Source organism: Hyla sarda, chromosome 5 (assembly GCF_029499605.1).
Source record: "Hyla sarda isolate aHylSar1 chromosome 5, aHylSar1.hap1, whole genome shotgun sequence".
NCBI lineage: Eukaryota > Metazoa > Chordata > Amphibia > Anura > Hylidae > Hyla > Hyla sarda.
Window position 1 is genome coordinate 264,676,791 of NC_079193.1, and position 288,358 is coordinate 264,965,148.

The window sequence follows — 288,358 nt, forward strand, 5'->3', positions numbered from 1 at the left end:
GCGGCAGAAAATTTGCCGCAGCTCACACTTGCAGCCGGATACTTAATGTAAACCTCCGCCTATGTGAGTGTACCCTGTACGTTCACATTGGGGGGGGGGGGGGGAAATACCTCCAGCTGTTGCAAAACTACAACTCCCAGCATGTACGGTCTATCAGTGCATGCTGGGAGTTGTAGTTTTGCAACAGCTGGAGGCACACTGGTTGTGAAACACAGAGTTTGGTAACAAACTCAGTGTTTTGCAACCAGTGTGCCTTCAGCTGTTGCAAAAGCTACAACCCCCAGCATGTACGGACAGCGGAAGGGCATGCTGGGACTTGTAGTTTTGCAACAGCTGGAGGCATACTACTTTGGCTGGGGATTGTATTTATGCAACAGCTGGAAACACACTGGTTTGCTACTTAACTCAGTGTTTCACAACCAGTGTGCCTCCAGCTGTTGCAAAACTACAACTCTCAGCAGTCACCGACAGCCAACGGGCATGCTGGGAGTTGTAGTTATGCAACCAGCAGATGCACCACTACAACTCCCAGCATGCACTTTAGCTGATTGTGCAAGCTGGGAGTTGTAGTTATACAACAGCTGAAGGTACACTTTTCCATAGAAAAAATGTGCCTCCAGCTGTTGCAAAACTATAAGTCCCAGCATGCCCATAAAGGAATGCTGGGAGTTGTGGTGGTCTGCCTCCTGCTGTTGCATAATTACAACTCCCAGCATGCACTTTTTGCATGCTGGGAGCTGTTGCTAAGCAACAGCAGGAGGCTGTCACTCACCTCCACGCCGCCGCCGTGCAGGTCAGTCTCTCGCCGCCGCCGTCGCTCCTGGGGCTTCGATCCCAACAGGGACGCCGTGGATCGGGGTCCCCAGCTCCCAGGGTCTTCTTCCCGCACCCGCTCACGTCCTCCGGAAGAGGGGCGGAGCAGATTGCGGGAGTGACACCCGCAGCAGGCGCCCTGATTGGTCGGCCGACGAATCAGGGCGATCGTGAGGTGGCACCAGTGCCACCTCACCCCTGCTGGCTATGGCTGTCTCTGACGGCCCCGATCAGCCATTAATTCCGGGTCACTGGAGACCCGATTGACCCGGAATCCGCCGCAGATTGCTGGACTGAATTGTCCAGCGATCTGCGGCCATCGCCAACATGGGGGGACATAATGACCCCCCTGGGCGATATGCCGGGATGCCTGCTGAACGATTTCAGCAGGCATCCGGCACTGGCTCCCCTCCAGCTAGCGGCTGGGGCCGGAAATGCGCAGGGCGCATCCATACGCCCTGTGTCCTTAAGGACTTGGAAACGGGGGCGTATGGATACGCCCTGTGTCCTTAAGAGGTTAAAAATGTCCTCTTCTGACCCCTATAACTTTTTATTTTTCCGCATACGGGGCGGTTTGAGGACTCTTTTTTTGCTGCGTGATCTTAAGATTTTATCGGTACCATTTTTGTTTTGATCGGAATTTTTGTTCGCTTTTTATTCATTTTTTTAATGGTATAAAAAGTGACAAAAAAATATGTTACTTTGGATTTTTTTTACATGTACACCATTGACCGTGTGGTTTAATTAATTATATATTTTTATAGTTCGGACATTTATGCACGCGGCGATATAACATATATGTTTATTTTTATTTAGTTTTTTTTATGGGAAAAGGGGGGTGATTCAAACTTTTATTAGGGAAGGGGTTAAATCACATTTTTTTCACTTTTTTTTTGCAGTGTTATAGCTCCTATAGGGAGCTATAACACTGCACACACTGATCTTTTACACTAATCACTGGCATGTATTAACATGCCATTGATCAGAGTTATCGGCGCTTGACTGCTCCTGCCTGGATCTCAGGCACGAAGCAGTCATTCGCCGATTGGACACCGAGGAGGCAAGTAAGGATCCTCCCGGTGTCCTGTATTAGCCGTGGGTCCCAGCCGTTGATGGCCGCCAGGACCAACCCGATATGACGCGGGGTCACCGCGTGACCCCGCTTAATATCATGGGAGCCGGCGCAGGACGTAAATATATGTCCTGCGTCGTTCAGGAGTTAAACACTGTCTTCCAGTGTCTCATCTTGCCAAGCCCTTCTACATCTCTTCTGTTAATGGACAAAATCTGAACTGTAAGGTGTTATGCAAGTAGGAAATTTGCATAAGGAAAAAATGTAGTCCTATGTGCTACCCCATTGTACTTCGGAGCTTCTTCTTGGTCTTCCTTGGCTTCAACATCATTCTCCACAACTTGACTGGAAATCTGGTGAAATCACCTGTTGGGGACAATATTGCGAAGATCACTGTCTTGTTCCCTGTGATATCTTCTGTGCCTGTTAAACTCAGATGTAAAGTCTTGAATTGGGGACATTCTTCTTTGCTAGTTGGTCACCTTAGAAGATAGAAGACTCCATGACAGAAGCCTGCAAGTTCCTTACAGCCTTTGCCCATTCCAGAAACCCCCTGGTCTTGTAGTGAGGAACTCTCTGAATTCCAAAGGAGGGGGGGAGTACTGTAACACCTGCGCTCCGGCCGGATACGCCGGCCGTGAGCACTCTCTGCTTATGTCCCTGCTGCCAGTGGGGCTGGGATTCACATCGTGGGACGTGCCCATATGCGAATCCCAGCCCATCACTCACCTCCCTCATGTTCCGCATCTCCGTGTCCTTGCAGCCCCAGAGCACGTGCCCCCGCCTCCTAGGGCTCACGCGCGCCAGAGTTCCTTCACTTAAAGAGCCAGTGCTCTATTAATCAAGTGTCTACACCTGTCCCCGTCTTTAAATATCAGCTCCTCCCTTGTTTCTCTGCCGGATCTTTGGTTACCTTGTGCCATAGTTAAAGTCCTGTGTTCCTGTTACCGTGTACCTGTTCCTGGCTACCTTATCTCCCCTACACCTGTGTTACCTGCCCTGACCTACTGCCTTCTTGCCACGTCCTGCCAGTCTCCTGCCATCACGCCACCTCCCAGCTACCTGTGTGGATGAGTCGTGCCAAGGTTGTGACCTGGGTGCCGCTTGCCGCAGCAAGACCATCCCGCTTTGTGGTGCGCTCTGGTGAAAACCAGCGGCACCTTAGACTCTGCTCCCTGGCACGGCTCATGTCATCTTCCACACAGTCCCAGAGGATCCACCACCTGCCGTGTCCTGTTACACAGTCAAAAGTTTGGTACAAATCTTCTTTCTCAGCAAAGCTTGGAGCTCACACTGGTGAAGGAGAAGTGCCTTTATTTAAGGAAGACAATTGTTTTATATAAGGTAATCAAAAAAGGGAAGTAGGTTATCACATAAAAATCATTTTGTTATTATTTTATTGGTTGTTTAAGTATATACGCTCATGTAAGCATTTATTAATCATAGTCATATGCCGTTATATGATGCAGGCTTCCTGTTTTTATGTCGAAGATTCCAGATGTGTCCGTTATTTTGCACCGGCTGCATATTGTTATGCCGAGCGCTCCGGGTCCCTGCTCCTCCCCGGAGCGCTCGCGGCGTTCCTCTCTCTGCAGCGCCCCGGTCAGACCTGCTGTTCGGGAGCGCTGCACTGTCGCTGCCGGCGGGGATGCGATTCGCATAGCGGGACGCGCCCGCTCGCGAATCGCATCCCAAGTCACTCACCTGTCCTGGTCCCCGGCTGTCACGTCCTGGCACGCGCGGCTCCGCTCCTTAGGGCGCGCGCGTGCCAGCTCTCTAAGATTTAAAGGGCCAGTGCACCAATGATTGGTGCCTGGCCCAATCAGTCTGATTAGCTTCCACTTGTGCACCTGTCTATATAACCTCACTTCCCCTTCCCTTCCTTGCCGGATCTTGTTGCCCTTGTGCCTAGTGAAAGCGTTTACAGTGTTTGCCTTACCAGTGTTCCTGACCTCTTGCTATCTCCTTTGACTACGAACCTTGCCGCCTGCCCCGACCTTCTGCTACGTCTGACCTTGCCTCTGTCTAGTCCTTCTGTCCCACGCCTTCTCACAGTCAGCGAGGTTGAGCCGTTGCCGGTGGATACGACCTGGTTGCTACAGCCGCAGCAAGACCATCCCGCTTTGCGGCGGGCTGTGGTGAATACCAGTAGCAACCTAGAACCGGTCCACCGACACGGTCCACGCCAATCCCTCGCTGACACAGAGGATCCACATCAGCCTGCCGAATCCTAACACATATTTTATGTTATTTTTGTTATTCCTCCTTTTTTGGCACTATAAATCTTCTTTCTTGCTTCTTGGGCGTTGTCCCAGAGAGCAGGTTCCATGTTGGTTACAAGCAAATAGCAAGCTGATATATCTGATAAGGATAATAATGTTTTTCTGCAGCATTCGATTATTAGCAAAAGCAATGTATATATATATATATATATATATATATATATATATAAATCAGCAATCATCCTTAACACGTAAATATGGTCTGATGATAGGGAACCTAATGTATAGCATTTGATTTTGAGCACAAATTGTGCTACGTAATGAAAAAATCACAATTCTGTTGAATAGGGGACATCCTGGGAAGGGAGGAGTGACAAAGCCATTCTGTTATACAAATGTAATTGCTGTCATCATGAGCAAAGCACTACATCAAGGTACTGCAGTGTGCCAGCTCTTGCAAACCAGCGGAGCTAATCTTGATATAATACACCACATAAGAAAAATGTACAGCCTACCAGAGGCTATTATATGTGTAAAAAAAAACCTGACATGTCCTCAAGCAAAATAGCTACCACAGCAGTAGCTAAAGCTTGCTTAGATGAAATGTTTTTTTAATCAATAATGCTATACTGATGGAACAGATATAAACGTACATATGAATAAATCTGAAGCCCACAAGTAGTCTCAAAACACATTAAGTTGGCCAATTCTCAAACAGGCTTGAAAGCATAGAGGAGTCAGAACAGCAATAACTCATTGTGGTTAGGCTGTTTAACAGGAAACAAACACCACAAACTCTTTGGCAGAATTATATTTGGTGTATCTAGAAACACCTACCAAAATGTTTACTATGCAAATAAATAAGATGCCCATAATATCATTAATTATCATGTATGTGGTGATACCAGTTATGTACAAATGATAAAAAATTACTACGTAAGGGACCAGCTATTTTTTCTTTTAACTTGAATTTGTTTTTTTTTCTAAAACTTCCTTTGACTTTTCTTAACTTTTTTTTTTTTTCCTGAAAGGAGACACACAGGCTTTACTCAACTGAGGCACTGCCACCAAAAAAAGGATTCACTACCACTAAGCTGGCAGTGTGCATCTTCATCCAGTCAGCAAAGGCACACGGGCACTAACCACACAGGACTGTACTAGGTGGTGCTCAGCTGAGCAGCCTAGACCTTCTGTACAAAGCATTCCAACAGAAGAAAACATGCAACATACACCCTTCAATTCATTTCCAAACAGTACTTAGGTAAAATGAGTCACACAATGGTTCTTGTCTGTGAAGCGTACTGTCAGGATCCGGGCAAGCGGCTGGTGAGGACACTGGAAGTGGATCCTCTGAACCAGAGAGGTGATGGCGTGGGCCGTACCAGGGGAACGGAGTCTAAGGGGTTACTGGTATTCACCAGAGCCCGCCGCAAAGCGGGATGGACTTGCTGCGGCAGGTAACCCCCAGGTCGTTCCTTCCAGTAGCGACTCAACCTCTCTGGCGGCTGAGATGGCGCGGTACAAAAGGACAAGGCAAGGTAAGGTCAGACGTAGCAGGAAGGTCAGGGCAGGCGGCAAGGTTCGTGGTCAGGGGCAACAGCAGAGATTCTGGAAACACAGGCAAGGACACACTGGAACGCTTTCACTAGGCACTAGACAACAAGATCCGGCAGGGACAGGAAGGGGAAGTGCTGTTTTATAGGGGAAACAGTGATTAGACTAGATTGGGCCAGGCACCAATTAGTGGTGCACTGGCCCTTTAAATTTCAGAGAGCCGGCGCGCGCGCGCCCTAGAGAGCGGGGCCGCGCGCGCCGGGCAGGGACAGAGGAAGGATGGAGCGGGTGAGAAGGGACATGGGATGCGATCCGTGAACGGGCCCGTCCCGTCCCACGGATCGCATCCCCTCCGGTGATAGGGTAGCAGCGCTCTCGGTCAGCAGCGCCGACCGGAGCGCTGCAAGCAGAGTAACGCCGCGAGCATTCCGGGGAAGAAGCGGGACCCGGAGCGCTCGGCGTTACATGTACCTGCTTATTTTACCAAAACTTTGTTTAGAAATGTACTGAAATGAAGGTAAAAGCATAAAATATTGAAGGGTGAATTCCACATAATTTGTTCTATTGAAACATTTTTCAACTGAGGCACCACAAGCTTGGTTGCACTAACAAACATACAGATTCACACTGCTTGGCATTTCTCAAGCATAGGTACAGTTCCTACAATATTGTATGCAAGCTACCATTTCTGATGCGGTAAGACTGCTGACTTCCGAGTTTGGGTAGTATTACATACACTTTCCTGGTAGGTACAGTGGGGAGAGAAAATCTAAAGTTTTTGGGTGCATTTTGAGCCATATTTTGTCAAAAAGTGTTGCATGCTGTATACACCACATTTTAAAATAGATTACACAAAAACTTTCGGGACCACCGTGGTGAAATAGCGGTGTCCCAAACATCTGCGAAGACGGCAGGAGGGCTCTTACCTGCCTCCTTGCCGTCCAATAATGTATGCTTCAGTCAACCATGGCAGGCTGGAGCAGTTGAGCACCAATAACACTGATCTATGCTATGCTATGGCATAGCATTGTTCAGTGTATGCAATCTAAGGATTGCATATAAAAGTTTCCTATGGGGACTAAAAATAGTGTAAAAAAAAGTAAATAAACGTGAATTAACCCCTACCCTAATAAAAGTTTGAATCAACCCCCTTTTTCCATAAAAAGCTAAATATGCCACGTGCGTAAACATCCAAACTATAAAAATATAACTTTAATTAAAGGGGTACTTTTTTATTTTTTATTTTTTTAAATCAACTGGTGCCCGAAAGTAAAACAGATTTGTAAATTACTTCTATAAAAAAATCTTTATCCTTCCTGTACTTTTTAGCAGCTGTATGGTACAGAGGAAATTCTTTCCTTTTTGAATATCTTTTTTTGTCTTGTCCACATGCTCTCTACTGAAATCTGATGCCCGTATCAGGAACTGTGCAGAGCAGGAGAAAATCCCCATTGCAAACCTATGCTGCTCTGGTGTCAGCAGAGAGCGCTGTGGACCAGACAAAAAAGAAATTAAAAAAGAAAAGAATTTCCTCTGTAGCATATAGCTGCTAAAAAGTACTGGAAGGGTAAATATTTTTTTTATAGAAGCAATTTACAAATCTGTTTAACTTTCTGCCATCCGTTCATTTAAAGGACATCTGCAGTGCTGGGCAAAAAAACTTTTTTTTACCTCATTTAATTTTACCCCCCCCCCCGAGCAAATTATTATATTGTAACGCCCACATCTCCCTTCCCTATGCATACACCCTCCCCTTCTGCTCATCTCCCCCTCCCCATGCTGCTCCTGTCCAGTGATGAAGCAGCTGCCTCCATGCTCACTGTAGTGTGGACACTGGAGAGTGGAGAGTGAAAGGAAAAATGGTAAAAAAAAAACATAATTGTTTGTCTATAAAACTGTCCTGATAGGGGTCCCTCCATCTTTTTCACAACTACAACTCCAAGCATGCCCAGTTATTTTATATGCTGTTCGGGCATGCTGGGAATTCCAGTGGTGCCTCCAGCTGTTGCAAGACTACAAATCCCAGCATGCCCTGTCAGCTTTCTGCTGTATGTGCATGCTTGGAGTTGCAGAGGTGACTCCAGCTGTTGTAAGACTATACATCCAAGCATGCCGTGTCAGCTTTCTGCTGTTTGAGTGAATAAAGGAGTTGTAGTTCACCAACACCTCTACTGTATCAGGAGACTCCTGGGAGTTGTAGTTCACCAACACCTCTATTGTATCTCTGTAGTCTCCTGGGTGTTGTAGTTCACCAACACCTCTATTGTATCTCTGTAGTCTCCTGGGAGTTGTAGTTCACCAACACCTCTATTGTATCTCTGTAGTCTCCTGGCTGGGAGTTGTAGTTCACCAACACCTATATTGTATCTCTGTAGTCTCCTGGGAGTTGTAGTTCACCAACACCTCTATTGTATCTCTGTAGTCTCCTGGGTGTTGTAGTTCACCAACACCTCTATTGTATCTCTGTAGTCTCCTGGGAGTTGTAGTTCACCAACACCTCTATTGTATCTCTGTAGTCTCCTGGCTGGGAGTTGTAGTTCACCAACACCTATATTGTATCTCTGTAGTCTCCTGGGGGTTGTAGTTCACCAACACCTGTATTGTATCTCAGTAGTCTTCTGGGAGTTGTATGTCACCAACACCTCTATTGTATCTCTGTAGTTTCCTGGGGGTTGTAGTTCACCAACACCTCTATTGTATCTCTGTAATCTCCTGGCTGGGAGTTGTAGTTCACCAACACCTCTATTGTATCTCTGTAATCTCCTGGGAGTTGTAGTTCATACACCAGTGTTTCCCAACCAGGGTGCCTCCAGATGTTGCAAAACTACTACTCCCAGCATTCCCTGGTTGGGAAACACTGGCATACACACACACATAACAGGGACTACAACTCCCAGCATGTGTCATTCAGTAGTCCTCCCCCTCACACACAGAATCAGTATGATATTTATTCCCTGTAGTCTATACACCACCAGCCCGTGCAGTGTAATATGTCTCCTTCACACACACGTCCTCCCCCTCCCTGCTCTGTGGTTTGCTCTGTGTTTTCCCCCATGAAAACTTGAATCCTCCCGGTGATAAGTGAGGTCCTATGTAGACAGAGCAGGGGAGGGAGGAGGAGCTGTGGACGTCCTCATTCTCCCCCTGCTTGAATCTTACAGATAGGGGCGTTTCTGAGGATGAGCCTATGGCTGCCTCAGAAATCACCCGCTCATGCATATGCATAAGCAGGGAGGAGCTGACAGAGGCTAGGGGGAGCACAAACACTGCTGGGAGGAAGAGATCTCCGTCCCCAAGATGGCGGCTGCAATGTAATGAATAGGGGACGGTCGCAGGACTACTGGGCTATGCTGGCAACTCTAATATCTCAGAAACGGCTGCATATAGGTAAATAGGACTAATTGACTGAATTGTATAACTTTTGTTTGGGGAACATTTGGGCAGGGATTTTTGACCACTACAGTTGTCCTTTAATAAAAAAAAGTTTTCCACTGGAGTACCCCTTTAAACCACACAGTCAATGGCATACAAGTAAAAAATACCAAAGTCCAGAACTGCGTATAAAAAAAATCCCATCAAAACAAAAATGATACCGATAAAAACTACAGATCATGGCACAAAAAATGATCCCTCATACATCCCTGTATATTGAAAAATTAAAAAGTTATAGGGGTCAGAAAAGGACACCCCAGGTGATTTTAGTACTTACCTGCCAGAACTGGGTATTTCCTGTTGGATTTTGTTCTCTAAACTACACATCCCACAGTTCCATGCTTGAAAGTTTGAGATCACTTTCCTTCCTCTCACACATCAGCCACCCCACCCATTGAAACACAGTGTTTTCTAACCAGAGGGCCTATAGCTGTTGCAAAATTGAAGCAGGATAGACTCCCTCCGATCACCTGACTAGTGATGTCAGGTCTCAACGCACTGCACCCTGGGAAATCCCGAGATAACAGTAATTTTGTATGTTAGAAATAAATATTGGGCGATTATCACAGAAAAATTGTAAGAAAACCGTCACACACAAGTACAGACACTATATTATGAACTACACTAACTTTACAGCCCCTGTAGCATAGTCAAATACAAAAAAATATCCTGGAATACCCCTTTAACCCCTTAAGGACCAAGGGCGTACAGGTACGCCTTTGCTCCCTGGTACTTAAGGACCAAGGGCGTACCTGTACGCCCGTGGGAATTTCGGTCCCCGCCGCGCGCCGGGCGGGGATCGCGCCGGGGTGACTGCTGATATCTATCAGCAGGCACCCCGCGCAAATGCCCAGGGGGGTCATTAGACCCCCCCCATGTCGGCGATCGGCGCAAATCGCAAGTGAATTCACACTTGCGGTTTGCGCCGATTCCGGGTCATACGGGTCTATGGTGACCCGGTGACCCGGAATAGAAGGGGGATCGCGGGTGTCCTAGACACCCACGATCCCCCTGTAGCGATAGGAGTGAGGTGGCAGAGTTGCCACCCCTCCTATCTCTGCTATTGGTGGTCTAGACGCGACCACCAATAGCAGATCGGGGGCGGAGGGGTTTACTTTCGGTTTCCCCGTCCTGCCCACCCACAATAGGCGGGGCAGAACGGGGAAACCGACAGGGACCGGCGCCGAAGATCCACTTACCCATCGGCGACGGCAGCGGCGACGATCAGCGGCGGCAGCGGGCGACGATCGGCGGAAGAAGAGGACCGCGACGCAGCTCCCTGGATCCAACGGAAGACGGTGAGTTACTTAGCAACATCTGGAGGGCTACAGTCTGAGACCACTATAGTGGTCTCTAAACTGTAACCCTCCAGATGTTGCAAAACTACAACTCCCAGCATGCCCAGAGAGCTGTTTAGGCTTGCTGGGAGTTGCAGTTTTGCAACAGCTGGAGGTCTACAGTTTGAGACCACTGCAAAGTGATCTCTATACTGTGCACCTCCAGATCTTGCAAAACTACAACTCCCAGCATGCCCAGACAGCAGTTTGCTGTCTGGGCATGCTGGGAGTTGTAGTTTTGCAACATCTGGAGGTCCACAGTTTGGAGACCACTATGCAGTGGTCTCTAAACTATAGCTCTACAGATGTTGCAAAACTGCAACTCCCAGCAAGCCTAAACAGCAAACAGCTGTCTCTGCATGCTGGGAGTTGTAGTTGCGATCCCTCCAGCTGTTGCATAACTACATCTCCCAGCATGCCTTTCGGCGATCAGTACATGCTGGGAGTTGAAGTTTTGCAACAGCTGGAGGCACACTGGTTGGAAAATACTGAGTTAGGTTACAGAACCTAACTGAAGGTTTTCCAACCAGTGTGCCTCCAGCTGTTGCAAAAGTACAACTCCCAGCATGCACGGTCTGTCAGTACATGCTGGGAGTTGTAGTTTTGAAACAGCTGGAGGTTTGCCCCCCCCCCATGTGAACGTACAGGGTACATTCACACTGGCGGGTTTACAGTAAGTTTTCTGCTTCAAGTTTGGGCTGTGGCAAATTTTTCACCGCAGCGCAAACTCCTAGCCGTAAATTCACTGTAAACGCCCGCCAGTGTGAATGTACCCTAAAAACACTACACTACACTTACACATAATAAAGAGTAAAACACTACATATACACCCCCTTACACTGTCCCCCTAATAAAAAATAAAAAACGTATTGTACGGCAGTGTTTCCAAAACAGAGCCTCCAGCTGTTGCAAAACAACAACTCCCAGCATTTCCGGACAGCCACTGACTGTCCAGGCATGCTGGGAGTTTAGCAACAGCTGGAGGCACCCTGTTTGGGAATCACTGGCGTAGAATACCCCTATGTCCACCCCTGTGCAATCCCTAATTTAGTCCTCAAATGCGCATGGCGCTCTCTCACTTCAGAGCCCTGTCGTATTTCAAGGAAACAGTTTAGTGCCACATATGGGGTATTTCTGTACTCGGGAGAAATTGCGTTACTAATTTTGGGGGCTTTTTTTCCTTTTACCCCTTATGAAAAAGAAAAGTTGGGGTCTACACCAGCCTGTTAGTGTAAAAAAAATTTTTTTTTTACACTAACATGCTGGTGTTGTCCTTTACTTTTTATTTTCACGGGAGGTAAAAGGAAAAAAAGACCCCCAAAATTTGTAACGCAATTTCTCCTGAGTACAGAAATACCCCATATGTGGGCGTAAAATGCTCTGCGGACGCACAACAAGGCTCAGGAGTGAGAGCGCACCATGTACATTTGAGGCCTAAATTGGTGATTTGCACAGGGGTGGCTGATTTTACAGTGGTTCTGACATAAACACAAAACAATAAATACAGACGTGACCCCATTTTGGAAACGACACCCCTCACGGAACGTAACAAGGGGTATAGTGAGCCTGAACACCCCACAAATTTTCATTAAAGTTGGATGGGAAAGTGAAAAAAAAATTTTTTTTTTCACTAAAATGCTGGTGTCACCCTAAATTTTTCATTTTCACAAGGGAAAATAAAAAAAAGCCCCCAAAATTTGTAACCCAATTTCTTCTGAGTAAGAACATACCCCATATGTGGATGTAAAGTGCTCTATGGGTGCACTACAATGCTCAGAAGAGAAGGAGCGCCATTTGGATTTTGAAGAGAAAATTTGTCCGGAATTGAAGGCCACTTGTGTTTACAAAGCCCCCATGGTACCAGAACAATGGACCCCCCCCATATGTGACCCCATTTTGGAAACTACACCCCTCATGTAATGTAATAAGGGGTGCAGTGAGCATTTACGCCCCACAGATTTTTGGAACAGTGATCCGTGAAAATGAAAAATTTAATTTTCCATTTGCACAGCCCACTGTCCCAAAGATCTGTCAAACGCCAGTGGGGTGTAAATGCTCACTGCACCACTTATTAAATTCTGTGAGGGGTGTAGTTTCCAAAATGGGGTCACATGTGGGGGGGGTCCACTGTTCTGGCACCATGGGGGGCTTTGTAAATGCACATGGCCCCTGACTACCATTCCAAACGAATTCTCTTTCCAAAAGCTCAATGGTGCTCCTCCTCTTCTGAGCATTGTAGTTCGCACGTAGTGCACTTCAGGTCCACTTATGGGGTACCTCCATACTCAGAAGAGATGGGGTTACAAATTTTGGGGGGTATTTTCTGCTATTAACCCTTGCAAAAATGTGAAATTTGGGGGGAAACACATATTTTAGTGAAAAAAAAATATATATTTTTTTACATATGCAAAAGTCGTGAAACCCGTGTGGGGTATTATTACTTTATTCCTTGTTACGTTCCTCAAGGGGTCTAGTTTCCAAAATGGTATGCCATGTGTTTTTTTTTTTTTGCTGTTCTGGCACCATAGGGGCTTCCTAAATGCGACATGCCCCCTGAGCAAAATTTGCTCTCAAAAAGTCAAATATCACTCCTTCTCTTCGGAGCATTGTAGTTCGCCCGTAATGCACTTCATGCCAACTTATGGGGTACCTCCATACTCAGAAGAGATGGGGTTACAAATTTTGGGGGGTATTTTCTGCTATTAACTCTTGCAAAAATGTGAAATTTGGGGGGAAACACACATTTTAGTGGAAAAAAAAATATTTTTTTACATATGCAAAAGTCGTGAAACACCTGTGGGGTATTAAGGCTCACTTTATTCCTTGTTACGTTCCCCAAGGGATCTAGTTTCCAAAATGGTATGCCATGTGGGTTATTTTTGCTGTTCTGGCACCATAGGGGCTTCCTAAATGCAACATGCCCCCCAAAAACCATTTCTGAAAAACGTACTCTCCAAAATCCCCTTGTCGCTCCTTCGCTTCTGAGCCCTCTACTGCGCCCGCCGAACACTTTACATAGACATATGAGGTATGTGCTTACTCGAGAGAAATTGGGCTACAAATATAAGTATACATTTTCTCCTTTTACCCCTTGTAAAAATTCAAAAATTGGGTTTACAAGAACATGTGAGTGTAAAAAATAAAGATTGTGAATTTTCTCCTTCACTTTGCTGCTATTCCTGTGAAACACCTAAAGGGTTAAAACACTTACTGATTGTCATTTTAAATACTTTGGGGGGTGAAGTTTTTATAATGGGGTCATTTGTGGGGTATTTCTAATGGGAAGACCCTTCAAATCCACTTCAAACCTGAACTGGTCTCTGAAAAAAAGCGAGGTTCAAAGTTTTGTGAAAAATTGGAAAATTGCTGCTGAACTTTGAAGCCCTCTGGTGTCTTCCAAAAGTAAAAACAAGTAAATTTTATGATGCAAACATAAAGTAGACATATTGGAAATGTGAATAAAATAAAAAAATATTTTGAATATCCATTTGCCTTACAAGCAGAGAGCTTCAAAGTTAGAAAAATGCTAAATTTTCAAATTTTTCATCAAATTTTGGGATTTTTCACCAAGAAAGGATGCAAGTTACCACAAAATTTTACCACTATGTTAAAGTAGAATATGTCACGAAAAAACAGTCTCGGAATCAGATTGATAACTAAAAGCATTCCAGAGTTATTAATGTTTAAAGTGACAGTGGTCAGATGTGCAAAAAACGCTCTGGTCCTAAGGTGTAAAATGGCCTGGTCCTTAAGGGGTTAAACATGCTAATTTCGTGCAAAAAGTTATAATGTAAAAAAAATAAGTAAACCAAAATGAAACCAATATAATTTGGATATCATTTTAATCATAAGGACTTACAGAATAAAGATAACATGTTATTTTTTACTGAAAGTGCACTGTGTAAAATCGGAAGCCCCAAAAATTACAAAATTGCTTGTTTTTTTTTACAATTGTGCCTCACAAAGATTCTTTTTTTGGTTTTGTGGTAGATTTTGTGGTAACATTATTGATGTCATTATAAAGTACAATTGCCCTCATATAGGTCTGTAGGTGCAAAATTGAAAGTTTTTTAGAAGGTGAGGTGGAAAAAACGAAAGTACAAAAATCAAAAAATCTGTGGTCCTTAAGGGGTTGAGGGGTTAAACATTTTTTTACTTTTTTGTTTTTGACATTTTTTGTCCTCATAAGGGACTTGTATAGGCAATCTTCTACTTTACTTAATTGTGAAATCAGCAATCAGGCTAGTACAGCCTGCCTTCAGAATGCCTCTGGCTACCATGACATCCAATTGACACTCCCTGAACCTCCAATGATGCAATATACAATTGTATAGATGCCGCTAGTGATCATGTCATCTATACACTAGAATGGTCCTCATCGGATGGATCTCTGATGAGGTCCTTGTAGATAGTAATAGTAATATGCTCTCAGCTCTTTACTTCCACATCTGACTCATGACATAACTGTAAGTCATGGGTCACGAAGGCACAGCTAATTTCTAAAGTGGCTTATAATACAGTGCTCAATTAAAAACACTAAAAATGGGCGGAGCTGCCTATTAGAATAGCACATCTGGTTTATATTTGATTACAACCTGTGCTTCCAAGTGGATTCTGTTCGGCAATGCCTAAAATTGCTGCTGTAGTTATAGTGCAGTTTCCTGAATACTACACATTTAGGAGAAAACTTTCCACATAAATACATACAACATAACTATCGCTAAAATGGGACTCATGTTGTTACTGCTAGTTATATATTGACAATAATTGTAAAAAAATTTCCCCACCGGAGTACCCCTTTAACTAGCAATCCACAGCGCAGTAAAAACTCTCCATTACACACTGCTACCACGCAGTGGCTGTGAGTGACAGAAACACCTCCTACAATCCAGCTCTAGGATCACCTCCTGGTTTACACACCTGGACGGCCTGAGCACATCAGGAGCATCGTAACTACAGAAAGGGGGCAGCAAGGGAAATAACTACCTAGAACTATATATGATCGTGAGAAATGAGAAGCAGAATCTCTAATAAAGGAAGCCGCTAAGCTTTTGAAATGCGTTGGATGTTTCTTGTTCCACTGGACAATCAGTAGTGACGTCACCGGTACCAATGAACTCTCTTGACAAATTCCAGTGGGAAGTAACACGGTAAAGGTTTTCGGGGCTGTTCTCCCATAAACGTATGCTCCAATTTGGACTTTCATCTCTGTATATCCTCGGACATCAATCACAGAAGCATACTGAAGCAGAATAACCTGAACTACAGAGCAACACGCTAGATAGCGTAACTTATTTTTTTTTAAATACACACAATTATTATCAAAATATAATTAACAGTAACAACATAAGTCGCTTTTTAGCACTAGTTATTATGTTGAATAGAATGGGGCACATGAATAATAAAAAAATTAAAAATAAAAACAGTCAGCTCCAATATAAAATTTGTTGTCAAGTTCATATTGTAAAAATGTAACATCTTGAATGAAGAATGTATATCCTGAGATCTAACCAGTATATTAAAACATTTACCACAAGGTGGTGCTCAGCCACCATTTAAGTGACTGCGGCTACCTATGTACATGACTATGTATTTGACACTTTACTGATATTATAATATGCAAATGTATTTATTTTCTTATAAAAATGTAATAACTAAATATATTACTAGTTCTCAAGGAGATACTGTCCAATCACTAAGCTAATTTGATTTGCTTGAAGTGAAATGTTGAACCTTTATGTATGGAGGAATAACAACTTTTTCACTTTATGATGCATTAAAGGAAATCTGCAGTGAAATAAACATATCCCCTATCGACAGGAAGAGGGGATGTGTCTGATCGCGGGGAGTCCGACCACTGGGAACCCAGCGATCTCCCATACGTGGCCCCGGCATTGCTGCGCTGTGCGCCGGCTAATGCGCGTGTTGTCGACCTCACTGAGATCGATGAACATGCCCCCCCCATAAAGCTCTATGGGAGCTGCATCCCCCCTTTCCCATAGAGATACATGGAGGGGCTTGTTGGCTGGGGCATCATGCTGCTGCTGGCATGCCTACTGCAAGGGAGAGCCGTGGCAGAGCAATATATATATATGGCGGGGGGTTCCAGTGTTCAGACCCCCCCAGCTACCTATCCTCTATCCAAAGGATAGTTTATTTCACTGCAGATTTCCTTTAACATCTGGCTGGGTGCTATCACTTTGTCTTGTTGTTTGCATATGCAATGCCAGGTGAAAACCGGGCTAGGACAATGGATAGGCACCAACTTTTACTGGGTGAGGGGGATGCAACTGTTTGCAGTCACTAACACTGGGAAACTCCTGTCCCAGATCAATAGGTAAGCAAGTGCAGCTAGCGGAAATTCAGAAGTGTGAATGGAAGTGTGGGATCCCATAGAAGTCTGTGGGCTTTAAATTGGGGCTGAAATTCAGCTGTGTGAATAGACCAAAAGAACGTGTATGCAGTTGAGAACTGTGACAGAGCAGAGACCCATTGACTCACTGTCCCATCATCTATTCTTGTAGGCCGCAGGCTGCTACTGTCACATACCTGGATGCGGATGTCACAGAGCAGGTAGTGGATCCTCCACCTGTGTGGCTGATGACACGGACCGTATCGAGGAGCGGAGTCTAAGGTGCCGCTGGTCTTCACCAGAGCCCGCCGCAAGGCAGGATAGATTTGCAGCGGCAGGCGGCACCCAGGTTGCTACCCCCGATACGCTCGACCACACAGGTACTGGGCAAGGCGAGGTACAGGAGGGTGAGGCAGAGGCGTAGTCAACGTAGCAGAAGGTCAAGGCAGGCGACAAAGGTTCATGGTCAAAAAACGTAGCAAGGAAGTCGGGTAAAACGGGTAGGCAGAACAGGCAATGGGATCCGGCAGGGATGTGTGGGAGGTGCAGGAATTTATAATATAGTGTTCAGGTGCACTTACTATTTATGGGCGCACTGGCCCTTTAAATTTCAAAGCACCGGCGCGCACGCACCCTAAGGGACGGGGACGCACGCGCCGAAGCTGAGACGGAGCAGCAGCAGCAGTGGACGTGGGTAAGTGATGGGCCGGGATTCGCATGCGGGCACGTCCTGCAATGCGAATCCTGGCCCCGCCAGTGAGCGGGGACACGGGACTACTGCGCTCCTGGCCGGTGAGTGAGGACACGGAACTACTGTGCTCCCTGCCGGGGAGCGGGGACACAGGGCTACTGCATTCCCTGCTGGTGCTAACCGCCGGAGCCCAGTATGTAACAGTACCCCCCCCCCCCTTTGGTCTCCCCCTCCTTTTATGACTCAAGAATATTTTGAGAAGATCCTGATCCTCTCCTCAGGACCGAATCCCTCCCAGTCTACCAAGAAGAAACGTTTATCTCTGACAAGTTTGGAGTCCAGAATCTCCTTGACGGAATAAACATAATCGTTTTTCTAAAAAGGACATTTCTCACACTCCCATCTCTGGAGGTACCAGAGATGGGAGTGTGAGAAATGTCCTTTTTAGAAAAACGATTATAGATAACTGGTTTCAGGAGGGAGACGTGGAAAGAATTTGGGATCCGTAGGGAGGAAGGCAGATGTAGGGAATAAGCCACCGGGTTTAAACGTCTCTTGACTTTGAAAGGCCCTAAAAAGCGAGGTCCCAGTTTGTAGGAGGGTACTCTGAAGCGGATGAATTTTGAAGACAACCACACTTTGTCTCCAGGAGAAAATTCAGGAGGAGGACGCCTCTTCTTGTCCGCTTGACTTTTCATTCTTGTTGTGGCACGAAGAAGGGAGAGCCGAGTCTTCTTCCAGATGGTGGTAAAGTCCCGTACTAATTCATCTGCCATAGGGACACTGGAGAGAGTAGACAAGGGCAAAGGCGGACAAGGATGAAGTCCATAGACAACATAAAAGGGTGAAGTTCCAGTGGATTCGGTATCCCTATGGTTGTATGAAAATTCGGCCCAGGGTAGAAGGTCAGACCAGTCGTCTTGTCGAGCGGAGACAAAGTGACGAAGATAATCTCCCAAAATCTGATTCACCCTTTCAACTTGTCCATTAGACTGGGGGTGATAGGCAGAGGAGAAATCCAACTTAACTTTGAGCCATGAGCACAGTGCCCTCCAGAATTTTAAGACAAACTGGACTCCGCAGTCAGAGACTATATTAGTCGGCAAACCATGGAGGCGGAAAATATGTATAAAGAATTGTTTGGCAAGTTGGGGTGCGGATGTTAACCCAGGCAAGGGTACAAAATGTGCCATCTTAGAAAATCGGTCCACCATGACCCAGATGACCGTATTGCCGCAGGAAGAAGGGAGATCCATAATAAAATCCATTGCAATGTTGGACCAGGGCTGTTCAGGAACAGGCAATGGATTTAGTAGACCGGCAGGCTTAGTGGGGGAAGTTTTGTCCCGGGCACAAACAGAGCAGGAGCGGACAAAGTCTATGACATCCCGTTTCAGAGTGGGCCACAAATACTGTCGGGAAATTAATTGCTTGGATTTTCGGATCCCGGCATGACCAATAAAGATGAATGACCCCATTTCAGGATTCGGAGTCTCAAATGAGGTGAAACAAAAGTCTTCCCTGGGGGCAAATTCTGAAGACCTGCTGGTGCTGCGGAAATAAGACCATCCGGAGAGACAATGTGTTGCAGATGAGGTTCCTGATCTTGTACCTCAGTAGATCTAGATAAGGCATCAGCCCGAAGATTCTTTTCTGCAGGACAAAAATGAATGAGGAAGTTAAACCTGGAGAAGAACAAAGACCAGCAGGCCTGACGTGGGTTGAGGCGATGGGCTGACTGGAGATAGAGCAAGTTCTTGTGATCCGTATAAATGGTTATGGGATGCACAGAGCCTTCTAAGAGATGACGCCATTCCTCCAAGGCCAACTTAATAGCCAGAAGCTCACGATTTCCTATAGTATAATTATTTTCCGCTGGGAAAAAGGTCTTAGAGAAGAATCCGCAGGTCACAATCTTACCCTTGTAAGATCTTTGTGTCAGAACTGCTGCTTCACCGACCGAAGACGCATCTACCTCCAAAATGAATGGCTTATCCGGATCAGGTCTTGACAACACCTGAGCGGAGGCGAAGGCAGACTTTAGCTCTTTGAAGGCCTTTTCGGCCTCTGGAGTTTTTTGTTAGGGATACGATGGGAGCGACCAAGGTGGAATAGTGGGGAATAAACTGGCGATTATAATTGGCAAAGCCAAGAAAGCTTTGTATTGCTTTCAGTCCCATAGGCTGAGGCCACTCCAGTACTGCGGATAACTTGTTAGGATCCATTTGAAGCCCTTGACTGGTAACAATATATCCTAGAAATGGTAGGCTGGTCTTGACAAAAGAACACTTTTCAAGTTTTGCGTAGAGTTGGTTGTCACGAAGACGTTGTAGTACTTGACGGAGATGATGAGTGTGGAAGTTTGGAGAATTGATGAGGATGTCATCTAAATATACAACAACACAGGAGTAGAGCAGATCCCGAAATATGTAATTGACAAACTCCTGGAAGACTGCAGGTGCATTGCATAGTCCGAAAGGCATAACAAGATACTCAAAATGTCTGTCTCAAGTATTAAATGCAGTCTTCCACTCATCCCCTTCCCTAATACAAATCAAGTTGTAGGCACCTCTGAGATCCAATTTGGAGAAGACCTTGGCACTTCGCAAGCGATCGAACTAAGAGATTAAGGAAAGAGGATAATGGTTTTTAATGGTAATTTTATTCAGTCCCCGGTAATCGATGCAAGGACGCAAGGACCCATCTTTCTTTTCCACGAAGAAGAAACCAGCTCCGGCAGGAGAAGAGTATTTCCTGATAAACCCTTTCTGTAGATTCTGCTGAATATAGGTAGACATGGCCTGGGTTTCTGGAACAGACAAAGGGTAGATACGGCCTCTGGGAGGCGTGGTACCAGGCAGCAAGTCAATAGGACAATCGTATGGACGCTGTGGAGGCAAAACTTCAGCTTGCTTTTCGCAAAAGACATCAGCAAAGTCTTGGAGTAATGGAGGTAATCCAGGTTGAGGAATAGACGAGGATTCTAACTTGGTTACACGTATGTAAATACAGTGATTGTTGCACTACGGAACCCAGTGAAGGACTTCTCCGATTTTCCAATTCAACTGGGGAGCATGGAGCTGCAACCAAGGTAGACAAAGCAGAAGAGGTGAAGTACAGTGTGAGAGTACGTAGAAGGACAAGTTCTCCCTATGGGAGACTCCGACCTGCATCAACAGGGGTTCAGTGCGGTAAAGCACAGTACAGTCCAATTTTTCTCCATTGACTGTAGAGATATACAGGGGCTTCTGGAGGCGGAAGACTGGCAGACGATACTTATGCACTAAGGAAGCATCAGTTAAGTTTCCCGCAGAGCCAGAGTTCAAGAAGGCCAGTACTGAGAGCTGTTTGGAGGGGAGAAGAAGCTGGACCGTCAAATTTAAGCGTGGAGAGGAAGGATTTACAGCTAGGGAGGCCTTTCCTACGTAGCCTAGGTGCGAGCGTTTCCTTGCGGCTGAGGGCATAGAGGACAATCTTTGAGGAAGTGGTCAGCACTAGCGCAGTATAGACAAAGGTTTTCGGTTCATCTGCGTGTCCTTTCCTGCAGGGTCAGACGTGACCGATCCACTTGCATAGCCTCCGCAGCGGGAAGCAGCGAAGCAGGTTGCGGAGGTTGGTGGAAGACAGGCGCCAGACGAGGTCGTGTAGTATCCCTTTCTTGTCTCAGTTCCTCATGTCGCTCGGAGAACCGGATATCAATCCGGGATGCCAACTGTATCAGTTCATGCAGGGAGGCTGGCGATTCCCAGGCAGCGAGGACATCTTTAATTTGGCTCGATAAACCCCTCTTAAAAGTAGCTCAGAGGGCTTCATTATTCCAGGACAATTCCGACGCCAAGGTTCGGAACCGCATAGCATACTCGCCTACAGTGGAGTTGCCCTGGGAGAGACTTAGCAGGGCCATCTCGGCAGATGATGCACGGGCAGGTTCCTCGAAGACAGTGTGAAATTCCATAAGGAATGCCTGGAGATTTGAAGTGATGATATCATTGCGATCCCATAGCGTAGTTGCCCAGGCCAAAGCCTTACCAGACAGGAGACTGATGACGAAGGCCACCTTTGCACGTTCCGTGGAGAACTAGTCCACCATGAGCTCAAGGTGCATGGAGCACTGTGTCACGAAGCCTCGACAGGATTTGGGATCCCCCTAATATTTTTTAGGAAGGGACAAGCGGAGTCTGGTCCCAGAGGAGACTGCAGCAGCGGAAGGCTGTACTGGAGCTGGAGGAGGCTGTGGCAATGGCGGTTGCTGCTGAGTGGATAACAACTGCTGCATCATGGCGGATAGCTGGTTAAGTTGCTGTGCTGGGCCAACTGCTGCGACTAGAGCGCCACGATAGATGCAAGATCCGAGTTGTCAGGCAGAGGAACCCCAGTTGGATCCATGGCCGGATCTTGCTGTCACGTACCTGGATGCGGATGTCACAGAGCAGGTAGTGGATCCTCCACCTGTGTGGCTGATGACATGGACCATATGGAGAAGCGGAGTCTAAGGTGCCGCTGGTCTTCACCAGAGCCAGCCGCAAGGCAGGATGGATTTGCTGCGGCAGGCGGCACCCAGGTCGCTACCCCTGATACGGCTCGACCACACAGGTAATGGGCAAGGCGAGGTACAGGAGGGTGAGGCAGAGGCGTAGTCAACGTAGCAGAAGGTCAAGGCAGGCGGCAAAGGTTCGTGGTCAAAAAACGTAGCAAGGAAGTCGGGTAACACGGGTAAGCAGAACAGGCAATGGGAACCCTTTCTCTTAGGCAAAAAGCACTGACGGGGACGTGCGCACCGAGGCTGAAACGGAGCAGCAGCAGCAGTGGACGTGGGTAAGTGATGCACTATTTCTCCTGTTACTATCTTCCGTCACAAAATAATGGCAGTTATTAATAACGGGCTATAACGGGTTAAAACGGCTATTAGAAATATCCCATAGACTATAACGGGATTTTCTAACGGCCGTTAGTGATTTTGTAACTGCCGTTTTTAGCTGATTTTTTTCAGACGGAACTTCGTACGAATCTTTAAAACTGAGTCATTTTGTAATGTGAAAGAAGCCTTACTCAACTTCCTCTGGAGCATACAGCAGCTGATAAGTACTGGAAGGATTAAGATTTTTAAATAGAAGTAATTTACAAATCTGCTTAACTTTCTGGCACCAGTTGATTAAAAAAAAAATAAAACAAAATAAATAACATGTTTTCCACCTGAGTACCCCTATATGCATACTGAATGAGCTTCCCTCTGAAACCCCATGCGTTAGGTCATCCCCTGACAACTATAATCCTCCATTCCTCCCTCTGGCCCCTGTCTATCCTGTGAATCCTTTGCCCTCACTGAAAAATTGTTCATATTTATATTGGAGGTGGTTGGTTCTTGGTAAAACAGTGGATCTCGACCCGTTCCAACATAGCTCCATGTGTGGACAGCTCCAGTATTTATTTACAGTGTCTGTGAGCTATAGGACTTGCAGTTCTACTTTCCTTTTTTTTTTTTTATAACTGTTTTTTTTATGAAAGAATTTTATTTTTAAAACAGATATTTGAGAATAAGGTTCTATATTGTTCTATATTCTATATATATTCTATGGGGGACATGTATCAAAGATTTTACCCCTGTCTTGTGTGTATTTTTTTGCGCAAAATTTTGCGCAAGCCCTTTTTTTGCGCAATTTTTTTGCGCACGTTTTGGTTGAGCATATCCTCCAGATGTGGCCTAATCAGGGTACCTTGGAGTGACATCTATAGTACACATGGATTTATTAACTGCGTACTTTTTTTTTACACCCAAAATTTTGCCGCAAGAGCTGTTTTTTTTGAAAAAACCATCTTGGACTTAACGTAGCAAGATGCTCTAAATCATTGATTCTATTTTCCAAAGAGTGGATTGAGGAGATTACTATATTTACCCCCAATTTATGAAGCTCATTGCGCCTGATTGATAAATTTAGCGCTTCTGCACATAATTTAGAATTCGGGAAAAGGGGTAAAATGCTTCTATCATACACAAATAATGATACATGTCCCCCTATATATGTATATATATATATATATATATATATAACTTGCAGTTCTACTTTCCACCAACAGATGGCGCTGTAGACAGTTTTGCTTTAGAAGCAAAAGAGAACTGCGCCTGCGCGGAGGGATGTAAAACGCTGCGGACAGGAAGAAATTTGTTCAAAATGTTGCGGGGCGGTATTGGTGAGAATCCGGCGGTGCCCTGTAGTGTCGGGTCTCCCTCCTCGGGGTTATAAGGAGGCGGACAGCAGCTCCTGTATCGGGCGCTGTGCACACATGGCAGTGGTGTGTGAGAGCGCCGCTGGCTGGCTACTGGATGAATTAGCTCTGGTGAACAAGTGGTATGAGGCGGGAGGGGGGCTCGGCGGCGGGGCTCCCCCACTGCTGCACAACGAGCAAGACACGAAGGATACGAAGGCGTCTTACAAGTTAAGAGAAGATTTCTTCAGACTCTACAAACCTTACTTCACTCTGCAACCTGCCCCGGCACCTGCTGAGACCTGTGCCCCACAGAGTGACAGCGCCCTCAGCCGGTGCCCCCGTGTCAGGAAGGTACTGACTACTTCTCACCACTGAGTAGTACGAATAGTAACAATGTTTTCCAAACAATCTGCTTCCAGCTGTTGCAAAACTACAACTCCCAGCATGCCCGGACAGCCAAAGGCTGTCCGGGCATGCTGGGAGCTGTAGTTTAGCAACAGCTGGAGACTCACTATTTGGAATACACTGAAATAGTACCTGCTGTGAATATTAGTAACAAATAAAGAGTGAGAGTCATGTACACTCAATGGGGGAGATTTATCACACCTGTCTAGAGGAAAAGTTGCCCATAGCAACCAATCAGATTGCTTCTTTCATTTTGCAGAGGCCTTGTTAAAAATGAAAGAAGCAATCTGGTTGCTATGGGCAACTCAGCAACTTTTTGTCTGGAGAGGTTTTGATAAATCTCCCCCCCTGTATCTATATAGTCAGTCAGTGTGACCCAGATCAGATTTGTCTAAGGCGGGTTTACACTACGGAATTTCCGACCAGAATACCGCTCCTGAATTTCGGTCGGAAATTCCACTGCATGTAGGTAACGTGGGTTTTCCGTTAACCCGTTCACACTGCGGAATTTTTCGACAGAAAATAATGATCAAATAATTCCATCAGGACATTGAACCTGCCGGATGTTCTGGCAGGATCCGCGCTGCAGACATTGCCATTTATCGGGACGGAGATGTCCGTGTTGTCCTGGCGCTGATATAGTCGTCGCTGGCTGCACTCAAAATCTCTTGCCGGCAATATTCTGCCTGTGGATTCTGCGGTGTGAACCCAGCCTAGGGGTACGTTCACACGAGTGGATCCACAGCGTATTATATGCTGCGGATCCGCTGCATGGTGGCTTTACATGTGCCTGCTCAGAGCGGTAATAAGCCGCTATGAGCTGACACAATGAAGCGACACATCGCAGCTGCTCCCCCTGCTCCATGAGCTAGGCTGAGAGCTCTCGATGTGTGAGTATACTGCGCATGGGCTCTGTGACTCGCACATCGCAGTGTGTCTGCTCGTTGCAGTGTATTGCCGCTCCGAGCAGGCACCTGTAAAGCCACCATGCAGCGGTCCTACAGCGGCAGCGTAAAATAGGCTGTGTCCGCTCGTGTGAACGTACCCTAAGGGTACGTTCAGACGAGTGGACTTACAGCGCGTATTTTGCTGCGGATCCGCTGCATGGTGGCTTTACATGTGCCTGCTCAGAGCGGTAATACGCCGCTATGAGCTGACACAATGAAGCGACACATTGCAGCTGCTCCCCCTGCTCCATGAGCTAGGCTGAGAGCTCTCGATGTGTGAGTATACTGCGCATGGGCTCTGTGACTCGCACATCGCAGTGTGTCTGCTCGTTGCAGTGTATTGCCGCTCCGAGCAGGCACCTGTAAAGCCACCATGCAGCGGTCCTACAGCGGCAGCGTAAAATAGGCTGTGTCCGCTCGTGTGAACGTACCCTAAGGGTACGTTCAGACGAGTGGACTTACAGCGCGTATTTTGCTGCGGATCCGCTGCTGAAGGACCGCTGTAATGCTGCCTTTACATGTGCCTGCTCGGAGCGGCAATACACCGCAACGAGCAGACACACTGCGATGTGCGAGTCGCTGCGCGCACGCACAGTATACTCACACATCGATACAGCTCTCGGCCTAGCTCATAGAGCAGGGGGAGTGGCTGTGATGTGTGCGAGTACACCGCGCATGTGCGGCGACTTGCACATCAATTCAGTGTGCCGAGCAGGCACATGTAAAGACAGCATAGAGGTCCTTCAGCGGTATATCTGCAGCGTAAAATACACTGTAAATATGCTCGTCTGAACGTACCCTAAGGGTACAATCACACGTGCGGATTTTCGCAGTGTATTTCGCTGTGGATCTGCCACTGAAGGACCTCTACATGCTGCCTTTATATATGCCTTCTCGGAGTGGCCGCTCCGAGCAAACACACTGCGATGTGAGAGTCGCCAAACATGCGCGGTGTACTCGCACACATCGTGGCCGCTCCCCCTGTTCAATGAGCTAGGCCGAGAGCTGCCTGTGCAAGTTTACTGCGCATGCGCGTGGCGAATCGCACATCACAGTGTGTCTGCTCGGAGCGGCGTATTGCCGCTCCGAGCAGGCACATGTAAAGGCAGCATATAGAGGTCCTTCAGCAGCGGATCAGCAGCGAAATACGCTGCGAAAATCCGCACGTTTGAACGTACCCTAAGGGTGTGTTCACACAGGCGGATTACCTGCGGAATTTTTGCAGCGCATTTGCTGCTGAAAATCCGCTGCGGATTTTACTACCATTGACTTAGAGGCAGATTTGCATATTTTCCTTCGGACCCATTGAAGTTAATGGTAGTAAATCCGCAGGTAACCCGCCAGTGTGAACGTACCATAAGGGTATGTTCACTTTGCAGTATTTCCAAATCTGCTGGAAAAATTCAGCTGGGGAAGTCTGTTGCAGCAGAATTCCATTGTTTACAATGGGATTTTACTACACCACGTACGCTGCGGAATTCCCACGGCAGATGTTTCCACTGCGGAAATTAGGTATCTGCCCTCTGCCTAAAGAATTAACACGTTCATTCTTTGGTGAGAATCTGCTCAGAAAGGCATTGCCAAAGGCTGTCCAGGCATGCTGGAAGTTGTAGTTTTGCAACAGCTGGAGGCACCCTGGTTGGGAAACACTGACCTAAGGCAAGTTATTATACATTTGTCATAATTTCTAAGAACTTTTAAAGAAGAAGTCTCATGATGGTATGTACAGGAAAAATGTATCCTCTATCCACAGGAGAGGGGATAAGTTTTAGATCGTGAGGGTCCAAGCGCTTGGGCCCCCTGCAATCGTCTGTACGGAGCCCTGGCTCTCCCACAGAGTGGCATGTCACGACCCCCACCTGAAGCTGGGGCCGACACGCCCCCTCCATTCATCTATATGGGAGAGCTTGTGGGGGTTGTGAGCGGGGGTTGTGATGTACCACTCTGTGGAAGAGAGACTTATTTTGAAGGTAGCTACCGTTATAGATGTCCATGAGTATGTTAACACCGGGTGGATATGCTCTGGATTTTCCATTGGGATTACAGTGCCTGCAATGTGATTGATATTTTAACAGATCTCGTCCACATATTGCTGAAAAAAATCTGCAAAGAACATGCAAAAAAAATCCACAGCATGTTAGTTTATGGCTTATATTATGATGTGGATTTGTTACCGATTCATTATTGAAGTCTAAAGTCACAATGAGATGGAGTGTTGCAGGTTTTGCTGCGGTTCTGTAACAAATCCACAACAAAGTGGCCCCAAAATCTGCATTAATCGGTGTGAACTTGTTGCTGTGGAGTTAACTGTGGAAAAGTTACTGAATATCTGAGATGAAATATTCACAGCATATCTTCTCTGCATGAAAAAACCCTACGTATAACTAAAAAGAAAGTTTATTATTGCCAGAAGTACTACCGGTAACAGTGCATAGTGGTTTGACTTAATCTTTGTCTGCTAAATATATTTGTAACTTCTACATTCTTACAGAAACGCAAGCGACCCATTGCTTATAATCAAGGAGAACTTGATGCATTGGAGTATCACAAAGCGGTAAGTGACCTAATGGCAACATTTTGTATGAAATATTTAAAGGGGTCCTGTAGATGTACCACAAATAGGAAAAGTTTAGCACTTACTAGCTGCAGCCCTCATCCTGTGGCCTGTGGATGCAATAAACAGAGCATGGCAGTGAATAAAAAGGAAATACTTAAAACTTTCCTTCATATATTCCCAGCATTACAAAATCTACGACAAAACCGAAAAAAAAAGTGCGGCAAAAAAAGAAACAAAATAAAAAAATAAAAACAAACCATTATGCAACTTTTGGGACCTTCCCTTTTTTGTGCAGTGCATTTTTTGGTAAAAATTCAACATTAAACATTGGGGGTTATTTACTAAAGTGATCGTGACAGGTTTTTATCGGATTTTGCACCCTAATTACTTTGCTTCGTGCGCCAGAATTTGCTACTAAAAAACACAACCAACTCCCAACATATTTACTAATGTTCCCACATAAAATGTGGTGGATTTGTGATCTGGAAAACCTGACAGTCTAGAGCAGTTGCCCAAAAAAAAAAAAAGCCCTGGAGAAGTACTTGTCGGGGCAAAAAAAAAACTCACAAAGAAAACTCTGCTCTTAGTAAATCAAGGCCATTATCTTCATTCTGTAGATCCATACAATAAAAGAGCAGAATTTATATAGGTTCTGCTTTATTTTACTGGTAAAAAATTATAAATTTTTGTGCGAAAAAGAGTGTGCTTAAAATTGTACTCTTCTGACCCCTATAACTCTTATATTTTTCCATACACAGGGCTGTATGAGGGTCATTTTTTGTGATGTGATCTGTAGTTTTTATCTGTACCAGTTTTGTTTTGATGGGACTTTTTGATCACTTTTTATTCATTTCTTTTTTACATTTACCGGTATTTATTTTATTTTGATATGTGAAATGACCAAAAATACACAATTCTGGACATTGGTAATTTTTTTTTACATGTAAACCATTGTCTGTGGTAATTTTTTAAATGTACGCCATTGATGTTTAATTAACGTTATATTTTAATACACTGGAGCGATTTTTGACACAAATAAGTATTGAGGACCACGGGGTGCTATACCTTAATATTACAGAAGTTGTATATGGAGCACTGATTGGAGGAAGGTAAGGGCCCTCCCGCTGTCCTCTAAGCTGATTGGGACCACACGGTTTTCCAGCTTAGGGCTGCTGCTAATAGCCATAGCTGAGCGATCTCCACTGCATGCTAATAAAGCATACCGGTCATATTACAGAATACAAAAGTTATTGTATTTGTTACTCACAATGTCATGCAGTATCTTTATTTCTCTTTTTGATGTGTCTAGCTTCTGTATTTGTTTAACAAATCCCTCCATTCTGTTGCTCACTTATTCTCACATCCCACTGCTTAGGAAGGAGTGTGTCCAAGGCAATTGCTGAGCTCGCCCTTGCCATGCATTCACTTCCTCGCTAAGTCTGCTGTGCTTGGTCCCGTCATCCAATCACTGCAGGCTGCTCTGTTACCCCCTCCTCTCTGTCTTTAGATAGGAGTCTGATGGACAGGACATGAGTAAGCACAGAGGAGTGCTAGTCCTGCCCTCACTTACCGGACTTTGTCCATGCCTGTGGTTCAGCTGGGACGAAGATAATGCTGCAGCCAGACAGGATGATGTTCTGCATGGTATGGAACCCCTAGTGATCGTGATTTCTATAAAAAGGAAATAAAACTTTTATTGTTTTAATTAACCCCTTAAGGACCAAGGACGTATGAGTACGTCCTTGGTCCCGCTCCCGTGATATAAGGCGGGGTCCCACGGTGACCCCGCATCATATCACGTCGGGCCCGGCGTCATAGAGAAGCCGGGACCCGGCCGCTAATAGCGCGCGGCACTGATCGAGGTGCCGCGCGCTATTAACCCTTTAGCTGCGCGCTCAAAGCTGAGCCACGCGGCTAAAAGTGAAAGTAAAAACTGCCGGTTAGCTCAGTGGGCTGTTCAGGATAGCCGCGGCGAAATCGCGGCATCCCGAACAGCTTGCAGGACAGCCGGAGGGTCCCTACCTGCCTCCTCACTGTCCGATCGCCGAATGACTGCTCAGTGCCTGAGATCCAGGCATGAGCAGTCAAGCGGCAGAATCATCGATCACTGGTTTCCATGAGAAACCAGTGATCAATGTGAAAGATCAGTGGGGGAGATTTATCAAAACCTGTCCAGAGGAAAAGTTGCCCAGTTGCCCATAGCAACCAATCGGCTTGCTTCTTTCATTTTTAACAAGGCCTCTGCAAAATGAAAGAAGCAATCTGATTGGTTGCTATGGGCAACTGGGCAACTTTTCCTTTGCACAGGTTTTGATAAATCTCCCCCAGTGTGTGCAGTGTTATAGGTTCCTATGGGGGCTATAACACTGCAAAAAAAGTGAAAAAGAAAAGTGAAAAAGATCATTTAACCCCTCCCCTAATAAAAGTTTGAATCACTCCCCTTATCCCATAAAATAAAGTGTAAATAAAAATAAACATATATGGTATCACCACGTGCGGAAATGTCCGAATTATAAAAATATATCGTTAATTAAACCGCACGGTCAATGGCGTACGCGCAAAAAAAAATTCCAAATCAATAAGTCCTATCAATGCAAAAATGGTACCGTTAAAAACTTCAGATCACGGCGCAAAAAAATTTGCCCTCATACAGCCCCATACGCGGAAAAATAAAAAAGTTATGGGGGTCAGAAGATGACGATTTTAAGCGTATTAATTTTCCTGCATGTAGTTATGATTTTTTCCAGAAGTATGACAAAATCAAACCTATATAAGTAGGGTATCATTTTAATCGAATGGACCTACAGAATAAAGATAAGGTGTCATTTTTAACGAAAAATGTATTACGTACAAATGGAAGGCCCCAAAAGTTACAAAACTGCGTTTTTTTTTCAATTTTGTCGCACAATGATTTTTTTTTTCCGTTTCACCATAGATTTTTGGGCAAAATGACTGACGTTATTACAAAGTAGAATTGGTGGCGCAAAAAATAAGCAATCATATGGATTTTTAGGGGCAAAATTGAAAGAGTTATGATTTTTTAAAGGCAAGGAGCAAAAAACGAAAGTGCAAAAACGGAAAAACCCCTGGTCCTTAAGGGGTTAAAGTATATTAGAAAAGTTAATTTTTTGCCAAGATGTACAACATATAAAAAGTTTTTAAATCTGACAGTGCCCATCATTTAACCATTTAGATGCCTGCTGTCAAAACTGACAGCAGCATCTAAGTGGTCTTTAACCCCTTAGGGACTCATTTTCACCTTAAAGCACAACTGTCATGAACTTGGGGCTATATAACCTACACGCCGGGCGGTATGACCAAAAATGCATATCACGTATTTTTGTAAGTTATGGCTGTTCCACAGTATTTAACAGTATAAAACGAGCCCTACCTTACCCGGATCCGCCCGGCCGTTCGCCCGCAATTGTAGATTTATTCTATGTGGAAATCTTGGTTTAACTGGCACGGGCGGGAATTCTGCAGCTAACTGTCACTGACGTTAGCGCCTCTTATGAATATTCATCCCCCCCTCCCTCCAGCTCTCCCTCTCTTTGCCGCTCCTAACTGGAGGGAGGGGGGATGAATATTCATAAGCGGCGCTGACGTCAGTGCCAGTTAAGCTGCAGAAGCCCCGCTCGTGCCAATTACAGCAAGATATAGACATAGAATAAAGCTACAATTGCTGGCGAACTGCCGGGGGGATCCGGGTAAGGTACGGCTCGTTTTAATAAGTCTCCCGCACTATCCACCAGGATAGTGCAGGAGAAAATATCTGACAGTTTTCCTTTTAAGTTGCGAGCCGGAAGATGTCTTCTCCCCCTGCAAGCGCTATAAGCCAGACTTTTAGAGCTTGAACGGGGAGGTGACAGCTTGTCGGCATCCCGCAAATCATTAATTTAAAGTGCCGGCGGCCCGCAAGTCATTCATTTAAAGAACCGCTGCCTGCAAGTCATTCATTTAAAGCACCGCCGCAACTCATCTGCAGGTGATAATTTATTAATTTGAGGGAGGGGGGAATAATGGCACAAGGGGATTAAGATGGAGGGGGGAATAATCACCCTCCCCCCCCCCCCCCCTCTCCATATTAATCCCCTTGTGCTATAATCCCCCCTTCCCTCTGATCCCCTTTTGCCATTTTTCCCCACTCCATATTATTCCCCTTGTGCCATTATTATCTGATATGGCAAAAGGGTTATCAGAGGAAGGGGGAATGGCACGAGGGGATTAAGATGGAGGGGGGGGAAATGGCGCAAGAGGATCAGAGGCAGGGAGGAATAATGGCACAAGAGATAAATATGGAGGGAGGTTGATTATCCCCCCCCCTCCTCAATCTTAATCCCCTTGTGCCATTATTCCCCCCTCCATCTTAATCCCCTTTTGCCATATTGGATAATAATGACACAAGGGGATTAAGATGGAGGGGGAATGCATTAGTATAAAGGTAAGAACATGCCTTTTGTCCGCGGACATACTTTCAGCCTTTGGGGGTACAGTCGCCAAAAAGGTTGAGAACCACTGCTCCATAGTGTAGTAAAGTAGTTCTAAACTCTCCTGCTAATGTCCCATAAGTAGTCATCAGAGCATGCCCCATCCTGTGGTAGTCACGGCACTCAGGGCTTTTGCATGCCTATGACAGGCCGGGCACAGCTTTATGGTAGTGCTCTACCTCCACTGCTCACTAAAGTCTCTTGAGCCCAGAAGTTGCTTCTTGTCCAGATATAGTGCTGCTTCTGGGCAAGCATGAGACTAGAATGTGCATGAGGAGCACCTGTGTAGAGGAAAAGTGGATTAGTTGCCCATAGCAGCCAATCACATTGCTTCTTTCATTTTTTTTTTTTTTTTTTCCAGAGGCCTTTTTAACCCCTTAAGGACACAGCCCATTTATACCTTTAAGGACCCGGCCATTTTTTGAACATCTGACCACTGTCACTTTAAGCATTAATAACTCTGGGATACTTTAACTTTTCATTCTGATTCCGAGATTTTTTTTTTCGTGACATAGTCTACTTTGTTAGTGGTAAAATTTTGTCGATACTTGCATAATTTCTTGGTGAAAAATTCAAAAATTTAAAATTTTGCATCTTTTTTAACTTTGAAGCTCTCTGCTTATAAGGAAAATGGACATCCCAAATAAATAACAAATTGATTCACATATACAACATGTCTACTTTATGTTTGCATCATAAAATTGACATGTTTTTACTTTTGGAAGACATCAGAGGGCTTCAAAGTTCAGCAGCAATTTTCACAAAATTTTCAAAATCTTAATTTTTCAGGGACCAGTTCAGTTTTGAAGTGGATTTGAAGGGCCTTCATATTAGAAATACCCCACAAATGACCCAATTATAAAAACTGCACCCCACAAATTATCCAAAATGACATTCAGTAAGTGTGTTAACCCTTTAGGTGTTTCACAGGAATAGCAGCAAAGTGAAGGAGAAAATTCAAAATCTTCATTTTTTACAAGTGGTAATAGGAGAAAAAGGCCCCCAAAATATGTAACCCAATTTCTCTCGAGTAAGGAAATTCCTCATATGTGTATGTGAAGTGTTCTGTGGGTGCACAAGAGGGCTCAGAAGGGAAGGAGCAACAATGGGATTTTGGAGAGTGAATTTTGCTGAAATGGTTTTTGGGGGGGGGGGCATGTCACATTTAGAAAGCCCATATGGTGCAAGAACAGCAGAAAACCCCACATGGCATACCATTTTGGAAACTACACCCCTCAAGGCACGTGACAAGGGGTCCAGTGAGCCTTAACACCCAAACAGGTGTTTGACGACTTTTTGTTAAAGTTGGATGTGTAAATGAAAAATTTTTTTTTTTTACTAAAATGCCGTTTTTTCCCAAAATTGTACATTTTTACAAGGGGTAATAGGGGAAAATGACCCCCAAAATTTGTAACCCTATTTCTTCTGAGTATGGAAATTAGGGATCGACCGATTATCGGCCGATAATCACGATTTTGGGCATTATCGGTATCTGCAATTACCTTGCCGATAAGCCGATAATGCACCGCCCCACGCACCCCCCCCCCCCCGACCCACCGTAGTGCTGGGCGGTATACCGGTGTGGATTTTTCCCCACCCTCCGAGTCAATAAAAAAATTAAACTAACCTGTAATGGGGGTGGTCCGGGCCATCCATCCTTCCTGTAGTGTCCGGGGGCGTTCCGGGTGAAGAGTGAACCGGTCCGGGCTGTCCTTCTTCTCCGGCGGTCATCTTCTCCACTCCGGGCAGGCTCCGGCCTAGTACGCTGCATAGACGCCGCTACGCTGTGACGTCAGGTGCATCGCTGCGCACGGGCGTCACTGCGCAGTGGCGTCTATGCAGCGTACTAGGCCGGAGCCTGCCCGGAGTGGAGAAGATGACCGCCGGAGAAGGACAGCCCGGACCGGTTCACTCTTCACCCGGAACGCCCCCGGACACTACAGGAATGAAGGATTGATGGCCCGGACCACCCTGACAGGTAGGGGGAGAGAAGCGGGTGGTGGCGGCGGCGGCCTATGGCCCCGCAAAAGCCACTGCAGATCATTGATTTAAAGCGCCCACTTTAAATCAATGATCTGCAGCGGTGTCGCAGGGGGTTAAATAGCCGATAACTTATACCGATATTCCGGTATAAGTTATCGGCTATCGGCCCTAACCTGCACCGATTATCGGTATCGGCCCTAAAAAAAAAAAATATCGGTCGATCCCAAATGGAAATACTCCATGTGTGGACATCAAGTGCTCTGCTGGCGAACTACAATGCTCAGAGAAGAAGAAGCGCCATTGAGCTTTTGGAAAGAGAATTCGTTTGGAATGGTAGTCAGGGGCCATGTGCGTTTACAAAGCCCCCCCGTGGTGCCAGAACAGTGGACCCCCCCACATGTGACCCCATTTTGGACACTACATCCCTCACAGAATTTAATAAGGGGTGCAGTGAGTATTTACACCCCACTGGCGTTTGACAGATCTTTGGAACAGTGGGCTGTGCAAATGAAAAATTAAAATTTTCATTGTTCTGGCACGATGGGGGCTTTGTAAACACACGTGGCCTTCAATTCCGTACAAATTTTCTCTTCAAAATCCCAATGGCGCTCCTTCTCTTCTGAGCGTTGTAGTGCGCCAGCAGAGCACTTTACATCCACACATTGGGTATGGTCTTACTCAGAAGAAATGGGGTTACAAATTTTGGGGGTCTTTTTTTTTTTTTTTTTTTTTCTTCCTTTTACCGCTTGTGAAAATATAAAGTATGGGACAACACCAGCATTAGTGTAAAAAATAATTTTTTTTTTTACACTAACAGGCTAGTGTAGCCCCCAACTTTTCCTTTTCATAAGGGGTAAAAGGAGAAAAAGCCCCCCCCAAAATTTGTAGTGCAATTTCTCCCGAGTACGGAAATACCCCATATGTGGCCCTAAACTGTTTCCTTGGAAAACGACATGGCTCTGAAGTGAGAGAGCGCCATGCGCATTTGAGGACTGAATTAGGGATTGCATAGGGGTGGACATAGGGGTATTCTATGCCAGTGATTCACAAACAGGGTGCCTCCAGCTGTTGCTAAACTCCCAGCATGCCTGGACAGTCAGTGGCTGTCCAGAAATGCCGGGAGTTGAGTTGTTGTTTTGCAACAGCTGGAGGCTCCGTTTTGGAAACACTGCCGTACAATACGTTTTTCATTTTTAATGGGGGGGGGGGGGGGGGGCAGTGTAAGGGGGTGTATATGTAGTGTTTTACCCTTTATTTTATGTTAGTGTAATGTTTAGGGTACATTCGCACTGGCGTGTTAAGGTGAGTTTCCCGCTGGGAGTTTGCGCTGCAGCGAAAAATTTGCTGCAGCCCAAACTTGAAGCAGGAAACTTACTGTAAACTCGCCCGTGTGAATGTGCTCTGTACGTTCACATATGGGGGGGGGGGGGGGGGCAAAACTCCAGCTGTTTCAAAACTACAATGCCCAGCATGCTGGGAGTTGTACTTTTGCAACAGCTGGAGGCACACAGTTTGGAAAACCTTCAGTTAGGTTCTGTTACCTAACTCAGTATTTTCCAACCAGTGTGCCTCCAGCTGTTGCAAAACTACAACTCCCAGCATGTACTGATCACTGAAGGGCATGCTGGGAGATGTAGTTGCGTACCTCCAGCTGTTGTATAACTACAACTCCCAGCATGCCGAGACAGCTGTTTGCTGTTTGGGCATGCTGGGATTTGCAGTTTTGCAACATCTGGAGAGCTACAGTTCATAGACCACTGCACAGTGATCGACAAACTGTGGACCTCCCAGATGTTGCAAAACTACAAATCCCAGTATGCCCAGACAGCAAACAGCTGCTTGGGCATGCTAGGAGTTGTAGTTTTGCAAGATCTGGAAGGATACAGTTTAGAGACCACTATATAGTGGTCTCAAACTGTAGCCCTCCAGCTGTTGCAAAACTACATATTCCAGCATGCCCAAACAGCTGTCTGGGCATGCTGGGAGTTGTAGTTTTGCAACATCTGGAGGGCTACAGGTTAGAGACCACTGTATAGTGGTCTCAGACCGTAGCCCTCCAGATGTTGCTAGGCAACTTACCAGCTTCCGTAGGATCCAGGGAGCCGTCCTCTTCTTCCGCACGACATCGCCGCCCGACCAATCTCCGTCGCCCGCTGCCTCCGGATCGGTAAGTGGACCTTCAGCGCCCGGTCGCTGTTGGTTTCCCCGTTCTACCCGGGGACCGAAATTCCCACGGGCGTATGGATACGTCCTGGGTCCTAAAGGGGACCTGATTGTAATGAAGTAATCTGATAGGTTGCTATGGACAACTACACCACTCTTCCTCTACACAGGTTTTGATAAATTTTCCCCACTGAGTGTATGCAATAATTTGCAGCACGCTCCAAAGTCATGGATACTAAAATAATCTAACTAATCAGAAACCTCCTTAACCAGACAAGTGAAATCGAGCCAAGCAGTCATGAGCAGTTGATCCATAGTAATCAGTTGTGAGGCAGTTTGTGCTTATGAATGGCGCTCCTCTGTGTCTCATAGAACAGGGGCCTTAGCAGGGAATATTGATGGTGCTAAATTCTAAAACAACCTCTTGCATTGATTTCATAAACCCGTTCAGAATAAGCATCCAAATAAACTCAGATTAACAGAATTTGGCTGTCACTACTAAGTAGTTGGTTCTTAATGGGAAAACTGCTAAATGATAATTAAAAAAAAGTTTTGCCCCCCAGAATGTCTTTATGACCTCATTGTGGGCATATGGTGTCATAAGTTTTAAGTAAAAAAAAATAAAAAATATTTTCAAACTATTTTAGTGTACATTTTACAAATTAGAAGCATAAAGAACTATAACTTGATAAAGGAAAACGATAATCTGTTCACCCACACTAAACCCAATACACTGGGTTATAGTGTGGGTGAACAGGAAACTGATGAGGGGGTTAAATACATACCTGCACGCCGGAGATCTGCCCCTCTAAAGATCTCCTTACATCTTCAGTGAATTGCACACTGGAAGCTGGCCCGCCAGCTCAATATGAATATTCATTGCAGCGGGTCATGTGAGTCATGTGCTGACTTAGCGCTCACGTGACCCGCGGCAATTTTATACTACAGATTATTTAATTATACCCAGTGTATTGGGTTTAGTGTGGGTGAACAGATGACCGTTTATCCTTTTTAAAAGTCCCAAAAGCAGCCTACCAAATGAAAATGCTACAGCTGTCAAACAGTCACAAAATTGCTTAAAAATAAATAAATAAATAAAATTTGTAGGACTTAAACACTTGTTAAGTGGTTAAAATATTATACAAATATTTGTAGTATTCTGAGATTGTTTGTGGCAATAACAATAATTAGCACTTCACAGTTGGAGTATGGAGGAGTCACAAAGGAGACTGGAGCCTCCAAATATTTTAGGTCATGAAAAGTACAGTAAATGGCTCTTCTGTTATCATGAAGGTGACATCTTGGACATTTTTCTTTTGTGCTTTTTTTGCAGTTAAAATGTTTGTGTTTTGTATTCTAAGAAATTAAAATTGAAGCACATCTTTTCCAGCATTTAAATTAGATTTTAGAGGATAGATGTTAGAAACTGCAAAGCCTATAAACAGCATAACCTCATAAGTTCTATGTGCTGAGCCACCATTCATTTCTCTTCACAGCAAACATCACAGCAGGATATTTATGTTTTATATTCTACTAGATTTGTTTTCCAATAATGGCCCACTTTGCACTGATCTTAAGTAAACCATCAAAGCTTTACTTCTTTAAAAAAAACAGTCAGCGTGAAGCATAGCGTTAAGCTTTGTATTGTATCAGAATCCAACATAATTCCATCATCCAAGTTTTTTTATTTTTTATGTCTTTTACAAAATTCACTTTTCTTCTCCTGTCAATACGGTTTCCCTGTTGTATTGCTCTGCGGGAAGATGTGCGAAATAGTGTTAATCATGTTAATTCTTTAATATGCAACATAGAAGAAAGGGATATGACTTGGTTTTATGGGCAGTATAGATTATGCCTCCGTGAAGTGCTCTACTTGCGAGGCTGCAGCCTTTAGTTTGATTATGAAACCCTTCTGATGTAGTTAGTAAAAGTCTGCAAACAAGGTCCACATGAATTATAAATGTTGCTGAATTTTTCATTGACTGAATTACGGAAGGTTTTTTTAGAAAGGATTTCTACACAACATACATAATTTACAAGTAATAATGGCTGTTGTTTTTATAGGAGAGTGCAGTATCTGGTGGAATGGGTGGGAACACAAAATACGGTACTTAGGAATGAACTGAAATCATGGGTATGGTTCCTTTTTTTAAGTTGTAGCTGCTTTATCATATGCGACAAATTTTTAATTGTCTACATTTTTTGTGCAATCTCAATTCAGCTCAGTCCACACTTTGAAATGTACTTTATAAAGACAGTGTGCTCCTTTTTTATTGAAATTACCCTTCCAGAAAAGGAAGTCTTGTTTCAGGTTGTACCAAGTGCTGATTATAGCATTAGGGGCAGGACAATTTTGAAGAATAGACCCAGCTAAATGAGGCTGAAAAATTCTAGACTTCGACACTTTTTTTTTTTTTTTGGGGGTGGGGTTGGGGACTGCCACTGCAGTTTTTGAGCCAAAGCCAGAAGTGTATTCAAAAGGTATAGGAAATGTGAAATAAAGACTTCTACTTCTCCTTCCTACTGGATACACTTCTGGCTTTGGCTCAAAACTGCAATGGCAGTTTTCCAAAAAACACCAGAAAGACCTGTGTCGAAACCTAGCCTCAGTCACGTATTTACTGGATAGGTCATTCAGACTAGTCTTCTATGTAAAACACCTCAACAAATTGCTGAAAGAGAAGTTCAGATTGGAAATCATGTTTGGCTGTAGATTTTTGATAGTGTTTGGCCTCTCCATATCACATTATGCATGTATGATGGTATTAAATGGGGTGAGCACTCATTTAAAGGAGTACTCCGGTGCACACTTTTTTCATGTTATCCCGTCCGGGCTGCAAAATAAAAGAAAACACACTTTATCTTACCTGCCAACGAGCCCCCGGAGCTCCGGTACAGGTTTTCGGTCCCCGGCTGTATTCTTCTTACTTCCGGTTAGCCCGGCACGTCACACGGAGCTTCAGCCTATCACTGGCCGCAGCGATGTCCCGCCTCGGCCAGTGATAGGCTGAAGCTCCGTGTGACGTGCCGGGCTAACCGGAAGTAAGAAGAATGCAGCCCGGGTACCGAACACCTGTACCGGAGCTCCGGGGGCTCGTTGGCAGGTAAGATAAAGTGTGTTTTCTTTTATTTTGCAGCCCGGACGGGATAACATGAAAAAAGTGTGCACCGGAGTACTCCTTTAAGACCAAAGTCTCTCCCTATAGCTGCCAGAACACATCTTGGACATATTTGGGGACCCGAATTACTCCTTATTTCTCACCTCATATCTCAACACAATTTCCCTCAGCTGTTTCAGGAGATACATGTGCTTCTTGTGAAGTGGATGAATCATACACACTCTTACTGATAGGATCATGGTGGTGAACATGGTTATTCTGCTAAAATTCCTCTATTTAGTGAAAACTCTTCCAATTTCAATCGCTTGCGGTGCCCTTTATAGGATTCATGCTTCTCTTTTGAAGTTTGTGTGGACAGGCAAATGTCATAAAGTCTCCAGCTCATGTCTTGTGGCCAGACCAAACACTTGTGGGTTTGGTGGTCTGGAAATTCCTAACTATTTTAAGTATTACCTGGCTTAGGCTATCTAGTACCTGTTTTAGACCTTCTTAAAGTAGGCTGAGCTGGAGACACTGTGGATTGGCCCCACACATCCATGTGCCTTACTTTGGTCTACTTCTAGGCCCTTCCTGCTGTTGCCCTTATTTGTTCAATGTAATTAACTTTAAGGTAGTTGTACCGGGCTTCCAAAATGTTTTTTCTCTACCAATTACTTTTTTTTTTTTTCACACAACTCTTTCACCCTGCAGACATAGTTAATCCCATCCGTTGTTCTCTACTGCCCTTTCGAGGCATTTGGCATATAGTTAATCTCCCCTTGCTGCAATAGCATTCTATTTGCATGTTTCTGAGTTTGTCGGATCTCCACAGGGTACCCAGAACAGCTAAAGAACCACAGGCATATTGTTGTATTTTGCCACAATTTGCTCAAAATCATGGTTAAATTGCGTTAAAAAAAAACACAATTTTGCTAATTATAATAATGAAAATGCTAACACAGCAGATTTTTACCGTGAGGACGCAGCCAATTTTCATTTTTATGTTTTAATTTTTTCCCCCCCCTCACCTTCTAAGAGACATTACTTTTATTTTTCCATCCACAGGGCCATATGAGGGCTTTTTTTTTTTTTTTTAAAGGTCCAATTGTAAGAACGCCTTTCATTTTACCATAAAATGTTTGGTGCTACCAAAAATATTATTTGTGGGGTAAAATTGAAAACCAGCTGCAATTTTTTTAAACTTTTGGGCAGTTTTTTCTTTTCATAAATTGCACTTTACAGTAAAACAGACATGTTATCTTTATTCTGTAAGTCAATATGATGAAAACGATACCCATGTTTACATGCTTAACTAATTATTGTACTGCTTTTTATAAAAAAAAGTCAAACTTTTTAGACATTAGAATGCTTAAATTGCCCTATTCTTACCCCTATAACGATTTCTTATTTTTAAATTTTTTTTTTTATATGCGGCTGTATGTGGACTCATTATTTGTGCCGTGATCTGTAATTTTTAGCAGCTTTAACTCACCTGCTGTAAAGCGAGCGTATTTCCTGAAAATGTACAACATTGTGCGCAAAATACTAGCCTGCAGCGCCATACACTTACGGCATGCTCCCCTACCTGTTCTCAGGTCAACAAGATGATTGGGACAAAGTCTTAGAATCTGTGCTTAGAAACCCTAGAATATTAGGCATTGCCATTAGAGAACAAGATAGATTTCAAATTTATGCTAGAGCATTCCAGTGAAATAGCGGACTCCTTTAATGCTTCATCTCATGGACAGAGCGGTTACCTGTTTTATAAAAAATAAAAAAAATAAAATTAATGATAAACCTTACTTATTAATTCACAGTCTAAAGATAGCATAGTTATCGGTTCATTCAAGCTCTTTAGCGTGTCTTTATACTGGGTTCATCTCCTTATTTGTAGTTAAGGTGTATATTAGGTGAGCGGATAATTTTAACAAGTTTTGCATTCTAGGGAACAGGTCAAGTCAACCCCAAAGTCTTCTGTCCTCCATTCTAACACTGCACATTGCTGGAGCCTAACAATTTGCATCTGGCGCAATCATTATAATTTTTTTTTTTTAATGTCTTCTGGTGATCTCATGGGTGCAAGACTGGTTAATCAGCCAGAGTACCTGTGTGTCCATTACATACGTGTGTTTTTGGTCTCTGCCGTGGGTATAGATTGGAATACAGTCAAAAAGGTTTTTCAAATAGAAATATAAATAAATATATTATATATATTTCAGTGCACCCACAGCATAACCTAAGGCTTGAAAAGATCAGACCTAGTTTACTTAAATGGGTACTCCCGTGGAAAACTTTTTTTTAAATTTATTTTTTTTTTTAAATCAACTGGTGCCAGAAAGTTAAACAGATTTGTAAATTACTTCTATTAAAAATTTGTAATCCTTCCAGTACTTTTTAGGGGCTGTATACTAGGGATCGACCGATATTGATTTTTTTTTTAGGGCCGATACCGATAATCTGGTATCTTTCAGGCCGCTAGCCGATAACTTATACTGATATCCCGGTATAAGTTATTGGCTATTTCTCGCCCCGCGCCCCCCCCCGGCAGGGCAGAAGCCGCTGCAGATCGATGATTTAAAGCGGGTGCCTGGGGTCCTCCCTAGTCAAACTACCACCGCTGCCCCATTGCCTCCCCCATTCCTGGTGTTATAATTACCTGTTCCCGGGGTCCGCGATACTTCTGGCTCCGGCGGCATCCTGCACTGTCACTGTGCGCACTGATGGTGACGTCTCGTTGAGGACGTCGTTTGTCGCTGCGCACAGCAACAGCGCAGGACGCCGCAGGAGCCAGAAGTATCTCGGACCCCGGGAGCAGGTAATTACAACAGGTGATGGGGCAGCGGCAGCGGTATGTGGCCAGAAGATGGGGGAGGCAGCGGTGGCGGTGGTCGTCTCTGGCCGGGGGCAGGGCGGGGCATTATCGGCATATCAGCAAAGTAATTGCCGATACCGATAATGTCCAAAATTGTGAATATCTGACAATAATATCGGCCAAAATGATAATCGGTCGATCCCTTCTGTATACTACAGAGGAAATGCTTTTATTTTTGGATTTCTGTTCTGTCATGACTCCAGTGCTCTCTGCTGTCCATTTTAGGAACTGTCTAAAGCAGCATATGTTTGCACTGGGGATTTTCTCCTGCTCTGGACAGTTCCTAAAATGGACAGCAGAGGTCAGCAGAGAGCACTGTGGTCGTGACAGAACAGAAATCCAAATAGAAAATAAACTGGAAGGATTAAGATTTTTGAATAGAAGCAATTTACAAATCTGTTTAACTTTCTGGCACCAGTTAATTAAAAAATTTTTTTTTTTTTCCCACGGGAGTAATGTAGATGTCACTTGGTAACTAATCAGTGGTATATATTGTCATAGCATAGTCATCATTTTCAGTAAAAACTGAAGCTGAAAGTGCAAAATAAGTGTTCCTATGTTATGTTTTCTCATTAGTTATGGGAAAATAGTCTGTTTACATATTGTTTTTTCTTTTCTTCCTTTCCAGATAAATGATCTAATTTCAGAAGGATCACGGCTGCTGATTCAAGAAGGGTTTAACAAAGGGCTGCTTCACTCCCCATCAGGGTCAGAAGAACAAGAAAGTAAAATTGTATCTAAATTGTACGGCAACAAAAAGAACTTGGCTGATCTCTGTGATATGTCCAAGGACATGCCTTTGGTTTCTTTACCTGAATATGCTGTAAAGGTTCTTGACACAGAAAGTCCATTTTCCCATGATGGAGACTATTTATTACACATTACAGAAAACGCTTCAGATTTTCCTCAGATTATCCACATAATGGGTGAGCAATATCTCATACCACCCAAAAGTAACTTTCTACTTTCAGATATTTCATACATGGATCCCCTTCTGCATTGTAAGTACCTTCATTTCTCTAGCTCTGTTAATTATGTTTTTTGAAACTTTTATAGATAAATACCTATTGGTTTTTAATTCTGACTAAAGGTATTTAACTGTTAATGTGGTTAACAGACAAAAGTAGAGACAACCTGAGGAAGAAATACACACATTTTTATTGCCTTTTCCCTTTCTTGACAATAAAGTAAGGGGTAATAAAGTTTAAACTGTGCTGTGCTATTCTTCCAATTAGTGGTGGTCTGATATCAGCAATGCTAGGGTTAGCGTCTCCAGTCCCAGGGAACTCCTTTATTTCTACCTCAAAGAAATTTGGTGAGTAATGTGTTGAACAACGACTAGTGTGTTATCCCTTGTGTTGTGGGGAACCATGGGTGCAAAACACACATGCCTGTGAACATGTAGCTGACACAACACCCAATGTGTTCTCCGATGGCCACACAATATTGTTAATCCCAGGAACATTGTGCAGCCATTGGTGAACACATGGTGACTTAGTTTTGCCTGCTTGTGGGAACGCGGCCTTAAAGTGGTATTCCGGTGGAAAACAATTTATTTTAAATCAACTGGTTCCAGAAAGTTATACAGATATGTATATTACTTCTATTTAAAAAAATCTTAATCCTTCTTTTCTTTTTGAATTTCTTTTCTTTCTGATGACAGTGCTCTCTACTGACACCTCTGTTCATGTCAAGAACTGTCCAGAGCAGGAGCAAATCCCCATTGCAAACCTTTCCTTCTTGGACAGTTCCTGACATGGACAGAGATGTCAGCAGGCAGTACTGTGGTCAGACAGAAAATAAATTCAAAAAGAAAAGAACTTTCTCTGTAGTAAACAGTAGCTGATAAGTACTGAAAGGATTGATTTTTTAGTAGAAGTAATTTAGACATCTGTTTAACTTTCTGGCGCCAGTTAATTTAAAATAACTTGTTTTCCACCGGAGAGCCCGTTTAAGCATTTGCAATCATTATTAAACCCAAAGCAACCCTTATTTAGTAATCAAGACTAACAGCTATTTAGCCTTTAATGTTCTCTACTTTAAAGAAAGTTCTGCCGCCCTCATAGTTTTCATTGGTGTGTCCTTTATGTTTCAATGTAGTGTAGGTTCAGAGGGCCTACACCTAAAAGTAGGTATCATATGGTCAGAAAGTCATTATTGCTGCTGTCCTGGCCACCTGCTGATGTTTGGCAGATTCCAGGGGGTGACTTGGTCAATTACCAGTAGATATGTTGGGAAAGCGTTGACCCTCGTCTGGCAGCGTGTTTCCAGCTTTTGAGTCTGGGGCCTTAGAACCTACACTACCCCCGGGATGTAAGGGACAGACAGCTCTATCTTTTTGATGGTGGACACATCTGGCTGATTAGAGAATCACATGGAAAACATGTAGCAAAATGCTGACATGGTTATATAGCTATTATCGCAATGATACTAACGGTACCTGTAGTTTGGCCACATTCCACTAAAAAAACCTCTCTTCATTCCCGCTGTGAAGTAGGCATGGCACATGCTCTGAGATGCCTCTGCGCTATAACACCTCTCCCACCTACACTGCCCTCTCTGTCCTCCTTCTCTTAGGCTGCTTTCACACTATAAAATTCATCCATTTTAACCCCTTATGGACGCAGGACTTAAATGTACGTCCTGGTGAGGTGGTACTTAACGCACCAGGACGTACATTTACGTCCTATGCATAACCGCGGGCATCGGAGCGATGCCCGTGTCATGCGCGGCTGATCCCGGCTGCTGATCGCAGCCAGGGACCCGCCGGCAATGGCCGACGCCCGCGATCTCGCGGGCGTCCGCCATTAACCCTTCAGGTGCCGGGATCAATACAGATCCTGGCATCTGCGGCAGTGCGCGATTTGAATGAATGATCGGATCGCCCGCAGCGCTGCTGCGGGGATCCGATCATTCATAACGCCGCACGGAGGTCCACTCTCCTTCCTCCGTCCGGCTCCCGGCGTCTCCTGCTCTGGTCTGTGATCGAGCAGACCAGAGCAGAAGATCACCGAAAACACTGATCTGTTCTATGTCCTATACATAGAACAGATCAGTATTAGCAATCATGGTATTGCTATGAATAGTCCCCTATGGGGACTATTCAAGTGTAAAAAAAAAAAAATGTAAAAGTAAGAAAAATCCCCTCCCCCCAATAAAAAAGTAAAACGTCCGTTTTTTCCTATTTTACCCCCAAAAAGCGTTAAAATTTTTTTTTTATAGACATATTTGGTATCGCCGCGTGCGTAAATGTCCGAACTATTAAAATAAAATGTTAATGATCCCGTACGGTGAACGGCGTGAACGGGAAAAAAAAAAAAAAAAGGCCAAAATTCCTACTTTTTTAATACATTTTATTTTTAAAAAAATTATAAAAAATGTATTAAAAGTTTTTTATATGCAAATGTGGTATCAAAAAAAAGTACAGATCATGGCGCAAAAAATGAGCCCCCATACCGCCGCTTATACGGAAAAATAAAAAAGTTAGAGGTCATTAGACATTTTTTTTAAGCGCAACAATAATAGAAAAGTATGTAATAATGGGTATCATTTTAATCGTATTGACCCTCAGAATAAAGAACACACATAATTTTTACCATAAATTGTACGGCGTGAAAACGAAACCTTCCAAAATTAGCAAAATTGCGTTTTTCGTTTTAATTTCCCCACAAAAATAGTGTTTTTTGATTGCGCCATACATTTCATGATATAATGAGTGATGTCATTACAAAGGACAACTGGTCGTGCAAAAAACAAGCCCTCATACTAGTCTGTGGATGAAAACATAAGAGTTATGATTTTTAGAAGGCGAGGAGGAAAAAATGAAAACGTAAAAATTTAATTGTCTGAGTCCTTAAGGCCAAAATGGGCTGAGTCCTTAAGGGGTTAAAGATCCGTTTTATGTTCCGTTATGAAAACCCTGAAAGTCGGCCATTAAACGGCAGTTAGAAAATCCAATACGTCCGGTAGAAAATCCCATTATAGTCTATGGGATTTTTACATTATCCGTTTTAACCCGTTATAGCCCGTTATTACTAACGGGTGTTATTTTGTGATAGGAGAATGAACGGAAGAAATAGTGCATGCACTATTTCTCCCGTTACTATCTTCCGTCACAAAATAACCTCTGTTATTCATAACAGACTATAATGGATTAAAACAGATAATGTAAAAATCCCATAGTTGGCATTTTTACAGTGTTATCGGCTCTCTGCTGCTCCAGCCTGCTGAGCAGGCATGAAACAGTAAATCGCCAATCAGACGACCAGGAGGCAGGTGAGGACCCTCCTGTCGTCTAGTAAGCTTTTCGGGGCATCGCATTTCTGTCACGATAGTCTCGATTAGCTCCACTGAGCTGCCGGGATAGTTTGACTTTCACTTTAGATGCCGCGATCAACTTTGATTGCCTTTGGCATTAGCCGTGGGTCCTGGCTGCCCGTAGCATCTGGGACCCACGGGGTTTAACCCGTTCTCCGCTCGTGAGAACGGTTTAAACCTCGTTAGCGGGACTCGGGACTTACAGGTACGCCCTGAGTCCTTAAGTACCAGGACGTCAGGGCGTACCTGTAAGCCCTGCATCCTTAAGGAGTTAAAAAAGTTAATGAGTAACAGAACAAACTTAACCCCTTAAGGACCAAGGACGTACCGGTACGTCCTTGGTCCTGCTCTTCTGATATAACGCGGGGTTACACAGTAACCCCGCGTCATATCATGGCGGGCCCGGCGTCATAGTGAAGCCGGGACCCGCCTCTAATAGCGCGCAGCGCCGATCGCGGCGCCGCGCGCTATTAACCCTTTAGCTGCGCGCTCAAAGCTGAGCCGCGCGGCTAAAAGTGAAAGTGAAAGTTCCCGGCTAGCTCAGTCGAGCTGTTCGGGATAGCCGCGGCTAATCGCGGCATCCCGAACAGCTGACAGGACAGCGGGAGGGCCCCTTCCTGCCTCCTCGCTGTCCGATCGCCGAATGACTGCTCAGTGCCTGAGATCCAGGCATGAGCAGTCATCCGGCAGAATCGTTGATCACTGGTTTCCTATGAGAAACCAGTGATCAACATAGAAGATCAGTGTGTGCAGTGTTATAGGTCCCTATGGGACCTATAACACTGCAAAAAAAAAGTGAAAAAAAAAAGTGAATAAAGATCATTTAACTCCTCCCCTATTAAAAGTTTGAATCACCCCCCTTTTCCAATAAAAACAAAACACAGTGTAAATAAAAATAAACATATGTGGTATCACCGCGTGCGGAAATGTCCGAATTATAAAAATATATCATTAATTAAACCGCTCGGTCAATGGCGTGCGCGCAAAAAAAATTCCAAAGTCCAAAATAGTGCATTTTTGGTCACTTTTTATATCATTTAAAAATGAATAAAAAGTGATCAATAAGTCCTATCAATGCAAAAATGGTACCGTTAAAAACTTCAGATCACGGCGCAAAAAATGAGCGCTCATACCGCCCCATACACGGAAAAATAAAAAAGTTATAGGGGTCAGAAGATGACAATTTTAAACGTATTAATTTTCCTGCATGTAGTTATGATTTTTTCCAGAAGTCCGACAAAATCAAACCTATATAAGTAGGGTATCATTTTAATCGTATGGACCTACAGAATACATATCAGGTGTCATTTTTACCGAAAAATGTACTACGTAGAAACGGAAGCCCCCAAAAGTTACAAAACAGCGTTTTTTTTTCAATTTTGTCGCACAATGATTTTTTTTCCCGCTTCACCATAGATTTTTGGGCAAAATGACTGACGTCATTACAAAGTAGAATTGGTGGCGCAAAAAATAAGCCATCATATGGATTTTTAGGTGTAAATTTGAAAGAGTTATGATTTTTTAAAGGCAAGGAGCAAAAAACGAAAATGCAAAAACGAAAAAACCTCCGGTCCTTAAGGGGTTAAACAAACTTCAAACAAGGTAGACATCTACAAAGTGTGCAAAGCAGAGCTTACATGGCCTGGAAGCACTACGGCATTATGCAGGTAAAAAGCTCTGTCAAACCTACTCATATGTTTTATATATGAATGTTAGACAGAAATATATATATATATATATATATATATATATATATATATATATATATATATATATATATATATATCTATATATCTATATATCTCTCTCTCTCAATGGCCCTTATTTATGAAGAGTTTAGTGTAGGTTTCTTTGTGGGTTTTAATTCCCTACAATTTATTTTCCACGGTATTTACTGAGGTTTCCCTACATTTTCCGCTTTCCCTACACTTTGCTTTTTTTTACTCATGCTCTGATCTGTCTGGTTTTCCTCAGCTCAAATCCACCACATTTTATGTGGAGACCTTAGTAAATATGTTGGGTTTTTGTGAAAATGTCGGGAACACGCCCCTTTTAGGAGACCACGCCTCCTTTCCACTGGGGCCACGCCCCTTTTAAGGTTTTCTTAGCAAAATGGAGAGTTAGTCGGGTTTTTTTTAAATTCTGGCGAAAATTCTGGCGCAGACAGAATATCTGGCGCAATGCAACAGAATCTGGCGCACAACCCGACAAACCCGTCGGGTTTGCAATAGTGTGTGTGTGTGTGTGTGTGTATGTTCCAGCATCATGTCCAAACGGCTAAATATATTAACATGACACTTTGCACACATGTTACTTATATGTCAACAACAAACATAGGATAGGTGATTTAACCCTTCCTCACCCCCATTTGCCAGGGTCGGGTTTTTTTTTTTTCAAGTCCTATACAAGTCTATGGGAAATATATGTTACTGCATAACTTCCAAACGGCTGGAGATGCTTCCATAATACTTGGTCACTTGCTACTTATATGTCCACTTAAAATATAGGATAGTTAATTTAACCCTTAACTACCCCCATTTGTCAGGGTTGGGGTTTTGTTTAAAGTCCCATGCAAATCAATAGTATGTTCTCACATAACTTCTATATGGCTGGAGATATTTCAATACCTGGTACACATATTACGGGTCGGGATATGACAACAATATATGAGGACAGGATATGAAGTCAAAAGCCTTCCTCCTTTATTTTCCTCCCCAACAAGGATTAGGAAGGAAAAACCGGGCAACGCCGGGTACTCAGTTAGTAGCATTATATGTCATCCTTGTGCCTGTTGGTTAGCCATGCAAAAGCCAGTGCCACATTAGTCAATTGTCCATATACGGTAGTCAATGCAGTGGCAGCAGGACTGCAGGAACTACAAGGAGGCTTTTCAGAATGTGAAGGATACCATTAGCGCTAATAAAAGCAGCAGATTTATCTTCACTGCAGACATATGGAGCAGCGTAGCAATTTACTACTAGCAAACATCTTGGAGAAGTGTGGATGGTCCAGTATCCACTGCACTGGCCACACTTTGCAGCTGGTTATAATGGTGCATTGAAGAATCCAGGAATTTAAAGAAACAACGGTCATTGGCAGGGACTAGATGTCAGTGGCAGGGACTAGTTAAACACTTGAGAAAAAAGGAAAGGAGAAGCAGATGAGATGGGTACATTGTAACATAAACCACTGCAAGATGTCAGCACCAGATGGAACTGCACTTTGAAAGACTCCTTGAACAAATGTGTCCAGTAACTGCAATCCTGTCAGACCCATCAGAACCTAAAGCCAGAAGAATGGAGTGTTCTTGAGGCACCTTCTACTGCGAGGTTCAGTGAATCTGTATCTTTTGAATATTTGGCCATGAGGTGCTTCCAATCCACTGCAACCAACCAGCTCCACAGCAGGAGTGATATCCTTCCAGAACAAGTCCATGATTCTGTCATTACTTCCGCTGCGCTGGACCCAAGATTTTTAAATTTTAAAGTTTTTGACACCTGAGAAAAATTATAAATGTGCAGGCAAAAGTACAGACAGAGCAGCTTGCTCTAAGAAATGAGATTGTGGAGGTGCAGCAGCAAACCGCTTCACTTGCATTTTCTAGTTCGTCTTTCTGTATTTTAGCACCAAAAAAGGAAAGAAATGAAATCAATCCTTTTCGCACTGTAGACATATACTTGCTGTCTACTACTACTATCCATAGTATAAGCACTATTTGGCACAAGATCCCTTTAAATCAACTTCCCATTAATCATAGCTTCATGTGTGATACTATCTGCGGATATAAGGCATCTCAGCCTGATATTATGTATATTACTTACTGCTGAGCTGGTGTATTTCAGCCCAATGTGTGATACTGTCTGCAGATCTGTGGTATCTTAGCCTGATATGTAATAAGCGAGAGCTGGCAGAACAGTATCACACTGAAATACCCCGTTGTATACCGTTCAGTTCCCTGATGTGATCTGTAGTCCAAATTTGCAAAATGACATATTTGATATTGCTGCATGGGTAACTGAAATATTTAAATTAAAATGTTAGTAAATCATTGATTTATTTTTATTTTTTTTAAATAATTCTTCAAACATTATCATTTTTATGCTTCAGACAGTTACCCATGTGGCAATATCAAATATGTAAATTTTTATTCTCACTTTTATAGTATACAATAAGAAAAAGGGGGACTGATTTTTATTGGGGAGGGGTCTATTTACATGTTTACATTTTAATCCTTTTTTTTTTTTTTTTTTTTTTTAAATATAGCAGAGCATTTCACCCTAGTGTAGCGGTCTTCAAACTGTGGCCCTCCAGATGTGGCAAAACTACAACTCCCAGCATGCCCGGACAGCCAACAGCTGTCCGGGCATGCTGGGAATTGTAGTTTTGCCACATCTGGAGGGCCACAGTTTGAAGACCACTGCCCTAGTGTCTGTACTACGAACACTAGGGTGCAAAGCTATGCACATTACCCCCATATGTATAGCAGTGTATAAGTACTACATACACATAGGGGTATGTGCACAGCATTGCATCCTAGTGTCTGTACTACAGACATTAGGGTGCAATGCTCTGCACAAACCCCCCCAATGTGTATGATAATATAAAAGTAACTATAAATATAACAGTGGCAGCATGAGCCCTGAGCAGGGCGCATTATACAGCAGGAAACTAGCTTACTGTCGGCAGCAGTACGGTGAGGTCCTACAGTGCAGGCTGCAACTCCATAAAATCGAGGCACGGCGTAGTGTGTCCACAGGCGGTGGGAGAGAAAAGCAGAGCAGCAGCTTGTGATTGGTGGGTCAGCGGAGGGTGGGACAGGGACATGTAGACAAAGGTTGTTGCGGTGCGGCCTAGCGCCTGACTGCCTGCTCCAGCCCACAGCAGACTCATGATTGTGCGATTACGAGATAACTGGATAACTGTTATTAAATTTTATCGATGAAATCGTTGCAGCCCTACTGTAATGTATGCAAATATACACAGGAGTCAGTTAGTCCCCACAGTTACAACGTTGGATGGGAGGGTAAAGTTAATTGGAGGACGGAAAGGCATCGCAATGCTACCCCCTTTAGGCAACTCCCATTAAAGTCAAAGGGAGTTACACAAAATGCATATAACAGCCTGCATGGCTGTTTTCAGCTTTGCGATCACCTTCGGCTGACACAAGCAAGTTGGCGAGGGCCCTCAATCTCAGGATAGGTGCTGCCTGACAAATATTATATGTACTGTAGATATGCCATAAGTGTCAAAATGGCAATAGGGTGGCTAGTGTGCCATTACCATTTTTTTTTTCCTTTAGGCTTCTTTCACACTGCCGTTAGTATACGTCGTGCGTCCCCGGCGTCGTTGCTATGCGCTGAACGGCGCGGCGCATGACGTCAGAGCGCCGCGCCGTGCATAGCAACGACGCTCGGGACGCACGACGGAGGCCTGGAGCAGCGCGGACCCGACTCAGGTAATTATGCCACCGGGGATGGGGGGAGGCAACGGGGCAGCGGCGCCGGCAATGGGTGCCGCTGCCCCTTCTCTCCCCCTGGCTGTCGGCGCCGCTTCTCTCCCCCTGGCTATCGGCGCCGGCACCGATAGTCAGGGGGACAGAACGGGCAGCGGCGCCGATAACCAGGGGGTGAAAAGGGCCGACAGCAGCGCTCTAGACCCCAGGAAAGGCAGGGGGAGAGAAGCGGGCAGCGACGACCTCTCTCCCCCTGCCTTTCCTGGGGGTATATCGGGGTATACACGTGCACACACGCACCCTCATTTTATCATGGATATTTGGGTAAAAAACTTTTTTTACCCAAATATCCTTGGTAAAATGAGGGTGCGTGTTATAGGCCGGTGCGTGGTATACCCCGATAAATACGGTAATATAAATAATAACATTAAATGTACCTTTAATTTTTGAGGACAAGCAGGGCTCTGTGCATTAAAGTTAAAACTGTCAGCAAGGTCACCCACACTAAACCCAGTACTTTAGGTTATAGTGTGGGTGAACAGGAGTCTGTAACATGCTCACTTACTTAGTAAAGTTTTTGTTTAGGGCGAGTTTGCATCCTCTAAAGTGTCCTCCATCCATCCCGGTTTTATCCATCCTGGTTTTGTGCACAGCAGGCGGGTCCCCCGCCGGCAATCTCGCTTTGGGTTCCGGAGGCAGGCGCCTGAATCCCGCCCCACCTTGTTGCATATTCATTTATTGTTTCTATCCACCCCTCTGAGTGCTGCACGCTGTTAATGGAGCGCATGTACAGTTACAGAGCGATTCTGGGGATGCACAGCTCTTGCATAATCAGGACAGAAAGCTGTGTAAAACAAAACAGCGCATGCGCTCTGAAGACAGGTGCAGCCGCTCGGAGGGGTGGATAGAAGCAAGAAATTGAGGGGCGTGGCCAGAGGCTACAGAATCCTTCTCCTGACTGCTGCCTGCCTCCGCTGCTCCGCTGGTGCCCTGTGACTTGGCTTGGCCATCCCTGCACTGCTTGTCTCCTGCAGACGCCTTGGCCGCAGATTCCTCCTCATCCCCTTCAAGCCGGAACCCGGCGGTGATTGGTATAACCCCCCCAGTGGGGTCTGCTGCTCCCCACAGTGCCACTATGCTGCCCCCACAGGTAGACTACCCCCCCCCCCCCTCACCTAGCCAGTGTGTTGCCCTACCATCTTGGGCTTCTCTGGTGCTGGGCTCACCTCCTCCTCACGCCAGCTCCCTGCTGCCAACGGGTGTTCCAGGCTGCTCAGCCCCCCCTTCACCTATCCCTTCTGGCAGGGGACTCGGGTGCAGCTCAACTGTGCAGGTCATCCTGAAGGGATCTGCTGCTGACCCACCTGCACTGACTGCTTGTGGTCCACCTCACAGCTCTCTGCAACAGCAGAGGACTCACTTGGCCAGCGTGATGTCTTCCGGAGCCCCCCGCCCGTCTCCTCAGGGGACTTCTCATCCCCTTCCTGGGCCTGTGGCACATGCAGTGTCAGTTCCTACCTCAATCTCCTAGGATGCTGTCTCAGATTACGATCTACCCTGCTTGGGCCTCTCTGTACCCTCGTCAGATTTTCCTGACCTAGGCCAGCTTCTTTCCCAAATTGCAACTAAGGAGGACTTCTGCTCTCTCATTGCTGAAGTTAAAGATACCTGTCAGGCGGAAATTTCCTCCTTGCGTCAGGATTTACAGCATGTTTCTGACCAGGTAGAGGTCCTGGAGGACAATCATGATACCACAAGGGCCTACATTACTCAGCTTCACTCTACGATTGCCTCTCAAACTGACTTTCTTTGTGATCTCCATCCTCATGTAGAAGACCTGGATAATAGGGGGAGGCGTAACAATATAAGCCGGAGGCTACCCATGAGGAGGATCTTTTCGTCACTCTGGAAGCCATCTTTAATCTCATCCTTGGGAAAGCCCCCTTCTCATAGGATGAAACTGGATAGAACTCATAGGGCCCTCTGCCCTAAATCTAATACAGGCACTCCCCGAGATATTGTCTGCTGTGTGCACGATTTTCAAGTTAAGGAGGCCATCATGGCTAAGGCTCAATCCCTGAGGAACTTTGATTTTGATGGGGCTCCTATTCATTTATTCCAGGATTTGTCCTGGCTAATGCTCAGGAAACGTCGGATTCTTCAACCCCTCCTGGTGGTCCTCCACTCTCACCAAATGCCTTATAGGTGGAACTTTCCATTTGCCCTGCATGCCCTTAGAGATGGACGCTCCACTGTTTTATGTTCCTTCTCTGATCTTCCGACCTTCTGCTCCACCTTGGAACCGATACCTCAGCTGGTGGATTGGGAATCTGGTGTCTCCTCCTCCTCCTCCTTGGCGTCCTGTGTGGCAGCCTGTTGAGCCCTGCTGGCCTGGATCCCAGAGGAAATCTCCCCCTCGGGACTCTGGAGCCTCCCCTCGAGTCCCCCTGCATTTTTTGGTCACCAATGGTTTATTTTCTGTAGCTTACCTGTGATCTGTTGCTGTGGCTTTCGGGTATGGTGCCTGCCTTTATGGTGGTTGCTCTCTGTTGGTGTACTTCCATATCTCCCCCTCGAGGCTCTAGCAATGGCTGCTCATGCTCTGGCTTCTGGTCCATTCTGGTGGTCCTGGCCTCCGCATTGGCTACTTGGTCAATGGTTCACCTTATTGAAATGTGTTGTATTCTGTTTGTCCTCTGTTGTCCTGTCGGTTTGTTGTATGTCTGTTCTGTTCGCCCTTGTGTCTCCCCTTGTCTCCCTTTTCTGTTCTCTTATTTCTTTAGGTCGCTCCTCCTTTCTCTTCTCAGAGGTCCGAGTTCTCCAGCCACCCTCTCCTCAATTCGCACTGGTTCTTCCGGGATCTTTTGTGAGTATGGCTCTTAATTGACAGTATTCTTTCTCATCATCCACCATGGTCAAGTTTGTCTCCCTGAATGTTAAATGTTTGTCTCCCCCTCTAAGAGGCGTTTGTTACAACGGGAGTTGGTGGAGCTGCAGGCTGATATCATTTTCCTTCAGGAGACACGCTTTGACCGTTCTGGATCCTTTCAATTTCTCCCTTTCCACAGACCTACTCTGATAGGAAAAAGGCAGGGGTTGCTATCCTAGTCTCCCGGTAATTCCTCCTTTCTTGATCCCCAGGGGCGTTATGTGGTGATAGAGGGTGTCCTGGGTGGGGTTCTGCTGCTGCTTTGTAATATTTATGCACCCAACACCTCTCAAATGCCATTTTTGCGTAGAGTCCTAGCTAGGCTTAATAAATACCCTTCCTTTGCCTGGTTACTTGGAGGTAATCTTATCTATTCCCCATCTCTAGACCGCCTTCTCTCTCTCTCTTTGCTGCCCCTCCTACCCCCGCCCAATTGCGCTAAGCTAACAATTTTCCAATGGATGATATGGGCCTCTTCGTTATACGATCTATGGCGGATAAAACGCCTGACAGAGCGCTCTTTTTTTTTTTTTTAGCTTTTATTCGCATCACCCATAAACTGCATACACGCATTGATTATTTCTTTGGCAATCTCCTCAAGGTGCGCATGCTCTCCACTGCTTCTCTCGAACCTATTTCTTGGTCTGACCACTGCCCCATTCTCCGCTCTCCCTCTCCTCCTTCCCTTCCGACGATGCCAGTGGCGACTAAATGATTCTCTCCTTAAATCGTTACCTTCCCGGGAGTCGATACAGAAGTGTCTGATTACTTTGCAACTAATGAGGGCTCAGTCTCGTTGCAGGCTGTCCTCTGGGAGGCCCCAAGTCGGTAGGGTGCGGGCATTGCATTGCTCTGGGTACGCGTGATGCTCTGGCTCGCTCCCGGGAACTCCGAGCGGAGGTCACTCGCCTGGAGGCTCTCTTACGGCCTACCCTCCCCTCTCTATCAGACCTGAGGCGCTTAGTGGCTGTTCGGGCTCAGTTGGGCGACTTGGCTCTCCATAGAGTTGAGCGACGCTTTTATGAGAGGCAACAAAGCCCATACCATGTTGGCCAGACACCTACGTGATCGAGCGGTGGCACAATCTCTCTCTGCCTTAAAGGACTCTTCTGGTGTTCTTCATTACCACCCAGCTGATATTTCTCGTCTTTGTTGATTGCTATACTAATCTTTACTCCCTTTCCTACCAACTCCCGTCCGATCTCTCACAATGCGGCCTACCTACACTGTCGGAGGCTGATCGTGAGATACTCAATGCACCTATCACTGGGGAGGATGGCTTTATGTATCTGTATTATAAGACTTACTCCCCTATTCTTATACCTAGACTAATTCCCCATTTTTAACTCTTTCATGGGGTGTGGGGGGAGGAGATCCTTCAGTCCTTTTTGCACTCCGTAATCACTCTGATTCCCAAGCCTGGAAAGGATCCTCACGATTGCTCTAGTTCTAGACCTATTGCCCTCCTAAATTCTGATTTGAAGCTGTTCTCCAAGGTATTGTCAGTCAGGCTTTTCTACTTTCTCCCTTCTCTTATCCATAAGGATCAGGTTGGGTTCATCCCCCGTCATCAGAGCGGTGACAATACCAGGAGGGTGGTTGATCTCTTTCACTTAATCAACCGGTGGTCCGAACAGGCATTAATTCTTAGCTTGGATGCCGAAAAGGCTTTTGATAGACTGGGGTGGCCATTTCTCTTTGCTACCCTCCAGAAATTTAGTTTCAAAGGTAATTTTCTAACGGCTTTGCAGGGTCTTTACTCCTCTCCTACTGCCTCCCTCAAGCTTCCTCACGCTCCTTCTCCAATCTTTCCTTTCATCTAATGGGACCCATCAGGGTTGAACGCTGTCCCCCCTAGTTTTTGCCTTGTGCATTGAGCCTCTGGCTGCCATGATTAGGAGGGACCCGGATATCACTGGCATCCCCTTACATGATAGGGAATTTAAGATCTGTTAATTTACTGACAATGTACTTCTCACACTCTCCCGTCCTTTAATTTCTCTGCCTAATCTTTATAAAGCTCTTCGTGTCTATGGTTTGGTTTCTGGCTACAAAGTTAATCTCTCAAAATCGGAAGCACTTCCTCTGTATCTCCCCACGTCTCTCTCCACTCTCCTGCACTCCAACTACTCTTTTAAATGGTCTCTCTCTGCTATTAAATATTTGGGCGTTCATATACTCCTCCCTTTACTCTACTAATTATCTCCCCCTCTTTCGGGAACTTCGTGCTCTCCTGGAGAAATGGCGCTCACAATACATCGCCTTTTTCGGACGTATTGCGGCGGTAAAAATGACGATTCTTCCTAAACTGCTCTATTTTTTTCGAGATGTTGCCAACTCGCGTACCACTCTCTGCCCTTGGCTCTTTCAAGTTGGTAATTTTTTCATTTAATTTGGGATGGGAAGAGGCACCGCCTCCCAATGTCTGTCATGAGGGCTAGTAGGACGATGGGGTGTCTGGCAGTCCCGGATGTGATCAAATACTATTGGGAAGCACACTTGAGCCATCTAGCGGCTTCATGCTCCTACCATGCGTACATCCACTAGATGGAGCTGGTGAAGCTTTGGTTGGCTCCTGTCCACCCTAATGTGCTTCTCTGGTCCCCACTGGCATCAACTATCTCTCCTCTTTATCTATATCTCCTCTTCTAGGCCCCATGTCATTCTCTAGATATGTTTGGGGGTACTGCTCCGTAAAATGTAAACTATTTTCTCCTTCCTCTCCTCTACGGTCTTTTCTTTATCACCCGGACTTTCCTTCTGACTTGTCTTCTGCTATGGTGCGTAAATGGGGATCTCAAGGCCTTTTCTGCTGGGCTGATGTAGTGGACCCTCTCTCACATTCTTTTCTACCCTTTGAACAATTGAGGGCTCGTTGGGATCTCCCCTCGTCTGAACGCTTACACAATTTACAGTTGCTTCATTTTTTGTCCTCGATAACTGGCTCTACTGTGGTCTCTGTGCCCACTGGATTTGAAAGGTTGTGCCATGGTGGGCCTCCGGCGAGGGGCCTTCTCTTTGACATTTACTCTCTGCTTCTCCAGCCCTCCGAGGGCGACCCACCGTCCCATCGCTATATGGGTTGTTGGGAGGCTGTTCTCAACATTACCATTGCCCTACCTCAGTGGCGGGTTATCTGGGAGAGAGCTTCTAAGGCATCGATTTGCACCGCCTATAAGGAAAAACAGTATAAACTAATTATGGGCTGGTATCCTACTCCGGAACTGTTGAATAGACTGAATCCTAACATTTCACCTCAATGCTGGCATCGTGGGGTGGGTCTGGGTTCGGTGTACCATATTTTCTGGTTGTCCTCTCCTAGCTGATTACTGGAAAACAGTGCAGAGACTGATTTTTTGAGGCTCTGGGTGTTTCTGTCCCTTTAGACCACCTTATTCACCTTCTCCATCTCTCTCATCCCACTCTGTCTAAAAAAACCTTTTAGGCTTTTCGTGCATATTGCCTTAGCTGCTAAAACATTTATTGCCAAATGTTGGAAGAGGTGCCACCCCCCCCCCCCCCCCCCCGAGATCCGCTCTCTGGAATCGCCCACGGCCTCTTTAAATAATTATATCCCCTTATTCCTCTCTGTCTAGGATCCTTGGGATCTTTTCTCTGATAGACAACCGCCTTGATTTATCAATCCCATCTACTCTTTCTTGACCCTTCTCCTTCTTTCTCACTCCTCCTTCCTTTGCCTCTTGTGGTATTTGTATGACTGTCTTTGTGTCCGTACTGTGTGTGTTTTCCCCCTACATGTCCTCTCCCTGTGTTTGTGGCCCTTAGCCTTATTGCCTATACTTGAAGTCGCATACACTTTTGCATGTTTAAGCTTTTTCATGGTTAATGTTACTGATTTGTTTTGCTACCATCAGGGTACTGGGGGCCTTTGTTGGGATTTCTGTGGCTTAGTTTGCCTGCCTTGGCCCACCCATTTGCTGTTTTTTTTTTTTTTCTCCCCCTTAATACCATGTCAACTGTTCTTGGGCCTCGGCCCTATGTGATGTTGTTTGCGTGTTTTTTTTTCTCTCTTCTTTGGATTTGTATACACATTAAAATTCCTTAATAAAAACCATAGTTTAAAAAAAAAAAAAATGCAACAAGGGGGCCGGGATTCGGGCACCTGCCTCTGGAACCCAAAGTGAGATTGCCGGTGGGGGACCCGCCTGCTGCGCTCAAAACCGGGATGGATGGCGAACACTTTAGGGCGAGTTTGCATCCTCTAAACAAAATTTTACTAAGTAAGTGAGCACGTTACAGACTCCTGTTCACCCACACTATAACCCAAATTACTGTGCTGTGACATGCCCCCGGCTCACAGAGCAGCTTGATTGACAAGCCAGGAGCCTGCACAGAGCTCTACTTGTCTGTCCATACTTATTGTCTTTTGCCGCTGCACAGAGACAAACAGGCAGTAGCTGCAGGGACAAATTTTTTTGCCCAAAAATGTACACATTTTTTAACCAATGAATATTACAAATCTACATATGCCATTATCTACATTATGGAAAAAGTTTTTGTAAACGACTGGTACACTTTAAAAAGGAAGTAATTTCATATTGTGTGAAATCTGAAAATATTCCATCTTTGTATGCATTTAACACAATTGCTACAGCAAAGTGTTGATGTAGTTAACACTGCAGCATAATGGTCTGTGGATTTCATTAGTTATTTAGCGGTTGTATTTTGCTTCTTAAAAACTCAATTTATCAAACTGTGTTTTTGTTTTCTTGCATTAGTCAAACACTTTCATGACCTTATTTTAAAATGGTTGAAGAAAGTTTATGCTGTTGTCTGCAGAAAGGCATTTGTATTGTCATATATGGCAAGAGTGGTTGAACACATTGAGATGTTACTGATCTCCCAGGATTATGCTTCTAGTAAGCGTTGTAAATCACATGTATCACTTTCAGAAAACAAGAGCAATGAGTTGAGAAAAAGGACAATATAATACTAATATTTATTTATATAGCACCAACAGATTCTGCAGCCCTTCACAATTTTGGGGATACTAATAAAGACAATAATTAGACATTTATTTACAAAATACACTCTAAATATTCAAACAGGAGGAGTGAGGGCCCTGCTTGCCAGAGCTTATAGAAGGAAAGTGGTTGAGACAAAAGGCAGCAAGTACTTTGTTGATACAATTGTCCAGCCATGTCTTATTAATAGGGTAGGTTAGATAAAGACGTATGAACCAGTCACCTACAGTCCTTTAACCCCTTCAGGACCAAGCCCATTTTGGCCTTAAGGACCGGAGCGTTTTTTGCACATCTGACCACTGTCACTTTAAACATTAATAACTCTGGAATGCTTTTAGTTATCATTCTGATTCCGAGACTGTGTTTTTTCATGACATATTCTACTTTAACATAGTGATACATTTTTGTCGATACTTGCATCCTTTCTTGGTGAAAAATCCGTAAATTTGATGAAAAATTAGAAAATTTTGCATTTTTCTAACTTTGAAGCTTTCTGCTTGTAAGGAAAATTGATATTACGAATACATTTTTTTTTTTTGGTTCACATATACAATATGTCTACTTTGTTTGCATCATAAAATTGACGTGTTTTTACTTTTGGAAGACACCAGAGGGCTTCAAAGTTCAGCAGCAATTTTCCGATTTTTCACAAAATTTTCAAACTCTGTATTTTTCAGGGACCAGTTCAGGTTTGAAGTGGATTTGAAGGACCTTCATATTAGAAATACCCCATTATAAAAACTACACCCCCCAAAGTATTCAAAATGACATTCAGTCAGCGTTTTAACCCGTTAGGTGTTTCACAGGAATAGCAGCAAAGAAAAGGAGAAAATTCACAATCATAATTTTTTACACTCACATGTTCTTGTAGACCCAATTTTTGAATTTTTACAAGGGGTAAAAGGAGAAAATTTTTACTTGTTTTTGTAGCCCAATTTCTCTCGAGTAAGCACATACCTCATATGTCTATGTAAAGTGTTCGGCGGGCGCAGTAGAGGGCTCAGAATGGAAGGAGCGACAAGGGGATTTTGGAGAGTACGTTTTTCTGAAACAGTTTTTGGGGGGCATGTCGCATTTAGGAAGCCCTTATGGTGCCAGAACAGCAAAAAAAAAAAAAAAAAAACCACAAGGCATACCATTTTAGAAACTAGACCCCTCGGGGAACGTAACAAGGGGTAAAGTGAGCCTTTATACCCCACAGGTGTTTCACGGCTTTTGCAAATGTAAAAAAATAATAATTTTTATCTAAAATGCTTGTTTTCCCAAAAACTTCACATTTTTAAAAAAGGTAATAGCAGAAAATACCCCTAAAAATTTGAAGCCCAATTTCTCCCGATTCAGAAAACACCCCATATGGGGGTGAAAAGTGCTCTGCTGGCGCACTACAGGTCTCGGAAGAGGAGTCACATTTGGCTTTTTGAAAGCAAATTTTGCTCTGGGGGCATGCAGCATTTAGGAAGCCCCTATGGTGCCAAGACAGCAAAAAAAAAACCCACATGGCATACCATTTTGGAAACTAGACCCCTCGGGGAACGTAACAAGGGGTTAAGTGAACCTTTTATACCCCACAGGTGTTTCACGACTTTTGCATATGTAAAAAAAAAAATTTTTTTTTTTTTTACCTAAAATGCTTGTTTTCCCAAAAATTTTACATTTTTAAAAAGGGTAAATGCAGAAAATACCCCCCAAAATTTGTAACACAATTTCTCCAGAGTACGGCGATACCCCATATGTGACCCTTAACTGTTGCCTTGAAATACGACAGGGCTCCAAAGTGAGAGCGCCATGCCCATTTGAGGCCTAAATTAGGGACTTGCATAGGGGTGGACATAGGGGAATTCTACGCCAGTGATTCCCAAACAGGGTGCCTCCAGCTGTTGCAAAACTCCCAGCATGCCTGGATAGTCAACGGCTGTCCGACAGTACTGGGAGTTGTTGTTTTGCAACAGCTGGAGGCTCCGTTTTGGAAACAGTGGCATACCAGACGTTTTTCATTTTTATTGGGGAGGGGAGGGGGGCTGTGTAGGGGTATATGTATATGTAGTGTTTTTTACTTTTTATTTTATTTTTTGTTAGTGTAGTGTTTTTAGGGTACAGTCGCCTGGGCAGTAGTTCACAGTAGTTTCTCGCTGGCAGTTTGAGCTGCGACAGAAAATTTGCCGCAGCTCAAACTTGCAGCCAGATACTTGCTGTAAACCTCCGCCCATGTGAGTGTACCCTGTACATTCACATTGGGGGGGGGGGGGGGGGACATCCAGCTGTGGCAAAACTACAGCTCCCAGCATGCGCTGACAGACTGTACATGCTGAGAGCTTTAGTTTTGCAACAGCTGTAGGCACACTGGTTTTTTATCACTGAGTTTGTGACCTAACTCAGTGTTTCACAACCAGTGTGCCTTCAGCTGTTGCAAAACTACAACTCTCAGCAGTCACCGCCAGCCAACGGGCATGCTGGGAGTTGTAGTTATGCAACCAGCAGATGCACCACTACAACTCCCAGCATGCACTTTAGCTGTTTGTGTAAGCTGGGAGTTGTAGTTATACAACAGCTGAAGGTACACTTTTCCATAGAAAAAATGTGCCTCCAGCTGTTGCAAAACCATAAGTCCCAGCATGCCCATAAGAGAATGCTGGGAGTTGTGGTGGTCTGCCTCCTGCTGTTTCATAACTACAGCTCCCAGCATGCCCTTTTTGCATGCTGGGAGCTGTTGCTAAGCAACAGCAGGAGGCTGTCACTCACCTCCAACGATCCACGCCACATGAGGTCAGTTCCTCGTCGTCGTCGCCGCCGCTGCTCCTGGGGCCCCGATCCCAACATTGACACCGGGGTCCCCAGCACCCAGGGTGCAAGTCCCGCACCCGCTCACGTCCTCCGGAAGAGGGGCAGAGCGGGTTGCGGGAGTGACACCCGCAGCAGGCGCTCTGATTGGTCGGCCGGTAATCCGGCCGACCAATCAGGGCGATCGTGAGGTGGCACCAGTGCCACCTCACCCCTGCAGGCTCTGGCTGTTCGGGGCCGTCAGACGGCCCCGAACAGCCAGTAATTCCGGGTCACCGGGTCACTGGAGACCCGATTGACCCGGAATCGCCGCAGATCGCTGGACTGAATTGTCCAGCGATCTGCGGCGATCACCGACATGGGGGGGCATAATGACTCCCCCTGGGCGATATGCCGGGATGCCTGCTGAATGATTTCAGCAGGCATCCGGCTCCGGTCCCCAACCGGCTAGCGGTGGGGACCAGAATTCCCACGGGCGTATGGATACGCCCTCGGTCCTTAAGGACTCGGAATGCAGGGCGTATCCATACGCCCTATGTCCTGAAGAGGTTAAATGTCTCAGGTCCATAAAACGTAAGGAAAGACTGTCGAATATTTCCCTTTTAATGTCATCAAGACTCAGAGGTCTAAAAAATGGGGTAAAGTGATAATAGGGGAGACCATTTAGGGAATGTTATAGGTCTGCTTGAAGAGATGAGTCTTTGACACCTTTTTAAAAACTGTGGTTGTTTTTTTTGTTTTAACCACTTGAGGTCCAAGGGCGTACAGGTACGCCTTTGCTCCCTGGTACTTAATGACGAAGGGCATACCTGTACGCCCGTGGGAATTTCGGTCCCGCCGCGACTGCTGATATCGATCAGCAGGAACCCCGCGCAAATGCCCATCAGATCCCCCCCCATGTCGGCGATCGCCGCAAATCGCAAGTGAATTCACACTTGCGATTTGCGGCTATTCTGGGTCTATGGTGACCCGGTGACCTGGAAAATTAGGGGGATTGCGGTTGTCCAAGACACCTACAATCCCCCTAAAGTGATAGGAGTGAGGTGGCAGGGGTGCCACCCCTCCTATCCCTGCTATTGGTCATATAGACACGACGACCAATAGCAGATCGGGGGCAGGGGGGGTTAACTTTCGGTTTACCCGTTCTGTCCACCCACAATAGGCGGGGCAGAACGGCAAAATCAAAGGGGACCGGCGATGAAGTCCACTTACCCTGCAGGCGACGATCTGTGTCAGAGATCGCCGGGCGGCGATGTCGTGCGGCTGGCTCCCTGGATCCTACGGAAGCCGGTGAGTTGCCCACTATACAGTGGTCTCAACTGTAGCCCTCCAGATGTTGCAAAACTACAACTCTCAGCGTGCCCAAACAGCAAACAGCTGTCTCGGCATGCTGGGAGTTGTAGTTATGAAACAGTTGGAGGTACGCAACTACATCTCCCAGCATGCACTAGTTTTGCAACAGCTGGTGGCAAACTTGTTGGAAAATACTGAGTTAGGTAACAGAACCTAACTGAAGGTTTTCCAACCAGTGTGCCTCCAGCTGTTTCAAAAGTACAACTCCCAGCTTGCATGGTCTCTCAGTACATGCTGGGAGTTGTAGTTTTGATACAGCTGGAGGTTTGCCCCTCCCCATGTGAATGTACAGGGTAGTTTTACAGGCAAGTTTTACAGTAAGTTTCCTGCTTAAAGTATGAGCTGCGGCAAATTTTTCACCGCAGTGCAAACTCCTAGCGGTAAACTCGCCGCTGCCAGTGTGAATGTACCCTACAAACACTACACTATCTCGAGATTGTCCTATTCTTGATTACTGACATGTTGGTTTATATTGTTGCCCGAAAGGGCGTTTCTTGTGTTGATTTCTTGAAGATATCTAACTCTGTACTCAGCTATCAGCATTTTCTAAATAAAGCGTCTTTGTTTGACTGAAAAACACTACACTAACACATAATAAACGGTAAAACACTACATATACACCCCCTTACACTGTCCCTCCCAATAAAAATGAAAAACATTTATTCTACGGCAGTGTTTGCAAAGCGGAGCCTCCAGCTGTTGCAAAACAACAACTCCCAGCCACTGACTGTCCAGGCATGCTGGGAGTTTAGCAACAGCTGGAGGCACCCTGTTTGGGAATCATTGGCATAGAATACCCCTATGTCCTCCCCTATGCAATCCCTAATCTAGTCCTCAAATGCGCATGACTCTCTCTCACTTCAGAGCCCTGTCGTATTTCAAGGAAACAGTTTAGGGCCATATATGGGGTATTTCCGTACTCGGGAGAAATTACACTACATATTTTGGGGGGCTTTTTCTTTTTACCCCATATGAAAAGGAAAAGTTGGGGTCTACACCAGCCTGTTAGTGTAAAAAAAAATAATAATAATTTTACACTAACAGGCTGGTGTTGCCCTTTACTTTTTATTTTCACAAGAGGTAAAAGGAAAAAAAGACCCCCAAAATTTGTAACTTGTTCGCTCCGGGACTGATTACAGGCGACCACCGGGCCGTCGGTGTGTGACGTCACGCCTCCGCCCCCTGTGTGATGTCACGCTCCGCCCCCTCAATGCAAGCCTACTGGTGGGGGCGTGACAATACCATTTAACCCCTTTTTAACCCCCCTTTTCCCATAAAAAAAAACAATGTAAATAAAAATAAACATATATGGTATTGCCGCGTGCGGTAATGTCCGAATTATTAAAATATATAGTTAGTTAAACCGCACGGTCAATGGCGTGCGCGCAAAAAAATTCCAAAGTCCAAAATAGTGCATTTTTGGTCACTTTTTATATCATGAAAAAATGAATAAAAAGCGATCAATAAGTCCTAGCAATGCAAAAATGGTACCGTTAAAAACTTCAGATCACGGCGCAAACATTGAGCCCTCATACCGCCCCATACACGGAAAATTAAAAAGTTATAGGGGTCAGAAATGACAATTTTAAACATTCATTTTCCTGTAATGTACTACCTAGAAACAAAAGCCCCCAAAAGTTACAAAACGGCTGGTTTTTTCAATTTTGTCTCACAATGATTTTTTTTTTTCGTTTCACCGTAGATTTTTGGGCACAATGACTGATGTCATGACAAAGTAGAATTGGTGTCAATTGGTGCAAAATTGAGTTATGATTTTTTAAAGGCAAGGAGCAAAAAATTAAAATGCAGAAACGGAAAACCCCCCCGGTCCTTAAGGGGTTAAGCATGGCAGGGCACTTGACGTCCACACATGGGGTATTTCCATACTCAGAAGAAATGGGGTTACAAATTTCGGGGGTAATTTTCTCCTATTACCCCTTTAAAAATGAAAAATTTTGGGGGGGAAAAACTGCATTTTAGTGAAATTTTTTTTATTTTTATTTACACATCCAACTTTAACAAAAAGTCGTGAAATACTTGTGAGGTGTTCAGGCTCACTATTCCCCTTGTTACGTTCCTTGAGGGGTGTAGTTTCCAAAATAGTATGCCATGTGTTTTTTTTTTTTTTTTTTTTTTGCTGTTGTGGCACCATAGGGCCTTCCTAAATGTGACATGCCCCCCAAAAACCATTGCAGCAAAAAAGCCAAATGTGACTCCTTCTCTTCTGAACATTGTAGTTCGCCCGCAGAGCATTTAACCCTTAAAGGACCCTTGACGTACGCGTACTTCATGACATGCGCTCCGGGCGGGGATTGGACTGGGATGCCTTCTGAAATCGTTCAGCAGTCATCCCGTGCAAACGCCCAGGGGGGTCATCAGACCCCCCCCCCCACCCATGTCCGTGATCGCGGCAAATCGCAAGTGAATTCACACTTGCGATTCCGGGTCATTACGGGTCTATGGTGACCCGGAATATAAGGGGGATTGCGGTTGTCTAAGACACCCACTATCCCCCCTGAAGGCATAGGAGTGAGGTGGCAGGGATGCCACCGCTCCTATCCCTGCTATTGGTGGTCTAGACGCGACCACCAATAGCAGATCGTTTTCCCCATCCTGCCCACCCACAATAGGCGGGGAAGAACGGGGAATGAAAGGAGACCAGCGCCGAAGATCTACTTACCAATCTGGGCGGGCGACGGAGGCTGCGGGCGACGGAGATCGGCGATGACGTGCAGCTGGATCCGACAGAAGCCGGTGAGTTGCCTAGTAACATCTGGAGGGTACAGTTTGAGACCATTATACAGTGGTTGCAAAACTACAACTCCCAGCATGCCCAGACAGCTGTTTGGGCATGCTGGAATATGTAGTTTTGCAACAGCTGGAGGGCTACAGTTTGAGACCACTATATAGTGGTCCCTAAACTGTAGCCCACCAGATCTTGCAAAACTACAACTCCTAGCATGCCCAAACAACTGTTTGCTGTCTGTGCATCCTGGAATTTGTAGTTTTGCAACAGCTGGAGGACCACAGTTTGGAAATCACTTTGCAGTGTTCTCTAAAACTGAAGCCCTCCAGATGTTGCAAAACTGCAAATCCCAGCATGCACAGACAGCAAACAGCTATCTAGGCATGCTGGGAGTTGTAGTTGCGTACTTCCAGCTATTGCATAACTACATCTCCCAGCATGCCCTTCGGCGATCGGTGGATGCTGGGAGTTGTACTTTTGCAACAGCTGGAGACACACTTGTTGGAAAACCTTCAGTTAGGTTCTGTTACCTAACTCAAACTGAAGGTTTTCCAACCAGTGTGTCTCCAGCTGTTGCAAAAGTACAACTCCCAGCATGCTTGGTCTGTCAGTACATGCTGGGAGTTGTAGTTTTGAAACAGCTGGAGGTTTGCCTCCCCCATGTGAACGTACAGGGTACATTCACACGGGCAGGTTTACAGTAAGTTTCCTGCTTCAAGTTTGGGCTGCGGCAAATTTTTCACCACAGCGAAAACTCCTAGCGGGAAACTCACCGTAACATGCCGGTGCGATTGTACCCTAAAAACACTACACTAACACAATAAAGGGTAAAACACTACATATACACCCCTTATACTGCCCCCCCCCCAATAAAAATGAAAAACGTATTGTACAGTGGTGTTTCCAAAACTGAGCCTCCAGGTGGTGCAAAACAACAACTCCCAGCCTTTTCGGACAGCCACTGACTGTCCAGGCATGCTGGGAATTTAGCAACAGCTGGAAGCGCCCTGTTTGGGAATCACTGGCGTAGAATACCCCTATGTCCACCCCTATGCGATCCCTAATTTAGTCCTCAAATGCGCATGGAGCTCTCTCACTTCGGAGCCCTGTCGGATTTCAAGGAAACAGTTTAGGGCCACATATGGGGTATCTCCGTACTCGGGAGAAATTGCACTATAAATTTTGGGGGGCATTTTCTCCTTTTACCCCTTATGAAAAGGAAAAGTGGGGGCTACACCAGCTTGTTAGTGTAAAAAAATAAAAAATTTTACACTAACATGCTGGTGTTGCCCCATACTTCTTATTTTCACAAGCGTTAAAAGGAAAAGACCCCCAAAATTTGTAACGCAATTTCTCCGGAGTACGGAAATACCCCATATGTGGGCGGAAAAAAAACTGCGGGTGCACAACAAAGCTCAGGAGTGAGAGCACACCATGTACATTTGAGGCCTAAATTGGTGATTTGCACAGGGGGGGTCGATTTTACAGCGGTTCTGACATAAACTCAAAAAAATTAATACCGATATGTGACCCCATTTTGGAAACTACACCCCTCATGTAATAAGGGGTACAGTGAGCATTTACACATCACAGGTGTCTGGCAGATTTTTGGAACAGTGGTCCGTGAAAATGAAAAATGTAATTTTTCATTTGCACAGCCCACTGTTCCAAAGATCTGTCAAACGCCAGTGGGGTGTAAATAATAACTGCACCCCTTATTAAATTCTGTGAGGGGTGTAGTTTCCAAAATAGGGTCACATGTGGGGGGTCCACTGGCACCACGGGGGGCTTTCTAAACGCACATGGCCCCTGACTTCCATTCCAAACTATTTTTTTTCCCAAAAGCTCAAAGGCGCTCCTTCTCTTCTGAGCATTGTAGTGCACCAGCAGAGCACTTGACGTCCACACATGGGGTATTTCCATACTCAGAAGAGATGGGGTTTCAAATTTTGGGGGGCATTTTGTCCTATTACCCCTTGTAAAAATGTTTAATTTGAGGGAAGACTAGCATTTAAGTGAAAAAAAAAAAAAATCATTTGCACATCCAACTTTCACGAAAAGTCGTCAAACACCTGGGGGGTGTTAAGGCTCACTGGACCCCTTGTTACGTATCTTGAGGGGTGTAGTTCCAAAATAGTATGCCATGTGAGTTTTTTTTTTTTTTTGCTGTCCTGGAACCATAGTGGCTTCCTAAATGGGACATGCCCCCCAAAAACCATTTCAGCAAATTTTGCTTTTCAAAAGCTAAATGTGACTCCTTCTCTTCTGAGCATTGTAGTTTGCCTGCAAAGCATTTTATGTCCTAACATGGGGTATTTCCATACTCAGAAGAGATGGCGTTACAAATTTTGGGGGTCATTTTGTCCTATTATCCCTTGTAAAAAAAAATTTATCTTAGGGAAAACTAGCATTTTAGTGAAAAAAATATATATTTTCACGTCCCACTTTAACGAAAAGTCGTCAGACACCTGTGGGGTGTTAAGGCTCACTGGACCCCTTATTACGTGCCTTGAGGGGTGTAGTTTCCAAACTAGTATGCCATAGGGGCTTCCGAAATGTGACATGCCCCCCAAAAACCATTTCAGAAAAACTCACTCTCCAAATTCCCACTGTCGCTCCTTCCCTTTTGAGCCCTCTACTGAGTTTTGAATTGAATTTTGAATACTTTGAGGGGTGCAGTTTTTATAATGGGGTCATTTATGGGGTATTTCTAATAAGGCCCTTCAAATCCACTTCAAAACAGAACTGGTCCCTGAAAAATTTTGATTTAGAAAATTCTGTGAAAAATTGGAAAATTGCTGCTTTACTTTGAAGCTCTCTGATGTCTTCCAAAAGTAAAAACATGTCCACTTTATGATGGAAACATAAAGTAGACATATTGTTTATGTGAATCAATATTTAATTTATTTGGGATATTCATTTTCCTTATAAGCAGAGAGCTTCAAAGTAAAAAAAAATGCAAAATTTTCAGTTTTTTCATAAAATTTTGGATTTTTTCACCAAGAAATGATTCAAGTATCGACAAAATTTTACCACTAACATAAAGTAGAATATGTAATGAAAAAACATTCTCTGAATCAGAATGAAAGGTGAAAGCATCCCAGAGTTATTAATGTTTAAAGTGACAGTGGTCAGATGTGCAAAAAATGGCTTACAGTGGAAAAAAAGTGTCTTACAGTGGAAAATTGGCTGGGTCCTTAAGGGGGTTAATATCTTAGCATGGGGTATTTCTGTTAGGATTTTGGGGGGCATTTTCTCCCATTACCCTTTATAAAAATGGTAAATTTGTGAAAAAAAACTGCACTTTAGTGAAAACATTTTTGTTTTTAATTTACACATGCAAATTTAATGAAAAGTCATCATACACCTGTGGGGTGTTAAGGCTCACTGGACCCTTTGTTACATGCCTTGAGGGGTGTAGTTTCCAAAATGGTATGCCATGTGGGAAGTTTTCTGCTGTTCTGGCACCATAGGGGCTTCCTAAATGTGACATGCCCCCCAAAAATTATTTCAGAAAAGCTAAGTCTCCAAAATCCCATTGTCGCTCCTTCCCTTCCGAGCCCTCTACTGCACCCGCTGAACACTTGACATACACACATGAGGTATTTCCTTACTCGAGAGAAATTGGGTTACAGATTTTGAGAGGCTTTTTCTCCTTTTACCTCTTGTAAAAATTCAAAAACTGGGTCTACAAGAACATGCTAGTGTAAAAAATGAACATTTTGAATTTTCTCCTTTATTTTGCTGTTATTCCTGTGAAACGCCTAAAGGGTTAACACACTTACTGAATGTCATTTTGAATACTTTCAGGGGTTCAGTTTTTATAATGGGGTCATTTGTGGGGTATTTCTAATAGGAAGGCCCTTCATATCCACTTCAAACCTGAACTGGTCCATGAAAAACTCAGATTTTGAAGATTTTGTGAAAAATTGGAAAATTGCTGCTGAACTTTGAAGCCCTCTGATGTCTTCCAAAAGTAAAAACATGTCAACTTTATGATGCAAACATAAAGTAGACATATTGTATTTGTGAGTCAAAATATAATTTATTTGGAATGCCTATTTTCCTTACAAGCAGAGAGTTTCAAAGTTAGAAAAATGCAACATTTTCAGTTTTTTCATAACATTTTGGAATTTTTCACCAAGAAATGATGCAAGTATCGACAAAATTTCACCACTAACATAAAGTAGAATATGTCACGAAAAAACAATCTCAGAATCAGAATGAAAGGTAAAAGCATCCCAGAGTTATTAATGCTTAACCTCTTAAGGACCCAGGATGTATGGGTACATCCTGGGTCCCGGTCCTGCGGTATAACACGGGGGTCACACGTTGACCCCGCGTTATATCGCGGCGGGCCCGGCGTCAAAGTGAAGCCGGGACCCGCCGCTAATAGCGCGCGGCGCTGATCACGGTTCCCCGCGCTATTAACCCCTTTAGCCGCGCTCAAAGCTGAGCCGTGCGGTTAAAACTAAAGTAAAAGTGCCCGGCTAGCTCAGGGAGCTGTTCGAGATTGCCGCGGTATAATCGCGGCATCCCGAACAGCTGTAGCACAGGAGGAGGTCTTCTTACCTTCTCCTGCACTGTCCGATCACCGAATGAATGCTTCAAGCCTGAGATCCAGGCTTGAGCATTCAATCGCCGAAAACACTGATTGATCCATTCCTATGGAGATGCATCAATCAGTGTTAAAGATCAGTTAATGCAATGTTATAGCCCCCTATAGGAGCTATAATTTTGCATAAGAAAAGTGTACAAAAAAAATCATTAACCCTTTTAATTATCCCTTCCCCTAATAAAAGTTTGAATCACCCGGCATTTCCAAGAATAAAAAAAACTGAGTAAATAATAATAAACATATGTGGTATCGCCACGTGCGGAAATGTCCGAATTATAAAAAATATACCGCTTTTTAAACCGCACGTTCAATGGCGTACGCGCAAAAAAATTCCAAAGTCCAAAATAGCGCATTTTTGATCACTTTTTATACCACTAAAAAGTGATCAAAAAGTCTGAACAAGTCTGAACAAAAATGGTACCGCTAAAAACTTCAGATCACGGCGCAAAAAATGAGCCCTCATAGCGCCCTAAACACAGGAAAAAAAAAAAAGTTATAGGGGTCAGAAGATGACCATTTTAAACGTATACATTTTCCTGCATGTATTCATGATTTTTTTCTGAAGTGATACAAAATCAAACCTATACAAGTAGGGTATCATTTTAACTGTATGGACCTAGAGAATAAAGATAAGGTGTCATTTTTGCCGAAAAATGTACTGCCTAAAATCGGAAGCCACCAAAACTTACAAAATAGTGTTTTTTCATCAATTTTGTCGCACATTGATTTTTTTCCTGTTTCTCCGTAAAATGACTAATGTCATTACAAAGTAGAATTAGTGACGCAAAAATAAGCCATCATATAGAATTTTAGGTGAAAATTTTAAAGAGTTATGATTTTTTAACCCCTTAAGGACCAGGCCATTTTACACCTTAGGACCAGAGCGTTTTTTGCAATTCTGACACGGTCACTTTAAACATTAATAACTCTGGAATTCTTTTAGTTATCATTCTGATTCCGAGATTGTTTTTTCGTGACATATTCTACTTTAACATAGTGGTAAAATTTTGTGGTAACTTGCATCCTTTCATGGTGAAAAATCCCAAAATTTGATGAAAAAAATGAAAATTTTGAATTTTTCTAACTTTGAAGCTCTCTGCTTGTAAGGAAAATGGATATTCCAAATAATTTTTTTTGGGGGTTTACATATACAATATGTCTACTTTATGTTTGCATCATAAAATTGACGTGTTTTTACTTTTGGAAGACACCAGAGGGCTTCAAAGTTCAGCAGCAATTTTCAAATTTTTCACAAAATTTTCAAATTCACTTTTTTTCAGTGACCAGTTCAGTTTTGAAGTGGATTTGAAGGGTCTTCATATTAGAAATAAATGACCCCATTATAAAAACTACACCCCCAAAGTATTCAAAATAACATTCAGTAAGTGTTTTAACCCTTTAGGTGTTTCACAGGAATAGCAGCAAAATGAAGATGAAAATTCAAAATCTTCATTTTTTACACTTTGCATTTTCTTGTAGACCCAATATTTGAATTTTTTCAAGGGGTATAAGGAGAAAATATTTACTGGTATTTGTAGCCCAATTTCTCTTGAGTAAGCACATACCTCATATGTCTATGTAAAGTGTTCGGCGGGCGCAGTAGAGGGCTCAGAAGGGAAGGAGCGACAAAGGGATTTTGGAGAGAACATTTTTCTGAAATGGTTTTTGGGGGGCATGTCACTTTTAGGAAGCCCCTATGGTGGCAGAACAGCAAAACCCCATCACATGGCATACCATTTTGGAAACTAGACCCCTCAGAGAACGTAACAAGGAATTAAGTGAGCCTTAATAGCCCACAGGTGTTTCATGAATTTGGCAAATGTAAAAAAAAAAAAAAAATTACATAAAATGCTTGTTTTCCCAAAAATTTTACATTTTTACAAAGGGTTAAAGCAGAAAATACCCCCCAAAATGTGAAGCCCAATTTCTCCCGATTCAGAAAACACCCCATATGGGGGTGCAAAGTGCTCTGCTGGTGCACTACAGGTCTCAGAAGAGGAGTAGTCACATTTGGCTTTTTGGAAGCAAATTTTGCTCTGGGGGCATGCCGCATTTAGGAAGCCCCTATGGTGCCAGGACAACAAAAAAAAAACCCACATGGCATTATATTTTGGAAAATAGACCCCTTGGGGAACGTAACAAGGGGTAAAGTGAACCTTAATACCCCACAGGGGTTTCACAACTGTTTCACTAAAATGTGGGTTTCCCCAAAAATTTCACTTATTTGCAAGGGTTAATAGTAGAAAAGACCCCCCAAAATTTGTAATCCCATCTCTTCTGAGTATGGAGGTACCCCCATAAGTTGAAGTCAAGTGCACTACGGGCGAACTACAATGCTCAGAAGAGAAGGAGTCACATTTGTAAGCTTTGCTGAAATGGGGGGGGGGGGGGGGGGGGGAGACATGTCGCATTTAGGAAGCCCCTATGGTGCCAGGACAGCAAAATACCCCCCACATGGCATACCATTTTGGAAACTAGACCACTTGAGGAATGTAACAACGGGTAAAATAGGCCTTAATACCCCACAGGGGTTTCACAACTTTTGCATATGTAAAAAAAAAAAAACATTTCGCTAAAATGTGTGTTTCCCCACAAATTTAACATTTTTACAAGGGTTAATAGCAGAAAAGACACCCCACAATTTGTAAATACATTTCTTCGGAGTAAGGACATACCTGATTTTTTGATGATTTAGGCTTGGCGGGTGCACAGCAGGTCTTGCTTGAGTGGGAGCGCAGTCAGCTTGATATGGAGCCAGGATGTGGGACCCCCCCTCAAGGAGCGTTAATGGGGGGAGCACTGATCCCTAAAATAGGGGAACACTATGGGGGAAACGGGCCATAACTGGGGTAGACAGGTGGGGTACATAGGCCCGTAAATATGGGGTACAGTGGGCCAGAAAACTATAAATCCTAAAATAATAAAACGGGATATGTTCCCAGAATGATGACCCAGAGCATAGCCAAAACTAAAAAAAAAATATGCCCGCCCCAAACCCTATGCTCTGAGTCATCATTCTGGGAATGTGATGTGTGTGGCTGTCCCTAACCTGTTGCCTCAAATGCGCATCCGCTCAGGTGGAGAGAGAGCGCTGCGCATTTGAGGCAACATAAAAAAGTCCCCGATGATAGTGACTCAGTGACCTATGACCCATTTCTGAAAAAACACCCCCAGAGGTCTTATCAGGTGTTTTTTTTTTTTTTTTTTAAGGATTTTTTTGGGCAATTTAGTGGTTTATGGGGGTTATATTTTGGAATGTACTCTGGACTTGGTACATTGGTCAAATTATGGAAAATTCTAATAAAAAGGGAAAATTTAGGGCTCCATGGAAGTGTGATACTCCCTGAAGCAGCCTATGTAGAGGCCCGGATTATCTGGGCAAGTGTCACATTGGTACCTGGTGTCCCTCCGAATTCCCCTCCTGTAACACACTCTGCATCTTTTCTGGGATCGTCCCTTCTTCCCAGTGGGGGGGGGGGGGGGGGATCTCACCTGGAAAGTGTTGGCCTGGGACGATCCTGGCGCCTATAACTCCAGACCCTTGGGAAGTCCGGCCTGCTCTTTCCCGGTCAGCAAAGATCAGGAACCTTAGGACTTCTTCTTGGTACTGGAGGAATGTCCCTGTGTTGCCAGCGTACTGGGATAGTACAAAAGCGTTGTACATGGCAACCTGTACCAAGTAGACCGCAACTTTTTTGTACCATGCCCGTGTTTTCCGCATGGCGTTATATGGCTTGAGGACTTGATCTGAGAGATCAACTCCCCCCATATACCGATTGTAGTCCAGAATACAATCGGGCTTGAGGACCGGTCCCACGGTACCTCGCACAGGGACAGGGGTGCTGCCATTCCCATGAATAGTGGTGAGTATAAGGACATCCCTCTTATCCTTATACTTCACCAACAACAGGTTATCATGGGTCATGGCACGGGACTCACTCTTGGGGATAGGCGTCTGGACCAAATTTAGAGGGAGGCCTCTCTGGTTTTTCCGCACGGTCCCACAAGCGGACGTGGATCTGGCGGCAAGGGATGTGAAGAGAGGGATGCTGGAATAAAAGTTGTCCACGTACACGTGGTAACCCTTATCCAGCAATGGGTACATAAGGTCCCAAACGATTTTCCCGCTAACACCCAGAGTGGGGGAACAATCTGGGGGTTCAATACGGGAATCTCATCCCTCATACAATCTAAACTTGCAAGTGTACCCGGAGGTACTCTCGCAAAGTTTATAGAGCTTCACGCCATACCGCGCCGCATTCGAGGGAATATACTGGCGGAAGATGAGTCTCCCCTTAAAACTGATGAGAGACTCATCTACCGAGAGGTCCCTGAGCGGTACGTAGGCCTCCAAAAATTTGGCCCCAAAGTGATCGATGACCGGCCTCACTTTGTAAAGCCGGTCATGGGCGGGATCACCTCGGGGCGGACATGCCGCATTATCTGCATAATGCAGGCATTTCCGAATCGCCTCGTACCGCCTCCGTGTCATCGCCATACTGTAAAGCGGGGTCTGGTAGAGAACGTCCCCGCTCCAGTAATGGCGAGTACTTGTTTTTTTTGCCCAGGCCCATATGCAGCGTGAGGCCCCAAAATATCCTCATTTCCGCTGCATCAATGGCGCGCCATTCATTGGGCCTGGCCAAAAGCGAATCTGGGTGGTGGGCAATGAACTGCTGGGCGTACAAGTTCGTTTGCTCCACCATGTGATTGACCAGGCTGTCACTGAAAAAAAACTTTAAAAAGTCCAGATCAGTGAACCCAGCCATGTCAATCCGGATTCCTGAGTCTCCAACAAACTCAGGAATCCGTGGCTGATAACCCTCTGTGGGGCTCCAGACAGAGTCACCGGAAGGGGACTCCGGTGAACTTGTCTGGGGGGCCGGACTCCTATTACGAGCGGCATTGCCACTCGTACTAGTGTTGGCCACTGGGTCACTCTCATGGGGGTTGCGTGGCCTCGCCTGGCGGCGTCTCCGCCGCCGTGCAGGGGGCTCATCATCACTACTAGATGATGAGGAGGGCGATGAAGAACACAAAAAAGTTGGATCTTCATCGTCCTCACTGGCAGATTCGGAGTCGGAGGCTAAAAAAGCGTAAGCCTCCGCTGCCGAAAATGCCCGGCGGGCCATCGCCTTTTTTCTACGGTGGCGGGGGGTGGGGAAGTATGTACTGTGTGGTGCTTGGTGTAAAAAGTGTAGAACAGTAATAGAATAGATAAAAAAAAAGCTGCGGCCAAAAAAAAAGGGGAGCGCACGCAGCTCCCTGAACCCCTAATAGGACCCGGGGTCAGGATCAGACCCTAATAGGACCCTGCGGGACCTATTAGGGGGGAGGGGGGGGGATACTTTTTTTTTTTAACTTTTATTTCACTTTATAACTTATTCAACTCCTACCTGTCCCTGCAATGATCTTACCCTAATCTAAGGCTCCTGAGGGGGCTCCGGAGCTCCGAGGGGGGGATCCACGGCTTCTTCTCCCTGCTGCACCCGCTGACTGAATCAAAACAGCGGGTCCAGCAGCGGGAAGGAGCCGTTAACCCCTCCTCTGCCGCTCTGCTATTGGCCGGCGTATTGCCGGCCAATAGCAGCGTTGCTGGGGTGGTGACAGTATTGTCACTGCTCCCCAGCAACGGCAGGTGATTGGCGGTGAATTGTACACCGCCGATCACCGTTTATTCCCGGGTCATCGGGTCACAAGTGACCCGAATGACCCGAATCGCCGAAGATCGCTTGCGTGATTTCGCAAGCGATCTCTGGCGATCGCTGACATGCGGGGGTCCCGGGACCCCCCTTGGCATTTGCACGGCGTGCCTGCTGAACGATTTCGCGCGGCAGGGACCGGAAAATGCCATGACGTCCTGGGACGTCATTGGTCCTTAAGGCCCAGGGTGCCATGACGTCCCAGGACGTCATTGGTCCTTAAGAGGTTAAAGTTGAGGAGGAAAAATTGAAAATGAAAAAAACGGAAAAAGCCCGGGTCCTTAAGGGGTTAAAGTGAAAGTGGTCAGATGTGGAAAAAACGCTCTGGTCCTGCAGTGAAAATTGGTCTGGTCCTGCAGTGAAAATTGGTCTGGTCCTTAAGGGGTTAATGTATTATTTTTTTATGGTAAAACTGACATGTGGTCTTTATTCTGTGGCTCAATACGATTAAAACAATATCAAGGTTAACATCAGATGTTTATATCTAGGGGCCCCTAGCCAGCCTGAATATAAAAATTCACTTTTTTTTTATTCTTTGTTCTCAAACCCCCTTCACGCTCTGCCCCTCTTGTTACAGTGTGTCACCAAAGCAGTAAGGAGATTACATGGGGAGGAGTTTTGTTACAGTGTGTCATCCCAGTAGTAATGATCTTACATGAGGAGAAGGTCTGTTACAGTGTGTCACCCCACATAAGTAGAGGGTTTGTAAGGGTACGTTCAGACGAGCAGATCCACAGCGGCCGCGATGTGCGAGAGTACACCGCGGCCACTCCCACTTCAATTCAGTGTGCCTGCTCATAGCAGCATATTGCCGCTGCGAGCAGGCACATCTAAATGCACCATGTAGTGGTCCTTCATTGGCGGATCAGCAGCGTAAAATACACTGGATCCGCTTGTCAGAGCGTACCCTTACAGTGTGTCACCCCAGTTGTAAGGAGATTATATGAGGAGGTGGCTTGTTAGTGTGTCACTCCAGTAGTAAGGTGATTACATGAGGTTTGTTAGTGTGTCATCCCATTAGTAATGATGTTACAGTGTGTCAATCCATTAGTAATGATATTACATGAGGGGGGGTTTTGTTACATTGTGTCACCCCAGAAGTTAGGAGATTACATGAGGAGGGGTTTTGTTACATTGTGTCACCCCAGTAGTAAGGAGATTACATGAGGAGGAGGTTTGTTACAATGTGTCACCCCAGAAGTAAGGTGGGATGTGCCAAAGGGTGCAGTCCAGGGGGCAGCAGAATTAGCTTTCATCTAGGATGCACACTCTCTGGGATGGGGATTCTGCAGCTCTGACCCCCATATGTCCAGACTATTTTCCCTGGTCCCCCCAGCAAAATTATGGGGAAAGAGCAGGTGAGGCGCTGCTGAGCATGGAGCCGGGCTCCAAAGAGGCCTATTCAGCTTCAGGTACTGCACTCGCTCCCCTCTATACCTTTTTGTCGCCCTCTGCCACCCCTGTACACTCATCAGTCACCCCTTAAATATACAGTCATGGCCGTAAATGTTGGCACCCCTGAAATTTTTCTAGAAAATGCAGTATTTCTCACAGAAAAGGATTGCAGTAACACATGTTTTGCTATACACATGTTTATTCAGTTTGTGTGTATTGGAACTAAACCAAAAAAAGGAAGGAAAAAAAGCATATTGGACAAAATGTCACATCAAACTCCAAAAATGGGCTGGACAAAATTATTGGCACCCTTTCAATATTGTGGAAAAATAAGATTGTTTCAAGCATGTGATGCTCCTTTAAACTCACCTGGGGCAAGTAACAGGTGTGGGCAATATAAAAACCACACCTGAAAGCAGATAAAAAGGAGAGAAGTTCACTTAGTCTTTGCATTGTGTGTCTGTGTGTGCCACACTAATCATGGACAACAGAAAGAGGAGACGAGAACTGCCATTTCCAGAGACCTAGATTGGCCTTTGTCCACAGTGCGCAACATCATCAAGAAGTTTGCAACCCATGACACTGTAGACTATTTACCTGGGCGTGGACGGAAGAGAAATTATGAAAGGTGTCAATGCAGGATAGTCTGGATGGTGGATAAGCAGCCCCAAACAAGTTCCAAAGATATTAAAGCTGTCCTGCAGGCTCAGGGAGCATCGGTGTCAGCGTAAACTATTCGTCGACATTTAAATGAAATGAAACGCTCTGGCAGGAAACCCAGGAGGACTCCACTGCTGACACAGAGACATAAAAAAGCAAGGCCACATTTTGCCAAAATTAACTTGAGTAAGCCAAAAACTGGGAAAACGTCTTGTGGACAGATGAGACAAAGATTGAGTTTTTTGGTAAAGCACATCATTCTACTGTTTACCAAAAATGGAATGAGGCGTACAAAGAAAAGAACACAGTAACTACAATTAAATATGGTGGAGATTCAATTCTGTTTTGGGGTTGTTTTGCTGCCTCTGGCACTGGGTGCCTTGAATGTGTTCAAGGCATCATGAAATCTGAGGATTACCAACGGATTTTGGGTCACACTGTATAGCCCAGTGTCAAAGCTGGGTTTGTGTCCGAGATATTGGGTCTTCCAGCAGGACATTGACCCCAAACATATGTCAAAAAGCACTGGAGAGTTCTGAAGTGGCCAGCAATGAGTTCAGATCTAAATCCCATTGAACACCTGTGAAATCTTAAAATTACTGTCAGGAAAAGGCACCCTTCCAATAAGAGAGATCTGGAGCAGTTTGCAAAGGAAGAGTGGTCCAACATTCCGGCGCAGAGATGTTAGAAGCTTATTGATGGTTATAGAGTATCAGGATATTTGGAAATGGGTTCCTCTGGATAAAGGCGCTGGTCCACAATTATTATAAACGGACTTTATTTGCAATGTGTTTCGATCCCGGGCAGGGATCTTCGTCAGGCATACATTATAAGTTGACCACTTCCGGTGTACCATAAAAAAGCAGTCTGCAAACAAATTTTAAAAGTAAAAATAAAATTTCCATACATAAAATATACAGAACAATTATTTTACAAGAACTTGGTGGAATAAAACGGAATAAATACTACATGTAAAATAACTTTAATTAATTTTTAGAACTGGTTCATTTCGGCAGAAAATTAATGACAATGCTAGGAAACCACCAGTAGATGGCGATGTTGCTTGATTTCGATGGGATGTTCGTAGGGCTGGGCGGTATGACCAAATCTGCGTATCACGGTATTTTTGTAACTTTCGGCGGCTCCACGGTATATAACGGTATGTCCCCCCCCCCCCCAAAATTAATTATCAGCCCAGCACTGCGCTATTCTGCCTCACTCCCAACAAAAATTTTCAGCCCAGCACTGCGCTATTCTGTCCCCCCCCCCAACAAAAATTATCAGCCCAGCGCTGCCCCCATCGGGGTAAATACTCACATGCCACCCCCTGCCCTCCTCGTGCTGTTAGTTGCCGCCGCCGGCGCAGACACAAGGTAAAATAAACTTGCGCATGTTCCGACGTCTGCCTTACACTAGGGACGGGAATGTCGGACAGCCGTCAGCCTATCACCGGCCGCAGCAATGTTCCACCTCGGCCGCTGATAGGCTGAGCCCACTGTCATGTAAGAAGCTCTGGGCGGCTTCTTACATGACAGTGGGCTCAGCCTATCAGCGGCCGAGGCGGAACATCGGTGATAGGCTGACGGCTGTCCGACGTTCCATTCACTAGGAAGCAGATGAGGCCGGTACCGGACCAACGGGAGGTAAGTTAAAGTTTATTTTGTTTTTTTGCAGCCCGGGCATAGGGATACCACAAAGTATAGAGCAGTGGTCTTCAACCTGCCGACCTCCAGATGTTGCAAAACTACGGCTGTCCGGGCATGCTGAGAGCTGTAGTTTTGCAACATCTGGAGTTGTAGTTTTATAACATCGGCAGGTTGAAGACCACTGGTATAGAGTGTCAGCGCCGGTGGCCGCAACAAACATGAGGATGAGGAGGGCAGCGCATGCAGGTGACAGATCAGTACATATCAGTATTTACACAATCTCGAGTTTTAAAAGATCGTTTTAAATCTAAAAAATATCCTCCTCAAATTATTAATAATGCTTTCGAGAGGGCAAAACTTCTGGATCAAAAAAGTTGTAATATACCCCAAAAAAAGACAAAGAAAAAAGCAACAAATTTGCTGCTAATTTTATCACTACATTTAATAGTAACACAATGCTATCAGAGATATTCTGAAATCCCATTGGCATATACTCCAACAGGATAGTTATTTGAATAAATCTCTACCTGCTATGCCGCAACTGACCTTCCGAAGGGCACCGAACCTTTAAAGGGGTATTCCAGGCCAAACCTTTTTTTATATAGATCAACTGGCTCCAGAAAGTTAAAAAGATTTGTAAATTACTTCTATTAAAAAATCTTAATCCTTCCAATAGTTATTAGCTTCTGAAGTTTTCTGTCTAACTGCTCAATGATGATGTCACGTCCCGGGAGCTGTGCATGATGGGAGAATATCCCCATAGGAACTGCACAGCTCCTGGGACGTGAGTCATCAGAGAGCAGTTAGACAGAGGTCTATTGGATTTACAGAATGGAAACTTTCGTTCTGGATGGATTGATCAAACTCTCTGAAGTAATCCAGTAGTTTTTATCCTGCTCTCTGAAATACACATTAAGCCTATTCTAAACAATTGTATCCTTTCCCCATTCAGCTATTCATGCATTACAGTAATTAGGCAATTATTCTTCCTGATCTCAACAGCTTCACACTATTAACATACTATTTTCACCAGGTTTATAACTCCCTCTTCGTGTTTAAAAACTAATATAAACATTACTACATATACTCCCGGAGTTTATCAAACCAACACGCTTTCTACATACCTTTTTGAAGATCGCTCGCAGCGTGTATTTGTACATCCTGGATCCCTGACAGACGATCCCATTACTATGTTTTCTCCTTTGCGTATGCTCCTTGGGGGACATGTATCAAAGATTTTACCCCTGTTTTGTGTGTATTTTTTTGCGCAAAATTTTGCGCAAGCCCTTTTTTTTGCGCATTTTTTTGCGCACGTTTTGGTAGAGCATGTTCTCCAGATGTGGCTGAATCAGGGTACCTTGGAGTGACATCTATAGTACACATGGATTTATTACCTGCGTTCTTTTCCTTTGCACCAAAAATTTTGACGCAAGTGCGTCTTTTTCCCCATAAATATAAGCCAACTTTAACTGCACGTAGCAATCCTTTCTATTTCTGAAGGAAAGTACTACTAAGGAACCACCAGCATGTTTTTACTTTCCTATCTCAATTCCTCCTTTGGTTTGCTTTAGGGTGCATTCCCACAGGGCGTATACGCAGCGTATTTGACGCTGCGCAAAATTTATGGCAGCAGCGGGAAATACGCTGCGTATCCCTTGCTCACTATACACACAGGGCTTTCCGGCGGCTTTCCAAAACTCACTACACACATAGGGCTGCCGCCGGAAAGCCCTTCAGATATTGCCGAAATACAACTTCCAGCATGTCTGGCCATGCTGGGAATTATAGTTTTGCAACAGCTGTAGGCACACTAGTTGGGAAACATTGTTCGTTTCCTAACTCTTTTTCCCAACCCGTGTGCCTCCAGCTGTGCCTCCAAACTATAACGCCCAGCATGCACTGACAGACCATGCATGCTGGGAAATGAAGTTGTGCAACAGCTGGAGGCACACTGGTTTGGAAACACTAAGTTGAGTAAAAAACTTTCAAGTGTTTTGCAACCAGTGTGCCTTCAGCTGTTGCATAACTACAACCCTCAGCATGCATGGACTGCCAAAGGGCATGCTGGGAGTTGTAGCAGTATGCCTCCAGCTGTTGCATAACTACAAGTTCCAGCATGTCCTTCTGCTGTCACTGTATGCTGAGATTTGAAGTTTTTGCAACAGCTGAAGGCACACTGGTTGCGAAACACTGAGTCTGTTACCGTGTTTCACAACCAGTGTGCCTCCAGCTGTTGCAAAACTACAACTCCCAGCATGCACGGACAGCCAAAGGGCATGCTCGGATGGGCGGAGGTTTACAGGGAGTGCTGCAAGATTGAGATGCAGCAAACTCGCTGTCAACCCCCGCCCGTGTGACTGTACCCTAAAAACACTACACTACACTACACTTAAATAAAATAAGTAAAAAACACTATATATACATACCGCTACACAGCCCCCCTCCCCTCCCCAATAAATATGAACAACGTCTGGTACGGCACTGTTTCCAAAATGGAGCCTCCAGCTGTTGCAAAACAACAACTCCCAGTATTGCCGGACAGCCATTGACTGTCCAGGCATGTTGGGAGTTTTGCAACAGCTGGAGGCACCCTGTTTGGGAAACACTGGCATAGAATACCCCTATGTCCACCCCTATGCAAAACCCTAATTTAGGCCTCAAATGTGCATGGCGCTCTCACTTTGGAGCCCTGTCGTATTTCAAGGCAACATTTGAGGGTCACATATGGGGTATCGCCGTACTGGGGAGAAATTGCCTTACAGATTTTGGGGGGCTTTTTCTCCTTTTACCCATTATGAAAAGGAACAGTTGGAGTCTACACCAGTATGTTAGTGTATAAAAATAAAATTATTTACACTGACATGCAGGTGTTGCCGCATACTTTACATTTTCACAAGAGGTAAATGGGAAAAAAGATCCCCATTTTTTGGGACACAATTTAGCCAGAGTACGGAGATACCATATATGTGGCGCAAAGTGCTCTGCGGGCGCACAACAAGGCCCATAAGGTAGAGTGCACCATGTACATTTGCACAGGGGTGTCACAGATGTTAAATAAAGAATAAGGACATTGATATAATTGATGTGTTATAATTGGGTGCAAAAAGTGGTATTATTGTGAGATTAAAACTCTACATAATGAAGAGAAAAAATTCTAAAATAACGAGGACAAAACTTACTGTTTAGGTGCAGATACGCCGCAGACAAATCTCCTACTAAATAGAGCTGCGGTGTAAATTTATGCTCTGAGGAGAATTCTAAATTTAAACGCAATTCAAGAAAGTAGCTGCGGAAGAATGATAAATTTAACGCAGCTGCGCCAAATTTAGACAACAGGCAGAGGGGTAAAAAACTTCTATTATACACTGGAAATGATACATGTCCCCCCTTGTTCGGGCCATTTACAAGTTAACATCTATACAGTGAGCATTTTAGCTGAACAACATCGCCATCTACTGGTGGTTTCCTAGCATTGTCATTAATTTTCTGCCGAAATGAACCAGTTTTAAGAATGAATGACAGTTATTTTACATGTAGTATTTATTCTGTTTTATTCCACCATGTTCTTGTAAAATAATTTTGTGTATTTTATGTATGGAAATGATTTTATTTTTACTAAAAATTTTTTTGCACACAGCTTTTTTCCTGTTCACAGGAAGTGGTCATCAACTTATACTTATAAATGTATGTCTCTCTAAGTAAAATGTATGCCTGACAAAGATCCCTGTCCTGGATCGAAACACATTGCAAATAAAATCAGTTAATAATAATAATTGTGGACCAGCGCCTTTATCCAGAGGAATCCATTTCCAAATATCCTGATACTCTACTTCCACCGGATAGACTGACATCACTCTGGCAAGTTCCTCGTGGCAGTGGTCCCTTTGTTTCTCTCCAGACGCTACTGTAGTTGTTGTGCCCTGAGCGCAACACCGAGGGGTAAGAACCCATCTTTATTTCTTTTCAGTTATACCTGTTAAACGGCCTTCACTAGGGGCGCACCTCTTGTTGTTTTTTTTTTCTTTCTCTATTATTGATGGTTATAAGAAGCAACTGATTTCAGTTATTTTTTCCAAAGGGTGTGCAACCAAATATAAAGTTAAGGGTGCCAATAATTTTGTCCAGCCCATTTTTGAAGTTTGGTGTGCAATTATGTCCAATTTTCTTTTTTTCCTCCCTTTTTTTCATTTAGTTCCAATACATACAAAGGGAATAAACATTTGTATAGCAAAACATGTGTTACTGCAATCCTTTTCTGTGAGAAATACCTAATTTTCAGGGGTGCCAACATTTACGGCCATGACTGTATATGGAGGAGTGTTAGGATTTGGTACTGTTTTCTGGACTGAACGGGTAACCAGTGTGGTTTCCCAAATAGTGTGGCATGTGTTTTGTTTTGTTTTTTGCTGTTCTGGCATTTCAACATGCTCCCCAAAAACCATTTCAGCAAAAGCCCAATGTGGCTTCTTCCCTTCTGAGCCCTCTAGTGCACCTTACATGCACATATGAGGGATGAGGGATTTCCTTACTAAAGGGAAATTGGGTTACACATTTTGAGGGCTTTTCTCCCTTTACCCCTTGCAAAAAATAGAAAATAAAAACATGTTAGTGTTAAAAATGAAGATTTAGAATTTTCTTCTCCATTTTGCTGCTATTCCTGTGAAACACCTAAAGGGTTAACAAACTTTCTGAATGTCGTTTTGAATACTTTGAGGGGTGCAGTTTTCATAATGGGGCCCATTGTGGGGTATTTCTAACATAAAGACCCTCAAATTCACTTCAAAACTGAACTGGTCCATGAAAAATTCCGATTTTGACATTTTCGTGAAAAAATTGAAAATTGCATCTAAACTTTGAAGCCCTCTAATGTCTTCAAAAAGTAAAAAAGACATATAGTAGACATATTGGGGGAGATTCATCAAGACTTGTGTAGAGGAAATGTTTACCAGTTGCCCATAGCAACCAATCAGATTGCTTCTTTTATTTTTCAGAGGCCATTTTAAAAACGAAAGAAGCGATCTGAATGTTTGCTTTGGGCTACTGGTAAACATACATGTCCATTTTCCTTGCAGGCAGAGTTTCAAAGTTCGAAAAATGCTAACTTTTCAAATTTCTTATGAAATTTAGGAAAGTATCGAGGAAAATTTACCACAAACATAAAGTAGAATATATCACGTAAAAACAATCTCTGAATCAAATTCATAAGTGAAAACATCCCAGAGTTATTAATCCATAAAGGGACAGTGGTCAGATGTGCAAAAAAAAATGCTGTGGTCCTTAAAGGGGTACTCCGCCACTAGATGTAAGATAAGATGTCAGATCGCCGCGGTCCCGCTGCTGGGGAGCCCCGGGATCCCCGCTGCGGCACTGTGCCATCATTACAGCACAGAGCGAGTTTGCTCTGCACGTAATGACGGGCGATACAGGGGACGGAGCATCGTTACATCACGGCTCCGCCCCTCGTGACGTCACGGCCTGCCCCTTTCAATACAAGTCTATGGGAGGGGGCGTGATGGTCGTCACGCCCCCTCCCATAGACTTGCATTAAGGGGACGGGCTGTGATGTCATGAGGGGCGGAGCGATGATGTCACGCTGCTCCGCCCCCTGTATCGCCGTCATTACGTGTAGAGCGAACTTGCTCTGTGCTGTAATGATAGCGGGGTGCCACAGCGGGGATTCTGGGACTGCGGCGATCTGACATCTTATCCCCTATTCTTTGGATAGGGGATAAGATGTCTAGGGGCGGAGTACCCCTTTAAGGGGTTAAGTCAATGAGTGGGGAAAAATGGGAATTGGGTTTTGTTATTCTTTTAAACCCCTCCCCTCAAATTAATAAAATAGAAATGCCAATGTATGTAACATAGCCCAAAATAGAGAACCAAATTTTTAGTTAAATAGTCCTTGTCATATCCCACACAATATATTTGTTACTCAGTGTCTAATTCGGGTCATGTACATTTTATGTATATTTTAAATACTCCTGTATTTCACAAATACCTTATGTTGCTCACTTTCTTTATCATTCTGTACATTTGAGGGGATGTGTCCTCACTCTGCATGACTCCTCTGAATCCCTGAGTTGGCTGTGCTGTTCTGGGTCTCTTCATCCAATCACTGTAGGGTGCTATGTAACCCCACCCGTATTTCGTGCAGTAGCCTAATAGGGCAGGACTGAGCACAGAGGAGTGCTAGTCCCACCCTCACTTACTGGACTTTGTCCCAGCCTGTGCTTCAGCTTGGACAAAGATGACGCTGCAGCCAGACAGGATTGTGTTTTGGATGGTATGGGTTTTTTTTTTTCTTTTCTTATAAGCCATGCTTTCTATAACAAGGAAATATATTAGAAGTTTATTAGAAAGGTTATGTTTTTTTAATCTGACAGTGCCTAAATAAAAGGGCCTTATTTAGGGACCATCCAGGTAGAAGTGGAGGGGATTGGGGCAAGTTTTTTATTTGTAAGCCAGCATAGGGGGGAATAAATCCGCTCTGAACAACCCCAGTAGTTAAGATGCACCCCCATAAAGAAAACTGAGTGCAAGTCCCACCTCCCTCTACTTTTTAGAACTCTGAGACATTTTACTTATTTGAGCACCAAAGCCCATAAGGAAGACTGTGCTTTATAAGCATGTGCCTGGTAAAGCTTGTCCTCTACACTGATTATATTACTGAATTACATGACGGAGAAGTGGAAATGGAAAGCCCCATCTATACCTGGGAATATAAGGGACACATTTACATGGTTGCTAACCTATGAGTTTATAAAATAATACACCACCTATAGTTATGGGAAATCTTCGTTCATTGGCGTGAATTACATGTGTTCCCTGGTGAGCCAGTGCAAATAGACAGATGCACCCCTGTTGCCAGCATAATTAGGTTATATTTACTCAACATGCATTTGTATGGGGTAATTATGATTGATGATTTAAGTCTTATTTATTTAATTACTGTGTCATATCACAGAGTGGGAAGCATTATTTTGTTAACCCTTTAGTGCCTGAAAAGACCATGTAAAGAGATGTATTTGCTTACTAGCCTTGTGTAAGTTTAAATCATGTGCATATTGTTTTGCATTTGGAAGCATCAGCAGAAAAAAGTGATACATTATGAAGCAAGGCTCATGCACACAATTATGTGCAATAATAGTTTTACTATATGTAGAATCGTTATATAATGAAACTGGTATGGACCTCCGTTACATGCTTGTTTGAGCCCTTGAAGTTGGAGTTTAAAGGGGTACTCTGCCCTTAGAAATCTTATCCCCTATCCAAAGGATAAGGGCTAAGATTTCTGATCGCAGGAGTCCTGCCACTGGGGACCCCACGATCTTGGCTGCGGGACCCCATACATTCGCCACACGGAGCCAACATCCGCCACGCCCCCTCCCATTAACTTGCATTGAGGGGGCGTGGCCGTGACGTCACGAGCCTCCAGCACTGAACCCAACGCTCTAAATGAACGTCAGGTGCAGCACAGAGATCACGGGGGTCCTGAGCGGCGGGACCCCCGCGATCAGACATCCTATTCCCTATCCTTTGGATAGGGGATAAGGTGTCTAGGGGTGGAGTACCCCTTTAAGCTATGGCCTATGAAACGTTCTAGTAAAAAATTTATTTAAATGGCCCATAGCACAGTTTAAGCAGCCTTACAGGTTCTCTTTACATATACAGACAATAATATGTTCAAAGATACAGAGGACATTAACAGCTGGATAAGGAAGAAAGATCGGAATATGCAGAAGTGGAAACATTGGGGGTAGAGGTATTTTATTACAAGGTTGTAGAAGAGTAGTTTTCCTAATAGTAGAGGTCTTTAATGATAGTAGAGGTCTTTAATGACATTGTAGAGAATGATGTACCTCGAGCTTGGTGTCTGTAGAATGGCCCTGTCTTTGACAGAAATGCAGGGTCCGTAAACAGATTAAACTAGACTGTGTGGCGCCGAGCCCTTTTTGAACAGGATTTATTCGTATTATAGTCTAATCCATAGCACTGTTTAGACTGGGACTGAAACTGGGCTTGGAGAATACTTTATTAACAGCATTGTAAGATTTTCAAAGCATTATTCTTCATTCAGTTCACAGATAGGCATTAAAACAGACATCTGAGAATGTCATTTCATGCCAGTGTGACAGCTATTTCCATAAGCATCAGACACATCTGCCTCTAATCTTTTGCTGCACTCTTCTTGTAAAAGATCTGTCAGGAATATGACAATACCAGTGTCATTGAGGTGGGAAAAAATCACTCAGTAGTATGTTAGTTCTGATATTGTATGTCGATGAAAGATAGTAACATTGTGTGGGTTTCCATAGTTGGTTTTTTTGTGTTTAAGTACCTCACACTTGAATTATTATTCTTGGCACTAGATGTTATATGCATGGATAATACAAAGCCAACAACATTTTTTGGGGGAAAAATAAAATCTTGATGTTACTGCTCTCAGTATACCTTTCACATTGGATTGTAAGGTTTTTCCATGGACAATATTACTACACAAGGTTTTATCTCAGTCTGCAAGAGTATATTCACATGTAGCAGATATGTTGAAAACATTCTATTTTTCTTAATACATTACAATCCAAATACATTTTACATTACATATTCATTTTTCATCAAAAAACAAAAACTCTAATGTCCTACTCTTACCCAGATTGCACAAAATTCCTTTTTAATCAATTTGTCTTGTATACTCTTCTCCTTACATTCTGTATTCTTTTCTTATCATTCCCATCCATTCATATTTGTTAGGAGAATTCGGAGCAATTCATTTTTTGATAATCAAAAACCTTGCACCCAATAATAATTTATGCAACCTATTAATTTAATCTTGCAAACACGTCTCCGGCTCTTCACCCAATAATCCAACGAGAGGTGAGGGGATGATATTGATTCACATTTGTTTCCCTATTTCCTTATATATCAGACCAGAATTCCTGAATTTTTTTTGCACTCCCATAATATATGTAAAAACCCTGCTTCAATTCTATCACATTTTGGACGATTACCATTTTGTCTCTTACCTATCTTATACAGAAACAGTGGTGTATAATATGGCCTATATACAATATTAAACTGCACCATTCTGTGACTATTATTTAAAGGCATCTGATTTTTATGGGTTCAGGCACCCTACTGAACGTTACTCCATTATCTATTGTGCTTCTTAATATACTTATCTTACTCATCTTTATATGCAGCACTCAAACCAAGTGCCCGTTCCTATTTCCCTCCTATTTTTAATCTCTTCCCACTCAATAAATCTCCCCCTTTGCCACACATCTTTGTCTAAACCCTAATCTACCTAGTGTTTTCATCTCTACTTTATGCATTTCCTCTGTGAAATTTAGATTTCCCCATAAGGGGCAACCTCTAAAATTCCCTTTACTCCCCATTTGTTATTAAATAAATCCCATGATTTAACTACACTTTCAACCATTATATTTTTCCTCCACCTTTCCCCTCTTAATTGTCCCGACTCCAAGATCTGATAAACATTTTTGTAATTCTCAGACATTCTCAAATCAAAAAATCTAAAAAGATAACTTTTGCCATCCTTTATAAAATAAATCTGTGCTGCTAAAAAATACATTCTAATATCTGTGAATGCTAATCCACCTCTGTCCCTTGGGAGGCACAAATATATTCTACTTTTATTCGAGTTCTTTTCCTACCCCATATAAGTGAGTTAAATACTGTAATAATCCTCTTGATAAGATGATTTTCACACCAAATGGGAGATGCCCCAAATATAAACAATATTTTAGGAAGAATAATGGTTTTAATCTTATCTGCTCTTGAGATTTTCAATTCACTCCAGACCTTGGCTTTTTAGGGTACATTCCCACACGGCGTATTTGCTGCGTATTTGCTGCTGCGTATTTTATTTTCTCTGTTGAAGTCAATGGGTAGGAAAATACGCAGCAGCAAATATGCAGCAAAATACGCTGTGTGGGAACGTACCCTTAAAAAAAAAAAAACATTTTTAAATAGGGGAATAGTATTTCATTTACGATGTTCGTTCCAATTTTTTTTTGTTTGTATCCCCAAATAGCCAAACTGTTCCCCTCTGCCCAAAACTTTAACCTCACTGTTGGAATCTACATCTCCCAGACACAATGGTAACATAATGGACTTAGAATAATTTATTCCCAGTCCTGAATATAGGCATCAATTTACTTGGATCCTCTTGTTGAAAACATTTTTGTGCCAGAATTGCTTCTATCTATGTGAATGATTGTTTTGGTAGAAAGTACATAGGCTTCTACCAGCCATGGAACTTTTTCAAATTATCTGAATGCAAACATACCCATGTAAGCCAGTTCCCATCTAAAAAGAAGCCAAAAGCCTTTAATTCCCAGAATAGAAATCCAGTTGCCACTCCAGTACATCCTTCAAGGGGTACTCCGGTGGTTACACATCTTATCTGCTTATCCAAAGGATAGGGGATAAGATGCCTGATCGCGGGATTTCCGCAGCTGGGGACGCCCGGGATCATGCACGGGGCACCCCGTTTGTAATCAGTCCCCGGAGCATGTTCGCTCCGGGTCTGATTACCAGCGACCACAGGGCCGGCGGCGTGTGGCGTCACGCCTCCTCCCCCGTGTGACATCACGCTCCGCCCCTCAATGCAAGCCTACGGGAGGGGGCGTGATAGCTATCACGCCCCCTCCCGTAAGCTTGCATTGAGGGGCGGAGCGTGACGTCACACGGGGGCGGAGGCGTGACGTCACACACTGCCGGCCGTGCGGTCGACCGTAATCAGACCCGGAGCGAACATGCTCCGGGGACTGATTACAAACGGGGTGCCCCGTGCATGATCCCGGGCGTCCCCAGCTGCGGGACTCCCGCGATCAGGCATCTTATCCCCTATCCTTTGGATAGGGGATAAGATGTGTAAGCACCGGAGTACCCCTTTAAACATAGAAATAAGGGCTCAAAGTATGGCCATATGAGCCCTACTTTATATAAGAAGGAAAGGACGGATCCAGCTCAGAAGATGCATAAAAACCATGGATTTATTTCCAAACAGACACAGAACTTCACGTAGACAAATGATGCGTTTCAAGCGCAGGTGCGCTCTTAATCGTACACTAATGAAATGGATACACAGGTTTATATAGGGAGGGTAATTCATCCGGGTCATGACACATGAGCAGTAGGAGTATTAAAGGGGTACTCCAGCGGAAAACTTTTTTTTTTTTAAATCAACTGGTGCCAGAAAGTTAAACATATTTGTAAATTACTTCTATTAAAAATCTTAATCCTACCAGTACTTATTAGCTGATGAATATTGCAGAGGAAATTCTTTTCTTTTTGGAACACAGTGCTCTCTGCTGACATCTCTGTCCATTTTAGGAACTGTCCAAAGCAGCATATGTTTGGGAATTTTCTCCTGCTCTGGACAGTTTTTAAAATGTCAGCAGAGAGCACTTTGCTCATGATGTCATCAGAGAGCTCTGTGTAATATTCAGCAGCTAAAAAGTACTGGAAAAATTAAGATTTTTTTTAATAGAAGTAATTTACAAATCGGTAACTTTCTGGCAGCAGTTAATAAAAAAAAAAAAAAAAAGTGTTCCACTGGAGTACCCCTTTAACCCCTTACACACAGAATACAATAAAATCATCAACTTTATTACTGCTTAATCACTAAAATAATAGAAATAATACTAAAAAGGTGAGGATGTATAGCTATGGCACAAACTCCAATGTTTTACAGTAGACACATATGTACACACTAAAAATGCAAAATTACTTCTTGGCGTTTGTTCAGATCTGATGGAACTCGTGTGGCTAAATTTAAAATCCAGAATATTTCTCTATTGAGCAGTTTCTGCCTATGGTCTCCTCCTCTTGTGGGGGATTAACTCTCTAAATGGCAGAAAATGTCAAAGAAGCGAGAGAGCCATTCTCCTTTTATATAGGTTTCCTTTCTTTGCACATACTGTGTTTCTTCTGTGTTTCAGCCTTGTGAAATGTGCCTCATATGTTTGTGTGAAAGCCATAAGTAAGCACATACTGTACATGTTACATGTCTATTTGACATTGGCAAACATAAGAAGTTATAAAAGGGTGTACTGCATATGTCTGTTTGCATTAGAAGGAGAGAAAAACTGTCTGTCCTCCTTTTTAGTTGGTATAGTCATCCATGCAGTGTTGATGACTCAAGCCCCACTTTACTTGTATGACAGCTGTGATGACATCATCAATCAATAAGACTTCATCATTTGTGTTTTCTTTTTCTTTGCCTATAATTGTCAATAATGCAATATCCTAAAATTAATGACTTCACAGTAAAGCAACTTATTTGTGTATATTTTCTCATTTCTCCTATATTCTCACATATTAATATTTTTAGCAACTGTATAACATACAGTTTAGAGAGAGAAAACCATCCTGTTTTAACCAGGCAGGGAGAAGTGTGCTCTGTGAGGCCATTGCTTATCTGAGTTTTAAAGGGGTGGCCCAGTGAAAAACAACTTATCCCCTATTCAAAGGATAGGTGTCTGATCGCAGGGAGTCCAACTGCCAGGACCTCCCATGATCTTCTGAACGGGACCCGGCTCCCTAAAAGAGGAGTGCATGCTGCAGACGCACACACTCTCCTCATTCTAAATGGGAGTGCCATAGAAAGCCGAGGCTGTACTGAGTGATGAATTTGCAGTTATTGTCTAAAGTTTGGCCCCATTCATATTATGTTTTGTAGGTACATATTTGGTATATGCCGGTATACCAGCAAAAATGTAATTCTGTGCCTAGTGATTTTAATGGACAAATGGCTGTATAGTTTATTGCTTGGATCTGTACTTTACAATAGTCAATGAACAGTCATTAATGTGTTAAATTCTAGGCTTTGCGTTTTAGATTTGTCCATAACTCCCCACTAATACATCTTTCTTCTTCAAATCTCTGCAGACTGCTCTCACAATTTAGCAATTTGTTTTAAATGTTAAGGAACATCCAATAAATGTCTGCTATGATGGATTGTTAGTTCTTGAAAGCTTTGTCTGGGTAAACCTATGTTAATCCTTTAAATACATTAGACACAAAATTGTGTTTTTTATGTATTGAATTCCTCCACATAAGCAAGTGATCATACTGTCAGTTTCAAAAAGGGGAACCACATAGTGAGAACAACATTATCTCTTCTTTACAATACAGGTCAGGAAATCTTCCTCCTAATCTATAATTCTGACTCCCAAGTCAAATTTTTTACCACTACTGTTGCTTACTTTGGCTAAAATAAGAAATAAAGCAGCCTTACAAATTTCAAATTGTTTTGTTAACATATCCCATATATCTCCATATAGCAGACTGCAAACAAAGCCTGTGTTGTGTGATCCTGCACTCATGCACCCATTTTTCCCTACTTCTTGGTAACCTATTAAGTGTTAGCAAACAGTATAAACCAAGAAGAGAAAATAAGGACATGCGCCCCTAGTGTAATATCCAAAATACACCAATAAAATTGATACAGGCTGGGTACACTCACCCTGCCCAGTTGCGCTAAGAGCACAACTTCTGTAAGCATGTAGGGTAATAGTTTGGTAAAGAAAATCAACAAAAAATAATAATTCTTGTGCTGATCGGAGGCGAACTCCATAAAATTTAGCTTTTAATGTTTATAGTTTAAAGCCACCAGAGTAATCAGATAAGAGTGCTCAAAACTATATCCAACACCAAATAATAAATCAAAGGGTTACGACATGTCAATGTGGATTTATCAAGAATGATTCCAATCTAATGCTAGTAGTGTAGACCCAACGCGTTTCTACCACATTTGTGTCGTGTCATCAGGGAACTAAAGAAGATACTGGTATGAAGGCTATTTGTTCTAAGCCTACCGAGCACTAGAAATAATGCAATTAGAAAAATGTTTAAGAACTGAGAACCATGATTACTCATAGAAGGGGTACACCCGATACATAGTGTGCCCCATACAAAATTTCAGGACACAGACTCCTAGGCAACAGGGTTAGTTGTCATCAGTGGATCTGTAAAGAAAACGTACACAGAATGGATGGTTTCAATAAACATTCCTCAAAAGTGCTGATAGATTCCACTTATATAATCACTCACATAGCCCTGAAGAGTCCATAGGTACCTAGAGGGAAATAATATAATTCCCATAAGTGTACTGCTTATGTGTACCTGAAAAGCAAAAGGGTGCATAAAGCACCAGCAAGTGTACTCACTGTTAGGATGTGCTTGCTTCCGGCAAATAGGGTCTCAGTGCAGCGCCCCTACCCGCAGTGGCGGGGAGCCGTCTGATAATCGCGGCTGCTGGGCGCACACTGTGCGCCAGAAACGCGTTATGTGCCTTTAATAAATAGTTTACAGTTATACACTGATTAATGCCGCAGGTTATTCCACTTTGGACCGGATCCAGCGCTACAATTCCTATTTTTTTTACTGCTCACTCGTTAATTAGCAAAAAGTATGGGATAGATTAAAAGAAGCTTTGTAGTCTGTTCAATGAAGTAGCGTTGTTCACTACCATTAAGGGTTAAAGTGTGTAAAGTCCAGAGTGTCTCTCCTGCCCATTCTGTAAAGATTGGTGTAAAGAGACTAGTTCTCGCAGGGTAGTAAGTTACCAAGACAACCGTACAACTCTCTAAAAGTTCCATGCATGAGTCTCATTTATCAGAAAAGGGCTCATAGATGGAACTTGCTGGGCATTGTACTCTATCACCCAGGGTGAGCCACATCTCTCCGCACCTATTGGATTGCAAGAGGCTCTATGCAGGAAAGGGAAAGGAAGGAGACACACATTGGCAGAGGCCTTGTGGGTTACAGGTTGGATAAATTGTGGATGTTTTTTGATGATAGAAAGGCAAGGAGGAAAATAACTGGTAGGGGTAAGTGGGAAATAGTGCTTGGCATATAAAAAGTAGTCTGTTGGTGCAGCTTTTCCTAAACTCCCTCTTTCACAGTCTAGCACTTATTCAGTAGTCTGGCACAGTAGTCTAAAATTCCTCTTGGTGCAAAACAATTTTGACTCCTCATTTCAGAAAACGCACCTGCTTGTTGCCCTGCCATATGGACTTGTCCTTGTCGGAATAAAGAAGGTGTTGGTTGCATCTCGGTGGTGCAGTCTCGTTCTTTCAACTTGAAACATTGAACATTGAAACATTGTCTACTGTCCATATATGGGAATATTGCACCTCCTAGTATACCTACCCGACCAGTGACTCTACCTTGTACAAAAGCAAAAAAGGTAGTATGCTAAGTCTGCTTGGACGTTGCAGCAGTGCCAGTGCAGCATAGCTCTTTATTGAGATATTTTTATATATATATATATATATATTTATATATATATATATATATATATATATAAGTAACTTACAAATCTGCTTACCTTTTTAGGCACCAGTTGATTAGAAAACAATTTATTTTCACCGGAGTACCCCTTTAAATCTGTTTTCATGTTGCCCCAGCCATATATAATTATTTTTTTTGTGCCTGGATAACCCTTTAAAATACGCACGGGCTCCTACAGCGGTGAATCCTGCCGATATAGCTGTCTGATATGCCCCGGTCCACTCAGAAGCGGAACAGAAAGCTCTCCCAGGGTCTCTCCCAATCTATTCCGGACTTATTCAGAGCCTCGCCTCCTCCCAACATGGCGGCGACCGCATCCTCTCTGTGTTCTGAGATGGCGTCGGAGGTTGAGGAGGAGATCGCACCGGAACAGATGTCCACTACAGACATGTTCTGACAGATTAAGCAGATGTTCCAGACTTCACTGCTCAGCTGCAAGACCTGGGCCAAAGAGTCTCGGACAACGAGAACAAGCTTGATGAGCTGGCGGACGCGGCTGATGCTGACCGCAAAGATGTTGATTCGCAAGCGCTCAAACTCACCTCTCTGGAACTAAAGCTGGAAGATCTGGAGAATCTGTCTCGGCGGGCGAATATCCGCATCCGCAGCCTTCCCGAGTCAGAGACTAACCTCAAATCTGCGGTGGACACTATGTTCCAAGAGCTGCTATCACAGTATGAGCCAGAGATGCTGAGAATGGACCGCATCCACAGGGTGCTTGGCAAACCCAGGTCTCCCGACATCCCTAGAGACGTGGTGCTTCGCCTGCATTACCCAGAGGTGAGAGACCCCCTCCTATTTGCGGCCCAGAACCTCACATCCCTGCCTGGCATGCCCGCCGAGGTCTGCCTAGTCTCCGACTTGTCGCCCTCGACCCTTGAGCGGCGCCGCTCCTTCCGCCATATCACCCTCGCTCTCAGCCGTGACGGCGTGAAATATAAATGGGAGTTCCCATTCTCCCTAATATACCAGATTAAGGGCCGCACTTACCAAGTTCGCACTCTATCGGAGGCTCAGGACGCCCTGACTAAGGAAGGGATCAGCTGGGTGGCCCCCGTACCTCAGCCCTCGGAAGCTCTCCCCCAGAGAGGCCCCAGACCGTCCAGGACCTGGACCAAAGTACCATCCCCGCAGCGTAGATCCCAACGTCGTCTTGGACCTCCGGCCGACCCTTAATATATATGGGTCGTACTGGATCTACAGGCTCCATTATTTGGACTCCCCTTTATTCTGGAGGCAGGCGGGACTGGACTGATGTACCATACGACCTCTTACGAGGATGGAAGTATGTAGGGTCGCCCTAATAAGCGACTCTGCTTTCCTAGTGACTTCTCCGGTTCCAGTTTATGTTACCTGTATGTTTGATTTTCTGTTTGCTTGTGGGTTAGTGGCTATCTGCGGAACTTGATGCATGGACGGTTGCGCTATATCTACGGACTGCTCTACCTTTTCATATGTGTCGCATTTTATCACATAACGTCAGGGGTTTCAACTCCCCTGCCAAGAGAGAAAAGGCTTTCAGGGACTATTATAAACACAGGCCGGACGTCATTTTCCTGCAGGAGACTAATTTCTCCTCCTCTCGTCCTGCACATATCCATCCGCAATACTCTAGAGTGTATGTTTCTGTTTAATGTCTCCATAATTCTTTCGCTCTAGAGGTCCAGCGAGTCCACCACGATGAGGAAGGTAGATATGTGCTGCTGTTGGGTTCCCTGTACGGTAAGCAGGTGTGCTTACTCAACTCTTATGCTCCTACATCTGCTCCTCTCACTTTCTTTTTTTCACTTTGCTCCCTCCTATTGTCTTACACCTACAATATTCTCCTGTGGGCCGGGGACTTTAACTTAGTTTATAATGGGGGTACTGGACAGATCTTCCCCTGCCCACTCACTAGGTCTAGGGCCCTGCAAAAGCGCCTGTCCACTGTTTTCCGATCCCTGCAGCTTGTGGACGCATGGCGAGAGCATAATGGACAGACTAGGGGTTACACGTACTACTCCCCCTCACAGCAGCATTACACACGTATTGACTGGCTGCTTTTGAACACCCCCTCCTTGCCTAACATTCTCTATACTAGACATGTGCCCTCGTCGTGGTCCAACCATGATATTGTATACTCGGTGATGGACTTTGTGGGCGGACCCATTTCTCCATTTAAGTGGCGACTCAATGAGTCTATGATGACCAACCCCGTGGTCAAACAATCTGTGATGGAGGACCTGTCTTCCTACTTCTCCATTAATGCCTCATCTAGTTCTGACCCAATTTGGGTGTGGTCCGCCCACAAAGCGTTCATTAGGGGGCGACTCATTTCTCTTGCTTCAAAGTTGAAGAGGGACCGCGTTAGACACCAGACTACATTACAAGATAAATTAGCACGTCTTACTTTGGCTCACCAACGAAACCCATCCCTCTATCTCCATCAAGCCATCAAGGAGACCAGGCTGCGGCTGGACGCAGTGCTGTCGCACGGGGTTGAGAAAGCCCTACGATGGATTAAAGCTTCTTACTACCGGTACGCTAATAAGCATGACAAGTTGCTTGCGAACATGTTGCGACGACGTCAGAGACTTAATTATGTTCACGCTGTCCAGACGCACCCTGGTTCCAAGACATCGCACCCCGAACGCATTTATGAGGCATTCCATTCTTTCTACTCTAGACTCTATTCTGCTCCTACTCAGTCGCCTACTATCTCCTCTCGCTTGCTATCTTACCTCCTCTCCCTCACTGACACAGATAGAGAATCCCCGTTTACCTACGAGGAGGTCTCTGATACTATTGCATCCCTGAAATTAGGCAAGGCCCCTGGCCCGGATGGCCTATCGGCCATCTACTACAAGAAGTTTTCCCTAATACTCTTACCCCACCTGGTCTCCTTATTTAATAGCCTGTTTCGGGCGTCCCATTTGCCCTCTGAATATTTGGACGCTTTGATCACGGTAATTCCCAAGCCCTTAAAAGACCCATCTGTTGTCTCTAATTACCGTCTCATTTCCCTTATTAACCTCAACACTAAAATATTGACTTCCATACTCGCACATTGGGTTAATAAATTCCTGCCCCGCCTGATTCATGCTGACCAGGTTGGTTTCATACCTGGTAGACAGGCGGCCGACAACATCAGTAAAGTGTTGGGTGTACTCCACTGGGCTTCCTCTACCTCCTCCCCTTTAATGTTGTTAGCGCTAGACATCGAAAAAGCTTTCGATAGTGTCTCATGGATCTCTTTGGGGGGTGTTGAGAACCTTTGGGTTCACTGGGCCTTTCCTACATATTGTACAATTGCTATACTCCACTCCCTCTGCGTACCTAAAGCTCCCTACCTCATGTCCCACGCCTATTACCATCAGGAGGGGCACTCGCCAGGGGTGCCCTTTATCTCCGGCATTGTTTGCTTTAGCCATGGAACACCTGGCGACTCTCATCCAGAGCACTCCCGAAATTATGGGTATCACTATAGGCCCCATAACACATAAATTGAGTCTCTTCGCCGATTACCTCCTTCTTTCCCTGTCTCACCCTTTTCCTCTTTACCCAATCTGTTCGGTGTTCTTGCTACCTTCTCTACTTTCATGGGCCTGCGGGTTAATACCTCTAAGTCTGAGACTCTATATCTCGGTACCCCCTCGCTTACCCAAAAACTGATCTCCTTGAATTTTGACTTTCCAGACCCCACACATCACCTTTCCTATCTAGGTATATGCCTAACTCCAGCAATTGCTTCCTTGTACGGTTCTAACTACCCCCCGGCTTATAGAGCCATTAGAAAGGATTTACGCGCATGGGACCTGCCTCATTTGTCTTGGATCGGCAGGGTGCAGACTGTGAAGATGATGGTTCTGCCCAGGTTGCTATACCTGTTCCGTACCCTGCCGGTCCCTGTCTTGATGGTGGATATTAAAGCCCTACAAACTGATGTGTTTAGGTTTATCTGGAGTTCCAAACACCCCAGAATTGCGCTTTCTGTCATGTACTATCATAAACGGTTGGGCGGCCTATCGGTACCCAACTCCCAGAAATACTACTATGCAGCCAGACTGGGCCAATTGGCGTGGTTTTTAGCTGAGGGTGCGGTTCCGATGTGGGTACATCTAGAGTCCTCTCTCATAGCTCCGCACTCTTTCCTCTCCCTGATGTGGTCCACACTTCCAGTTGCTAAACATGTCCCGTACTCTGCACTGCTCACTCTTCACTCTCTCTCCCTTTGGCGACTGGTCCATTTCCGCTTTTCTCTGCAAGCCGGCTCTTCCCCACTCCTTCCTATTCCAAGCAACCCTTTCTTCCAACCTGGGATAGACCTGTCGAGCTTCTCTTGGTGGACTGATCATAAACTTAATGTTGCCAATAAATTCCATGTTCACGGTAGGATACTTTCCCTGACAGAGTTTAGTGACCAGTATCATCCTCCGTCGTCGGAACATTTCCGAACACACCAAGTGTTCTCGTTCCTACACTCTGTTTTCCCTAATCCCTATCCTCTCTAGGTTTGAACGTCTTATGCTTTACACCCCGTCCCGGAGGGGTCTACTCTCCATTATCTATGGCATGTTAAACGCCCCCCCTCCTGACACTAAATTACCTTTCATGCTATAGTGGGAGGCTGACTTTCAGATTGTTCTACCTCTAAACATATGGCAGGACTGCTGTGTCATACTGAGTAGGGGTAGCTGGCAGGTCTCCCTTACGGAGACCTCATTGAAGATTCTTCACAGGGTTTACTATGTACCGACGCGCCTACACGCTATCTATCCTCATCCTCACCCACTTGTTTTAGGGGATGCGACTCTTTGGGCGACATGCTTCACACTTAGTGGACGTGCAGGGTGGCGAGATCCTTCTGGTCATCCGTCCTGGTTATCCTTCACTCTGTACTTACCTTTCGCTGTCCTCTTCATCCCACCTTTTGTCTTTTTAGCAGGCGGCCGTGCAGGATGCCCAACAGCCAGTTTCGTTTAGCACAATTCATTTTACTCGCAGCCCGTGTCCACATAGCCTCCAGCTGGAAGACCCCAGTGTTATCCATAGATAGGGTGATAGAGAGGGTCAACTCCATGTTGATTCTGGAAAAAATAAACGCCATGAGGTCGGACCTCGTTGATGATTATAATAGGGTGTGGTCACCCTGGCAGTCTTCCTCTTATTGCCCTGACGTGCGTTACTCATTGTCCCTATCATAGTCACCCAACCGTACTGTGCCTTTATTTTGCTTGTTATTGACGCTTTGCTGATCGGACTTTAGATACTGATCTCAGACCCACAATGTTCTTGTTTTTTTATGTGTTTTACTTTTGATGCCTTCATTTGACCTATACTTGCTTCGGGTTGCATCCCGATTAGTTCATATGTTATATATCCATGTGCTTCTTGCATTCTCAATAAACTTGATATGTTTGACACTAAAATACGCAGGGGCACTCCTTTCTGTACTATCTATCCACATCATTTTTGTGTATGTTATTGTGTCGGGTATTACAGCTCAGCAGTATTTACTTGAATGTACGTTTCAAGCACTACTACATACTTCTTCTTAGAGCTGACCACTAGGAATATATTAATTGTAAAATCCCTTTTAATTTCATGTCAAGAGATTTGTTTCTTTAATTCAACTATTCTCCCTTTTCAGATAAAAAATATGGTATCATAGTAATTGATCCACCCTGGGAAAATAAATCGGTCAAGAGGAGTAAAAGGTAATCTTCGGCTTATTATCTTTTCCAGTGTTTTTTTTCTTCATAATAAATTACTTTTACATGTACATCACATTAAATTACCTCAGTTTTTTATGGCCGATACCGATAATCTGTCACCTTTCAGGCCGATAGCCGATAACTTATACCGATATAAGTTATAGGCTATTTCAACCCCCCCCCGGCGGGGCAGAAGCCGTTGCAAATCAATGATTTAAAGCGGGCGCTTTAAATCAATGAACTGCAGCGGCTTTTGCGGTGCCAGAGACCGCCGCCACCCGCTTCTCTCCTCCTGCCTGTCCTGGGGTCCTGAGTCCAACCACCACAGTTGCCCCATCACCCCCCCCCCCAAATCCTCTGCCCACGTACCGCCGCTGCCCCATTGCCTCCCCCCCATCCTCTGCCCACATACCGCCGCTGCCACCCCATCGCCTCCCCGTTGTTCTAATTACCTGTTCCCGGGGGTCCGCGACCCTTCTGGCTCCGTCTGAGTCCTGCGCTGTCACTGTGCGCACCGACGGTGACGTCGCATTGGGGAAGTCGCTCGTCATTACACAGCGCCGGCACAGCAATAGCGCAGGAGCCAGAAGGATCACGGACCCTGGGAACAGGTAATTATAACACTGGGGATGGGGGGAGGCGATGGGGCGGCGGCGGTATGTGGGCAGAGGATGGGGGGAGGCAATGGGGCAGCGGCGGCGATGGTCGTCTCTGGCCTGGGGCCTTATCGGCAAGGTAATTGCCGATACCGATAATGTCCAAAATCGCGATTATCGACCGATTATATAGGCAAAACCGATAATCGGTCTATCCCTAGTGTTCGCTATATAAAATAAAGTATTATTAAAGAATTATTAGTATAAGTAAAATCCTTGGCAAGACTTTGCTTGCTTGGGAATTTGGTAAGCCCTGTTATTGGGCCTGGAATTTTATGGAATAAAAGGCAGGTATGTTAGTGGGGCCTCTCATCCCCACCTGGCCTTCGTCCCAAGTCAGCACAGGTGCTGAGGCCAATTAATTCTGATGAAAGGTGTAACCAAGGTGTGAGGAGCCTCAGATGAGAGTAGGGGTCCTGAAGTGGGCAGCTGGAAGTAATCCACCTGTACAGGAACCTCTAATGAGAAATGGAGTCCTGAGGTGGCTTTCTGGCAGTAAACAATCTGTACAGAGAGCCAGTAAGAAAAAACACTTGACCCTAGTGAAGTAGATAATGAAGAAAACTCACTCCACTTTTTTTTCTACTTTAATCTGTACAGAAAGGGAAGGTTTTGTGTAGTTCACGATTAATTAAGAAGCAGGCTCAGCTCCGTCTTTGAGACAGCTTCCACTACTAAGCCTGACAATTAAATTTAAAGGGGTACTCCGGCGGAAAACAATTTTTTTTTTAAATCAACTGGTGCCAGAAAGTTGTTATACAGATTTGTAAACTACTTCTATTTAAAATCTTAATCCTTCCAGTTCTTACCAGCTGCTGTATGCCCCACAGGAAGTTCTTTTATTTTTTAATTTCTTTTCTGTCTGACCACAATCCTCTCTGCTGACACTTCTGTCTGTTTCAGGAACTGTCCAGAGCAGGATAGGTTTGCTATGGGAATTTTCTCCTACTCTGGACAGTTCCTGACATTGACACAACAGGTTAAAAAATTTTATTAAAAGAAGAAAAGAAGAAAAAAATGCTGGTCATCGAAGCAGATTCCGACGTAGTCCATTGTATATAGGTATCTGAAACAAGAAGATCACAAAAACATGAAAATAGGTTTGTACATTTAGGGAGTTCGCCCTAAACACTCATAATATAGTGTGTTCCCAAACAGAGAACCTTTTGGCTGTTGCTAAATTACAACCTCTATCATTTCTAGACAGCCTTTTACTGTCTGGAAATGATAAAGTTGTGGTTGAGCAACACTTGGAAGCTCCCTGTTTGGAAAGACACTGCCAGAAAGCGTCTGCTCACACTGTGAAAAAGGCATAGAGAATAGAGCCATACTTACCACTCTGTCTCCTGACTGTAGCCCCGCCTCTAGTGACATAATCACCAGGAGGTGGGGCTACACCAGACCAGGATGGGACAGAAGCCAGGGGTGGTAAGTGATTGTCTGGTGACTGTATACAGTATATACAGCTATCTATAGATGGCATTATATACTGTATACCCCACAAAGAATTAACCAGTGCTGCTCAGCAGCACAAGTTAACTCTTTCCTTGCTGGGCTGGCGCATAATGCACAGCCAAGTAAGGGGTTACGGTAAGCCAGCAACGTATACAGATCGCTGTTTTTACTGTAAATTCTTGCTGGGTAGAGGTATATAACGTGTATATATATATATCCTGCTTACCATCAGCTGTGTTCGTGGCTGTATATCTGCATGCACAGCTCAGCCCCGCTGTGAGTCCCGTCAGCATAGTGATGGGAGACCCAGCTCCTGTATAGTATACATTTGTGCATTATACTATGCGGCCGGTGGAGGTAAGTATTGATGCTATGCATCAATACTTTCCTCCTTACATTCCGTATGACCCACGGAGTGGTACCCTGAAGGCAGTGAAAAATAAAATTGTGTTTGCACACACCAGTAAAAAACGCAAGGAAAAACCAGTGACAGTTTTGCTGGTGAAAAAATAAACCAAGTGGAAACCTAGCCTTTTGGTCACATCCCAAATATGATCTATGCCAAATATGTAGAGCTGGAGTAAAAAATGAGCTCTATGAATTAGAATATGACAGTTCAGAGCATTTTTTTCAATTTTTTTTTAAACCAGTAAAACCTAACAAAAACTATACGCAATGGATATTGTTGTAACCATACTGACCTAAAGAATACAGTTAGCATGTTGAATTTATCACCTAGTAAATGTGAGCCCCCCCAAACACACACTTTAAATTTTTTTTTTTCCCGATTCACCTGAACTCCTTTTCTCAGGTTCCACAGGATATTTTATGGGGAAAAAAAATGAAAGGTGTCTTTACAAAGTCTAGAAAGAAGAAAAGCTTTCTTTAGATGGGGGAAAAAAAGAGTTATGGATCTTGAAAGCAAGGAAGGAAGGAAAGAACGAAAATATAAGAATGACAAATGTCTTTGTTGTCTTGAGTTAATGTACAGTGTAAAATCTGTAGTGTATCTTCAGCAAAATCCACATGTAATACAAATCTTCTTGTGGCTATTTTTGTGGAATTGGAAAATGCAGCAGAAGCTGGGACACTTTTTACAAGAGTACATTCATGTTAATAAGTATTAGGAGAAAGATAAAGTTCAAGTCTGTGTATCTGAATTGCTGTCTTTGAATTGTGTCAGCAGAGTTAATCTAAAACAGACAATTATACTTTTAATGTAGATTGTACTTATTAGTATACATATGCGTGCAAAAATGTATGAGAAACCTAGGTCCTTAAAGGAAAACTGTCACATTTTCTCCCGCACTATCCACAGGTATTGGTGGATAGTGCGGGAGACGCTGATTAAAACGAGCCCTACCTTGATCTGATCCGTGCCGCCGTTCGCCCGCAATTGTAGTTTTAATCTCTGTGTATATCCTGCTGTAACTGGCAAAGGCGGTGCTTCTGTGGGCTAACTGACACTGATGTCAGCGCCGCTCATGAATATTCATCCCTCCTGTTCTCCCTCTCTTTGCTGCTCCTAACCAGAGGGAGGGATGAATATTCATGAGCGGCGCTGACGTCAGTGTCCGTTAGCCCGCAGAAGCACCGCTCCAGTCCTCTTCCTGTGGTCGTCTTGTTACACTGCTTTGTCACTTAGCTAATCGCTGGGCAACGCGGGATGTTGCAGAGCAGCAGTGTGATGAGTTGACCACAAGAAACAGGAAGAGGTCTATCTATCTCCCTCCTATTTATCTATCTATCTCTCCTATCTATCAATCTCTCATATTTATCTATCCATCTCTCTATCTCATATATCTTTCTATCTATCTTATATCTATCTCATATATCTCTTATCTATCTATCTATCTATCTCCTATCTACCCCCGTGATTTCTGTGCAGCACCCGGCTTTTGTTTAGCACTGCTGGGTGCGGGCGGCGGGGTCGTGACATCACGGCCACACTACTAATCACATCACGCCCCCTTAATGAAAGTCTATGAGAGGGGGCGTGGCAGCCGCCACGCCCCCTCCCACAGACTTGCATTGAGGGGGCGAGGTGTGATGTCAGGAGGGGGCGTGGCCGACCCTGCCGCCCGCTCCAAGTGTTCAGAATTTTTTTTCCCCTAACACTGGGGCAGTGGAGTACCCCTTTAATGGCAGATCGGTGTATATACACAATGTATTCTAAATATATTATATACTATTAGAAGAATACTGGCGCTAGCTCCAATGGTAGTACACATTTCTTAAGTGCAGATGAATCTAAGTAGGTTAGGTTGGTAATATGCAGGTTACAATTCTCTCAATTACTTTAAAGGGGTTATCCAGGAAAAAAAATTTTTTTTACATCAACTGGCTCCAGAAAGTTAAACAGATTTGTAAATTACTTCTATTAAATTTGCTATGGGGATTTGCTTCTAAACTGGGCGTTTCCCGAGACACGTGCCATCAGAGAGTGCTTAGACAGAAAAGAACAACCTTAACTTCAGAAGCTCATAAGTACTAAAAGGATTAAGATTTTTTAATAGAAGTAATTTACAAAACTGTTTAACTTTCTAGAGCCAGATATATATATATATATATATATATATATATATATATATAAGTTTTTTGCTGGAATACCCCTTTAACCCCTTAACGACGCAGGACATATATTTACGTCCTGCGCCGGCTCCCGCGATATGAAGCGGGTACGCCGCGATCATGCATCATATCGCGTCGGTCCCGGCGCTCATCAACGGCCGGGACCCGCGGCTAATACCACACATCGCCGATCGCGGCGATGTGCGGTATTAACCCTTTTAGAAGCGGCGGTCAAAGCTGACCGCCGCTTCTAAAGTGAAAGTGACCCGGCTGTTCGGGACCGCCGCGGTAAAATCGTGGCGTCCTGAACAGCTTGCAGGACACCGGGAGGGCCCTTACCTGCCTCCTCTGTGTCCGATCGGCGAATGACTGCTCCGTGCCTGAGATCCAGGCAGGAGCAGTCAAGCGCCGATAACACTGATCACAGGCGTGTTAATACACGCCAGTGATCAGCATAGGAGATCAGTGTGTGCAGTGTTATAGGTCCCTATGGGACCTATAACACTGCAAAAAAAAGTAAAAAAAAAAGTGTTAATAAAGGTCATTTAAACCCTTCCCTAATAAAAGTTTGAATCACCCCCCTTTTCCCATAAAAAAAACTAAAACAGTGTAAAAAAAATAAATAAAATAAACATATGTGTTATCGCCGCGCGCATAAATGTCCGAACTATAAAAATATATCATTAATTAAACCGCACGGTCAATGGCGTACGCGCAAAAAAATTCCAAAGTCAAAAAAAGCGCATTTTTGGTCACTTTTTATACCATTAAAAAAATGAATAAAAAGTGATCAAAAAGTCAGATCAAAACAAAAATCATACCAATAAAAACTTCAGATCACGACGCAAAAAATTAGTCCTCATACCGCCCTGTACGTGGAAAAATAAAAAAGTTATAGGGGTCAGAAGATGACATTTTTAAACGTATAAATTTTCCTGCATGTAGTTAAGATTTTTTCCATTAGTGCGACAAAATCAAACCTATATAAGTAGGGTATCATTTTAACAGTATGGACCTACAGAATAATGTGTCATTTTTACCGGAATATGCACAGCGTAGAAACGGAAGCCCCAAAAGTTACAAAATGAAATTTTTTTTCTTCGATTTTGTCGCACAATGATTTTTTTTTTTCGGTTTCGCCGTGCATTTTTGGGTAAAATGACTAATGTCACTACAAAGTAGAATTGGCGACGCAAAAAATAAGCCATAATATGGATTTTTAGGTGGAAAATTGAAAGGGTTATGATTTTTAAAAGGTAAGGAGGAAAAAACTAAAATGCAAAAACTGAAAAACCCTGAGTCCTTAAGGGGTTAATGGGAAGGCTCTGCTTATAGGTGGGAGTGATCGAATAAAGGAGCAGAGTAGCATCGGGGAAATTAAATTCCCTAAAAACAAAAACAAAAAAATCTGTAGCAGAATAAAGACTATTTATCCTGCAAATGGTGCAGTGGCTCCAGGTTGTCAGAGAGAAATAAGTATCTGCTGTCATACTGCAGGGAAACTATAGAGAATGTAGAATTCATTGAGGGCTTCTTGACCTGATCTTTCAGGTTGCTGAACCTTTTCAGCTTTACTTTTACAGAGATTATGTAAATGTGATTGGGTATATATGTGATGTATTTCTGGGCATGTGGAGAAAAGCCGCTCTCCACACCTTGGCCTTTCACTTCATATTGCATCATGTACAGTACTTTTCACTTTTACTTGAACAGAAAGCCTATCTCTAGATACATTTAGGTCAAGATGGATGGATTATGGTGGAATATTTACAATATAATGAAGATTTTCTTCTACCTGCTTGTTGAATAGGGTAAAGGTCAACTCCTACACTTTACTTTGGCTGCCCAGCCTGAAATGAATCACTGAACCCTATCTATAGAGCAGTGTTTCCCAACCAGGGTGCCTCCAGCTGTTGCAAAACTACAACTCCCAGCATGCCCGGACAGCCAACGGCTGTCCGGGCATGCTGGGAGTTGTAGTTTGGCAACAGCTGGGGGCACCCTGGTTGGGAAACACTGCTCTATAGACAGTGTAAAAGGCATGGAGGGTAGAGATTAGTTTTATTTTATTTTTATTTTTTTTACTTTATAGCCCAAGTGATAGGACCTGTTTGTGTGTCCATCCTTCCGTCCATCCATTCATTCATGTGTAGTTTACATTTCCTAAACTAATGAATAATAGATGCGCTGGTAACAATGCACATTATACACCATTTATGCCATTAGACATTGTTCCCTTGGTTTTGCTAACAAGCTTAGGCATTTTTCCCCTTAACAGTTCTATGCTATCATGAATGTTTTTTTTTTTTTTGTTTTTTTTTCTGCTCGCCACTCACCCTTGAATATCTTAGAAGTCTATATTTGTACACTTTCTTTTTTTAACAACATTCTTAAAATGCACCCTTTTAAAGATGCTGTACTTTGAATTATTTAAGCATCTACAGTGGCCTCTGAGAGCACTTTACCATCTATTTGCACTATTTTTATTCTACCGCACTCACATCAGTCATCACGGAGTAGGAATTAGACGTAAACAATGGGAGGACATGATGAATGAATTGATCTTGGCCACCACAAGGTGGCACTGTTGTCTTGTATTTGATTGTTGAAAACTAAAATCTCTCCTGTGCTGGAAATGAACATATATCTGATTCCCTCTAATATAGACTTCTGCTTTAAATACAACTTTGTATGACACTGTTAAATGTTAAGTATAGTAACTTTTTTTTCTTTTTTAGATATAATTCTTTATCTCCTTCGAAAATTAAAGAACTTCCTATACCTGCTATGGCTGCCCCAGATTGCCTTGTTATAACTTGGGTGACCAATAGGCAGAAACATTTGAGATTTGTCAAGGAAGAGTTGTATCCCCATTGGTCTATCAGAAGTCTAGCAGAATGGCATTGGGTAAAGGTAAGGTACCATTATGCTCCAGAAGCCTTTCCTTTCCTCTGTAAATAGGATGTTCTATTCTTGCTTACCCTCTCCTTTGTTTTGTGCCCTGTTCTGTTCTACTATTATATGTAATATACTGTTTTGTAGATAATGCAGAATAGCTAATAAGAGTGAATGCTCTGCTTAGGATAACTTATGTTTGTGTTTACATATAGTATTTTGACCAGTATTTGGTCCTCATTTTGGTCAGTATTTTTAGCCAAATAAAGGATTGAGTCCAAAACACAGGAAAAAGGTGCTAATCTTTCTAGTCGTCTATTCTCGATGTCTGTTCCACTCTTGGTTTTGGCTAAAATACTTAACAAAATGAGGACCAATTTGCGGCCACTTTGTGTCGCAACGTGACCTCAGTTACCTAAACTCCGACACAACCCAGTAACTGCACTGTAATTTTTGGTTGCAAGGCACCCTTCATGGTGATAATCACTATGTAGCCCCAGACTTATTTTTGTTTTAACGTTATTAAGCAATAGAAAAACAGCACAACACCTGTCGTCAGGTTTTGTGTGGTATTACAACTTTGCTCCGTTCACTTCAGTGGAATTAAAGGGGTACTCTGCTGCTCAGCATTTGGAACAGCTGTCACGCACCCTCCCATAGACTTGCATTGAGAGGGCGGGGCTATGACATCACAAGCTCCAGTGTTCGGAACAGTTTGTTCCAAACGCTAAGCAGCGGAGTACCCCTTTTAAGCTGCAATACAACACATAACCTTAGGACAGATGTGGTGCTGTTTGTTTGTTTTTTCCAGAAGAAATCAGCTCTGTTTTTTATAATACTCGGTGACCCTGTATGTATGTATGTATGTAATGTATAAACAGTATGCCATTAGCTCCTAAGTGCCCTCTAGTAGTATCTTCAAATAAATGGTAAGAAGATTGTAAAGTCTGTAAAGATAGAAGAAATGAATCCTCACCAAATTATGAGCCTATTTAGTTTTACTAGATGGTAATATACTTTAAAGGAGTTCCTTACTTGTCAAAAATACTGCAGAATGAATTGAAAATAATCTTCTTTCTTGAAAGAAAGTTTTAACATGTAATACCTATAGGGTATATTGCTTATGGATCCGATATTATATTTTTGGTAAAATGTTGCATCATTTATTTTTTCTTAGATAACCCAATCTGGAGAATTTGTGTTCCCCATTGACTCAGTTCATAAAAAGCCATATGAAATTCTCGTACTTGGAAGACTTATGCATTTAGATAATTCCACATCAAGGTATGTATTCCTATGCTACTCGTCTAAATATCTCCACGTACTCTATGGCTAATCTTTAGTCTGACTGAGAGGCCTATTTAGATTAAGAACAAATATGGTTATTTCTATACAGTAAGTATTCTTAACTTTTATTTTTCTCTTACAGAGAGTTGGAAACTTCCTTACCACCTATTCCCGAGCATAAGATTATAGTGAGTGTGCCCTGCAGCCTTCATTCCCACAAACCACCTCTTTCTGGTATGTCAAGCTCATTACAAGAATTACATTATAAATAAAGGATGTATTTTAAAGGAAAACTCCACACATGGGAAATGCACATTTACCATGAAGACACATAATTACATCTACTTGATTTATTATCCCTCCATCAAAATGCGCCATCTGCTTTACTCTGAATGTCATGTGAAAAAGTGGGGATACTTTTAATGCACTATTCTTTACTGATATAATTTCATTTTAATTATCAGATTGTTTGTTTATTACGTTTTTTTCTAATCACCCATTTAATGTATCAGATAGCACTTTTAAGCTTTTTTATACCGTTACAATTTTGGCGAAGCAGCACTAATAATTAAAATAGAAACAAAGAAAGATTTGTTCCATCTAGTCTGCATTCCATTATATAACAGAGAACGCATGGAGACCAACCTTCCTGCCAGCATAGTGAAATTTGGGTGCCGTTCTGGTGATCGCAGGAGTCTCAGCAGTTAAACCATCCGCAGCACACACTTTTTAAAAATATGTATTAATAGAAAACAGAGAGAGTTTTTTTGGTGCGCACCAAAACCATTGGCCAATAGTAAATTCTTCTTAGTTATTCTGATAGTAAGACTGTGCTAAGGAAATTATATTCATATACTTTCTAAAAGAGAGCATCTGAGGAGTCCTCAATTTTTACTTATGGATTACACTTACCAACACCCATCATACATAGGGTTCCATATAAAAAAAATCTTCCAAAAACAGCACCACTTTAACTCTAGTCACTTGAATGAAACTTATGGTGCTTTCACACTACGTTTTTAGGTCCGGTGAAAAAACCGTATACGGGGCAAAAATGAGACAACTGGAGTCAGCGTTTGACTCTGGTCGGCTCATTGAAATGAATGGGGTTTGGGCCGGATCCGGCTGGGATACGGGAGCGGCCGCTTTTCATCCCCCCAACCGGATCCAGCAACCGTACACTACAAACGTAGTGTGAAAGCACCCTTAGCTGCAATACCACACACGACCTGAGGACAGGTGTGTTGGTGTTTTGTTTTTAGAAACAAGCTTTGTTTTTCTAATCCAGGGTAACCCCTTTAAATAATAATAAACAATTATTACATCCATCAAACCCTGAAATATGCCACTTGAATGGAGGCCAAAATGACATGTTTATGTGCATTCATTGAGAAAAGACTTATTTACAATCAGGAAATATAGATTATGAATACAGTAGCGTCTACAAATAATGAGACCTGAGAATTTCTTCAGCTATATGTATAAAACTTTGAGTGTGTCTAGATATGTATTTGTATGTTCCAGCATAACTTCGGAACTGCTGGAGATATTATGATTAAACCTAGTATATATTTTTCTTATGTCAAATAAAAATATAGTACAGTTTATGGATGCCCCTGGAGCCTGAGAGTAACGTGATCAGGAGATGTACTGAAATGTACTGAGATGTACTGATGTAAGTCTATGGGACTTCCAGTGCATCGCAGGCAGGAGAGGGGATGGGGCAGGCATGGGAGAGAAGATCTATTGCGGGTTGAGAGAAGAGTAAGGGGGGGGGGGGGGGGAAGAATACATTAGTGCGGGAGCAGGAAGAGAAATTTGCTCTGTTTTTAAACCTTCACAACCTGTAACCTGTACTGTAAAGTGCAAAATGGGAGAAGTCTCGAGTATAATGTTTTGCTGTGGGGGGATAATATGGTGGGGCCACATTTAGACAGTTTTCTCTATGGATTTTTCTTTGCAAAGGGTGCAATCCACAGAAAAACTGTTCTACAGATCTGAAGCATGTAGTGCAAAAAAAGTCTTATAGTGTCCGTTACAAATGTTCGACTATATGTATATATTCTTATATTGTATTTTTTGGAAAAGCAAAAATACCTGTGAATATAGCCTCTAGTTGTATGTATTCACAGTACCATCCATGATTACCTATGATTTTGTTTTCCTGTTTTTCTTGACACTTTTTTCCATTGAAATGTAGGTATTTGGGCAGAATAAGATAGCCCAGGGCTGTGTGACTGCAACGCATACGTTGTCGGAATCATAGGTGTGTTATTCATTAAATGAAAAGAGTTTATAATTCATGCAAAATTTGTCTCAAATACATAATTCTAGTCCTGGCTGGCTAGATGTACATGTGTAGTACATTGTTTAAGTGGGCATGCACAATAAAATAAGAGAGAAACCTTTTTGGCTCCTTCACATTAAATATTTTTCTAAAGACACTCTAATGCTGAATTCGGTCATCTAGTAATGATTCTGAAGGTCTTTGATTCTACCTCTCTTTATATGTAATGGCACTACATGTGCTAAATGTGTTTCTAAACCCCTAATCTTCCTCGCCGTCTAGTGCTGGTAATGTTATCAGTGTCTGCACACGTGAATTAGTGTAATTGACCGAGTATGTAATTATCCCATTTGTGTTCAGACAAGGATCCCCTCAGCAATCCAGGGGTACTTGAGCTATAAATTACTGTGCTGGAGTAAATTACATCTTTGCAGTATTAAACAAGGGGGGCGGGGGGCATATATAATAGTATCAAATTTACAAAGTAGTGCAAGTGAGGTTAATGGAATGCTTTAATGACTTGCGCCCAATTTATAATGCCATTTCCTGTGACATATGTCTGTTGCAATCTCATACTTGTGGTGTTTTCAGTATGTTCTTTTGCTTTACAGCTGGTCTGAACAAATTACAGAACAGAAAGGAAATCTAAGGGAATGTTTGTGCCTTTTATTTTATTTTTTTCAACTGTAGTAAAATAACTAGGAATTTAGGGCTTGTTCAACATTTAAAAATGAATCTATGCTGTTTGTATTTGTCAGTACTAACAAAACTATACTACAGCGTGCCCACAGTATAGCCAGGAAAAACAATAGACTAAATGTAGTCTATATGTGACTACAACCTAGACAAAAATTGGATAAATCAATTCAAATCCCAAACTATAACACCCCTAAAATTAATCGAACCCCTAAAATGAATTCCGGTCAAAGACCAGACCACTAAGATGACTTGTATACCAGACCAGAAAAGGAAACCAAATATACTGCTTCTGGGTCCTGGTGCTGGTTGCACTACATGTAAATACTTTTTTGCTGCAATTCATATGGAACTGCGACATGTAGTTCTATGTATATTTCTCTAAATCTTAAAGAATTTTGCAGTGATTTTAAAAATATTTTTATTAGTTTATAGCCACCTAAGACAGTGCTCACCTTGCCTCAAATATAGTGCAGTCATACTCAACATTAACCACTGTGTATGGATGGTATGTTCACACTTATTCTTTGCAGATTTTTTTTTATACAACTGAATGAGGTTGCTTCTACAGTGTATGTATGTGTGTGTGTATGTGTATATGTGTGTGTATATACATATATATATATATATATATATATATATATATTTATTTATTTTGTGGAATTTTATTAAATGCATTCAAATGAATGACATATTACTGCCCAAAACATTTTATCTAAGTATATTCTGAATTTATCTAACCTTGTTCAGTGGATCAGTGAAGCAGTTACCCATATCAACCAATTAGATTGCTTCTTTCTGAAATCTGGTTGCTCTGAGCATTTCCTCCATTGTTCATCTGCACAAGGTTTCATAAATCTCCCTCTATGGCTGTAAATTATATGTAGATTTTGCCACAGTTTTCACCTACAGCATTACATAGCAATGTGTAAAATTAACTGCAAAGCTTTAACAACTTTGCAATCAATAGGGTATGTGATAGATTTTCTGCATTTCCTCAAATCTACATTTTTTTCTCCTCATTTGACTTTTGTCAAACCTAATTCACATGCGTCATTCTTTAGTTTTGTGTGTATGTGTGGCAAAATTTAGCTTGCTATGGAATCTGGTTAATCCTGTTATCAGGTCTGGGTTTTTATAGGATTAAAGGCAAGTGTGGTAGGGAGGCTTTTCATCCTATAAAAATGTCATCCCTCAGTTAGTCCAAATTTTCAGGTTGGTTCCAAGTCAGCACATCTGCTGAGGTTGATTAATTCTGGGTTTACAAAAGGTGTAACCAAGTCTGCACTAGAAAGCTCTGAGGAATGAGAGTTTGAAATGTAGGTCTGCTAGCCTATTGTGGTACACATGATACATGTGGGAGTAACACATTTGATATCTATTTTGTTTGGTGACTTGTAGTAAGCCATCTGTACAGATAGGGAATATATTGTAAGTTGGTGCTTGGACAAGCAGGAATTATTTAGTTCTGTGCCTGATAACATCTTTTTTATTGTAAAGTTCACTGCGTAAAAAGAACCCCCCTCCCCCAACTCAGTTTAACCCCACAATTGTTTTTCTGTTTTCGATGTAGAATTAGGCCATGCTCACACACCAGAATTTCTGAACAGAATTCTGCAAAAAAATTCTGCTTATAGTTTTTAATGTGATTCTGCTGCACCATGAATGTGGCGGAATCTGGAAATCCTGATTCCAGTATCCGCTGAAAGAATGAAAATGCGCACTTCTGAGGGGTCCTAGAGCCAGCAGAAAATTTAAGGAATGTTTGTCCGTATTTTCCTGGCCAACCAGTCTGCAACTTTTCCGCCATGTGAACATTTCCTTAGTGGTAAAATGTCATTAGTGGTAAAAAGGTGTCTTTACAAAGAATAATTGGTCCCACATAAAATAAGCCCTCATATAGCCCCGTAGATCGAAAATTGAAAGAGTGGAGGAACAAAATGAAAACACAAATTTAAATTTGCAGTTTCATTTAAGTTATTGTTTAGGCGTATAACATGAAGTTGAATTCTAGCATCATCTATTGTAAGGCCAAAAATATATTCTCTATTGGGCTCTGATTTTGAATATTGGTGTAAATGCAGTATGACTGACACCTTTGACCTCATTGTATAGTGTAAATATGGCTTGGTGCACAGCTATTGTATATATTTTGCACACAATACTAATAAGCAAAACTGTTAACAATTCTGTTATTGGTAAGCATCCGATAAAATAATTTACAAAGAGAAAAAAAAAAAAAAGAATACCAAAAAAAAATCTATTTGTCCATTGCATTCTGCTGTCTGGTAATGTGAATCAGGCTAACTGCATTATCTTTTATAAATAAATTACACTGAATTTCCACTTTATTAGAAACATCTATCTAAACATAGAAGCTCCATTTGAACTGCAGCAATCCGTACAAGTATATAGTCGTGGCCAGTTTCACTGTAGGACCTGGCCATTTTTTGCACATCTGACCACTGTCACTTTAAGCATTAATGACTCTGGGATGCTTTTACCTTTCATTCTGATTCAGAGTGTTTGTTTTTTTGTGACATATTCTACTTTATGTTAGTGGTAACATTTTGTCAATACTTGTATCATTTCTTGGTGAAAAATTCCAAAATTTGATGAAAAAACTGAAAATTTTGCATTTATTTTTTTAACTTTGAAGCTCTCTGCTAATAAGGAAAATGAATATTCCAAATAAATTATATATTGATTAACATATACAATATGTCTACTTTATGCTTGCATCATAAAGTTGGCATGTTTTTACTTTTTGAATACATCAGAGGGCTTCAAAGTATAGCAGCAATTTTCAAATTTTTCACAAAAGTTTAAAAATTAAAATTTTTCAGGGACCAGTTCTGTTTTGAAGTGGATTTGAAGGGCTTTCATAATAGAAATACCCCACAAATGACCCCATTATAAAAACTGCACCCCTCAAAGTATTCTAAATAACATTCAAAAGGTTTGTTAACCCTTTAGGTGTTTCACAGGAATAGCAGAAATTTGAAGGAGAAAATTCTAAATCTTAATTTTTTACACTGGCATGTTCTTGTAGACAGTTATTTAATTTTTATAAGGGGTAAAAGGTGAGAAATCTTCCTAAAATGTGTAACCCAATACCTCATATGTGTATGTCAAGTGTTCGACAGGCGCAGTAGAGGGCTCAGAAGGGAAAGAGCGACAGTGGGATTTTGAAGAGTGAGTTTTTCTGAAATGCTGAAATGGTTTTTGGGTGGCATGCCACATTTCGGAAGCCCCTATGTGCCAGAACAGCAAAAATAAAAAATAAACACATGGCATACTATTTTGGAGACTACACCCCTCAAGGAACGCAACAAGGGGTACAGTGAGCGTTAACACCTCCCAGGTGTTTGATGACTTTCGTTAGTCGGATGTATAAATGAAAAAAAAGTAATAAGTGGTAATAGGAGAAAATGACCCCCAAAATTTGTAACCCCATTTCTTCTGAATATGGAAATACCTCATGTGTGGACGTCAAGTGCTCTGCTGGCGCATTACAATGTTCAGAAGAGGAGGAGCGCCATTGAGCTTTTGGAGACAGAATTTGGTTGGAATAGAAGTCAGGGGCCATGTGCGTTTACAAAGCCCCCTGTGGTGCCAGAACAGTGGACCCCCCCTCCAGTGACCCCATTTTGGAAACTACACCCCTCACAGAATTTAATAAGGGGTGCAGTGAGTATTTATACCCCACTGGCGTTTGACAGATCTTTGGAACAGTGGGCTGTGCAAATGAAAAATTTAATTTGTCATTTTCAAGGACCACTGTTCCAAAAATCTATCAGACCCGTGTGGCGTAAATGCTCACTGCACCCCTTATTACATTACATGAGGAGTGTAGTTTCCAAAATTGGGTCACATGTAGGGGGGGGGATCCATTGTTCTGGCACTATGGGGGCCATGTAAACACACGTGGCCTTCAATTCCGGACAAATTTTCTCTTCAAAATCCCAATGGTGCTCCCTCTCTCCTGAGCATTGTAGTGCACCAGCAGAGCACTTTACATCCACATATGGGGTATTTATATACTCAGAAGAAATGGGGTTACACATTTTGGGGGGGGGGGCTTTTTTTTCCTATTTTCCCTTGTGAAAATGAAACATTTAGGGTAACACCAGCATTTTAGTGAAAAACATTTATTTTTCTCATATTTCCATCCAACTTTGAAGAATTTTCATTAATCACCTGTGGGGTGTTAAGGCTCACTATGCACCTTGTTACGTTCCGTGATGGGTGTAGTTTCCAAAATGGGATCATGTGTGTATTTCTTTTTTGCATTTATGTCAGAACCGCTGTAAAATCAGCCACCCCTGTGCAAATCACCAATTTAGGCCTCAAATGTACATAGTGCACTCTCACTCCTGAACCTTGTTATGCGCCCACAGAGCATTTTACGCCCACAAATAGGGGTTATTTCCGTACTCAGGAGAAATTGCGTTACAGATTTTGGGGGTCTTTTTTCCTTTTAGCACTTGTGAAAATAAAAAGTATAGGGCAACACCAGCATGTTAGTGTAATTTTTTTTTTTACACCAACAGGCTGGTGTAGCCCCCAACTTTTCCTTTTCATAAGGGGTAAAAGGAGAAAAAGCCCCCCAAAATTTGTAGTGCAATTTCTCCAGAGTACGGAAATACCCCATATGTGGCCCTAAACTGTTTCCTTGAAATATGACAGGGCTCCGAAGTGAGAGAGCGCCATGTGCATTTGAGGACTAAATTAGGGATTGCAAAGGGGTGGATATAAGGGTATTCTATGCCAGTGATTCACAAACAGGGTGCCTCCAGCTGTTGCTAAACTCCCAGCATGCCTGGACAGTCAGTGGCTGTCTGGAAATGCTGGGAGTTGTTGTTTTGCAACAGCTGGAGGCTCGTTTTGGAAACTGCTGTACAATAAGTTTTCATTGGGGGGGGGGGGGGGGAACAGTGTAAGGGGTGTATATGTAGTGTTTTACCCTTATATTATGTGTTAGTGTAGTGTTTTCAGTGTACGTTCGCACTGGTGGAGGTTTACAGTGAGCTTCCCGCTAGAAATTTGCGCTGCCGCGAAAAATTTGCCGCAGCTCATATTAGAACCAGGAAACTTACTGTAAACCTGCCCATGTGAATGTACCCTGTACGGGGGGGGGGGGCAAACCTCCAGCTTTTTCAAAACTACAACTCCCAGCATGTACTGACAGACCGTGCATGCTGGGAGTTGTACTTTTGCAACAGCTGGAGGCACCAGCTGGAAAACCTTCAGTTAGTATTTTCCAACCAGTGTTCCTCCAGCTGTTGCAAAACAAACTCCCAGCATGTACTGATCACCGAAGGGCATGCTGGGAGATGTAGTTATGCAACAGCTGGAGGTATGCAACTACAACACCCAGCGTGCAGAGACAGCTGTTTGGGCATGCTGGGATTTGCAGTTTTGCAACATCTGGAGGGCTACAGTTAGATACCACTTTACAGTGATCTCCAAACTGTGGACCTCCAGATGTTGCAAAACTACAAATCCCAGCATGCCCAGACAGCAAAAAGCTGTGTGGGCATGCTAGGAGTTGTAGTTTTGCAAGATCTGGAGGGATACAGTTTAGAGACCACTGTATAGTGGTCTCAAACTGTAGCCCTCCAGCTGTTGCAAAACTACATATTCCAGCATGCCAAAATAGCTGTCTGGGCATGCTGGGAGTTGTAGTTTTGCAACATCTGGAGGGCTACAGGATAGACTGTAGCCCTCCAGATGCTGCTAGGCAACTTATCTGCTTCCGTCCGATCCAGGGAGCCGTCCCCTTCTGCCGCCTTCGCTGAGCACCTCAGCTGATCACGTCCCGCAGCCTCCACGATGGGTAAGTGGATCTTCGGCGCCCGGTCCCCTTCGGTTCCCCTTTCTGCCCCGCCTATTGTGGGTGGGCAGGACGTGGAAAACTAAAGTAAACCCCCCCCGATCTGCTATTGGTAGTCTTTTCTGACGACCAATAGCAGGGATAGGAGGGGTGGCACCCCTTCCACCTCACTCCTATCCCTTCAGGGGGAACGTAGTTGTCATGGACAACCGCGATCCCCTTATATTCCGGGTGCCTGCTGATCGACTGAAATTCCCACGCCCGTACATGTACGTCATGGGTCCTTAAGTACTAGGGTCCCATGACGTACCGGTACGACATGTGTCCTGAAGAGGTTAAAGGGGTACTCCAGTGGAAGCCTTTTATTTTTATTTTATTTTTTAAATCACCTGGTGCCAGAAAGTTAAACAGATTTGTAAATTACTTTTATTAAAAGTGCTTAATCCTTCCAATACATTTTATGGGCTGTATACTACAGAGGAAGTGCTTTTCTTTTTGGATTTCTCTGATGTCATGACCACAGTGCTCTCTGCTGACCTCTGCTGTTCATTTTAGGAACTGTCCAGAGCAGCACTTGTTTGCCATGGGGATTTTCTCTTGCTCTGGACAGTTCCAAAAATGGACAGCAGATGTCAGCAGAGAACACTGTGGTCATGACATCAGAGAAATCCAAAAAGAAAAGCATTTCTTCTGTAGTATATAGCCCCTAAAAAGTACTGAAAGGATTAAGATTGTTTAATAGAAGTTATTTACAAATCTGTTTAACTTTCTGGCACCAGTTGATTAAAAAATAAATAAAAAATTTCCACGGGAGCACCCCTTTAACCGAATCTGTATTTTTAGATCTTTAAGTCAGTTTTATTGAATACTGAAGAACAATAAGGATTTCGGAAGTTTTTAAACCTTTGTTGACAGATGGAACAATGTTATCCAAGTCCTCTGCAGATCCCTATACTCCCTGCAAAATCCCAGTCTGTCCTTTTTGTTTTTTCTGCAAAGAAGTGGCTTCTTTGCTGCCCTTCCTGACATCAGGTCAGCCTCCAAAAGCCAGTGTCTGTGCAGTGCAAGCTATGCACTGGTGTTGAACCCATCCTGTAGCTGAATCCTCATAAGACAATTCTGGCACTTTCTTGACTTTCTGTGGGTTCATGTAGCTGCTTTCACAGTAATTGAACCTCTCTTTGAAGTTCTTCATGATCTGATAAATTATTGATTACAAATCATACAAGCAGCAATGTCCTTGCCTATAAAGATCCTTTGATGCAAAGCAATGATGACTGCACATTCCCCTGGTGGCAGCTATTGTTAACATAAGACAATGATTTCAAAACAAACAATGTAAGGGTACATTTACATGCATAGGATTTGCTGCATATTTTACCATATATTCACTGCAGCAAATTTTGCTACCCATTGATATTAATATATAAAATATGCAGCAAATCCTGTAGGTGTGAACGTACCCAAGTTGCCACTGAGAACTGGAACAACAAACCAAAATGTGTTTGTCTTTAACTTTTGGCCATGACTGTATATTGCACTAGGTATTGAAATCACCCTATAGAAATATTGGCCTATGTAAACGAAATAGCTTCTTGCAGATGCCACAAATTAGATTAGTACTGACATGCTTTGACCATTTAGTTTTACATTGTCCCAGATAAGTGCTGTAAGATTAAAGGGGTTATCCAGAAAAACTGTAATTTCTTCCAAAAACACCACCACACCTGTCCTCATGTTGTGTGTGTGTTAGAGATATTACAGCCAGGTTCCAGGCTTTTATAAGGCTGGCCCTAGCTAGTCTAGGGTCAATGACCATTCCTCATTCAAATGTGCTCAGGACACAATCACAATGTGGATTCAGACTAAGGCTTCTTTCACACTAGCAAATTACTCCATATAGCAAGTTCCGTCGCTAGTTCAGTCCTAAAATCAGCTGTAACCATGGCATGTCATGGCAGTAAACAAATCCTATACGTCCGTTAGAAAATCCCATTATAGTCTATGGGATTTTTCTAATATTTAATACATTATAGTCCGTTATTGATAAGACGTTATTTTTTGACGGAAGATAGTACGGAAGAAAATTGTTCATGAACCATTTTCTTCCGTACTATTTTCCGTCACAAAATAACGTCCGTTAACAATAACTGGGATTTTTCTAATATCCGTTTTAATCCATTATAGTCAGTTATTGATAACGGACGTTATTTTGTGACGAAAAATAGTACGGAAGAAAATGGTTCATGAACAATTTTCTTCCGTACTATCTTCCGTCAAAAAATAACGTCTTATCAATAACGGACTATAATGTATTAAATATTAGAAAAATCCCATAGACTATAATGGGATTTTCTAACGGACGTATAAGGATTTGGTTACTGCCGGTGACAGCTAATTTTAGGACGGAACTATCGTCGTAACTTGCTAAACGGAGTAATTTGCTAGTGTGAAACAAACCTAAAACGTATCTAGAAAAAATGTGTTTACTTTTTTGTTGCACTCTGGTCACAGATTTTATTTCCATTCAGAAAATCTTCAGGTGTGTAAGGGTATATGTGTCTAATAAAGGGGCCATTCAGTATGTGTGCTGCAGGTGGTTGTATGAAGTGATCTCACAAATTGACCCCTGATGAACACACTAGCAGCAGCAGAACTTGATCAATGAACTTAACCAGCAGAGGCTTATCTTCTTGCAAACAAAATAATCCATCATGTTGAAATCCAAAATGCACAACCCTTCTCTACCCAAATATCTGCTCTCAGGGGATAGATAGGCCTCACTCACTTGACAAAATTCCGGCAGGACATTGTATCCTCTAGGACTGCTCGAAAATGTACAGTCTCCTTAGACGGCAATGCATTTCTGAATGGATTTTGCAAAAACAATTGACATGTCAATACTTTCTGTGGAGTTGGAATTTCTGCGGTCAATGTTTCCATCAGGAAAATTCTGCAGTGTGCACAGTGCAGCAGAATCCCATTTAAAACAATGGCAGTCTGCTGCACCATCCTTTCAAAGCAAAATTTTTCCGGCTTCAGCTCGGAAATTCCACAGTGTTTAGGATACATATGTGTAAGATGGCTGGCTGAAACCACTGGGGGACATTTATCAAAGTTAGTGTAGGTGTATGGATTTTATACACAGGTTTTGATGGTGTAATTGGAGTGTGGATGCAACAAAATTATTAAATGGTGCAGAGCCTTTGATAAATCGGGGGTAGTACACATTTTTGTGAAATTTCACTTCAGAACACCACTTTATATGACCCCCTTCTCTGGGACTTTTTCCACCCGCATTACTTTTGTGCGACTTTTTGAGGCTGCTGTCTACAGCCAGTTTTGTAAGCCAGGTCTGGGCAAATCTGAATTTTCTTTTTAGAAAAGTTGCATGTCTTAAATGACTGCTTACTGCAATGTAAAAGGGACAACCTATGTAAAAAATCTGTTCTGAGAGAAATCATGCAAAAAAGTGGCACAATTTAGCGCAATGCAACATTTCAGCAACAAATATACACAGAAAACCTGGTTAAATGCCTTGGTAAATGTCCCTCACTGGCTTCAGACCACTTTAAAGGGGTACTCCGGTGCTAAGACATCTTATCACCCCTCCCGTAGGCTTACATTGAGGGGCGGAGCATGACAGCACACGGGGGCGGAGCCGTGAAGTCACAACGCTCCGTCCCCGTGATCGCCAGTAATCAGACCCAGAGCGAACACGCTGGATAAGGGATAAGATGTCTTAGCGCCGGAGTACCCCTTTAATTCAATGTGTATGCTAAAAGTGTTTTTAGCCAAAACCAGGCGTTGAACAGATACAGAGAACTCTATAATGGAAACACTTGCACCTGATTGAAATACTGTGCGAAAATCCAGCCTTAACTGGGTACTCCAGGTAGATGGGGTAAGTAATAAGGTACTGCAGTACCCCTTTAAGGCTGGATCTAATATGTGTGACATTCTGATAAATATTGCCTTGTTTGCTCTTTGTAAAGTATATTTTTATGACACTATCATATTTAATGACATCCACCCTAATATGCAATGTGATTATTATTTTTTTTATTCTGTTATGTTTTATCTTGTCGTTTATTCTTTTACTTTCCATTTTTATTACTGCTGTGTATTACAACCTAGATAAACCCCTTAGGAATTTGATTCTTCCAAACTAAAGCATAAGGAAGAGACATAAAAGGGCCTTTTGGATGATTTTCCTGTAATTACACTACTGAATTCTCTTGTTAGCAACTCAGGTAACTAAAGTTTTAACATATAAGATTGACTGAGCTAAACAGTGGTGTCGTGTAGCTTTTGTTTTTGTGACTTGCTGTTCGATCTTGCCACTAATAATTTGGATGTCTGCATGCCGCATCTTTCCAGGTCTGTTGCTGAGTTGGGTTGAGTATTATAATAAATGGTAATTTACAGATAGCATGAACTGAGTATTAATATTGTCAATGGATTAAATCAGCAAGTAGTATTACATGCCCAGGGCATGTAGCTAATTAAACTCTTAGCACAAACAATATAAAAACTCTTAAAAAGAAAAAAAGAAAAAAAGCTTTCCACCGGAGTACCCCTTTAATCAACTGGTGCCAGAAAATTACAGAATTGTAAATTACTTCTTTAAAAAATCTTAATCCTTCCAGTACTTATTAGCTGCTAAATACTACAGAGGAAATTATTTTCTTTTTTGAACACATCACGAGCACAGGGATCTCTGCTGACATCCTGGTCCATTTTAACAATGGACCAGAGCAGCATATGTTTGCTATGGGGATTTTCTCCTACTCTGGAGTAAAATGGACAGAGATGTTAGCAGAGAGCACTGTGCTCATGATTCAGCAGAGAGCTCTGTGTTCTAAAAAGAAAAGTGTTTCTTCTGTAGTATTCAGCAGCTAATAAGTACTGGAAGGATTAAGATTTTTTATAGAAGTCATTTACAGATCTTTAACTTTCTTGCACCAGTTGATTTAAAATAATAAATAAAGTTTTCCACCGGAGTAAATAAGGACTGCACAATGATGTGGATAAATGAGGGCCCATCGGGTCATTGTGCATTTCTACACAATGGAGGTGTTTTAGTATCAAGAAGTTTATGAACAATGTTAAAAAGGCCTTTGTCAACAGAACACTTCACTGCCAGACACCTCTCAATTATACTTTGTACATTATTTTCTTTCCCCATGTTTATATAGAAACAGGGTCATCTAGAGTTAATGTAAAAATTTCTTCTGTATAATACCTGCATCTTGTAAAGATGTCATAAATTTGTAGCAACTGAGGAAGAAGCCCATGTTTCTCAGTCAGCGGTCCAAAAAAACAGGACAGGAATTACCTTCAAGCAGCAGTAAGGACCCATTCACACGGCAAATCTTTTCCAAGCAAACATTCGGTGCACGGCAGGCTTAATCAGCCGACGCTAGGGCTACTCAGATATGCATTCCCAATGGCATTCCACTGAAAGAATAAACATGTTCCTTAAAAACAAAAAAAAATTGCAGCAGAATTTCCCTGCAGCACCGAAATTTCCATGCACAATTTTTCTGCTGGATTCCACTCGGAAATTCCACCCAAGTATTCATTTTAACATTGATACATGCACTCTGATTATGGCAATGTTTTGTAAAGAGCTGTAACATAGCATCCATAAAGGTATTTGAGGTCTTTACTGTACAAACCATTTTTTCTGTTGGTGATATATGGAGGGTTTTTGACTGTCTGATTTTTGTTTGAATCTGAAGTGCTTGCACCATTTGATTTTTCTAGGTCCATGTATAAGGAAACCTAATAGAGCCTATATGGCAACACACAGACCCAGATTGTTGTTTTTTTTCCCCGCGGTTGGGATTTTATCCAACTGGGTTTTTTCACTAGGTTTACTTATCATGTCTCAGAAAAGTTGTAATGCAATGATGCAAGATGGCGCTCCAATTGGGTTTAAACCACTTAAGCCATTAATAACATTTTTGATAAAATTTTAATATTAAAAGACAAAATGATAGTGAGGCTCATATTAACCAAGTGACCAATGACTCAAGCTGCCCAAATAGCAACTATACCCATGGTGCCAAAATGGGGAGATAGCGGGGAGCCAAAATATAGAAATTGGGGCTCATAGTCTTGAATATAGGATTTAAATTAAAATGTTAAATATGATAAAATTGTACATATAGGTATAATGTACTGCGGATCACAGGGCCCTTGTGATCCCACAGTAAAAATAAATATTTATAATCCTTGGCAATTTAATATATATATAATGTTACAATATTAAAAACAATAAATAAGTGTCCACATATCTATAGAAATTATTGAAATTGGTGATTTGTGAATAGCAGTGATAACAGTTTGAGTTGCTATTTTCACAAATATTTGTATCCAGTTAGAAAAGGAAAGTGCTTAAAGTCTTGAATAGACTAGAGCAAAGATGAATAGCAATTGTATCATTGTATACTTTTATAGCAGATTTCAATCCTGTAGGCAGAGGGCCTGCAGCTGGAGACACTGCCGTCTCCTAATTGTGCAGCGGCATTATGACAAATGAATGAAAAACAGCGTTAGTTATAGTAAGTTCCAATCCTCTGTGTAGTGGGCTCGCAGCTGGAGACACTGCCGTCTCCCAAATATGCAGCGGCAATAGAAGTACTAGTGGAAGTGAAAGTCAGCACTTATATGGCAAATGACGATCCTCTATGCAGAGGAATCGCCGCTGGAGACACTGCCGTCTCCTATATGCGGCAGTATTATGATGTAGAAAGCAGCGCTTATATCTATAGTCAGAGTGAGTACCTTATGCAGATAACGCTGGTCATCAGACGGGTCCTGGTCCCTGGATGGAGGGTGTGCTGCTGGAGGCTCGGCAGCCTCAGATATGCAGCAATAGAAGTGGGCTCAGTCTATGAGTACTGCAGCAGTTGTCCTGCTAGCAGTAATGTTGGGCGTCTGTCTCCTCGTGGTGGGGAGTAGCACGTACTGTCAGGGGATGATTGACAGAAGTGATGAATCTTTTTTTGAGACAGCTGCATTCTTTGATTAACCCCTTAAGGACCCGGCCATTTTTTTTCAACATCTGACCACTGTCACTTTAAGCATTAGTAACTCTGGGATGCTTTAACTATTTACTCTGATTCAGAAAGAGTTTTTCCGTGACATATTCTACTTTGTTAGTGGTAAAAATGTTTCGATACTTGCATCATTTCTTAGTGAAAAATTCCAAAATGATAAAAATTTAAAATTTCGCTTTTTTTTTTTTTACTTTGAAGCTCTCTGCTTATAAGGAAAATGGATATTCCAAATAAATTATACATTGATTCACATACACAACATGTCTACTTTATGTTTGCATCATAAAGTTGACATGTTTTTACTTTTGGAAGACACCAGAGGGCTTCAAAGTTCAGCAGAAATTTTCCAATTTTTCACAACATTTTCAAAATCTAAATTTTTCAGGGACCAGTTCAGTTTTGAAGTGGATTTGAAGGGCCTTCATATTAAAAATACCCCACAAATGACCCAATTATAAAAACTGCTCCCTGCAAAGTATCCAAAATGACATTCAGTAAGTGTGTTAACCCTTTAGATGTTTCACAGGAATAGCAGCAAAGTGAAGGAGAAAATTCAAAATTTCATTTTTTACACTCGCATGTTCTTGTAGACCCAGTTTTTGAATTTTTACATGTGGTAATGAGAGAAATTGGGTTAAGAATTTTGGGGGGCTTTTTCTCCTGAGTAAGGAAATACCTCATATATGTATGTCAAGTGTTCGGCGGACGCAGTAGAGGGCTCAGAAGAGAAGGAGCGACAATGGGATTTTGGAGAGCGAGTTTTTCTGAAACGGTTTTTGGGGGCATGTCACATTTAAGAAGCCCTTATGGTGCCAGAACAGCAAAACAAAACCACATGGCATACCATTTTGGAAACTACATCCCACAAGGCATGTAACAAGGGGTCCAGTTAGCCTTAAATGGTCACTCATTAAAAAATTTTTTGCTATTGCATTCCTTATGGTAAATGAAAAATATTTCTCATATACTTTGTTTTAAAAAAATGAAGTTTTCTATGTTTTATTTGTGCTTAAAAAAGCTCAAGAGCACATTTTCCCCCAACTCATACAGACTTTGGACCAAAGTCCAAACACAGGAAGTGCCGCCTGGAGTGCTGGGGGGGTGTCCAGCCTCATCCAATCATAGCTCCTCTCACACTTAACTGCCATATGCTGTTGGTTGGACACCCCCCTCCTCAGCACTCCAGGCTGCACTTCCTGTGTTTGGACTTTTGTCAGAAGTCTGTATGAGTTGGGGGAAAATGTGCTCTTGAGCTTTAAGCACAGGTAAAACATAGAAAACTTCATTTTTTTTTTAAACAAAGTATATTAGAAATATTTTTCATTTACCATAAGGAGTGCAATAGCAAAAATTAGTTTTAATGAGAGTGCCCATTTAAGACCCCACAGGTGTTTGACAACTTTTCGTTAAAATCAGATGTGTAAATGAAAAAAAAAGTTTTCACTAAAGTGCAGTATTTTCCCCAAACTTGCCATTTTAACAAAGGGTAATAGAAGAGATGGGGTTACAAATTTTGGGGGGCATTTTCTCCCAAGTATGGAAATACCCCATGTTAGGCCATAAAATGCTCTGCGGGCAAACTATGATGCTCAGAAGAGGAGTCACATTTGGCTGAAATTGTTTTTGGGGGGCATGGCGCATTTAGGAAGCCCCTGTGGTGCCAGGAAAGCAAAAAATACCCACATGGCATACCATTTTGGAAAATACACCCCTTAAGGAATGTAACGATGGTTACAGTGAGCCTTATCTACCCACAGGTGTTTAACAAAAAGTCGTCAAAGTTGGATGTGTAAATTAAACTTTTTTTTTTTTTACTAAAATGCTGTTTTCCCCCTAAATTTTTTATTTTTACTAGGGGTAATGGGAGAAAATGACCCCCAAAATTAGTAATCCCATTTCTTCTGAGTATGGAAATACCCTGTGTGGACGTCAAGTGCACTGCTGGCAAACTACAATGCTCAGAAGAGGAGAAGCGCCATTGAGCTTTTGGAAAGAGAATTCGTTTGGAATGGTAGTCAGGGGCCTTGTTCGTTTACAAAGCCCCTCCCGTGGTGCCAGAACAGTGGACCCTCCCACATGTGACCCCATTTTGGAAACTACACCCCTCACAGAATTTAATAAGGGGTGCAGTGAGTATTTACACCCTGCTGGCGTTTGACAGATCTTTGGAACAGTGGGCTGGGCAAATGAAAAATTAAATTTTTCTTTTTCACGGATCACTGTTCCAAAAATCTGTCACACATGTGGGGCGTAAATGCTCACTGTACCCCTTATTACATAACATGAGGGGTGTAGTTTCCAAAATGGGGGTCACATGTGGGGGGTCCATTGTTCTGGCACTATGGGGGCTTTGTAAACACACGTGGCCTTAAATTCCAAAGACAAATTTTCTCTTCAAAATCCCAATGGCACTCCCTCTCTTCTGAGCATTGTAGTTTGCCTGCAGAGCACTTTACATCCACATATGGGGTATTTTCTTACTCAGAAGAAATTGGGTTACAAATTTTGGGGGGCTTTTTTCCTATTTTCCCTTGCGAAAATGAAAAATTTAGGGTAATACCAGCATTTTAGTTAAAACATTTTTTTTCTTCATTTTCCCATCCAACTTTAATGAAAATTCGTCAAACACCTGTGGGGTGTTAAGGCTCACTATAGCCCTTGTCACGTTCCGTAAGGGGTGTAGTTTCCAAAATGGGGTCAGAACTGCTGTAAAATCAGCAACCCCTGTGCAAATCACCAATTTAGGCCTCAAATGTACATGGTGCGCTCTCACTCCTTAGCCTTGTTGTGTGCCAGCAGAGCATTTTACGCCCACATATGGGGTATTTCCATATGTGGCCCTAAACTGTTTCCTTGAAATACAACAGGTCTCCGAAGTGAGAGAGCGCAATGCGCATTTGACTAAATTATGGATTGCATAGGGGTATTCTATGCAAGTGATTCCCAAACATGGTGCCTCCAGCTGTTGCTAAACTCCCAGCATGCCTGGACAGTCAGTGGCTGTCTAGAAATGCTGGGAGTTGTTGTTTTGCAAAAGCTGGAGGCTCCGTTTTGGAAACAATACCGTACAATAAGTTTTTCATTTTAATTGGGGGGGGGGGGGGGGCAGTGTAAGGGGGTTGTGGCAGTGTGGCAAGGAAAGGGTGTATTTCCCTTGCTATCTCTGCAGAATGCTCCACCTGTGGCCTGATTAATGAGGTATCAGGAAGGGAAAGTGTGTGTTTTTTAAAAGGAAAAGAGACAGAATAGTTGGGGCTCTTCCTAGGAGACAGCTTGTGGGCTGTAGGGAAGAGCCTGCTGAGGAGTACACAGCCCGAGCTATGAGGGGCTCAAAGAAAGTGATAAGAAATAAGAAACGCATCCTGTGGCGTGGTCCAGGACGATCCCAGAGCTAATCCCCAAGACGGATCGTCACATTTTGGTGGAGGATGCGGGCATACACGTTGCTAGGAGCAACCAGTGGTTGAGTTGCAGTGAAGTTGTTGCCAAGAGAAAACTACCGTGCATGGTGCAAGGGTGTACTCTTTCTCAGAGAGGAGACAGTGGGACGAGCCCAGCTGTGGAGTACAAGAGCAGGACTGCGCCTGTGGTGAAGTTGTTGCTAGGGGCAACAGATCGCATCAAGCGAGTGGGCACTCTTTCTCAAGTAAGGAGACAGGTGGACGGGCCACCTGCAGAGTGCAGATTACGTTTTGAGACTGTGTATAAAGGCGTTGCTAGGGGCAACGGAAAAATTTTGTTGGCAAGCGGCTAACATTTCGGCAGAGGACTGTGCTGTGTTTGCAAGGTTTGAAGTGTTGCAAGATGGATGTCCTGATAAGTGCTTTGTTGCAGACTGCTGCAGCGCAAGAGGAAGCAAGCTTTGCAGAGTTTGAAAGGATTGCTACACATGAGGCATGGCCCAAGACACACTGGGGAAACTTGGTGTTTGGATTCATTGGAGGAGATGCCCAAAAAGTTCATTGTGAACTGGATCCAAAGATCTTACGGGACTATGAGAAAGTCAAGACAGAGATCCTGACTCAAGTGGGAGTAAGCCAAGCTGCAAGACTACAGTGTGCACTGCAGCCTAACAGTGACGCTGGGTTTAAGGTTGCAGAGCTACTTAAAGAGCAAGTGGAGCGATGTTCTGCAGCAGAGAAGCTGGTGAGAGGTGACCAGCACCAGCCCTTAACTGTCTGGACGGCAAGAGATTCTGGTAAGACTGTTCCAGGGGTTATGGGGGCCATGTTTAGTGACTATGAGACTGTGCATAAAAATGCTGAGTCGGAGGGTGGTGTTTCCCTAGTTGACTGTGTGAACAGTGTTCAAGGTGGTACCAACGTATGTCCAGTTGCAAAATCATGTGAGGGTGGAGAACCCCTCATGAAGACTGATGGGACTGTTCACACTGTGCAGATCGGATTGAAAAAATCTGGTGAACAGAAAATGTTAAATGCAGGACTGGGAGAAAATGTAACAAAACACACTTTGCCTGAGTTTGGTCCTAGTGCTATGAACTGTCCTGTAAATTTTGAACATGTGCAATCTGATAATGTTTTTGTTGAAAAACTTATGTTGATGTGTTCAGATGTAAAGAGTTCTGTTCCCGCCTCTCGCAGGACAAAAGAAAACCTGTGTGAGCTGGAAATAGAAGGTAAAAAGATGACGGATTTGTTAGACCCTAGATGTGTAATAAGTCTGGTAAAGTCCAGCAGGAGAAAGCCAGACCCCGCTATAGTGTCTATGCAGGCTGGTATTTGGGGTTATAAAACAGTTAATGTCTGTATTTCTACTCCCTATGGTACTATAGGTCACAAGGTTGCAATAGAGCCCTCCTTGGAGTATGATGTAGTACTGGGGACGGATTTTCCATTTTTTCAGCAATTATGGGAAGACTGTCAGGTGACTAGAGCAGGTACACCTGATAGGCCCACAACACTCGACTTGCACCACACACTAGTGGAGAGTTACTCAGCAGAGGCTGAGGACGGGGAGTGTCAGCAGTCACTAGATGTAGGTCAGATAGGGGTCTGCCAGACTGCTGGGGGAGCTGAAGACCAGACCATGAGTCAAGTCCAAGAGGATCCAGCGACTCAAGTGACAAGTGTGCCTCTGACTGAAACAGAATCTTCAGTGAAACCAGAAACGGATCAGGTACAGGAACATGGGTTCCATCCGCCATCTGAAGATGAGCCCAAGGTGGGGCTAGAGTTGCGCTGTCACCTGGAAGAGGTGACTGGAAAAGAAGCTACAGAGATGTCTGTGGATAATGCAGAAGTACTGAAGAGAGTACATGTGGAGCTGGGTGCTGCGCTTACTGTCACAGACAGAGTCCTGAGTGAAGGAGATGTGATGTCTGGACCAGAGATGGATCGTGACCAGGAAGGTCGAACCACTGGACCAGATGTTGTTGCAGACCCAGGAGCCCTAGACCTTTCTGCTGGGCAGCAGAGAGACAGTGTTGAAGTGAAAGAGAAGTCTGCCAGTGAGCAGAGAGACAGTCCAGAGAGACTGTCCAGGAACTACCCTGAAGCCCAAGTGGCCAAGACCCTTGAAAAGGGGGAGACTACTCCTAAAGGTGGAAAAGAGTCTGAACGAGTTGGCTTGAAGGAAGAGACAGGCCAAGCACAGGTGACTGTCAGAGGTCAAGAAAATGTCACATGGTCCAGCAGTGAGAGTAAGGAGACCGCTGTAAGTAAGAGATCTCGGAAAAAATGCGCTGGTCTTGGTAAAAAAAAGGGAGCAGATCCAGAACCTTGAAGAAACCTTACAGATGGTTTCTGCTAAATTGTCTCAAAAGGAAGTAGTTCATCACCTGACAGAGGAGAAAGAAAAAACGCTTGCAGACTTGAATAAAGAGCAGGAAGCGACGCTTCAGCTGCAGAAAGATATGGAGCGCCACAAAAGTGAGTTGGCGGCTCTGCAGGATGAACTGTCCCGCTCCCAGGGTCTTATGACCAGCAAGGAGAGAGAATTGGAGATTCTGGCCAAGCAGATCTCATTCAAGGATGAAGAAGTGAATGTCCTGTGTGGGGCATATCTGGCTCTACAAAGTGATCACAAGGCTAGGTTGGTAGCCATGGAAGAGTTGGAAGAGGAGAAAGTGGTAATGGCTCATAAGGTGCAGAGCCTGGAGGCGCAGAACGAAACGCATATTAAGTCTCGCGCAGCTGCCTTGGATTCACTGGGTACTCAGCTCTCTGAACAAGAGGCTCAGCTAAAAGTCTATGAGCAGAAAGTGTCCAAGATGGCGCAACTGAATAAAGACAATGAGCAGATGAAAGAACAACTGCTGTCCCTGGAGGATACTGTCAAAAACTTGACAGAATTGCTGGAAAGTGAGAAGAAGAACTCTGCTAAGCTCAAGAGTGAGCAGCAGAAATGTTTAAAGCTGGAAGGGGACATGAAGGTCCTAAAAGAAAGTAGTGACCAAGCTATAGTAGAACTGGCTAACGAGAGGTTAAAAGTGTCTCAGATGGAAACTGAGGCCAAAGCCACAGCCGTCTGTGTAAAAGAAGAAAAACTGCTCGTGGGGCAAAAGCTACTGGAGACAGGGATGCTTTCTCTAAAAAAGGCGGGGTCTGAACAATGGACGCAAGAAACAGTAGAGTCTGAAGACCATGAGAAGAAGCCATATGAAAGGTCCTCTGAAGCTGAGACTGAGGTGAAACCATATGGGAAGTCCTCTGAAGCTGCAGAGCTATTGACATTGCATGGTGAAAATTCTGAGGCAGAGAAGTTCTCTGAGGTAGAAGTTAAACCAGAGATAACTGCAGAAGCTGCAAGTAAAGTCAGTGACACATCTGAAGGTGCAGGTGAAAAACTGGCTAAAGGAGCCAAGAGTTCTCAGCCTAAAAATGAGCCTGTGAAAGTCGGTGTCCCTAAAGAAAGGGCTAATAAGAAAGCAGAGTCCTTAAAAAGAGGTCACTGTGATAGAAGACTGGGTCGTGGTGGAAACCCTGAGAAGCACTGGATTAGAAAACACTGGAAGAAAGTCTGCAGAAGTAGAATTTGGAGAAGAGTCCGTCTCAAGGAGAAGATGGACAGGTGCATTAAAGGGAAGCCTCCTGAAATTGTGGAGGATGACTTAGAAGACCTGCAAATGGGTGATACAGGCTCGGTTGGCCAACAGCAAAGTTCGTGCAATGGTCATACCAGTGACAGAAGAAGACAATGGCTTAGAGCATCTGCCTTGTCCGCACCTAGAGTCCAGAGCACTGCACAGACCAAGATGAAGAACCTGGTGTTGGAAAGGTGTGACATGAATGGAGCTTTTTACAAGGAATTTGTCAAAGGTGAGTGCAGTGGTGCAGATAAAATCTACTGATGAAGGAAGCCAAGTGCCTCAAAACCTGTTGGACGTAGCTGTTCAAGGAAAAGGAAAGGCAGTTGGACTCTGCCTTTTGAATACAAGTGCTCCTTCCCGGTGGTCTGAGCAGAGGGGGGGGATATGTGGCAGTGTGGCAAGGAAAGGGTGTATTTCCCTTGCTATCTCTGCAGAATGCTCCACCTGTGGCCTGATTAATGAGGTATCAGGAAGGGAAAGTGTGTGTTTTTTAAAAGGAAAAGAGACAGAATAGTTGGGGCTCTTCCTAGGAGACAGCTTGTGGGCTGTAGGGAAGAGCCTGCTGAGGAGTACACAGCCCGAGCTATGAGGGGCTCAAAGAAAGTGATAAGAAATAAGAAACGCATCCTGTGGCGTGGTCCAGGACGATCCCAGAGCTAATCCCCAAGACGGATCGTCACAGGGTGTATATGTAGTGTTTTACCCTTTATTTTGGGTTAGTGTAGTGTTTTTAGAGTACATTCGCACTGGCGTGTTACGGTGAGTTTCCCGCTAGGAGTTTGCGCTGCAGTGAAAATATTTGCCGCAGCCCAAACTTGAAGCAGGAAACTTATTGTAAACCTGCCTGTGTGAATGTACCCTGTACATTCACAGAGGGGCAAACCTCCAGCTGTTTCAGAACTACAACTCCCAGCATATTCTGACAGACCGTGCATGCTGGGAGTTGTAGTTTTGCAACAGCTGGAGGCACACTGGTTGGAAAACCTTCAGTTAGGTTCTTTTACCTAATTCAGTATTTTCCAACCAGTGTGCCTCCAGCGTTTGCAAAACTACAACTCCCAGCATGTACTGATTACCGAAGGGCATGCTGGGAGATGTAGTTATGCAACAGCTGGTGGTACGCAACTACAACTCCCAGCATGCTGGGATTTGCAATTTTGCAACATCTGTAGGGCTACAGTTTAGACCAGTGCACCAGTGATCTCCAGATGTTGCAAAACTACAAATTCCAGCATATCCAAACAGCAAACAGCTGTTTGGGCATGCTAGGAGTTGTAGTTTTTCAAAAACTGCAGTGATACAGTTTAGAGACAACTGTAGAGTGGTCTTAAATTGTAGGCCTCCAGCTGTTGCAAAACTACATATTCCAGCATGCCCAAACAGCTGTCTGGGCATGCTGGGAGTTGTATTTTTGCAACATCTGGAGGGCAACACATTAGAGACCACTGTAAAGTGGTCCCAAACTGTAGCCCTCCAGATGTTTCTAGGCAACTTACCGGCTTCCGTAGGATCCAGGGAGCCGTCCTCTTCTGCCGCACGACATCGCCACCCGACGATCACCGACGCCCGCTGCCTCCGGATGGGTAAGTGGATCTTCAGCCGTCGGGCCTCTGTCATTTCCCCATTCTGCCCCGCCTATTGTGGGTGGGCAGGATGGGGAAACGAAAGTTACCCCCCCCCCCGCCCCCGATCTGCTATTGGTCGTTGCTTCTGATGACCAATAGCAGGGATAGGAGGGGTGGCACCCCTGCCACCTCACTCCTATCCCTTTAGGGGGATCGTAGGTCACCATAGACCCGTATGACCCGGAATAGGCGCAAATCGAAAGTGTAAATTGACTTGCGATTATCGCCGACATGGGGGGTCTGATGATCCCCCTGGGCATTTGCGCAGGGTGCCTGCATATCGATATCAGCAGTCACCCTGGTCCGGTCCCCGCCTGGCCCGATGCAGGGACCGAAATTCCCACTGGCATATGGACACGTTCTGGGTCCTTAAGTACCAGTAAGCCAGGGCGTATCCATACGCCCTAGGTCCTTAAGGGGTTTAAGGTGATGTGGCACTTGGAATAAATGATTGAAACTGTACGCGTTTCAGGTCCTCCTTAGGACCTTTCTTCAGCAGCAAAAAAATTAATATAATTCTCTTGGAGATCATTTGGTGGTTTATATATCCATTACTCCTTCCATGAATCCCATTTTTTGGTAATTGGATGTGACATCACAAAAAGGAGGAGTGGAAAGAGTAGACAATGAATGGAATACATACATAGATGTTAGTGTCATTTCAGTGAGACTTATGTGATTTTATGTTATGATTTCTGTACATATCTGTAGTGTATTTGAAGATTATTCCTAATATAAATATATGAATGATTGGAGGAATATACATCCGTAGCCTCCATTATTTATTAGTATATGTTTATTTCAATTTATCTGAGGGAAATAGGGATAATGACATGAATTAAAGAGTGGAAATAAATGTGGAAAATTGTGGTGAGATATAAATACATACCGTGTTGCTCTGAAAATAAGACAGTGTCTTATATATATTTTAGTCACAAAAAACACACGGGCTTATTTTCAGGGTAGGGCTTATTTATATATGGTATGTACCTTGAACAACATGGGGGGCTGTAGCAGTGTGGAGGATGCCGCACCCCCCCATCCTCCCCTTCCCCCGTCGTCCTCCACACTCCTACAGGGCCTCCCACCCCTCTGCCATAATAAACTACGGTACATATTTCATCCCCAGCGAATACCAGCACTTCCCCACCTTCATACGGTAGCGTCAGCAACTTGTACTGTACGGAAGCTGCAGCTCTCGGCGGCGGCGTAATTTGCTTCTGTTGCTTAGCAGCCGGGGGCAGGGACACGTCCGTGATATCGGCCGTGCATACGCGCGGATGTTTTAAAGCGACAGCATCCCTGCCCCCGCTCAGTTATGGTAATTTGCCACGGGACCAGCCAAAGAAAGGGGGGGGGGAGGGATCTGCGGGCATTACTGGTGGCCGCGGTCCGGATCTGGACCGCCAATTGATTACCCCTGGCCTAGGTCTTATTTTCGGGGTAGGGCTTATATTCTAGTGTGTGTGTGTGTGTGTGTGTGTGTGTGTGTGTGTGTGTGTGTGTGTGTGTGTATTGTGGATTTAAGTGTATAAAGGCTTGGGTGATGTGCGATTTGCTGGACTACTTAAAAGTGATAGTGATTGGGATGTTGCGATGTGTTATTATAATAGGAATGTATAAAAAATTTACATTTTAAAAAATTCCCCCAAAAACATTTCTAAAAAAATTCCAAAAATCTTAAACTCTTTTAAAAATGTTACATTTTTTAATAAAAAAAATGGTTTTATATATAAAAATATGCAAAACATTTTTTTCAAATATTTTTTTACATTTTTATTATGAAGATATGTAGAGCTATTTGTATATTGTGCGTTTCAATCTGTTTGATGAATATCGGAAGAGAGGTCCCGACCAAGGACACGCCGGAGTGCACAGCCAAACGACGGAATGTCGTCGGAAGGGACCACCTTCTAATCTAAAAATCAGAATATTTCTATTTCACTATTGAGTCCTTTGGGAACGAGTGTCAAACTCAAATATTTTCCTTGGCTCTTGACATCTTGCCAATGAAATTGCCTCCTCGACAATCTTGCTGAATTGTTTGAATAGCCACATATTTTAATTTATTGGGATTCTCTTGATGAAATTGTCTGTAATGGGCTGAAAGCAGGTGTTTGTCATTTTGTATCTTTATATTGTATGTCTTCTAATATACGGGTTTTTAATGCCAGTGACTAGAGATGAGCGAACTTACAGTAAATTCGATTTGTCACAAACTTCTCGGCTCGGCAGTTGATGACTTTTCCTGCATAAATTAGTTCAGCTTTCAGGTGCTCTGGAAAAGGTGGATACAGTCCTAGGAAAGAGTCTTTTAGGACTGTATCCACCTTTTCCAGCCTACATGGGAGCACCTGAAAGCTGAACTAATTTATGCAGGAAAAGTTATCAACTGCCGAGCCGAGACGTTTGTGACGAATCGAATTTACTGTAAGTTCGCTCATCTCTACCCGTGACGTACGGCCTATATACTGTTTATTACAGGGGCATTCAATTATATAAATGACCCCTTTGCTGGCGCAATTCAGAAATTCATTAATTTTGTGTACGAAATTGTTGGAGGAGGACTTGATTTCTAAAGTTCTTTTGTTGAATTGGGTTGATTTACAATTAGGACATAGTCCACGTCTAAAAAAGCATTTCAAATCTATAATGGTAGATTTTGGTTTGCGGTTTAAAGTGCGAACCCTAGGTTCTATTTTGATTACTAAGTTTGGAGCCCTGGTGTAAACAATAGGTGGTTTGTTGGGAGGAAATTAATTTAGTGTCCTATCCTCACATAATAATGGCCAATATTTTTTACAATGTTTTCTATTTTATGATGATGTGTGTTGAATGGAAAAAGGAGTTTCTGGGCATCGTTCTCTTTTGATAGGGGTATGCCTATTATTTTAGGGGCAAAAAATGTTGCTCAATCCAGACTGCATACTTTGGTGAGTGATTGTTGTAAACCTGCTAATGGATATTTTTTGGCCAGAAATTGATTTGCCAGGGAAATGGCTTCTTTTCAAATTGTTCGTCATATGTGCAGTTTCGTTTTAGCCTAGGAAATTGGCTAGTGGGTACGTTCAACAGCCATCTGAGAAGGTGACAACTAGTATGCAATATAAATCCATTTTTGGCTACTGGTTTATGATATGTGCTGCAGATTAATTTATTGTTGAGGGATGATATTAACAAGTCTAAAAATTCCATTGACGTGGAACTAATATTTGGAGTAAATTTTAGATTAAATTAATTATTATTAATGTGTTAAAAAAATTCTAAATTGCTTTTGGTACCCCCCCCCCATATAAAAGATATCAATATAGCGATGCCAGGACACTAGATCGCCTCCCAGCTTTGGGTCTATGGGGGTAATTTACCAATTGGCCATGAATATGTTGGCGTAGCTGGGGGCGATATGGTGCCCATAGCTGTGCCATTGGTTTGCAAACAAATCTGTTTCAAATTTAAAATAATTGTGCGTTAAAATAAAGTTAATGCTATCAAGAATAAAATTAATCTTTTCTATTGGTAGATCTGCATGATTTTCTAACTTATTACGGATTGCTGTTATGCCCTGTTGGTGGTTGATAATTGTATACAGCGAACTGACATCAAGTATTCCCATATACCAACTTAGATCCCAATCTATAGATTCTACTATTTGAATAATTTGTGTGGTCTCTTATGTATGATGTTGTAGTTTTAACATAGGGTTGTAATAATTGATCTATGTATTGGGAAAGGTTAGCAGTTATTGATCCTATGCCTGACACTATTGGGCGACTTGGGGGTTGATTGGGGTTTTTATGTATTTTGGGGATAGTGTAAAAAACTGGTATACGCTTTTGAGAGCCAGTAATGTAGTGGATCTCATGTTTTGAGAGTATGCCTAACTCCTTTGGATTTTTACACAAAGTCAATAATTCCTCTAAAAATTGTGTAGTAGGATCTTCTTTTAGTTTGGTGTATGTGGCATCGTTTAATTGTGATACACATTCTGATATATAATTCGATGTGTCCATTACTACAATACCTCCTCCTTTGTCAGCTGGTGTAATCGTAATTGATAGATCTTGTTGGAGTTTTTTGATTGCTAACAATTCACCCGTTGTTAGGTTACCCCATGTATGTTTTGGCGTTTTAAAGGGGTACTCCAGGAAAAAAAAATTTAGCTATCAACTGGCTCCAGAAAGTTAAACAGATTTGTAAATTACTTCTATTAAAAAATCTTAATCCATTCCTTCTGAAGTTAAGGTTGTTCTTTTCTGTATAAGTAATCTCTGATGACACATGTCTCGAACCGCCCAGTTTAGAAGAGGTTTGCTATGGAAATTTGCTTCTAAACTGGGCGGTTCCCGAGACACGTGTCAGAGATTACAGAAAAGAACAACCTTAACTTCAGAAGGAAAGAATTAACTGAAAGGATTAAGATTTTCTAATAGAAGTAATTTACAAATCTGTTTAACTTTCTGGAGCCAGTTGAGATTATATATATATATATATAAAATATATACCATATATACTCGAGTATAAGCCTAGTTTTTCAGCACGATTTTTCGTGCTGAAAACGCCCCCCTCGGCTTATACTCGAGTGAACAAAAAAAATGTTTTTGGCTTTAGCTGTGAGGGGATGGTCCCGGCCGTCCATCTCCACCTGTCAATCCCTTATCAGTGGTCTTCAACCTTCAGATGTTGCAAAACTACAACTCCCAGCATGCTGTCCGGGCATGCTGGGAGTTGTAGCTTTGAAACATCTGGAGGTCCGCAGGTTGAAGACCACTGAGAAGGGATCGACAGGCGGTGATGATGAAGGGGTGTTAATGACAGGGGTCTGGATGATGACAGGGGGGGGGGGATGATTTATTTCCCACCCTAGGCTTATAGTCGAGTCCATAACTTTTCCTGGGTTTTTGGGCTGAAATTAGGGGCCTCGGCTTATTTTCGGGTCGGCTTATACTTGAGTATATACGGTGTATGTATATATATATATATATATATATATATATATATATATATATATATGTATATATATATATGTATATATATATATATATATATATATAATATATGTATATATATATATATAATATATGTATATATATATATATATGTATATATATATAATATATGTATATGTATATGTATGTATATGTATATGTATAGTTTTTTCCTGGAATACCCCTTTAATCTTTCTTAAAAGGGGTACTCCGGCTCTTAGACATCTTATCCCCTATCCAGAGGATAGGGGATAAGATGCCTGATCACAGGGGTCCCACCGCTGGGGACCCCCCCGTGATCTTTCACGCCACACCCCGTTAGAATCAGCCCCCGGAGCGTGTTTTCTCCGGGTCTGATTACTGGTGAGCACGTGGACGGAGCATAGCGACGTCACAGCTCCGCCCCGTGTGACGTCACACTCCGCCCTCTCAATAAAAGCCTATGGAGGGGGCGTGACAGCCTATGAATGGCTCTGTCGCTTGTGTATCGGGTTGATTGTGCGTGTTTTGTTTGTGAGCCGAATGGTAGTTGTGTGTTTGGTATGGATAGTTGTTGGGAGTTTTGTATGTTGAGTGATTATCTGGGATTTCTCCAGCTGTTGTGTTGGTGATATCTGGGACGGGGACTGTGGTGATAAAGCCCCGGGTTGTGTCTGGGATAAGGGTGGTATGTTTTGTGTGAATGGTGTGTGTATAGTGAGTTGGTTTGTGATATTGCATTAAGGGTTGGGGTGAGGTGTTTGGGTGTGGTGGTTGTCTTCGTGGGGTGGTATCTCCTAAAAAATGGTTTTCCTCAGATATAATGTACTATCTATTGGTTGTAGGTATAGTTTATGTGATGTCCTGTTTGTTGAGTGGGTTTGTTGTATTGATTATGTGTCTGTTTTTTACTATTCCATAAGTGTTTTTTTGTTTTTCTGGTTATATCATTTTCCACTGTGTCAAGCTTCTTACATAAAGATAAGTAAAAAAAAAAAAAAAAAAGGGTGCACTCCTAGTGAAGTACTGTCGGTGGAGGAGTTCAGATGTGCGATTAGTTGCACCTTACCGTGTGGTGTTGTACTGAGAGTACAACACCTTGGAGTGCATGTAGACTCGCTTATGCGGTGGTGTGGGAGAGGTGGCAGCCTCGGCGTCCTTGCCCGTGACCTCTGGCAATTTTTATTTGACCTCTGGCAGTTTTTATTTATGAACAGAATGAAATAAATAAAATGTTTTGAACGGCAGAGCCAGCTGTCTGGCTCTGCCGTTCAAAACATTATTTATTTCATATTGTTCATAAATAAAATTTGCCTTTTAAATCCAACTGCAATTTTTTTTATTCCTGCAAGGGAAGGCGCCATCCAGATAGTTCTATTTGGTTTGTTTTATCAAGCTTCTTACATAGAGCTTCTAGGTATTTGGTGAATTCTGGTGTTTCAAATGAGTCTATAGTGGTACTTACGTTTGCAATTTTAGAATCTCTCTCTGTTAATATTTCTTGTCGTCTTTCTACTACTAGTTGTGTGGCTTCTATAGACACTTGTTTAAAAACGTTATTCCATTTGGTGTTAAATGTTTCGTTCTTTAGGTATGCAGCTGGGGTTTTGTAAATGGTCAGACCTTAAGGAATATTTTGTGTGGTGATCATGTGGTTTAGAGTTTTGATTTCCCATTTTAGTTTCACTTTTTTTTTTTCAAATAGTGTTCTAATTCTCTAAATGTGTCTGATAATTTATGTGGATGTGGTATTTTAGTGTTTTCCCTTGCATTGTATGTTGTAACTGTAAATTTAAAGATCTCAATATTTTGATGTTTTTTGCCAAGTGTGTCCAGATATTCATGGTAGCTGGGCACATACAAACACACTACATTAAAAAATAAATCCCTCTTTTTCCCAAGACAAGAGAACAGCCCAGACATGACGGCTTTTAAAAAAGCCGTCTAATATGATTTAAGAAAGATTAAAACGCCAAAACATACATGGGTTAACCTAACACCGGGTGAATTGTCAGCAATCAAAAAACTCCAACAAGATCTATCAATTACGATTACACCAGCTGACAAAGGAGGTATTGTAGTAATGGACACATCGAATTATATATCAGAATGTGTATCATAATTAAACGATACCACCACATACACCAAACTAAAAGATCCTACTACACAATTTTTAGAGGAATTATTGACCTTGTGCAAAAATCCAAAGGAGTTAGGCACTCTCTCCAAACATGAGTTCCGCTACATTACTGGCTCTCAAAAGTGTATACCAGTTTTTTACACTATCCCCAAAATACATAAAAACCCCAATCAACCCCCAGGTCGCCCAATAGTGTCGGGCATAGGATCAATAACTGCTAACCTTTCCCAATACATAGATCAATTATTACAGTCCTATGTTAAAACTACAACATCATACATAAGAGACCACACAAAATATTCAAATAGTAGAATCTATAGATTGGGATCCAAGTTGGTATATGGGAACACTTGAGGTCAGTTCGCTGTATACAATTATCAACCACCAACAGGGCATAACAGCAATCCGTAATACGTTAGAAAATCATGCAGATCTACCAATAGAACAGATTAATTTTATTCTTGATAGTATTAACTTTATTTTAACGCACAATTTTAAATTTGAAACAGACTTTTATTTGCAAACCAATGGCACAGCTATGGACACCAGATTCGCCCCCCCCCCCTACGCCTATTCATGGCCAATTGGGAAATTACCACCATAGACCCACAGCTGGGAGGCGATCTGGGGTCCTGGCATCACTACATTGATGATATATTTTTTATATGGGGGGGGTACCAAAAGTGATTTAGATTTTTTTTTTTTAACACATAATGATTTTAATTCACTCCAAATATTAGTTCCACGTCAGTGGAATTTTTATACTTGTTAATATCCCTCAACAATAAATTAATCTGCAGCACATATCATAAACCAGTAGCCAAAGACTGATTTATATTGCATACTAGTTGTCACCTTCCCAGATGGCTGTTGAACGTACCCACTAGCCAATTTCGTAGGTTAAAAAGAAACTGCACATATGATGAACAATTTGAAAAAGAAGCCATTTCCCTGAAAAATCAGTTTCTGGCCAAACAATATCCATTAGCAGGTTTACAACAATCACTCACCAAAGTACGCAGTCTTGATATATCAAAATGTTTTGCCCCTAAAATAGACATACCCCTATCAAAAGAGAACGATGCCCCGAAACTCATTTTTCCATTCAACACAGATAATCATAAAATAGAAAACATTGTAAAAAAAAATATTGGCCATTATTATGTGAGGATAGGACACTAAATTCATTTCTTCCCAACAAACCACCTATTATTTACACCAGGGCTCCAAACTTATACATCAAAATAGCACCTACGGTTCGCACTTTAAACCCAAAACCAAAATCTACGATTATAGATTTGAAAGGCTTTTTTTTAGATGTGGACTATGTCCTAATTGTAAGTCAACCCAATTCAACAAAAGCACTTTAGAAATAAGGTCCTCCACCAACAATTTTGTACACAAAATTAATGAATTTCTGAATTGCGCCAGCAAAGGGTTCATTTATATAATTGAATGCCCCTGTAATAAACAGTATATAGGCCGTACGTCACGGGCATTAAAAACCCGTATATTAGAACACAGATACAATATAAAGAAACAAAATGACAAACGCCCGCTTTCGGCCCATTACAAACAATTTCATCAAGGGAATCACAATAAATTAAAATATGCGGCTATTAAAACCAGCAAGACTGGAGAGGAGGCAATTTCATAGGCAAGATGTCAAGAGAGGAGTCCAGAAAAATATTTGAGTTGAACTCTCTAGCTCCCAAAGGACTTAATAGAGAAATTGAAATATTCGGATTTTTAGATTAGAAGGTGGTCCCTTCTGACGACCCACCGGCGTTTGGCTCTGCACTCCAGCACTCTGGCGTGTCCTTGGTCGGGACCTCTCCTGATATTCATCAAACAGAGCTGAAGCACAGAGATCGAAACACACCATATACAAATCTAAATAATAAAAATGTAAAAAAAAAATGTGAAAACCATTTTTTGCATATATTTTTATATATACATTTAATACATTTTTTTTTATATTTTTAAGAGTAAGATTTTTTGGAAGAATTTAGAAATTTTTTGGGGGGGAATTTTTTACATTTTTTTTAAACATTTTTAGACATCCTTTTTATACATCCCTATTATAATATTAACACATGGCAACATTTCTATCACAATATCACTTAAGTAGTCCAGCAAATCACACATATCACCCAACCCTTTATACACTTAAATCCGCAATATACACACACTATACACTGACTACCCACTCTTTACACACCTCCCCCAACCCCCATCACTTGCATTCATCTATGTATTTATATCTCACCACAATTTTCCACATTTATTTCCACTTTTTAATTAATGTCATTATCCCTATTTCTCTCAGATAAATTTAAATAAACATACACTAATAAATAATGGAGGCTACGGATTTATATTCCTCCAATCATTCATATATTTATATTAGGAATAATCTTCAAATACACTACAGATATGTACAGAAATCATAAAATAAATCACAAGTCTCACTGAAATGACACTAACATCTATGTATGTATTCCATTCATTGTCTACTCTTTCCACTTCCATGAATCCCATTTTTTGTTAATTGGATGTGACATCACAAAAAAGGAGGAGTGATGGATATATAAACCACCAAATGATCTCCAAGAGCATTACATTTATTTTTTGCTGCTAAGAAATGTCCTAGGAGGACCTGAAACGCGTCCAGCTTCAATCATTTATTCCAACTGCCACATCACCTTTAATCAAAGAATACAGCTTTCTCAAAAAGAAAGATTCATCACTTCTGTCAATCAACTCCTGACAGTACAAGCTACTCCCCACCACGAGGAGACTGACGCCCAACATTACTGCTAGCAGGACAACAGCTGCAGTACTCATAGATGGAGCCCTCTTCTATTGCTGCATATCTGAGGCTGCCGAGCCTCCAGCAGTGCACCCTCCATCCAGGGACCAGGACCCATCTGACGACCAGCGTTATCTGCATAAGGTACTCACTCTGACTATAGATATAAGCGCTGCTTTCTACATCATAATATCGCCGCATATGGGAGACGGCAGTGTCTCCAGCGGCGATTCCTCTGCATAGAGGATCGTCATTTGTCATAGAAGTGCTGACTTTCACTTCTATTGCCGCTGCATATTTAGGAGACGGCAGTGTCTCCAGCTGCGAGCCCTCTACATAGAGATTGGAACTTATTGTAACTAACGCTGTTTTTCATTCATTTGTCATCTTGCCGCTGCACAATTAGGAGACGGCAGTGTCTCTAGCTTCGGGCCCTCTGCCTAGAGGATTGAAATCTGCTATAAAAGTTAAAAGTATACAATGATACAATTGCCATTCATCTTTGCTGTATTCTATTCAAGACTTTAAAGGGGTACTCCGGTGGTCAACGTGTTTTTCCGTTTGTGACTTACCCTATTTGTTTTGTTTCATTTCTATTCTTGTTGTTTAGTCGACTCTATTTCCGTTCTTTGTTGTCTTTTTATCCCACACTTTGTTTTCCTATCTTTGCTTCTATTTCCTGTTTCTTGCTGTGCTGAAAACTACAAATCCCAGCATGCCACGTGCCTTGCTGGTTTGGGGTGGCTCCTTTTTTTTTTTTTTTTGTTTGTTCTGCCCTTTACCCATCCTACTATTTTCCCGGGTCAGCCCCCTTATACACAGCACACTAATATAAATCAGCCTTGGTTGGGATACACTGTCATACACTCACAAAAGGGACTACAACTCCCAGCATGTGTCATTCAGGAGTCTTCAGTCTGTGGTATAACACCAGCATGCTGCCTCTGTAGTCTCCTGGTGGTTGTAGTTCACCACACCTCTGTAGGGCATACACCAGTGTTTCCCAACCAGGGTGCCTCCAGGTCTTGCAAAACTACAACTCCCAGCATGCCCTGTCAGCCTTTGGGCATGCTAGAAGTTGTAGTTTTGCAACAGCTGGAGGCACACTTGTTGGGAAACACTGGTGTAACATGATGTGTATGCTGAATAGGCTAGAACAGTTTTTCCCAACCAGTGTGCCTCCAGCTGTTGCAAATCTACAACTCCCAGCATGCCCAAAGTCTGTCAGGGCATGCTGGGAGTTGTAGTTTTGCAACAGCTGGAGGCACACTGATTTGTAAACACTAGCATACACACACAACAGGGACTACAACTCCCAGCATGTGTCATTCAGGAGTCCCCCCTTTCACATATAGAGATCATTCCCAGTAGGAGATTTATTCCCCTGCCTCCATACATCCCCAGCCCGTGCACCCTGTCATCCTCCCCTTCAGATAACACTTAACTTCTCTGTGAGGTCCTTCTCCTGTGCAGAGGGTAGGGGGGAGGGCAGGTGAGGAACTATGTACTCAGCTGGATGAGATGAGGGGGCATGGCTTATTTTTCTCATGCAGACAGAAAAAAAAAAAAAAGTTGTGACATCTTGTCCACAACAGACTCAGAACTGTGGACAACAGTAAACGAAAGTCCTCTGAACTACAGAACTTCCGGCCCAAAGCACACACATGCTGCCAAAACATATAACACATTTATATTGCAAAAAAACAAAACTTACAAAAGAAGATGCCATATAGTCAAAAAATTTAACCACCGGAGTACCCCTTTAACCACTTTAGTATTTAATATTGTAACATGATAAATATTATTAAATTGCCAAGGATTATAAATATTAAATATTTACCGGTATTTATTTTATTGTGGGATCACAAGGGCCCTGTGATCCGCAGTACATTATACTTATATGCACAATTTTATATCATATTTAATAAACATTTTAATTTAAATCCTATATTCAAGACTGAGCCCCAATTTCGATATTTTAATTTTTTTTTAATATTAACCAGCAAAAAAGCCCACAGTAATTTTCCCTGCCAACACAATTCTGTGGAGCGACACACCCATTTTGTAAAGTTAAAAATCTAATTTGTAGAATTGTTCGGGTTTCTTCCTTTTAACCCTTTAAGGACATATGCCGTAAATGTACAGCGCTGCAGTGAGAAACTTCGCACACAGCGCCATACGTTTACAGCGTGGCTATGAAGCAAGCGCAGGAGCTGTGCTCGCTTCATGCTCGGCGGGTCCCAGCGGCTGTCAGCAGCCCCAGACCAGCCGGTAATGGTGGACAGCAGCTATTGTGCTGAAGTCCGCCATTAACCCCTCAGATGCCGTGATCAATACAGATCACCGCATCTGCGGCAGTGCAGCACTTTAAATGGCTGATAAGATCGCCCACAACACCACCCTGGGATCAGATCATCTAAGATGGCGAACGAAGGTCCCCTCACCTTACTCCGCTGCTCTCCCGGGTCTTCTGATCTGCCTTCCAGCAGACCAGAGCAGAAGATCACTGATAATACTGATCAGTGCTATGCCTATGCATAGCACTGAACAGTATTAGCAATCTGATTATTGCTATAAATAGTCCCCTATGGGGACTAAAAAGTGTAAAATAAATGTAAAAAAAAAAAGTTACAAAAATTTTAAAGTCCCTCCCCCAATAACGATTTAAGTAACCCCTTTTCCCAATTTTAATCAAAAAAGAGTAAAAAGTTATAAAAAAAAATTTGTACCGCCGCATGCGTATGTCCGAACTATAAAAATATAATGTTAATGATCCTGTACATCCTGGCATAAACATAAAAAAAAGCCAACATTTCTGCTTTTTGGTCACGTCTAGAGATGAGCGAACTTACAGTAAATTCGATTCGTCACGAACTTCTCTGCTCGGCAGTTGATTACTTTTCCTGCATAAATTAGTTCAGCTTTCTGGTGGGCTGGAAAAGGTGGATACAGTCCTAGGAGACCCTTTCCTAGGACTGTATCCACCTTTTCCAGCCCACCGGATCACCTGAAGGCTGAACTAATTTACACAGGAAAAGTCATCAACTGCCGAGCCGAGAAGTTCGTGACGAATCGAATTTACTGTAAGTTCGCTCATCTCTAGTCACATCACATTTGAAAAATAATTAATTAAAACGGATCAAAAAAGTCACATATATGCAAACGTGGTAGTAAAAAGAAAAAAAAGCTACAGGTCATCGGGCAAAAATTGAGCCCTCACACATCCCCATATATGGAAAAATAAGAAAGTTAGATGGTCAAAAAAGGGCAATTTTAAATGTACTGATTTTGTAAAAAAAAAAAAAAAAAAAAGCGACTTTTTAAAGCAGTACAATATTTGAAAATTATAGAACCATGGGTATCATTTTAATCCTGTTGACCCCCAACAGGGGTTTACTATACATTTTAGGGTAAAATGAGTAATGTCATTGCAAAGTACAATTGGTCGCTCAAAATACAAGCCCTCATATGGGTCTGTAAATGGCAATATAAGAGATGTATTTTAGAAGGCGAGGAGGAAAAACAAACGCAAAACTAAATTTGGCTGTGTCCTTAAGGCCAAAATGGGCTTTATCCTTTAAGGGGTTAAAGGTTTCTTGGTGCACAAAAATATGCTCTACAATTGTGTTGCAAAATCTGACCCAAAACTGTCAGGATAGTAACTTTGAGCCAAAGAGTCGGTTCAGCACTGGCCTTCCTGTACGAGGCACTAGGGATCGCAAACTGATTTCATACTTATGTAAAGTGCTTGACCTGGGGGCCAGTTTTGCAGTCATAAAATCATCTTGCAGTGTGGTGCTGTAATTTTTTCTTGTGTTTGAATTTGGATTGTTCAAAAGTTGTTTTGTACATGTTGACCAGTTTTTATTTTTTGCATTGCATGTTGGTGAAGTGGTTGTCTCTATCTTGCTTGTACACTTAATCTATCTCTCCAAAAAAATTAAATGTGTGCACCATGATTTGCCAATGTGCCAACCCATACCTGTGTCTATGACAGCTGATGTCATCTTTAACTTCAGAACCAGCCCTTTTGTCTCCTTGTGGGAAGTACCTGCTAAGTAGGAAAATCCGAGACTTCCTGAGACAGCAGCATGTTAAGCATGCTCTCAAAAGGCTGTTTTGTAAGCCAGGTCTAGGCTGATGTAGATTTGCAGTGTTTAAGAGGGGTTTGTGACTTTTTGTGCGACATTCGCACTTGATAAATTTGAATTTAAAATCTGAAAATGACTTTTCAATGGTAATTTATTTTATTTTTTTTTTTTAAGGAAAAATCGTAAAAAAGTGCTTAGGTGCAAATGCAGCATTTTATGCACCCAGTGTAGGCATGAAGTTCTAAATAAAAATATAAATCTCCCCCCTTTGTTATTCAATTCATCTTTGTGCTTGCAGTGTGCTGCTTTAACCTTCTTTTGTGGCGTAAATCATTGTAATGTCACACCCTGTTTTCTCCCGTCACTGCCTCCTAAACGGACCATACTACTAACTGATGACATTCTGTGGCATCCTTTTGCATCAGTTTTTCAACCATTAATATGAAAAGTCAGTCACCTACAGACTCCTGCAGCCAGGACTACTACTACTTCCATCATGGAACAGACTTGTTTCCATGGTGGGAGTAGTAGTTCCTGGCTGCAGGAGTCTGCAGACAACTGGGGAGGCTACATTAGTGCTTTTACTACTACACCCATCATGGATAAGTCTGTTCCATGATGGGGTTGTAGTACAGGGGCTGAGGGATTGATCGCACTGGGTCTCACTGATGCGATCAGAAGTTATAAAGCTTGGTATTGGGCGGCATGAACTGCAACCCTGCGATGTATCCTGTGTTTTTACTTTCCTTTTTAAATCCGCCGCCGGGAGCCCTGCCTGGCAGGTACCGAGAAACCATTCAGGGGTCCCAGCGGGGTTTTTAAAATGAACATTGTGAGTGGCAGCGGGGGCCATATCTATATTAAAAGCGCTGTGGGGGGGAAAGATATATAGTGCTGCAGGGGGGGCAGACATATAACATATATATCTAGCCCCCCCAGCGCATTTATGACATGCCCCCCACAGTGCATTAATAAACATATGACCCCCGCCAGCACATTTATAAATATATACCACATGCAGCATATGTGTAATGTGCCCCCCGCAGCGCATTTGTCATAATATGCCTACGCAGGGCTATATGTGAAAAGTATATGTAGCAGCAGCGCATCAGGCCAGCCCGATGATGCTGATAGAATACTCTTCATATATAGCGCTGCGGTGGCATATGTATATAGAAACGCTGGGGGGGGGGTAGACGTATAGAGTCATCTGCCCCCACAGCGCTTCTATATACAAATGCCACTGCAGCAATATATGTAAAAAGTATATCTATATTGTAAGCGTTGGGGTAGCGGGTTGGTCGTCTCCTGGGTAGACGGGCACACTTTCAGTGGGCACAAAAGTCCACACAACCAGGAAGTATATTTAATTGACTTCAGCCAGTTTTTATTGCCGGTTTGTGGTATAAAGGATAAACCAAAAATAAATCCTATGCCTGTCCAGCTCTAACTAAACAGTATGTGCTCCTATCTAACCTGGTGCCGGCCTAGTACCGGGCACCACAACATAACAGTACATACCACAGGCAATGCTCCCACAGGCTTCTAGCAGATGTCCTGTTTCCAGGTTGAGAGAGAGAGTGTGTCTGTACTCCTGGCCTTATATCAGGCAAGCACACCTTGGACTATTCAGACAGCCCAAGACCCGGACTGTCCGGGTGGAGTGGGGGCCCACCCTCTCTTCCCCACTCCAGCAACACCGGCCCTGTAAACGGGTTTTTACTCAAACCCTAAAACTAAAGATCCTAGATCTCTAGTGATTCTAACTTCCTGGTTGCTTTTACCTGACAGACACAAGAAATCTTGGGCAGATATACACACCTTCTATGACTTGTCCAGACACTGTCACAATATCTATCTAGTAGTAGTCCCACAACGCTGCGGGAGTCTGCTGATATCACCTCTTCTGAGCATGCTCAGAAGTAATAAAGGATGGTATAAACCGGGGGCAAACGGATGACATTACAGGTTCATCCGTTTGCCATAGACTTCAATGTTAAATTTAAAAGACCCACATTTCACCCGTTATTTTCGAAGGGCAAAAACTTTCTGCATTCAACGACTTTTTTCTACCAAAAATAACGGATTAAAAACAAAACGGGTGATAAAGAACTGTAAAAAAATGGGATCCTTTTACAGCCCTTTGCAACCCGTTTGCAAAAGTAGTAAACGGATTGCAGAATGGGCATTTTTTTGACGGGAGCAGGCGGCTGTGTGAACAGGCCCTTCGCTAGCTGTGGTTTTCTAGAAGTCTGGGTCATAGAACTTAAAGGGGTATTCCAGGATTTTTTTAATTTTTTTTACTATACTACAGGGGCTGTAAAGTTAGTGTTGTTCCTAATATAGTGTCTGTACCTGTGTGTGACGGTTTTCTCACAATTCTTATTTGATTTTCACCCCAATATTTATTTTTAACAGCATACAAAATTACTGATGTCTCAGATTTTTCCCAGGTTGCAGTGCGGCCGACACCTTACTCACTAGTCAGCTGATTACAGGGAGCCTGTCTGCTTCAATGGGTGGAGTGATTGCTGGGTGGGAGAGCAATCTGCAACTAATGCAATAGATGTATGCACCTTCCTAAGCATGTTCATTACTGTCAGGCATGTACGTACTAAAATCACCTTATGGTGGATAACCCCTTTAAGAACATTAAAAATAAGTAAGAGGGAGATGCAATATTGGCAGGGTCAGACTACATAAAGGTTGTTTGTAGTAGCTTGGTGGGAGAGGGATCAATCTGCAACTAATGCAACAGCTGTAGGCACTCTGATTGAAAACCACTGGTCTTTTGTTTCAATGGGTGGGCTGGCTGATGTGTGGGAGGGAGGAAAATGGAATTGTGGGATTTGTAGTAAAAAAAAGTCAAACCGGAAATACCCGTTCACAAAAAGCTAGCCACAGTGTTATAGTAATCTCACAACATAGCCATTTAGCCCCAAGACAAGCGCAGATCCTTCCTAATCATGTCCATTACTGTCTGCCAGGTATGTACTAAAATCACCTTATGGTGGATAACCCCTTTAATGTGTTGTTTTGAAGGAATTGTGTATATGAGATCACCACTTTAAGTAGGACATTCAATTTTACAGGATAAAAAAACTAAATTAGCATTATTTTTTCTGCATTTGTTTATTTTTCTGCTTTATATTACAAAAACAGCAAGTCTGCTTTTGGGGAGCAAGAGCATGGTCATTTATTTGGTGGGAAGTGTAGGCAGGTTGACACACATAAGCTTTCATGTTTAGATTGCAGGTTTTCTTTAACATTATGTTTTTTAATAAGTATTGTTATTATTATTGTAATCATTCAGGCAAACCCGTAATGGACACTGTTAATTGCAGAGTTTTCAGAAAAGTATTGTCTGGGTTATTAAGTACAGCCTGTGCTCAGAAGGCCCCGGTACACAAGGATTAATTGATGCACTTGCAGCCATGCACTAATGAAACCCGTGTCTATAATCACTCTTCACCTATTCTTCAGTTCTTACCGTTGAGTAATGTGCAAAATGCAGCTTGACCTAAATAATTTAGCACTCTCCAGAACATACCATATACAGGTGACACTCTAAAAATTACAATATTGTGCAAAAGTTCATTTATTTTAGTAATTCAACTTAAAAGGTGAAACAAATATATGAAAGAGACTCATAACATGCAAAGCAAGATAGTTCAAGCTGTAATTTGTCATAATTGTTATGATTGTGGCTTACAGCTCATGAACTCCCAAAATCCACAATCTCAGAAAATTTGAATATTGTGAAAAGGTGCAATATTCCAGGCTCAGTGTCACACTCTAATCAGCTAATTAAGCCATAACCCCTCCAAATGGTTCTTGAGCCTTTAAATGGTCTCTCAGTCTGGTTCAGTAACAATCACAATCATGGGAAAGACTGCTGACATGACAGTTGTGCAGAAAACCACAATTGACACCCTCCACAAGGAGGGAAAGCCTCAAAAGGTAAGTGCAAACGAAGTAGGATGTTCCCAAAGTGCTGTATCAAAGCGCATTAATAGAAAGTTATGTGAAAGGGAAAAGTGTGGAAGGAAAAGATGCACAAGCAGCAGGGATGACCGCAGCCTGGAGAGGATTGTTAGGAAAAGGCCATTCAAAAGTGTTGGGGACTTTCACCAGGAGTGGACTGAGGCTGGAGTCAGTGCATCAAGAGCCACCATTTACAGCCGGACCCTGGACATAGGCTTCAAATGTCGTATTCTTCTTGTCAACCGCTCCTGAACAACAAACTATGTCAGAAGAGTCTTACCTGGGCTAAAGGAAAACAGACCTGGTCTGTTACTCAGTGATCCAAAGTCCTCTTTTCTGATGAGAGCATTTTTTTCATCTCATTTGGAAACCAAGGACCCAGAGTATGGAGGAAGTATGGAGAGGCACACACTGCAAGATGCTTGAAATCCAGTGTGAAGTTTCCACAGTCTGTATTGATTTGGGGAGCCATGTCATCTGCTGGTGTTGGTCCATGGTGCTTCATTAAGTCCAGGGTCAACATATCCATCTACCAGGAGATTTTTGAGCACTTCATGCTTCCTTCCGCAGACGAGCTTTCTGGTGATGCTGACTTCATTTTCCAGCAGGACTTGTCACCTGCCTACACTACCAAAAGCACCAAAACCTTGTTCAATGACCATGGGATTACTGTGCTTGATTGGCCAGCAAACTCACCTGACCTGAACCCCACAGAGAATCTATGGGGTATTGCCAAGAGAAAGATGAGAGACATGAGACCAAACAAAGCAGAAGAGCTGAAGGCAGCTATGAAGCATCCTGGTCTTCCATAACATCTCAGCAGTTTGATGCAACAGGCCACAGGTTGATGCAAAAGGGCCTAAACCAAGTACTGAATAAGTAACTAATAATATTCCAATTTTTTGAGATTGTGGATTTGGGGTTTTCATGAGCTGTAAACCATAATCATCAAAATTTTGACAATGCATGCAAATATCTTGCTTTGCATGTAATGAGTCTCATATATCAGTTTCACCTTTTAACCCCTTAACGCGAAACGACGGGTATACCCGTCGGCTGCTGAAGTGCGTTCGCGCAGAGCGCCGGGTATACCCGTCGTTCACATATTTGCAGCTGCTGCTGCATCCCGGGGGCTGAACTTTTCACCTCCCATTGTCTCTGGCAGGTGAGAAGTTCGGCTTAACCCCCGTCGCGCTGAACCCGCATTTATACGGCGTATAACGCAATACCTTTGCGCATTCTGGCGTATAAAGGCGGCGTTCATTAAGTGCGCGCTCCCACGGCGCTGATCTGGTTAATTAGCTAAAGTCTCGGGGTGTCCGTCAGGAAACCACTCCTGCCCGACACCCCGGGACTCCATTTGATTAAACCCGATCGGGGGTGGAGGGGGGGTGTGTCGGGTGCGTGGAGGTCCGGCAGAGGCGATCCGGAGGTCCGGCAGCGGCGATGGCGGGGGTAAGTGACCCCGCCATCGCCGCTGCCGGACCTCTGCCCACGTGTGGAAATCTGGGGTGAGCGAGGCACAGCGGGGTGAGGGGGAATAAGAAGTAATTGCTTAGGGAATGCAGCCTTACCCGGTGGCGCCGTGGCGGATCCTGCAGGCTGCGGAGGGATCTGGCTGGCCAGTGAGTGATGCTCCAGATGTTGCAAAACTACAACTCCTGGCATGCCCAGACAGGCATTGGCTGTCTGGGCATGCTGGGAGTTGTAGTTTAGCAACATCTGGAGGACCACTGTTAGGAGACCACTGTGTAGATGTCGCCAAACTATGATCCTTCAGATGTTGCAAAACTGAACTTCCAGCATGCTCAGACAGCCAATGCCTGTCTGGGCATGCCGGGAGTTGTAGTTTTGCAAGATCTGGAGGATCACAGTTTGGAGACCACTAAACAGTGGTCTCCAAACTGTAGTCCTCCAGATTTTGCAAAACTACAACTCCCAGCATGCCCAGCTGCAAACGGCTGTCTGGGCATGCTGGGAGTTGTAGTTGTGTGCCTCCAGCTGTTGCAAAACTGCAACTCCCAGACAGCCAGTTGCTGTCTGGGCATGCTGGGATTTGTAGTTTTGCAACATCAGGAGGGCCACAGTTTGGAGATCAGTGTGCAGTAGTCTCTAAACTGTAGCCCTCCAGATGTTGCAAAACTGCAAATCCCAGGATGCCCAAACAGCAAACAGCTGTCTCGGCATGCTGGGAGTTGTAGTTGCGTACCTCCAGCTGTTGCATAACTACATCTCCCAGCATGCCCTTCGGCAATCAGTACATGCTGGGAGTTTTAGTTTTGCAACAGCTGGAGGCACCCTGGAAAATACTGAATTAGATAACAGAACCTAACTGAAGGTTTTCCAACCAGTGTGCCTCCAGCTGTTGCAAAAGTAGTTTTGAAACAGCTGGAGGTTTGCCCCCCCCCATGTGAATGTACAGGGTACATTCTTACGGGCAGGTTTACAGGAAGTTTCCTGCTTCAAGTTTGAGCTGCGGCAAATTTTCTGCCGCGGCGCAAACTCCTAGCGGGAAACTCACTGTAAACCCGTCAGTGCGAATGTACCCTAAAAACACTACACTAACACATAATAAAGGGTAAAACACATCATATACACCCCTTACACTGTCTCCCCCCCCAGTAAATATGAAAAACATTTTTTACGGCATTGTTTCCAAAACAGAGCCTCCAGCTGTTGCAAAACAACAACTCCCAGCATTTCTGGACAGCCACTGACTGTCCAGGCATGCTGGGAGTTTAGTAACAGCTGGAGGCACCCTGTTTGGGAATCACTGGTGTAGAACACCCCTATGTCCACCCCTATGCAATCCCTTTTTTAGTCCTCAAATGCGTATGGCGCTCTCTCACTTCGGAGCCCTGTCGTATTTCAAGGAAACAGTTTAGGGCCACATATGGGGTATTTCCGTTCTCTGGAGCAATTGCGTTACAAATTTTGGGGGTCTTTTTCTCCTTTTACCCCTTATGAAAAGGAAAAGTTGGGGTCTACATCAGCCGGTTAGTGTAAAAAAAAAAAAAATTTTTACACTAATGTGGTGTTGCCCCATACTTTTTATTTTCACAAGAGGTCAAAAGAAAAAAAGATCACCAAAATTTGTAACGCAAATTTCTCCTGAGTACGGAGATACCCCATATGTGGGTGTAAAATGCTCTGCGGATGCACAACAAGGCCCAGGAGTGAGAGCGCACTATGTACATTTGTGGCCTAAATTGGTTATTTGCACCGGGGTGGCTGATTTTACAGCGGTTCTGACATAAACGCAAAAACTTAAATACCCACATGTGACCCCATTTTGGAAACTACACTCCTCACAGAACGTGACAAGGGGAATAGTGAGCCTTAACACCCCACAGGTGTTTGACGAATTTACGTTAAAGTTTGATGGGAAAATGAAGAAAATAATATTTTTTTCACAAAAATGCTGGTGATACCCAAAATTTTTCATTTTCAAAAAGGAAAATATGAAAAAAGCCCCCCAAAATTTGTAACCCCATTTCTTCTGAGTAAGATCATACCCTATATGTGGATGTAAAGTGCTCTGCGGGCGAACTACAATGCTCAGAAGAGAAGGAGCGCCATTGGGATTTTGGAGAGAAAATTTGTCCGAAATTCAAGGCCACGTGTGTTTACAAAGCCCCCATAGTGCCAGAACAATGGACCCCTCCTACATGTGACCCCATTTTGGAAACTACACCCCTCACGGAATGTAATAAAGGATGCAGTGAGCATTTACGCCCCACAGGTGTCTGACAGATTTTTGGAACAGTGGTCCGTGAAAATGAAAATTTTTATTTTTCATTTGCACAGCCCACTGTTACAAGGATCTGTCAAACGCTAGTGGGGTGTAAATGCTCATTGCACCCCTTATTAAATTCTGTGAGGGGTGTAGTTTCCAACATGGGGTCACATGTGGGGGGGGGGGGTCCGCTGTTCTGGCACCACGGGGGGCTTTGTAAACGCACATGGACCCCGATTTCTATTCCAACCAAATTCTCAATCCATAAGCTCAATGGTGCTCCTTCTCTTCTGAGCATTGTAATGCGCCAGCAGAGCACTTTTAGTTCACACATGGGGTATTTCCATTCTCAGAAGAAATGGGGTTACAAATTTTGGGGGGCATTTTCTCCTATTACCCCTTGTAGAAATTTAATATTTGGGGAAAAACCTGCATTTTTGTGAGAAAAAAATAAAAATTTATTTACACATCCAACTTTAACTAAAAGTCGTCAAACACCTGTGTGGTGTAAAGGCTAACTGGACCCCTTGTTACATTCCTTGAGGGGTGTAGTTTCCAAAATAGTATGCCATGGGGGGTTTTCTTGCTGTTGTAGCACCATAGGGGCTTCCTAAATGTGACATGCCCCCCCAAAACCATTTCAGAAAAATTCACTCTCCAAAATCCTATTGTCGCTCCTTCCCTTCTGAGCACTCTAGTGCACCCACAGAACACTTCAGATACACAGATACCAATGGTCTGTTGGCGGTGTTCAGAGCCTGGTCACATATGAGCTGACTGTCCCCATCAGGGGGAACCCATGGACCCCAACTATGGCTACTGCCCTCAACGTATGCCAGGAGACTGTGTGCAACTGGTACCCCGAAACAGTAGACAATAGTGACCTGTGCCAGGTGAAAGTTGGAGTGGCACTGCTGGACTCAGGGAGCCTGGTGACTTTGGTAAGAGCTCCCCTTGTGCTGTCCAACGAGTATACTGGCCGGAAATCCGGTTTTATGTGCATCCATGGAGACTTAAAGGACTATCCCACCGCTTTGGTGTCTCTATCCATGGTGGCCGGCAGGTGGACTCACTGTCACTGTGGCCTAATGTGAGAGTCACCAATACCCATGGGGCAAGAGTAACCCCAATAGAATGGCCTTGCTCAGGGCAGAACCCGCCACAGTAATGTAATGGTGGGAGACGTAAAGCATTTGATGCCGGGTCCGGAATTGGCAGACCTCGACGTCTCTGGAGACAATTTCGATACAGCACAGCACCTGGACCCAGCTCTATCTCGGGCCTGGGAAAATGTGGTAGTGGTTGGGCACCGCTTTTATGTCAAAAGTCATGAGGGAACTCGGGAACTCGGTAAGCTACTACAGATGAAACCGTTATGAACGTCCATTTATCAACCGCAAACGGACGGCCTGGTAGAGAGGTTTAATCAAATCTTGAAAAACATGTTAAAGCGGGTGCTGTCTAAGGATGGGAGGGATTGTGATCTTCTGCTGCCCTACCTTATGTTCGCAGTGCGAGAGGTGCCCCAGGCCTCTACTGGGTTTTCGCCCTTTGAACTGCTATACTGCTGACATCCGCGTGGTCTGTTGGACATAGCCAAAGAGGGGTGGGAACAACCCACACCACATAAGTGTGATTATGTTACTCAGATTCTGGAGCGGATGGAAACAGTGTTGCTGCTGGTGAGGGAACATATGGAGGCAGCCCAGCTAGCTCAGAGAAGGGTCTACAATCGCCAGGCTCGGGTTGAGAATTTTAACCCGGGAGATCAGGTTTTGGTGCCAACGGTGGTCAGTAAGTTCCTGGCCAGGTGGCAGGGTCCCTACAAAGTGCTCAAAAAAGTTGGGGAGGTGACCTACAAGGTACACCAGCCCGGGCGAAGAAAGCCAGAGCAGGTGTACCATGTAAACTTACTGAAACCATGGAAAGATAGGGAGACCAGTACGGATGACAGCCCCCGGCCAGCTTTACTGGGAATAGAGTTTCCAGTCCCTCAGTCTGATACGAGGGAAGCAGTTGCCACAGTAAAGATTGCTGACAACCTTTCCTCTAAACTGACTCTGGACGTACTTCTATTATCCGTCATGACATTGTCACTGAGCCTCAGGTCAGAATCCGGTTGAAACCATACTGGGTACCAGAGTTGCGGCGACAAGCCATCTCAGAAGAAGTGCAGCTGATGTTATAGCTAGATGTCATTTAGGAATCGAAAAGTGAGTGGGCCTCTTTCGGCGTACCTGGACGATATCCTCATCCACAGTACCAACTGGAAAAGTCCCCCTACCAAAAGTACAGGCTGTAGTGGACTCCCTCAGGAAGGCTGGCTTATCCGATGACCCAAAAAAGTGCGCAATAGGGTTAGAAGAGACCAAGTACCTGGGGTATGTAATTGGGCGCAGAGTTATCAAACCTCAGGTGAACAAAGTAGAGGCAATTCAGAATTTGCCATGATCTGTCACTACTCGGCCACTGGAATGAACAGTCAGAAAAGGCTTTCTCTGCGTTGAAATCGTCCCTGTGTGGGTCCCCGGTTTTGGTGATATCCGACTTAAAAAAGGGAGTTCATAGTAAAGACCGATGCCTCCAAAGTAGGTCTCAGTGCTGTATTGTCTCAGGAAGTCAATGGGAAGGAGCATCCCATTGTTTTTCTCAGCCGTAAGCTTTCCCCAGCCGAGAACAGGTATAGTATAGTGGAGAGAGAGTGCTGGGCACTAGAGTCTCTCCGCTATTATTAGGGAACAAGTTTCGTCTGGTGACTTACCATTCCCCTCTCAAATGGATGAGCCAGGCCAAGGACAGAAATTCCTGTGTCACCTGGTGGTTTCTGTCTTTGCAAAATTTTAAGTTTTTGGTAGAACACGGTGGGACGGTTACTAGGAAACGCAGATGCCCTGTTCCGGGTACACTGTTTAACCCCTTTAGGTCCCATGACATACCGATACGTCATGAGTCCGCTCCCGTTCTATAACAGGTTTGGTCCGGCCTCTAACAACGGCCGGGACCCATGGCTAATAGCGCGCGGCACTGATCGCGGTGCTGTGCTCTATTAACCCTCTAGAGGCGGCGTTCAAATTTGAACGTCGCGTCTAAAGGGAAACTAAAACATTGCCAGTTAGCTCAGGGGGCTGTTCGGGATCCCGAACAGATGTGACACAGCAGGAGGGTCCCTTACCTTGCCTCCTGGTGTCTGATCGCCGAATGACTGCTCAGTGCCTGAGATCCAGGCATGAGCAGTCAAGCGGCAGAATCATTGATCAAAGGTTTCCTATGAGAAGCCATTGATCAGTGTAAAAGATCAGTGTGTTCAGTGTTATAGCCCCCTATGGGAGCTATAACATTGAAGAAAAAATAAATAAAAAAGTGAAGACAAAAAGTGAATAAAGATCATTTAACCCCTTCCCTAATAAATGTTTGAATCGTCACCCTTTTCCCATTTAAAAAAAATACCTGTGTAAAAATAAAATGTGATATCGCCGGGTGCGGAAATGTCCAAATTATATAAATATATTGTTAATTAAACCGCACGATCAGTGGCGTACGCACAAAAAAAATCCAAATTCCAAAATAGTGTATTTTTTTTCACTTTTTATCAATCAAAATCAGATCATGGCGCAAAAATTGAGCCCTCATACCTCCCCATACGCGGAAAAATGTAGTTATAGGGGTTAGAAGATTACATTTTTAAACATATAAATTTTCCTGCATTTAGTTATGATTTTTTCCAGAAGTAAAACAAAATTAAACCTACATAAGGTAGGGTATCATTTTAATCGTATGGACCTACAGAATAGAGAAGGTGTAATTTTTACCGAAAAATGTACTGTGTAGAAACGGAAGCCCCCAAAAGTTACAAAATGATGTGTTTTTTTCTATTTTGTTTCACAATAATTTTTTTCCCGTTTCGCTGTAGATTTTTGGGTAAAATGACTGACGTCATTACAAAGTAGAATTGGTGGCGCAAAACATAAGCCATCAAATGGATTTTTAGTTGCAAAATTTAAAGAGTTATGATTTTTTAAAGGTAAGGAGGAAAAAACGAAAATGCAAAAACTGAAAAACCTTGGGTCCTTAAGGGGTTAATGTGTGTCCACTCCCTCAGGGTGGAACAAAGCGGGGAGGTATGTGGGAAGGAACAAGGGGCTGTCATTGATGATCGGTATGTGTCACCAAGGTTCCTGGCCTCGGTGCGGTAAGGCTAGGTTCACACTACGGAATCTCCGGGCAGAAAATTTCCGCCCGGAGATTTCGAGTGCGGCCAACGCCGACTGATTCAGTCGGCGCTAGGACCACGCGGACACTTTAGTCTCCAATAGACTGCAATGTGTTTCGCGAGTATTTCTGCCTGAAGAAAGAGCCATTCAAACGCCATTCTTCAGGCGGAAATTTCAAAGCGGATTTTGCATTCACAAATTCTGCTTCACAAATTCCGAAGTGTGAATTTGTGAACGGAAACCCATTCACTACACTATACATTTTAACAAGCGGAATTTACGCCTGCAATTTGTGTGTGTGTCCTCCATCTGACAGTGGAGCTGTAGAGTCCTCTGGGCTTAGGGCTAAAGACTGCAAACAGACGTGCAGGCCGCCTGGAACCCTGCCAGTGAACTTTTCTGTAGCTGATTATTAAGCCTGGTGTGAACAGACATCTAGGATTCCAGGTGAACTTTGTTTTGCTGTGTATGAACAAGCATCAAGACTGTTTTGCTTTGCTGTGTATGAACAAGCACCACCACTCTTATGTTTTGCTGAGTGTGAATAAGAAGTTTGATTTACAAACTGGTTCCTTGCCTCTATACTGCATCCTCTAACCTGACTACCATAGCAAATCCCCAAAGTACTTACACCTTACAGATTTTTTGAACAGTGGGCCGTAAAATGAAAAAAAAAATATTTTTTTGTTTTTTTATCATTTTCACAAGGGGTTAATTGGAGAAATTGGATGGGATTTTTCTTCTGACCATGGAAATACATCCACATATTGGGTAACATGTTGGGTGGGCACACAACAAGGCTTACAAGTCATAAAGGTCTGTTTGCATTTGATAAAGGAAGAGAAGAAAAAAAGAGAGGACAGCGCCTCGTGTAATCCTCCGAGTAAAGAGGAGGGGTGACAGTCTAAAAAATGGACTCTCACCTGTTACACCTCTTGGTTTTGTGCATATCACCCCAAATTCCGGGGTACCAGGGAACTGCAAGCCGAAGGAGTAAATGCTGGATACCGAGTAACCGGGTCCAGAACTAGGCAAATTCAGAAAACAAAAAGAACTCCAAGATTGGCGCTGTTCCAGTGAAGGCAAGGTTCCGTTATTATTCAAGTGAAACCATATTTATTGAAGACAGTTTTACAAGCACATCAGAGGCAAGACGCGTTTCGGGTCACTGAGTACCCTTTCTCAATTGCACATTGCAATTGAGAAAGGGTACACAGTGACCCGAAATGCGTCTTGCCTCTGATTTGCTTGTAAAACTGTCTTCAATAAATATGGTTTTACTTGAATAAGAACGGAACCTTGCCTTCACTGGAACAGCGCCAATCTTGGAGTTCTTTTTGTTTTCTGTGTTTGCATTTGAGGCCTATGGCATATCACTAGCTGACAGTTACATACATTCAGAGGAAAATACAAAAAAGAAACACCCACATGTGACACCATTACAGACACCATCCCTGAGGAGTGGATATAGGGGTAAAGAGGACATTTTGAACGCACGGGTGTTTCCAATTTTTTTTTCCCAGGAATGAATGAAGGGTAGCGTTTTAAAATTGCAATTTTTAACCTATGCTCTGCTTCATCTTTCTGGGAACAATGAACATGTTACTCCGAATTGCGCCTGGAAATAGGACAGAACTCATAAGCAAAGAACTCTTCGCATTTGAGGCCGATGTTTCTTACGGACCTGACAGTTACATACATTCAGAGGAAAATACAAGAAGGGAACACCCACATGTGAGCTTATTACAAACAGTGGGGGAGTGGACATTTGGAACAGACGGGTGTTCCCTAAATTTATTTTCCAGGAATGGATGAAGTGTAGTTTGGGGAAAATGAAAATTGCAATTTTACGACTGATATGCCAATTGTTTTCCCAGAATGATGACCCAGAGTATAGCCAAAAGTAAAAAAAAAATATGCTTGCCCCAAACCCTATGCTCTGAATAATCATTCTGGAAATGTGGTGTGTGTGGCTGTCCCTATTCTGTTACTTCAAATGCACACCCCGCTCAGGTGGGGAGAGAGCACTGCGCATTTGAGGAAACTTGCAAGCCCCCAATTCTATTGACTCTGTGACCCATTTTTGGGGACAAAAAAAAAAGTTATCAGAGGTATTATGAAACATAACAACATACAGTATGTTGGTAAAATATTTATATTTTCCTTTTTTAATTCTGGTTTTATTTGTATGGGTCAGAACTTTAAGTACAGTATGATCAGAAACCCCTGGCAGTGAAAGGGCTAAATAAGTGCAATTTAAGGCAATTTCCAAATGTAATGTTTTCTAATAATAATAATAATAATAATAACATAGAAACATACAATGTGTCGGCAGATAAGAACCATTCGGCCCATCTTGTCTGCCCAATATTCTGACTACTATAAATAGTCCTTGTCTCTATATTATATAAAGAATAGCCCTATGCCTATCCAATGCATGCTTAACTCCTTAAGGACCAGGGGGTTTTCTGTTTTTGCACTTCCATTTTTTCCTCCTTACCTTTAAATAAACATAACTCTTTCAATTTTGCACCTAAAAATCCAAATGATGGCTTATGTTTTGCGCCACCAATTTTACTTTGTAATAACATCAGTCATTTTACCAAAAAAACTACGACGAAACGGGAAAAAAGTAATTGTGCGACAAAACTGAAGAAAAAAAACACAATTTTGTAAATTTTGGGGTCTTCCGTTTCTATGCAGTACATTTTTCGAAAAAAATTACACCTTCTCTTTATTCTGTAGGTCCATACGATTAACCTGTTGGGGATGGAGGGCGTATGGATACGCCCTTGTGTCCCGGGACTTAAAGGGGTACTCTGGTGAAAACCTTTTTTCTTTTAAATCAACTGGTGGCAGAAAGTTAAACATATTTGTTAATTACTTCTATAAAAAAAAAAAAATCTTAATCCTTCCTGTAGTTATTAGCTGCTGAATACTACAGAGGAAATTCTTTTCTTTTTGGAATGCTCTCTGATGACATCACGACCACACGCTTTATTTATTGTTGTCCTTAGTGGGATTTGAACCTAAGCTCCCAGTACTGCAAGGCAGCAGTGCTAACCACTGAGCCACCATGATGCCCTTAGCATACATCTGCTATGCATCTGCTATGCATGGTTGCTAAAAATGGACAGAGATGTCAGCAGAGAGCACTGTGTTCGTGATGTCATCAGTGTTCCAAAAAGAAAGGAATTTCCTCTGTAGCATTCAGCAGCTAATAAGTACTGGAAGGATTAATATTTTTTAATAGAAGTAATTTACAAATATGTTTAACTTTCTGCCACCAGTTGATTTAAAAGAAAAAAGGTTTTCACCGGAGTACCCCTTTAAGGACGGAGGGCTTACCTGTACGCCCTCCACGCTTCCAATCGCTGCTCGCCGGGCGGTGATCGGACCGGGATGACTGCTGATATCTATCAGCAGGCATCCCATGGCAATGCCTAGGGGGGTCTTGAGACCGCCCCCATGTCGGCAATTGCCGCAAATCGCCGGTCAATTCAGACCGGAGATTTGCTGCGATCCGGGCCAATCGGGTCACTGGTGACCGAATCGTCTGGAAAATGAGCATGATTGACGACCAATGGCAGTTGGGGTTGGGGGGGGGGGGGGTTAGGGTTCATTTCCCCCGCTCTGCCCACCGTTCGAAGTCGAGGCAGAGTGGGGGGAAACACGAGCGGCGAGGTGGGGAGCATGGCTGGCTTACCGGACTGGCGGAGGCGGCATCCTTGAGAAGCGGCGGCATAAACGGCAACAGGAGGAGTGCGGCATGGAGAAGGCTGCAGTAAAGATCGCGGTAAGTGATCTTCACTGTGGCCTTCTAAAAGCTGCAAAACTACAACTCTCAGCATGCTCACACAGCCAAAGGCTGTCTGGGCATGCTGGGAGTTATAGTTTTGCAACATCTGGAGGGTCACAGTTTGGAGACCACTATACGTTGGTCTCCAAACTGTAGCCCTCCAAATGTTGCAAAAGTGCAATTCCCAGTATGGCCAGACAGTCAGGGATGCTGAGTGTGTAGTTCTGCAATATCTGGCTCTTCAGATGTTGCAGAACTACAACTCCCAGCATGCCTGGACAGTTTTGCATCATCTGGAGGGCTACAGTTTGGAGACCACTACTTAGCGGTCTCCAAGAGTTCTTCCCCAGTTGTTGCATAACTACAACTCCTAGCATGTCCAGACTGTCCAGGCATACTGGGAGTTGTAGTTCTACAACATCTGAAGGGCCAGATATTGCAGAACTTCACGCCCAGCATCCCTGACTGTCTGGGCATGCTGGGAGTTGTAGTTTTGCCACAGCTGGAGGCACACGGGTCAGAATCACTGAGCTAGAGTCTGTTTTCTAACTCAGTGGTTCCCCACCAGTGTGCCTACATCTGTTGTAAAACTACAACTCCCAGCATGTACGGTCTGTCAGTGCATTCTGGGAGTTGTAGTTTTGCCACAGCTGAAGGTTTGGGACGCTCCCTCTCCCATGTGAATGTACAGGGTACATTCACACTGGCAAGTTTACAGTGGGTTTTCTTCTACAAGTTTGAGCTGCGGCAAATTTTCCGCCGCAGCTCAAACTCCCAGCGGAGAACTTACTGTGAACCCCCGCCTGTGTGGATGTACCCTAAAAACACTACACTAACAAATAATAAAAAGTAAAACACTACATATACACCCCCTTACACATCCCCACCCCCCCAATAAAAATGAAAAACGTCTCGTACAATAGTGTTTCCTATACGGAGCCTCCAGCTGTTGCAAAACCACAACTCCCAGTATTGCTGGACAGCCATAGACTGTCCTGGGAGTCTTGCAACAGCTGGAGGCACCCTGTTTGGGAAACACTGCTGAGGGGTTTTGGTGGAGACAAGCCCCATCCTTGTAACCGGGTCCGCACCTATTGCAAATTCCTTATTTAGGCCTCAAATGCGTATGGCGTTCTCTTCAGAGCCCTGTCGTATTTCAAGGCAACAGTTTAGGGCCACATATGGGGTATTTCCGTACTCAGGAGAAATTGCATTACAAATTTTGGGGGGATTTTTCTCCTTTTACCCCCTATGAAAAGGTAAAGTTGGGGGCTACACCAGCATGTTAGTGTAAAAAAAATTAAAAAAAATTACACTAATATGTTGGTGTTGCCCCACACTTTTAATTTTCACAAGAGGTAAAAGGAGAAAAAGACCCCAAAATTTCTAACGTAATTTTTTTCTGAGTACGGAAATACCCCATATGTGTACGCAAAATGCTCTGCGGACGAACTACATGGCTCAGGAGTGAGAGAGCGCCATGTAGTTTTGAGGTCTAAATTGGTGATTTGCACAGGGGTGGCTGATCGTTACAGCAGTTCTGACATGAACGCAAAAAGAAAAACACCCACATGTGACCCCATTTTGGAAACTACACCCCTCACAGAACATAACAAGGGGTATAGTGAGCCTTAACAACCCACAGGTCTTTGACAATTTTATGTTTAAAGTTGGACATGAAAATTTAAAATTTGTTTGTTTTTTTCCCCTGAAATGCTGGTGTTAGCGTATTTTTTTCATTTTCACAAGGGGTAATGGGAAAAATGCCCCCCAAAATTAGTAACATCCTTTCTTCTGAGTATATAAATACTCCATATGGGGATGTTAAGAGCTCTGCGGGCCAACTACAATGCTCAGAAGAGAAGGGGCGTCATTGGACTTTTTGAGAAAGAATTAGGCTGTAATTGAAGGCTATGTGTGTTTACAAAGCCCCCATGGTGCCAGAACAGTGGACCCCCTCCACATGTGAATCCATTTTGGAAACTACACCCCTCACGGAATGTAACAAGGGGTGCAATGAGCATTTACACCCCACAGGTGTCTGACAGATTTTTTGAAGAGTCGTCTGTAAAAATTAAAAATTTAATTTGTCATTTGCACAGCCCACAGTTCCAAAGATCTGTCAAATGCCAGTGGGGTGTAAATGCTCACTGCACCCCTTATTAAATTCTTTGAGGGGTGAAGTTTCTAAAATAGTATGCCATGTGTTTATTTTTTTCTTTATTTTTTTATTTTTTTTACTGTTCTGGAATCATGGGGGCTTCCTAAATGCGACATGCCTCCAAAAACCATTTCAGCAAAATTCGCTCTCCAAAAGCCCAATGTTTCTCCTTTCCTTCTGAGCCCTCTAATGCACCCACAGAGCACTTTACATCCACATATGAGGCATTTCCTTACTCGAGAGAAATGGGGTAAAAAATGTTGTGGGGCATTTTCTCCTATTTCTCTTTTTGAAAATGAAAAGTTTGGGGTAACACCAGTATTTTAGTGTTAAAAATCTAATTTTTCATTTTCACATCCCACTTTAACGAAAGTTCGTTTCCCCATCAGCTGTGGGGTGTTAAGGCTCACTCTACCCCTTGTTACGTTCCTTGAGGGGTGTAGTTTCCATATAGTAGGCCATGTGGTTTTTGTTTTGCTGTTCTTGCACCATAGGGGCTTCCTAAATACGACATGCCCCCCAAAAACCATTTCAGCAAAATTTGCTTTCCAAAAAGCCAAATGTGACTCCTTGTCTTCTGAGCTTTGTTGTTCGCCCACAGAGCATTTTACGTCGTAACATGGGGTATTTCCATACTCAGAAGAGATGGGATTTCAAATTTTGGGGGGCATTTTCTCCCATTACCCTTTTTAAATATGGTAAAATTTTGGATAAATAAACCTGCACTTTATTGAAAAAAAATTTTTTTGCATTTACACATCCGACTTTAATGAAAAGTCGTCAAACACCTGTGGGGTGTTAAGGCTCACTGGACCCCATGTTTCGTGCCTTGAGGGGTGTAGTTTCCAAAATAGTATGCCATGTGTTTTTTTTTTTTTGTTTTTGTTTTTTTGCTGTTCTGGCACCATAGGGGCTTCCTAAATGTGACATGCCCCCCAAAAAACATTTCAGAAAAACTCACTCTCCAAAATCCCTCTGTCGCTCCTTCATTTCTGAGCCCTCTACTGCGCCTGCCAAACACTTGACATACACATATGAGGTATTTTCTTACTCGAGAGAAATTGGGTTACACATTTTGGAAGATTTCTCTCCTTTCACCCCTTGTAAAAATTCAATAACTGGGTCTACAAGAACATGCCAGTGTAAAAAATTAAATTTTGAATTTTCTCCTTCAATTTGCTGCTATTCATGTGAAACACCTAAAGGGTTAACAAACCTTTTGAATGTCATTGAATACTTTGAGTGGTGCAGTTTTTATAATGGGTCATTTATGGGGTATTTCTAATATGAAAGCCCTTCAAATCCACTTCAAAACTGAACTGGTCCCTGAAAAATTTTGATTTTGAAAATTTTGTGAAAAATTTGAAAATTGCTGCTATACTTTGAATCCCTCTGATGTCTTCCAAAAGTAAAAACATGTCAACTTTATGATGCAAACATAAAGTAGACATATTGTATATGTGAAACAATATATAATTTAGTTCAAAAAATGCAAAATGTTCTATTTTTTCATCAAATTTTGGAATTTTTAACCAAGAAATGATGCAAGTATCGACAAAATTTTAGCACTATCATAAAGTAGAATATGTAATGAAAATCTCGGAATCAGAATGAAAGGTTAAAGCATCCCAGAGTTATTAATGCTTAAAGTGAAAGTGGTCAGATGTGCAAAAAATGGCCGGGTCCTACAGTGAAAATTGGCTGGGTCCTTAAGGGGTTAAACACAAAACATAGAAAACTCTTTTTAAACAAAGTACATTAGAAAGATTTTTTATTTACCATAAGGAGTGTAATAGAGAACATAGTTTTAATGACAGTGCCCATTTAAATATCTTCTACATTGGAAGTTCCCAAGAGCACATCATTCTTGAATGGAAGAAGATATGGAGCAATCGGAACTGTTCCTAGAGCCTTCTGACCCACCAAACTAAGTAACAAGGGTGCATGCACAATTTGGGCATACAGCAACAGTATCCAGCTGGAGAATTTGAAAAACAGCAGCTGCAGTACCCTGTACATTTTAATGAACCGGACAAAGTCAGCTAGTGACTCTGCTTAAGTCATTTTCGGACTGTATTAAGTTTTTTGTTTTTTTTTTCCCCAGTTCTAGGTTTAGGGTTCACTTTCCAACAATGACCCTAAGCTCACAGCCAAGACACTGGAGCGGCTTAGGGACACCTATATGAATGTCCTTGAGTGGCCCAGCCAGAGCCCTGATGCGAACTCAATCGAGCATCTAAAAATAAGAGAGACTTAAAAACAGCTGTTCACTGAAGGTTCACATCCAACCTGATAGAGGTTAGGAGGATTTGCGAAAAAGAATGGCAGAAAAACCCCAAATCTAGGTGGGCAAATTTTTGCTCACCCAAAGTTGTCAAAGTTGCTTTAATTTAAGTGTCTGAATACTTATATCAATTCAACATTTTAGTTTTTTCTTTTTAACAAACATTTGTAGCATCCTGATGAATTGTATGCAGTAATGTATAAGAGTTGGAGTCATAAGGCATTATGTACAAAGTTGACTGGAGTCCATGGACAACTCCTGTTGTTCCTGTAATAAAGAGAAACTGCAGTGTTTTAGAAATAGATGTGTGGCGATGTCAAGGTAACTATAAATTCTGTATTACAAGCGGAGCAATATCCAATGCCAAAAACAGAATATTTTTGCAAACCATTCCAGTGGGAAGTTATTCAGCAAATTTTATTCAGAAGGAGCTTACTTTCTAAACCCTAAAGTTACGCATACAATAAACACTTTATAAAGAATAATTAAGCCAGAATTGCTGTTTTGTTTTTTGTTTCAGAATCAATAAAAAACTATAGCTTATTCCGTAAAAACAAGGTTTCATACAGATATATCGACAACAAAATAAGAATTTTCTAGGTTTTAAATGCAGCTAAACAAAAACATTTTACGGTGGTTTCATTATGCTAAAGTTGAGGAAAAACAATGCCAGAATTATTTTCCTTTTTTTTTTTTTTTTCCCCCCTTGCCTCTAAAAAAAAAAATGAAGTAAATAGTTTTCATATTGTACTCAAACACCAATGGAACCTACAACTTGTTACATGTAAAGCAAATTGTGCAGCTCTATCAATAGTAACATAAGAGTTACTCTTAGAATATATCAAAACATGTTAGTGTAAATATATCTGTTTGGTTTTGCCATAATTATATCAACCAACTAAATGAAGCCACTCTTAATCGCACTATGAATGCTGAATAATTTTTTAATTCAAAGTTTTAAGTGCATGCACTATTTCTTCTGTTCTTTTTCCCATCACAAAATAAAGTCCATTATTAACGGGCTATGACGGGTTAAAACGGATAATGTAAAAATCCTACATTATTGGGATTTTGTACCGGCCGTATGGGATTTTGTAATGGCCGTTTAACACCCAATATTAAGAGTTTTCAGAACGGAACATTAAAAACGGTCTTTAAAACGGATACATTTATAGTGTGAAAGGGGCCTTAGTTGCAGCAAGTGCATGCGTGCACCCCTTAGAGGTCAGACCAGAAGCTGCAGCCACAGGCCGGAAGGAAACCAGGCCAGAGGAGGAAGCCCAAAGCTTACAAGCAGGCAGGTAGAGCAGAGAACCTGGCCTGATTACTGTGAGTGCCAGGACACACTTCACACCAGTGTTACAGTTGCTTCCTCCTTTTGGCTTGTTGCTTCACCTGGTAGATACTGCCATAAGGTTACCTGTCATCGGCATCAGCCATTACTTGCCTACTTCTCCATCTGTGGTTCTGTTCTTGCTGCTACCTTTTCAGGTCCTGCCCATATAGTAGGTGTTATCCCAGCTCTTTAAGGGTCTATTCACATGTACAGTATTCTGATCAAATTTGATGCGCTGGATATTCTGCTGTAGTTTCAATGTAAACTGAATGACTGAACACAGCTTGAAATCCTGCGCATCAAATCTGCGCAGAATACTGTAGGTGTGGATAGAACCTTAAGGGGTATTCCAGGAATAAAAAAATAAAAAAAACAGGCCTTTTTTCTTTCAAAGACCATGCCCTGTTTGTCTCCTCTTTGGTGTGGTTTTACAACTTGGCTCCATTCACTTCAATGGAACTGAGCTGCAGAACCACAACCAACCTGTTTTTTTTTATTCCTGGAATACCACTCCAAGGGCCAGCAAGTGTATCCAAAACCAGGCTTTAACTATAGTGGAAAAGTGTTTTATGAGACAGATAAGTATCAAAATAAATCTTGCTTAAACCCTCTATTGGCATTGTAAATATTAGCAATATGGATTGCGTTAGTATTCCAATCAATGTTTCACTCTCCTTTTGCCTTGTCTTGTCAGGTAATTATGATAATGAACACTATATTCAGCTAATGTATGTATCATGTAAAGGGTTTCACCATAATTAGTAACAAAACCAAAACCGCACATAGGTTGAGTGTAGTATTGCACCTTACCCCTTTAACCCCTTAACGACGCAGGACGTATATTTACGTCCTGCGCCGGCTCCCGCGATATGAAGCGGGATCGCGCCGCGATCCCGCATCATATCGCGTGGGTCCGGGCGCTAATCAACGGCCGGGACCCGCGGCTAATACCACACATCGCCGATCGCGGCGATGTGCGGTATTAACCCTTTAGAAGCGGCGGTCAAAGCTGACCGCCGCTTCTAAAGTGAAACTGAAAGTATCCCGGCTGCTCAGTCGGGCTGTTCGGGACCGCCGCGGTGAAATCGCGGCGTCCCGAACAGCTGATCGGACACCGGGAGGGCTCTTACCTGCCTCCTCGGTGTCCGATCGACGAATGACTGCTCCGTGCCTGAGATCCAGGCAGGAGCAGTCAAGCGTCGATAATGCTGATCACAGGCGTGTTAATACACGCCTGTGATCAGGATGAGAGATCAGTGTGTGCAGTGTTATAGGTCCCTATGGGACCTATAACACTGCAAAAAAAAAGTGTTAATAAAGGTCATTTAACCCCTTCCCTAATAAAAGTTTGAATCACCCCCCTTTTCCCATAAGAAAAATAAAACAGTGTAAAAAAAAATAAAAATAAACATATGTGGTATCGCCGCGTGCGTTAATGTCCGAACTATAAAAATATATCATTAATTAAGCCGTACGGTCAATGGCGTACGCGCAAAAAAATTCCAAAGTCCAAAAAAGCGTATTTTGGTAACTTTTTATAACATTAAAAAATGAATAAAAAGTGATCAAAAAGTCAGATCAAAACAAAAATCATACCAATAAAAACTTCAGATCACGGCGCAAAAAATTAGTCCTCATACCGCCCCGTACGTGGAAAAATAAAAAAGTTATAGGGGTCAGAAGATGACATTTTTAAACGTATAAATTTTCCTGCATGTAGTTATGATTTTTTCCAGAAGTGCGACAAAATCAAACCTATATAAGTAGGGTATCATTTTAACCGTATGGACCTACAGAATAATGTTAAGGTGTAATTTTTACCAAAATATGCACTGCGTAGAAACGGAAGCCCCCAAAAGTTACAAAATGGCGTTTTTTTTATCGATTTTGTCGCACAATGATTTTTTTTTCCGTTTCGCCATGCATTTTTGGGTAAAATGACTAATGTCACTGCAAAGTAGAATTGGCGACGCAAAAAATAAGCCATAATATGGATTTTTAGGTGGAAAATTGAAAGGGTTATGATTTTTTAAAGGTAAGGAGGAAAAAACGAAAGTGCAAAAACGGAAAAACCCTGAGTCCTTAAGGGGTTAAATATACAGTCATATACCTGACAGAAAACACTCCCCAGAGAGGTCATAAATACATGTGTACCCAGATAATGAAATGTATTTTATATGTTTCTATGAATGACATTCTATGGAGCCGCTTGGAACTTTTCTTCATTCTGAGGATTAATAGTTTGATTGCAGAAGCAAGCATAGGCTGCCATTTCAGCTGATACAGAGACTTTTATTTGTTAGTGACTATTATATGCCTGTATGTGCAGACGCTTCTGTCACACCTTTTGAAGCATTTTAACCCCTTTTCTTCCATGTAGAGCTAAAAGGAGTGTTCCAGCACTTAAAAATGTATCTTTGTGGATAAAGGTTAAAGGGGTTATTCACCATAAGGTTATTTTAGTACGTACCTGGCAGACAGTAATGGACAATAGGAAGGATCTGTGCTTGTCTTGGGACTAAATGGCTATGTTGTGAGATTACCATAATACTGTGGCTAACTTTTTGTGAACTGGTATTTCCTGGTTCAGTTTTCTTTTTTTGACTACAAATTCCATTTTCCTCCCTCCCACACATCAGCCACCCCACCCATTGAAACAGAGCCGCATCCATTCAAAAGACCTGTGGCTTTCAATAAGAGTTCCTCCAGCTGTTGCATTAATTGCAGATTGATCCCTCTCCCACCAAGCGATCCCTCCACCCATTGAAGCAGACAGGCTCCCTGTCATCAGCTGACTAGTGAGTCAGGTCTTGGCCGCATTGCAACCTGGGAAAAATCTGAGACAACAGTCATTTTGTATGCTGGTAAAAATAAATATTGGGGTGAAAATCAAGTAAGAATTGTGAGAAAACCGTCATACACAGGTACAGACACTATATTATGAACTACACTAACTTTACAGCCCCTGTAGCATAGTCAAATAAAATAAAAAAAATCCTGGAATACCCCTTTAAGTTTCTGATTGTAGGCGGTGAGGGGGAATCTGAATTCAAGGACCTCTCGCGATCTCCAGAGTAGTGCCCTGACCTTTCCCTGCTGCATGTAGTTATGTGGTCAGCATGCGTCTCCTGCATGAATACCCCTTTTAAGATCCTATTCACATAACAATTTTGGGCTTTTCCTCAATGTATCAGTGGCCCATCAAAAAGTTTACCAACGTACATCAGCATGCGTTTCTTGCAGGCTTTTTGCCTTTGGCAGACCAAGACCATACTTTTCAGTTCCACATAAACACTGCATACATCATGTAAATAATCTGATAACAAAGCTCGGTGACACCAGAACAAGCACTGATTTGTGCATGTTTAATTAAGTATTTATATGGCTCAATTTATTGTCTCACAAACAATCACTGGATCATTCATGCAACCTTTGTAACTTAAAGGGGTATTCCGGCTTTATACATCTTATCCCCATCACTGGGGAGGGGCGTGGCCGTGACATCACGTCCCCCCTCTTGGAGGCAGCACCCAGCACAGAATGCCAAGGGCTGCACAGAGATCACAGGGGTAACCGGCGGGGGGACCCCTGCGATCATACATCTTATCCCCTATCCTTTGTATAGGGGATCAGATGTATAAAGCCAGAATACCCCTTTAATAATTGTCGGCAGCACATCTGTTTACCAAGGGTGATGTACAACCAAATAAGTATGATTTTAACGGCCTCACAAAAGATGCAATCAGTCCACGAATCAGCGTTTTCTTGTTTGGACGTTCGAGACGTCGTTTAGACGCAGAACTTCCAAGCAGAATCTGGCAGAAAACAAGTTTCAATGGGATTCTGCTTAGCCATGCATGTGGCTGAATTTACTTTGGTGGAACATCTTCTGTGGAAACTCTGATTACTCCCTCTGCAGAAAGAATTGACATGTCAATTCTTTGTGTGGAATCCATTTGGAAATGCATTGCCATCTGTGGAGACAAGTGATCCTAGCTTACGGCATGTTGTGCAAGCGCCTGTAGCCTGTGAACATTTTCCAGGCAGACATTCTGCTGTGTGAACATAGCCTAAATGTTTATTCACCCAATAATCTGCTTGTGTTAAGACCATCGGGGACATTTATCATCGTTGCTTTGGTAAGCAAGTTCTGTAGGCATTTTTTTCTTGCTTTTGGTTTTTACTTATGTGCGACATATTTATTATGCTATCACAAGGGGTTGATAAATTTGGCTTATATAACTAAAAATAATAAATCACTTTTGAATACCATTTTTTTTGAGCACACATAAGCAAAAACCAATAAATGACTCCAGAACACCACTTTGTAACCCCACCTCCTCTCCTCTGTAAGATAGAGATTTTTTTTCTCCTCACCTTCTTAAAATCATAACGCTTTCAATTTTCCACTTTAATGCCTTGTTTTTTGCACCACCAATTTTACTTTATGACTTAAATAATTTCACCACAAGATCTATGGCGAAACAAAAAAATATATATATTATTTGTGGGACAAAAATGGAAAAAAAAAAAAAGCCATTGTGTGACTTTTAGGACCTTCCATTACTACCCAGTGCACTATTCGGTAAAAATGACACATTCTATGTATTCTGTATGTCCATACAGTTGAAATTCTATCAAAATTAGGCTTCTTGCACACTGCCGTTGTGACACAATGGTGTGACGTCTATGGGGAACCCGGGGAGAATAGCAGGGTCATAGCTGTCACGCCCCCTCCCATAGGCTTGCATTGAGGGGCGGAGCGTGACATCACACGGGGGCGCTGGCGTGACGTCACACGCCGCTTGCCCTGTGATCGCCCGTAATCAGACCCGGAGCGAACATGCTCCGGGGACTGATTACAAACGGGGTGCCACGTGCAAGATCACGGGGGTCCCCAGCGGCGGGACTCCCGCGGTCAGGCATCTTATCACCTATCCTTGTGATAGGGGATAAGATGTGTTAGCACCGGAGAACCCCTTTAAGGCACAAAGAAGAAAAAGTGGCTGATGGACGTTTGCGGCAGTGCGAAAGGGGAATTATACAGGTTTGATTTTGTCTTACTTTAAAAAAAATAAATTTAAATTAATATATATACATAAATATACAGTGGTCCCTCAACATACGATGGTAATCCGTTCCAAATGAACCATCATTAGTTGAAACCATCGTATGTTGAGGGATCCGTGCAGTATAGGAAGTTTTACTCGCCTGTCACCTCCGTTCCGGACCGTCACCGCTGCCCTGGATGTCACCCTCTGTCGCTGCGTCCCAGTGGTGTCCCCGACGCTCCGGACGTCTCTGCTTCCCCGGGATCGTCGCTCTCATGTCGCGTGCGCGGCGACGTGATGACGACGATGGAGAGCGCCGGCGATGCAGGGAATCCCGAAGAGGACCTCCGGAGCCCCGAGGACAGCTAGGAGACAATCACCGGAGCACACGGGGCACTGTAAACGGCTATCCGGCGGCAGCTGAAGCAGTCGGCGCTGCCGGATAGCCTTTTATGCAATGGCCCCGACATACAAAAGCATCGTATCTTGATGCTGCCTTCAACATGTGATGGCCTCTGAGAGGCCATCGCATGTTGAAATTATCGTATGTCGGGGGGTCACTGTATATTACTATTTATATGAAATTAGCACATTTAAAATTGTCCTCTTCTGACCCCTCAAACTTTTTTTTATTTTTCAGTATATGGGGATGTGTGAGGGCTAATTTTTTCATCACGGGAGTTGTAGTTTAGAAACAGAGAGACTCCAGCTGTTGCTAAATTACAACTTATATCTTTCCCAGTTAATCAAAGGCTCAAAATGATGGGGGTTGTAGTTTAGCAACAGCTGGAGGCCCCCTTTTTGGAAACGCTGGTTTAAGGGCACTTTCCCTAAAGGAGGGCACCATAAATGTACTAACCAATTTTTCGTGTTTTTTTTTCCTTATAATTCCAGATCCGTGTATGCAGAGTTCAGTAGACTACGTCGATGACCAGCGTTTTATTTGTTGTCTTTTTTTTTAATATAAATACAGAGGTTAGCGAGGGCTTGTGGGGGGAGGGTATTTTGGAATAAAAATGTATAAAAAGTGTTTTTTGTTTTTTACCTTACAGGCTTAGTAGTGGAAGTTGTCCTATAGACTAAATCCATTACTAAGCCGGGGCTTAGCATTAGCCCCAAAAACAGCTTGCACTAACCCCAAATTACTACCCTGGTATCCACTTCCACAGTGGTGCCGGGAAGAGCCGGTCCTAAGAGGCCCAAAGCGTCAAAAATGGTGCTCCTGGGCCTAGGCGGTAACAGGCTGGCATTATTTAGGCTGGGGAGGGCCAGTAACAATGGTCCTCGCCCACCCTGGTAACGTCAGGCTGTTGCTGCTTGGTTGGTATCTGGCTGAGAATGAAAATATGGGGAATCCCCACACATATTTTGCATAAATAATTAAAAACGCATAATGTTCGCCGTATTTTTATGATCTAAAATGAGGGGAAAAAAAGCACAGAAAATTGGTTAGTACATTTATGGTGCCCTCCCTTAGGGAAAACGCCCATAAACCAGCATTTCCAAACAGGGATCCTCCAGCTGTTGCTAAACCACACCTCCCATCATTTCCAGACAGCCTTTGGCTGTCTGGAAAAGATATAACTTGTAGTTTAGCAACAGCTGTAGGCACCAGCCGCTCACCGGCCACCCACCTGCACCTGTAACCCACCCGCTAGCTGTTGCAAGACTACAACTCCCTGCATGCCCTAAAAGTGAGGACATGCTGGGAATTGTAGTCACAATGGCTAGCGGGCTGGTGGTAGTAGTGGTCGGGTGGCTGGATTGCGGAGCCAGCCGGCTCCCAGAAATATGAAACTAGTACCAATCACAGCAAATATGAAATTACAGTGTAGTTTAGTATTTCTGGGAGCCGTCCGGCTCCGCTGCCCCTGCTGCTCTTCCACCCCGCCCCCCTCCTCCACTCATGTGCCCTCCCGGGGGAGGAGATGAGCGGTGGCGGCAGTAACTTTTTTAATTTGCTCACGTACGGGAGTTTTGTACTCCAGGTCAGACCTGGAGTAGACTTGCGACTTTTTGAAGGGGGTTTGTGATGTTTTTTTTGCCTACGTGCGGCTTTCGCACATCATAAATACCTGACCACTGCAAAGTGAAAACTGACATTTGCTTAGGTAAGGCTGTTTGTAACGTGCGACTTTATAAATACTCTAAATACCTTAATAAATTTTCCCCTATAACACTACATTACTACTAGACTATGTTAGGCCCAAAGGTGAATAATTCTGTACTCGCCTGCACAAGCTATACATTTGAAATATTCAGTTCTAAATATAACTAAAAATAAATGTATTTATATATGTATGTATGTTTGTTTTTCCAGTTACAACTATAGCGTTTTAATTATATAGATTAGAGGAAATGTGTGCATTATGTTTAAGCATACTGTATAGGTATGTATGCAGTTTCCCAGATGTTTCTATGCCTGATTTCCAACAAACTGTGTACATCGGCTTACTCTGAATAAAATATGCACTTTTTTTTGGCTCAATTAGTGGTGCTTTTAGGCCAAATGTGTAAATAAATTATTTCTAGGCATGCATTCAGTGTCAGGGGATGTTTGCAAACATTCTAGCCAAATGTGAAAGTCTACAAATAATCATTTGCTGAAACTAGTCCTCTTCTATTTTAATCTGACAAAAAGAGCTAATGTTCCAACCATAGCCTTTGTGCCTATCTTAGATTTCTCCAGGGAATGGCACAGGAAAAAATCCTGTCACCATTTTCATCAGTCATCTGAAGAAAATCAGCAATGAATGTAACACTTAGGTCCCGCAATGCACCAGCAACATATTCATTCAACCTGCCTTTGAACATATGTTTTCTGTCTTTTGCTTCTGTAGCCTGAAAGCCTGTATTTACACCATCAAAACTGACTTATGCAATTCTTTGCAGTATAGTCTCTTTTTTTAGGCATGCATTTTTACATTCAATATTATATTTTTTGTAAACTCCATTTTAGTGACTGTCCTAATTATAAAGACCTCATCGTTTTGAGAAATGTCACTGCACATTATTAGCTATTCTTTTTTTGTGATACCATTTTAATGTTTAGTTTTATCAGCTTTGTATGTTTTATTTTTCTGTCTATTCTACTGTTTGCCTGAAAAATTAATTAAAACTTTGGCAGCAATGGAGATTTCCTGACATTGTTTATGGTGCACATCTGCTTTGTTTATTTTCCTCTTCTAATAGCAAAACCCTTGGACAAAAGCTTTCTCCATACACAGTAAAAAAAAAACAAAAAAAAAAACACACTGAAATATTAAATCCAAACCATTTCTGCAGAGAGAAATTTTCATTATTCTTGCTTCCCTTTGTTCCTGTGACTAGGCTAATAACATTAGGTAAGATGCTCCATGAAATAACATTTTGCAGCTAGAAATATTACTGGCATTCTAACTTAATAAAGTTCAATGTTTAAATCTAACCTCTATTGCAACTGTCCAGCAGGGAGCAACATAAGCACGCCAACAAAGTGTTTGCAAACAACATGAGCCTCTATGGCATTGTGCATTAAAAAAAAAACTTAACAGCTGTTGCATGGCCCTTATTCTTTGTTTAAGCACTTAGAACCAGCTTCTGGGTCTCAACTAAAACATGATGTGGTAGTACTTTAATATAGTAATACAGTAAATTATGAGAGGTTTCAGAGCCTTTCACTTTGTAATGTTTCAAATGTTTATTAGCCGCCATTGATAATTTGTTAATCATCAGCCTTGCGCAATGGAGGTGGAACCAGGCAGGGAGGCTGGGCATGTCATGTCCCATCTTCATTGCACATATCCGACTAGTGACATATTAGCATTGTCAACTAATAATAGGTCTATGTCCAGAAGCGAACCATGGATATTTCATTTTGATCCAGTTTACCCGCACTATAACTCTGTTTATTAGATTTAGTGTGGGGGAACCGGCTGTCAATATTACTTAGAGTACCTGTCATCAACAAAAACTTTGAATATGTTGTTCATAATCATTAATGAAGACATATTGTAATATATCTTCATTAAAAAATATTATTCCAGTTTTTTCATTTTATACTTTTGGCCACTAGGGGTCACTCTTCTATGCCTGGTCTGCAGGCAACTTCCTATGCTTTTCATAGTAAGTGTACAGCTTTTAGGACTAATGCTGAAAGGGCTCTGGTCCTTCCACAGGAAGTAGCACTGTGAGCTACAAGCCTGCACATGCCTCTCATATAACAGAGGCCAGTCACCTCCCCCTCCCCCCTGCTCTGTGTTCTCCCTGCCCCTCACCACACGCCATCTTATACATTGTATTATCTCACTGCACTCCCTGCTCTGTGCCCCCCACCCCGACATTCATCTTAATTACTGCCTCTGTAATTGCTCCCATCGCCCCTGGTTCTCAGCATTAACTTTTTAGTACAGAGAGACACAGGAGAGAGAGAGACAGAGGCTGCCGTCCCTCCCCTGTACTTAGTCTGTATGTATACTGCAGAGACTCTGCAGTGGAAGGAGGCGGGTCCCGGCAGGCATGATGTCACATGAAGCCTGGCCGGGACTCTGCTTTTGCCAGTCTTCCTGTATGCTGCTCTCCCTCTTCAGCAGTGTTTCCCAACCAGGGTGCCTCCAGCTGTTGCAAAACTACAACTCCTAGCATGCCCGGACAGCTGTAGCGGCGTCTATGCAACGTACTAGGCCGGAGCCTGCCCGGAGTGGAGAAGAGCACCCCCGGAGAAGGGCAGCCCAGACCGGTTCACCTTCCACCCGGAATGCCGCCGGACACTACAGGAAGGACGGATGGCCCGGACCACCCCCATTACGGGTAAGTTTAATTTTTTTTTATTGACTCGGAGGGTGGGGGAGAGGCCCGATATAGCGGTATGGGCAAAAATCCATACCGTGGGAGAAAAAAAACGGTATCCGGTTCATACCGGTATACCGCCCAGCACTACGGTGGGGGGTGCGACGCGGTGGCTCGGGGGGGGGGGGGCGGGCGCGGTGCGGCGGGTCGGGGGGGGCGCTCGCGGTGCGGGGGCGGGGCATTATCGGCTTATCGGCAAGTTAATTGCCGATACCGATAATGCCCAAAATCGTGATTATCGGCCGATAATATCGGTCATACCGATGATCGGTCGATCCCTACTACTGACCTGCTTAATCAAGATAGCATGTTAGTTTTACCACCCAGTGAGCAGTGTAAACCAAAGCCCCTCCCTGCCCCCAAATTTGAAAAAGTGCAATTTAGTTTTTCACCCAAAATATTTTTTTTCTCCTTTTGCAGTGCATTTAGCTCTGTAGATAGAAAATTGACTCTTAAAAGTCGAAGAGGAACAAAAATACTAAAATTTTAATTTTTAAGTATTCTTGAAGAAATCATGCAAAAAAAAAAACCTGTAAAATATTGAGATATTTACATTTCTGCATGTAAACATCGTGATCACAGGATTTACTTTAGGGTAGATTAATCTCATACTACTTCATCATGATGTCAGAAAGGTTGTATGAAGAGAGTTTAACCTCTTAAGGACCCAGGACGTACGGGGACGTCCCCGCACCCTGGGCCTTAAGGACCCAGGACGTCCCCGTACGTCCTGGCGTTTTCCGGTCTCTGCCGCTCGCCGGGCAGAGATCGGAACTGGATGCCTGCTGAAATCCTTCAGCAGGCATCCAGGGCAAACGCCGAGGGGGGCCATGTAGGCCCCCCATGTCGGCGATCGCCGCAAATCGCAAGGGAAATCGCCCTTGCGATCTGCGGCGATACCGGGCTGATCGGGTCTCTGGGACCCGACCGCCCGGTAATTTCGCATGATCCCGGCTGTCACAGACAGCCAGGACCATGCTGGAGTATAGGAGCGAGGTGGCAAACCTGCCACCTCCTCCTATACCCTGCGATCTGTCGGTTAGTTAACCGACCAATCGCAGGAGGGGGGGCGGTTACTTCCTCCCGCCCTGCCCGGCCCCTGAAAGTCCGGAGAGGACGGGAGGAAGACCGGAGGACGCGACGGGGGACGGGGGAGTGCTGGGGACCGGCCCCGGTACTTACCTCGTCCCTGAAGACCCGGATCCCGGCGAGGAAGATGGCAGCGGCGGCGACAGGTGAGTAGATCTTCAGCCGCGGTCGGGCCCTTTACAGCAATGCACGTCGCCGTAAAGCGACATGCATTGCTGTAATAGGACCCTGTAAACTACAACTCCCAGCATGCCCAGACAGCCCTTGGCGTCTGGGCATGCTGGGAGTTGCAGTTTTGCAACATCTGGAGGTCCACAGTTTGGAGACCACTGTGCCCTTCCAGATGTTGCAAAACTACACATCCTCAGCATGCCCTTACTGTCCAGGCGTAGTTCTGTAACATCTGGCCCTTCAGATGTTGCAGAACTACAACTCCCAGCATGCCTGGACAGTTTTGGCATACTGGGGGTTGTAGTTTTGCAACATCTGGAAGGGCACGGATTGGGAACCACTGTATTAGTGGTCTGCAAACTAGTCCTCCAGATGTTGCAAAACTACAACTCCAAGCATGCTGGGAGTTGTAGTTCGGCAACATCTGGCTCTAAAGATGTTGCCGAACAACTACTACTCCCAGCATGCCTGAGAATGTTTGGGAGTTGTGGTTTTGCAACAGCTGGAGGCACACTGGTTGGGAAACATTGTTTCCTAACTCAGTGTTTCCCAACCCGTGTGCCTCCAGCTGTTGCAAAACCACAACTCCCAAACATTCTCAGGCATGCTGGGAGTAGTAGTTTTGCAACAGCTGAAGGTCCCCCCTGTGAATGTACAGGGTACATTCACATGGGCAGGGGGCTTACAGTGAGTATCGGGCTGCAAGTTTGCAATGCAGCAAATTTTGCGCGGCAGCTCAAACTCGCTGTAACCCCCCCGCCCATGTGACTGTACCCTAAAAACACTACACTACACTACCACATAATAAAATAAAAAGTAAAAAACACTACATATACACATACCCCCTACACAGCCCCCCTCCCTCCCCAATAAAAATGAAAAACGCCTGGTACGCCACTCTTTCCAAAATGGAGCCTCCAGCTGTTGCAAAACAACAACTCCCAGTATTGCCGGACAGCCGTTGACTGTACAGGCATGCTGGGAGTTTTGCAACAGCTGGAGGCACCCTGTTTGGGAATCACTGGCGTAGAATACCCCTATGTCCACCCCTATGCAAATCCCTAATTCAGGCCTCAAATGCACATGGCGCTCTCACTTTGGAGCCCTGTCGTATTTCAAGGCAACAGAAAAGGGTCACATATGGGGTATCGCTGTACTCGGGAGAAATTGACTAACAAATCTTGGGGGTCTTTTTCTCCTTTCACCCCTTATGAAAAGGTGAAGTTGGGGTCTACACCAGCATGTTAGTGTAAAAAAAATAAACTTTTTACACTAACATGCTGGTGTTGCCCTATACTTTTCATTTTGACAAGAGGTAAAGGGGAAAAAAGCCCCCCAAAATTTGTAACGCAATTTCTCCCGAGTACGGAGATACCCCATATGTAGGCGCAAAGTGCTCTGGGGGCGCACAACAAGGCCCAGAAGGGAGAGTGCGCCATGTACATTTGAGGTGATTTGCACAGGGGTGGCTGATTGTTACAGTGGTTTTGACAAACGCAAAAAAAACAAAACCCCACATGTGACCCCATTTCGGAAACTACACCCCTCACGGAATGTAATGAGGGGTGCAGTGAGAATTTACACCCCACTGGTGTCTGACAGATCTTTGGAAGAGTGGGCTGTGCAAATTAAAAATGTTGTACAGCCCACTGTTCCAAAGATATGACAGACACCAGTGGGGGGTAAATGCTCACTGTACGCCTTCTTACGTTCCTCAAGGGGTCTAGTTTCCAAAATGGTATGCCATGTGGGGGTTATTTTGCTGTCCTGGCACCATATGGGCTTCCTAAATGCGACATGACCACCGAGCAAAATTTGCTCTCAAAAAGCCAAATATGACTCCTTCTCTTCTGAGCATTGTAGTTCGCCCGTAGTGCACTTCAGGTCAACTTTTGGGGTACCTCCATACTCAGAAGAGATGTGGTTACAAATTTTGGGGGGTATTTTCTGCTATTAACCCTTGCAAAAATGTGAAATTTGGGGGGGAAACACACCTTTTAGTGATTTTTTTTATTTTTTTTTTTACGTATGCAAAAGTCGTGAAACCCCTGTGGGGTATTAAGGCTCACTTTATTTCTTGTTACGTTCCCCGAGGGGTCTAGTTTCCAAAATGGTATGCCATGTGGGGGATTTTTGCTGTCCTGGCACCATAGGGGCTTCCTAAATGCGACATGCCCCCGAGCAAAATTTGCTCTCAAAAAGCCAAATATGACTCCTTCTCTTCTGAGCATTGTAGTTCACCCATAGTACACCTCAGGTCAACTTATGGGGTACCTTCATACTCAGAAGAGATGGGGTTACAATGTTTGGGGGGTATTTTCTGCTATTAACCCTTGCAAAAATGTGAAATTTGGGGGGAAACACACATTTTAGTGAAATTTTATTTTTATTTTTTTACATATGCAAAAGTCGTGAAACACCTGTGGGGTATTACGGCTCACTTTATTCCTTGTTACATACCTCAAGGGGTCTAGTTTCCAAAATGGTATGCCATGTGGGGGATTTTTGCTGTTCTGGCACCATAGGGGCTTCCTAAATGCAACATGCCCCCCAAAAACCATTTAAAAAAAACGTACTCTCCAAAATCCCCTTGTTGCTCCTTCGCTTCTGAGCCCTCTACTGCGCCCGCCGAACACTTTACATAGACATATGAGGTATGTGCTTACTCGAGAGAAATTGGGCTACAAATATAAGTATACATTTTCTCCTTTTTCCCCTTGTAAAAATTCAAAAATTGGGTCTACAAGAACATGCGAGTGTAAAAAATGGAGATTGTGAATTTTCTCCTTCACTTTGCTGCTATTCCTGTGAAACACCTAAAGGGTTAAAACGCGGACTGAATGTCATTTTGAATACTTTGGGGGGTGCAGTTTTTATAATGGGGTCATTTGTGGGGTATTTCTAAAATGAAGACCCTTCAAATCCACTTCAAACCTGAACTGGTCCATGAAAAATTGTGAGTTTGGAAATTTTGTGAAAAATTGGAAAATTGCTGCTGAACTTTGAAGCCCTCTGGTGTCTTCCAAAAGTAAAAACTTGTCAATTTTATGATTCAAACATAAAGTAGACATATTGTATATGTGAATAAAAAAATAAATTATTTGGAATATCCATTTTCCTTACAAGCAGAGAGCTTCAAAGTTAGAAAAATGCAAAATTTTCAAATTTTTCATAAAATTTGGGGATTTTTCACCAAGAAAGGATGCAAGTATCGACAAAAATTTACCACTATGTTAAAGTAGAATATGTCACGAAAAAACAATCTCGGAATCAGAATTATAACTAAAAGCATTCCAGAGTTATTAATGTTTAAAGTGACAGTGGTCAGATGTGCAAAAAAAGGCCGGGTCCTGAGGTGTAAAATGGCTGGGTCCTTAAGGGGTTAAAGGGGTACTCCAGTGGACTTTTTTTTTTTTTTTTTAATCAACTGGTGCCAGAAAGTTAAACAGATTTTTAAATTGCTTCTATTTAAAAATCTTAATCCTTCCAGTAATTATCAGCTGCTGTATGATCCACGGGAAGTACTTTTATTCTTAAATTTATTTTCTTTCTGACCACAGTGCTCTCTGCTGACACCTCTGTCCAAGTCAGGAACTGTCCAGAGAAGGAGAGTTTTGCTATGTGGATTTGCTCCTGTTCTGGACAGTTCCTGACATGAACAGAGGTGTCAGCAGAGAGCACTGTGGTCAGAAAGAAAATAAATTTAAGAATAAAATTAACTTACCGTGGAGCATACAGCAGCTGATAAGTACTGGAAGGATTAAGATTTTTAAATAGAAGTAATTTACAAATCTGTATAACTTTCTGGCACCAGTTGATTTAAAAAAAAATTGTTTTGCATCGGCCATTTGAAAATCAGCTTAGCTTTGTCTTGTGTCTGCAAAACGAGCAATAGAAGTGTCGCAACTGGGCAGGGAAGGAGTGCCCACTATTTTCGCCCACTCCCTATCCCTGCATACTTAGTACCTGCCCTTGGCAACAGGTCCGTAACCATGGTGACAGTCCCTGCCTATACAAATGAGGGGAGTCAACTGTCAAAATAATAAAATACAATAATACAGACACAGGTCAAGGTACAGTAGGGAGCAGACTAACAAAGCAAAACGAACACACTCACACAATAAGTCAAACAGGAGTTGTCAAAGTACAAAATCGCTAATACCAAAGAAGAGTCAGAGAGCGGAGACAAATGGTCAAAATGGCAAATATCACAGAAACAGTAGAAAGCTAGCTAGGAGTGTAAACTGAGCTCTTTAGCAGGCAAAGACTGGAGTAGACTGCCAGCTTAAATAGGTCCAGACCAGGTGTTCAATCAAGGTCAGCTAACCAGTCTCAGCAGAAAGACGTAACATCTTGACTTGGATACAGATGGACCATCAATGTCCTCATCTGTATCCTCATCCTCCAATTCACACCACTCATTGGTGTCCTCACAGTGATCCTCCAGATCCTCATTACTACTCTCTGACTGTAAATCAACTGGAGTGCTCTCCACACTCTTAATGCCCATGCTGTCACAAGATGCCAATTTAACCAGAGGCTGATGCTAAACAGGCTTCATAATACTCTTTGATGTAAGATCAGATGGCCATAGACTCCCTGACTGTCCCGCTGCAACCACTGTACTGGAATTCAGGAATTACAACTCTCATCATCCCCTACATAAAAAATAAGATTTTTCACATACAAAGCAGAGACATTGGAATTGCAAGAAGAGTTTTTCAATAATTTGTCAATTAAAACCAGCTCATACTGTATAATTACAATGACCTTTTTTTCCCCAATTAGATTAAATACATACATACATTATTGTCCCGGCCATCTTCCTCCGCAAATTACAATTTGAAGTATCTTTAATTTCTGATAGAAGACCTCTGTAAACTTATGGATTTTTGGTAAATTTTTTGCCTACTGTATTACACATATTACTGATGTTCCTGTCCTCAGCTCGTCTCTGACCCCCACAATTATTGATGCCAGCACATCTAAATGCCTCAAGAAATAAAATAATGGGGCTAAAAAGGTAAAGGGAAAATATATATAATATCGTAGTACCTGCATTACTAGACAGATCAGAACAGGTGTAAGAAGTGACATCTATTGTGATCTTTCTATTAATGTAGGTACTACAGCTCCCAGCATGGAGCAGAGTGTGCTCAATGTTTGGAGCAGTAGTACCTGCAGTAATGGAAAGATCACAGCAGGTGTCACTTCTGACACCCTGCGATCGTCCTGTATAATGTATGGATGCGGGCACAGCCACTCTTCTCTGGTCTCTGCACTGCCGTATATATACCTATTATTCTTATTTCCCACAGAGAGTTGTGATTGGCTGTAACCATTTGGGCAATCACAGCTCTCTGCAGGAAATATGAATCTGTAATGTGAAGAACTTCACATCGCAGAACATAGTGCTGGATCGCGTATAAGCCAGCTGTCCGTTTCTATATATTATACAGGAGGATCGCAACGGTTGTCAGAAGTAATACCAGGGTTGATCTGCCTATTAGTACAAGTACTACTACTCCCATCATGGAACAGTCTGTTCCATGCTGCGAGTAGTAGTACTGCCTAAAAAAATGTAAAAATTAAAGGGAAAAAAAGTGAAAAACGTTTTTTAAAACACACACACGTTTTATTATATTGATTCATCAAGCTCAAAAAACACCCCAAAAGGGGGAATGAGGGGTCCTAAGACACAATAACTACAAACCCCAGGGCCGAAGCCCAGGAGTCACTAACTCCCCTCTTAATAAGTCCCCTAAAATATAACTTTTATTAGTGTGATAAAATATTCCCACTCAATTGGTTAAAAATAAATGTCAGAGTGTTGCTTGAACAGTGAAAAATAACCAGTGGGGGACCCCCTGTCTGATAATGTAACTGTTTTAGCGGCGCTGCAGCCTGCCGCAATGGCAACACTATGACGTGCAACTTAAAATATAAGCACAGCCACCCCCGACATGTTTCGCTGTTGAGACAGCGTTATCAAGAGGTAATGTGGCTACAATGTGACCCAAACACCGGCGGGGCTATTTATAAGCTGGTGTCACTCATCATCATTAGTGGATCGGTCTCCTAATCCAATCAGGAGACCTGGAACGGACCCTTGATGCCCCAGCCAATGCTAGAAGCCGAACCGGAACCCTTCCGGGTCAAGATTCTACCTGCGCACCTATCCTAATACCTGTGTTTATGACGTAGAACCAAGGTGGGAGTCTCTCAACATACCGCCATCGCTGCGTGACCGGATATCGCCTCGCGCGAGAGTTCGCCGCGCCTGCGTGGTTAGCAGCGCTGGATACTAGTCCATTGCGCGTGCGCCGAGCTCGGCGCCGTACTGCGCATGTTTCCGGACTTAGACTCAGACCGCTGGATGACAGCGCCTTTTGTGTGTATATCACCCGACTCAATCTGTGGTCCATTCAACCACTTAGTTACCACTACGGCCATAGATACCATAAATGAACCATGAAAAATATGTGGCTAATTTTTGGCTACTAAAAGCACTGTCTTCCACGAACACAATACTTTTACTTTGTCACTTTTAGAATTTATTCTCACCCACAATTATTTTCTTTTCAATGGCACTTACTATCACCAAACACAGGGCACCGCTATGGGGGCTTCTTGTGCACCAAATTATGCAAATCTTTTTTTGGGGTGGTGGGAGAACACAGTTGTTTTTGTTGATGAATTTAGTTGTTACACACAGCACATTTTGTTTTGGGGACGTTACATCGATGACGTCCTCATTTTATGGGATGGGTCACGAGCACTTTTTGATAATTTCGTCTCTACCTTGAATACCAATGAGATTGGGATGACCTTTACTGCCGAATATGGCGGCCGTACCATCAACTTTCTAGATTTGACAATCTATGTGGACAGCGACAACCGTATCCAAACGGATATATTCAGAAAGCCGACCTCCACGAACTCCCTATTGCACTGGGACAGCTGGCACCCGGATCCTCTCAAGAGGAGTATTCCCGTGGGCCAGTACCTTAGGGCAAGGAGGAATTGTTCTGAAGAGGCTAGCTTCCAAAGGGAAAGCAACAACTTGTATCAGCGGTTCCGACAGCGGGGCTACCCTCGAAAACATCTTAAACGAGCATATAGAAGGGCGGCTGTACAGGATAGGGATACCCTTCTGGGTCCATCCAAACAAGGAGAGACTCAGAAGAAGGTGAGATGCATTGGTACCTATGATGGGTACACCAACCAGGTAATGGCCATCTTACGCCGTCACTGGCATCTGTTATCCAGGGATCAAGACATAGCCCCGGTAGTGGGGATGCGACCAAGTCTGACATACAGACGGGGCCCTAGCCTTCGCGATCAGTTAGTGCATAGTCATCTTCAGACGGAGGAGGGTCCTTCCACTTGGCTCCAGAATAGGACAGTGGGTTCCTATCCCTGTGGCCATTGTAAGTTCTGCGATCTGATCCCAAGAACCAAGAAGCTGGTAAATCCAGTTGATCAGAGAGAGTATGATATACGACAGTTTATCAACTGCGGCACGCGGAATGTGGTATATGTAGCCAGATGCAGCTGTCCGAAGCTATATGTGGGTAAAACCACACAAGAATTACGCAGACGCATGTCTCAGCATCTAAGTAACATACGGACTATGGTTGATACCCCACTTGCCAGACATGTCCAGAGCATACATCAGGGACGAATACAGGATCTTCATTTTTATGGACTGTGTCATTTAAAATTAGGCCCCCGTAAGGGCAACATTGATGTTCGCCTCCTCCGTGAAGAAGCAAAATGGATTTTTCTTCTTAAAAGTAAGGCACCGTTGGGCCTTAACGAAGGATTCTCGTTTGCAGCCTTCTTATAAAATATCATCATGTGATAACAAACATTCAGCTGCCTGCTGTCTTTATCATTGCATTATCTTACATTTTTTGTATCCCACCATTAACTATTACTTACTATGTGACCACAACTGACACAATTGTCAGTCAATATGAATAACACGAACACGAACCTTTAGTACCTATACTTACCTTAATGATCTTAATATACCTTATGTATCTATACTCACCTTAGTGAATTTAATTTTTTTCAAAAAAAAATGTTTTCACAAGAAGTCTATACCTGATGATTATCGTCATGATAGACATACCACTTTCACAAGAAGTATAACCTGATGATTATCGTCATAATAGATACACTACTACTTTATACTATACGTATGGGCCAGTACTCAATACCATACATCTTTAATACCTCTGCTCTTAAATTAATATACCTTAGCCACATATTTTTCATGGTTCATTTATGGTATCTATGGCCGTAGTGGTAACTAAGTGGTTGAATGGACCACAGATTGAGTCGGGTGATATACACACAAAAGGCACTGTCATCCAGCGGTCTGAGTCTAAGTCCGGAAACATGCGCAGTACGGCGCCGAGCTCGGCGCACGCGCAATGGACTAGTATCCAGCGCTGCTAACCACGCAGGCGCGGCGAGATCCGGTCACACAGCGATGACGGTATGTTGAGAGACTCCCACCTTGGTCCTACGTCATAAACACAGGTATTAGGATAGGTGCGCAGGTAGAATCTTGACCCGGAAGGGTTCCGGTTCGGCTTCTAGCATTGGCTGGGGCATCAAGGGTCCGTTCCAGGTCTCCTGATTGGATTAGGAGACCGGTCCACTAATGATGATGAGTGACACCAGCTTATAAATAGCCCTGCCGGTGTTTGGGTCACATTGTAGCCACATTACCTCTTGATAACGCTGTCTCAACAGCGAAACATGTCGGGGGTGGCTGTGCTTATATTTTAAGTTGCACGTCATAGTGTTGCCATTGCGGCAGGCTGCAGCGCCGCTAAAACAGTTACATTATCAGACAGGGGGTCCCCCACTGGTTATTTTTCACTGTTCAAGCAACACTCTGACATTTATTTTTAACCAATTGAGTGGGAATATTTTATCACACTAATAAAAGTTATATTTTAGGGGACTTATTAAGAGGGGAGTTAGTGACTCCTGGGCTTCGGCCCTGGGGTTTGTAGTTATTGTGGATTATATTGATTCGCCATGAATTTATTCGGATCTAATCAAATTTTTTCCAAAAATTTGGCGAATCAGCAATATAGAAATTTGGACTTCCTTGGAGAATAAAGTTAATGTCATTTTTACTGCTGAGTAAACAAAACACAAAGTGGCAAAATCCTAACGGTGAAAATAAAAAGTACAACTTCTGTAAGGCTAGTGCTAGGCTAGTGTGATGCTGCGATCATTGACATGTGCAACTAACATCACTGTGTAGCCCTAGCCTTAGAAAGCATCAGTTGGAAAAAAAAAAAAAAAAAAAGCACTGTTATCAAAAATCATAACTTGAAACCCTGAAACACCTGTGTACAGCACAGTCCATTGATGGTCTTTGGTTTAGTTCTTTAACCCCTTAAGGACCCAGACAATTTTCACTGTAGGACCCGGCCATTTTTTGCACATCTGATCACTATCACTTTAAGCATTAATAACTCTGGGATGCTTTTACCTTTCATTCTGATTCCGAGATTTTCATGACATATATTCTACTTTATGTTAGTGGTAAAATTTTGGCGATACTTGCATAATTTCTTGGTTAAAAATTCCAAAATTTGAAGAAAAAAATTGAAAATTTTTTTTAATTTGAAACTCTACTTATAAGGAAAATGAATATTCCAAATAAATTATATATTGATTCACATATACATTATGTCTACTTTATTATTGCATCATAAAGTTGACATGTTTTTACTTTTGGAAGACATCAGAGGGCTTCAAAGTATAGCAGCAATTTTCCACAAAATTTTCAAAATTGAAATTTTTCAAGGACCAGTTCTGTTTTGAAGTGGATTTGAAGGGCCTTCATATTAGAAATGCCCCACAAATGACCCCATTATAAAAACTGCACCCCACAAAGTATTCAAAATGACATTCAAAAGGTTTGTTAACCCTTTAGGTGTTTCACAGGAATAGCAGCAAATTGAAGGAGAAAATTTTAAATCTTAATTTTTTACACTGGCATGTTCTTGTAGACCCAGTTTTTGAATTTTTACAAGGGGTAAAAGGAGACAAATCTTCCTAAAATGTGGAACCCAATTTCTCTCGAGTAAGGAAATCCCTCATATGTGTATGTCAAGTGTTCGGCGTGCGCAGTAGAGGGCCCAGAAGGGAAGGAGCGACAGTGGGATTTTGGAGAGTGAGTTTTTCTGAAATGGTTTTTGGGGGGCATGTCACATTTAGGAAGCTCCTATGGTGCTAGAACAGCAAGAAAACCCCACATGGCATACTATTTTGGAAACTACACCCCTCAAGGAACGTAACAAGGGGTCCAGTGAGCCTTAACACCCCACAGGTGTTTCACAACTTTTTGTTAAAGTTGGATGTGTAAATGATTTTTTTTTCACTAAAATGCTAGTTTTCCCCCAAATTTTTTATTTTTACAAGGTGTAATAGGAGAAAATGCCTCCCAAAATTTGTAACCCCATCTCTTCTGAGTATGGAAACACCACATATGTGGACATCAAGTGCACTGCTGGCGCACTACAATGCTCAGAAGAGAAGGAGTCACATTTGGCTTTTGCAAATCAAATTTTGATGAAATGGTTTTTGCGGGGCATGTCCCATTCAGGAAGCCCCTATGGTGCCAGGACAGCAGAAAAAAACCCAGATGGCATACTATTTTGGAAACTACACCCCTCAAGGAACGTAACAAGGGGTACAGTGAGCCTTAACACCCCACAGGTATTTGACGACTTTTCGTTAAAGTTGGATGTGTAAATGATTTGATTTATTTTTTTTCACTAAAATGCTAGTTTTCGCTCAAATTAACATTTTTTACAAGGGATAATAGGACAAAATGCCCCCTGAAATTTGAAACCCCATCTCTTCTGAGTATGGAAATACCCCATGTGTAGACGTCAAGTGCTCTGCTGGCGCACTACAATGCTCAGAAGAGAAGGAGCGCCATTGAGCTTTTGGGAAAAAAATTGTTTGGAATGGAAGTCAGGGGCCATGTGCGTTTACAAAGTCCCCCGTGCTGCCAGAAGAGTGGACCCCCCCCCCACATGTGACCCCATTTTGGAAACTACACCCCTCACAGAATTTAATAAGGGGTGCAGTGAGTATTTCCACCCCACTGGCGTTTGACAGATCTTTGGAACAGTGGGCTGTGCAAATGAAAAATTAAAATTTGTGGGGTATAAATGCTCACTGTACCCCTTATTACATTACGTGAGGGGTGTAGTTTCCATAATGGGGTCATGTGGGGGGGGGGTCCATTGTTCTGGCACTATGGGGGCTTTGTAAACACACGTGGCCTTCAATTCTGGACAAATTTTCTCTTCAAAATCCCAATGGTGCTCCTTCTCTTCTGAGCATTGTAGTTTGCCCGCAGAGCACTTTACATCCACATATGGGGTTTGTTCTTACTCAGAAGAAAAGGGATTACAAATTTTGGGGGGCTTTTTTTCCTATTTTCCCTTGTGAAAATGAAACCTTTAGGGTAACACCAGCATTTTTTTTTTTCCATTTTTCCATCCAACTTTAAAGAATTTTCATTAAACACCTGTGGGGTGTTAAGGCTCACTATACCCCTTGTTACGTTCTGTGAGGTGTGTAGTTTCCAAAATGGGGTCACATGTGGGTATTTCTTTTTTTGAGTTTATGTCCGAACCGCTGTAAAATCAGCCACCCCTGTGCAAATCACCAATTTAGGCCTCAAATGTACATAGTGCAATCTCACTCCTGAGCCTTGTTGTGTGTCCACAGAGCATTTTACGCCCACATATGGGGTATTTCCGTACTCAGGAGAAATTGCGTTACAAATTTTGGGGGTCTTTTTTTCCTTTTAACGCTCGTGAAAATAAAAAGGGCAACACCAGCATGTTAGTGTAATTATTTTTATTTTTTTTACACTAGCAAGCTGGTGTAGCCCCCAACTTTTCATAAGGGGTAAAAGGAGAAAAAGCCCCCCAAAATTTGTACTGCAATTTCTCCCGAGTACGGAAATACCCCATATGTGGCCTTAAACTGTTGACTTGAAATACGACAGGGCTCCGAAGTGAGAGAACTCCACCGCATTTGAGGACTAAATTAGGGATTGCATAGAGGTAGACATAGGGGTATTCTACGCCAGTGATTCCCAAACAGGGTGGAGGCTCCGTTTTGGAAACTCTGCCATACAATAAGATTTTCATTTTTATTGGAGGGAACAGTGTAAGGGGATGTATATGTAGTGTTTTACCCTTTATTATGTGTTAGTGTAGTGTAGTGTTTTTAGGGTACATTCGCACTGGCATGTTACAGTGAGTTTCCCGCTAGGAGTTTGCACTGCGGCGAAAAATTAGCTGCAGCCCAAACTTGAAGCAGGAAACTTACTGTAAACCTGCCTCCAGCTGTTTCAAAACTACAACTCCCAGCATGTACTGATCACCGAAGGGCATGCTGGGAGATGTAGTTATGCAACAGCTGGAGGTTACGCAACTACAACTCCCAGCATACCGAGACAGCTGTTTGCTGTTTCAGCATGCTGGGATTTGCAGTTTTGCAACATCTGGAGGGCTACAACTACAACTCCCAGCGGATAGGAGGGGTGGCACCCTGTCGCCTCACTCCTATCCCTTCAGTGGGATCGTGGGTGTCTTGGACAACCGCGATCCCCCTTATTTTCCGGGTCACCGGAGACCCGTTTGACCCGGAATCGCTGGTGTGAATGGAGGGGGGGGGGGGTGGTCAGGAACCCCCTGGGCTTTTGCACGGGGTGCCTGCTGATAGATATCAGCAGTCACCTTGTTCCCCACCCGGCACGCAACGGGGACCGAAATTCCCACGGGCGTACAGGTACGCCCTGGGTCCTTAAGTATCAGGGCGTACCTGTACGCCCTGGGTCCTTAACTGGTTAAGGTGAAAATAGTCTGAGTCCCTAAGGCACTAAGTACACTGCGTAATAATGAAACCCTTCAAAAGTTGCAAAATTATGTTTTGTGCAATTTACAACTGGTCCCTCAAAAAAACAAGATCTGTGGATCGTAAAATAAGAAGTATGTCTCTTAAAAGGCAAAATGGAAAAAAATTAAATAGTCCATTTTGGCCTTAACCTCTTAAGGACCCATGACGTACGCGTACGCCATGAGTCCGCTTCCGATCTATAACGTGGGGCCACGGCGTGGCCCCGCATCATAGCGGGTCGGGCCCGGCCTCTAACAACGGCCGGGACCCGTGGCTAATAGCGCGCGGCATTGATCGCGGTGCTGCGCGCTATTAACCCTTTAGATGCGAAAGTGAAACCATGCCGGTTAGCTCAGGGAGCTGTTCGGGATCGCCGTGGCAAAATCGCGGCATCCCAAACAGCTTACAAGACAGCTGGAGGATCCTCACCTGCCTCCTTGCTGTCCGATCGCCGAATGACTGCTCAGTGCCTGAGATCCAGGCATGAACATTCAAGTGGCAGAATCATTGATCAGTGGTTTCTTATGAGAAACCACTGATCAATGTAAAAGATCAGTGTGTGCAGTGTTATAGGTCCCTATGGGAGCTATAACACTGCAAAAAGAAAGTGAAAAAAAAATGAATAAAGATCATTTAACACCTCCCCTATTAAAAGTTTGAATCACCGCCCTTTTCCCATAAACAAAACAGTGTAAATAAAAATAAACCTATGTGGTATCATCGTGTGCGGAAATGTCCAAATTATAAAAATATATCGTTATTTAAACCTCACTGTCAATGGCGTACGCGCAAAAAAATTCCGTTAGAAAAATGCAAAATTTTCAAATTTTTCATCAAATTTACGGATTTTTCACCAAGAAAGGATGCAAGTATCGACAAAAATTTACCACTATGTTAAAGTAGAATATGTCACGAAAAAACAGTCTCGGAATCAGAATGATAACTAAAAGCATTCCAGAGTTATTAATGTTTAAAGTGACAGTGGTCAGATGTGCAAAAAACGCTCCGGTCCTTAAGGCCAAAATGGGCTCCGTCCTGAAGGGGTTAAAGGGGTATTCCAGGCAAACCTTTTTTTATATGTCAACTGGCTCTGGAAAGTTAAACAGATTTGTAAATTACTTATATAAAAAATCTTAATCCTTCCAATAGTTATTAGCTTCTGAAGTTTTCTGTCTAACTGCTCAATGATGATGATGCCCCGTCCCGAGAGCTGTGCATGATGGGAGAATATGCCCATAGGAGCTGGACACCTCCCGGGACGTGAGTCATCAGAAAGCAGTTAGACAGAAAACAGCAACTCAACTTCAGAAGCTAATAACTATTGGAAGGATTAAGATTTTTTAATTTACAAATCTGTTTAACTTTTCGGAGCCAGTTTATATATATATATATATATATATATATATATAATATATATATATATATATAATAACGTTTTGGCCTGGAATACCCCTTTAACTAAAAGCAGTTTGTTGATAAATGTACCTAGTAACCTTTTATGATACAAAGTGCCTGCTTCCCTGATGTACCAACAAATAAAAGATTTAGAGAAGGGCTTTCTGATACAGACTTAAGTGATCTAACCAATTTGTTATTTTCTTGTTTGTACCTTTCAGCAGTGTAAGAAAAAAAAAGCTCCTCAGTACTATTTGTTGCACATAATCTGTACAAAATCTTATAAATCAAAGCTCCTACATGCTCCGACTATACAACATCTAACCTGCAAAGTAAAGAATGACCAGCATCATGACACATGATACACACACACTCCTTCATTCACCTCATTTCTAGCTGAATTCTGAAAAGTAGATTACTTGGCAGTTTAATATACATTCTGAGAACAAAAGCAAGAATATGACTATAATTGGGTGACTGTTATGTGACCCTACAGTACATCCACTTAACCCCTTAAGGACGCAGGACGTAAATGTACATCCTGGTGAGGTGGTACTTAACGCACCAGGACGTACATTTACATCCTAAGCATAACCGCTGGCATCGGAGCGATGCCCGTGTCATGCGCGGCTGATCCCGGCTGCTGATCGCAGCCAGGGACCCGCCGGCAATGGCTGACGCCCGCGATCTTGCGGGCGTCCGCCATTAACCCCTCAGGTGCCGGGATCAATACAGATCCCGGCATCTGCGGCAGTTCGCGATTTAAATGAACGATCGGATCGCCCGCAGCGCTGCTGCGGGGATCCGATCATTCATAACGCCGCACGGAGGTCCCCTCTCCTTCCTCCGTGCGGCTCCCGGCGTCTCCTGCTCTGGTCTGTGATCGAGCAGACCAGAGCAGGAGATGACAAATAATACTGATCTGTTCTATGTCCTATACATAGAACAGATCAGTATTAGCAATCATGGTATTGCTATGAATAATCCCCTATGGGGACTATTCAAGTGTAAAAAAAAATGTAAAAAATTGTAAAAGTAAAAAAAAAGTGAAAAATCCCCTCCCCCAATAAAAAAGTAAAACGTCCGTTTTTTCCTATTTTACCCCCAAAAAGCGTAAAAAACATTTTTTATAGACATTTGGTATCGCCGCGTGCGTAAATGTCCGAACTATTAAAATAAAATGTTAATGATCCCGTACGGTGAACGGCGTGAACGAAAAAAAATTTAAAAAGTCCAAAATTCCTACTTTTTTAATACATTTTATTAAAAAAAAATTATATAAAATGTATTAAAAGTTTTTTATATGCAAATGTGGTATCAAAAAAAAAGTACAGATCATGGCGCAAAAAATGAGCCCCCATACCGCCACTTATACGGAAAAATAAAAAAGTTAGAGGTCATCAAAATAAAGGGATTATAAACGTACTAATTTGGTTTAAAAGTTTGTGATTTTTTTTAAGCGCAACAATAATATAAAAGTATGTAATAATGGGTATCATTTTAATCGTATTGACCCCCAGAATAAAGAACACATGTCATTTTTACCATAAATTGTACGGCGTGAAAACAAAACCTTCCAAAATTAGCAAAATTGCGTTTTTCGTTTTAATTTCCCCACAAAAATAGTGTTTTTTGGTTGCGCCATACATTTTATGATATAATGAGTGATGTCATTACAAAGGACAACTGGTCGCGCAAAAAACAAGCCCTCATACTAGTCTGTGGATGAAAATATAAAAGAGTTATGATTTTTAGAAGGCGAGGAGGAAAAAATGAATATGTAAAAATTAAATTGTCTGAGTCCTTAAGGCCAAAATGGGCTGAGTCCTTAAGGGGTTAAAGGGTATTCCATGCCAAAACTTTTTTTTATATATATATCAACTGGCTCCGGAAAGTTAAACAGATTTGTAAATTACTTCTATTAAAAAATCTTAATCCTTCCAATAGTTATTAGCTTCTGAAGTTGAGTCGCTGTTTTCTGTCTAACTGCTTTCTGATGACTCGCGTCCCGGGAGCTGTCCAGCTCCTATGGGGATATTCTCCCATCATGCACAGCTCCCGGGACGTGACATCATCATTGAGCAGTTAGATAGAAAACTTCAGAAGCTAATAACTATTGGAAGGATTAAGATTTTTTTATAGAAGTAATTTACAAATCTTTTTAACTTTCTGGAGCCAGTTGATATATAGAAAAAAAGTTTTTGCCTGGAATACCCCTTTAATGTATTGTCTTATCATTGATTGTATCTAGTCCTAGTTGTTAGATAGTAGTAGCTATGTTTTTAGATGGATTATTTATAGATGGATTATTAATGGCTTCATTCATGCATTGCAGATTTCATTAGTGTTTTAAGGCAAAAACTGGACCATAAATATGTAATTCCAGTGGATTCGCCAGAGATTTGTGCCACAATATATAGGAGAAAACTCCATTATGTCTTGCTTTAACCTAATGTGCTTTTATGTTTGGATGTCATACTATAGAGTTAGTCTCACCTAAAGTAGTTGTAGTTAGAAAATTCAGTTTTGTATGGAGGAACAATATGGTGGCAAATTCATTTTTCTTTAATTTACTCAAAATACTGAAAAACAAAATCTGAAATATTCTGTTTGTGTGGTTTTGCGTTGTTGGTCCGTGCTATCAAAGCAAATCATTAGGTACCTATAACCTTGGCTTAACCCCTTAAGGACACATGACGTACTGGAACGTCATGTGTCCACTCCCGATCTATAACGCGGGGCCACGGCGTGGCCCCGCGTCATAGCGGGTCGGGCCCGGCCTCTAACAACGGCCGGGACCCGTGGCTAATAGCGCGCGGCATTGATCGCTGTGCCGCGCGCTATTAACCCTTTAGACGCGGCGTTCAAAGTTGAACGCCGCGTCTAAAGTGAAACCGAAAGCATCCCGGCTAGCTCAGTGGGCTGTTCGGGATAGCCGCGGTGAAATCGCGGCATCCCGAACAGCTGACAGGACAGCGGGAGGGCCCCTACCTGCCTCCTCACTGTCCGATCGCCGAATGACTGCTCAGTGCCTGAGATCCAGGCATGAGCAGTCATCCGGCAGAATCGTTGATCACTGGTTTCTTATGAGAAACCAGTGATCAACATAGAAGATCAGTGTGTGCAGTGTTATAGGTCCCTATGGGACCTATAACACTGCAAAAAAAAAGTGAAAAAAAAAAGTGAATAAACATCATTTAACTCCTCCCCTATTAAAAGTTTGAATCACCCCCCTTTTCCAATAAAAAAAAAAACACAGTGTAAATAAAAATAAAAATAAACATATGTGGTATCACCGCGTGCGGAAATGTCCGAATTATAAAAATATATCATTAATTAAACCGCTCGGTCAATGGCGTGCGCGCAAAAAAATTCCAAAGTCCAAAATAGTGCATTTTTGGTCACTTTTTATATCATTTAAAAATGAATAAAAAGTGATCAATAAGTCCTATCAATGCAAAAATGGTACCGTTAAAAACTTCAGATCACGGCGCAAAAAATGAGCCCTCATACCGCCCCATACACGGAAAAATAAAAAAGTTATAGGGGTCAGAAGATGACAATTTTAAACGTATTAATTTTCCTGCATGTAGTTATGATTTTTTCCAGAAGTCCGACAAAATCAAACCTATATAAGTAGGGTATCATTTTAATCGTATGGACCTACAGAATACATATCAGGTGTCATTTTTACCGAAAAATGTACTACGTAGAAACGGAAGCCCCCAAAAGTTACAAAACAGCGTTTTTTTTTTCAATTTTGTCGCACAATGATTTTTTTTCCCGCTTCACCATAGATTTTTGGGCAAAATGACTGACGTCATTACAAAGTAGAATTGGTGGCGCAAAAAATAAGCCATCATATGGATTTTTAGGTGTAAATTTGAAAGAGTTATGATTTTTTAAAGGCAAGGAGCAAAAAACGAAAATGCAAAAACGGAAAAACCTCCGGTCCTTAAGGGGTTAAAGGGGTACTCCGGTGGAAAACATTCTTTTTAGGTGTTTTTAAGTCAACTGGTGCCAGAAAGTTAAACAGATTTGTGAATTAATTCTATAAAAAAATCTTAATCCTTTCAATACTTATTAGCAACTGTATACTACAGAGGAAATTCTTTTCTTTTTGGATTTCTATTGTCTGTCCACAGTGCTCTCTGCTGACACCTCTGTCCGTGTCAGGAACTGTCCAGAGTAGGAGAAAATCCCCATAGAAAACCTTTGCTGCTCTGGACAGTTCCTGACACAGACAGATGTATCAGCAGAGAGCACTGTGGACAAACAAAAAAAGAAATTCAAAAATAAGAGTTTCCTCTGTAGTATACAGCAGCTAATAAGTACTGGAATTTTTTTAATAGAAGCAATTTACAAATATATTTAACTTTCTGGCCCCAGTTCATTAAAAAAAAAAAAGAAAATATATATATATATTTTCCATGGAGTACTCCCTTTAAGGTTTACCTCTTAAAGGATTCTAACAGAGCACAGTGTGAAGAGATAACAGGAAAATCTAGCCATTGCTCTACGAATTTCATTCAAATGCTCTGCAGATATATATACAGAGTGGGCCATTTATGGATACACCTTAATAAAATTGGAATGGTTGGTGATGTTAACTTCCTGTTTGAGGCACATTAGTATATGTGAGGGGGGGGGGGGGGAAACTTTTCAAGATGGGTGGTGACCATGGCGGTCATTTTGAAGTCGGCCATTTTGAATCCAACTTTTTTTTTTTTCAATAGGAAGAGGGTCATGTGACACATCAAACTTATTGGGAATTTCACAAGAAAAACAATGATGAGTTATTTACAAGTTTCTGACCACTTATAAAATGTGTTCAATGTGCTGCCCATTGTGTTAGATTGTCAGTGCAACCTTCTTCTCCCACTCTTCACACACTGATAGCAACACCGCAGGAGAAATGCTAGCACAGGCTTCCAGTATCCGTAGTTTCAGGTGATGCACATCTCGTATCTTCACAGCATAGACAATTGCCTTCAGATGTGAATGGGGAAGTTAACAAACAAAACCACCGCTATTGGTCTGACACTAACCCACATTGGATAGACCCTCCAAGACTGTTGGAAGACAAAATTTGATGGTATGGTGTGGTATATGGGGTACAAAGATAGTGGGGCCATTCTTCATCAGTGGAAACCTCAAGGCCACTGGATATGCGAAATTGCTACATGATGATGTGTTTCCCTCTTTATGCACTGAAGCTGGCACGTTCCCTGAGTTTTTCCAGCAAGATGGTGCACCACCACATTATGGGTGTCGGGTCCGAGCATTCCTAGATTAACAGTTTCCTGGAAAGTGGATTGATCATCGCGTGCCAGTTGAATGGCCCCCAATCTGACCCCCTTAGACTTTTATCTTTAGGGTCATCTGAAGGCAATTGTCTATGCTGTGAAGATACGAGATGTGCAGCACCTGAAACTATGGATACTGGAAGCCTGTGCTAACATTTCTCCTGCGGTGTTGCTATCAGTATGTGAAGAGTGGGAGAAGAGGGTTGCATTGACAATCCAACACAATGGGCAGCACATTGAACACATTTTATAAGTGGTCAGAAACTTGTAAATAACTCATAAATGAATAAAGTTACGTTAAAACCAAGCACATCATTGTTTTTCTTGTGAAATTCCCAATAAGTTTGATGTGTCACGTGACCCTCTTCCTATTGAAAAAACAAAAGTTGGATTCAAAATGGCCACCATGGTCACCACCCATCTTGAAAAGTTTCCCCCCTCACATATACTAATGTGCCACAAACAGGAAGTTAATATCACCAACCATTCCCATTTTATTGAGGTGCATCCATATAAATGGCCCACCCTGTGTGTGTGTGTGTGTGTGTATGTATGTATATATATATATATATATATATATATATATATATATATATATATATATATATATATATACAGCTAAATTGAAACATAGTTACCACATCATAGGTTTGTAAATACTGTTTGTTATATAGAGAAATAATTAACAACATGATTGTGACATAGTTCGTAAACATCTTATTTGGGTATATACGTATAGCATATTGGATATGTTAAAGATGTTATAAAGCAACAGGTGTGAAACTGGGTGAAGATTAATCTAGTGAACATGGAAATAATAGGCATGTTCTAAGGGCCCTCATTCTTCTCTTTTCTTGTAGGTACATTATTTCTTTCATCACTGTCTGAATGCGAGCTTTAGGCTGAAAAATAATGTCTTCATCCTCTTAATAAAAGGAGTGTCTCTTTTTTACTATTGTGCCAATTACTTCCCACTGGAGTCATGGGGACTGCTTTGCATCTTTTTGTTCACCCCTTTTGGCTACAAGAAAATGCAAGTATATAGCTGAATAGCCCATCTTTCCTTTGACAGACACAGTCAAATTGCAGATGTAGAGTTAAAAAAAACAAAAGATTTTTACTCCTTTTTCACTACAGTAATACTTTTAGGAAATTATCAGCACAGGCTGTGCAGAGTAGAACAAATGTACGGTAAATGTATCTCTCCTATATATGTCTTATTTGAAAGGTTTATATCGCATCCTTCTGAGGCATTTCCAGTCTTTATTCATGGAACTAACCTATATACATATAGGTATACCTGAAGCCAACCTCCACTTGAATTGTAAAAGGAGTTCATGCTCTGGCAGTCACAGCCTGTTGTTGTATTACGTGAACAGTCCTTAATCTAAATGATTGTTATGCAATTCTATATTTTCTCTACAGCAGCCACCATGTGGTCAGATGTGGCTTCTCTGACCGATCAGCTGATCGCCATTGCCAACCTTGTTTAAAAAAGGGGGTGAACTTTGCGTAGAAGAACCTTGAATTTCTGACAAATGTTTGCACTCTATTACCAATAAAAGTTAGAAAAGTAGAAGATCTTCTTAAGGCATTCTCTGAGACGTTTTGTGCATTCTTGGTTTGTGCACTTATTGTATTCTCATGAATTAGTGATGTACTGTTATGATGGTGTTTATCAGATATTCCCATGTGACTCCCTTTTAGTCATTATTACATTTCATACATTTTTAATTGTGGAGATTATCTTCTGGCTACATCCTACAGAGATGCTTGCAATAGTGCGGGATTAGCACTTGCCAACTGTAAGTAATGAATCTTAAACTGACTGTAATAATTCACACATAATATTTCTCAGGAAAAAGAGAAAATTAATTTGCATTGGTTTGTAGATTCACCTTATTTGAGCCTTCACATATATGTTTTATGATTGTATAATGAACAGATTTTTAATATGTTATTTTATAAGCAGAGGAATTCTGATTACTGTGCAGCCACAGAGAGGCAGACAGACAATTTTATCAAGCAATATAAGCCACTGCACATTTTGTGCATATTTACTGTAGACTAACCTTAGACCATCTTAGTTGTATTACTTCACTTCATATAAGCCACATGCCTTTCCCACTAAGTCACTTACCCTTGTTGAAAGAGGCAAAGAAGTCTCTAAAAATTGAAAAAGTGACTAAAACAACTAAATATGGAACAAGGGATACATGCCAGTAGTTGTAGTGAAAGATGTGTCGTGAATCTGGAAATTTGCCCCAAAGTCTTTAAATTCCCATTGACTAGCTAATTGGTAGCCCGTATCTTGTGTATACAGGAGAGAAAACAGCTGGACATACTCGACAATGCCCTTTTGTAGTTGAAGCCATTTGGTTATGGAAATATATTTGGAAAGATCTAGTTAAAGAATACTGTAAATTACGCCAGAATACGTACATATTTTAGATGGAATATCATCTGTTTTTTCATCAATATTCCATCGATATTTTGTACAGTAGATACTGACGGGCTCCTCTGGACAGGAAATTGAATAACTTTTCAAAATCAGTAAAATACTGATGTCATACTTAAGCAATATATCAGTGTTTTCCAAGCACAGTCCTCAAATGCCCCCAATAGGTCATGTTTACAGGATTTGTTTAGTCTTTCACAGGTAAAATAATTGTGGTCATTGCATCCGGCATCACCCCCAATTATATCACCTGTGAGAGACTAAGGAAAACCTGTAAACATGACCTGTTGGAGGTACTTTAGGAACATGCCTGGGAAACACTGCAATATATGGATCCAATACAGCTACACATGTATTTTAATTCCTCACCATAGATTTCAATGGGTGTATAACATTAGCTCTATATTGCATAAGAGATATATGATATGGACTGAAATACACTTGTATGAAACCAGCCTTGTCCACTTTGGTTTGCCCATTTATAAATGTTTGCTGCGTATTTGTCGTCTTCTTCTGTGTGCACTTGAATGGCCTACCATTGTGCACCAATGGAGTGATAACCAGTGTTTGAATTTTATAAACCTGAAATCATACAAACATCATACAGATGTGCTAATCCTACTAGAAAGACAGCTGATCTCTGCTTTGGGTTTCTGCTCTGACTTATAGCGTGTGGCACCCAGCTCTGTTATTTTTGTGTTCTAATAGAAAATAATTGTTTTCCTTTCAGTAGACAACCCTTTTCCATATTCCCTAATATTTATTTTAAGCCAATGTAACCAGAAACGGACTGCAATTGTGTTGTATGAATTACAATTTATGTGGGGGCAACAGCAAGCATGCTCCATATCTGTGTTTTTCTGAGCTTTCCTATGCCAAGTACACCTTACTTAAAGGGGTACTCCCGTGGAAAACTTTTCTTTTTTTTTTTTTTAGATCAACTGGTGCCAGAAAGTTAAACAGATTTGTAAATCACTTCTATTAAAAAATCTTAATCCTTCCAGTACTTTTTAGGGGCTGTATACTAAAGAGAAATCCAAAAAGAAATGCATTTCCTGTGATGTCCTGACCACAGTGTTCTCTGCTGACCTCTGCTGTCCATTTTAGGAACTGTCCAGAGAAGCATATGTTTGCTATGGGGATTTTCTCCAGTTCCTAAAATGGACAGCAGAGGTCAGCAGAGAGCACTGTCGTCAGGACATCACAGGAAATGCATTTATTTTTGGTATTTCTCTTTAGTATGCAGCCCCTAAAAAGTACTGGAAGGATTAAGATTTTTTTAATAGAAGTGATTTACAAATCTGTTTAACTTTCTGGCACCAGTTGATTAAAAAAAAAAAAAAAATAATAATGTTTTCCACGGGAGTACTCCCTTTAAAGCATTAGTATATTTAAAAGCAACTTTTGACTTGCTGTGATCATGAGTTATAAGCTAGAGAATCAGATGGCATTGCGCTCCACTCCCCAGCCAGCCATTAGATCATTACAGTTCTCTGCATAGACTTTTATGCAGAGAAATAGATGGACCTGTCAGCCTGTCAGGGAGCAGAGTGCAATCCTGCCTGCTTCCCAGGCTAATAACTCACGAACTTAGCAGGTGATCAACAAATTTTGACATGTCTGATCTGCAAGTCAAAAGTTGCTTTTAATGACACTAACGCTAAACACACTGACACACATGCATTCCCAGCTGAACCAAACAGCTAGCTAAAATTTAATGGATGGTCCTACACTTGACTTTAAGACATGTTGTCAACTAAATTATTAATTAAAATGAAATGTATTATTAGCTTTTTATTGAAATGTTAAGGTATCTTATTGATATAGCTAACCTGGGATTGTATTTTGAATTACTTCTGTTAACTTCTTATTTTTCAATTATTTTTGAATAGTTTTATTGATGGGTAAAGATACAGAAAAAAATAAGGAAAATATTAAAAGTAACAATCTGAGTGTAAAAGCATCTGTAATTGGAAACTATGTAAACGCTTTGGGCCCATTACACATCTCCTATGCCTCATCAATTGTTTGCTCAATAGGGACATATTACTAGAGAACTCTTCTGGGGATTTTCTCATTCAGTCACATTAAGGATGAAGTTCATCAGTTGTTTTTTTTTTTTGTTTTGTTTTTTTGTTTAACTAGAGGTTCTCCTGAACATATATCCCCTGATATATGAGGAATGTAGAACTGTGCAACTTTTAGCTGAAAATCAGGAAACCTATATTGTCAGAAGAAGAAAAAGACAATTGATCTGGACACCTTTGCAATTATGTATTTTTTTTTTTATAATTCATTTTTATTCTGGATGCAAAATAAAGTCTTTTATTGAGACTGCTTTGTGCCCTCCCTCACATCCATTATAAAATCTTAACCAATATATAGTTATATCATTTATACTGTCTCTCTCTTATATATGACAGTTTGGTACAGTTTGATACATAATATGCCAAAACTCAGTCTGCTATAGTGCACTTGTTGCAATAGCGTAACATTTCCCAAAGATGCCTAAAATGGGTAGGACTATTTATCTGATCTTTAAAGGGGTTCTCCGGTGCTTAGACATCTTATCCCCTATCCAAAGCATAGGGGATAAGATGCCTGATCATGGGAGTCCCGTGATCTTGCATGCGGCACCCCATTTGTAATCAGTCCCCGGAGCGTGTTTGCTCCGGGTCTGATTACTGTCGATCACGGGGCCGGCGGCGTGTGACGTCACGCCTCCACCCCCGTGTGACCTCACGCTCCGCCCCTCAATGCAAGTCTATGGGAGGGGGCGTGACAGCTATCACGCCCCCTCCCGTAGGCTTGTATTGAGGGGCAGAGCGTGACGTCACACCGGGTGGAGGCGTGACGTCACACGCCGCCCGCCCTTTGGTCGCCGGTAATCAGACCCGGAGCGAACACGCTCCGGGGACTGATTGCAAACGGGGTGCCGCGTGCAAGATCACGGGGTCCCCAGTGGCGGGACTCCCATGATCAGGCATCTTATTCCCTATCCTTTGGATAGGGGATATGATGTCTAAGCACCGGAGAACCCCTTTAAGCTAAAGTGTAGTGATTATAGATTATAGTAGTGATTATAATCAAAAGAATGTTCAGCAATTGTGTGCTTAATATATTTTGTGGAAATTATGCTGTATCCAGTACATAGTACCAAACCACTATACAACCCCCCTCAAGAGAGTGGGTCATTCCCATGGCAAAAAAAGTGCAGGATAAAAATACTTTCATATGTGCTCTTCCCAAAAAGTAGCTTTTATTGATTAATCTAAAATTATGAACTTATTACCGTAATTGACAGAAAATTGGTCACACAGTGTGTAAAAAAAAAAAAAGTTATCCTTTTTATTATGAAAGGAAATATAGTGTCTTGGGTCACTACAATCCCTGCTATGTTGCAATCAAGTGTACCTTGATTGGTCCTCACTTAGTTTTGACATCAACCAATGCTTAGTTCACAACAAGTAGGCTATGTTACGTCATGTAGTACAGTGGGTCCTTTTCATGAGCTGACGAATAGAGAAGAATGCCTCTAGAAATGTGTAGTCCGCAATAAGCCTGTTTTTTATTTTATTTTATTAGAACTGCTCCAGTATTTTTATTCCAAGTGTTGCTGCGAGCTACTTTGCAGATCTGAATTTGGTGAAGTTGCCAACCTGGATTGTTCTGTCCACTATATGCTGTGAACACCAACATAAAATTTAAAAATATAAGGAGGGGAAGATTAATGTTGTGGTTCTGGGATGAGATCAGTCTCAGGGTCCATTAGTACACTAGAATGACACTTTGCTGCAATGTATACTCACTTATACTTATGGAAGATATTGTAGTCACCTCCTGTCTACTGTAGTCAATCTCATTTCTCTGACTGCCTGGGATCACTGCTGCCCCTGCCCACAAAATGATTAACAGAAAACTTCATATCACTGCATAGGGAAAAATTTGTAAATCATGGGGGTGTGGGTGGAAGTAGCATAAGCGGTTACTCTGCTCTGGCCGTGTGCTGCCTGTTTTCGCGTCTGCACTAAGTTTCAGCAAAGGGGACATACTGTTAAAACATCAAATCTGTCCAAATGTTATGCTACCCTCCACAAGGGCAGCATAGTCTAACTGGCAAGTTCCCTTTAAAGGCTTGTTCCCATCATAGACATCCTAATCCACAAGATATTCAAAGGCTTAAAGTGTAGGTCCCTCCCATAGCGCCTTCCTACCTCACTGGCTACTGAAACCAGTTGAGAAATGAATTGAGAGCCATTTGCCATTTGTGTGTCTCTTTATTTGTATGGGTGTTACAAAAACAGCGTCTGGGTGGGTTTGGAAATAGGTCTTGGTCCCACACCTTGGTCCCAGGCCTTTATGGCATATTGTGTGGATCAGTAGGTCTGTTTGTTATAATGAAAAGAATGCAGAATATACTTTTCTAGCTATTGAGGTATAAGCTTCTCTCGGTTCCTATAGTATAATTGAGTTAGTCATGGACATGGTGATGTGTTTGCGTAGAATGACAGTGCTCACAAAAGGTGAATTAGTTGTTGAAGTTTAAAAAAGTTACATAAGCAAAACTTTTTTAAATTGAGGTGTATTGTGCATTGGCATTGAGGGTAAGATGAAATTTATGGTTTTGTCTGCCTATACATCATTATTCTATAATGTGCAGAGTACATTGTCAGAGTTCATGGGCTTTGGAATGTACTATGCATGGTGTGTGTACTTTCTATTATTCACATTTGTTTTTTGTTCAGTGTAAAGTGCTCTTGTATGAAACAAGGCCATTTTATGCATGCGCACAACACTGGCAGCTGCTCTGTGCATTGTGGTATAGAAACTTTGTAACCATGGAGACAAACCTTTTCAAACAACATTGTACATATGACTTTGCTTAGCAAATCCTCTGCTGATTTGCAAAGTGCAGCCTTGTACAATGTCTGACCTCATATTAACAAAAGGCAGGATGGCCCTGATATCTGTAAAGAATTCATTAAAATCACCCCTTACATTTACAAGAGCAGAAACGGTAATTAATGGTTTGAACCGCTTGTGATCTGAACGGTGGCCACAAGAATGTGTTTTACTGCTACCTGATAGCATAGTTTAGCATTTGTAAGATGGAAATATCCCATCTTTAAATTCTGTTTCAAACAACATCCCAACTTCCAGAAACAGTCGGACATATTCTTATCTCATTATTCTTCATATAGGGTTTTAAACCTCTTATTTTAAGAGTGATGAGTAAATTTTTTTTCAGAATTGCAACTTAGTTTTCTGGCCGTTATAATATAATCATGAAAAATCAATTTATTAGACGTGGGATTCACTTTTGGTGAATTGTAGGAAAGGTATATTGTATTTTATGGACAAAAAATCTGGATACAATTTTCCATTGACACATACATCAGAAAATGATTGTGTGTGTTGGTATCAATGTATTATTCCTTTATAATATATATATATATATATATATATATATATATATATATATATATATATATATGTATCCATCTTACTATTATAGCTGTTTAGATTTAGTCTGGAATAAAATGATATCTAATGTGAATGTACATTTTGGTGTTTTTAAGGGCATATTTATTTAACCAGTTAACTGCCATACATTTGACTTCACAGCAGTGAATAGTAAATGAAAGGCCCAGGTGTTTTTACAGTCTTGTTTCAGACATCTGTTGTTTACACACTGGAAAGATATCTAGATTATGCTTCTCTTTTGTTTAGTTTAACATATTTGATACGGTCATGTATAATAAACCTCAAAATAGATGGACAGCTCACAACAAAAATTGTACGGGGTTAACTGGGTGCACCTGTATCCTCAGGTGAAATAACAATGGAATGTAAAATAATAGTAGAGTTATTTGTAAAATAATAGAGTTCTCAGTCCTCAAATACCTCAGCCAAAAAGGTTGTTCAATGGATGTTTGGAAAGATGCATACATTTATTCTAAATAACTTTTTAATAAAATTTCTCACACGGCCCATGTGATATAACATAAAATAACATAAAAATGTACTTGATAATAAATGGACAATCTATAAAAAGGGAAACCTGTAACATACAAGAAAAATGTCCAGTGTGTATGGAAGGACACTTCTGAATATATATATATATATATATATATATACTGCAATAGTGATTGACCGCAAATCACATTCAATAACAGTTCGTATTCAATAATGCGGTATCTGAATAACTGATGGTACCATGTACCGCTCAACACTCCTTGAATATCCGCCATCCACCACTCTGTAAAGACTCCGCCGATGTATGTAAAAGTTGCCGGTATACAGTAAATAATATTGCTACTCTGTCGGAACAGTGTACAGCCAAGGTGCTACAGACCTGGCACGTGTAGATGGTGAGTGAAAGTGGCGTCTGACATCACTCAATCAGCTGTTTCTGCTGTGGTCAGCAGCCGCAGAGCTCCGGTGATTTTGAAGTGCTGGAGACACACGGTGGTATGCAAAGTAGTACCTGGCAGGGTACACAGATGGAGACACACACAGTGGTATGCGGTGGTATATAATATAGTTCCTGGCAGGGTACACAGATGGAAGTAGTTGGAACAGTGTGGCGGCAGAATTTTCAATCTATTAGCGGTCAAATAGTAATCCAGGTAAAGTTCCTAAATAAAAAGTCCTTCCTTCAATATTCAATGAGCGGTGAGTTATTCAGATACCGCATTATTGAATACGAACTGTTATTCAATGTGAATTGCGGTCAATCACTGTTGCAGATATATATCTTCAGAAGTGTCCTTCCATACACACTGGATGTATTTCTTGTATCTTACAGGTTTCCCTTTTTATAGATTGTCCATTTATTATAAAGTATATTTTTGTTATTTTATGTTATATCACATTGGCCCTGTGTAAAATTTTATGTGTAAAAGTTATTTATAATTTATGCATATTTCCAAACATCCATTGTACAACCTTTTTGGCTGAGGTATATAATAAACCAACAAAAAATCATTTTATCTCTCCATCAAACCTTGCATACTGTTATCTAACATTGTATACTGTACAAAATGTGTATCTACACCCACAATAAAGAAATTTTATATATATATATATATATATATATATATATATATATATATATATATACACACACACACACACACAAAGAAAACTGTAGCATACCAAATTTGTGGTGAAAAAAAACAATATATATATATTGGAAATACACTGCTCAAGAAAATAAATGGAGCACTTAAACAACACAATATAACTCCAAAGTCAATCAAATCACACTGTCCACTCAGGTGCAAATTATAGGCAATTAGCTAGACACCCCCAATAAAGGAGGGGTTCTGCAGGTGGTGACCATTTCTCAATTCCTATGCTTCCTGGCTGATGTTTTTGTCACTTTTGAATGCTCGCTGTGTTTTCACTCTATTGGTAGCATGAGATGGAGTCTACAAGCCATTCAAGTGGCTCAGATAGTGCAGCTCATCCAGGATGGCACATCAATGCGAGCTGTGTCAAGAATGTTTGCTGTGTCTGTCAGGGTAGTGTCCAGAGCATGGAGGTGCTACCAGGAGACAGGCCAGTACATCAGGAGATGTTGAGTAGGCCGTAGGAGGGCAACAACTCAGTAGCAGGACCGCTACCTCTGCCTATGTGCAAGGAGGAGCACTGCCAGAGCCCTGCAAAATGACCTCCAGCAGGCCACAAATGTGCATGTGTCCACTCCACAGACTCCATGAGGGTGGTATGAGGGCCCAACATCCACAGGTGGGGGTCGTGCTTACAGCCCAACACCGTGCAGGATGTTCGGCATTTGCCAGAGAACACCAAGATTGGCAAATTCGCCACTGGCTCCCTGTGCTCTTCACAGATGAAAGCAGGTTCACACTGAGAACATGTGACAGAGTCTGGAGATGCCATGGAGAACGTTCTGCTGCCTGCAACATCCTCCAGCATGACCGGTTTGGGCGGTTGGTCAGTAAAGGTGTGGGGTGGCATTTCTTTGGGGGGGGGGGGGGGGGGCGCACAGCCCTCCATGTGTTTGCCAGAGGTAGCCTGACTGCCATTAGGCACTAAGATCCTCTGACCCCTTGTGAGACCATATGCTGGTGCTGTTGGACCTGTGTTCCTCCTAATGCAAGACACTGCTAGACCTCATGTGGCTGGAGTATGTCAGCAGTTCCTGCAAGAGGAAGGCATTGATGCTATGGACTGGCCCACTCGTTCCTCAGACCTGAATCCAATTGAGCACATCTGGGACATCATGTCTCGCTCCATCCACCAACGCCACATTGCACGGCAGACTGTTCAGGAGTTGGTGCATGCTTTAGTCCAGGTCTGGGAGGACATCCCTCAGGAGACCATTCGCCACCTCATCAGGAGCATGACCAGTCATTGTAGGGAGGTCATACGGGCACGTGGAGGCCACACACACTACTGAGCCTTATTTTGACTTGTTTTGAGGACATTACATCAAAGTTGGATCAGCCTTTAGTGGGGTTTTCCACTTTGATTTTGAGTGTGACTCCATATCCAGACCTCCATGGGTTGATGCATTTGATTTCCATTGATCATTTTTGTGTGATTTTGTTGTCAGCACATTCAACTATGCAAAGACAAAAGTATTTCATACGATTAGTTAATTAATTCAGATCTAGGATGTGTTCTCTTAGTGTTCCCTTAATTTTTTTGAGCCGTGTATAAATGAACGCATTTGTAAGTATACAAGTGACCAGTGCTAAAATTTGTCTGGCCAAAGAACTTGCTACAACTACAATGGAGTATGACTGACTGCAGTGGGTTTCTATGTACCCTCCTAGAGCAATAATGTTTAAATAAGATTAAGTAAAATGTGTCATCAATGTAACACATTTTCTTTCCCATAACATTCTGTCTGTATGGCTCAATGACCACAAGCAGCAATTTACCTGTAGTTAAGAATCACTGGTCTGATCTCTCTCCATTACAAAGGTCAACTGGGAGATGAAATTGTGACACAGCTGCCTTGAAAAAGAAGAGCTCACTGATCCTGCACTTATACCGAGCATATAAACTGATTTCAGGATTTCACAACAGACCTGTGTTAGAACCCATAGACTTCTGTGTAGAATGCCCTTGAATTGAAATGAACACTTGTATCAGGCCAGTGTAATGGAAGATCCACAGCTGGTCATGGGTGTTACTGTCACAGTCCTTGTACTTAGATTTTAACCTCATCACCATGTACTAATTTATTCTCTCCTTTTCTATGTTGTTTTGTTCCCATGATTCAGGAAGCATTTAAAACATTGTCACCTTTTCCTTGGGAGTACTATGATGACTCTGTTGAAAAATTGAGAAGTCACCTGTGTAGGCAGTAAAATCCTCTTTCCCTGTCTCTAAATGAAAACCGATAAATCAGACCTATTGAAGCCTCTGACTATATTGTTCATAATCTCAAGGGCGCTTATTTCGAATGATTTCCTGCCTATAAATAGCATGGGCTGTTGATGAAATTCTTGAAATTAATTTGCTGTCTTCTTTTTAATGAAATACTCCACTTTTTCATCTCCCAATAGCTGAAAGAAGATTGATTTTTGTTCTTCCTCATCACTGTCTTCTTCTTCTGTGTTTCCTGTGTCTTACACAGAGGTTTTGAAGGAATATGTCAAGCCAGATGTGGAACGCTTGGAGCTGTTTGCCCGTAACCTGCAGCCTGGATGGACTAGCTGGGGCAATGAGGTCCTCAAATTCCAGCACATGGATTATTTCATTCCCCCTGAGACGGAAAACTGACCCAGGTCTATTAGCTTTAAAGGAGTTTTTTTATACATTAGAATTGCTTTTTATTACCAACAGCACACTTAGAGATCTGTGTAAATAGAATTGGACATGTTGCAATAAGAAATCCATGGCGTGGGTGACTCTTGGTGTGCAACTTGAATGCTATTGTCTTAAGATGAACAGATTGTCTTTTTGTTAGCCTCAAATAGCTTTACTGTGAAATGAAGAAGGGAATTGCATCTAAACCCTTTATTTACCACAGTGTAGCCCTGTTTCCTGGCGGCAGAAAGGTTAATTGTCTAGCCTAAAAGGGAATATAAATAAAAATCTGCAGTAAAATAGAAAGGGAATATACATGCCATTCTGTGCCAGCAACATAAGTCCACCTAGGCATCTCAGTAATATTGTAAAATAGCGTATATTTCCCAGATGTATTCAATGACAATTTTATCACATTCCATTTCACATGTTTAAGGAACAACCTGTTATGTGCAAAGAGATCCCAGGAAAACAGTGATCTTGTCAGCAATCCATATCTATATATCTCTATAACACTTCTCTGCCACAGCATTAAGGCCAGTGTGTGCTATTTCATTATACATAACATTTTCCATGATTAGATGCCTCAATCATATGAATATGCCAGGATAGCTATTAACAAAACCAATGCCTCTCCTGACATGTCTGTTTTAGTAAATGCTTGCATTCAGCATTAAATTGCTCAGTAGTGTATTACTTAGAAATCTGCATTGTGTGATTTCACTGTTGTTCCTCCTGTAAAAGTATGAATAAGCCAACAACTGTGTTTTACATTTGTCAGTAAAGCTACATGCTGGCACTATCATGTTGATAATTTTTTCTACATTTTAATTACAATACAGATATGTTAGGAATACAGATATGACAGGTCTTTATTAAATTTGGAACTCCCACACTATAAAATAAATCTCTCCAGAGTGCTCTGGTGGGCCAAAATAAAAATTATACTCACCTGCACCAATCCCCCCTCTGTGTGCTTGGTAATTTTTTTGATTCAGCTTGCAAGAAGTGCCTGTTAAGTCAATTACTGACTATAGTGGTAACCAGCAATTGGTGCACTTCCTGCATGTTAAAATGCAGCAAATAATTGGGGTAGATGAGTATGTGGTGTTTGGATTGTTTTTTTTTTGCATTTTTAGCCCAGCCTATTAAGGCTTCTCCCACAAATATTGTTTGTTGATAAACAATATTTATTATGTCATTATGTCTTGGAAGCTGTAGCATCTTTTCTGCTTCTCAGGAGACTTGCTCAACTAGTTCAATTGCCGTCTCATTTTCTGTCGAGCAGAGTAGAAGCTGCAGCTTCAGAGGCAGCCAATTCACCACACCAGGGATCCACGAACTCAGTGAAAAAGAGAAACATGCTTGTCCACTTTAGCTCATTTAAAGAAGGTAACGCGGTACAAATATTGAAAAGAAACAGCAGGTGGCACTATAATATTATTTTAATAAAAATAAGTATTTTAATACGTGTACATACAAAAAATTTACACATTCTCAAATGTTCTATTCAGCAGCCGGGCATGTTTCTGTTTTGTATTTCTGTAGTCAATCGTTTTAGTGCCGTCAATCAGAATTTTTTGTGCCCCTGAAACTCTCCACCATTGCTTACCATGTCGGTAAGCTTTGAGGACTGAATTGGAAGAAAGCAATTTAAGTAGCCAATTCCTTAGAGCCATTTTCAATTTTTGTCAGTCATAGAAGCAAATAATGTGCCACCCATTGTTCATTAAAATGGTATCAAATGTCTCCTATAAGTTTTGTGACAATAGGAAGACACAATTTTATAGCAAGAATATAATAAAGAGCACTGTGGATGATCTTGCAGAGCTACAAATTATTATACTTATGGGCAAGCCAAATAATTTTAACTTGACCGCAATCTAAATGGTCCTTGTTCACACTAACTGCTAGATGTGGTAATGTCATTCTTTTATATTAACTTTTATACTTATATGCTTGTAAAACAATTACTGAACTGTATCCAGTGGAAGAGAAAATAAACTCAATGAGGTATTTTATTTATGATAAACCGAAATTTGTTTCATGTTGCTTATACAGCATTTGGCTTTTCTGTAGTATTGTACATAGATGATAATCACACAGTTTCTTGTTTTACTGGGGCAATATAATTTATTTCTCAGACGTACACGCTTATGCAATTCCATTGGGTTTCAATTAACCTATTAGTAAGGGTTGGATTTATTATAATGTAATTAAATGTTCTTACTATAAATGGAAGTATTTTATATAATGTATTGGCATTTCTAATAAAAAAATATCACATTTACTGTATTTTTTATGACTATCAAATAAAGACATAAAACTTACTAATACAGTGTTGTCACAAATTGAACTGGCTTCAGCATAATTTTGTGTGATTTTTTTTGGTGTTTAGTCCTTTCATTTCCATTGTGGTTTTGTCTTGAGCTCCTCCCTCTCTTTCAAGACAATGCATCACCATCTTCTGTCTCAGATGGTGTGGCTGAATCTTGTCTCTAAATTCAAGCCCAGTCCTCTGAATGAAGTCGCCAACTATGAGCAACCCCTACAGTCTACATCACATTCCTCTTGTCATATACACATATATATTTTATTGTGACATTTAGAGAAGAAAGAGGTGTGTTTACAGCATGCTGCATTGTGCTGAGAAATTCCACAAGCAAAGAAAGGATCAGGGAGTGAATTAGTGCAGCAAGTACTGCAACCTCACTGTGCAGTAGCCTGCTGTGAAATGAGAGGTTCTGCAAAAGCCTTGGGTGGGGAACAGGCAAAAGTGCTGTGGGAGAAAAGTAGGCAGGTGGGAGGACTTCAAAACATGGTTTTTGGGTGGTTTCAGAACTGGATCAGATAGGTAAGCAAAGCTGTATGTTAATGCAGCATTTTTATTTTCTTTACCTGATGTCAGAGAACCTTTTTAAGCATACATGAAAACTATAGAATATTCACACCTATTGAAAAAAAAAATTTAGTAGGAAAATTATTAAATGGTCACTGTTTTGCCTGTAGTTAGGCTCCTACCATCTCTAGTAACTTACACATCAAGACGGAACACAGGAAGTGGGCAGAACGTAGCTAGTGCTATGCATAAGAGAAATGGAGGGCGAGCCTTGGCTTTGTACTTGCAATCTGTGATAATATCTGCCTTAAACCAGAGGATCCACAGTAAGCCTGAAAGGTTTACCTCTAATCCCTTACCACCTATAAAGTTCTGGGCAGCTGTCACTTGTGAAAGTGCCAGTGCTCCTACTACTGTATGTACACAGAACTGCCTCCTGAGTGGAAACTCCACCTTTAGAGGAATAGTCCAGTCCTGAAAAACGTATCCCTTATCCTAAGGATAGGGGATAAGTTTCAGATAGAGGAGGGTCCAACCGCAGGGACCTCCCGCAATCTCCCTTACAGGGCCCGGCAGCCCGCAGGAAGGGGGCGTTTCCACCACTGCACAAAGCGCCGGCTGACACGCCCTCTCAATACAACTCTATGGCAGAGCCAGAGCGCTGCCTTTGGCAATCTCCGGCTCTGCCATAGCACTGTATTCATAGGGCGTGTCGCCACCAGTTCGTTCGGTGGTCGACATACGCTATCGGGCTGGAGAGCCGGGGGCCCTGTACGAGAGATCACGGGGGGTCCAAGCAGTTGGACCCCCCCGTTATCTGAAACTTATCCCCTATCCTGAGGATAGGGGATATGTTTTTCAGGACTGGACTATTCCTTTAACCTCCCTTTCATCTCTGGGCATTTCAACAGCAGCAACAGTTTAGTGCTTAGTTTAATCACTTTCCTTTTTGTATTGCTGCTGATTCTTGCATTTCTGCTCACTAGCACCTTAACTCCCTAAGGAACCATGACGTACAGGTACGTCATGAGTCCGCTCCCGTTCTATAACACGGGGCCTCTAAGAACGGCCAGGACCCATGGCTAATAGCGCACGTCACTGATCACGGTGCCGCGCGCTATTAAACCCTTTAGACGTGGCATTCAAAGTTGAACTCGCGGCAACCCGAACAGCTTACATGACAGCCGGAGGGTCCCTACCTGCCTCCATGCTGTCCAATCGCCGAATGACTGCTCAGTGCCTGAGATCCAGGCATGAGCAGTCAAGCAGCAGAATCATCGATCAGTGGTTTCTTATGAGAAACCACTGGTCAATGTAAAAGATCAGTGTGTGCAGTGTTATAGCCCCCTATGGGAGCTATAACACTGCAAAAAAAAAAAAAGTGAATAAAGATCATTTAACACCTTCCCTAATAAAAGTTTAAATTACCCCCTTTTTCCATTTAAAAAAAAAACTGTGTGAATAAAAATAAACATGTGGTATCGCCGCGTGCGGAAATGTCCGAATTATGAAAATATATCGTTACTTAACCCCTTAAGGGCGCAGCCCTTTTTCACCTTAAGGGCTGAGCCCTTTTTCGCAATTCTGACCACCGTCGCTTTACAAATTAATAACGCGAAAACGCTTTTACCGAATATTCTGATTCTGAGATAATTTTTTCGTGACATTCTACTTTATTTTGGTGGTAAATTTTCGGCGTTAATTGCATCCTTTTTTGGTGAAAAATGCCAAAATTTCATGAAAATTTAGAAAATTTAGCATTTTTCTAACTTTGAAGCTCTCTACTTGTAAGGAAAATGGATATTCACAATAAAGTTTATTTTTATTCACAAATACAAGATGTCCACTTTATGTTGGCATCATAAAATGGACATATTTTTGCTTTTTGAAAAAATTAGAGTGCTTCAAAGTAGAGCAGCAATTTTTTCAAAAAATTCATGAAAATTGCTAAATCTGAAGGGACAGATGTTACAGAACTACAACTCCCAGCATGCCTGGGCAGTCCAAGCATGCTGAGAGTTGTAGTTTAGCAACATCTGGAGGGCTACCATTTGGGCACCACTGTAAACTGTGACCCTCCAGATGTTGCAAAACTACATCTCCCAGCATGCCCAGACATGGGCATGCTGGGAGTTGCAGTTTGGCCTTCCTAGTGGTTGCCACAGTAAAGATCGTTTTACTTTCACTTTCAATTGTCCCCCCCCCTCCCCCCCACCGTCGGTTCCCTACCTGATCGTGTATCCAACAGTCTCCAGGGAAGATCCAGGGTCCCCAGGCATCTTCTCCTGCAGGTACCGGCCTCCATCTTCTTCCCATGATCCCCTCGACATCCAGGGGTGGGCAGAACGGGCGGTTGCCATGGCATCCCACTGTCCTGCTCTGCCATTGGTCAGAATCAGTTCTGACCAATGGCAGGGGATAGGAGGAGATCTCAGCTCTGCGACCTCACTCCTAGCCCTCAAGATGATCGGGGCTGTCCCTGACAGCTCCGATCATTGCTATTTTCCGGGTGATCGGGTCACCAGAGAACCGATCAGCCCGGAATAGCAGAAAATCGCATGTCTGAATTGACATTCGATTTTCTGCGATCGCCGACATGGGGGGGGTTCTCAAGCCCCCCCTGGGCGATGTGCCGGGGTGCCTGCTGAATGATTTCAGCAGGCATCCCGATCCTGTCCCCAACCGGCTAGCGGCGGGGACCGGAATTCCCACAGGTGTATCCATACGCCCTCAGTCCTTAACCCCTTAATGACGAAGGACGTAAATGTACGTCCTGGTGATGCGGTACTTAACGCACCAGGATGTACATTTATGTCCTAAGCATAACCGCGGTCATCGGAGCGCTGCCCGGATCATGCGCGGCAGGTCCCGGCTGTTGATCGCAGCCAGGGACCCGCCGGTAATGGCGGACATCCGCGATCCCGTGGATGTCCGCCATTAACCCCTCAGATGCCGTCATCAATACAAATCACAGCATCTGCAGCATCGCGGTCACTCAATTGGATGATCGGATCGCCCGCAGCGCTGCCGTGGCGATCCGATCATCCTGCACGGCAGCCGAAGGTCCCCTCACCTGCCTCCGCTGTCTTCCGGGAGTCTTCTGCTCTGATCTGCCTTCCCGCAGACCAGAGCAGAAGATGAACGATAACCCTGATTAGTACTATGTCCTATACATAGCACTGAACAGGATTACCAATCAAATGATTGCTTTAAATAGTCCCCTATGGGGACTATTAAAGTGTAAAAATAAAAGTAAAAAAATTAAGTAAAAAAAATTTGAAAAACCCCCTCCCCAAATAAAAACGTAAATTGCCCCATTTTCCCTATTTCACCCCCAAAAAGTGTTAAAAAATATTTTTTATACATATTTGGTATCGCCGAGTGCGTAAATATCTGAACTATTAAATTAAAATGTTAATGATATCGTACGGTGAACGGCATGAAGGTAAAAAAAAAAAGTCCAAAATAGCTGCTTTTTTATAACATTTTATTCCCAAAAAAATTAATAAAAAATGTATTAAAAGTTTTATATAAGCAAATATGGTATCAATAAAAAGTAAAGATCACGGCACAATAAATGAGCCCTCATACCGCCGCTTATACGGAAAAATTAAAAAGTTATAGGTCTTCAAAATAGGGGGATCTTAAACGTACTCATTTGGTTAAAAAGTTTGTGATTTTTTTTTAAGCGCAAAAGTAATAGAAAAGTATGTCATCACTAGTATCATTTTAATCTTAGTGACCCAAAGAATAAAGAACACATGTCACTTTTACCATAAATTGTACGGCGTGAAAACGAAACCTTCCAAAATTAGCAAAATTGCTGTTTTCTTTTTAATTTCCCCACACAAATAGTATTTTTTGGGTTACGCCATACATTTTATGATAAAGTGAGTGATGGCATTACAACGGACAACTGGTCGTGCAAAAAACAAGCCCTCATACTTGTCTGTGGATGAAAATATAAGAGTTATGATTTTTTGAAGGCGAAGAGGAAAAAATTTAAACTTAAAAAAAAAAATTTCTGCGTCCTTAACCCTTAAGGACCAAGGACGTACCGGTACGTCCTTGGTCCTGCTCCCGTGATATAACGCGGGGTTACACGGTAACCCCGCATCATATCACGGCGGGCCCGGCGTCATAGTGAAGCCGGGACCCGCCGCTAATAGCGCGCGGCGCTGCTAAGAGCTGAGCCACGCGGCTAAAAGTGGAAGTAAAAACTGCCGGTTAGCTCAGTGGGCTGTTCGGGATAGCCGCGGCGAAATCGCGGCATCCCGAACAGCTTACAGGACAGCGGGAGGGTCCCTACCTGCCTCCTCGCTGTCCGATCGCCGAATGACTGCTCAGTGCCTGAGATCCAGGCATGAGCAGTCAAGCGGCAAAATCATCCATCACTGGTTTCCTATGAGAAACCAGTGATCAATGATAAAGATCAGTGTGTGCAGTGTTATAGGTCCCTATGGGAGCTATAACACTGCAAAAAAAGTTTGAATCATCCCCCTTTTCCCATAAAAAAATAAAAAACACAGTGTAAATAAAAATAAACATATATGGTATCACCGCGTGTGGAAATGTCTGAATTATAAAAATATATCATTAATTAAACTGCTCGGTCAATGGCGTCCGCGCAAAAAAATTCCAAAGTCCAAAATAGTGAATTTTTGGTCACTTTTTATATCATTTAAAAATGAATAAAAAGCGATCAATAAGTCCTATCAATGCATAAATGGTACCGTTAAAAACTTCAGATCACGGAGCAAAAAATGAGCCCTCATACTGCCCCATACACGGAAAAATAAAAAAAGTTATAGGGGTCAGAAGATGACAATTTTAAACGTATTAATTTTCCTGCATGTAGTTAGGATTTTTTCCAGAAGTATGACAAAATCAAACCTATATAAGTAGGGTATCATTTTAATCGTATGGACCTACAGAATAAAGATAAGGTGTCATTTTTACCGAAAAATGTACTACGTAGAAACGGAAGCCCCCAAAAGTTACAAAACGGCGGGTTTTTTTCAATTTTGTCGCACAATGATTTTTTTTTTCCGTTTCACCGTAGATTTTTGGGCAAAATGACTGACGTCATTACAAAGTAGAATTGGTGGCGCAAAAAATAAGCAATCGTATGGATTTTTAGGTGCAAAATTGAAAGAGTTATGATTTTTTTTAAAGGCAAGGAGCAAAAAACGAAAATGCAAAAACAGAAAAACCCCCGGTCTTTAAGGGGTTAAGGCCCAAATGGGCTGTGTCCTTAATGGGTTAAGGACTCGGGATGCAGGGCATATGCATACGCCCGGCGTCCTGAACAGGTTAAACCGCGCGGTCAATGGCGTACGCGCAAAAAAATTCATGATCAATAAGTCCGATCAATAAGTCCTATCAATGCAAAAATAGTACCGCTAAAAACTTCAGATCACGGTGCAAAAAAATGAGCCCTCATACCGCCCCATACACAGAAGAATAAAAAAGTTATAGGGGTCAGAATATGACAATTTTAAACGTATTAATTTTCCTGCATGTAGTTATGATTTTTTCCAGAAGTATGACAAAATCAAACCTACATAAGTAGGGTATCATTTTAATCATATGGACCTACAGAATAAAGAGAAGGTGTCATGTTTACCGAAAAATGTACTGTGTAGAAATGGAAGCCCCCAAAATTTACAAAATGGTGTTTTTTTTTCTATTTCGTCTCACAGTGATTTTTTGTTTGTTTCGCCGTACATTTTTGGGTAAAATGACTGACGTCATTACAAAGTAGAATTGGTGGTGCAAAAAATAAGCCATCATATGGATTTTTAGATGCAAAATTGAGAGTTATGATTTTTTTAAGTTAAGGCGGAAAAAACGAAAATGCAAAAACTGAAAAAACCCGGGTCCTTAACCCCTTAAGGACTTAGCCATTTTTCACCTTAAGGGCCGTTTTTTGCAATCCTCACCACTGTCACTTTAAACATTAATAACTTTGGAATGCTTTTACTTATCATTCTGATTCTGAGATTGTTTTTTCGTGACATATTCTACTTTAACATAGTGGTAAAATTTTATGGTAACTTGCATCCTTTTTTGGTGAAAAATCCCAAAATTTGATGAAAAAAAAGAAATTTTTGCATTTTTTTCTAACTTTGAAGCTCTCTGCTTGTAAGGAAAATGGATATTCAAAATATTTTTTTTTAGTCACATAAACCAGAGGGCTTCAAAGTTCAGCAGCAATTTTCCAATTTTTCACAAAATTTTGAAACTCCATATTTTTCAGGGACCAGTTCAGGTTTGAAGTGGATTTGAAGGGTCTTCATATTAGAAATACCCCACAAATGACCCCATTATAAAAACTGCACCCCTCAAAGTATTCAAAATGACATTCAGTCAGTGTTTTAACCCTTTAGGTGTTTCACAAGAATAGCAGCAAAATGAAGGAGAAAATTCACAATCTTCATTTTTTACACTCGCATGTTCTTTTTGCAAGTGGTAAAAGGAGAAAATTTTTACTTGTATTTGTAGCCCAATTTCTCTCGAGTAAGCATATACCTCATATGTCTATGTAAAGTGTTCGGCGGGCGCAGTAGAGGGCTCAGAAGGGAACGAGCGACAAGGGGATTTTGGAGAGAACATTTTTCTGAAATGGTTTTTGGGGGGCATGTCGCATTTAGGAAGCCCCTATGGTGCCAGAACAGTACCAATGGCATACCATTTTGGAAACTAGACCCCTCGGGGAATGTAATATGGGATAAAGTGAGCTTTAATACCCCCACAGGTGTTTCATGACTTTTGCAAATGTAAAAAAAAAAAAAAAAATGTTCCCTAAAATGCTTGGTTTCCCCAAAATTTTACATTTTTACAAAGGGTTAAAGCAGAAAATACCCCCCAAAATTTGAAGCCCAATTTCTCCCAATTCAGAAAACACCCCATATGGAGGTGAAAAGTGCTCTGCTTGCGCACTACAGGTCTCAGAAGAAAAGGAGTCACATTTGGCTTTTTGGAAGCATATTTTGCTCTGGGGGCATGCCGCATTTAGGAAGCCCCTATGGTGCCAGGACAGCAAAAAAAAAAAAAACACATGGCATACCATTTTGGAAACTAGAGCCCTCGGGGAACGTAACAGTGTTACAGTGAGTACTTACACCTCACAGGTTTTTTTGTGGGCCGTAAAAGTGAAAAATGTGATTTTTTTGCACTATATTGATAGTGTTACCCCAAATGTTTCATTTTCACATTGGGTAATAGGGCAAAAGGCCCCCAAAATTTGTAGAACAACTTCGTCTGAGAAAAAAAAAATACCCCATATGTGGATGTAAATTGCTCTGTGGACGCACTACAATGCTCAGAATAGAAGGAGTGAAATTTTGTTGAAATTGAAGTCGGGGGTCATGTGCATTTATAAAGCCCCCAACAGCAAAAAAAAAACGTGACACCATTTTAGAAACTACACCCCTCAATGAACGTAACAAGGGGTACAGTGGGAAATAACACCTCACAGTTTTTTTGAAAAATGGTCCATAAATGGAAAAATTCGATTTTTTTTACACTAAAATGCTGGGGTTACCCAATTTTTTAAATTTTCACAAGGAGTAATATGAGATATTGGGTTACAAATTTTTGAGGGCTTTTTCTCCTGACTATAAAAATACATCCACATATGGGGTAACGTGCTGGGCGGGTGCACAACAAGGCTCAGAAGTCATAGAGGTTAGTTTGTATTTGTGGCCTATGGCATATCAGTAGCTGACGGTTACATACATTCCGAGGAAAATACAAAAATGAAACACCCACATGTGACACCATTACAGAAAGTACCCACCCTGAGGAATGGGTATAGGGGTAAAGAGGACATTTTGAACTCACAGGTGTTTCCTACATTTATTTTCCAGGAATGGATGAAGGGTAGCTTTTGAAAATTGCAATTTTCAACCTATGCTCTGCTTCATCTTTCTGGGAACAACTAACATGTGACTCCGAATTGTCGCCTGGAAATACGACTGAGCTCAGCGAGAACTCTTCGCATTTGAGGCGGATGTTTGTTACGGACCTAACAGTTACATACATTCAGAGGAAAATACAAGAAAGGAACACCCACATGTAAACCTATTACAAACAGTACACCCCCTAGGGAAGGTGTATAGGGTGAAGTGGAGATTTGGAACAGACGGGTGTTCCCTTCATGTATTTTCCAGGAATGGATGAAGTGTACTATGGGGGGAAGAAAATTGCAATTTTACTGATATGCCAATTATTTTCCCAAAATGATGACCCAGAGTACAGCCAAAAGTAAAAATGATGCCCGCCCCAAACCCTATACTCTGAATAATCATTCTGGGAAGGGGATGTGTGGGGCCGTCCCTATTCTGTTACCTCAAATGCGCAACCCGCTCAGGTGGGGAGAGAGAGTGTTGTGCATTTGAGGCAACTGCAAACCTCCAATACTGTTGACTCTGTGTCCCATGACCCATTTTTAGGGGGAAGGGATGGAAAATTTAGTACTCCATGGAAGTGTGATACTCCCTGAAGCGGCCTATGCAGAGGCCCGGATTATCTGGGCAAGTGTCACACTGACTGGTGGCGTCCCTCTGTCTCCCCTTCCTGTGACACACTCTGCATTTCTTCTGGGTTCGTCCCGACCTTCTAGTGTTGGGGATCACACCTGGAAAGTGTTGGCCCGGGACGATCCGGGGACATAAAGTTCCAGAGGTGCTCTGACCCGCTCCTTGGCGGTCACCAAAGATGAGGGCCCTTAGAACTACCTCTTGGAACTGCAGGTATGTCCCTGTGTTGCCATAGTACTTGTACAGTATAAAAGTTGTACATGGCAACCTGTACCATGTAGACCGCAACCTTTTTATACCATACACGTGTTTTCCACATGGCATTATATGGCTTGAGGACTTGATCATAAAGATCAACTTCCCCCATATACCGATTGTAGTCCAGAATACAATTGGGCTTGAGGACCGTTCCCGCGGTACCTGACACAGGGACAGGGGTGCTGCCATTCCCATGAATAGTGGTGAGCATAAGGACATCCCTATTGTCCTTATACCAGACCAACAACAGGTTCTCATGGGAAAAGGCACAGGATTCACCCCGGGGTATAGGAGCATGTAGGGGATGGGGTGGAAGGCCTCTTTGATTCTTCCGGACTGTCCCACAAGCGACCGTGGATCTGGCGGCGAGGGATGTGAAGAGAGGGATACTAGTATAAAAGTTATCCACGTAAGGGTGGTACCTTTATCTAGCAATTAGTGCAAAAGGCCCCAAACGATTTTCCCGCTAACACCCAGAGTGGGGGGACATTCTGGGGGTTCAAAACGGGAATCTCGTCCCTCATACACTATAAACTTGCAAGTGTACCCGGAGGTACTCTCTCAAAGTTTATACATCTTCATGCCATACCGCGCTCGCTTGGTAGGGATGTATTGCTGAAAGCTGAGTCTCCCCTTGAAGCCGATGAGAGACTCGTCAATAGAGACCTCCCACCCCGGGACATAGGCCTCCCAAAATCTGGCCCCGAAGTGATTGATGACCGGCCTAATTTTATACAGGCGGTCATACGCAGGATCAGTTCGGGGGGGACATGCCGCATTATCAGCATAATACAAACATCTCCAAATGGCCTCGAACTGGGGACATGTCATGGCCATACTGTAGAGGGGTGTCTGGTAAAGGACGTCCCCACTCCAATATTGCCTGACACTGGGTTTTTTAACTAGACCCATATGCAGCACGAGGCCCCAAAAGGTCCTGCATCGACTGGAGTCCAGCCGCCGGGTCTAGCTAAAAATGAGCCCGGGTTAGCGGCGACGAACTGTTGGGCATACAGATTCGTCTGAGCAACCATCAAATTAACAAAGTCGTCACTGAAAAAATGACCGATAAAGTCCATTTCAGTGAACCTGACAATGTTAATTTTGACTCCTGAGTCGCCAACAAACTCAGGAATCACGGGCTTGTGGTCCGCTGGCTGAGTCCAGACAAGTTCGCCGGTACGATGTACAAGTGAACGTGGCTTGGGGGCTTCACTAGTATGAGCGCCAGGGGGACTCATACTAGCATGGGGCACAGGGTCAAGGGCAGAGGAGGTTTGCGGCCTTGGTGGCTCATCATCTGAACTAGATGATGAGGAGGACGATGAAATAAGGAAGGTGGGGTCTTCATCGTCCTCTGAGATGCTTTCAGAGTCGGAAGCAAGTATGGCTAATGCCTCCTCCGCTGAAAACACTCTGCAGGCCATTTCCGTACTCTAATGTGGATATGGGTGTGTGTGTGTGTGTGGGGGGGGGAAACTTTATTTGTGTATGTGCTGCGTGTGGTGTGGTGTGGTGCGGTGCGATACTACCTCCCTAACCCGCCCTAACCTAACTAAACTAACCCGCCCTAACAGAAAATAAAAAATATATAAAATGGGGACTTTAAAAAAAAAAAAAAAGGGGGACTTCTAGCGCAAAAAAGCCCTGCGCCAAAAAAAGAGTTTATCTAATCAGTGTGCGCACTGATTTGCGCTTGAGGCGGCAGGGGGCGCAGAAGTCAGTGGGGGGTCCGGCCACTCAGCCCAGAACAGTGGCTGGTGGCTTTTTCACAGACCCCAAATAAAAAACCCGAAAAAGAAAATAAAAAAACGCTTAACCCCGAAAAAATGCACCCACCTGAACCCAAAAAAAAAACGCTGATCAGTGATAAATCACTAACAGCGGTGGGACAGGCTGCAAACACAGGTACGGTCCGTCCACACAGTACACGCCTGCTACTGGTGGCACGGACCGCCTATGGGTGAAAAAAAAAAAACGCGTTAACCGAAAAAAGTGCCTTTACCATAAAAAAAAGCTGATCAGTGATAAATCACTGACAGCGGTGAGGCACACTGCACACACAAGTATGGTCCGGCCACACAGTACATGCCTGCTACTGGTGGCACGGACCGCCTATGGGTGCAAAAAAGCGCTAGAAAACCCGAAAGAAAGGGCCGGCACCACAAAAAAACGCTGATCAGTACTACAGGACTGATCAGTGGTGGGTGGGTTTAACAAACGGTGGCGGACCGCTCTTTTATAACTAAGAGGGTCCGCACACACGCTTAGGTGAAGAAGAAAAAAAGATCTGCGCCAAAAAAAACGCTGGCGGCAGACCGCAGGGACCCAGCAGGGCCGGGGTCACGCAGCTAAAGGTGCTACGGACCCACGGACACCCACTGAGGTACGCTGGGAAACCCCCCCCCTTTTTTTTTTTTTTAACCCTAACCTGTCCCTACCTAATCTAAAGCTAACCCTGGGGGATTTCTGTGCCAAGGGGCCACAGAAAGGGGGCAAGGGGAACTTTTTTCAACTGAGGGGATGGTGGGCAGCACGGGGCTCCGTCCTGCTCGCCAGATCTCTGTGGAATGGCGGGCAGAACGGAGCAACATGCTCCTAGCCCCCACCATCCCCTCCCATTACACTGTGATTGGTGTGGCCACTTTGGCCACCCAATCACACTGTAGTGGGGGCGGTGGCAACAATGCCAGCCCCCAGTACAGCACTGATGATTGGTTGTGTATATTACACCACCATTCATCATCTGTATCCGGGTCACAGGGTCGCACGTGACCCTGATGACCCGGAACCGCTGCAGAACGCCGGTTAATACTTAATGGCATCCTGCAGCGATTGCCGGTATAGGAGGTCCTCTTGACCTCCTACGGCACACTGCCGGGATGTCTACTGAATGAAATCAGCAGACATCCAGCTCCGATCCCCACCTGGCGAGCGGCGGGGAACGGAATCGCAGCACATCGCTCGTCTGAATTGACAAGCGATGCGCTGCGATCGCCGACATGGGGGGTCATCATGACCCCCCTGGGCGATATGCCGCGATGCCTGCTGAACGATTTCAGCAGGCATCGGGCACCAGCTCCCCTCCAGTTAGCGGCGGGGGGCCGGGATTTGACGGGACGTACTCAAACGTCCTGAGTCCTTAAGGACTCGGAAAAGGGGCTGTTTGAGTACATCCTGCGTCCTTAAGGGGTTAAAAACCCAGCACGTCAACAACACTTTTCCTCTCTCCCTGTATGCCATCTATTGTACTGCACTGTGTAAATAATCCCCTTGCACAGTACCAGCTTGTTCGGTCCAGTGCACTTTCTCCAGCACTATGTGATGACATAGCAGAGACCTGATGCTGTACTTGCTGATTGGGCAGCAAGTACAGGCAGCAATGACTTGAGGTTCAAGCAGCATTTAAGACATGCATGGTTTTGATAAATTAACCCTTAACAGTGGTGACAAGGGGATTTAAGTGCTTTCATAGCTGTTATTGAGCCCCCTCAGCTATTTATCATTCGCTCAATTTACGGGTGGGTATTGGAATTGTGGCACTGAAAACAGTTACCTTTGTCAACACTTACAGCAACAGTGGTATACAATCTGAAATATCGTTCAGAAATACATTCCTTTATTGATGCAGAACAATTCTCTTAAAACCATTGTGGGGCATAAGATTTTCCACTAAACGGGCCCCCAGTCTGCATTTTCTGCTAGCACGATCATTGGTTACGGATAATATATAAAAAAAAAATGTTTTTTTAAAAGGCTGGATATAAAGGGATGTTTCAGGTGTGGTGTAAATATATGTAGTCGTTGTGCTTTTGTGAATTAAATTCCAGGTCTTGTTGATGCTACAAATTACAAGATAGGTACATTCATCATTTGTAATACTACATGGATTTTATATTTTGTTTGTTTGTAAAGAGTGGGAACTGGGCTATTTGGGTTGCACTAAAAGACACATGAAGGATTGATTATGTTAGCATCTTTATGGTGCGACCCACGTGGATGCCAGGAATCCATCTAATGTATCCAAACATTTTTCCCAAAGGCATGCTGGGGATACTAGTTCCCTTATCACCGGCATAGAAAGGATAACTAACCCAGTACCAGGAGCTGATAGACGAGCTGAACTACTAAAACGGGGAATCTTTTTGAATACTAATGTTAAATGGGTACCCTCATTAAAATACATTTTTTTTCTAAAATAGTTTGTGCCTAAATAAATATCTTTTGTAATATATGTTAATTAGAAAAAATCTCGTTTTCACTGTTTATTTTACTTTTGAAAACCTGGCCACTAGGTGTCACCCTATGTGGTCCAGGAATCATTCCCCCCCCCCCCCCCCCCCCTCACGCTGAGCATGTTCGGACCACTGCTGGCAGGGCAGTGTGGTCCGAAATGCTCATCCTCAGCTCGCTCTCTGCCTGTATATGAAACAGACAGAGAGCGAGTACAGGGCTCGCGTAATTTAAATATCCCCGCCCCTGCATCATCCTCTTGTTAGTGCAGGAAGACGGGTGGAAGTCGGCCAGGCTTCAGACGATGTCGCGCCTGCCGTGCCACGCCCACTTCCTGTCCTCCGCAGAGAGCTCAACAGTGAGCTACCGAAGAGGCTATATAAAAGGTATGTTAATGGGGTTTTAGATAAAAATAAATCCAGGGTTAGAGGTAGTTAGTAGAGATGAGCGAACTTACAGTAAATTCGATTCGTCACGAACTTCTCGGCTCGGCAGTTGATGACTTTTCCTGCATAAATGAGTTCAGCTTTCAGGTGCTCCGGTGGGCTGGAAAAGGTGGATACAGTCCTAGGAGACTCTTTCCTAGGAATGTATCCACCTTTTCCAGCCCACCGGAGCACCTGAAGGCTGAACTAATTTACGCAGGATAAGTCATCAACTGCCGAGCCGAGAAGTTCGTGACGAATCGAATTTACTGTAAGTTCGCCCATCTCTAGTAGTTAGTGTCAGGGACAGATGGGGAGGGGGATTAGGGAAAGTTTAGTTAATGATAGCTACTCTTTAAATACTTAGTTCCCTAGGGTATTAAACCATAGATTAGACTTAGTTATGAGTTCTTAGAAAATACTTTTAGTAGTTTCTTTGTTTGTAAGTCGCTAGGTGGTTACACAGGTGAACACTATCAATTGGTACTTCTACCATCTTCGACTAAGGCCCAGTAGAGCAGAAACATGTCAGGAGACTTCACCATGATCATGTCTGTTGCTGCACCGTTGACTTTATCTTTGTATGGATTTTAAATGAAACCAATAAGTGTTTTTTTTTTTATTTATTTATTTTTTTTTTTACGGCCAGTGTGGTGACGTGTATTTTGGAGTGGAAAGAGTTACTGGAAACATTTTCAATTTCACCGAACAGGTTATCACTTTAAAGCAGCTTGTTGTAACAAAGCTTTAAACAGAGATCTTTTGCTCTCCTACATAGAGCCCTGATAAGACCCAGAATCCTTAACCTCTTAGACTAGGTTCAGACTACGGAATCTCCGGGCAGAAAATTTCCGCCCGGAGATTCCGAGTTCCGCCTGCACCAACTGAATTAGTCGGCGCTAGGACCGCGCGGACACTGCAGTCTCCTATAGACTGCTATGTGTTCCGCTGGGATTTCTGCCTGAAGAAAGAGCAACCCCTTTCTTCAGGCGGAAATTTTTTAGCGGATTTTTCATCCGGATTTTCCGCTTCACAAATTCCGAAGTGTGAATTTGTGAACGGAAAACCATTCACTACACTATGCATTATAGTAAGCGGAATTTCTGCCGGAAATTTCAAAGCAAAAATTCTGGCGGAAATTCCGTAGTCAGAACCTAGCATTAAGGACGCAGGTGTACCTGTACGCCGTGCGCCTGGTCCCAGTATATAACGGGGGCTCACGCCGGGATCCCCCGTCATACCGGGTCAGTCCCGAAGGCTAATTATAGCCGGGACCCTGGGCTAATAGAGTGTGGCACCTATCGGTGTGCCGCGCGCTATTAACTCTTTAGATGCAGCATTCAAAGTTGTTTGCCTCGTCTAAAATGAAAGTGAAAGCTTCCAAGCAGCTCAGTTGGGCTTATGGGGACCATCACGGTGAAATCGCGATGTCCGATCAGCTAGAACACGAGCGGAGGTCCCCTTACCTGCCTCCGTCATGTCCGATAGGCGATTGATTACTCCAAGCCTGAAATCCAGGCTTGATCAATCGATCACCTATAATACTGATCTTTGCCGTGTCCATGCACGGCAATGACCTGTGCGGCTATAACACTGCAAAAAAAAAAAAAAAAGTGTTAATGAGAGTGCCCATTTAACTTTTTTTCAAACTAATTTTTGCTATTGCACTCCTTATGGTAAATAAAAAATATTTCTAATATACTTTGTTTAATCACTTAAAGACTCAGCCCATTTGGGCCTTAAGGACTCAGCCAATTTTATTTTTACGTTTTTGTTTTTTCTACCTCGCCTTCAAAAAATCATAACTTTATATTTTCATCCAAAGACTAGTATGAGGGCTTGTTTTTTGCGCGACCAGTTGTCTGTTGTATTGCCAACACTCACTTTACCATAAAATGTATGGCGCAACCAAAACAATACTATTTGTGTGTGGAAATTAAAAAGAAAACCACAATTTAGCAAATTTTGGAAGGTTTAGTTTTCACGCTGTACAATTTACGGTAAAAATGACATGTGTTCTTTATTCTTTGGGTCAATACGATTAAAATGATACCCATGATAACATACTTTTCTTTTACTGTTGCGCTTAAAAAAAATCGCAAACTGTTTCACCAAATTAGTACGTTTAAAATCCCCCTATTTTGAAGACCTATAACTTTTTCATTTTTCCATATAAGCACGGTATGAGAGCTAATTTTTTTGTGCAGTGACCTATACTTTTTATTGATACCATATTTGTTATTTAAAACTTTTAATACATTTTTTTATAAAAAAAATTTGGAATAAAAAAACAGCTATTTTGGAAAAAAATATTTATTTTACGTTCATTCCGTTCACCGTACGGTATGATTAACATTTTATTTTAATAGTTATATAGGATATTTACGCGATACCAAATATGTATATAAAATATTTTTTTTACACTTTTTGGGGGTGAAATAGGGAAAATTGGGACAATTTCTGTTTTTATTGGGGAGGGGGTTTTTCACCTTTTTTTAACCTTTTATTTTTTTTAATTTTTTTACTTTTATTTTTACACTTTAATAGTCCCCATAGGGGACTATTTATAGCAATCATTCGATTGCTAATACTGTTCAGTGCTATGCATAGGACATAGCACTGATCAGTATTATCGGTCATCTTCTGCTCTGGTCTGCTCGATCGCAGACCAGAGCAGAAGACCCGTGGAAGGCAGTGTCCGCAATGCTGCAGATGCCGTGATCTGTATTGATCACGGCATCTGAGGGGTTAATGGCGGACATCCGCGCGATCGCGGATGTCCGCCATTACCGGCGGGTCCCTGGCTGCTATCGGCAGCCAGGACCTGCCGCGCATGACCCGAGCATCGCTCCGATGCTCGCGGTTATGTATAGGACGTAAATGTACGTCCTGGTGTGTTAAGTACCAGCTCACCAGGATGTACATTTACGTCCGGCGTCGTTAAGAGGTAAAAAAAAAAATTTTGATTTGTGCTTAACTCCTTCAGGAAGTAGGGTGTACCTGGACGCCCTACACCCGGTCCCAGTGTTTAAAACGGGGTCGGTCCCGCCTGCTAATTATAGCCAGGACCCTGGGCTAATAGCGAGCTGCACCAATCATTGTGCTGCGCGCTAGTAACCCTTTAGACGCGGCGATCAAAGTTGATCACAGCGTCTAAAAATGAAGTAAATGCTTCCCTGCAGCTCAGTCGGGCTAATCGGGACTATTGCAATAAAATCCTGATGTCCTGATCAGCTGGGACACGAGCGGAGACCCCTTTACCTTGCTCCGTCGCGTCCGCTCTGTGTTTGAATGCTCCAAGCCTACAGGCTTGAGCAATCGAGTCCTCAGAACGCTGATTCATGCAAAGCTATAGCTTTGCAGGGATCAGGGTAAAAGATCAGTGTGTGCAGTTTTATAGGTCCCTATGGGAGCTATAACACTGCAAAAAAATAAGTTAACAAAGGTCATTTAACCCCATAAAAAAAACTGTGTAAATAAAAATAAACATATGTGGTATCGCATATGTGGTATATCATTAATTAAACCGCACGTTCAATGGCGTATGCGCAAAAAAATTCCAAAATCCAACATAGCGTATTTTTGGTCACTTTTTTTTTATCATGAAAAAATGAATAAAAAGCGATCAAAAAGTCAGATCAATACAAAAATTACTGATAAATACTTCAGAACATGGCGCAAAAAATTAGCCCTCCTGTACCGGCCTGTATGCGGAAAAATAATAAAGTTATAGGGGTTAGAAGATAAGAATTTATAACATAAATTTTCCTGCATGTAGTTATGATTTTTTTCATAAAAATCCAAAATCCAATCTATATAAGTATCATTTTAACCGTATGGACCTACAGAATAAAGATAAGGTGTCATGTTTACCGAAAAATGCACTGCGTAGAAACGGAAGCCCCCGAAAGTTACAAAATGAATTTTTTTTTCAATTTTGTCGCACAATGAATTTTTTTTCCGTTTGTCCGTGGATTTTTTGGTAAAATGACTAATGTCACTGCAAAGTAGAATTGGTGGCGTAAAAAATAAGCTATCACATGGAATTTTATGTGCAAAATTGAAAGCATTATGATTTTTAGAAGGTGATGAGGAAAAAATGAAAATGCAAAAACGGAAAAACCCTGCATCCTTAAGGGGTTAAAAAAGCTCAAGAGCACATCCCCCATCTCATGCACAGACTTTGGACCAAAGCCCAAACACAGGAAGTGTAGCCTGGAGTGCTAAGGGGTGTGTGTCCGACCAACAGCATATGGAAGTTAAGTGTGAGAGGAGCTATGATTGGATGTGGCTGGACACATCCACCTCAGCAGGTGTAATTTTTTACCGAAAAATGTACTGCGTAGAAACAGAAGCCCCCAAAATTTACAAAAGGGTGTCTTTTCTTCAATTTTGTCGCACAATTAATTGTTTTTTCAAAAACAGAAAACCCCTGGTCCTTAAGGGGTTAAACATATTAATTTTCCCACATGTAGTTATGAATTTTTTTTAATCTCCTTGGGGACGGAGCCCATTATAACCCTAAGGACGCGAGCATTTTTTGAAATTCTGACCACTGTCATTTAAGCATTAATAACTCTGGGATGCTTTTAATTTTTATTCTGATTCCGAGATAGTTTTTTCATGACATATTCTACTTTATGTTAGTGGTAAATTTTTGTCGATACTTGCATCATTTCTTGGTGAAAAATTCAAAAATTTTATGAAAAAATTGAAAATGTTGCATTTTTATAACTTTGAAGCTCTCTGCTTGTAAGGAAAATAGACATTCCAAATAAATTATATACTGATTCACAAATACAATATGTCTACTTTATGTTTGCATCATAAAGTTGAGATGTTTTTACTTTTGGAAGACATCAGAGGGCTTCAAAGTTCAGCAGCAATTTTCCAATTTTTCACAAAATTTGCAAAATCGAAATTTTTCAGGTACCAGTTCAGGTTTGAAGTGGATTTGAAGGGCCTTCCTATTAGAAATACCCCACAAATGACCCAATTATAAAAACTGCACCCCTCAAAGTATCTAAAATGACATTCAGTAAGTTTGTTAACCCTTTAGGTGTTTCACAGGAATAGCAGCAAAGTGAAGGAGAAAATTCAAAATCTTCATTTTTTACACTCGCATGTTCTTGTAGACCCAGTTTTTGAATTTTTAAAAGTGGTAATAGGAGAAAAAGCCTCCAAAAATGTGTAACCCAATTTCTCTCGAGTAAGGAAATACCTCATATGTGTACGTCAAGTGTTCGGGGGGTGCAGTAGAGGGCTCAGAAGGGAAGGAGCAACAATGGGATTTTGGAGAGTGAATTTTGCTGAAATAGTTTTTGGGGGGCATGTCACATTTAGGAAGCCCCTATGGTGCCAGAACAGCAGAACACCCCACATGGCATACCATTTTGGAAACTACACCCCTCAAGGCACGTAACAAGGGGTCCAGTGAGCCTTAACACCACGCAGGTGTTTGACGACTTTTCGTTAAATTCGGATGTGTAAATGAAAAACATTTTTTTTTCACTAAAGTGCAGTTTCTTCCCCAAATTTACCATTTTTACAAAGAGTTATGAGAGAGAATGCCCCCCAAAATATGTAACCCCATCTCTTCTGAGTATGGAAATACCCCATATTTGGACGTAAAATGCTCTGCGGGCGAAATACAATGCTCAGAAGAGGAGGAGCGCCATTGAGCTTTTGGAAAGAGAATTAGTTTGGAATGGTAATCAGGGGCCATGTGGTTTACAAAGCCCCCTGTGGTGCCAGAACAGTGGACCCCCCCACAAGTGACCCCATTTTGGAAACTACACCCCTCACAGAATTTAATAAGGGGTGCAGTGAGTATTTACACCCCACTGGCGTTTAACATATCTTTGGAACAGTGGACTGTGCAAATGAAAAATAAAATTTTTCATTTTCACGGACCACTGTTCCAAAAATCTGTCAGACACCTGTGGGGCGTAAATGCTCACTGTACCCCTTATTACATTACACAAGGGGTGTAGTTTCCAAAATGGGGTCACATGTTCTGGCACTATGGGGGCTTTGTAAACTCATGTGGCCTTCCATTCTGGACACATTTTCTCTTCAAAATCCCAACGGCGCTCCTTCTCTTCTGAGCATTGTAGTACGCCCGCCGAGCACTTTACATCCACATATGGGGTATGTTCTTACTCAGAGGAAATGGGGTTACAAATTTTGGGGGGCTTTTTTCCTATTTTCACTTGTGAAAATGAAAAATTTAGGGTAACACCAGCAGTTTAGTGTAAAATTTTTTCCCATCCAACTTTAATGAAAATTCGTCAAACACCTGTGGGGTGTAAATGCTAGCTATACCCCTTGTTACGTTCCGTGGGGGGTGTAGTTTCCAAAATGGGGTCACATGTGGGTATTTATGTTTTTGCGTTTATGTCAGAACCACTGTAAAATCAGCCACCCCTGTGCAAATCATGAATTTAGGCCTCAAATATACATGGTGCACTCTCACTCCTGAGCCTTGTTGTGCGCCCGCAGAGTGTTTTACGCCCACATATGGGGTATTTCCGTAATCAGGAGAAATTGCGTTACAAATTTTGGGGGCTTTTTTTCCTTTTACTGCTTGTGAAAATAAAAAGTATGGGGCAACACCAGCATCTTAGTGTAAACATTTTTTTTTTTTTTTTACACTAACAGGCTGGTGTAACCCCCAACTTTTCCTTTTCATAAGGGGTAAAAGGAGAAAAAGCCCCCCAAAATTTGTAGTGCAATTTCTCCCGATTACGGAAATACCCCATATGTGGCCCTAAACTGTTTTCTTGAAATACTACAGGGCTCTGAAATGAGAGAGCACCATGCGCATTTGAGGACTAAATTAGGAATTGCATAGGGGTGGACATATGGGTATTCTACGCCAGTGATTCCCAAACAGAGTGCCTCCAGCTGTTGCTTAACTCCTAGAATGCCTGGACTCCTAGAATGCCTGGACAGCTGGAGGCTCCGTTTTTGAAACCCTGCCGTACAATACGTTTTTCATTTTTATTGAGGGGGGGGGGGGGGGCAGTGTAAGGGGGTGTATATGTAGTGTTTTACTCTTTATTATGTGTTAGTGTAGTGTATTGTAGTGTTTTTAGGGTACGCACTGGCGTGTTACGGTGAGTTTCCCGCTAGGAGTCTGCGCTGCGGAAAAAAATTTACCGCAGACCAAACTTGAAGCAGGAAACTTACTGTAAACCTGCCTGTGTGAATGTACCCTGTACATTCACATGGGGGGGGCAAACCTCCAGCTGTTGCAAAACCACAACTCCCAGCATGTACTGACATACCGTGCATGCTGGGAGTTGTACTTTTGCAACAGCTGGATGCACACTGGTTGGAAAACCTTCAGTTAGGTTCTGTTACCTAACAGTATTTTCCAACCAGTGTGCCTCCAGCTGTTGCAAAACTACAACTCCCAGCACTGTACTGATCGCCGAAGGGCATGCTGGGAGATGTAGTTATGCAACAGCTGGAGGTTACGCAACTACAACTCCCAGCATACCGAGACAGCTGTTTGCTGTTTCAGCATGCTGGGATTTGCAGTTTTGCAACATCTGGAGGGCTACAGTTTATAGACCACTGCCCAGTGATCTCCAAACTGTGACTCTCCAGATGTTGCAAAACTACAAATCCCAGCATGTCCAGACAGCAAAGAACTGTTTGAGCATGCTAGGAGTTGTTGTTTTGCAAGATCTGGAGGGATACAGTTTAGAGACCACTATATAGTGGTCTCAAACTGCAGCCCTCCAGCTGTTGCAAAACTACATATTCCAGCATGCCCAAACAGCAAACAGCTGTCTGGGCATGCTGGGAGTTGATGTTTTGCAACATCTGGAGGGCTACAGTCTCAGACTGTAGCCCTCCAGATGTTGCTAGGCAACTTACCGGCTTCCGTATGATCCAGGGAGCCATCCTCTTCTGCCGCACACAGCACACCGCCTGCGCCGATCCTCGTCGCCCGCAGCCTCCGGAGGGGTAAGTGGACCTTCGGCGTTCGGTCCCCGTCGGTTTCCCCGTCCTGCCCCGCCTATTGTGGGAGGGCAGGACAGGGAAAACGAAAGTAAACCCCTCCGCCCCTGATCTGCTATAGGTGGTCACGTCTAGACCACCAATAGCAGAGATAGGAGGGGTGGCACCCGTGCCACCTCACTCCTATCGCTGTAGGGGGGTCGTAGTTGTCTTAGACAACCGCGATCCCCCTTCTATTCCGGGTCACCATAGACCCGTAATGACCTGGAATCAGCACAAATCGCAAATGTGAATTCACTTGCGATTTGCGCCGATCGACGACATGGGGGGCTCTAATGACCCCCCTGGGCATTTGCACGGGGTGCCTGCTGATAGATATCAGCAGTCACACCGGCTCGGTCCCCGCCGAAATTCCCACGGGTGTATGGATACGCCCTTCGTCCTTAAGTACCAGGACGCACGCCCTTCGTCCCCAACAGGTTAAAAGGGCTTTTCATAAAGGGAAAAAAAATTAAATGGGTTCAGGGTGCCTTAAAAATAAGCGCACAACTTTGTTTTTCTAAGGGGGGGTTGAATAAGTTCAAATTAGAAATATTTAAACCATAACCTTTTAGAGACTCAAGAATCTTCAATCTGTGACTTTCTCTCCAATATGTCCTCATTAGAAATAAGCAAGCCGAACTCCGCAAACATGGATTTGATTTCAAGGTGATTGCAGCTTTCAGAGCTTTCAAATATTTCTGTTTCGGCCTGCTCGAACTGGGAAATATGCATAAGAACAACATAAGGGATGAGAAACACCTGTTTTGACTCCCAAAAGTAGTAAGTACAGAGGCATTGAGATTATGTCAGGTTTGACAAGCATTGCCACTATTTCCTCATGACCCCAGGCTATACAATGATTTACTGGTTTATGGATCGGTCCGCTTCCAGGCCAATAAGAGACAGCAAAGGAGGTAAGGTTTTAAACATAGTTAAAAAACCATATATTGCAGTGCAGCCAGCATTCTGAAGAGAAACGGTGAGTGTAAGAGCATACCTGCAGAAGCCTTCTCAAATTATCTGTGGGCTGATTGGTCTCATGGACCTCCTGTCCCTACCTACAGAAGTCTTATCATGCTCTACAAATTCCAGTGAGCAGTGTTTCAGCCAATAAATAGTATCACTAATATGTATACAACTGAGCAAAGCTGACCTGTGTTTTATAAAGCCATGTGCGGTACACTACACTCCCTCCATTCATTTATATGAGTGTGCCAGAGATGCCTGAGTGCTGTACTTGGGCCTCTCCGGCACTCCCATAGAAATTAATGGAGCATGTGCCATCTGCTGCACGCGCTCCTCACTGAGAGCCATGTCCTGTTCCGGAGATTGCGAGGGGTCCCCGCTCTCATACCCCCCGCTATCAGCTACTTATCTGTTAATGGCACACATAGTATTCATACCTTGTTGTACTATAACAACGCAACCCCTTAACCTCTTGGGGACGATTGGCGTACAGGTACGCCCTTGCTCCCTGGTACTTAAGGACCAAGGGTGTTCATATATGCCTGGTGGGGTCCTGAGTCCCCCCCCCCCCCCATGTCTGCAATCGCGGCAAATCGCCGATAAATTCAGATCGGCAACTTGCGGCTATTCCGGGCTGATTGGGTCTCTGATGACCCGATAGCCCTGAAAATAGGCATCTGAGACAGCCCCGGTCATCCTAAAGGAGAGGAGCGAGGTGGCAGGGTGCCAACTCCTCCTATCCCCTGTGATTGGCCGATCGGCAGACTGATCGGCGAATCGCAGGTGAGGTGAATGTTCATTTCCCCCCGCTCTGCCCACCCCTGGATGTCGGGGCAGAGTGGGGGAAAGATGGCGAGGTGCGGGGGCCGTGGATGGGGCGGGGACCGGCGGCAGGCAAGTGGTGCGGCGGCGGTGTCAGATGCTGCAGTCAAGATCGCCGTAAAGTTATCTTCACTGCAGCTTCTAGGAATTTCAAAACTACAACTCCCAGCATGCCCATACAGCCTTTGGCTGTCTGGGCATGCTGTGAATTGTAGTTTTGCAACATCTGGAAGGCCACAGTTTGGAGACCACTGTGCAGTGGTCTCCAAACTGTGTGGTCCCAGATGTTGGAAAACTACAACTCTCAGCATGCCCAGACAGTCCAGGCATGCTGGGAGTTGTAGTTCAGCAACATCTGGCCCTTCAGATGTTGCCAAACAGCTCCCAGCATGCCTGGGCAGTCTGTGCATGCTTGGAGTTGAAGTTTAGCAACATCTGGAGGGCTACAGTTTTGGAACCACTACACAGTGGTCTCCAAACTGTTCTCCTCCAGTTGTATAACTACAATGCCCAACATGTCCTTTGGCTGTCTGGGCATGCTGAGAGTTGTAGTATTGCAACAACTGGAGGCACACTGGTTGGGAAACATTGTATTTTTCCTAACTCAGTGTTTCCCAACCTGTGTGCCTCCTGCTGTTGCAAAACTATAACTCCCAGCATGCACTGACAGACCATGCATGCTGGGAGTTGTAGTTTTGCAACAGCAGGAGCCACACAGGTTGGGATTGTGAAACACGGAGTTAGGTAACAGACTACCGCAATGTTTCCGCACCACTTTCTGTTACCTAACTCAGTGTTTCACAATCCCAACCAGTGTGCCTCCAGCTGTTGCTTAACTGCAACTCCCAGCATCCACGGTCTGTCACGTGTCTTCACACGGGCGGGAGTTTACAGCAAGTTTACCGCTTCGAGATGTGGCAAATTTTCCACTGCAGCGGGAAACACACTGTAAACCCTGTCCCGTGTGAATGTATCCTAAAAACACTACGCTACACTACACTAACACATAATAAAGAGTAAAACACTACATATACACTACACCCTTACACTGTGCCCCCCCCCCCAAATAAAAAAACATCTTGTACGTAATTTTTTCCAAAACCGAGCCTCCAGCTGTTGCAAAATAACAACTCCCAGTATTGCCGGACAGCTATTCACTGTCCAGGCATGTTGGGAGTTTTGCAATAGCTGGAGGCACCCTGTTTGGGGAAAACTGACGTACAGTGTTTTGGTGGAGGAGGCAAGTGTAGCACTTGCATCCGGGTCCATCCCTATGAAAATCCCTAATTTAGGCATCAAATGCGCATGGCGCTCTCTCACTTCAGAGCCCTGTCGTATTTCAAGGTAACAGTTTAGGGCCACATATGGGGTATTTCTGTACTCAGGAGAAATTGTGCTACAAATTTTTGGTGGCTTTTTCTCCTTTTACCCCTTATGAAAATGTAAAGTAGTTTTTTACACCAACATGCTGGTGTTGCCCCATACTTTTTTAATAAGAGGTAAATGGAAAAAAAAGACCCCCAAATTTTGTAACACTCTTTCTCCCAAGTACGATAATGCCCCATATGTGGGCGTAAAATGTTCTGCGCAGCGCACAACAAGGCTCAGGAGTAAGAGAGCACCATGTACATTTGAGGCCTAAACTGGTGATTTGCACAGGGGTGGCTGCTGGTTACAGCGGTTCTAACATAAACGCAAAAAAATGAACACCCACATGTGACCCCATTTCAGAAACTGCCCGCTTCATGGAACGTAACAAGGGGTACAGTGAGCATTTACACCCCTCAGGTGACTGACAGATTTTTGGAACAGTGGTCCATGAAAATGAAAAATGTAATTTTTCATTTGGACAGCCCACTGTTATAAAGATCTGTCAAATGCCAGTGGGGTGTAAATGCTCACTGCACCTTGAGGGGTGTAGTTTTCCATAAAGTATGCCATGTGGGGTGTTTTTCGCTGTTCTGGCACCATGGGGGCTTCCTAAATGAGACATGCCCCCCAAAAACCATTTCAGCTAAATTTGTTTTCCAAAAGCCCAATTTCTCTCCTTCCCTTCTGAGCCCTCTAGTGCACCCGCAGATCACTTTACATCCTCATATGAGGCATTTCCTTACTCAAGAGAAATGGAGTTTCAAATTTTGGTGGCCATTTTCACCTATTACCCCTTGTGAAAATGAAAAATTGGGGGTAACATCAGCATTTTAGTAAAAAAAAAAAAATTTTTCATTTTCACGGCCAACTTCAACGCAAAGTCGTCAAACACCTATGGGGTATTAAGGCTCACGGTTCCCCTTGTTACATTTCTTGAGGGGTGTAGTTTCCAAAATAGTATGCCATGAGGGGTGTTTTTTGCTGTTCTGGCACCATGGGGGCTTCCTAAATGTGACATGCCCCCCAAAAAACATTTTAGCAAAATTCGCTCTTTATAATCCCATTGTTGCTCCTTCTCTTCTGAGCCCTCTAGTGCGCCCACAAAGCACTTTACATCCACATATGAGGTATTTCCTTACTCGAGAGGGTTACAAATTTTGGGGGCTTTTTCTCCTTTTACCTCTTGTAAAAATAAAAATATGGGTCTACAAGAACATGTTAGTGTAAAAAATGCAGATTTTGATTTTTCTCCTCCACTTTGCTGCTATTCTTGTGAAACACCTAAAGGGTTAACAAACTTTCTGAATGTCATTTTGAATACTTTCAGGGGTGCAGTTTTTATAAAGGGGGGGTCATTTACGTGGTATTTCTCACAGAAAGGCCCCTCAAATCCACTTCAAACTTAACTGGTCCCTGAAAAATTCAGATTGAATCAATATATAACTTATTTGGAATATCCATTTCTCTATCGGCTCCATTGGGGGACACAGACCGTGGGTGTATCTTGCTGTTTCTAGGAGGTGTGACACTATGGTAATAAAAAAAAGTCAGCTCCTCCCAGCAGGATATACCCGCCTTCAGGCTCTGAGCTAGTCAGTTTAAGCTTAGTGTCTGAAGGAGGTGGACATAGGCTGGATTCTCCAGTCCAGGTCTTCTGTTTTTTATTTTCCTAGTATAGGGACGTGTTAGTTTTTTTAATTCCCTTTCTTTTCCGTTTTCAGGTGGGGACTCAGGAACTGCGGTTCACTGTTTCCCCATTGCGAGTAAGGGGGCACAGACATTGCGTATATGCGCTGTTAACCCCCTCTCGCCAACGGTCAGCGTCTGGGTGGTACCTCATGGGTCCGGGTCCCCCTTTTTTCTCTGCTCGCCTCGCTCGCGTATAGCAGCCAGGTGTGATGCAGGGACAACAATGCTTACTGAAGACATCACTGAAGACACCATTAGGTAAGTTCTTCTGACTCAGTACTTTCCCCCTTTTTCCCATAGGTATGGACTCGCACCTCTGGAGACCCCCTGTTTTGGCCCACCTTCAGTGTATGGGGCTTGATTTTACAGGCGCTGCACTTATGCTGGGGAGCAGCGACATGAGGGGGGATATTTTTATCAGGCACCTTTCTTTTGGGGGGCATGTGGTATGAACACTTTATTATTGTGTGTGTGTATTGGTGCAACTCTCAGCGCCTTATGTGTGGCTGTCAGCCGCGGCACTGCTTCGGGTCGGGCGCTTCAGCGTGGGCACCCTTCTTATGCTTGCGCCTTATTCTCAGCTGCAAGCCGCGGCGCTGTTATGAGCCAGGCGTTTCTGCGCCGGCTTACTTTCACTCTGTTCCCCCGAGCGTATATACAGCTAGACAGGTGCACTCGGGACAAGGAGCGGGCGCCATGACAGTTCTTCTTCGGCCGTCTGGGGCTCCGCCCATCGGGCTGGGAGGTCTCAGAGGCACTAAGCAGCGCCCTATTAGCGCTGTGGGCGCGATTTTCTTGGGTATGAGTTAGTTACTGTGTGCCTTGTTCCAGACACGCCCCTCCCTCCCTATTGGCTGGCTTGTTAGGTCTCCCTGGCTGCACGGAGCTAGTTCTCATCACTGCAGCTGCCAGGGGACACAGATCTGGGTGAGAAAGTGCCTTACCCCATTATGTCCGTACCCAGGGCTGTTCCTCCCTCTAATCAGAAACCTGGGAGTTCAGTGACTTACTATACCTGTAAGCACTGTCATACCAAGATGCCTGGCTCCGCTGAGCCCTCTTGCTCTGCCTGCTCTGCTGCTCCCCAAGACCCTCTGGTGCCCCCTGATGCCCCTTCGGTCCCGGTGGGTTCAGCCGCCCCTCCGGCTTGGGTTTCTTCCCTGACCCAGTATATGGCTGACTTGACCCAAGTCTCCCGTTCGGTGGCTGAGGCCTCCCGGGAAATGGTGTACGCCTTGAAGGGGTCTTCCCAGCGCAGGACCTCTGAGAGGGCCTGCTCTTCGTCCCTCGTACTTCACGCTCTCACAAGCGTGCTAGGGGTGCCTCGTCGGACTCTTTCATTGAGTCTACGGATAGACGTGAGCATTCCCCTCGCGGGTCCCGCCCCCCCTATCATCTAGGCCCAAAGTCACTCTTGTAGAGGACATTCTCGGAGTCGCCGCTCTGCCACGCCAGAGCCGCGTACCTGGTCTTGATCGCCCCCCCCTCCAGGACTACCTCTACTCACTCACATTCCCTGGTAAACTGGTGGACGAGGCTTCCAAACCGGCATCTGACCCAGAGGACCGCTCGGACTCAATTGCTACAGTGAACTTATTGGTGACAGCCATAAGAGACACCTTTCACTTCGAGGACCCATGTCAATCCAGGAGTATCCTTTCATCGTACTAGGCCAGCACCTCAAAGGTTCAGCTCTCACGCTGACTTTTACGACATTCTGGAATCCGCATGGAAGCATCCAGACAAGAGATTCCCGGGAGTCAAGACAATTCAAGAGCGTTATCCATTTGACAAGGACTTTGTCGCTAAGGTGGCTTCCCCTCCCTCAGTGGATCCACCAATCTCCCGGATCTCTAAGGCAACTACACTGCCTCTGGCAGATGCCGCTGCCTTCAAGGATCCCATGGACAAGAAGGTGGAATCTTTAGCGAAGTTCGCTTCTGAAGCAGCTGGCTCTTCTCTTCTTCCCATCTTCACCTCAACATGGGTCTCCAAGGCCCTGTCGGAGTGGTGCCAACAGCTCCATCAGGATATCTTAGCGGGATCCTCCCCTGAGGACCTATCTGCTTTGGCTTTCCGATGCGCCAAGGCTGGGGACTTTCTATGCGCAGCTTCCATGCAGTCAGCCCGTTGTTCTGCCTTTGCTGTGGGTCACCTAGCAGCCCTCCGCCGCTCTATGTGGCTTAACCCCTTAAGGACCAAGGACGTATGAGTACGTTCTTGGTCCCGCTCCCGTGATATAACGCGGGGTTTCACGGTGACCCTGCATCATATCACGGCGGGCCCGGCGTCATAGTGAAGCGGTGCCACGCGCTATTAACCCTTTAGCCACGCACTCAAAGCTGAGCCACGCGGCTAAAAGTGAAAGTAAAAGTGCCCGGCTAGCTCAGGGAGCTGTTCGGGATCGCCGCAGTATAATCGCGGCATCCCGAACAGCTGTAGTACAAGAAGAAGGTCTCTTACCTTCCTTCCTGCAGTCCAATCGCCGATTGAATGCTTCAAGCCTGAGATCCAGGCTTGAGCAATCAATCGCCGAAAACACTGATCATTGCATCTCTATGGAGATGCATTGAACAGTGTTAAAGATCAGTACATGCAATGTTATAGCCCCCTATGGGAGCTATAATATTGCAAAAGAAAAGTGTAAAAAAATCATTAACCCTTTGAATTATCCCTTCCCCTAATAAAAGTTTGAATCACCCGTCATTTCCAATAATTAAAAAAACACAGTGTAAATAAAAACAAAAATTAACATATGTGGTATCGCCGCGTGTGGAAATGTCCGAATTTAAAAAATATACTGCTAATTAAACCGCACGGTCAATGGCGTACGCGCAAAAAAATCCAAAATAGTGTATTTTTGGTCACTTTTTATATCATGAAAAGATGAATAAAAAGCGATCAAAAAGTCAGATCAATGCAAAAATGGTACCAACAAAAACTTCAGATCACGGCGCAAAAAAAGAACTCTCATAGTGCCCTGAACACGGAAAAATAAAAAAGTTATAGGGGTCAGAAGATGACAATTTTAAACGTATACATTTTCCTACATGTAGTTATGATTTTTTTCTGAAGTAATACAAAATTAAAACTATACAAGTAGGGAATCATTTTAACCATATGGACCTAGAGAATAAAGATAAGGTGTCATTTTTACCGAAAAATGTACTACGTAGAAACGGAAGCCCCCAAAATTTACAAAATGGCTGTATTTTTTCAATTTTGTCGCACAATGATTTTTTTTTTCGCCGTAGATTTTTGGGTAAAATGACTGATATCCTTACAAAGTAGAATTGGTGGCGCAAAAAACAAGCCATAATACAGATTTAAAGGTGCAAAATTTAAAGAGTTATGATTTTTTAAAGGTAAGGAGGAAAAAACGAAAGAGCAAAAATGGAAAAACGCCTGGTCCTTAAGGGGTTAAAGCTTGGAATGCAGATGCTGCCTCCAAAAGGTCTCTCACTGAGCTCCCCATTACAGGCGGCTGTCTTTTTGGCAAACGCCTTGATGAGATTATCTCTGAGGCAACGGGAGGTAAGAGTTCCTCGTTACCGCAAAATAAGACTCGACTTTCTTCCCAAAGGAAGTCCTTTTCCTTTCGGTCCTTTCGGGCCTCTAGGGGTCTGGACAGGCACCCTCACGGGACAAGAAGGCTCCCTCGTTCCGGGCATGCCCGTATTGGAAGTCGGACTCCAACCGCTCTGGCCGTTTTGCGCCCAAATCAGGCAACCACAAACCCACTTCTGCATGAAGTGAGGCCTCCACCCGTGGTTTCTTTGCGGTTGGGAGGTCGTCTCTTGTTTTTCCGAGACATCTGGACCTCACGCGTTCAGGACTCTTGGGTCAGGGACGTGGTGTCCAATGGTTACCAAATCGAATTTGCTTCCCTTCCGAGGGATCGCTTTTTTCGATCCCGGGCCCCCCGGTCTCCTCCCCAGGTGAAGCAATTCTGTGCGGCTCTCCAGTCTCTGCTTCTCCAGGGGGTGATTGTTCCCATCCCTCCAGGGGAACGTTTTTGGGGTTTCTATTCAAATCTCTTTGTGGTCCCCAAGGAGGACGGTCCTGCGCGACCAATCCTAGACCTCAAGCGTCTCAACCGTCATCTTCTCATCCGCCACTTCCGGATGGAATCTCTCCGCTCGGTGGTGGTGGTGTCACTGAAACAGGGGGAGTTTCTTTCTTTGGTGGACATCAAAGATGCCTACCTCCATGTGCCCACCTCCATGTGCCAATATTTCCGGGCCATCATCGGTAACTCCGTTTTGCAGTTCCGGAGGGTCACTTTCAATTTGTTGCCCTTCCCTTCGGTCTGGCCACCGCTCCTTGGGTCTTTACAAAGATCCTTGCCCCAGTGATGGGCCTGTTACGGTCGAAGGGGATCTCGGTGATACCCTATCTGGACGACCTTCTCATCAAGGCTCCAACCAGAGACCAGACTCTGGAAAATCTGTACGTCACTCTCCACACTCTGACTCGCTTCGGGTGGCTGGTCAACCCAGTCTCTAACCTCTCTGGGGCTTCGATTCGACACGGCCTCGGCCGAATTTGTCTTCCACCAGACAAACGTCTGGCGCTCCGGGCGGGGGTCCGCTCCCTGCGGACTCAGGGATCAGTCTCCATCCGCACTTGTATGGAAGTCCTGGGTCGGAGGGTGGCAACTATGGAGGCCGTACCCTTTGCCCAGTTTCATTACCACCCCCTCCAACTGGCGATTCTCTCTCGATGGAACAGATGTCCTCTGTCCCTCGATCTTCAGATTGTTCTCCCTCTCAGGGTCCGTCAGTCCCTGCTCTGGTGGCTCCGCTCCCCCCTTCTTCTCCTAGGGCAGTCGTTTCTTCCCCTTCATTGGCAGGTTGTTACGACGGATGCCAGCCTGTCGGACTGGGGTGGTGTGTTCATAGATTGGACGGTTCAGGGACTCTGGTATCCCCTGGAGACCCTTCTTCCGATAAACATATTGGAATTACGGGCGATTCTTCTTTGTCTTCTTCATTGGGAGCCCCGTCTTCAGTCCCGTCTTGACCGCGTTCAGTCGGAAAACGCGACGGCCGTGGCGTACATAAATCGACAGGGCGGCACTAGCAGCTCGGCAGCCATGGCCGAGGTAACCAAAATTCTCTCCTGGGCGGAGAGCATGGTTCCGGCCATTTCGGCGATCCACATTCCGGGAGGGCTCAACTGGGAAGCGGACTTCCTCAGTCGACCCTTACCCGACCCCGGCGAGTGGTCTCTTCATCCGGAGGTCTTCACGCCGCTCTGCGACCTCTGGGGCGTTCCGGACGTGGACCTCTTCGCGTCCCGGCACAATTGGAAAATCCTCCTGTGGTAGCCCTTGGGGGGGTGTATGGTAGGGATGGTATGATGTTGGTATATGAAGGGGGTTAATATTAACCCAGTCACTCGTGACGCCAGGGTGAGGGCTGGTATGCTGAATCTATGTTCCGACCTATCGCCGCCCTTCCCAGAAGCGATAGGTGCAATGAAATGACTGAAGGTCCACAAGCAGATTTAACTTGAACTTGAATAACTTTACTGCAGTGCTTGCAATATCCCATGCGTAGTAACAGTCTCATATAACAGTTCTTAGGTTGCTTAGCGACTGGCAGAAGTTGTGGACCTTGCATGAAACTTATAGTCTCTGAATTTAGGGAATGATGTGCAGATCCGTCTGGATTTAGGGGAAATATTGAGTCCACTGCAGAGTGCTTAGGGGATGATACACTCTATAATTTAGATCATTCAGCTTATTCAGCCATTGCCGCAAGGCTCAGGCCTAACTCACTGCGATTACTGTGATATAGGTCTTCTCTCATCAAGAGCCAGGAGAAAGAGAGCGATAAGATGGCCGCTGCTCCCTTATATGGGCAGGGGGCGTGGCGATTTTGATTGGTCCGAACGTCTGCCACTCACTTTACATGGTATCATGGGATTGCTTACATCACAGGATCCAAATACATTGCAAAACCCAAAATGAGGCTAGAGATACCAAAGTGAGGCCTGGAGCGCATCCAGAACGAGGCTTGGAACGCATCACATGACCCGAAGGCCCTGCGACACCATGGAAACCAGTAATTAACCATTTATATACAGAAATAATACTATTTACGTTATTCTATGGATAAATTAGGAATATATACACTATAATAGAGGCGACTAGGGGCGGACTGATTAACAGATATTACTAAGTCCTAGGGACTCTTGCTACAGGGACCCATAGATAAATAAGTACTGAATGAAATGCGGTACTGGGACACCACAAACCCCCTTACTAAACATAAGTCGGCCTCGACGTCTGTCCCCTGAGACAGAGGGACTAGGACGCGAATTAGAACAGGATGCTATAGAACAGGATGATTTATATTTAAGCTAGACATCCTACTTAAACATTTGAATACTATCTAGACATTTGAATGCTATCTAGACACTTGAAGGAGCTATCTATACTTTAGTTTCTAGCTACCTATATAAGTTTATAAAACTTATTATACACATTTTTTTAAAGCTTACTAGACATTAGTTCAGCTCTCTATACTGTTAGCTTCAAGCTGACTATACATTTTGTTATCTCACACATTTTATGCCAACAATAAGTTACCTGTTAGTTAGTACAGGAAAGGTATACTGGCTAGCCCTAAGCTAAGTCACAGTAAGGGTGGCTGCTAGGTTCTATCGACTACACGCTACTTACCCCTAGAGCACTTTCTCAACAACCTATCCAGGTTATTCTGAAAATTACGTGTTTACTTTTGTAGTAGCAAGAGCATCTACTGGCCAGGCAGAGCATCTCACACACGCAATGAATAAAGAAAAGAAGAAGTGTACCTAACAGTGGCAGGAATTGGGTATCAATGTGCTACAATTCCTGAAGTGTTACTTAACCTCTTAAGGACGCAGGGCGTATCCATACGCCCGTGGGAATTCCGGTCCCCACCGCTAGCCGGTTTGGGACCGGAGCCGGATGCCTGCTGAAATCATTCAGCAGGCATCCCGGCATATTGCCCAGGGGGGTCATTATGCCCCCCCCCATGTCGGCGATGGCCGCAGATCGCTGGACAATCGGGTCTCCAGTGACCCGGTGACCCGGAATTACAGGCTGATCGGGGCCGTCTCTGACGGCCCCGAACAGCCAGAGCCTGCAGAGGTGAGGTGGCACTGGTGCCACCTCACGATCGTCCTGATTCGTCGGCCGGATTACTGGCCGACCAATCAGGGCGCCTGCTGCGGGTGTCACTCCCGCACCCGCTCCGCCCCTCTTCCGGAGAATGTGAGCGGGCGCGGGAAGACGACCCCAGGTGCTGGGGACCCCGATCCCCGGCGTCCCTGTTGGGATTGGGGCCCCAGGAGCGACGGCGGCGGCGGGACTGACCTGTTCCCTGAGCAGCAGCAGGAGGTGAGTGACAGCCTCCTGCTGTTGCTTAGCAACAGCTCCCAGCATGCAAAAAGGGCATGCTGGGAGCTGTAGTTATGCAACAGCAGGAGGCAGACCACCACAACTCCCAGCCTTCCCCTATGGGCTTGCTGGGACTTATGGTTTTGCAACAGCTGGAGGAACATTTTTTCTATGGAAAAGTGTACCTTCAGCTGTTGTATAACTACAACTCCCAGCTTGCACAAACAGCTAAAGGGCATGCTGGGAGTTGTAGTGGAGCACCTGCTGGTTGCATAACTACAACTCTCAGCATGCCCATTGGCTGTCGGTGACTGCTGAGAGTTGTAGTTTTGCAACAGCTGAAGGCACACTGGTTGTGAAACTCAGTTTTTTTTACCGGTGTGCCGACCGGTGTGCCTCCAGCTGTTGCAAACTACAACTCCCAGCAGTCACCTTACACCATGCACTGTACATGCTGGGAGTTGTAGTTTTGCAACAGCTGGAGGCACACTGGTTTTGAAACACTGAGTAAGGTCACAAACTCAGTGATACATAACCAGTGTGCCTACAGCTGTTGCAAAACTAAAACTCTCAGCTTGTACAGTCTGTCAGCGCATGCTGGGAGTTGTAGTTTTGCAACAGCTGGATGTTCCCCCCCATGTGAATGTACAGGGTACACTCACATGGGCGGAGGTTTACAGTAAGTATCAGGGTGCAAGTTTGAGCTGCGGCAAATTTTCTGCAACAGCTCAAACTGCCAGCTAGAAACTACTGTGAACCCCCGCCCGTGCGACTGTACCCTAAAAACACTACACTACACTACCACAAAAAATAAAATAAAAAGTAAAAAACACTACATATACACTTACCCCTACACAGCCCCCCTCCCCTCCCCAATAAAAATGAATAACGTCTGGTACGCCACGGTTTCCAAAACGGAGCCTCCAGCTGTTGCAAAACAACTACTCCCAGTATTACAAGACAGCCACTGACAGTCCAGGCATGCTGGGAGTTTTACAACAGCTGGAGGCACCCTGTTTGGGAATCACTGGCGTAGAATACCCCTATGTCCACCCCTATGCAATCCCTAATTTAGGCCTCAAATGCGCATGGCGCTCTCACTTTGGAGCCCTGTCGTATTTCAAGGCAACAGTTTAGGGTCACATATGGGGTATCGCCGTACTCGGGAGAAATTGTGTTACAAATTGTGTGGGGTATTTTCTGCTTTTACCCTTTTTAAAAATGTAAAATTTTTGGGAAAAGAAGCATTTTAGGTAAAAAAAAAAAAATTTTTTTACATATGCAATAGTCGTGAAACGCCTGTAAGGTATTAAGGTTCACTTAACCCCTTGTTACATTCCCCGAGGGCTCTAGTTTCCAAAATGGTATGCCATGTGTTTTTTTTTTTGCTGTCCTGGTACCATAGGGGCTTCCTAAATGCGGCATGCCCCCAGAGCAAAATTTTTTTTCAAAAAGCCAAATGTGACTCCTTCTCTTCTGAGACCTGTAGTGCGCCAGCAGAGCACTTTTCACCCCCATATGGGGTGTTTTCTGAATTGGGAGAAATTGGGCTTCAATTTTTGGGGGGTATTTTTTGCTTTAACCTTTGTAAAAATTAAAAAATTTGGGGAAACCAAGCATTTTAGGTAAAATTTTTTATTTTTTTTTACATATGCAAAAGTCTTGAAACACTTGTAGGGTATTAAGGTTCACTTTACCCCTTGTTACGTTCCCCGAGGGGTCTAGTTTCCAAAATGGTATGCCATGTGTTTTTTTTTTTGCTGTCCTGGCACCATAGGGGCTTCCTAAATGCGACATGCCCCCAGAGCAAAATTTCCTTCAAAAAAGCCAAATGTGACTCCTTCTCTTCTGAGACCTGTAGTGCGCCAGCAGGGGTGTTTTCTGAATCGGGAGAAATTGGGCTTCAAATTTTGGGGGGTATTTTCTGCTATTACCCTTTTTAAAAATGTTAAACTTTTGGGAAAACAAGCATTTTAGGTAATTTTTTTTTTTTTTTTACATATGCAAAAGTCGTGAATCACCTGTGGGGTGTTAAGGTTCACTTTACCCCTTGTTATGTTCCCCGAGGGGTCTAGTTTGCAAAATGGTATGCCATGTGTTTTTTTTTTGCTGTTCTGGCACCATAGGGGCTTCCTAAAGGTGACATGCCCCTCAAAAACCATTTGACGCTCCTTCCCTTCTGAGCCCTCTACTGCGCCCGCCAAACAATTAACATAGACATATGAGGTATGTGCTTACTCGAGAGAAATTGGGTTTCAAATACAAGTAAAAATTTTCTCCATTTTACCCCTTGCAAAAATTCAAAAATTGGGTCTACAAGAACATGCGAGTGTAAAAAATGAAGATTGTGAATTTTCTCCTTCACTTTGCTGCTATTCCTGTGAAACCCCTAAAGGGTTAAAATGCTTACTGAATGTCATTTTGAATACTTTGGGGGGTGCAGTTTTTATAATGGGGTAATTTATGGGGTATTTCTAATATGAAGACCCTTCAAATCCACTTCAAACCTGAACTGGTCCCTGAAAAAAAGCGAGTTTCAAAATTTTGTGAAAAATTGGAAAATTGCTGCGGAACTTTGAAGCCGTCTGGTGTCTTTCAAAAGTAATAACTCATCAATTTTATGATGCAAACATAAAGTAGACATATTGTATATGTGAATTAAAAAAAATTATTTGGAATATCCATTTTCCTTACAAGCAGAGAGCTTAAAAAGTTAGAAAAATGCAAAATTTTCATTTTTTTCATCAAATTTGGGGATTTTTCACCAAGAAAGGATGCAAGTTACCACAAAATTTTACCACTATGTTAAAGTAGAATATGTCACGAAAAAACTATCTCGGAATCAGAATAATAACTAAAAGCATTCCAGAGTTATTAATGTTTAAAGTGACAGTGGTCAAATTTGCAAAAAATGGCCGAGTCCTTAAGGTGAAAAAGGGCTCAGTCCTTAAGGGGTTAAGTGAGATGTTTATTTGTTTTTGTGTATGTACTAGAGAAATTAGAGAAGTAGTACATTAAGTGAGTAATCTAGGGTACTGAAAAGTTATCGGCAGAGCATGGAAGTGGGTTATTAAAGGTACTATGTGTGCATGTACTAAATGTGAATCCTGGTACCTGATGGATAATTTGCCCTGTGTAGTCCTTTGAGACCGCCGCAACACCACCTCCGAGTCATCAGGAGTTCCTTCACTTGAGGATTCTTTAAGAACTTCAGTCCCCGAGGGACCAGCTGGAGGGCTGGAAACAGGAGCAACTTCTTCGGTAGAACTGAGGGGTTCTCTTAAGACAGATGGAGGAGTGGCTTCAATGTCCGGAGCGGTCACTGGAGCAGGACTGAGGTTGGGTGTAGCGTCCAATGGTGGTTGACATGGGGCAACAGCTACTGGCAACTGACTGGTTGGTGCGACCAGTGTCGGCTGACTGGATGGAGCTGGGAATGGTATGCCCCAATACATGGTAGGCTGCTGAGATGGGAACAAAGGAACGTCCATAGTGGGATGAATTCCTTCTCCCGGCACATACTCTCTCACAGGCCTTGTTGGAGGTGGAGTAGAAGTAGCAGGAGGAGTAGGAGGAGATGGGCGAAGCATATCTTCTTTCCTGCACACTTTTATCCTATTCCGGTGAACCACCTGTGGCTCGAACCCATCCTTTTGTATCTCATACACGTCCGTTTCAGGGAAAGGAACTGCAGTGATGGTGTATGGCTCCGTTTCCCACAGGGAGTCCAATTTATGGGTTCTAGGAAATTTTCTGAGCCTCACTTTATCTCCAAGCTGCAAGGGCTGAGCCGAAGCATGTCGCTTATAGTCTTTCTGCTGGCGCTCATGAACTTCACCCATTTTCTTCTCAACGATATCCTTGGCTTCCTCAATTCTTCGTCGATGCTCTGACACCCAACCTTGGGAAGCCTGAGGAGAATTGTTGAAAGGTGCCTGTAGCCCAAAGGTTCGATCCTTCGGCAATTGGCCGTGTCGGCCCATCATCAAGAAAAAGGGTGTATACCCCATAGAGCAGTGAACAGTGTTGTTGTAGATTTCCAGGAGTTCTGGCAGCAGCTGAGGCCATTCTTCGTGTTTCAAGACAGAGGCTGCTCTGAGCATCTGGATGAACACTTGATTGATCCTCTCACAGAGTCCATTCCCTTGGGGATGGTAGGCTGTTGTCCAGAGCTTCTTGCAATCATGCAGCCGGAAAAGTTCCTGGAAAAACTGGGCTTCAAAGGCGGTTCCCCGATCCATGAGGACCTATTCGGGACACCCCAACGGTTGGATCCGATGCCGATAGAAGAGTTGAGCAGCAGTCTTGGCGGTAAGGTCCTTGACAGGGACCACGACCACCCACTTAGAGTAATGATCCACCATTGTTAGTGCATGACAATCGAGATCAAGTGGGGGCCAGCTTCACATGGTCCAAGGCAACAATCTGATTCTGTCTTTCTGTACAGATGGGATGCAAAGGGGCTCTTGCGTCCCACCGGGGGTTCTTTATCACGTTGCACACTGAGCACTCAGCACACCATTTCTCGATGTCTCCCCGCATCCCGATCCAGTAGAATCTCCTTCTGACTGTGATCTCCGTCTTATGGACCCCGAAGTGTCCGGATTGGTAATGATAAGCATTCAGAACCATGGCTGCATCCCTCCTGGGAACCACAATCTGATGTATGCGGTCTCCAGAGACTGGGTCCAGGGAATTTCGGTAGACCAACCCCTTGTGCAGGAACAGGCGGTTTCTCTGCCGCCACAGCCGCTTCAATTCGAAGTCTCCATGGGCCTTGCGCACCCGAGTAGGCACTTTCTTGTGGAGGCAATAGTCGAGGAGGTCCCTGATAACTCTGCTCTCATCCTGAAGTGTCTTTCAGGTAGACAGATCTTCAAAGACCTTGGGAGATTCAGGTCCGTCACCCGCCTGGGCAGTTAGAGCATTTTGGCTCACGAACCTTCAGTAGAAGGGAGGCATTTGCTTCTCCCGGGGCCATGCGATAAAGTACATCCGCATTGACATTGGTTTTTCCGCTGCGGTACTTGATATTAAAGTCATAGTTGGCCAACCGAGAGGCCCAATGCTGTTCAAGAGCTCCCAACTTAGCAGTGTTCAAATGGGCCAAGGGGTTGTTATCAGTGTAGACCGTGAAGGGAGTAGCAGCCAGATAGTCTTTAAACTTCTCAGTAATAGCCCAAACCAGAGCCCGGAGCTCCAGCTTGAAGGAGCTGTAGTTAGCATAATTCTTCTCAGCACCTCGAAGATGCCGGCTGGCATAGGCAATTACCCTCTCCTTGCCATCTTGCACTTGAGATAAGACCGCCCCCAGACCTTCAAAGCTAGCGTCTGTGTATAAATGGAACGGCAGGCTGTAGTCAGGATACGCCAATATGGGGGGTTCCGTGAGGAGATACTTCAGGGCTCGAAAGGCATCCTCTTGTTCTTCGGCCCACTGGATGGGAAGCCTCCCATTATAATTATCCCGGGCAGTCCCTTTCAGTAATTCAGTCAAGGGTCCGTCAATTTGAGTACAATGAGGGATGAAACGCTGGTAATATCCAGCAAACCCCAGGAAACTTCGGATGTCTCGGATGATAGGCCACTCTTTCACAGCACTCACTTTGTCTGGATCAGGCTGGACTCCTTGAGCACTGACGACATGTCCTAAGTAGTGCACTTGAGGCTTTAGCAAGTGGCATTTGGAAAGCTTAACCTTGAGTACATGTCGGATAAGAACTTGGAAAACTTCTTTCAGATGATCCAGGTGTTCCGGACATGTTCGAGAGCATCGCTCCATTAGGCGTTGGAAAGTAGCTGGTGCATTGCACAGTCCAAAGGGCATACTTTTGAACTCGAAGAGACCCATGGGGGTCACAAATGCGGTCTTCTCTCTGTCCTCTTCTGCCATTGGCACCTGCCAGTAGCCGCTCGTCAGATCCAGTGTGGAAAAGTAGGCGGCAGACCCCAACGCAGTTGTTACGCCGAGCGCTCCGGGTCCCCGCTCCTCCCCGGAGCGCTCACTACACTCTCGCTCCCGCAGCGCCCCGGTCAGATCCACTGACCGGGTGCGCTGCGATACTGCCTCCAGCCGGGATGCGATTCGCGATGCGGGTTGCGCCCGCTCGCGATGCGCACCCCGGCTCCCGTACCTGACTCACTCTCCGTCGGTCCTGTCCCGGCGCGCGCGGCCCCGCTCCCTAGGGCGCGCGCGCGCCGGGTCTCTGCGATTTAAAGGGCCAGTGCACCAATGATGGTGCCTGGCCCAATCTTCCCAATTACCTTGATTAGTGTTCACCTGTGCACTCCTTATTTATACCTCACTTCCCCTGCACTCCCTCGCCGGATCTTGTTGCCATTGTGCCAGTGAAAGCGTTTCCTTGTATGTTCCTAGCCTGTGTTCCAGACCTCCTGCCGTTGCCCCTGACTACGATCCTTGCTGCCTGCCCCGACCTTCTGCTACGTCCGACCTTGCTTCTGTCTACTCCCTTGTACCGCGCCTATCTTCAGCAGTCAGAGAGGTTGAGCCGTTGCTAGTGGATACGACCTGGTCACTACCGCCGCAGCAAGACCATCCCGCTTTGCGGCGGGCTCTGGTGAAAACCAGTAGTGACTTAGAACCGATCCACTAGCACGGTCCACGCCAATCCCTCTCTGGCACAGAGGATCCACTACCTGCCAGCCGGCATCGTGACAGTAGATCCGGCCATGGATCCCGCTGAAGTTCCTCTGCCAGTTGTCGCCGACCTCACCACGGTGGTCGCCCAGCAGTCACAACAGATAGCGCAACAAGGCCAACAGCTGTCTCAACTGACCGTGATGCTACAGCAGCTACTACCACAGCTTCAGCAATCATCTCCTCCGCCAGCTCCTGCACCTCCTCCGCAGCGAGTGGCCGCTTCTGGTCTACGACTATCCTTGCCGGATAAATTTGATGGGGACTCTAAATTCTGCCGTGGCTTTCTTTCCCAATGTTCCCTGCACTTGGAGATGATGTCGGACAAGTTTCCTACTGAAAGGTCTAAGGTGGCTTTCGTAGTCAGCCTTCTGTCTGGAAAAGCTCTGTCATGGGCCACACCGCTCTGGGACCGCAATGACCCCGTCACTGCCTCTATACACTCCTTCTTCTCGGAAATTCGAAGTGTCTTTGAGGAACCTGCCCGAGCCTCTTCTGCTGAGACTGCCCTGCTGAACTTGGTCCAGGGTAATTCTTCCGTTGGCGAGTACGCCGTACAATTCCGTACTCTTGCTTCAGAACTATCCTGGAATAATGAGGCCCTCTGCGCGACCTTTAAAAAAGGCCTATCCAGCAACATTAAAGATGTTCTGGCCGCACGAGAAATCCCTGCTAACCTACATGAACTCATTCATCTAGCCACTCGCATTGACATGCGTTTTTCCGAAAGGCGTCAGGTGCTCCGCCAGGATATGGACTTTGTTCGCACGAGGCGTTTTTTCTCCCCGGCTCCTCTCTCCTCTGGTCCCCTGCAATCCGTTCCTGTGCCTCCCGCCGTGGAGGCTATGCAGGTCGACCGGTCTCGCCTGACACCTCAAGAGAGGACACGACGCCGCATGGAGAATCTCTGCCTGTACTGTGCCAGTACCGAACACTTCCTGAAGGATTGTCCTATCCGTCCTCCCCGCCTGGAAAGACGTACGCTGACTCCGCACAAAGGTGAGACAGGCCTTGATGTCAACTCTGCTTCTCCACGTCTCACTGTGCCTGTGCGGATATCTGCCTCTGCCTTCTCCTTCTCTACTATGGCCTTCTTGGATTCCGGATCTGCAGGAAATTTTATTTTGGCCTCTCTCGTCAACAGGTTCAACATCCCGGTGACCAGTCTCGCCAGACCCCTCTACATCAATTGTGTAAACAATGAAAGATTGGACTGTACCATACGTTTCCGCACGAAGCCCCTTCTAATGTTCATCGGACCTCATCACGAGAAAATTGAATTTTTGGTCCTCCCCAATTGCACTTCCGAAATTCTCCTTGGACTACCCTGGCTTCAACTCCATTCCCCAACCCTGGATTGGTCCACTGGGGAGATCAAGAGTTGGGGGCCCTCTTGTTTCAAGGACTGCCTAAAACCGGTTCCCAGTACCCCTTGCCGTGACTCTGTGGTTCCCCCTGTAACCGGTCTCCCTAAGGCCTATATGGACTTTGCGGATGTTTTTTGCAAAAAACAAGCTGAGACTCTACCTCCTCACAGGCCTTATGATTGTCCTATTGACCTCCTCCCGGGCACTACTCCACCCCGGGGCAGAATTTATCCTCTGTCCGCCCCAGAGACTCTTGCTATGTCTGAGTACATCCAGGAAAATTTAAAAAAGGGCTTTATCCGTAAATCCTCCTCTCCTGCCGGAGCCGGATTTTTCTTTGTGTCCAAAAAAGATGGCTCTCTACGTCCTTGCATCGACTACCGCGGTCTTAATAAAATCACGGTAAAGAACCGCTACCCCCTACCTCTCATCTCTGAACTCTTTGATCGCCTCCAAGGTGCTCACATCTTTACCAAACTGAACTTAAGAGGTGCTTATAATCTCATCCGCATCAGAGAGGGGGATGAATGGAAAACGGCATTTAACACTAGAGATGGACACTTTGAGTATCTGGTCATGCCCTTTGGCCTGTGCAACGCCCCTGCCGTCTTCCAAGACTTTGTTAATGAAATTTTTCGTGATCTCTTATACTCCTGTGTTGTTGTATATCTGGACGATATCCTGATTTTTTCTGCCAATCTAGAAGAACACCGCCAGCATGTCCGTATGGTTCTTCAGAGACTTCGTGACAATCAACTTTATGCCAAGATAGAGAAATGTCTGTTTGAATGCCAATCTCTTCCTTTCCTAGGATACTTGGTCTCTGGCCAGGGACTACAAATGGATCCAGACAAACTCTCTGCCGTCTTAGATTGGCCACGCCCCTCCGGACTCCGTGCTATCCAACGTTTTTTGGGGTTCGCCAATTATTACAGGCAATTTATTCCACATTTTTCTACCGTTGTGGCTCCTATCGTGGCTTTAACCAAAAAAAATGCCAATCCCAAGTCATGGCCTCCTCAAGCGGAAGACGCCTTTAAACGGCTCAAGTCTGCCTTTTCTTCGGCTCCCGTGCTCTCCAGACCTGACCCATCTAAACCCTTCCTATTGGAGGTTGATGCCTCCTCAGTAGGAGCTGGAGCGGTCCTTCTACAAAAAAATTCTTCCGGGCATGCTGTTACTTGTGTTTTTTTTTCTAGGACCTTCTCTCCGGCGGAGAGGAACTACTCCATCGGGGATCGAGAGCTTCTAGACATTAAATTAGCACTTGAGGAATGGAGGCATCTGCTGGAGGGATCAAGATTTCCAGTTATTATTTACACCGATCACAAGAACCTCTCCTATCTCCAGTCTGCCCAACGGCTGAATCCTCGCCAGGCCAGGTGGTCTCTGTTCTTTACCCGATTTAATTTTGAAATTCACTTTCGGCCTGCCGATAAGAACATTAGGGCCGATGCTCTTTCCCGTTCCTCGGATGCCTCGGAAGTTGAACTCTCTCCGCAACACATCATTCCTCCTGACTGCCTGATTTCCACTTCTCCAGCCTCCATCAGGCAAACTCCTCCAGGAAAGACCTTCGTCTCTCCACGCCAACGCCTCGGAATCCTCAAATGGGGTCACTCCTCCCATCTCGCAGGTCATGCGGGCATCAAGAAATCTGTGCAACTCATCTCTCGCTTCTATTGGTGGCCGATTCTGGAGACGGATGTCGTGGACTTTGTGCGAGCCTGCAATGTCTGTGCCCGGGATAAGACTCCTCGCCAGAAGCCCGCTGGTTTTCTTCATCCCCTGCCTGTCCCCGAACAGCCTTGGTCTCTGATTGGTATGGATTTTATTACTGACTTACCCCCATCCCGTGGCAACACTGTTATTTGGGTGGTCGTTGATCGATTCTCCAAAATGGCACATTTCATCCCTCTTCCTGGTCTTCCTTCAGCGCCTCAGTTGGCTAAACAATTTTTTGTACACATTTTTCGTCTTCACGGGTTGCCCACGCAGATCGTCTCGGATAGAGGCGTCCAATTCGTGTCAAAATTCTGGAGGGCTCTCTGTAAACAACTTAAGATTAAATTAAACTTTTCTTCTGCATATCATCCTCAATCCAATGGACAAGTAGAAAGAATTAACCAGGTCTTGGGTGATTATTTACGACATTTTGTTTCCTCCCGCCAGGATGATTGGGCAGATCTTCTACCATGGGCCGAATTCTCGTATAACTTCAGAGTCTCTGAATCTTCCTCCAAATCCCCATTTTTCGTGGTGTACGGCCGCCACCCTCTTCCTCCCCTCCCTACCCCCTTGCCCTCTGGTCTGCCCGCTGTGGATGAAATTTCTTGTGATCTTTCCACCATATGGAAAGAGACCCAAAATTCTCTCTTACAGGCTTCATCACGCATGAAGAAGTTTGCTGATAAGAAAAGAAGAGCTCCCCCCATTTTTTCTCCTGGAGACAAGGTATGGCTCTCCGCTAAATATGTCCGCTTCCGTGTTCCCAGCTACAAATTGGGACCACGCTATCTTGGTCCTTTCAAAATTTTGCGCCAGATCAATCCTGTCTCTTATAAACTTCTTCTCCCTCCTTCTCTTCGTATTCCTAATGCCTTTCACGTTTCTCTTCTTAAACCACTCATCATCAACCGTTTCTCTCCTAAACTTATCTCTCCCACTCCTGTCTCCGGTTCTTCTGACATCTTTCCTGTAAAGGAGATACTGGCCTCCAAAAAGGTCAGAGGAAAAACCTTCTTTTTGGTTGACTGGGAGGGCTGTGGACCTGAAGAGAGATCCTGGGAACCTGAGGACAATATCCTGGATAAAAGTCTGGTCCTCAGGTTCTCAGGCTCCAAGAAGAGGGGGAGACCCAAGGGGGGGGGGGTACTGTTACGCCGAGCGCTCCGGGTCCCCGCTCCTCCCCGGAGCGCTCACTACACTCTCGCTCCCGCAGCGCCCCGGTCAGATCCACTGACCGGGTGCGCTGCGATACTGCCTCCAGCCGGGATGCGATTCGCGATGCGGGTTGCGCCCGCTCGCGATGCGCACCCCGGCTCCCGTACCTGACTCGCTCTCCGTCGGTCCTGTCCCGGCGCGCGCGGCCCCGCTCCCTAGGGCGCGCGCGCGCCGGGTCTCTGCGATTTAAAGGGCCAGTGCACCAATGATGGTGCCTGGCCCAATCTTCCCAATTACCTTGATTAGTGTTCACCTGTGCACTCCTTATTTATACCTCACTTCCCCTGCACTCCCTCGCCGGATCTTGTTGCCATTGTGCCAGTGAAAGCGTTTCCTTGTATGTTCCTAGCCTGTGTTCCAGACCTCCTGCCGTTGCCCCTGACTACGATCCTTGCTGCCTGCCCCGACCTTCTGCTACGTCCGACCTTGCTTCTGTCTACTCCCTTGTACCGCGCCTATCTTCAGCAGTCAGAGAGGTTGAGCCGTTGCTAGTGGATACGACCTGGTCACTACCGCCGCAGCAAGACCATCCCGCTTTGCGGCGGGCTCTGGTGAAAACCAGTAGTGACTTAGAACCGATCCACTAGCACGGTCCACGCCAATCCCTCTCTGGCACAGAGGATCCACTACCTGCCAGCCGGCATCGTGACAGCAGTCAAGGATTCTTCAATGCGTGGGAGAGGATAGGCATCCTTATGAGTTATGTTGTTTAGCTTTCGGTAGTCTACGCAAAAGCGGATGGTGCCATCTTTCTTTTTCACCAAGACCAAAGGTGTAGCCCACGGACTCTGGCTTTTATGGATGACATCGGCCTCTTTAATCTCCACCAGCATTTTCTTTATGGTCGGATACATCCCAGGAGCCACAGGGCGATGCCTCTCTTTAATGGGTGAATTGTCTCCGGTGAGAATCTTATGTTTGATCATGGCGGTCCTGCCAAAGTCTGTGGGAAATTTGCTGAAAGCTTCTTGATGTTTCTTAGCCACCTGGATGACTCCTTCCACCTGTTCCTTGGGGGTATCTTCGTCTCCTATCTGCAGCTGGTTCCACCAAGGTTCCGCAGGGCTCTGATCAGGTCCAGGTTGGACCACCTGTGACTTCGAGACTACATCTCTGATGTCCAGATGGTGTAAAGTAGCCACTGGGGTGTACTTGGGTAGCTGGACAGCAACTTGAGAGAGATTGATAAGCCTCACTGGGACCTTCCCATTCTGTATTGTTACCAGGCTTCTAGCAGCCCGCACCAAGGGACAATCTTCCAGCAGAAGGGGCTCCAAGAGCGCTTGGTAATCTTGATTTTTCACCTCGGGTCGGGCACGGCACCAAATAACTGTCTCTTTCTGTGGCTGTAGACTAATGGCTCGGATATCTTGAGTCCTTACTCGACAGATTTCTCCATGATGATTCACGAACTTCTGTTCTGCTTGGAGGATTTTGAGGTGGTGTTGGGCAGCTCGCCTTCCTGGGGTTGACAAGTGAGAGAGAGATGCATGCAGTGCACAGACAATATCATCAAAACAGTGTCTCATAATATTCATGCCTAAAATGAAATCGGCTGCTCCCTCATCTCTAACATTTGTGACGATCACCCCTTGCCTTCCTAACACATGTTTTCCCACCTGCACCGTGGGCTCCCAGTAACCATGTCTGGGTACTGGTTTCCTGTTCCCTGCAATTACTCTGAAGTCCGCTTCCTGAGGGTCACACAACCTTTCTGGGCCCCAGTACTTATAGAAAACCCCCTGTGGAATAGTGAATACCTGAGACCCCGTATCTATCAGAGCTTGTAACCGGACACCTTCAATCATCACCTGTACATAAGGACAAGCAGCTACATACATAGACAGTCCCTTCTTGTCGCTGGTTGATTCTGGACCTTCTTCCATTAAAGCCCAGCATTGGCTCTTCCAATGTCCGATCTTACCACAATGGCTGCAGGCAGGCCTCTGATTACCAGGCAGTCTCACAGGAGGGGTATTAGGTGGATCAGCAGGGTGGGGGTAAGGTTTCTTAGGTGGAAGTGTTGCAGATCTAGGGGGATTGGGCCGGACGGCCATTTCTTTAAAGGCCTCGGCTAACTGTTCAATGTCCTGCTTAATGTCTCGCAAATCAGCTGTCCCAGGGCTAGGAGGAGGTGTTGTAAGGGCAGGCTGAGAAGGGACAGGTGACTGGAGCGAGGGTCCCGGGGGTTTGATCACTTTAACCGCCAGTCTCTTAAAAGCTGGGAAGGCCATATTGGGATTTTGCACAGCTAGCATCCTAAGTTGAGCATTGTCCCATTTATTCAATGCTCCATCTATAAAATGGTCTATCAGCACTCGGTTACCCTGATCGGACGTGATGCCATCCAACTTCTGCACCGCCTCTAATGCACTCTGTAAAGCTAATGCATATGCTCTGAGAGTCTCACCTGGTTTGTGACGTCGCCCATATAGTCTGAGGCGTATTTCAGAGGGGGAATGAGATTCAAACACTTGAGAGAGCCCCTCGAAAATCTGTCCCACTGTGGCCTTGTCAGCCACTGGCCAGGTGCGGAGTTCCTCCAAGGCAGGTCCCCGGAGCTGTCCTAGAAGCAACTGTACCTGTTGTTGAGTGGGGAGTGCATAAAACCCGAAGATGCTGTAAATCTTCTCCCTAAAATCTCTCAACGTGAAGGGATCTCCGCTGTACGTGGGAAGGAAGGGGTTTCCCAGGAAGACAGGAGCAGCAACAGGGGCTCCCAACATGTAGGGAGTAGCTGGGGATGAAGGTTGATCCGTTGGTGTAGCAGGAAGACTATGTTGCTGTCGGTCAGGCCGCACCGGTGTGGGTGGCAGCATTCTTCTGACTTGCGATGGGGACTTCTTTGGTGGGGTCCCAGGAGCACCACCTTCCTGTTGGTCAAGTGGCTGTGGGGGTGTTGCAGGCTCTGACACTCTTTTATTGAGTGCGCTGGCCCTTTAACCCCTTAAGGACCAGGCCATTTTACACCTTAGGCCCGGAGCGTTTTTTGAACATCTGACCACTGTCACTTTAAACATTAATAACTCTGGAATGCTTTTTCCTATCATTGTGATTCCGAGATAGTTTTTTCGAGACATATTCTACTTTATGTTATTGGTAAAATTTTGTCGATACTTGCATCGTTTCATAGTGAAAAATTTCAAAATTTGCTGAAATTTTTTTTAGCATTTTTCTAACTTTGAAGCTCTCTGCTTGTAAGGAAAATGGATATTCCAAATAAAAAAAACATTTATTCACAAATACAATATGTCTACTTTATGATTGCATCATAAAATTGACGTGATTTTACTTTTGGAAGACACCAGAGGGCTTCAAAGTTCAGCAGCAATTTTCCAATTTTTCACAAAATTTTCAAACTCACTATTTTTCAGGGACCAGTTCAGGTTTGAAGTGGATTTGAAGGGTCTTCCTATTAGAAATACTCCACAAATGACCCCATTATAAAAACTGCACCCCCAAAAGTATTCAAAATGACATTCAGTCAGTGTTTTAACCCTTTAGGTGTTTCACAGGAATAGCAGCAAAGTGAAGGAGAAAATTCACCATCTTCATTTTTTACACTCGCATGTTCTTGTAGACCCAATTTTTGAATTTTTACAAGGGGTAAAAAGAGAAAATTTATACTTATATTTGTAGCCCAATTTCTCTCGAGTAAGCACAGACCTCATATGTCTATGTAAAGTGTTCGGCGGGCGCAGTAGAGGGCTCAGAAGCGAAGGAGCGACAAGGGAATTTTGGAGAGTACGTTTTTCTGAAATGGTTTTTGGGGGGCATGTTGCATTTAGGAAGCCCCTATGGTACCAGAACAGCAAAAAATCCCCACATGGCATACCATTTTGGAAACTAGACCCCTTGAGGAACGTAACAAGGAATAAAGTGAGCCTTAATACCCCACAGGGGTTTCACGACTTTTGCATATGTAAAAAAAAAAATATCTTTTTTTTCACTAAAATGTGTGTTTCCCCCAAATTTCACATTTTTTCAAGGGTTAATAGCAGAAAATACCCCCCAAAATTTGTAACCCCATCTCTTCTGAGTATGAAGGTACCTCATAAGTGGACCTGAAGTGCACTACTGGCGAACTACAATGCTCAGAAGAGAAGGAGTCATATTTTGCTTTTGGAGAGCAAATTTTGCTCGGGGGGCATGTCGCATTTAGGAAGCCCCTATGGTGCCAGGACAGCAAAATAACCCCCACATGGCATACCATTTTGGAAACTAGACCCCTTGAGGAACGTAACAAGGTGTACAGTGAGCATTTACCCCCCACTGGTGTCTGTCAGAACTTTGGAACAGTGGGCTGTACAACATTTTTAATTTGCACAGCCCACTCTTCCAAAGATCTGTCAGACACCTGTGGGGTGTAAATTCTCACTTCACCCCTCATTACATTCCGTGAGGGGTGTAGTTTCCGAAATGGGGTCACATGTGGGTTTTTTTTTTGCGTTTGTCAAAACCGCTGTAACAATCAGCCACCCCTGTGCAAATCACCTCAAATGTACATGGTGAACTCTCCCTTTTGGACCTTGTTGTGCGCCCCCAGAGAACTTTGCGCCCACTTATGGGGTATCTCCGTACTCTTGTCAAAATGAACAGTATAGGGCAACACCAGCGTGTTAGTGTAAAAAATTTATTTTTTTACACTAACACGCTGTTGTAGACCCCAACTTCACCTTTTCATAAGGGGTTAAAGGAGAAAAATCCCCCCAAAATTTGTAACACAATTTCTCCCGAGTACGGCGATACCCCATATGTGGCCCTATTATGTTGCCTTGAAATACGACAGGGCTCCAAAGTAAGAGCGCCATGCGCATTTGAGGCCTGAATTAGGGATTTGCATAGGGGTGGACATAGGGGTATTCTACGCCAGTGATTCCCAAACAGGGTGCCTCCAGCTGTTGCAAAACTCCCAGCATGCCTGGACAGTCAATGGCTGTCCAGCAATACTGGGAGTTGTTGTTTTGCAACAGCTGGAGGCTCCATTTTGGAAACAGTGGCGTACCGGACGTTTTTCATTTTTATTGGGAGGGGAGGAGGGCTGTGTAGGGGTATGTGTATATGTAGTGTTTTTTACTTTTTATTTTATTTTGTTTTAGTGTAGTGTTTTTAGGGTACAGTCACATGGGCCGGGGATTACAGCGAGTTCCCGCTGCGAGTTTGAGCTGCCGCGCAAAATTTGCTGCATCGCAAACTTGCATCCTGATACTCACTGTAAGCCCCCTGCCCATGTGAATGTACCCTGTACATTCACAGGGGGGGACCTCCAGCTGTTACAAAACTACAACTCCCAGCATGCACAGTTTATCAGTGCATGCTGGTAGTTATAGTTTTGCAACAGCTGGAGGCACACGGTTGGGAAACACTGAGTTAGGAAACAGACAATGTTTCCCAACCAGTGTGCCTCCAGTTGTTGCAAAACCACAACTCCCAGCATTCTCAGGCATGCTGGGAGTAGTAGCTCGGCAACATCTTTAGAGCCAGATGTTGCCGAACTACAACTCCCAGCATGCTGGGAGTTGTAGTTTTGCAACATCTGGAGGACTACAGTTTGCAGACCACTAATACAGTGGTTCCCAATCTGTGCCCTTCCAGATGTTGCAAAACTACAACTCCCAGTATGCCAAAACTGTCCAGGCATGCTGGGAGTTGTAGTTCTGCAACATCTGAAGGGCCAGATGTTACAGAACTACAACTCCCAGCATGCCTGGACAGTAAGGGCATGCTGAGGATGTGTAGTTTTGCAACATCTGGAAGGGCACAGTGGTCTCCAAACTGTGGACCTCCAGATGTTGCAAAACTGCAACTCCCAGCATGCCCAGACGCCAAGGGCTGTCTGGGCATGCTGGGAGTTGTAGTTTACAGGGTCCCATTACAGCAATGCATGTCGTTTTATGGCGACGTGCATTGCTGTAAAGGGCCTGACCGCGGCTGAAGATCAACTCACCTGTCGCCGCCGCCGCCATCTTCCTCGCCGGGATCCGGGTCTTCAGGGACGAGGTAAGTACCGGGGCCAGTCCACAGCACTCCCCCGTCCCCCGCCGCGTCCTCCGGTCTTCCTCCCGTCCTCTCCGGACTTCAAGGGGCCGGGCAGGACGGGAGGAAGTAACCGCCCCCCCCTTGCGATTGGTCGGTTAGTTAACCGACGGATCGCAGGGGATCGGAGGAGGTGGCAGGCTTGCCACCTCGCTCCTAGGCTCCAGCATGGTCCTGGCTGTCTGTGAAAACCGGGATCATGCAAAATTACCGGGCGGTCGGGTCCCAGAGACCCGATCAGCCCGGTATCGCCGCAGATCGCAAGGGTGATTTCCCTTGCGATTTTCGCCGATCGCCTACATGGGGGGCCTACATGGCCCCCCTCGGCGTTTGCCCTGGATGCCTGCTGAAGGATTTCAGCAGGCATCCAGTTCCGATCTCTGCCCGGCGAGCAGCAGAGACCGGAAATACAACAGGACGTTCTCTAACGTCCTTGGGCATTAAAGCCCAGGTAGTGAGGACGTTAGAGAACGTCCTAGGTCCTTAACAGGTTAAATGAAGCTTGTATCTGTATGTCCCCAACTTTGGGCTCCGGCAAGATGGCCGCCGCACCGCAGACTTCGGTGGGCGGAGTTTCTGAATCCTGTGCGCGGGAAGGCCTCGCGCCGGTTTTAACTCTTTTCAACGCGGATTGCAGCTCCGCTGTACTCTTCGCCTCCCCCCTTACTTTTCGTGTGGCCCCCTTGTAACGTTTGCCACACACGCCATTCTTATACATTAAACACAGTCTCTTATATAGGGGGAAGTACAATTTCACTAGTGGCAATAGTATTCACACACCCGAATCCTATTCGTGACGCCAAAAAGGCTTTGTGGTAGCCCTTGGGGGGGGTGTATGGTAGGGATGGTATGATGTTGGTATATGAGGGGTTAATATTAACCCAGTCACTCGTGACGCCAGGGTGGGGGCTGGTATGCTGAATCTATGTTCCGGCCTATCGCCGCCCTTCCCAGAAGCGATAGGTGCAATGAAATTACTGAAGGTCCACAAGCAGATTCGGTCTTATCGGTCTGTTCGGTCTTATCTCTCCATCACTTCTTCGTTTCGTCAGTGCGATTCCTTTCTCGTCCTTACGGAAGGTCGTCGCAAGGGACAACCTGCTTCCAAGGCCACCATTTCTAGGTGGATTCGGTCCGCCATTTCGGTAGCCTATCGCTGTAAATGGAAGATTCCTCCTTTCAGGGTTGTGGCTCATTCCACATGTTCTGTTGTGGCATCCTGTGCTCACCAGAATAGAGCCTCGGCCTCGCAGATTTGCAAGGCAGCTACCTGGTCGTCTTTGCACACTTTCTCGAGGTTTTACCGGGTTCATACTTTCGCATTGGCTGATGCTAGTCTGGGGCGTAAAGTGTTGCAGGCGGCAGTGGATCGGCCTTCTGCCTGATTACTTATCTGCCCACCCAAGGGACGGCTTTGGTATGTCCCACGGTCTGTGTCCCCCAATGGAGCCGATAGAGAAAAGGAGATTTTTTTAACACTTACCGTAAAATCTCTTTCTCGAAGGATCCATTGGGGGACACAGCTCCCGCCCTTTTTGTTTTTTTTCCTTTGGTTCTCTGTCCGAGGGTGTGTTCAGTTATGTTTTTTCTTCTGGTTCTCGGACAGTTTTGGTTTTTTTTCCTTGACCTATTGGTCTCCTCCTATTGCTCTGGAACTTAAACTGACTAGCTCAGAGCCTGAAGGTGGGTATATCCTGCTGGGAGGAGCTGACTTTTTTTTATTACCATAGTGTCACACCTCCTAGTGACAGCAAGATACACCCACGGTCTGTGTCCCCCAATGGATCCTTCGAGAAAGAGATTTTATGGTAAGTGTTAAAACATCTCCCTTTTCCTTACAAGCAGAGAGTTTCAAAGTTAGAAAAATGCTAAATTTTCCAAATTTAGAATATGGTAGTAGAATATGTCACGAAAAAACAATCTCGGAATCAGAATGAAAGGTAAAAGCATCCCTGAGTTATTAATGCTTAAAGTGACAGTGGTCAGAATTGCAAAAAATGCTCTGGTCCTTAGGGTCAAAATGGGATCGGTCCCCAAAGGGTTAAGGACCAAGCCCATTTTCACCCTAAGGACCAGAGCATTTTTTGCACATCTGACCACTGTCACTTTAAGCATTAATAACTCTGGAATGCTTTTACTTATGAATTTTATTCCGCGAGAGTTTTTTCGTGACATATTCTACTTTAACATAGTGGTAAATTTTCCATCGATACTTGCATAATTTCTTGGTGAAAATTTCCAAAATGTTATGAAAAATTTGAGAATGTTGCATTTTCCTAACTTTGAAGCTCTCCAAATAAATCTTATATTGATTCGCATATACAATATGTCTACTTTATGTTTGCATCATAAAGTTGACATGTTTTTACTTTTAAGCGTAGAGTTTCAGAAATAAATCTCTGTGGTGGCGCTGCCTCGGTGGATTCAGTATGGGTACAAGTATTGTGTATTTTATTCATACATGGCACAAGAAAAGGGAAATATGCAAGACACGTTTCAAGGGTATGCTCCCTCTTTTTCAATTGCAAGGTGACACTTGCAGGCTGAAGCTGAGGATCTCACATCGCTACCCCACCGTTTTAGGGGTGATATGCATGAAGTGGGCAGAACGAAAAAGTATATCCAGCTCCCAGAACTGGATAAAAATAGTAGCTTTATTGAATCATATTAAAATCCAAAAAATAGAAAAAAGTAGATGGCTAAAAGAACAAACGAAGCGCACCAACGCGTTTCGACTTGTTAACAAGTCTTAATCATGGTCAATGTTAAAGAAAACGGATATACCTTAAATACTATTGTATCTGGTGACGTCACACGCTAGAAACAAGTGAACTAAGGGTAAACTGCAAAATCTGGAGTGGACACCTAGCAATAAACATATGTTACATGAAAATTTTTTATAACAGACATTTATGTATGTAAAGACATTTCAATAGATATAACTGAGATCATGTCTAAAGTTAAGTCCAGACAGGAAGCGAGTATCAAGGCACAAAATCCAGTACGCCTCCCGTCTGAACACGGCCCTACTCCAATCTCCGCCTCTTCATGGCGGACTTACCCTTTCTAAGCCAGTCACAGAAATTTTCGGAATAATACCTGAATGTTGATCAATGATGTGTTTGGTGAAACCTGACATAGTTTTGTTTACTGTTCTACTACTATCTGATATGTAAAGGTGTTCTTGTATTCTAACCTTAAGTTTTCTGCTCGTGCAACCCACGTATTGAAGGTTGCACTGAACGCAGGTTATGCCATAGACTACATGGTGAGTCTGGCAATTAATTAAACTTTTGCTATTAAATACTTGTCCAGTAGTGCATGAATGAAATGTGTCCATATTGGTCGTATTGGCATGTTGAACATCTAGAATGGCTACATTTGTAGCTCCCTTTACATGTTAACCATGTGTCATTTTGGAAGAAGAGTTGAAATCACTAGGAGAAAGTTGATTGTAAAGTGACCGTGCCTTACGGGGTATAACCCGAATGCCATCCTGAATAATGTTAGACGTAGTTTTATCATAGTGTAATATAGGAAGATGTCTATAAATGGTCCTCTTAATTTCCTGAAACTGTTTAGAAAATGGTGTTGTAAATGTTTGTAGGACATTTGTAATAGAGGTAGTAGGCTGTTTGTACTGAAGGTAATAACCAGCTGGTTTGGAATTAACTATATTTTCAGCTCTGTTGATAACATGTGGTTTGTAACCTCTAGCTAATAAGCGTTTTCTGATGTCTGAACAGGTGTTAATAATAATATATGTATGTTCTTCAGATGAGGCACGCTTAGCCCTAACAAATTCGCCTATAGGCAGATTGCGGATGACATGCTCTGGGTGACAACTAGACGAATGGAGCAGACTATTGCCAGCACAGGATTTACGGAACATCTTAGTATGTATACATTGTGATTCCCGATCTCCTGTGAGGGTAATGTCTAAAAAATCTATTTGCTCTGATGAGAAATTACAGTTAAAAATCTGTGATAAATCATTATTATTGAGAAAATAAGAAAAATCTATACCTTGTGACTTTGTCCCCCTCCAAATTAGGAAGAGGTCGTCAATATATCTCCCATACCGACCCACAAGATGGAGAAATGGGTTGGCAGGGGAGAGTAGGACGACCTCCTCCCAATATGCCATGTACAAATTGGCTAGGGAGGGGGAGAACTTAAAGCCCATCGGGCAAACGGTGACCTGTAAGTAAAATGTAGAATCATAGCAGAAAAAATTGTGATGTAATAAAAATTGTAGAACATCCAACATGTATTGCTACATAACCAAACTGTAAGTACTGTATTTTTTAAGATAATATGATATAGCTAATATAGCTCTGTCATGTGGAATACATGTATAAAGAGCAGTTATATCGCATGACATCCAACTGTCTGTATTCTGCCACTTTCGCATCTGCAAAGCTTGCAATAGAGTTTTAGTGTCTCTGATAAATCCTGTAGTACGAGACACTAACGGCTGCAGCAGTCCATCGAGCCACGCACTCAGCCTTTCCAATAGCGAGTCAATGCCCACTACTATGGGCCTCAAAGGTGGAGGAAACTTATCTTTATGTAGCTTAGGGAGTGCGTAGAACACTGGACAATTGGCAAAGGTAGGTAGAAGATATTCTGCTTGTCTTTTGGTTATAATGGACAGAGCTACTCCTTCTTCCAGAAGATGTGATCATTTATTCGTCACACAATCTGTCGGATCATTTGTTAAACATCGATATGTATGTGTGTCACTTAACATCTCTAGTACCAATTTTTTATAGAGTGAAGAATCCAATATAGCAACAGAGCCTCCTTTATCAGACTGCCGAATAACCAGTGTTTTGTTATTAGACAAGTCACGTAGAGCCTGGCGTTGGAGGAAGGTAAGATTGTGATGTGATATAGTTGATGTTTGTTGGTAAAGCTTTTTTAGGTCCTCTTCTACTCTGGCTTGGAAGACATCCATACCCTCCGATCTGGATTGAATGGGATAGAAGTCGGGATTCTTGACTGTAAAGGATCTGAATGTATTTTCCACAGTATCAGAATGGTCCATTGTTTCAAATTGTAGGTCTGTTAGAGTCTGTGTATTGATTTGTTCTATAAAATCACTGTGGATGGGTAAACTACTGTGTCCCAGGGTGTTAAGTGGATCCATTTTCTCTATTTGTTCTGGTATTTCATTTGTATCATGTACTTCATAAAAATGTTTCTTAACAGTTAAAAGGCGTATATATATATATATATCCGTTGTCTCTAACATTGACCATGATTAAGACTTGTTAACAAGTCGAAACGCGTTGGTGCGTTTCGTTTGTTCTTTTAGCCATCTACTTTTTTCTATTTTTGGATTTTAATATGATTCAATAAAGCTACTATTTTTATCCAGTTCTGGGAGCCGGATATACTTTTTTCGTTCTGCCCACCTGTTGCACCTTGGAACACGGCCCTTGTCATCATTCAGAAGCTTCCGCTGGAGGGTGTGCTGAATTCACTATGATCTGGGTCTGCATGCTGCAAACGGTGAGCTGAATCTTACTATATCTACTTAGAACGTGATATGCATGAAACCAAGGTTCACATAAGGTGAGCACACTTCCTATTTAACCCCTTAAGGACGCAGGACGTAAATGTACGTCCTGGTGAGGTGGTACTTAACGCACCAGGACGTACATTTACGTCCTAAGCATAACCGCGGGCATCGGAGCGATGCCCGTGTCATGCGCGGCTGATCCCGGCTGCTGATCGCAGCCAGGGACCCGCCGGCAATGGCCGACGCCCGCGATCTCGCGGGCGTCCGCCATTAACCCCTCAGGTGCCGGGATCAATACAGATCCCGGCATCTGCGGGAGTTCGCGATTAAAATGAACGATCGGATCGCCCGCAGCGCTGCTGCGGGGATCCGATCATTCATAACGCCGCACGGAGGTCCCCTCACCTTCCTCCGTGCGGCTCCCGGCGTCTCCTGCTCTGGTCTGTGATCGAGCAGACCAGAGCAGGAGATGACCGATAATACTGATCTGTTCTATGTCCTATACATAGAACAGATCAGTATTAGCAATCATGGTATTGCTATGAATAGTCCCCTATGGGGACTATTCAAGTGTAAAAAAAAATGTAAAAAAATGTAAAAGTAAAAGTAAAAAAAAAGTTAAAAATCCCCTCCCCCAATAAAAAAGTAAAACGTCCGTTTTTTCCTATTTTACCCCCAAAAAGCGTAAAAAACATTTTTTATAGACATATTTGGTATCGCCGCGTGCGTAAATGTCCGAACTATTAAAATAAAATGTTAATGATCCCGTACGGTGAACGGCGTGAACGAAAAAAATTTTAAAAAGTCCAAAATTCCTACTTTTTTAATACATTTTATTAAAAAAAAAATTATAAAAAATGTATTAAAAGTTTTTTATATACAAATGTGGTATCAAAAAAAAGTACAGATCATGGCGCATAAAATGAGCCCCCATACCGCCACTTATACTGAAAAATAAAAAAGTTATAGGTCATCAAAATAAAGGGATTATAAACGTACTAATTTGGTTAAAAAGTATGTGATTTTTTTTAAGCGCAACAATAATATAAAAGTATATAATAATGGGTATCATTTTAATCGTATTGACCCTCACAATAAAGAACACATGTCATTTTTACCAGAAATTGTACGGCGTGAAAACAAAACCTTCCAAAATTAGCAAAATTGCGTTTTTCGTTTTAATTTCCCCACAAAAATAGTGTTTTTTGGTTGCGCCATACATTTTATGATATAATGAGTGATGTCATTACAAAGGACAACTGGTCGCGCAAAAAACAAGCCCTCATACTAGTCTGTGGATGAAAATATAAAAGAGTTATGATTTTTAGAAGGCGAGGAGGAAAAAATGAAAACGTAAAAATTTAATTGTCTGAGTCCTTAAGGCCAAAATGGGCTGAGTCCTTAAGGGGTTAAAGGGGTATTCCGGGATTTTTTTTTTATTTGACTATGCTACAGGGGCTGTAAAGTTAGTGTAGTTCATAATATAGTGTCTTTACCTGTGTGTGATGGTTTTCACACAATTCTTATGTGATTTTCATCCCAATATTTATTTTTAACAGCATACAAAATGACTGCTGTCTCAGATTTTTCCCAGCTTGCAATGTGGTCGAGACCTGACTCTCTAGTCAGCTGATGATAGGGAGCCTGTCTGCTTCAATGGGTGGAGAGAGTAATCTGCAAGTAATTCAACAGCTGGAGGCACACTGATTGAAAACCACAGGTCTGCAGCTCATTTATGTTTCAATGGGTGGGGTGGGTGATGTGTGGGAAGGAGGAAAATGGTATCATGGGATTTGTAGGCAAATAAGAGAACTGAAAACAGGAAATACAGGTTCAGAGAAAGCTAGCCACAGTGTTATGGTAATTTCGCAGCATAGCCATTTAGCCCAAGACAAGCGCAGATCCTTCCTAAGCATGTCCACTACTGTCTGCCAGGTACGTACTAAAATCACCTTATTCTGGATAACCCCTTTAAAGGCTTTGGGATATCTAGCCCACAGAATTGCGCGAGATGCTGCCCTCCATTTTTCTTTTGTTACCCGTTCTATGTTTTTACTTTTGGAAGACATCAGAGGGCTTCAAAATTGAACAGCAATTTTCCAATTTTTCCAAAAATTTTCAAAATCACAATTTTTCAGGGACCAGTTAAGTTTTCATTTTTTACACTCGCATGTTCTTATAGACCCAGTTTTTGAATTTTTGCAAGGGGTAAAAGGAGAGAAATCCCCCAAAATTTGTAACCCAATTTTTCTCGAATAAGGAAATACCTCGTATGTGTATGTAAAGTGTCCGGCGGGCTCAGAATATAAGGAGAAACAATGGGATTTTGGAGAGTGAGTTTTTCTGAAATGTTTTTTGGGGGGCAAGTCGCATTTTGGATGCCTCTATGGTGCCAGAACAGCAAAAAAAAAAAAAAAAAAAACATGGCATACTATTTTGGATACTACACCCTCAAGGAACATAACAAGGGGGGGGGGGGGGGGGTACAGTGAGCCTTAACACCCCACAGGTGTTTGACGACTTTTTGTTAAAATATTAATTTACACAGGGTTTTCCCCCAAATTTTTCATTTTTGCAAGGGGTAATAATAGAAAATGCCCACCAAAATTTGTAACCCCATCTCTTCGGAGTATGGAAATATCCCATGTGTGGAGGTCAAGTGCACTGCGGGCGCACTACAGTGCTCAGAAGAGAAGGAGTCACATTTGTCTTTTGGAAAGTAAGTTTTTCTGAAATGGTTTTTGGGGGGCAAGTCGCATTTTGAATGCCCCTATGGTGCCAGAACAGCAAAAAAAAAAAACATGGCATACTATTTTGGAAACTACACCCCTCAAGGAACTTAACGAGCAGAAAAGTGAGCCTTAACACCCCACAGGTGTTTGATAAATGTTCATTAAAGTGGAATGTGAAAAGGAAAAATGTTGTTTTTTACACTAAAATGCTGGGGTTACCCCAAATTTTTCATTTTCACAAGTGGTAACAGGAGAATGTCCCCCACAATTTGTAAATTCATTTCTTTCGAGTAAGGACATACCTCATATTTAGATGAAAACAGCTCTGCAGGTGCACACCAGGTCTCGGAAAAGCAGGAGCGTAGTCCGGAACCTTGAGCATTTACATGGAGCCAGAACAGCGGGACACCCCCTACCATCAACCAGTAAAATTATTGGGGGGAGTATCAGCACCAGTACAGTTGGCAGCAGCCACCGGGTGCCTGGTGGTAGTAGCAGCCGCATCAGCAAACAAAAGTTATCACTGTCTTCCAGGGGTTGTGTGGTTTCAGAGGATAGTACGACTTTTGCTAGCAGGTTGACTGGTTCCTGGTTTTCTCAGGAGGAGAAAGAAGAGTGTCTCCCCCAACTGCTAAGCAGAAAAATTGCATTAGCCACAGGGAGGAGTTGTGTTACGGTCAGCCTTTCGATTGTGTGCTGTACACTGGCAATTACAAGTCCCACTACCACGCCACCTCCTGCTGTACGCTGGACACCATCGGTCCCACCAAAAGGGATCATTTTTGGAATGCCTGGAAAAACCCACTGCGTCCTCTGATACCTCTGTGTACATTTTAACACTGGAAGGAATCTAACAACAACCAGGAATACATTATTCTGTTTTATTTTAGTGTTATTAAGCATAAAAAATTAGCTAGAGCATTAAAAAATCTGTTAGTTCTCATAGGTTACTGCATAGGTTAAAGCATGTTGCCATAACAGAGCCTTTAAATCACTTTAAAAACCTAGCATACAGGTACAAGTTAAATTCCTAGCATACAGGTTACAGGTACTAGTTATACAGGGCTTTAGAGCTCTTAGGCAGAGTTATAAACATGTTTCAGGGGCTTATTTCATTGTTATTCACAACAAACTAGTTTGACCAGTACCAAACATTTCAACAAAGTTTGGCAAGCCCTATGAATAGAACTTTTAAAAAGTTCACTTATCCCTAGTCCTAATCATAGTCTTTATCATCCCTCTTCTTTTTTTAACTAGAGCAGGAATTACATTTTTTCTTTTTTAAATATTATTAAATTTTTTTCAACAATTCTTAAGTTTTACTGCTCTTCCGTCAGCCTTCTGTGTTCTCCAGGGGCATATATCAAATGAAAAGACATATTTGGGAGTGAAACATTTCCCATACATTTTTTAAAAAGATGAAAGCAAAATCATATTAATCAAATAACGAATAAGATGTCTCAGGCATCCTCAGGGCCATATCTTGAAAACCTGCAACCTATGCAACTCTGCCACATTCAGGTTTCAGTTGACAGGTGTCTTGTGAACTGCTGTAACTCTAGTAACAACAATTTAACGTCATTAGGTCATATTTCTGTAGCAGGTTCCTCAGAAAAATATTTTTAATGGCAAGGCAAAATTTGGATCACATTTTATATATAAATCCTAATTAAAGCAAAATCAGTAAAATGTACATCACTGTGTTCATTTTATAGATACTGCCTCTTTTTCCCTTTTATATTTACTGTAATGCTTAATTCTGAACTTAAAATATCCAGTTAATTTCTCAGTAACTGATCCTTGACCCATTGCGAGTTTTCTTCACAAAGTGGAAGTATTGGCAGAAAGTATTGCAGATGTTCAGATCTGCAGCAAGATTTGAAAATTTTCTTCTATCTCTAATTTTAGGTTCATACTACGCTATCTCAGTCTGGAAATATTCCTACCGGAGATCCTAAGGGCGGCGGGTATCAACTGAATCGGTCGTTGCTTGGACATCATTCTTTCTATGGCAGAATTTACAGGGCTGATTTTTACTGTACAGCTAAATTCCATTGACAACACTGGGATTTTGCTGCAACGGAATTTCTGAGCATAATTTGTAAGGGTAAGCTAAATGATGTAGATAAAAAGAATAAAGTATCTTAGATCTTAGTTTTTACCTACTGATTCACTAGAATACAAAATAAAAAACAACCAAAACAACAAGCCATGTTGCCCCAAAGAGAAAAAAAAATCCTTTCTAATCCCACATGTTATCAGCTTGGATGCAAAATAATTTTAAATAGAATAGAATATTCACTTATCACTACAAGTGAATATAAGAAACTACCGTATTTATCGGGGTATATCACGCACCCTCATTTTACCAAGGATATTTGGGTAAAAAAAGTTTTTTACCCAAATATCCATGGTAAAATGAGGGTGCGTGTGTGTGCGCGTGTATACCCCGATACACCCCCTAGGAAAGCCAGCCGGAGAGAGGCCGTCGCTGCGTGCTTCTCTCCCCCTGCCTTTCCTGGGGTCTAGAGCCCTGCTGCCCTGCTTCTCTCCCGCTGGCCATCTGCGCCACTGCCCGTTCTCTCCCCCTGACTATCGGTGCCGGTGCCCCATTGCCGGCGCCGATAGCCAGGGGGAGAGAAGCGGCGCCGGCAATGGGGCAGTGGCGCCGACAGCCAGGGGGAGAGAAGGGGCAGCGGCACCCATTGCCGGCGCCGCTTCCCCCGTTGCCTCCCCCGATCCCCGGTTGCATAATTACCTGATGCCGGGGTCGGGTCCGCGCTGCTTCAGGCCTCCGGTGTGCGTCCCCTGTGTAGTTGCTATGCACTGCACAGCGCAGCGCACTGACGTCATGTGCCGCGCCATGCAGCGCATAGCAACGACGCAGGGGGCGCACACTGGAGGCCTGAAGCAGCGCGGACCTGACCCGGCAACAGCTAATTATGCAACCGGGGATGGGGGGAGGCAACGGGGCAGCGGCGCCGGCAATGGGTGCCGCTGCCCCTCCTCTCCCCCTGTCTGTCAGCGCCGCTGCCCCATTGCCGGCGCCGCTTCTCTCCCCCTGGCTATCGGCGCCGGCAATGGGGCGCCGGCACCGATAGTCAGGGGGATAGAACGGGCAGGGGCGCCGATAGCCAGGGGGAGAGAAGGGCCAGCAGCAGGGCTCTAGACCCCAGGACAGGCAGTGGCAGAGAAGCCGGCAGCGCTGGCTGTCTCTTCACCTGCAAAGCCGCTGCAGTTCATTGATTTAAAGCGCCCGCTTTAAATCATTGAACTGCAGCGGCTTATCGGCGTATAACACGCACATAGACTTTAGGCTAAAAATTTTAGCCTAAAAAGTGTGTGTTATACACCGATAAATACGGTATGTACAGGGTGGGCCATTTATATGGATACACCTTAATAAAGTGGGAATGGTTGGTGATATTAGCTTCCTGTTTGTGGCACATTAGTATATGTGAAGGGGGAAACTTTTCAAGATGGGTGGTGACCATGGTGGCCATTTTAAAGTCGGCCATTTTGAATCCAACTTTTGTTTTTTCAATAGGAAGAGGGTCATGTGACACATCAAACTTATTGGGAATTTCACAAGAAAAACTATGATGTGCTTGGTTTTAACGTAACTTTATTCTTTCGTGAGTTATTTACAAGTTTCTGACCACTTATAAAATGTGTTCAAAGTGCTGCCCATTATGTTGGATTGTCAATGCAACCCTCTTCTCCCACTCTTCACACACTGATAGCAACCTTGGGGGCCATTCAACTGGCCCATGACGACCAATCCACTTTCCAGGAAACTGTTCATCCAGGAATGCTTGGACCTTACACCCATAATGTGGTGGTGTACCATCTTGCTGGAAAAACTCAGGGAACGTGCCAGTTTCAGTGCATCATCATGTAGCAATTTTGCATGTCCAGTGGCCTTGAGGTTTCCATTGATGAAAAATAGCCCCACTATCTTTGTACCCCATATACCACACCATACCATCAATTTTTGTGTTCCAACATTCTTGGAGGGATCTATCCAATGTGGGTTAGTGTCAGACCAATAGCAGTGGTTTTGTTTGTTAACTTCACCGTTCACATAAAAGTTTGCCTCATCACTGAACAAAATCTTCTGCGTAAAGGTCCCGTTCCAATTTTTGTTTTGCCCATTCTGCAGCACCTGAAACTACAGATACTGGAAGCCTGTGCTAGCATTTCTCCTGCGGTGTTGCTATCAGTTTGTGAAGAGTGGGAGAAGAGGGTTGCATTGACAATCCAACACAATGGGCAGCACATTGAACACATTTTATAAGTGGTCAGAACCTTGTAAATAACTCATGAAAGAATAAAGTTACGATAAAAACAAGCTTATCATTGTTTTTCTTGTGAAATTCCCAATAAGTTTGATATGTCACATGACCCTCTTCCTATTGAAAAAACAAAAGTTGGATTCAAAATGGCCGACTGCAAAATGGCCACCATGGTCACCACCCATCTTGAAAAGTTTCCTCCCTCACACATACTAATGTGCCACAAACAGGAAGTTATTATCACCAACCATTCCCATTTTATTAAGGTGTATCCATATAAATGGCCCACTCTGTACTTTCTCCTTTTACCAGGCTATCACTTGCTCCATCTTCTTATCTGTTTATCAATAGAGGAATCTGTACACACAGTAAAGACTGCTTTCAGCTCCACTAAAAAATGAGGATTGCTTCCCCACCCATAGAAGTCTATGAAAAGGGGTGAAGTGGGTAGGGCATGATAGTGAAAAATAAAAATGTCATTTACCTACCTGGGTTCCCCACAGCACCTGCTGTGATGTCATCCAGTACCTCAATTGTCATTCAGATTTTTACTGATAAGATGGATATATTTTGGCAGTAGTGTCCCAGCTCATTCAGTGATTGACTGAGCATACTGACACTGCCAAGATAAGTCTGCCTTGGAAATAGGAAACAGAGCAACGAGCAGGGGACCAGATGGTGTTACAGTGGTAGCTGCATGGTACCCAGCCCAGGTAGGTGAGTGTGTCTTTTTTTTTTTTTTTTTCACGCAGTGGCTGAAGCAAAATATGAACATTATATATCCTGGTAACCCTATTAAATCACCTGCAGCATCTCAATAGTTTGACAGAGGTTGGTGGCTCCTTCTATTACCAGTACCCGTGACTGCGGGACACGGTGGGTTGACATGATCATTAGACATCTGAAGCCTTTGCTACTGAAAGACAATAATGATTAAATATACTAAAGCATTACATCAATGATTAAAGCACACTGTGATGTCCCCTAGTTAGACTTCATAAATAAATAAATAAATGAAACACATTATTAAATGTTAGTAACATTTATGTAAAAAAAAATATATTATATTTTTTATTTTATTGTAAATCAATAATGTATTTATCCCAAAATTATTCCATTGAAAAGTGCAACTCCTCATGCAAACACAATTCCTGTTATGATAATGTCTTTAAAAAAAAATGTGTGATATTGTTTATAAATTAAATCTATAAATTAACGTGTCAAACTTTTCTGACACACAATACCTATAAATTTGTCTTGTTGCTTTAAAATTATTTTTCAAAGCCAGACAATAAGGGATGGAATTTTAGGATTTAAAGGGGTACTCCGGTGGTCAACGTGTTTTTCCATTTGTGACTTACCCTATTTGTTTTGTTTCATTTCTATTCTTGTTGTTTAGTCGACTCTATTTCCGTTCTTTGTTGTCTTTTTATCGCCCACTTTGTTTTCCTATCTTTGCTTCTATTTCCTGTTTCTTGCTGTGCTGAAAACTACAAATTCCAGCATGCCACATGCCTTGCTGGTTTGGGGCGGCTCCTTTTTTTTTTTTTTGTTTATTTCGCCCTTTACCCACCCTACTATTTTCCCAAGTCGGCCCCCTTATACACAGCACACTAATATAAATCAGCCTTGGTTGGGATACACTGGCATACACACACAAAAGGGCTTCAACTCCCAGCATGTGTCATTCAGGAGTCTTCAGTCTGTGGTATAACACCAGCATGCTGCCCCTGTAGTCTCCTGGGGGTTGTAGTTCACATACCTCTGTAGGGCATACACCAGTGTTTCCTAACCAGGGTGCCTTCAGGTGTTGCAAAACTACAACTCCCAGCATGCCCTGACAGACTTTAGGCATGCTAGGAGTTGTAGTTTTGCAACAGCTGGAGACACACTGGTTGGGAAACACTAGTGTAACATGATGTGTATGCTGAATAGGCTACAACAGTGTTTCCCAACCATTGTGCCTCCAGCTGTTGCAAATCTACAACTCCTAGCATGCCTAAAGTCTGTCAGGGCATGCTGGGAGTGGTAGTTTTGCAACAGCTGGAGGCACACTGGTTTGTAAACACTAGCATACACACACAACAGGGACTACAACTCCCAGCATGTGTCATTCAGGAGTCCCCCCCCCTCCCCCTTCACATATAGAGATCCTTCCCAGTATGAGATTTATTCCCCTGCAGTCCATACATCCCCAGCCCGTGCACCCTGTCATCCTCCCTTCAGATAACAAACTCCTCTTATCTGTGTCTTTCTCCTGTGCAGACCTCCGTCCTTAGAATACAGAGCGGGGGGAGGGGAGGTGAAGAGCTGTGTACTCAGCTGGATGAGATGAGGGGGCGTGGCTTATTTGTCATGCACACAGAGAAAAAAAAATGCTATGATATCTTGTCAACCACAGACTCAGAACTGTGGACAACAGTAAAAGAAAACCCTCTGAACTACAGAACTTCCTGCCCAACAAACAGGTAAGAAAAACACATACATGCTGCCAAAACATATAACACATGTATACTGCAAGAAAACTAAACTTACAAAGAAGATGCCATATAGTCAAAAAAATTAACCACCGGAGTACCCCTTTAACATACAACCCAATAAAAAAGTGTTCAGCTTATTAAACAGAAAACACAATGTCCTGTAAAAACTGGAGTCCTTAAAATGTTCCCTAAGGTTAACTTTGAATGATGCAAAAATCTAGCGTATCGGTTTTGGAGTCTGGACTCAAAGACATCCAATTACAATGCATGAGCTTAATAGAGCAAGGATAATTTTAATAGTCTTTAACTCCTCTGTACTTTCAGTTTAGGACACGGAAATCCATGTAATACCCTGGAGTGTTTTATTTTTATTGTGTAATTTTTGATTCACATTCTGTATCTTCTTTATTATTGTTGTTATTTAGTAACCTAATTCACTTTGTTTTGGGCAGAATGCCCTTTCATAATGTCCCATAAAAACTTTAGGTTACAGTTCTTGCTAATTCTCTAACTTAATAATTATTTTATATGTACATGTCCTTATGTATTAAAAGGTTCTTTGAAGTAAGGGAGGGCAAATCTAAATAAAGTCTGTTACTGAAATGCAGAATTAATCAAAGGCGAGTTTTAAAGACGATAAATAGTGGCTAATTGCAGCACATCACAAAACAAATTGCAAACTCGTTGTATTTAACTTTACATCAGACTTTTTGGGAAGTGGTTTACATTTAACAGTCACCTCAACTGAAGTATCATTTCCAAACCCAGGACTAAACAAAACCTTGAATTACATTGCAAAGTGCAGCAACTCCACTCTATAATTTCCAGTAATTGTAGAATTCTAATTAGAGTCTTTATAGTGATTTAATGCACAAAGCCCTGCAATTAGTATTGAGTTCAATTAGTTGCTACTGGGAAAGGCACAAAGTCATATGAAATGGTGATGGCTTTTGAGCAGGGAATTCCTGTCAGTGCTTCCTCTTAAGATTTACAAAAAAATCACATCATGGGAAATTTATATTTTTTCTGCGATAGAATAATTTTGGCATACCGGTAATTATTATTTAGACACATTATTTCTTACAGTTAATACTTCACTGATTTCATCATTGCCATTCCATTTATATGATTATATGGAAATGCTTCTTCATTTCTTTGCATTGCTTCTACTTAACATATGACATTGAACATGCTTGCATTATCTGTAGGCAGGTTGTTTCAGAGTAAAATCAACTGGTATTTAGACTCTCCCTCAACTCAGGAGTTGCACAACAATTTTTTATGCCAGGCATATTTTTTTTTAACTATACTCGAAGGTTACATTTCTTTTTTCTCAACATTATGTCAATAAGAGATGCCATTTATTATAATCTACAAGCATGCATTAAGTGAACTTTCTTATTGGGAAAATGAGTTACAAAACACTCATACTTCTTATGTCATAACAGGTTTTATTGGAGTCTTTAAAAAGAGCCCATATTGGTTTGATTTGGGAAATTCTAATTTGATGCTAGCTTGATTTGGAATCCTATATAAGTATCTTACATCTATATGTTATGACCAAAATAATTCTACTCTATTTACCAGTTTTGATCCTCCATTAAGCCCTCATATGGATCTGTAGGTAGAGAATTGAAAATGCAAAAATAAAAAAAGGAAAACATATGAAAGTACAAAATAAAAAATGTCTTGTTTTTCCATAAGTACTTTACTTTTGCAAACTACTTTTAAAATTTTAGTAAAATAATTTTATACAAAACATAATCCTCTCACAGTATATGTAATATGTATATTTTACTTAACCCCCTTTTATATTCCTTGCTTTTTAAAAACCCTATTTCAACCAATTTTTAATTTTTTTTGTTTTGTTTTTGTTTTTTATAGAGTTCACTGTCTGGTAAAAAAAAATGACACATTAAAGAGGCTTTCCCATTAAAGTAGTACTCCACAGAATTTTTTTATTTTTCTGTATTCCGTTGCCTGACACATCACACTGTTCTGAGCTTATCGTCAGCCGAAGTGAGGTCAGGCCTCAACCGGTGATAGGCTGAATGGCAGTGTGATGTAATGGACCCGGGCTTTGGTAAAAAGGCCAGACCTGGGTCCGTTACATGACACAGCCACTGAGCCTATCACTGGCCGAGGCGGGACATCATGCTGGGCCCCAGAATGCAGAAGACAGCCGGGCCCAGAAAACAGGAGAGCGATATCTGCTCACCAGGGGAGCGGCGGAGATGTTTTTCTACCACTTAAAAAATTGTGGTAAATGGTTAACTTTGCCATCATAACTTTTTTTTTTTCCCCATCAATAAAGCTGTGATAGAGCTTCTTTTTTGTTGCTCAACATAAAACCTTAATTGGTAAAATTAAAAAGTCCATACATCTTTTTGATCAAATTATATTCCATCTTTTTGTAGAGGCTAGGTGATCAAAAAAACGTACTTTCTTGCATTGTTTCTTTTTTTTATGGTTCTCTATGTGTAGGATAAATGGGTGCTGTTCCACCTACCAGTTTAGATTAGGGCCAAACTTGGGAGCAGAGTCTAAGTATTCCACTGGATTTTACCCTTTATCCCACTTCGGGATGTGGATGCTGGACTTATGCTGCAAGGGAGATACCAAGTTGCTACTGCAATAGTGTTCCCAGTTAAGAGGCAGCTGACCTTGCAGGCCAGAATGCCCCCAGTTCCAAGCATCGGCGATATAGGCAGGATGCACACTGACGCTGTAATTGGTAGAAGTGCAGCACAAAAGAGTACAGAGTAGCAAAACTGAAATGGTGTTTTAGTAGAGCGAAGTCTGTAACAGGCTTGGGTCAAACATAGAAACGCAGGATTGGAACAGCAGCAGGTATTGTTGCTAGTAGTCAAACTACAGTATTGCTCACGAATCAGGGAACAAATGAGGCAGAGTTATATATGCAGTGCCTGACAGACATAGGTGGAGGATCCATAAGAAAAAGCACACTGGCTTTTAAGTTCCATCCAATGATCGCGCAGCTCCTAGAGGGCAGAGTAGGAACTGCAGCAATGACGAAAACAGCAGGAGAGAATCCAGGGGAGGTTGCCTTGAGCTAATAGTGAATACATGGCACAGAGAATGTAGCCTAGCACAGGTAAGTACCAGGACACATAGTATGCTGGTGGATGCCATTCATCAGCATTACAAATACCACAATATTTTAATAATTGGGATTCTTATAGACACAGTGATACTAATTAGGCTTCTTTGTCTATTGCTTATATTATAAGTCCATCAGACAAGAAAACAAATTATCCCTGCTTGACTGAGCTTGGGCTAAACATAAACTTGCCTTAACTATACAGGTGGCTTACTACCAGCCATCCAACAGAAAACAAAGCAGGACTTTTATTACCTCATACAATAGCAAATGTGCATGAAAGGTTAACAAACCTCAGTATCACACACTCCACAGCAGAGGTTCTGTTCATTCACAGTCCTTCTCTAGTGCACACTGTGCAAATCCTTATTGTTAGCCCAGTAACAAGCTGGCCTTCAGACCTGGGCTGATTGAGGCTAAACTTATGACCCTGGCTTACCAGAAAGGCAATGACAAACACTATTAAAGGGGTTATCCAACAAAAGGTGACTTTACTTATTACCTCTCAGACAGTAATGGACATGTTTACCAGGGATCCGTGCTTATATTGGTGGTAAATGGCCATGTCCTGTGTCTCCCATCATGCTGCTTGCTTGTTAGTGTGAACTGGCTACTTCCTGTTTCTGTGCCCTACCTCCAACTACAGTCCCCAGGTTTTCTTTTTTTAAGGTGGGAGGTGACTTATCTCCCTTCTAAACATCAATCACCCCACCCATTGCAGCACAGCTAGGCTCCCTTCCATGTGTGTTGTGCTTGAAACTTCAATTCCCTGCAGCCCTGTAGAGAATGGTCTCCTAGTTTTGTACTTAATTGGTATGCTACTAAAAATGAACATCCAAGGCAAAGATCACAAAAGAATAGTGAAACCAACCATTAAACACAGGTACAGACACAATATTATAAACTACACTAACTTTAGAGCCCCTTTTGAACAGTCAAATAAAAAAATAATAATCCCGGAATACCCCTTTAACAACTGTCTCTCATTCCATAGACATCCGAGTGTGAAAACCGTGCTTACCAAGTCCATAGCAAGGTATGTTTTGCTAAGGATAGCCAGCTTCCTGGATTTCTTACATCTCATTCAGCTTTGCCTGGATGAGGCATGCACTCCTGGGAGAGAGCTTGAGAAAATATAGAGATTCCTGGCCACTATTCCTGTTACTGTCTCACATATATAATTAAATAATTTTTTTTATAAAAATGCTTGGAATACTTTAGATTGTATAGGTGTTTTTTTTTTATCAGCAATCAATAAGGCATTTATGTATAGATGAACGTTACTTATAATTTTTGCTATTCTGTCTCATTTTTTACCTAGTCATAAAGAACTCATAAAGTAGTATATCTAGTAAAAGCAAATAGACTTAAATTCTAGTCATTGCAGGAATATGCTTTGAGTTTGAAACTGATAAATATCTCTGAACCAAATATCCTGGGACAGACTTCAAAAAATACATTGATATAGCCCTAGCAATTAGAGAAAACAACCATACACTTGCATTGTTCCAGAATGTTAACTACAAAGGAATCTTCAACATTGCTTTGAATATCAAAAGGATATATACAGATGTACTATCTGAAGAAAAAAAAATACAGAGAGCACAATCACATACGAGAGTCCGAGTGTCACAATGGCATACACAGTTCTCAGTATATATCAGTGGCCATAGCTGGTAAGATATAAAGTGCGGTAATCTAATAATATAGGAAGAAGTGGTAGCTTGCACTCACCATCCTAGTAGCCTGTCATGACACGAGCATTCTGTGCGGCAGAGAGGTATTCCGATGCGTGCGCTCAGAGGCTAAAAGCTGTTTTCGCAAACAGCCGGCAATGAGGAGAATGCAAAAGATAGGGGTTCTTAGGAGCGCTACGGTACGTAGGTGTAAAAGGAATCAAGTAGGGAAAAAGGGGGTGATTCAAACTTTTATTTTTATTTTTTACACTACTTTTTTTAGTCCCCATATGGGACTATTACCAGCAATCCTTAGATGGCATACACTGTTTTATCGGTGCTCAATTGTGTTATTGGTGCTCAAGCCTGCCATGGCTGGCTAGAGCATCAGATCAGCAATCAGACGGAGAGGAGGCAGGTAAGGGCCCTCCCGCCATCCTTTCAGCTGATCAGGACACCACGGTTTTATTGCCATTCCAGACGCTCGCTCAGCTCCTAAACCTGCGTCTTAGAAGGGGAGCGAGCTCAAGACGTAAGTGTACGCCCTGCGTCCTCGAGGGGTTAATGATACAGGGTTGTTTTGATCTGAAGGACGCATTTTTGCGTTTTTTTCTTTTTCAGCATTTAATGTTCATAACTCTTTGAGTTTCCCCCCTACAGGGCCATATAAGGGCTTGATGCCCTTGTATTTTGTAAGAACATCATTTTTTTTTTACCACAAAATCTATGATAAGGGAAAAAAAATATTTGTAGGGTGAAATTCAAATACAAAAAAAGCAATTTTGCTACTTTTTGGGGTTTCGTCTACACAGTGCACTCTATGGTTAAAATGACGATCTTCCTTCTGTAGGTCAATACGATTACAACAGTATTTGTGTAGGTTTTCTTTTTAACAAATAACTTTTTGTAAGAAAATCAGTATGCAGAAAATTGTCCTTTTCTGATCCCTATAATTTTGCACTGTGATCAGTAGTTTTTATCGATACCATTTTTATTATGATGTGGCTATTTGATCGCTTTATACAGCCTTTGGTATTTTTTTTATGTTTATGCCATTTATTATGCGGCTTCAGGGGTAATTTCAACTTTTATTAAAGGGACTGCTTATTCAGACTAATTACATTTATTTGAATTATAAAAAAAAATAATTGTCCCTCTATGGAACTGTTATAATCATTTGATTACATACACTTATTAATGATATTC

General features: G+C 43.2%; 1 protein-coding gene across 6 annotated transcripts; it reads left to right on the forward strand.

The window, feature by feature from the left end:
• The first annotated feature begins 23,570 nt into the window (after nucleotides 1-23,570).
• On the forward strand, nucleotides 23,571-216,119 carry METTL4 (methyltransferase 4, N6-adenosine). 6 transcript variants are annotated; one of them, XM_056521658.1, is made up of 8 exons: nucleotides 23,571-24,031; nucleotides 27,524-27,586; nucleotides 42,821-43,193; nucleotides 101,724-101,790; nucleotides 109,208-109,382; nucleotides 110,542-110,648; nucleotides 110,794-110,885; nucleotides 213,596-216,119. In XM_056521658.1, the coding sequence occupies exons 1-8, from the start codon at nucleotides 23,756-23,758 to the stop codon at nucleotides 213,739-213,741; spliced, it is 1,299 nt and encodes a 432-aa protein (XP_056377633.1). In that variant the 5' UTR covers nucleotides 23,571-23,755; the 3' UTR covers nucleotides 213,742-216,119. The 6 variants fall into 6 exon arrangements, with proteins under 6 accessions (XP_056377633.1, XP_056377634.1, XP_056377635.1 ...); XM_056521659.1 differs by having other exon boundaries at nucleotides 213,525-213,736; XM_056521660.1 differs by lacking the exon at nucleotides 213,596-216,119 and adding an exon at nucleotides 202,385-202,467.
• The last annotated feature ends 72,239 nt before the right edge of the window (nucleotides 216,120-288,358 follow it).

Excerpts from the sequence above, each read along its gene's own strand:
- METTL4 (XM_056521658.1), top strand. The coding sequence starts at position 23,756 with ATGGCAGTGGTGTGTGAGAGCGCCGCTGGCTGGCTACTGGATGAATTA. Across the intron at positions 27,587-42,820 it reads CATTGGAGTATCACAAAGCG|ATAAATGATCTAATTTCAGA; the intron begins GTAAGTGACCTA and ends CTTCCTTTCCAG. Across the intron at positions 101,791-109,207 it reads TCGGTCAAGAGGAGTAAAAG|ATATAATTCTTTATCTCCTT; the intron begins GTAATCTTCGGC and ends TTTCTTTTTTAG.